Here is a 259,018-nt window from a genome sequence, read left to right as displayed (position 1 = left end):
TAATTGCTCCAGGGTTGCCATCAATAATGGCTGATCCCTGGCCGTGACCCCACTCTCCGAGGGTGTCTCCGGATATGCAGAAAAAACAGGACTGCATGTACTTTTGGGGGCCCCCCACCTTGCAACAAAACATTTTAGAGGCCCCCCTCTTGACTGTGGAGAGAAATTAAAGTTCACTTCCTGCACTTAAAAAAATGTTGCCATAGGGCATAGAGAACTTGCTTTAAAATTGTAACATTTTCTTCAATTCTACACATTTTGCCAAGGGTTGGAGAGAATTTCTTTGCTGTTTGATAGCCAAATTCCTGCAATTCTACACATTTTGTATTGACTTATGCCATGTTATGATGGCCTGAGTGAGAATGACAAACAAAATGAACTGCATGCTTTCCCGAGTTGTAGTGGGAGGACCACGCAACATATCACCGCGTGACTCCAAGCTTACTTCGATATGATGGTTATTATATAAATTTGTGCACATAAACAGGTTTCCACTGCCATTTCTCGCATGATTCATTTTAGACACAAAAAGATCCCACCTTTTCTATTATTAGATTACCGACCATTTTGAATCCCACCGCACCTTCTCCGCTATGCAATCTGGTTTCAGAGCTGGTCATGGGTGCACCTCAGCCACGCTCAAGGTCCTAAACGATATCTTAACCGCCATCGATAAGAAACAATACTGTGCAGCCGTATTCATTGACCTGGCCAAGGCTTTCGACTGTCAATCACTACATCCTCATCGGCAGACTCAATAGTCTTGGTTTCTCAAATGATTGCCTCGCCTGGTTCACCAACTACTTCTCTGATAGAGTTCAGAGTGTCAAATCGGAGGGCCTGTTGTCCGGACCTCTGGCAGTCTCTATGGGGGTGCCACAGGGTTCAATTCTTGGGCCGACTCTCTTCTCTGTATACATCAATGATGTCGCTCTTGCTGCTGGTGAGTCTCTGATCCACCTCTACGCAGACGACACCATTCTGTATACTTCTGGCCCTTCTTTGGACACTGTGTTAACAACCCTCCAGACGAGCTTCAATGCCATACAACTCTCCTTCCGTGGCCTCCAACTGCTCTTAAATACAAGTACAACTAAATGCATGCACTTCAACCGATCGCTGCCTGCACCTGCCCGCCCGTCCAGCATCACTACTCTGGACGGTTCTGACATAGAATATGTGGACAACTACAAATACCTAGGTGTCTGGTTAGACTGTAAACTCTCCTTCCAGACTCACATCAAACATCTCCAATCCAAAGTTAAATCTAGAATTGGCTTCTTATTTCGCAAACAAAGCCTCCTTCGCTCATGCTGCCAAACATACCCTCGTAAAACTGACCATCCTACTGATCCTCGACTTCGGCGATGTCATTTACAAAATAGCCTCCAATACCCTACTCAATAAATTGGATGCAGTCTATCACAGTGCCATCCATTTTGTCACCAAAGCCCCATATACTACCCACCACTGCGACCTGTACGCTCTCGTTGGCTGGCCCTCGCCAAACCCACTGGCTCCAGGTCATCTACAAGACCCTGCTAGGTAAAGTCCCCCTTATCTCAGCTCGCTGGTCACCATAGCAGCACCCACCTGTAGCACGCGCTCCAGCAGGTATATCTCACTGGTCACCCCCAAATCCAATTCCTCCTTCGGCCGCCTCTCCTTCCAGTTCTCTGCTGCCAATGACTGGAACGAACTACAAAAATCTCTGAAACTGGAAACACTTATCTCCCTCACTAGCTTTAAGCACCAGCTGTCAGAGCAGCTCACAGATTACTGCAACCGTACATAGCCCATCTATAATTTAGCCAAAACAACTACCTCTTCCCCTACTGTATTTATTTATTTTGCTCCTTTGCACCCCATTATTTATATTTCTACTTTGCACTTTCTTCCACTGCAATCTACCATTCCAGTGTTTTACTTGCTATATTGTATAAACTTTGCCACCATGGCCTTTTTTGCCTTAACCTCCCTTATCTCACCTCATTTGCTCACATTGTATATAGACTTATTTTTCTACTGTATTATTGACTGTATGTTTGTTTTACTCCATGTGTAACTCTGTTTGTTGTATGTGTCAAACTGCTTTTCTTTATCTTGGCCAGGTCGCAATTGTAAATGAGAACTTGTCTCAACTTGCCTACCTGGTTAAATAAAGGTGAAATAAAAATAAAAATAATTATTTGGTCGGGGGCCCTAAGAGACCACTTATGTCGCTTATGCCTGGATCCGACCCTGTGTAGAGGTACTGACTTATGAAGAGTAAACTGTATCATTAAAAGCATCTTCACATCATTAAGGTCTAATTTGTCTGACACAGATTTACCATTGAACATGCGTATTAGTCCAGGAGCTGGCATAATCTAAATCCGGGAAAGTGGCTCACACAGTGACTTTTTAATGGGAACCACAGGGTGGTTTTAAAGGGAACCACAGGGTACTGCAGCACACTACTTATGCCATTGACTCAAAATGTGAATTGTGTTGCTTCATGTCGGCAGATGGTTTACAGTAAATGGTGTTTTTCCAATAATGTTCAGATTGCTCTATTTGTTATGCTGTACTTCCAGCCAATCATTCTGCTGTTGAAGCCAAGGTATTGTGAGATATTTACAGTATGCCTGTCTGGTGACTGGTGTGATGAAGAGGTTTAAGAGGAGCTCATGAAAACCAGATAGCCTTGGCAGAAAGTCCTCAGTGCCATGTGCTTCACTCCCCTCTAACAAGGGCCAGGAGGTTGTGTGTGTTCAAAAGCGGAAACAGTGCCACGTCAAATGAATGCAAGTCAGTGAGGTTGTGCTAATGAAGACCTTGGGGTTTAGAGGGGAAGGTTGGTGGGTCAAATAAGTCAGTGGGGCCTGGCCTGTTGTACTCCCTGCTCGTGTCTATGAGAAGTAACCGAGCTTCTCTCTAGTTGCCGTACCATGTTTGGATTTAGTCCAGTAGCATTTGTAGTACAGTCACAGTAGCTGTGGCAGCACATCTAAAGACAAGTGATCATTATAAAAAAGTTATAGTGTAGCCTCCCAAGGTTTACAGGGAACATTTGAATTCCTACCAAGTACTGAGGATCACTCCCCTGTCTTTATGGGAGCTTAACATTTATCTCCGTTTCAGTTCATCTTTTAACATGGCTAGTAAAAAGGTTTATGCGATACCTACCTCTGTTTTTCAAACTCTCCTCATCACGTTTGCGTCTCAGTCCAAGAAAAGCTACCGCTGAGCCCCTGTGGGTGTGCTACTCGTGTTACCACACATTGGAACAGCAGCACTAATGGCTAACGGAGGCTTTACAGCGTATGCCGTGCCAAGATTAGGCCGTAATTCACTTATAAAGACTGAATAGGAGGTGGATTCTGTTTGCAGTAGAACAAGAATATTCAGCCTAAAGAAAATTCACCCAGGGTAACAGAATGAAACAAAGAGGTTATGATGGCCCCTCAAACAAATCTGTCTAGTGCTAGAAAGATGTTTGCCCAGTTAGCAGAATTATTCCTGGGCAACTGTAGGCCACATACTTTGTGTTTTTCTGGCCCAGTATAAGCCTGGGTTCCCAGCCCAAGTCTGGTGCACATACTGCATCACCGTTAGATTAAAAAGGAGAGGCACAGATCTGGCCCACACACTGATAAACTACAAATGCGTGGCCCAGCTCTGGCCCACACAGTGTAAAAGTATTCGTTCTAAACGATGTAGCCCAGATCTGGGCCATATTGTGCAAAACAATTGTAAAATAAAAAGGTGTGGTACCAGTCTGGCCCACATACTGCACAAAGGTATGGCTGAGTTCCTGTCTATAGGACCCCGGTCCAGAAGTGGGCCAGATGTAGGCTGCCACATAACCTTATATGGGGCTACATTAAACCAGCTACTCCCCAAATAACATTAAAATACTCTGCTATTAAATTCTTCATTTAAACAAAAGACAGGAGTGGTTGTTTTATATAAAACGGACTGTTTGGATCCTGAATGCTGATTGGTTGATAGCAGGGAGTTATTCACCACAATCCCCAGGTAATATTAACAGGCCATTTGAATTATCGTTCCACTCCCCCACAGCCATGCCAGGCAATTCATAAACTTCACCTCACCTTGACAAAATACAGTATTCCCCATACTTCTAGCCTATATATTGGTTTGCAACAGTTGGTGTTTGTCCAAACCTTGCTGCCTGCCTCTCCAACCTGTGCAACAATGTTGCATTTTTGTTGTTGTTGCAATCTCCACTGTGCCATAGAGAATGAACTTGTCTGGGTGAGACTGACAGCTTCTCTGAGCCAGGCAAATTCATTTATCAGGATCATTATAATGGATCTATCCAAAGAAATGGCAATAGAAACAAATGTGATACTAACAAAAATGCTCATAGTTTGCTGTAATTTCAGCTGCTTGTGTGCTATTATATTTAGTTTGCATGATAGCAAAGGAGGAGCTAACCAGCATAGCAACATAATTTGCTTGGGAATGGACGACCAGTCCGCTTGGCTGGCAACTTCAGAATCTCAGAACTAATGACTGGCTTTTGCCCGGACTCTGCTTTATGTCGGGCCTAAGAACAGCCCTTACGACCATGATCCACTAACCTTGATAATTTGGACAGCCACACTAGCTTTGCCCTCATATGGGCGCTGACAAGCAAGCCTGTTAAGGCTCAACAGCTATATTAAACTTTGATTGGTCAATCGCACTGAGATATAGCAGAGTATTTGCTTTCCGCAATTTAGGTCCCGCCTTGTTCACGCTTCCTCGCCCATGCATGCATCGCTCAATGCCCCCGTCCACTTCGCTTATCTCTATTGAAAACGAATGGGTGTTCCGTTGTTTCATCGCTCGATATCTGGACTGTTAGTGGGGTGTTATTCACAGGATTACTCCCGGGTTCTCATGCCCCTTACTAAAACACGTTGAGTGTTTTTGAAATGTTTCTTGCCGATAATGTCGCATTGATTTAACAAAAGCGTTTCATAACGCTCGGACAGAAACATGGTGAGCTGTCTGCAATTTGGCAACGTATTCATATCCCAGCCATATCCCCTGTAGCTCACCAACGTTGTTGTTGAAAATGTCCCTGCCTTTGACCACATATATTATATTTCTATTGTTATAACACTGTACCTTTTCATTAAAAAAACTAATATTGTTTACGCACATGGATTACTCTGCAACTTTATCAATAAATCCTGCACCTATGAATCATCTCACCTCCCGTGCCTATAATATCTAGGCACTGTATTATTAAAAAAAATTCTCTCGACCTGATTTAGGTCTACAGCAGGACACATAAATTAAGGATTAAGGGCTTGTAAATACGCATTTCACGGCAAGGTCTACCTGTTGCTTTCGGCGCATTTGACAAATACAATTTGATTTGAAATGTACCAATAAGTAAGGTCATAAATCACCTTGGACCAATTAAACAGTCACGCCTGTCGTGTAGGCTAGTGAAACCAAGCTGGGGCCTCTTTCTCTCCGATCTATCAACTTTCTTTCAGTTTATCGCTGTGCGCCTTGCGGTTTCTGAAGTGTCTTCGGGGTGGCGTGTTGGAGCAGAGTGTTAACAGCCCAGTATTAATCACAAAGAGCAGAGCCAAGCCTGAGACCTCACCCTGCTCTCCTCTGTATCGTGACCGTGGATATTTTTACCCTCTCTCCAATTCCATGGGTGGTGTAGAAACACTGATGAAAGTGTAAGAAGTGTAGCTTCCCACTGACTTGACTTCCCACGGTGGCCATCAAGCAACTGACAGAAGTGAACTCAATGACACAAGACTCATATGATATAGCCCATATATCTACTTTTACTGTTCCTAATTAGATCAAATCAGATTATAGCATATTATATAATTAGATAAAGCTTTTTATGACTTCACCATAGAAGGAAAAATCTAATGCAGCGTACAGCACGTGTCCAGTGCAATACTCTTGAGCTACCTTTTATTTCCTCATGCCGAGATTACTGTAACTCTTAGTTCAAAATTCTGCAGCTTGGTTTTTACCAGGCACCAGAAAATGTAACCATATGAAATCAAATGAAATTGTATTTGTCACATGCACGCCGAATACAACGGGTGTAGACTTAACTGTGAAATGCTTGCTGACTAGCCCTTCCCAACTATGTATAGTTTAAAATTAATAATACTTTAAAAAAACTAAATACACAAGAATGGGGCTATATACAGGGAGTACCAGTACCAGGTAAATGTGCAGGGTATGAGGTATTTGAGGTAGATATGTACATGAAGGCGTGGAAAAGTGACTAGACATCAGGAGATAATAATAAGAGTGAAGTAAAGAACAGAGTAGCAGCAGCATATGATGTGTGTGTGTGTGTGTGTGTGTTTAAACACAACTATTTTTATTTCTCTACACTGGCCACCAGTCACTTTTAGAATAGATGTTAACATTTTAGTAATCATGTTTAAGGCTTGGTTTAGCCCCATCCTATATCTCAGATATGTTATCTCCCTATGAGCCAGTGCACAGCCTGAGATCCTCTGGCAGGGCACTGTTGACCATTCCAAAGTCTAGGTTGAAAATGACAGGAGACTGGGCATTTTCCATTAGGACCCCTAGACTTTGCAATGGTCTGCCAGAGGAGATCAGGCTTGTGCCTCTTTTTAAATCCCTGCTGAAGACACACTTTTATAAAGATGCTTTTCATGTATGATTTCAATTTATGTTTTTCATTCTCCTTCCTCCTGTCTTTGTTTCTTTGTTAGTACTTTTGTACAGGTATTTGCACATGGTGGAAAAAGGGGTGCCCTGGCGTTCCTGTGAGATCATGAACTGTTGGCCTGGGGTCGTTAAACTCCCCAGTAACCCCACACAGCTGCCATTTCCTCTTCCCTCTACCCCTTTCACAGCTGTGGAGAGATATACAACAGACTGGGGGGTGAAGGGAAGAAAGAGCAAAAGAAGAGGACAGAGAGAGAGAGTTGGGGGGTTGGGGATTTCCATGTTTAGACCTGGCCGGCTCCTCATACATAAACACTGCTGACTGGTCACAGGCAACCAGAGTCCTACTGTATACAGGCTCTGTATACTCAGTCATGGAGAGGAATACGTGCTCAGCTCAGACTTCTGTACAGTTGACTCAAAAAACGTAAGTATCATCTGTTCTCACTTTAAGTATGCCAGATCTAGAACAGTACACTGACATGATTATTACTAATTGAAAGGTGCAGCTCTCAACCTGTAACCTGACTGCCCACTAAATTGTCAGTGAGACTCACCTGTTACTCATAGCAAGTCACATAGTCAATGAGTGGAAGCTTTGTATCTTTTTAATTAAGAAATATTTTTGAGGAACAGGTCTTAACCAGAGGACTTTAACCCTGTGTGTGGTTTGTTAGCTAGCCTGGTGCCAGTCTCTTTAGCTAACATTACACTCCTTGCCACTCCTTGTCATTAACAAGGAGACCAGCCTTTCTGCCATCTTCAAATATGAACATTCTATCATTACTGAGATTGAGGAGAACAGAGGAGCTGATCCTGATTCGATAACCCTCACAGCTATCCTCCAATCACAACGATTATCCAAATATTATACAATGGGTGGGTCTAATCCTGAATGCTGATTGATTAAAACCGCATTCCAGCTGGTGTCTATTCCACAAGTTACCACCGGCTAAATCTGTGACACTAAAATGCCTATTTACTCTGTTCCATCTGACTGTGCAATCCACTGTCTCATCAGCTATTTATAAACATGATCTCAACTATAAAAATCATCTAGACATTATCTAACATTTCTTTTAGACTAACATTTCGTTTTCAACATATTTGTATAAACTTTGCTTTCTGTCTCTCCAACATTTGCAACATTATTTCAATATTCAAATTTGATCTCCACTTGTACCATAGTAATGAACGAGTCTGGAATCAGGACAAGACAGACAGGCAGGCAGCGTTTCTCAACCAGTCAAAATCATGAATCAGCTGGCATCATTTTTATGGATATATACAAAGAAATTTCAATTGAAAAAAGGTCAAAAGAAACAAAGTGCAGCAAGTTTGCCGTCTTTCCAGCTTCAGTTTGAAGTGATTGTGTTAGCTGTGTTGTTGGCTAGCTCTTTTGAACAACAGTGTCCTGACGAGTGAGCACATGTTTTATGCCAGGCAAAATCACACCTCATTAACTCATTGTTAGGGATGTATCAAAATAAATGTCTCTAGAAAACAGCTTCAACAAATGCAAATGAAGCTACTTTGCTGTTATTCTGGCTTTTTGACGTGACTGTAAATTAGCCGTAGTTGACTATATAGCAATCAAGAGATAAGAACGTTGCCAGCCAGTATGGCAATGGAACATCTCGAACGAACGACTGGGTCGCGTCCATAGATACAGAACAAAAAGACTGAATGACTGTGTCGCGTCTCTAGCAACTGAACCGATAGAATGAACGACCAGGCCTAGATTTGTGACAGGACTCTATCTTCGGGACTATATCTTGTGGAAGGATTAAATAGTATGAATAAATTCATAAAATGTTTTTAATGAAAATATGTCAATCATTATTTGAATATGTTGGTAACCCGTTGTATAAAAGTGATAATGCCCTCGAAGCCGGTGTTTGGAGGATATATTGGCAACAACCGGGCCAACCTATCCTCCAAACACCGGCTTCAAGGACATCATCACTTAATTGGTACTGGATAACTGTTTTTCACCACAGAACATGTTGGTACCTGGTTGCTAAGCAACCATTTTTTTTGTCCAGATGATACCAATCTGACAAAAGTCGCTAGCTGAAGTCTAACTTCTCAAACTAAATACATTCCAACCACAAAACCTGTCTGGTTTGATTGTAAGCCTCATAATACAATAACTTGCCTAGTTAACAGCTAAATGTTTGTTTTTGACTTTGTTATAATTAAAGTTCTATTTTCGAGGTTCCACATTTTTTCATGTAAAATATTAATGTTATTATTTCCATCGACCAATGAGCAACTCCGCCATAAACCCAGCTGCATAACTGAACATTGACATTGCCTCAAGGCCAGTCTCTTTGACAATGACATGGAGAGGCAAGAAGTTGAATGTTAGCTAAAAAGACTTGTACCCAGACTAGTTGTTGGCCTCAGTAAAAGGAAACCAATTTATAGCTTGACCCTAACCTTTTTTTCCATGGCCAAAGAGGCAGGGGCTCCATGTATAGCTTGCCTGGCACACAATGAGAATGTGTGCATTATTTTAGTGCCTGTGGAGGTGAATGACAGTTTAGAGTTTCACTGGGTCTGTCACAGTGTCAAGGACCTGGGCCAATGTCCATGCTCTGAACTGGAGCCACAACATTCAGAGACTGTCCTGGAGAGGATATTTGACTATAAATAAATGATTCAGAAAAGGAGCAATAATTGACAGATCTACACAAGACAATATTTATAGTACACTAACCTGATACAGCATATCCTAATGAATTTGACCTTTACCTCTTTTACGGAGGGTCACAGTGAGGTACATGTAGTCAGTGGTGATTTTAGCATGTAAATCTTGGTGGGGCAAAAAAATAATAATACGTGGGATGCTTGCCAGCAAAACCACTACACAACACAACACTAAACAATACATTAATTGCACTATAACGGTGACAAATGGTGTGTCACGTCCTGACCAGTATAAGGGTTATTTGTTATTGTAGTTTGGTCAGGACGTGGCAGAGGGTATTTTGTTTATGTGGTTCGGGGTGGTGATTTTTGTATTAGGGTATTTGATTTATTATTTCCGGGTTTTGGTTTATGTCCTATGTTTTGTACTTCTATGTTCTTTCTGGTTTGTGGTATTTCTATGTGTAGGTTAATGGGGGGTTGGACTCTCAATTGGAGGCAGGTGCTTTCTCGTTGCCTCTGATTGACAGTCCTAGATATGGGTAATTGTTTGGTGTAGTGTTGTGGGAGATTGTTTCATGTTTTGCATGTGTGAGCATGACAAGACTGTTTTGTTGTTTGTGAGTTCTTTGTTTTGTTTGTGAGTTCTTTTTATTTAAAATATATAACAAGATGAGCATCCACATTCCTGCTGAGTTTTGGTCCTCTATACCTGACGACAACCGTTACAGAATCTCCCACCACAAATGGACCAAGCAGCGGAGTAAGGAGCAAGGGGAATTCGATATGGACTGGCGGGAGAAATGGACATGGGAGCAGATTCTGGCCGGAGAGGGCCCATGGAGGAAGTCTGGTGAGGACTGGGAACGCTACCGGGGTACACGACTGGCGAGGAAACCGGAGAGGCAGCCCCAATAATTTTTTTTGGGGGGGGCACACGGACAGATCGGCGGAGCCGAGGATGGAACCAGAGCTAGTCGGGGTAAAATTGGAGGTGAGAGAAACAGACTATAAAGGAGTTGATAGGATGAGAGATCTACTGTGTTGGTGTATTAGGCATGACTTTCGCCCTACAGAGCGTGTCCTAATGATATCACCTGAGTTAATGTTTTATACTAGTCCTGAGGTGCCTGCTAGCTGTCTGGTGAAGATAGTAGCAGCTCCAGTTCGTCAGCCCAGTCCAACTCGTCCTGTTCCCGCTCCCTGCACTAGTCCTGAAGTGCGAACCCCTAGGCTGATACCTCCAGTACCAGCACCACGCATCAGGCTTCCAGTGCGTCAACCCAGTCCGACTCGGCCTGTTCCCGCTCCCCGCACTAGCCCTGAGGTGCGTGTTCCCAAGCTGATACCTCCAGTACCAGCACCATGCATCAGGCTTCCAGTGCGGCAGCCCAGTCCGACTCGTCCTTTTCCCGCTCCCCGCACTAGCCCTGAGGTACGTGTTCCCAGGCTGATACCTCCAGTACCAGCACCACGCATCAGGCTTCCAGTGCGTCAACCCAGTCCGACTCAGCCTGTTCCCGCTCCCCGCACTAGCCCTGAGGTGCATGTTCCCAGGCTGATACCTCCAGCACCACGCATCAGGCTTCCAGTGCGTCAGCCCAGCCTCGCGAGTTCGGCAACAGTGTGCAGTCCAGAGTATCCGGCAACAGTGTGCAGTCCAGAGTATCCGGCAACAGTGTGCAGTCCAGAGTATCCGGCAACAGTGTGCCTGTGACCCGGAACTAAATATGAGTAACTGTTTCAAATGAGTCTGCCTACAGTGTGGAACGGAAGAGGTCTGCCTACGGCCCGAAACTGATCTAGTCTGTCTGCATTCTGGAGGACAGTAGGCCGGAGCCAGAACCACCTCCTGTATAGGTGGGTTGGGGAGGGGGGGTGTAGCACAAGTGCCGTCGGTGACTGCAGCCACCCTCCCTTTAGTTTAGGGGGATTTTTTAATTTTTTATTTATGAGGTGCATCCGGGGTCTGCACCTTTGGGGGGGGGGGGGGGGGGGAATACTGTCACATCCTGACCAGTATAAGAGTTATTTGTTATTGTAGTTTGGTCAGGACGTGGCAGAGGGTATTTTTGTTTGTGGTGATTTTTGTAGTAGGGTGTTTGATTTATTATTTCCCGGTTTTGGTTTTATGTTCTATGTTTTGTACTTCTATGTTCTTTCTGGTTTGTGGTATTTCTGTGTAGGTTAATGGGGGGGTTGGACTCTCAATTGGAGGCAGGTGCTTTCTCGTTGCCTCTGAGAGTCCTATATATGGGTAATTGTTTGGTGTAGTGTTGTGGGAGATTATTTCTTGTTTTGCATGTGTGAGCATGACAAGACTGTTTTGTTGTTTGTGAGTTCTTCGTTTTGTTATTTTGGTGTTCTTTTTATTTAAAATAAATAACAAGATGAGCATCCACATTCCTGCTGTGTTTTGGTCCTCTATACCTGACAACCGTTACATGGTGCCCACAAACTGTTAGGTCCTACATAAAGCTGTCCCAACTTCTTAGCCAGGTGTAGCAGTGGTATCAGCGGAGCCTTGTCTGGCAGCGAAACCGTTCATTCAGCCTAATTTACTGCCAGGGTGAAGCACATGGGCTAGTAACAGCTTACTACACAACATACACTTAGTATTACTTTCCTAGCTACAGTATACATCTCCCTGGTATATTATGTAATTTTTACAGTAGCATACAAGACATTTTTGGACTCACCTTGTTGTGCTGTGCTCACTTGAACAGGAAGGTGGCACGGCGGTCTTTCGTGGGCAAATTTTGTCATCAAAGTCTGGCTTTATGGTGCTTTCAAGACAACTGGGTTGAATCATGATGACATCATTGATCTTTAGGTTGTAGCTCTAGAAAGAGTTCCAAGTTGGATGACGGTTCAAAATGTATTTCCCAGTCGGCGGTCTTTTTTTTTTCCGGAATTCCCAGTTGTCTTGAACTCACTGAAGTCAAGTTTTCGCAGTTGCGAGTTAACAGTTGTTTTGCGCTCAGCACAAATCATGCTTCATTGACAGCATGGCCAATGTTGAATGTTTATAATTTTAAACTTGGAAAATAGACACTTAATCCCAGAGTTGGGACCACACAGCCACTGCACTGAATAGCAGGCTAGTGATTTATTTGCTACGCTTGCAGTTAGCCACTGTCACTGATTCCTTCCAAACCACTCATTGTTGAATTTGCGATTTCTACCCTGTTTATGTCCAATGGCCGATGAGCACCGAATCATTTTAACTCTAATTTCTCTTCATGTGACATGGATTAAACAGTATTTGCCAGTAGATTGTCAACTTAATTAATTTATTTTGAATTTGTTTTGCAAAAAATGTGCCGCTCAAAACAGGTGGGGCTCTACCCCACCTGCCCTGAATGACGGGTTGCCACCGCATCTACTCCATCTGGCTGTAGACTATAGTGGCACGTCTATTAAACATCTGAGACCCATTCTGAGTTCTGTCGGCTGGGTATCCATGTGAACAGCCAGGGAAGTGTCTAAAAGTAGTCTCACCCTGTCTGCTCCCAGCAACCCGACACTGAATTAGACACAGAGGGGTCACATCTCTGCCCTGTGTGGGATCAGATAGGTTGACAGTGTGTACAGTGTGTAGACAGTATGTGTCTGTGTAAGTGTATTAGCATGTGTGTGTTTGTTGCAGCAGTAAACCTGGGACATCCAATGGACTTGATAAGCTGAGTCGTTTGGAACAGCTAGAGCCAGAGGAGTCACTGGACAGAGAGGACCCCCGAGAATACTGCCATGGTCTGATATGGGTCTACTCTGTCTTTCTCCTTACATGTCTTGTTGTCCTATTCACTCCCTTTCAGCATACACATAGTCTGTTTCAACATAGTATTTACTGTGTTGAGTACTGTGTTTACACAGTAAATACAGTAGTTGGAGGCCTTCCGTGGCCTCCAGACGATCTTCAATGCCATACAACTCTCCTTCCGTGGCCTCCAACTGCTTTTAAATGCTAGTAAAACTAAATGCATGCTCTTCAACCGGTTGCTGCCCGCACCCGCCCGCCTGACTAGCATCACTACTCTGGACGGTTCTGACTTAGAATATGTGGACAATTAAAAATACCTAGGTGTCTGGTTAGACTGTAAACTCTCCTTCCAGACTCACATTAAGCATCTCCAATCCAAAATTAAATCTAGATGTGGCTTCCTATTTTGCAACAAAGCCTCCTTCACTCATGCTGCCAAACATGCCCTAGTAAATCTGACTATCACTGACTATCATGATGTCATTTACAAAATAGCCTCCAACACTCTACTCAGCAAACTGGATGTAGTCTATCACAGTGCCATCCGTTTTGTCACCAAAGCCCCATATACTACCCACCACTGTGACCTGTATGCTCTCGTTGGCTGGCCCTCACTACATATTCGTCGCCAAGCCCACTGGCTCCAGGTTATCTATAAGTCTTTGCTAGGTAAAGCCCTGCCTTATCTCAGCACACTGGTCACCAGCAGCACTCACCCGTCGTACGCGCTCCAGCAGGTATATTTCACTGGTCATCCCCAAAGCCAACACTTACTTTGGCCGCCTTTCCTTCCAGTTCTCTGCTGCCAATGACTGGAACAAATTGCAAAAAACACTGAAGCTGGAGTCTTATATCTCCCTCTCTAACTTTAAGCATCAGCTGTTACAGCCAATCTGTAAATAGCACACCCAACTACCTCATCCCCATATTGTTATTTATCCTCTTGCTCTTTTGCAACCCAGTATCTCTACTTGCACATCATCATCTGCACATCTATCACTCCAGTGTTAATGCTAAATTTGTAATTATTTTGCCTCTATGGCCTTTTTACTGCCTTACCTCCCTATTCTTCTACATTTGCACACACTGTACATAGATTTTTCTGTTGTGTTATAGACTGTACGTTTGTTTATGTGTAACTCTGTGTTGTTGTTTTTGTCGCACTGCTTTGCTTTATCTTGGCTAGGTCGCCATTGTAAATGAGAACTTGTTCTCAACTGGCCTACCTGGTTAAGTAAAGGTGAAATAAAATAAAAAAATAAAAAGTTGTAGTAATAACTATTTGCTGTCATCCTGTATGTTTCAATAGGGGGGTACCACCCTGTTCACATTGGAGACACCTTCAACAGGAGATACAAGGTTCTGTCTAAGTTGGGCTGGGGATACTTCTCCACTGTATGGCTCTGCTTGGACCTCAGGTTCATTCACTATGTTGCTGTGTGAGGATTTACTCAAATATCTTCTTCTTGTCATATAGGAAAAGCTCCAGTGTGATTTAAACAGTCTCTGTATGTGCAGGTTGGGCAGGCGAGTGGCCGTGAAGGTTTTGAAGAGTGGAGAAGGATTCACACAGGCTGGGCAAGACGAATTGACTCTGCTACGCTGTGTGAGTCTCCCTTTTTGTCTCTCTTCTTTGTCTTTCTCTGCTTCCTCTATCACTTTCTCATCCTCACCCCTAACTCTTCTCTAAGGGCAATAGGGCATACATGAACAACACTTTTTGCTCTTAGTCCACATGTTATTTTTCTGTCACTACCACTTATTCACATCCACCCATGCTTTCATGGTTCATTATTTTTCTTCCTTGTCTCATACAGACCCATCTCTCTCTATTTAAACAAGTACTCGACCAGTATAGTCCGGACCCTGACTCTGACCTCTCTCACCCGCCTCTGCCTCTCACCCCCGCAGGCCAGTGGTCCCACTGCTCGTCACCTCCAAAGCCGGAGGATAGTCCAACTGCTGGATGAGTTTAAGATAGCTGGGGTCAACGGGGTTCGTATCCTTTCTCAGACTGCATAGTCATGACACACACACGCACACAAACCTGCAGCAAAATCTGACGCCGTAGGGAGTGTGTTTGGTTCCTTGACCTCCTGTGTGTAGATGTATGCCTAGTGCTGGAGCTGCTGGGACCAGACCTCCGGTGTTGGCAAGTCTGTTTTGGAAACCCAGGGCTATCGCTGTCTTGGGTCAAACAGGTCATTGCTCAGGTAAAAGAGTGACAGAGTTCATAGTATGAGATGAGTAGAAACAGCTGGGCTGTCATTATCGAATCACTACATTAATGAATGCATCTTTAGTTTGATGCAGGAGTTGTTTGGAGTTCACAGTGCCATCACTCTTTCCCTGTAGGTTCTTCAGGCATTGGACTACCTGCACACTCAATGTAAAATCATCCACACGGACATCAAGCCTGAGAATGTACTGTTATGTTTGGAGGAGCAGAACCCAAAACAGACAGCAGGGGGCAGTGCCTGTCCATACCCTGGGAAAGATGCCAAGTCAAGGAGCACAGCAGGTAGTGTTCACTGTCCAGCTACAGATGTTATAGAACTCTGTAAGGTCATATGACTGAGTGGACCAGAAAATGAATCTGTTTACTGTACATTAAGGCTAGTATTCTGTTTCTATGTCACTTCAGATTGTCTGTGTCCAGTATGCTGTTGAAGTGTTTAAATCAGATCATAACCCTGTACTGTATGTTGTTTATCTCTTACTGTCTATTCAGAGAAGGACCTGGTCACTCCCATCAGTCTGAAGGAAATCACAGTAAAGATTGCTGACCTGGGAAGCTCCTGTTGGGTGGTGGGTATGATCAGTCAGTCATCGGTTGTGAAATAGCGTCCCCCAAGCACTTACTACAAATACCTCATTTACTAATTTCATGTTGTACATTGCTCTCTGTTACTCTTTTTTTTGTATAGTCATTAGCACAGTAAACATGACCCAATTTTAGCTCCAAGAAGCAGCCAATTTCAAAAACCGCAAAAGTAGATTGTGCTGATTTATTGGTGCGTGGAACCATGTCGCACGCCATAGTTTAAAAACTCAGTGGATAGCGCTAAAACATTGACGTCATATCTGAATTCCGACATCTTTATGAACCGTTGCCATTCGTATTCAGTAGTTGGTTACAAAATAAGAGTAACTAATGTGGGATACCGCCCTGGGGTCAGGACTGTATTTCACACGCTGCCTTTGCTCTGTGTGACATTCCAGTACAAACATTTCTGTGAGGAAATCCAGACCCGTCAGTACCGCTCACTAGAGGTTCTATTGGGCTCTGACTATGGCCCACCAGCAGACATCTGGAGTGTAGCCTGCATGGTAAGAGAGACAACCACCATACAACCAACACATCAGCAACAACACTTATAGTCTGAATCTGTTTGCAGCTTCACTGAAGTAAAACCATGTTATCTCCTGTCTCCTCTGATTCACTTGCATCACTTAACTCTTGTGCCGTTCAGTTACCCTTCCAGTCTACCAGCACGCTTTACATCAAGACAAATTCACCCACTTCTTTAGCACTAAGCTTAATAGATAGATGCCACTACAGAATAGTTCCAGGCAATTCAATTCTTCTTCTTTTTATTCTAGGCTTTTGAGTTGGTCACTGGGGATTCATTATTTGAGCCCAAAGCTGGGAAGACCTTTTCTTTAGAGGAAGGTATGTCGATATTAGGCGTGACAAATATTGACATAGGATTCAATGGAGATAACATTGTGTCCACTTTGTGACTTTTGCATAATTGTTTATCCAGTGGGGTTTTGGTTCTGTTCCCTCCAGACCACATCGCTCACATAATAGAGCTCCTTGGCAAAGTCCCAGCAGCAGTAGCCTTGTCTGGCAAGTATTCCATGGAGTACTTCAATCGCAAAGGTGAGTGAAGGATTTGCTTTGAAAATGATCAATTGTTACAATGTAGAGAAAGGACTTTTTGATGTAAATGTTGCAGATTCTCATTTTTTTTATATATATTTTTTTATTATTATTTATTTTGTTGTGGTAATTTACCCATTTTTCTCCCCAATTTTGTGATAACCAATTGGTAGTTAGTCTTGTCCCATCACTGCAACTCCCCTAAGGACTCGGGAGAGGCGAAGGTCGAGAGACATGCGTCCTCTGAAACACGACCCTGCCAAGCCGCACTGCTTCTTGACACACTGCTGTCCATACCCTGGGAAAGTTGCCAAGTCAAGGAGCACACCAATGTGTCGGAGGAAACACCGTCCAGCTGGGAACCGAAGTCAGCTTGCAGGCGCCCCACCCGACACCATGAGTCGCTAGAGTGCAATGAGACAAGGAAAACCTGGCCGGCCAAACCCTCCCCTAACCTGGACGACGCTGGGAGATTTGTGCACTGCCTCATGGGTCTCCTGGTCACGGCCGGCTGTGACACAGCCTGGGTTCGAACCAGGATCTGTAGTGATGCCTCAGACCGCTGCGTCACTCGGGAGGCCCCCTTGCAGATGCTCATTTTGACAAATCATAGTGTACTTTTTTTGTGAAGTCAAACCTACAAAGAATGCATTTTCTTTCCAAGTCACAAAGCTCTCTTTTATTTACCTCCACTGTCTTTCCTCCTCTCTATCATGTGTTCTCCCAGGTGACATGCGTCATATCGGAGTGCTGCGGCCCTGGGGTCTATATGAGGTGTTGGTGGAGAAATACCACTTCATGCTGAAGGAGGCCTCTCTGTTCTCTGACTTCCTGTTGCATATGTTGGACTTCCAGCCGGAGAGGAGGGCTAGTGCTGCCCAGTGTCTCCTGCACCCATGGCTTAGCTCCTGAACCCTGGCCCTGGAGCCAACTTGATACCAAGCTAGTAGATAAATGTGTTATATAAATGTGTTATGCAGAGACAAACACAGTGGTGCTGAGTCACTAAGACTACGGGAAGGATAGACAGTATACATTTTGCCAATTGGCTCGATGCCAATGTTCCGGGTGAAATGTACTATTTTATGTTCATTCATTAAGTAAGACTAGATTTGTCTCTTCTGATAAACGTATGGGGCACTTGATTATCTGTAGTGTAATGAATGTATGAAGTACAAACTTATATAAGTGTTGTATGATTTACTGAAATGTAGTACTTGTGCTCAAGACTTTCCACAGCTGTGCTGCACAGTGCACTGCGCCAATGGTACTACTGTATATTTGTAGTTCTTTTTTACAGCATACAATAAATCATGTTTTGCTAGAAATGTATTGTTTCCATTGTCTCTTTTGGGCTTACATCTGCATGCCTTCTCTTTTTCGTCTACTTGTAGTTTCCCCAAGATGATGGTAGATACTTAGTGCAAGATGGCGTTGACAGAGATGGTCGCCTCGCTTCGAGTCCTTAGGAAACTATGCAGTATTTTTTATTTTTTTATGTATTATTTCTTACATTGTTAACACAGGAAATCTTAAGTCTTATTACATACAGCCGGGAAGAACTATTGGATACAATATTGTCACGTCCTGACCCTTGTAAGATGTCATTTTCTATAGTAGAGTAGGTCAGGGGGTGGTTTTCTTGTTATCTGTTTCTATGTGGTTTTCTAGGTTTCTATTTCTATGTTGGGGTTGTTGGGATGATCTCCAATTAGAGGCAGCCGGTTCTTATTGTCTCTAATTGGAGATCATATTTATGTAGGGGGTTTTTCCACCTGTGTTTGTAGGTTGTTCATTTTTTTAGTAGTGTGTATTTCTCTCTGCGTCACGGTTTGTTTTGTTGTTTCAAGTATTTGGTGTATTGCAACATTTCAGGGTAATATTAAATGTGTAACTACAACCATTCTGCGCTTTGGTCCGATCCTTTAAACAGCAGTGACAAATAGCGACGTCAATTTACCAACATTACAATCCCGAAGCGGATCCTCTGTTTGGACCACCACCCAGGACAATGGACCTAATCCCAGAAGCCGACCCAAAACAACGGCGCTGCAGACGGAGAGGCAGATGGAGCGGCCTCCTGGTCAGGCTCCGTAGACGTGCACATCGCCCACCGCTCCCGAGTATACTACTCGCCAATGTCCAGTCTCTTGACAACAAGGTAGATGAAATTCGAGCAAGGGTTGCCTTCCAGAGAGACATCAGAGATTGCAACATTCTCTGTTTCAAGGAAACATGGCTCTCTCGGGATATGTTGTCGGAATCTGTTCAGCCACCGGGCTTCTCCATGCATCGCGCCGACAGAGATAAACTCCTCTCTGGGAAGAGGAAGGGCAGGGGTGTATGCTTCATGATTAACGACTCATGGTGTAATCATAACAACATACAGGAACTCAAGTCCTTCTGCTCACCCGACCTAGAATTCCTTACAATCAAATGCCGGCCATATTATCTCCCAAGAGATAGATAACATCGATTTATACACTGACTCGGTGAGTGAGTTTATAAAGAAGTGCATTAGAAATGTTGTACCCACTGTGACTATTAAAGCTTACCCTAACCAGAAACCGTGGATGCCAGTACAGGGATAAAGTGAAGTCGCAATTCAACGGCTCATACACGAGACGTATGTGGCAGGGTCTGCAGGAAATCACGGACTACAAAAAGAAAACCAGCCACGTCACAGACACCGACGTCACGCTTCCAGACAAACTAAACACCTTCTTTGCCCGCTTTGAGGATAATACAGCGCCACCATCACGGTCCGCTAACAAGGACTGCACCCCCCCTTTCCTTCTCCGTGGCCTACGTGAGTAAAACGTTTAAACGTGTTAACCCTCACAAGGCTGCTGGCCCAGATGGCATCATTAGTCGCGTCCTCAGAGCATGCGCAGACCAGCTGGCTGGTGTGTTTACGGATATATTCAATCACTCCCTATCCCAGTCTGCTGTCCCCACATGCTTCAAGATGGCCACCATTGTTCCTGTACCCAAGAAGGCAAAGATAACTGATCTAAATGACTACCGCCCCATAGCACTCACTTCTGTCATCATGAAGTGCTTTGAGAGACTAGTCAAAAATCATATCACCTCCACCATACCGGCCACCCTAGACCCACTTCAGTTTGCATTCCACCCCAACAGGTCTACAGATGATACAATCGCCATCACACTGCACACTGCCCTATCCCATCTGGACAAGAGGAATACCTATGTAAGAATGCTGTTCATTGACTACAGCTCAGCATTCAACACCATAGTACCCTCCTAGCTCATCATCAAGCTGGAGGCCCTGGGCAATTGGGTCCTGGACTTTCTGACGGGCCGCCCCCAGATGGTGAAGGTAGGAAACAACTTCTCAACTTCGCTGACCCTCAACACTTGGTCCCCACAAGGGTGCGTGCTCAGCCACCTCCTGTACTTCCTGTTCACTCACGACTGCGTGGCCATGCACACCTCCAACTCAGTCATCACGTTTGCAGACGACCCAACAGTAGTGAGCTTGATTACCAACGACGACAAGACAGCCTACAGGGGGGAGTTGAGGGCACACGGAGTGTGGTGTCAGGAAAACAACCTCTCACTCAACATCAACAAAACAAAGGAGATGATTGTGGACTTCAGGAAACAGCAGAGGGAGCACCCCCTATCCACATCGAAGGGACAGCAGTGGAGAAGGTGGAAAGTTTTAAGTTCCTTGGTGTACACATCACAGACAAACTGAAATGGTCCACCCACACAGACAGTGTGGTGAAGAAGGCGCAGCAGCGCCTCTTCAACCTCAGGAGGCTGAAGAAATTTGGCTTGTCACCCAAAACCCTGACAAACTTTTACAGATGCACAATTGAGAGCATCCTGTCGGGCTGTATCACAGCCTGGTACGGTAACTGCACCGCCCTCAACCGCAAGACTCTCCAGAGGGTGGTGCGGTCTGCACAGCGCTTCACTGGGGGCAAACTACCTGCTCTCCATGACACCTACAGCACCCGATGTCACAGAAAGGCCAAAAAGATCAAGGACAACAACCACCCAAGCCACTGCCTGTTCACACCGCAGTCATCTGGAAGGCAAGGTCAGTACAGGTGCATCAAAGCAGGGACTGAGAGACTGAAAAACAGCTTCTATCTCAAGGCCATCAGACTGCTAAACAGCAATCACTAACTCAGAGAGGCTGCTGCCTACACAGTGAGACCCAATCACTGGCCACTTTAATAAATTGATCACTAGTCACTTTAAACAATGCCACTTTAAATAATTCCACTTTAGTAATGTTTACATATCTTACATTACTCATATATGTACGGTATATACTGTATTTTATACCATCTATTGCACCTTGCCTATGCCGCTTGGCCATCGCTCATCCATATATTTATATGTACATATTCTCTTTCACCCCTTTAGATTTGTGTGTATTAAGGTAGTTGTTGGAAATTGTTAGATTACTTGTTAGATATTACTGCGCTGTCGGAACTAGAAGCACAAGCATTTCGCTACACTCACATTAACTACTGCTAACCATGTGTATGTGACTAATAAAATGTGATTTAGGTTAGTTGATTATTCTGATCAGGGCTAGAGTAAATGTAATGTGTTTGCTTGCCAGATGTCGGATTTGTTTCACTAGATCTGTTCTATGCTAACAGAATAATGATCAAGCTTCACTGGCTCATACTGAATTCCATTTACATGACATTGTAGTCATTTAGCAGACACTCTTATCCAGAGAGACTTACATAGCTAGGTGAGACAAGATAGCTAGGTGAGACAACCACATATCACAAGTTGTAGTACATTTTCCTCTATAAAGAACTTATCAGAAAAGTCAGTGATAGTAGAGCACATTAAATACAATTTGATCCAAACTAAATGTACTGTACCTTTCAACTAAATGTACCTTTAAATTGATAGTATTATTTATAAGGTATGGTTTTCCATCTGTTAAGAAAATAGGTTTGTTTTTGTCTGATTTTCAATAGAAGTAGGTCATGACATTCTAGAAGATATGTTGGAAGACAATATTGTGTATGGAATAAGAACGTCAGGGTTATGTAAGAGGGAGCTCTAATGGAAAAATAATAATAACATTTATTTTACAAGCATATACATATAAAAATGTTTTTAAGACAAAAAGATGTTGATGTTTTTACAACAACCAACCATTTATGAGCAATCTCATTCTTGAGCAAGCATTAACAAATGAATAGAGCCCTTGGGTGTGAACATCAGAACAGATAAGATCACTATCTGAATGAACTTAGATTGAACCCAATACACTGGAACTGTATGCAAGTACAGCAATTAGGTCCTGGAAGAAAAACTATATTACACTTATTTCATTAGGGAAAGATGTTGTATCAATGTGAAGCTGTACAATAGATTGACCATCTCTGAAGGTGATATTGACAGTTCTCGCTCTCTCTATATTCTGCAGACAGAGGCATGGAATGCTGGATAATCAACCGATCCAGCTATAGGCCCGTCACTCCAGCTCTGGGCTGAGCTTGTAGACGACCCTGTAGCCACACAGAACATACACAAGACATGAGTTTTTATGCAACATTAACATGTGCCGGATGTGATAAACCATTGCTCAGGATGATTGATTTCTTGATATGTACAAATGTGACAACATTTTCATGATTTGGCACAGTTTTACTCACGAAAAGCAGAAGAAGCCAAACTCATGACAAACGCACTTGTCACAGCCTCTTTGGAAGGATGCTCCCACCTTGAAGAGCTTGTCTTTGTACGTGCATTTACCTGTTGACATGAAATGGAGATAAAAAGCAGGTTGGCATTTATTGTCATGAATCTTGTTCTGGAGGCAGCTCTGCAGAGTGGTCCCTAACTGCCACAGCCACAAAGCCATAAAATCCGATTTTAAACTTAACCCTAACCTAAACCCTTACCTTAACCACAGCGCTAACCCTAATTCCTAACATGAACCTTAAATGAAGACCAAAAACCTAATTTTTGGTTTTCATTTTTACGATATAGACCATGTTGACTTTGCAGCTGGCCCTGCAAGCTCAGTTCTGCCTCCAGGTAGTAAAGATTCATGACAATACATGTCAACCTGCAGATAAAAAGGGTAAGTGACTGTTCTCATATGCCAGACAGGACAGATGTGTTTAAAACATTTAGGCTTGATCCTGTATTTGCCCTCCAGTGTTGAGATCACACTTCATGGCTGAGTTCCCCTTGTCCCTACAGAATATAGGCTGGCACCAAAAAGCCTCATGGAACACATTTTTCACCTTGAGAGAAGCAGATCTAACATGAGGAGCCCTTTAGGCCAGATAACGGTCAGATAAACACAAACACCCTCAGAAGTAGAGAAGAGGGGCAAGTCGTCCCATCATCACCTGCAGCACCAGTCACTGTGAAAGTGTTAGACATACATTAGCCCTGGGCAGGCAGGGCTCCTCTGCCAACCCACTGGGACAACATATGGAGCTAAGGTAGGCTGTGTTAAAAAAAAATCTAGTTTGATTCCATGATTTTGCAAACTTACAGGTGCCAGTGGTACAAGTACTGTAAGCAGAATAGCACTAAGCTACAAAAGAAAACAAAAAAAAACCCAATCCACTTTCAAAATATCATGTTTTTATCAGATCCCATTCCATTAAACATTCAGTATCACTGTTGTTATCAGAATTAGCAGCAGCTGTCGGGAGAGTGTGCGAGCAGGTCATACCTCTGGAGTAATACATGGAGGCCTGGGACAGACCACAGCTCCATAGGAGGATGAGAGACAGGCACGCAGTCCACAACAATGAGCATGACCATGATGGGGTGACCGCACTCCCCAGACGCAACATCCACTGACATCCACTGACAAAAGCTGGATTTTCAATTATTAAAATGTTTTGTTTGGAAAAGTCTTCAACTAACTCTTCACACCAAGACAGATGGGATGGTGCCTATGAAGAGAACTTGGGAGCACATCCACCTGCAGCTACTGTAATTTCTTAGTGACAACCCAACATCTCTACAGTCTGTATTTATAGACTGCTTCCCACCCGTGAACTCTACAAAAAAATGGGTTGAGGCGTTCTGACAATTTGTTTTTTCCTCTTTTCATTACAGCCGCTGATCTGCTTTTCTTTCTTCCACTCTCCCTCCACCTTTTGTTTCAGGGTATTTGGGTTTGGCTGGCTGGCTAACAAAGCATCCCTGTAAATATTAATATTGGCCCATGTGGTGTCTACAAGTCCCCTCTGCTCTGCTCTGTTTGGGTGAAGGGAACGGGAAAGGGGGATACCTAGTCAGTTGTACAACTGAATGCCTTCAACTGAAATGTGTCTTCCGCATTTAACCCAACCCCTCTGAATCAGTGAGGTGCGGGGTCTGCCTTAATCCACATCCACGACAGGAGCACATATATAAGTGAAACGTCGGTCATTACATTTACATTTTACATTTACATTTGATTAATTTAGCAGATGCTCTTATCCAGAGCGAGTGCATACATTTTCATACTTTTTTCATACTGGGTTTCCTCTGGCCATCTGGGTTTCCTGTGGCTATCCTTCCTGCTGTCATGGCATACTGTGGTTCATCACAGAGTCTTTCTAGGATGGAGATTCTTTCTCTTTGTCTTTTGCTCTTTCTTTCCCACTTTATTGCATGCACATGCACACCCGCACGCAACACACACATGCACGTACGCACGTGCAGATAAACACACACACACACACGCACAGCACATTACACCCACACAAGGAGCAATGTCTACTATACGATTGTAGGTGCGTCATTATGACTTGGTGACAGAGGCAGCCTGCGTAGGTCTTTCTGGATGAGAACGTCTCGAGTCGGCGCATTTAATTACACGGAGAAGCTATCTGGGAGTGAAGTCATGACTTCGCTAAGGAGAGACTGGGTTACGTTGTTGAGGAAAACTAAACCTCCATAACATTTTAATGGTCATGGATACTGAGGGTGTTCAGAGACATTTAAGAAATGGGAGAGTGGGTTTGATTGGAGTGAGAACTACATAAGTTACCTCACTTGTCTGAAACAGTTTAATGGTCAGGAAGTAGTTTATAGAGCTGTGTTGCATTTATTGCACTTATTACAGTAATTGTAAGGGCTTGCATAAATTAGTGGATCAACACTATGTAGGCTACTGTAAGCACAGTATGATTTCTAAGGGAAAATGTTGTACTTATCTGTGTATATTTGCTACAGTACATATGGCTTGAGACTGCAATAAAAATATAATGCGTGTGGTAGACACTTCATTGTCATAGGCTTCAACATTTATGCCAGGCGAGAAATCAATTCAGGAAATAATGAAACAATACAATTCATGTACTGTATACGCTTTTGAGGTCATTTCCAGAAAAAAAACATGTCAGAATGTAGGCCTACTAAATAATGTCTTATTCTTTCCACTCATGTACAATGAACTGTATTGTTGTAAAGCCTTTAGCCACATTATTACGCATATACAATTATGTGCACCCACATTCACAGACACAAAGCGGGAGGGTTTAAGAGGTGTAGGCCTATACAGTGAGTTTTGCAGACCTTTGTTGTCTTAGAAGGTTCCCTGTCTGTATGTAAACTCAGCAAAAAAATAAACGTCCCTTTTTCAGGACCCTGTTTTTCAAAGATAATTCATAAAAATCCAAATAACTTCACAGATCTTCATTGTTTCCCATGCTTGTTAAATGAACCATAAACAATTAATGAACATGCACCTGTGGAATGTTCGTTAAGACACTAACAGCTTACAGCTTACAGGCAATTAAGGTCACAGTTATGAAAACTTAGGACAGTAAAGAGGCCTTTCTACTGACTCCAAAAAACACCAAAAGAAAGATGCCCAGGGTCCTCGCTCATCTGCGTGGACGTGCCTTGGGCATGCTGCAAGGAGGCATGAGGACTGCAGATGTCGCCAGGGCAATACATTTCAATGCCCGTGTGAGACGCCTAAGTCAGCGCTACAGGGAGACAGGAAGGACAGCTGATCATCCTCGCAGTGCCAGACCAACCAACATCACAACCGCTAAGACAACTGCTGCGGTCACATCAACGTCAGGCTGGTGGTTTTCGTTGTCAGTCATGCTAGAATGTGAGGCAAACATCGTCTTGTTTTGCCTATTGTAAATGGGACTATGATTTCTCTGCTTCCAACTATTGTGCAATTGCCAATATTGATGTGGGAGGGCTGTGTTGACTTGTCCTATTTATCCCTGATAGTAGGCCAACTGTGGTAGGTAGGTCATTTACACATGTTAAGACTGATGATGGACCCCACAGTGAAGACCAGACTGATGATGGACTGTTATGAAAGAGATAATTTCAATGCCATCCTAGGAGACTCCATGCTCTATGGCCTTGAATTCCTCCTTGGTGACTCACTTTCTGTTAGAGGGGCACAGGATGCTCTATACACTGCCCTGTCCAACACTTGTTATCAGGATAAGGATCAGCTGCTCCTGAACAAATCAAGACTAGCCTCCTCTGTAAGTAAAGCATATTTATTTGACCTTCTCCAAATACTTTATAACAGTAATGTCAGATGGCGAATTTGAACTTTATTCACACATTTGACTTGAACATTTCAGATACAGTGCCTTCCGTAATTATTGGGACAGTGACAATTTATTTTGTTGTTTTGGCTCTGCACTCCAGCACTTTGGATTTTAATTATAAAATGCCTCTGAGGTTACATTGCAGACTGTCAGCTTTGACATGAGGGTATTTTCATCCATGTCGGGTGAACCGTTTAGAAATTACAGCACATTTTAGGGGACCGAAAGTATTGGGACAAATTAACTTATGTCTATTTAAGTGGTCAAAAGTTTAGTATTGGTCCCCTAAAATGGTCCCAAACTCCTAGCACGCAATGATTACACCAAGCTTGTGATTCTACAAACTTGTTGGATGCATTTGCTGTTTGTTTTAGTTGTGTTTCAGATTTTGTGCCCAATAGAAGTGAATGGTAAATAATGTATTGTGTCATTTTGGAATCACTTTTATTGTAAATAAGAATATAATACGTTCTTAACACTTGTACATTAATGTGGATGCTACCATGATTACGGATAGTCATGAATGAATCGTGAATAATGATGAGTCAGAAAGTTACAGATGCAAAAATATCATACCCCCAAGACATGCTAACCTCTCACCATTACAATAACAGGGAGGTTAGCATTTTTTGGGGGGGGTTATGATATTTGTGCGTTTGGAACGTTCTCACTCATCCTTATTCAGTATTCAAATACTGAGATATTCAAATATTCACGTTTTAAATACCCTCAAATTAAAGCAGACAGTCTGCACTTTAACATGTATATCTCAAGATATTTACACATTTCACAGAAGACTAATAAATATAATCTATTAAACCAACCCAATACATTCCCAATTTGTACTAAATATCATTTCAAATCCAAAGTACTGGAGTAAAGAGCCAAAAGAAGAAAACAATGCTTCACTGTCCCAACAATTACAGAGGGCACTGTACAGTGTATTCAGAAACTATTCAGATCCCTTACCTTTTTTCACATTTTGTTACGTTACAGCCTTATTCTAAAATGGATTAAATAAAACATTTTTTTTTTTAAATGAAATTTTTGCAAGTATAATTCAAAATAAAAAACAGAAATACCTTATTTACATAAGTATTCAGACCCTTTGCTATGAGACTCAAAACTGAGCTTAGGTGCATCTTGTTTCCTTTGATCATCCTTGAGATGTTTCTACAACTTGATTGGAGTCCACCTGTTGTAAATTCAATTGATTGGACATGATTTGGAAAGGCACACACCTGTCTATTTAAGGTCCCACAATTGGCAGTGCATGCAAGAGGAAAACCAAGCCATGAGGTCAAAGGAATTGTCTGAAGAGCTCCGAGACACGAATGAGCAGAGGCACAGATCTGGGGAAGGGTGCTTGTTCTGGGAGGTGACCAAGAACCCGATGGTCACTCTCACTCTGACAGAGCTCCAGAGTTCCTCTGTGGAGATAGGAGAACCTTCCAGAAGGACAACCATCTATGCAGCACTCCACCAATCAGGCCTTTATGGTAGAGTGGCCAGGTGGAAGCCACTCCTCAGTAAAAGGCACATGACAGCCCGTTTGGAGTTTGCCAAAAGGCACCTAAAGGACTTTCAGACCATGAGAAACAAGATTCTCTGGTCTGATGAAACCAAGACTGAACTTTTTGGCCTCAATGCGAAGCATCACGTCTGGAGGACACCTGGCACCATCCCTACGGTGAAGCATGATAGTGGCAGGATCATGCTGTGGGGATGTTTTTCAGCAGCAAGGACTGGGAGACTAGTCAGGATCGAGGGAAAGATGAACGGAGCAAAGTACAGAGAGATGCTTGATGAAAACCTGCTCCAGAGCGCTCCGGACTTCAGACTGGGGGAGAAGGTTCACCTTCCAACAGGACAACGACCCTAAGCACACAGCCAAGACAACACAGGAGTGGCTTCGGGACAAGTCTCTGAATGCCCTTGAGTGGCCCAGCCAAAGCCCAGACTTAAACCCGATTGAACATCTCTGGAGAGACCTGAAAATAGCTGTGCAGTGACGCTCCCCTTCCAATCTGACAGAGCTTGAGAGGATCTGCAGAGATGGGAGAAACTCCTCAAATACAGTCGTGCCAAGCTTGTAGCATCATACCCAAGAAGACTTGAGGCTGTAATCGCTGCTAAAGGTGCTTCAACAAAGTGTTACTTACAGTTGAAGTCAGAAGTTTACATACACTTAGGTTGGAGTCATTAAAACTCGTTTTTCAACCACTCCACAAATTTCTTGTTAAACAAACTATAGTTTTGGCAAGTCGGTTAGGACATCTACTTTGTGCAGAACACAAGTAATTTTTCCAACAATTGTTTACAGACAGATTATTACACTTATAATTCCCTGTATCACAATTCCAGTAGGTCAGAAGTTTACATACACGACAATTCTAGAAAATGATGTCATGGCTTTAGAAGCTTCTGATAGGCTAATTGACATAATTTGTTTCAATTGGAGGTGTACCTGTGGATGTGTTTTAAGGCCTACCTTCAAACTTTGCTTGACATCATGGGAAAATCAAAGGAAATCAGCCAAGACCTCAGAAAAAAAATTGTAGACCTCCACAAGTCTGGTTCATCCTTGGGAGCAATTTCCAAACGCCTGAAGGTACCACGTTCATCTGTACAAACAATAGTATGCAAGTATAAACACCATGGGACCACGCAGCCATCATACCGCTCAGGAAGGAGACGTGTTCTGTCTCCTAGAGATGAACGTACTTTGGTGCGAAAAGTGCAAATCAATCCCAGAACAACAGTAAAGGACCTTGTGAAGATGCTGGAGGTAACAGGCACAAAAGTATCTATATCCACAGTAAAACCAGTCTTAGTCAAGGAAGAAGCCACTGCTCCAAAACCAACATAAAAAGCCAGACTACGGTTTGCAACTGCACATGGGGAGAAAGATCCAACTTTTTTTGATAAAATAGAACTTTGGCCCTAATGACCATCATTATGTTTGGAGGAAAAAGGGGGAGGCTTGCAAGCCGAAGAACACCATCCCAACCGTGAAGCACGGGGGTGGCAGCATCATGTTGTGGGGGTGCTTTGCTGCAGGAGGGACTGGTGCACTTCACAAAATAGATGGCTTCATGAGGGAGGAAAATTATGTGGATATATTGAAGCAACATCTCAAGACATCAGTCAGGAACTTAAAGCTTGGTTGCAAATGGGTCTTCCAAATGGACAATGACCACAAGCATACTTCCAAAGTTGTGGCAAAATGGCTTAAGGACAACAAAGTTAAGGTATTGGAGTGGCCATCACAATGCCCTGACCTCAATCCCATAGAACATTTGTGGGCAGAACTGAAAAAGCATGTGCGAGCAAGGAGGCCTGCAAACCTGACTCAGTTACACCATCTCTGTCAGGAGGAATGGGCCAAAATGAATCCAACTTATTGTGGGAAGCTTGTAGAAGGCTACCCAAAACGTTTGACCCAAGTTAAACAATTTAAAGGCAATGCTACCAAATACGAATTGAGTGTATGTAAACTTCTGACCCACTGGGAATGTGATGAAAGAAATAAAAGCTTAAATAAATCATTCTCTGTACTATTATTCTGACATTTCACATTCTTAAAATAAAGTGGTGATTCTAACTGACCTAAGACAGGGAATTTTTACTAGGATTAAATATCAGGAATTGTCAAAAACTGTATTTGGCTAAGGTGTATGTAAACTTCTGACTTCAACTGTATGTAAATGTCATATTTCAGCTTTTCATTTTTTATACATTTGCAAAAATGTATAAAATCATGTTTTTGCTTTGTCATTACAGGGTATTGACAAAGCACTATTAAATCAATTTTAGAATAAGGCTGTAAGGTAACAAAATGTGGAAAAAGTCAAGGGGTCTGAATACTTTCCAAATGCAGGCTACAGGATTTTGACACATTTATATAATTGGACAGTCATTAGACAATGGGAAACTCTTATTTGATGCGGTTGTAGCTGTTGTTTTTGTTGTTGGACCATCACTCTATCAATAAGTGTTGCCTTACAAAGTGAGCGACTGAATGATCATCATCACATTTTCGGTGAAAATCTCACAATACATTACTGCTTCATTCAATAGCACATACAACTAAAATGTGAGCAGAAATACTCAACAATCACATATACAGTTTTATACTTCAATATACAAAAACAATCCGCCGGTTATCATTGATATATTTTTCAAATGATGCCAACATATTTTGGCAACATTTTTGTGGGTAAGACATTTTAAAAAGTATGAACTGTTTGAGACCAATATCTACAATCTTGATATCTAAAAATCTTTTTAGATTATGTATATCTGTATTACTGTATCTATCTCCAGTGTCTCTTTTTGTGAGTGTCTGTAGAAGCCTACTCTTCTCCTTGACTCTGTTAGTTGCCTGTTATTTAAAGAGGCCTCCCACTGAGTTAAGTGATGGGACAAAGACAGGACAGAGGTACTTTGGAGCCAGAATAAAACATTTGAGTCACTGGTTATGTATCCCATCTGTATTACAGAGTTCCATGTGCACCTAAAGGTACAGTAGTTTGCTCATTGGGTTAAGGTTTGTGTGCTCATTGGGTCACAAAAGCTATGCTTGAAATCTTGAAGTGTCTCATCAGACCCAAGGCTCTATTCTTGAGGAACAATAGTGTTTGAATCAGTGTACAGTAATTGCTGTCTTACAGTACAGCTTCCTGAGAATCGGCTGCCACCTAAAAACATACATTTAGCTTCTCAATTTACAATAACTGTATACAGTGTAGCAAAGATTATGGACAATAAGTACAAATGTGTAGTCCTTCACTAGACACCATTTGAAAATATTCCTTTTAAAAGTTAGTAGAAATGCTGCCTCTACATCGATTTTTACCATGATACTTTTCCCATTGTGGGGTGTTAAGGTTAATTACACACAGGCCCAATGAAAGCCCATCTGGGCTGGCAGCCTGGCGCAGTATGTGTTGGTCACTGCAATGTGCCGTAGAAGGCCTGTTTGGACGGTATGGTGGAGACCTGTGGCCCGAGTGTCTCAGTGCCGAGAGAATGCAGCATACAGGGCTTCCTTCTGAGAGATTAATGCCAAATATTACGTTTTCCTGTCATCTTTCTAGCGGATCATTTCTTTAATCTACCCTGTTTCAGTTTTATCATTTCAAAAATGATTCTCAAATGTTCACTTTTTACAGTAAATACCTTCAAAAAGAAACACCAAAAGCTTAGTTTTATAGCGTGTATTAAATGTTTACAAAATATTTGTTTTGTTCTACTTTATTCTACCCTTTCTACTCAAATCGTTATGCAAAGTGTAGAAATACACTGAACAGCATTTTCATTGTTGGATGATCCAGTACCAATATACTGTATACATTACTTTGTATGTACAGTACATAGATTCCCAGAGATGTCAATTTCTGTAAAGCTGCAATATATAGTTCCTTTTGGACACATAATATTTACAAATATTGTCATTTTTTTAAAGTATTGTTAATGCACTTTACAACATCATAGCGCCTTTGTAAAATATGGTTTCTCCCAGATTTATAACTCTGAATGCTGTACAGATGTAGGCTCTTCATTTGATCACCTTGTTGCAGGAGAACTTTCTTGCAATGCAGTAAATGTTAAACTTGTAGTGTATCTGAGGTTTAAAAAGACTTCTGAAGTTTGTTATTTCCACGTTGAAATTTCCGACTTGATTTTCCCTTACAAAAAAAATGGATCAGCCCCTACAAAAATGTCATTTTTTTATTATCCACATAATCATTCACATTTCCCTACTGTAGCAAACTGGCTCAAATTAAGATCCTACATCTATGCATGTGGTCTGCACATATAGCCGGATGACTGGATGGCAGGGAGTAGAGGAGAGGTGGTCATCCACGGTAAAGATCCCATCAGTACAACCGCTGGACTCCAACATACCTTGGGTCGCTTCTTTTGACCTCAATCTAAAGGCAAGAAAAAAAGTATCACAGCAGCGCATCATGCAAGGATATTGAAATAATACAAATTATATAGCAATGTATTACAATACAGAACAAAACAGTGCTTTGAACTCATTCAGCCAAACACATATTATACAAGACGGGACTAATGGGACAAACACACTGATCAATTTAGACAATAACTGCACCATGCACAAAGCCATGACACTGTGTACTGTTCACTTACGAAGTCACTTACCCCGGACACAGCAAAATCTGCAAGAACAAAGTAAAATATTGTTGTAAACAGAGTGTCAAAAATATACATTCTGTTGAAGCCCTGTACAGCACATACAATATTACACACAGTATAATCTCTATCAGTGAGTTAGTGCAGGGTTAATCAGACGAGTGGTGAGAGAGACACTGCAGATGATATATAGATACTGGCATATCCCACTGAAAGCTGGTGAGTAACCATGGAAACCACCATAGCAAGTATAGTATAAAGAAATCACGATACTTTGGCATTTCCCTACCAAACAGTGTAATCCTCTGATCTGACAGTTAACAACTTCACGAGGGGTCTATTACTTTTCTGTCATAATGGCGACAGTGAGTTTTAGAACACTTCATATAAGATTCTGACATCAATCTCTTCAAAGGTCCCCTGAACGAACGTCTCTCCGTTCTGATTACTCAATATGATCAGACCAGTCTGATGCAATCCTGTGCAAACAGTGGGAACCGACTGGTGGACATTCCTACCCTCATTCATGCAGTTTCACAGTGAGCGCAATAGGCTAGACTGATCGACTTAATAACAATACCAGATGTATTATTTATCATTCAGAAATCATGTCAACTATCAGAACAGGTTCTGCAATCTATTTTATTTGTATACAGGAAAATCTATCTGATACATGTTGATTAATTATAGATATGATATGTTTTGGTTATTGCTTGTTTGCGTCTGAAATGTCACCCTATTCCCGACTGAACTGCTTTTAACCAGAACCCAATGGGTCCTGGTTAAAAGTAGTGCATTATATGGAGAAAATGGGGCCATTTCAGACGCAGTCTTGTCTTGGTCTAATCCACCCCTCACCTTTATTGTTGTCAGCCTTGCGTTCCTCCAGGAACATGTTGTTCTGTCTGTTTCCCAGGACGAAGGCCAGGAAGGAGAGGATCAGGGCGTCCAGGATGCCGATAATAGCAAGGATGTAAGACCAGCGGACAGAGCAGTTACCCAGGGTATACTTCCCCGTCTCTTCCCCACACAGGTCCCGCACCACCTCTGCATCCCAGCCATCTGGAAAGATTATACAGCCCAACACCAGGCATACAGCTGGGGGAGAGAGAAGAGAGAGAGGATGTTTAGGAGCTAGAGTCTATGGAAAACATGGATGCATGATTCAAAAGCTAAACTTTTATTACATTGTCATCAAAAGACCAGTAAAAATCATAGAGATGTATAAAGATCATTACATGTAAATAAGCGTTTTTTGCATGGACATTATCATTGAGGGTTTCCGTCATTTTAAAGTAGTCATCTGAGTGGGGATTCCTATGGGTTGAGAGTGATCAGCCAATGATCAGAGCGTTGTCTTCTTCAAATTGGTTTGCCTACTTTGTACATGGCTTTAAGCTATATGACCGCCATCTTGTGGCCACAATAAATGAATGACACAAGATTTGATTCCAGACTCCAGCATTGCAGATATTAGCTTTACACCTTTTTTTAAACTACTTTAAAATGGAGATAGCCACAATGGCACTGTCCATAACTTCACAGATGCCATAATTGGCACAGATACAACGTTGAGGTCTCTATGGGACAAATACAGTATAGGCAATGGGGGGTTGGATAAAAAAATGCAAACCATAATTGCTGTAATTGCTATAATGTTTTAGAGGAGACATGAAGGAGACATTAGCATTGGTATGGAAAATCACATAGAAGTCATGAGTCACTTTTCTTTGAGTGAGAGAGTAAGTAAGATCCCTGTGCTTGGCTCTCAGGGGGTTGGTGGGGTGGAACAGGGTCTTTTCTGCTGATGTTCCTGCTGCTGCTTATCTTTCAGCTCTGGGCCTCTGGGTCTCTCTGAGTCCCCAACTCTCGCTCATTCTTCTGTCCCGGGGTCCCTGATTCCCCCTCGTCTGCCTCGCTGCTGCTGAGCTCACTGCAACCTCTCTGCTGATCCCATACTAATGAGCTTGTAAGATGGCCTCCCTGATGATATTCCCAATACTGGTGAGCAGCGCCAAACACACGGCTTCCCATTATTCCCAAGCAGCTCATCCATCAACGGTACTGAGCTCAGACAGTCCAGTTGATAACGATGACATTATGCAACTGCAAACATAGACACACAGATGAAAAGACACAAGCCTGAAATGCTCTAATAATAACAATGTTTCATTGTGCAGCTAAATGTAGAAATGCTTGTGCTAAATTTGGACTATAATAGACATTCTAATTTTCTATTGGAAGGGTCTTTCTCCTCAGTTGGCCCTGTAAAGCTTCCCCTGAGGTTTGGTGAGTAACACTCCGCAGTGTGCACTACATCCCTCCCCAGCCTTGCTGGCCTGCTGACCTTCAGGCCTACTAACCCCCCTTTTATTTTTATATGGCCTCCAGGTTGAAAATCATTGCACCACAAATATCTTGTTCTGAGAAACAAAATCCAAGCGCTTTGAAGTTGTCTTTTCTCTTCTTTTCCCTTCTGTTTCTCCCCTCTCATAAGATATTTCTGAACTTGTACAGAGAACTTCAAAGGCAGCAGCCAGGGAGAGGAGCGAGGAGGAGACAGAGCTACAGAGTAGAGCGGTAGAGCTGGCCCACTTTTAGTTCCCACTCTCCCCCCCCCTCTCTCTCTCTCTCTCTCTCCCTCTCTCTCTCTCACACACACACACACATTCCTGTTCTCTCTTTCCGCTCTCTTTTTTTTCACCTTCCCCCACCTCACCGCTTACTCTCACAGCTAAATAATAAACTCCAAAAGACCCCAATTCAAAGAAACATTTCAGAGCCTTTAGTGTCTGTATGCTACCATGTGTAGTAGACCTGGGCAGTTCAGTTGAGATATGAGCATTTGAAGCAGCTCAGGCTGTGTAACGGAGAAGATCACTAGGAGCTGTGGGAGCTGTGGGAGCTGTGGGCCTAGCAGCACCATGGGGTTTATTCTCACACCCATCAGACTGATGCTTTTTGACAATTGAGGACAGTAATGTTGGTAAGCCAGATCTGGAACATTCAAAATATCCTGGAGCACCATGGTTCACGAGGCTGAAGAGGCCAATGTGAGAAGAAAAAAAAGAAAGAAAAGAAGATGTTTCTGGTAAAGAATGAGTAGATTATGGCTAACATGTTGTGGGCATGTGTTTAATGTGTTTGTAAATAAAATATGTGCTGCACTTTATACATCTAGTCCCATTATCATGATGAGAGCTCTGGGCCCCATTTGACCATAATTACTCTGTAGTTGTATTCTTCTCTTAACCATGCAAACACAATGTTGTGTGGCCCCAGGGCTACAATAAGTAAAATGAAAGTGTCAACCAGTCTGTCAAGTGCTGTACTTGAATAATCTCAAACTTATACCATTTGCTTTGATGTGAGTGTAATACCCTTGTTAAAAGCAATTATTTAGTTTATTTGTTATAATTAATTGGTATTAGATTTAAAAGGTGTTTGAATTGCAACGTTGTTAATGCATTTATTTTGAAGAAATATTTCTTTAATGTACAAGTGAATAGGTTGGTTTACTTTTTAGTGTACGTTTTGACCAATAAGGTATCTTGTTAAACTGAGGCCAATGGGAGAGTTGACCTGGTTAACAGGAAGCCTAGGAGAAAGAGACGTTGAAAGAGAGATGGAGAGACGTTATCAGTGTTGGTGAAGAAAAACTATGAAAGAAGACGATAAAAAAAATAGAAGAAAACCCATACCTACCGAGTTTTGAAGGGAAATACTGATTTGATTTTATAAGAGAGTTATTATTATTTTGTTAAGAAAGACTTAGTAGAGACTGAAGCTACTGTCTCATTGTGGAGCTATTTGACAGCCTCGAGGTTAGCCTAGCATCGTGCGAGACCTGGAGAGAATTGCTTGTGGAAGATTAACAAGTTCATGTTCCCATGGGATATCTGTTGCTGCTAAGGAGTACTGTCTGCATTGATAGCGGTGCTTGGTGTGGATCTTGTAAGGGCACCTGCACGGAACTGCTATACTTCGCTGAGGAAATATCTACGAGTAGTGAGTAACCACAACGGTGGGGTGCTTCGGGACTTCATGTGTGTCGTCATTTTTTTTTTTAGCTCCAACGCACGCCAACGGGTTTAAGCAAACTTGCCAGTAATTTGGACATGGGTTGTGGAAAATCATTGGGGGTTATTATTTTCATTTATTTTGATGTGGTACATTGAAAATGTGATAATATACATATTGAACCTTATGTCTGTTGCCTTGGTGGAGTCATTTACTGTTTCAGTGCCATTTAAATGCATGGGAAAGCATATCATTCTATCAGAAGTTAACGTTAATACCCTAGTTGTCATCCCCCTAGCGAGTTTACAATAGGGATTCGTGAGAGTCAAATTCGAGCCTGGTGAGAGGGTTACATGAGCTTTTAAAACATGCTACAATGTCACTCTGAACACAAATAAATGCAGAAAAGGAGAAGGACAGGAGGGCAAATGAAAATGCAGTCTGCCCTGTTGGTGTGAATGACCTTAGTACAGTTTTAATTCAGGAGACAATAGAGAAACACCTCTAAGGGGGATAAGGACAACTGTTTCTATTCTTCTCCAAGAGGGTAATTCAATTACTATCAAATATTTCTGTGATTTGGCAATGAGGCTAGAAGCCCAGTTCTGTTACCCTTTTGTCAGACTTTGCCATTGTTGTTTTCTCTTCGCTTTCTGTGTTATTTTGTCAGACTGGACAAGCACACTGGCGAACTAGACAGACTCACATGGGGGGGTTGAGTTACAGTTGAGTTACAACTTTTAAATCACTCAGGAATCGAGCATTATTACACTGTTAATAACTATTATTACACTTTTTCAGGTCACACTCACAAGTTACTTTTAAGAAACGGTATTGAAAACTAAACTAACTCCTGAGAGTGTGTGAGGTTTTCAGCAGTGGGAAAACAGTGGTTTGGGTCTGTATCATCTGTGTGATATCACTGACAAACATAATGCAATAAATCATCTATCCTCTGCCACTGGCCATTCCCAGCACCAAACCTTGGCAAACCTTACATCAACGCTGAGAGAGCAATCTGTTTCATTATTGGTCCGTCTGTTGCTCCACTTGGCTGGCGTTCCCTTTTTTCAAAGTGGCTCCTACGTCTGGACCTGAGGTGTCAACTCATTCAAACCCCTGTGCCCAGCTCTCCACCATTCCAAGTCAATGTCGCAACACATATGCTGTCAAGTGCATTTATCGTCTGGTGCCCAGCTCCAGTCCCCTAGGTACCCAGCAAGGTGGGAAAAGTCAGGGTGGGCAATCTAAGGTTACCCTAACTATTCAGTGACACATCCCAAAACCACAACTCCCTCTGTTTTAGCTATAAGGAACCAAGTTATTTTCCCCCCCTGATTTTTGAGAATGGTTTTCGGTGATGCTAAGGAAAAGCCCCAGAATGATTATAAAGCCTGAGCAAGTGAATCCTCTCATTCTCTCTCTCTCTCTCTCTCTCTCTCTCTCTCTCTCTCTGCCTCTCTCGCCTCTCTCTGCCTCTCTCTGCCTCTCTCTGCCTCTCTCTGCCTCTCTCTCCGCCTCTCTCTCTCTGCCTCTCTCTCTCTGCCTCTCTCTCTCTGCCTCTCTCTCTCTGCCTCTCTCTGTCAGGAGGGACAATTCAAATACGGGTCAAAAGAATACATTATTCACTCTGCAGATTATTTTTAGTAACGCACTGTTGACTTTGGAATTATTTATTTGCATCTGATGATTAAATCATGTGCATTTCAGGGAAGCCTGGGCAGAAATCTCAGGGCAAAGAGAAAGCATGGGATCTCCTGGGATAGATATTTCTATTTCTATAAATGTATCGACTTGCTACATCTCCTTTTGCAAGCTTATGGAAAACACTTGCACGTGCATGCACTTATCCACACACACACACATGCACATGAGCATACTCTCACACACACAAACACACACACAAAAGCAACGCAAAACATTTTTCAGAAACAGCAAAAAAGGGGCCTACTAATAAACTAAATGGAACCTCCTCATCAATTCGGCAAATCCCCCCCCCCCCCCCCCCCCACACACACATTACCGTAGAGGAACAAAGAGCACTTTTACAGTAACACAGGTAGAACAAAAAAACATGTTAACACAGGGAAAAACAAAACGCCCCTTCTGGTACTGAATGAATGGGGGTTTAAAGTGAGGAAGACATCTCCCTGAAGGGGACCAGAGGAATAAGATCATCATAATAAGCTGCCTCTCTTGTTATATAACATCTCACACGAGGCTGACGCACATCCAACACCACAGAGAGGGGGGGGGGGGGGGACACGTCGGCTATCAAACGCAGTGGCTCAGTGCCATGATTGTGGACTACAGGAAAAAGAGGACTCAGCACGCCCCCATTCTCATCGACGGGTTGTAGTGGAGCAGGTTGAGAGCTTCAAGTTCCTTGGTGTCCACATCACCAACAAACTAACATGGTCCAAGCACACCAAGACAGTCGTGAAGAGGGCATGACAAAACCTATTCCTCCTCAGGAGAGTAAAAAGATTTGGCATGTGCCCTCAGATCCTCAAAAGGTTCTACAGCTGTACCATCGAGAGCATCCTGACGGGTTGCATCCCTGACTGGTATGGCAACTGCTCGGCCTCCGACTGCAAATCACTACAGAGGGTAGTGCGTGCGGCCCAGTACATCACTGGGGTCAAGGTTCCTGCCATCCAGGACCTCTATACCAGGCGGGGTCAGAGAAAGGCTCTAAAAATTGTCAAAGACTCCAGCCACCCTAGTCTCTGCTACCGCACGGCAAGCGGTACAGGAGTGCCAAGTCTAGGTCCAAGAGGCTTCTAAACAGCTTCTACCTCCAAGCCATAAGACATCTAGTCAAATGGCTACCCAGACTATTTACATTGCCCCCCCCCCCCATACCTCCCCTTTTACGCTGATGCTACTCTCTGTTATTATCTATGCATAGTCACTTTAATAACTCTACCTACATGTACATATTACCTCAATTACCTCGACTATCCGGTGCCCCCGAACATTGACTCTGTACCGGTAGCCCTTGTATATAGCCTAGTTATTGTTATTTTACTGCTGCTCTTTAATTATTTGTTACTTTTATTACTTTTTTTCCCTTTTTTTTTCTTAACTGCATTGTTGGTTAAGGGCTTGTAAGTAAGCATTTCACTGTAAGGTCTACACCTGCTGTATTGGGCGCATGTGACAAATAAAATGTATTTTGATTTGATGTTCAAACCCCCCTGGTAGCCTACAGCGCAAGCATGACCACAGGTGAAGGGAATCCCATTATACAACAAGTTGTTAGTTCAGAGCTTCTCATCTCATCCAAGGTATGTGGAAGCAGATCCGTATTTGGTTTCATTCTGTTCCACTCTCCATGGGGTCGACGCTTGAACTGGTTTTCTATCTGATTAGAGGTCAACTTAATTAAACATGAAACCATGAATGCTTGTTGGTACCATTCAGTAATATACAGCACTAAAGCTTGTTCCTGCTATTATATTCACAGCTCTTCTACCTTTGCATTAAAGTTGGATAAACACATGTATATTGTCTGGCCTTTTGTGATCAATAAAATACTACAATGTACATTTCCTGTAGAAACTGCTGATTCGTTTTTGTCAGCCTCTCAGCCTCAGGACCTTGCTCAGGGACGGAAACAATAGAAGAGCCCTAATGTAACTTACAGTTAAATTTCATTCAAAAACTACCTTTTGGTCTTTTTTTCATAAGTCGACTGTTGATACAGTTTCAAAATGTTTTGCATGTCAGCAGTCAAGTTATCAAGATATTGGACTTTTAAGAAGCAGAGTGTCACCAGACACATCATCATCATGATGAGGCTAGTGACATTTTGCTTCTTAAAAGTCCAATATCTTGATAACTTTACTGCTGACATGCAAAACATTTTGGAACCGTGTCAACAGTGGACTAATGAAAAATAAATACCAAAAGATCGTGTTTGAGTGAAATGTCTCTTTAAAAGGAATGTAGTATGCTGCTGCGGGAGTAGCTAGTTGTAAACTGAGTAGAGCGGAGCAGAGTGCCAGACCGTGTCATGCTTAGTTCTGTTTAACATTTCAGGGAGACAGGGTCAGGACATGAGTGAGAGATGAGTTGATGGAGGTCCTATAGGAGATGGGGTGTAGAGTTAGAAACCACTGGCCTGTAGAAATCAGGCTTTCCCCTTTTTAAGTTATGTGCTATTATTTTGGAGGGACACATAACAATTAGCATATCTTGTATTTCTGGGAGACCAGCTATCGTATACACTTGCATGGCCTTACAGTGGCAAATAAAAGTGTGTGAACCCTTTGGAATTACCTGGATTTCTGTATAAATTGGTCATCAAATTTGATCTGATCTTCATCTAAGTCACAACAATAGACAAATATAGTGTGCTTAACCTGTTAGGAATAGGGGGCAGTATTTACACGTCCGGATAAAAAAACGTACCCGATTTAATCTGGTTATTAATACTGCCCAGAAACTAGAATATGCATATAATTATTGGCTTTGGATAGAAAACACCCTAAAGTTTCTAAAACTGTTTGAATGGTGTCTGTGAGTATAACAGAACTCATATGGCAGGCAAAAACCTGAGAAGATTCCTTACAGGAAGTGGCCTGTCTGACAAGTTCTTGTTCTTCTTGACTCTCTTTATTGAAAACTGAGGATCTTTGCTGTAACGTGACACTTCCTACGGCTCCCATAGGCTCTCAGAACCCGGGAAAAAGCTGAATGATGTAATTCCAGCCCCTGGCTGAAAAACATTAGCGCCTTTGGTAAGTGGTCTATCAGAGGACAATGAGACTGAGGCGCGTGCACGAGGCGACCCCATGTTTTTATTTTCTCTCTCTTTGTACTAAAACACAGATTCCCGGTCGGAATATTATCACTTTTTTACGAGAAAAATTGCATAAAAATTGATTTTAAACAGCGGTTGACATGCTTCGAAGTACGGTAATGGAATATTTAGAATTTTTTTGTCACGAAACGCGTCGGGCGCATCACCCTTCTTTACCCTTTCGGATAGTGTCTTGAACGCACGAACAAAACGCCGCTATTTGGATATAACTATGGATTATTTTGAACCAAACCAACATTTGTTATTGAAGTAGAAGTCCTGGGAGTGCATTCTGACGAAGAACAGCAAAGGTAATAACATTTTTCTTATATTAAATCTGACTTTGGTGAGGGCTAAACTTGGTGGGTGTCTAAATAGCTAGCCCTGTGATGCCGGGCTATCTACTTAGAATATTGCAAAATGTGCTTTCACCGAAAAGCTATTTTAAAATCGGACATATCGAGTGCATAGAGGAGTTCTGTATCTATAATTCTTAAAATAATTGTTATGTTTTTTGTGAACGTTTATCGTGAGTAATTTAGTAAATTCACCGGAAGTTTGCGGGGGGTATGCTAGTTCTGAACATCACATGCTAATGTAAAAAGCTGGTTTTTGATATAAATATGAACTTGATTGAACAAAACATGCATGTATTGTATAACATAATGTCCTAAGATTGTCATCTGATGAAGATCATCAAAGGTTAGTGCTGCATTTAGCTGTGGTTTGGGTTTATGTGACATTATATGCTAGCTTGAAAAATGGGTGTCTGATTATTTCTGGCTGGGTACTCTGCTTGTAAAGCCTTTTTGAAATCGGACAGTGTGGTTAGATTAACGAGAGTCTTGTCTTTAAAATGGTGTAAAATAGTCATATGTTTGAGAAATTGAAGTAATAGCATTTCTAAGGTATTTGAATAACGCGCCACGCGATTCCACTGGCTGTTACGTAGGTGGGACGAAATCGTCCCACTGGCCCTAGAGAAGTTAAACTAATAACACACAAATTATTGTATTTTTCTTGTCTATATTGAATACATAATTTAAACATTCACAGTGTAGGATGGAAAAAGTATGTGAATCCCTAGGCTAATGACTTCTCCAAAAGCTAATTGGAGTCAGGAGTCAGCTAACCTGGAGTCCAATCCCTGAGACGAGATTGGAGATGTTGGTTAGAGCTGCTCTGACCTATAAAAAACACTCACAAAATGTAAGTTTGCTATTCACAAGAAGCATTGCCTGATGTGAACCATCCCTCTAAAAAAAAGAGATCTCAGAAGACCTAAGATTAAGAATTGTTAACTTGCATAAAGCTGGAAAGGGTTACAAAAGTATCTCTAAAATTCTTGATGTTCATCAGTCCACGGTAAGACAAATTGTCTATAAATGGAGAAAGTTCAGCACTGTTGCTACTCTCCCTAGTAGTGGGTGTCCTGCAAAGATGACTGCACGAGCACAGTGCAGAATGCTCAATGAGGCTAAAAAGAATCCTAGAGTGTCAGCTAAAGACTTACAGAAATCTCTGGAACATGCTAACATCTCTCTAAACAAGAATGATGTTCATGGGAGGACACCACGGAAGAAGCCACATTGCTGCACGTCTGAAGTTTGCAAAAGTGCACCTGGATGTTCCACAGCGTTACTGGCAAAATATTCTGTGGATAGATGAAACTACAGTTGAGTTGTTTGGAAGGAACACACAAAACTATGTGTGAAGAAAAAAAGGCACAGCACACTAACATCAAAACCTCATCCCAACTGTAAAGTATGGTGGAGGGAGCATCATGGTTTGGGGCTGCTCTGCTGCCTCAGGGCCTGGACAGCTTGCTATCACTGATGGAAAAATGAATTCCCAAGTTTATCAAGACATTTTGCAGGAGAATGTCTTAATAAACGTCTTCTGGAGTGGCCCAGTCTGAGTCCTGACCTCAACCCGATTGAGATGCTGTGGCATGACCTTGAGAGCAGTTCACACCAGACATCCCAAGAATATTGTTGAACTGAAACTGTTTTGTAAAGAGGAATGGTCCAAAATTCCTCCTGAACGTTGTGCAGGTCTGATCCTCAACTGCAGAAAATGTTTGGTTGAGGTTATTGCTGCCAAAGGAGGGTCAATCAGTTATTAAATCCAAGGATTCACATACTTTTCCCACCCTGCACAGTGAATGTTTACACGGTGTGTTCAATAAAGACATGAAAACGTATAATTGCTTGTGTGTTCTTAGTTTAAGCAGACTGTGTTTGTCTATTGTTGTGACCTATATGAAGATCAGATCACATTTTATGACCAATTTATGCAGAAATCCAGGTATTTCCAAAGGGTTCACACACTTTTTCTTGCCACTGTCTGTCTTTTTCCATTTTGGTCAGTATGCTATCCATTCCTCTCTCGATGTGTTTGGGATGGAGTGTGTGATTGATTTCTCCTCCTTCTGTCTAACACAGTTGCAGAGCACCAGCAAAATGACAAAGAGGGGCTAAACTTACCGATTCCACCTGGGCTTTTCTGATACTCATTAAGAAAAACGAGACTTGTGTCTTGGGGGTGTTATTCTATGTGGGTGTGTTATGTTTGCTATTTCGTATACTGGCAGTAATGTCATTTGTCCCTCTTCAGTCACCGTCCAGAACAGGCCACCGCAAAGATGGTGGATAAATGAAGATGTCCCACTCAGGCTGTTTACCATTGGGGGAAAAAATGGCCAGTTCCGGTCTGCTTAACAGGGTTGCTCTCCCAGAAGCACCAATGCATTAGCAGCTGGGTCTGGTCTGCTTAGTTCATCGACTGTATATGAACCAGAAAAATTGAGGGAGAGAGATGTCTCGCTTCTTCTTCCGTTTCTGGCTCCGCACTGAATAGCTTAGCAACCGCGTGACCCAGCATGACAAACCTGAACGTGGTTAGTCAGGGAATCCTGCTTCGAGCGTACTGCATTTCCTGCTTTCTAGATGTAGCTACTTTATCTTTGATGAAGGTTGTGTTTGTGCTAACGTTAGCACACGAATGTGAGGATATTTCAGTTGGAGAAAAAACCCAAGCCGTATATGAAAAATGAATCTCGTTCTTTCCACATAACATTTGCGACAAAGTCTTGCATATATTATTGTCTAAAAACGTCTGAGGCGCTTCATGCTAATGGTTAGTTCGGCTGTCTGTAAATAAATTAGGTTTCAGGTTGATTCTGGTGAGCGATTGGAGAGTGTGCACTGCAGCACATCGGGCAGCTGTGATCCGGATGATTTGATTACTGCCAGCCGTGATTAGAATGTGCCAGGCAGTGGTCCCGTGTGGGCAGGATTGAAATCAAAACCCAACCTTCATTAAGTTGTCACATCCTCAGGTCCACAAATCTCACAAAACTCTGTTTTAGAATATATTGACTATATGAAATGATCCTACTTACACATGTTAGTACATTTTGGCACAGAAAGAAACTTTTGGGACGAATATTGATGCAACATAGGCCGTATTCAACCAGAGAAGTTGTTTTTGCATTCAGTTGCACTTTAAAGGAGCATTCGCCGGAGACAGAGTGGAGCAAGACAGGCAGTTCAGAGATCCTGTCAAAAACTCACTAAGAAAAACTGAGAAAAGATGTGTATTCCTTTTCTCTCGTCATCCAACTTTTCTGCCCACGATGTAACTGCAGTAGGGATAATGAGAGAACAGTACAGTTTATGGTTTTGTATAGTACAACATATAACATTGAGCTCTCCTGACTGAAGAGGAGAATCATGATGGTACTCCCCATGAGGAAGGTCATGGGCACTGAGAAGAGCAGCTGGTCCTCTTTGTCCTCTTCCCAGGGCCGGCCCGCTGTTGGCACCACGCTCTGCCAAAGCACTATGCCACGGCCCAGGATACAGCAGCTGATTAAACTATCATCTCCTCAGTGGTGAGAGCGTTAGCCCCATAGCCAACACTATCAGGCCACTCACCTGTACACAGTGTAGCAGATGCAGCCTCATCGCAAGGCTATACCCTGTACTGAGTTGGAGCTGATCCAGCAGCCACTGGGAATGGGAAAGGGCCTCAATTGCAAATACATACAGTGCCTTCAGATTCAATCACAAAGACTAGGGAGGTTTTCCAAAGCCTCGCACAGAAGAGCACCTATTGGTAGATGGGTTAAAAAAGTAGATATTCAATATCCCAATCACTACAAAGTTACAGGCATTATTCCTAACTCAGTTGCCGGAGAGGAAGGAAACCGCTCAGGGATTTCACCATGAGGCCAATGGTGACTTTAAAACAGTTACAGAATTGAATGGCTGTGATAGGAGAAAACTGAGGATGGATATACGTCATTGTAGTTATTCCACAATACAAACCCCTAATTGACAGAGTGAAAAGAAGGAACCCTGTACATAATACATGCATCCTGTTAGCAACAAGATACTAAAATAATACTGCAACAAATGTGGCAAAGCAATTTACTATTTGTCCTGAATACAAAGTGTTATGTTTGGGTCAAATCCAATACAACACAATACTGAGTACCACTCCATATTTTCAAACATAGTGGTGGCTGCATCATGTTATGGGTATTCTGTAATCGTTAAGGACTGGGGAGTTTTTCAGGATAAAAAAGAAGCGGAACGGAGCTAAGCACAGGCAAAATCCTAGAAGAAAACCTGGTTCAGTCTGCTTTCCACCAAACACTGGGAGATGAATTCCCCTTTCAGTGGGACAATAAACTAAAACACAAGGCCACATCAACACTGAAGTTGTTGACCAAGAATATAGTGAATGTTCATGAGTGGCCGCCTTACTGTTTTGACTTGGCAAGACCTGAAAATGGTTGTCTAGCAATGATCAACAACCAATTTGTGTCACGGTTGTCGTAGGGTAGAGACCAAGACGCAGCGGGAAAATGTACACTCATCTTCTTTTTTTTGGTGAAGAAGGAAAACAAATCAAACACGTATACGAAAACACAACGCCCAATAACAGGCCGGTAAGGCACAAAGCTATACACAGCACAATCTCCCACAAACTAACAGGTGAAAACAGGCGACCTAAGTATGACTCTCAATCAGCAACAACGATGTACAGCTGTTCCTGATTGAGAGCCACACCAGGCCAACAGAAATACCACACTAGACCAGCCCCCTAGAAATACAATACAAGAACATACCCAACTACCCGGCACACATAAATCAAACACCCCATCTTACATAAATACATATCTAATAAACCCCGAACCACTTAAATCAAATACCCTTTCTACATAGATACACCACCAAACCCAGAAACACTCTACACAAAATAACCCTCTATATAAACACATAACCAAAAACATGTACAACAAATACCCTCTGCCACGTCCTGACCAAACTACAATAACAAATAGGCCCTTTACTGGTCAGGACGTGACAATTTGACAGAGCTTGAAGAACTTTGAAAAGAATAATGTGCAAATGTTGCACAATCTAGGTGTGAAAAGCTTTAGAGACTTACCCAGAAAGACTCACATGTGTAATTGCTACAAAAGATGATTCTGACATGTATTGAATAAGGGGGTTGAATACTTATCTAATCAAGATATGTTTTATTTTTATATATATATATTTTTTACAAATGTTAACATTTTTCTTCCACTTTGACATTACAGAGTTTTTTGTGTAGATCGTTGACAAAAAAATTACAATTAAATCAATTTTAATCCCGCTTTATGTGTGCACTTCTGGATGAATACCAGCATTGATAGCTGCATGCATGTTTTTCTAATTTCATAAAAGTGCATAGTGAGTGTCCTGTCATCCTAAGAGTATGGAAATATTATTTAATGGATTCTCTGTTCCTCCATCTTGCTGATGGTTGAACATTCTTCCAACCAAACAAACTGACTCTGCTGATCAGAAAGGAGAGCGGACAGATGAAGAAAACAACAATACAAACAGAAAAAACTGCTGATATTTTTCTGCTCTCAGTCTGCTGACTGTTGAGGTATTCTTACTCCCATACGTTTGTGCGTATCTCATGAGTCGTTTTCGACACCCACCATCTCAAATTGTTCTGAAAACATTTATGTGGTTAGACACAGATAAGATTAGTATCCCTGAAACATTATTTTGTTGAAAGTTTATTTGAACTTTGAGATATTAAGCTTATTGATTGCACCCAAATTGTCCATTTCAATTCATAGGATTCATATCATATTCAATAAATATAGTACCCAACATCCGATTTGGACCAAACATTTTCTTAACAATGACTAATACGATGTCATGTATTCTCTGGGAATTTTGAGATGTTTTTTTCCCCTCTGTTCAGAGAAATTAGCCATTCAAGTTTGAATGCATTTCCCTCCATAAATCACTGTGAAAGTACCGGGTTTTGCATACTATGTGCTGCTCTTCCGACTGTTACTGCCACACAATTTTATACAGTTTTCTGGTCTCTTGTATTTATTAAATTGATCACAATATTTTTTTTCAACTTTGGGTAGAAAACCAATAGCTTTTGCTCATGATGAAAATACATTGTGTGGTCATCCGCACAAGTCAAGCCAGTCCTCCATGAAAGCAATTCAGTTTGTCATTCTCTTAGCAACCTAATGCTTTAACCCACTCTTCTCGAATAGTCCAACAAATGACAGCTCTCAGAGAGGGCTATCCCTATGACGCAATTATCATATTAAGACATTTCCTACAAGACCTAAAATGGGATGGAGAAATGGGCTAGTGACTAAAATGTTGTGAAAACCCTAATAAAACAATACAATTATAAACCATTACAAAGCAGTCTTGTGTTTTTCAATAAAATGATTAGTGACATTTACCATTAAACCCAGCCCAATACATTACCATTACAGTGCTTTCAGAAAGTATTCACACCCCTTGACTTTTTCCACATTTTGTTGTCTTACAGAAACAATTAAAATGGATTAAATTGAGCATTTGTTTTGTCACTGGCCTACACACAATACCCCATAATGTCAAAGCGAATTATGTTTTTCTAAATTTTTACAAATTAATAAAAAATGAAAAGCTGAAATGTATTGAGTCAATAAGTATTCAACCCCTTTGTTATGGCATGCCAAAATAAGTTCAGGAGTAAAAATGTGCTTAATAAGTCATATAATAAGTTGTCTGGACTCACTCTGTGTGCAATAATAGTGTTGAACCTTTTCCTGCAGTGGGCTAAATCAGGCTCACACAGAGTGTTTCTTGGTAGTCTTAAGCACATCTACTTTGAAACAAAAGTATTCACCTCACACACATGGTTATGGGCTTAAAAAAAGAAGACATCTGTACCATGTCAGATATAGAGTTGAAATGTATTCAATGTTGAGTTGAGACTGAAATATAACAAAACCTTTTCATATAGAAACACCAGATTTTTGGTGGGTTTATTTAAATAATTTGTATTAATTATGAAATTATTAAAAACATTAATAACATTCCACCCATGAGGCCACTAGAGGGCTATTTGGTCATTTGACTGCAGGATATGGCTACCTCATATCTGTACCATAAACAATTATCTGTAAGGTCCCTCTGATGAGCACTGCATTTCAAACACAGATTCAACCATAAAGACCAGGGAGGTTTTCCAATGCCTCGTAAAGAAGGGCACCTATTGGTAGATGGGTACAAAAAACAGACATTGAATATCCCTTTGAGCATGGTGAAGTTATTATTAACACTTTGAATGGTGAAAAGAAGGAAGCCTGTGCAGAATAAAAATATTTCAAAACATGCATCCTGTTTGCAACAAGGCACTAAAGTAATACTGCAGTACATGTGGCAAAGCAATTAACTTTTTGTCCAGAATACAAAGTGTTACAGTATGTTTGGGGCAAATCCAATACAACACATTACTGAGCACCACTCTCCATATTTTCAAGTATAGTGGTGGCTGCTATGGGTATGCTTGTAATCTTTAAGGACTGGAGTTTTTCAGTTGACAAAAATGACAGAATGGAGCTAAGCACAGGCTGTCACGCCCTGACCTGAGAGAGACGTTTTATTTCTCTATTTTGTTAGGTCAGGGTGTGGGGTGGGCATTATATGTGTTGTATTTCTTTGTTTTGGCTGAGTATGGTTTCCAATCAGAGGCAGCTATCTATCGTTTGGTCTACTCCTTTCGACGACAAAATCCTTCAGGAAAACCTGGTTTAGTCTGCTTTCCACCAAACACTGGGAGATGTGTTTACATTTAAGCAGGGCAATATCCTAAAACACAATCTCCACTGGATTTGTTTACCAAGACAGTGAATGTTCCTGAGTGGCATAGTTACAGTTTTTACTTAAATCAACTTGAAAATATATTGCAAGACCTGAAAATGGTTGTCTAGCAATGATCAACAAACAATTTGACAGAGCTTGAAGAATTTTGAAAAGAATAGTGGGCAAACGTTGTACAATCCAGGTGTGGAAAGCTCTTTGAGACTTACCCAGAATGACTCACAGCTGTAATCGCTGCCAAAGTATTGACTCAGGGGTGTAAATAGTTACGTAAATGAGATATTTCTGTATTTCATTTTCAATAAATTTGCAAAAATGTCTAAAAACATGTTTTCACTTTGTCATTATGAGGTATTGTGTGCAGATGTGTGAGAGAAAAATATTTAATCAATTTTGAATTCAGGCTGTAACACAACAAAATGTGGAATAAGTTAAGGGGTATAAATATACTGAACAACAATATAATCGCAACATGAAAAGCATTGGTCCCATGTTTCATGAGCAGAAATAAAATATCCCAGGAATTTTCCATTCACAATTTGTGCACAAATTTGTTTGTATCCCTGTTAGTGAGCATTTCTCCTTTGCCAAGATAATCCATCCACCTGACAGGTGTGGCATATCAAGAAGGTGATTAAACAGAATGATCAGAACACAGCTGCACCTTGTAATGGGGACAATAAAAAGCCACTCTAAAATGTTCCGTTTTGTCACACAACACAATGCCACAGACGTCTGAAGTTTTGAAGGAGCATGCAATTGGCATGTTGACTGCGGGGATGTCCACCAGAACTATTGCCAGAGAATTTAATGTTAATTTCTCTACCATAAACCGACTGCAAAGTCATTTTAGAGAATTTGGCAGTACGTCCAACTGGCCTCACAACCGCAGACAACAACGTGTAACCACGCCAGCCCAGGACCTCTACATCCAGCTTCTTCACCTGAGGGATCGTCTGAGACCAGCCAACAGGACTGCTGATGAAACTGAGGAGTATGTCTGTTTGTAATTAAGCCCTTTTTGGGGGGAAAAACTCATTCTGATTGTCTGGGCCTGGCTTCCAAGTGGATGGTTCTGGCTCCCAAGTGGGTGGGCCTATGCCCTCCCAGGCCCACCCATGGCTGCGCCCCTGCCAAGTCATGTGAAATCCATAGATTAGGGCCTAATTAATTTATTTTAATTGACTGATTTCCTTAAACGAACTGTAACTCAGTAAAATATTTTTAATTGTTGCATGTCGCGTTTATATTTTTGTTCAGTATACTTTCTGAAGGCATTGCATTTGGGATTTTTACCATTGAAGACCATAACATTTAAACCATTAGAACTCCTGTAGCCAATTGGTTTGCTTGTTCACAAGGAATGGTCTAACTAATCAAAACCTTTATTGAAGGGAATAAACTACACACACTTGGGCCATTTCCCAGATACAGCTTAAGCCTTAGGCTGTCAACCCAACACTAGCAGATCTCTGTTGGTGTGTGGGCACACTCTTAGAAAAAAAGGTGCTATCTAGAACCTAAAAGGGTTATTCGGCTATCCCCATAAGATAACTCTTTGAAGAACCCTTTTGGGTATCATGTCGGGTTCTACACGGAACCCAAAAAGGTTCTACCTGAAACCAAAAAGGGTTCTACCTGGAAACAAAAAGGGTTATCCTATGGGGACAGCCAAAGAACCCTTTTGGAACTCTTTTTTTCTAAGAGTGCAGCTAGTTACACAGATTGACTTCATTGAGCAGATTAGATTCAAGAGAAGGACAGTTTGTATGTGTTTGAATTGCTTTCATGGAGGACTGGCTTGAATTGAAAGGATGATCACAACATTTATTTCCATCTTGAGCAAAAGCTATGGGTTTTCTACCCAAAGTTGCAAAAGGTTCCATTTAATACATGGATAAAAGGATGTGGCAGTAATAGGAGAACAGCAGCATGTAGTGGGCAAAACCTGGTACTAATTCACAAAGAATACATTACATAGTATGAATAAACAATACTCCAAGCCACAGCTTCATATAACTTGTCAAACATAGAGAACTGATACTGTATACTGGCCATTGGGGTGGGCTTGGTGTGGAGTTGGGGCATCCACGGGTGGCTTTCGACCATTTATTTGGATCCCTGACATCTTAGTCATTGTTAAGATGTGGTTTGGTCCAAATCGGATGTTGAGTATTATATTTAATGAATATTATACAGTGCCTTCAGAAAGTATTCACACCCCTTGACTTTTTCCACATTTTGTTCTATTACAAAGTGTGATTAAAAGTGATTTTAAATTGTAATTTTTTTGTAAATGATTTACACAAAATACTCTGTAATGTCAATACATGTTAGAATCTCCTTTCGCAGCTATAACAGCTGTGAGTCGTTCTGATTAAGTCTGGAAGAGCTTTGCACTCTTGGATTGTACCATATTTGTCCATTATTCTTTAAAATATTCTTCAAACTTGGTTGTTGATCATTGCTTGACAGCCATTTTTAAGTCTTGCCATAGATTTGCCGATTTAAGTCAAAACTGTAACTAGGAACATTCAATGTTGTCTTGGTAAGCAACTCCAGTGTATATTTGGCCTTTGTCACACCCTGATCTGTTTCACCTGTCTTGTGCTTGTCTCCACCCCCCACTAGGTGTCTCCCATTTGTCCCCATTATCCTCTGTATATTTATAGCGGTGTTTTCTGTTTGTCTGTTTCCAGTTCGTCTTGTCTCGTCAAGCCTCCATGTTTTTCCGTACTCCTGTTTTTCTGGTCCCTGTTTTCCAGTCCTCCTGGTTCTGACCATTGCTGGCTGCCCTGAGCCTGCCTGCCATGCCATTCTGCCTTCCCTGACCTCGAGCCTGCCTGCCATCCTGTACCCATCTGACTCTGACCCGGTTTACGAACTTCTGCCTGTCCTCAACCTGCCTCTTGCCTGCCCCTTGCCTATTAATAAATATCAGAGACTCGGACCATCTGCCTCCTGTGTCTGCATATTGGTCACATCCTGTGACGTTATAGCCTTGTGTTTTAGGTAATTGTCCTGCTGAAAGGTGAATTTGTCTCCCAGTGTCTGTTGGAAAGCAGACTGAACCAAGTTTTTCTTTAGGATTTTGCCTATGCTTAGCTTTATTCCATTTCTTTTTATCAAAAATAACTTCTGAGTCCTTGCCAATGACAAGCATACCCATAACATGATGCAGACACTACCATGCTTGAAACTATGAAGAGGTACTCAGTGATGTGTTGTGTTGGATTTGCCCAAAACATAATGCTTTCTATTCAGGAAAATGTCATGTATTTGCCAAATGTTTTGCGTATTACTTTAGTGCCTTATTGCAAACAGGATCCATGTTTTGGAATATTTTTATTCTTTACATGCTTCCTCCTTTTCAATCTGTAATTTATATTAGTTGATCCTTCCTCAGTTATGTCCTACCACAGCCATTAAACTCAGTAACTGTTTTAAAATCACCATTGGCCTCATGGTGAAATCCCTGAGCGGTTTCCTTCCTCTCCGGCAACTGAGTTAGGAAGGGTGCCTGTATCCAGGGGCGGAAATCCCGGGGGGGACGGGGGGGACACGACCCCCCCATCCTGGGAAAAATCTGATTTGTCCCCCCCAATATATCACTGAAACATAACTATGTAATTTAAATAATATTAATAATACACAATGAAAGCAATTGTGCTGATTATAGACACTTAATAGCTCGTTTTTAAGTTTCAAAAGATTGCGACCCCCCCCTCTTTGCCTCACAATGGTTTGATCCACTGCCAGTTCCTTAGCTTGCGAGGTAACGTAGAGGTCGTATCTACTGTCTGAAAGGCACTCAATGCACGTAACTGACGTGAGGTTAATCCAGTCAATCGCGCACACACACTAGCTGAATATGCAGAGCTAGCGCGAAAATATTAACTATTAAGCTAGCTAGTACCTATTCCATTTATGTGGCGTCGTCAAAGATGGAATCTTTGCTATCGTCAATTTATTCCAAGATCAGCATGCATGTAAGTTAGTGCTTCAAAGTCCCTGTGATAAGGTTAGCGATAAACTGAACAGAACTACACTCTCTTCTACCATTGTTTTAAATATATTTAATGGTCTCGTTGCAAAAGCTAAATTGTCGCAAGGGAACTTTTATTTATATATTTTATTTCACCTTTATTTAACCCGGGTAGCAAAGATTATAGCAAACACCACTGAATTGGTGCTCGCTAGCTTTGCAAATTCAGCTATTGTTAGAAGCCAGCCAATATGAAACAAACGATTACAATTACAAAAGGTTGCAGCATATGTTGTGTAAATGGTGAACTCATACAGCTGTCAACTCTTGTCACTGCAATCCGTTTCACATTTGCTAGCTACCTTTTAGATCGAAGCCCATATAGAATGATAGAAGATAAGATGATAGAAGCCCATCTCCTACTGTAAATAACCTACATACTGTGTGTGTGTAGCCAACCAGGTAGAGAAATGGCAGAAAAATGGCAGAAAAAAGACGGACATCAGAGTATTTTTCAGTACACCAAAACGCAAAGTAAGAACCCTAGTAGCCTAATATCTCAAAGACTAGTTGATAAAATGTTCATAAGAAAGAAATGAAATTCTAATGGAAATGTTTCACAATGATGTCATTAGGCAGAGCAGGCAACAGATGGCACACAGACAGCAGAGTTGGGGACAGATATGCAGGGACAGACTGGCAGAGACAGGGAGTCTCAGGTAAGTTTGTTGAGTCTTTGTTTGGCAACATTATGAAAGGTTCTCAATTTTTTTAACTTGTAAAATAGGAACATAATTGGAAAATGCCATGGATACCCCCACTCTCAACTTAAACTGGTGACTGAACTAAGATTTGTTAAAGGCAATGGTATTGCTGTTGTGATTAGTTGTGTAGTTTTGGGTACCGGTAGTTAGGAGTACGGCAAACACCTTATTTCTTTGGTTCCTCAATATACATTTACCATATTAAACGTAGGCTATGTGTTACAGCACTACTTTTGGTGTCCCCCTCAGGAATTGCTCTTGAGAAAATGTAATGTAATTGTCCCCTCCAAAGTTGATATCAGATTTTCGCCCCTGCCTGTATCATTTGTAGTGACTGGGTGTCAAGTCACATAAGTTGCATGGACTCAATAACAAAAGTGTTAAACATGATTTTCAATTACTACCCCATCTCTGTGCCCCACACATACAATTATTTCTAAGGTCCCTCAGTCGATCAGTGAATTTCAAGCACAGATTCACCATCCAAAGTGTAATTAATAACTGCACCATGCTCAAAGGGATATTCAATGTCTGTTTTTTGTTGTTACCGCTCTACCAATAGGTGCTCTTTGCGAACCATTAGAAAACCTCCCTGGTCTTTGTGGTTGAATCTGTGCTTGAAATTCACTGATCGACTGAGGGACCTTAGAAATAATTGTATGTGTGGGGCACAGAGATGGGGTAGTAATTGAAAATCATGTTTAACACTTTTGTTATTGAGTCCATGCAACTTATTATGTGACTTGTTAAGCACATTTATACTCCTGAACTTATTTAGGCTTGCCATAAAAAAAGGGTTGCATACTTATTGACTCCAGACATTTCAGCTTTTCATTTTGAATTAATTTCTAAACATTTATAAAAATAGAATGACATTTTGACATTATGGGGTATTGTGTGTAGATCTGTGACACAAAATCTAAATGTAATCCATTTTCAATTCAGGCTGTAACACAACAAATGCAGAAAAGTCAAGGGGCGTGAAAACTTTCTGAAGGCACTGTATGAATCATAAAAATTGAACTGTCCAAATGTGTCAGAGTTAAAATTGTCTTTCAACAAAAGAATGTTGCAGGAATGCTTATCTTATATTTTTCTAACTACATAAACCATTTCAAAACAATCTGAGATGGTGGGTGTCTTGCTGAAATGAAATGGAACGACCCGCATTGATGAATTTATAATCCACTCTGGGAGGTCCTTGAGGTATAGATCTGAGTGGGAGTGAGTGAATTAAGTTCCATAAACGACCTGTTTTCATTTCCCCCTACTTGTTTCTTCTATTTATCAAGAGGGCAACTCTCTATGTGGTCAGGTCATGGTTGAAGGAATGCATCCAACCAACAGAAGGAGGCCTTTTGTAGTGTGTTGGTTGTTTTTGAGACTGATTTGTTGAGCAAATGAATGCTTCATCTGCAATCGCTAGAGCTCAATGTGGGTCAGTGTGGCAGCCTATAGGATATGTGTCTTCCTTCCACAGTTCCATGACTCATGACTGAGTGACAATGGAAAATTACATGAAGTCATCCAACTTCCACTCCCAGTAAGCCCGGAGAGTTTGGAATCTGTGTAGGAATGTGGAGTGAAAATGATTTTGTAGCGAGGTGAATCTAATCTGCCTGTAGATATAACCCATCATCCTTAGCAATAGCAACAGCACAAGCAGCATGTTGCAATTTTTTTGACAAGGTTGTTTGCATGTAACTTGTAACCAGCAGATCCATGTGTTTTCAGTCGCCTGTGACATACCAGTGAAAATCAAATTCCCCAATATATTAATGTACGGAAACAATATTGTGTAACTGAGTTTCCAATGGTTTTACGTACCACATAGGAGCTGCATCCAGGCACAAGTCTTGTAGACGGTAGCGGTGTTGCAGAAGAAGAAGAGCGCCATGCAGGCGATGCAGCCCAGAATCAGCACCATGGACAGAAACACGAAGACCGACGCCGCTTTGAAGGCGCCGGAGGGGATGGAGCTGAACTCGGCGAAGCTACCCGTGCAGGTGAGCTCTCGGTTGGGCGGTCCTCTTCCAACGCACTGGTGGAACAAGCCGAAGTAACCCACCTGCGGCGTGCTCACACTGTCCCCGATCCAGTAGGGCTGAATGAAGACCACCACGTTGATGATGGCAAAGCATATGGTGAATATCGCCCAGAGTACCCCGATGGCGCGGGAGTTCCGCATGTAGTTATCATGGTAAATCTTGGCGGCTTCTTGTGAAGGCAACATGTTTTCCACTATACTGTAGCTTTCTTTTCGTTATTTTAATGACTCACTCAGTCTTTGCGCGTCTCCGTTTGTGAAAGCTGTGATTGTAAATGTGGTAGCAGTGTAGCTATTCAGAATAAATCCATTATTAAAATACGTTGATTTATTATTCTTATTGACTAGCCTTTATTTATTTATTTTTGGCTACCATATCATTGTAGATTCAACCTGCGAACCTACAAGCCTACACATTGTTGAATAGATACATGTATGTATCATAAAGGTAATTCATAATGTATCGTTCCTTAGAAAAGAGAAGTGGAGTCCGAAATAGGATATTTCACAGTAAAACGTGTTTGCAATATCCTCAACCAATGCTATCTTAAAAATATGTCCTTTAGTATCCTCATCCAAGCCCACCAGAAATGATAAGCTTTTGCCTAGTGCCAGTGGTGGATCCCCCGTTTACGTGTAGCATCTGAGGCATCCGTGGAGGGCTTCTTTGAGCTGGAGATATCGGCGCACAGTCCCTAATTATAGAATTTACATCCAATTTTGAGAAAATGAAAACGTCAACTATGACCAGTCCGAGCTCGCGAAACCGACCTCCTCCGCCGCCACTCCATTATTGGGATTTTCCCTATTTGTCTCGCGCCCTCTTCCTGCCTCTCCCCTCGTCGTCCTGTCTCTCCGTGGATCTCTCGCGCGCTCTCAGAAGACGCTGAGCACTGTTGATTGCGGCGCGTTCACGTACCGCACAATAACCAACAGAGATTTGCATGAAAAATGGTATTCTCCCCTCCTTATTATTTTACTACAATTATAACGATTGTTTGTATGCAGATTTAGGTTAACCATTTTGATTAGACATAGGCCTACCCACAGAAGACAGAATGTTTATTTTCTAAAGATGATCCCACTAAAGATGACCCTATCAACTGGTCCATATCAACTGTCCATCAGCAAGTAATATGGGAATTGATTGAATTGAATGTTGTTTTAATCTCGTTGGTGATTGAATAGTTGTTTTCTCGCTAATCTATTACTCGCTAACGAAAATTAACCTGGCACTAACATTTTCATGAATATCTAGGTCAAGAGATCATGCCTCAGTAGGCCTACACACAGGGGTTAATAAGATAATCACACAATAATTTTTTTTTTTTTTTGTAACAGTATTTTTATTGGAGTTTCACAATTTTCACCCATATTAAGAGATACAACAACAAGGACAAGGCAAAAAAAAAACGCACTCACTTATACATATCCATCACACAATAATTTGAATCTCTGTGTTTGGAAAAGCCTAGAATGTTTTTTTAATTTAACTAGGCAAGTCAGTTAAGAACAAATTCTTATTTTCAATGACAGCCTAGGAACAGTGAGTTAACTGCCTTGTTCAGAGGCAGAACAATAGATTTTTACCTTGTCAGCTCGGGGATTTGATCTTTCAACCTTACAGTTACTAGTCCAATGCTCTAACCACTAGGCTACTTGCCACCCCACAAGAATTGGTCAGAGGCTGCCCCTTCTGAGACAGCACACACACGGTTTATTAACAAACAAACAGGACATAGCCAATGGAGTTCCACTGCACCACACACACACACACACACACACACACACACACACACACACACACACACACACACACACACACACACACACACACACACACACACACACACACACACACACACACACACACACACACACACACACACACACCCCCCCCCCCCCCCCCCCCCGGGGAATAACAGGGGAGTTTTGCTAGCCAGTGTGAGAGAGGCCTGCAGCACAGCAGTTGATTTAAGGACAGGACACATAGAGTGGTGGGATGCCTTCATCCTTCACAGAGGTTGTTACTACTTTTGTGCAGAACAGAGAGAGATCCAACTGCAACACCCACTTGTGTTTCTGTGCCACTATGCACCATACAACATTTAACAGCATCTAATATGAGATATTGTCTGTATATATATGTTTTTGGTACATTTGTGTGTGCTGTGCTCAGGTTTTTGTCTTGAGTGTCAGTGTTAGTATGTATGTACATGTTTATCCTTGAGTTATCTGTGAACTATATTTGTGTGTGTCTTTACGTTTGTCTGTGGCTACTCTGGGGTCTCATTCTAAAAAAAAAATGTTCTCGAGCTAGCTACATCTGAAACAAGTTCCCTCAGTGTGAATTCACACTAGTCTTGACATACGCTGCCATCTGTTGGATACAAAACGAATTGCAAGAATATTCTGCCACAGAGATACAAAAAAGAGAAGCTTGTGTTTTATAAAACCAGGGGGCAGTATTTCATAACTTCTATTTCAGTAAATGTCTGGTAACAATTGGTTTAATCCAGACAACAAGAACAAGGCTGTGATCAGAGTCTGCAATTTGTCTGGTATCTTTTCTTTGATTGTTCACGACTCAGACTGAACTGCTTGATGGAAGAAAAAGTTAGCACAACAAAAGCAAGGACATGTTGTCTTTATGCATGACAGAAGTATTGAACCGTTAGATAATGTCCAATCTCCATTTTTTTTTTGCTGTACAAATGGATCTGTTTGATGGAGCTGTAGACTCTTTCCTCATACCACTTCTGACCTTAAGCTCTGAAACATTATTACTTCCAAGAAGCCAGCCATCAGAATATTGCTTCCTCTAAGGCAGCATTCAGGCAGCGTTTGTTGCCATCCTTAATAATGTATCATACATTGCACACTTTCCTCAAAATCACAGTCAAGTTTCTGTAGTTCGGACAACAGATGGCATGGTGAGTCATTGTTATCCATGTGTTTGACTATGCCAGTCCAGATGCTGTCTGAGGGGATAGTGATGTTGGTGATGCTGAATCTGAAGTGACAGAGGTAGGCCCACTATCAGACACGTTGTCTTGTTGCCTTATTCCCATGCAGTCCCCTCCAACTCTTATGTGCCCTAGAACTGGTGGCTGATTTCAGAAACAACCCACAGTAGATCTGAGATCATCTAGACACTTGGGCTGTCTGAATTCCTCCCCAGAGATGTGCACTGCTTATCAGATTACTTGTATGGTATGGAACACCAATGTAAAAAAGGTAATTGATTGTAGATATATATATATATATATATATATATATATATATATATATATATATATATATATATATATATATATATACCGTCAAAGGTTTCAGAGTCCATTTCAGTATCATGCTGTGAATTGCATCTGTCACGACTTCCGCCGAAGTCGGTCCCTCTCCTTTTCGGTCGGCGGTTGACGGTCGGCGGTTGACCTTCTAGCCATCGCCGATCCACTTTTCATTTTCCATTGGTTTTGTCTTGTCTTCCATCACACCTGGTTCCAATTCCATCAATTACATGTTGTGTATTTAACCCTCTGTCCCCCCCCCCCCCCCCCCCCCCACATGTCCTTGTCCGTAATTGTTTGTTGTCAGTGCTTGTGCACGTTATGTTCTGGTGTGCATCGAGTTATGTACCCAGGTATTTTATTGTTCTGTATCCGGTGGGTTTTGATAATTAAACTTAGCCGTTGGAAACACAGTTTTGCTCTCCTGCGTCTGACTTCTCTGCCACCAGTACACACCCTTGACAGCAGCAGATCATTCTAGAAATGGATCATAGTACAAACTTGTTGTCAGTGATGTATTGGGGGAAACAAAGGCATCTTGAGACCGTGCTTAGAGGACTTGAGTGGACATTTGCATCTAGCTTCTGTGTGGCAGTGCCTGTGGCACTTGATGGGACCTGATCAGCATTTTCAATCTGATGAATAAATAAGTTAAAGTCAGGAAAGCACCCAACAGAACCTAGTGCAGCCAGTGCAGCCAATAGAACTTTGTGTTTGTACATTACTTCATTAACTCTGATTCACAAGCTCCACTCTCCTAACTTAGTCCTGCTCATTATACTCTTCATGCCTGATTGCACTTTATCTTGTTTTGTGTGTGTGTCTGTGTGTCTGTGTGTGTGCTTCATTATCTACCCTGTGGAGATTGTAGTGGAGTGCCTTATTTTGAGCATCCAAACTGACCTAAACGGTACTAGAAATGAAGCTGTATTAAAGCCCTAAAACATCTGTGGGTTATTGTTTGGGCACAGTTTTGTGATATAATGTGATGACTAGTAACTGTAATGTGCTCCAGGCTATCCTCTGAGCTGACAACTGCTCATGTTGCCAGTATGCTATCATTTGACCTCAGCAAGACTTGTGTGGTTGCATTGTACGAGTGCACAGGACGATGAGGACAATAAGGACCAGGGATAGTCTTTCTCCCATGCTGTCTCGATAGGGAATTAGGCTTCTTTGGAACATTGTTTACCTCCTCTATCAGGGTTAGGAACTAGCTGGTGCATTGGCATCTCAAGGGTATAAAGACACTGCAAGTCCTTTGTTTGCAGGTGTAATGACTATAACTTCCAGCCCATGCATTTTCTCTTCCCTGGCTAGCCCCTGGTCTGTGACAGGAAAACTAAACAGGAATTCACCCTGAGGGCAATTAAATATTCCAGCAGATGGATGCAGCCAGTGAGGCCAAAGCAGAGTTTATCATTCTTTCACCAAGAAGATATAGAGGCTCCCCAAAAAGAGAGGAGTGGAAAATGGGCAGATAATTATACCCTCTTCCTCTGTTACTACCCTTCTCTCCCTCTCTTGCTCTCGCTCTCTCTCTCAATTAATTTTTCCTGCATGAAGAATTTCAATTTCTGCCTGATCAGCTGCCAAATTGAGTGTGCCTCCAGAACAATACACATAGCCAGCAGGTATAAATAACATTTATCCGTCTTCATTTGTTCTAGTCGGCGACTGGAGCAAAGATACCATCACATTCACTGTCAGTTAGAGCTGAAGTGGACTAAGGATGAGGGAGTCTATTACGCTTAATGGATCAATACAACAATTGGTCCTCTTGTGTGTGTAAGTCATTAAATGGTCCGGGTGTTTCAGAGGTTTAGCTTCACTCTCATTTCTCTGGCTGTTTCTATTTTAGTAAGGTCTAATTGATTATTTATGTCTGATTGTTTGTAGCAGTGAAAGGCAAGTGATTCATCTCAACAATCCTGCTCCATACCTCTCTCTGTAAATGATTAAGTGAAACTAAATTGTAGTTGTGTACCTTGTTGGAACTCTTTTACTTGGAAAATAAATAACTCATAAAGGGAAATGTATTTCCTCTAATGATGGATGTGATTAATTTTCTTCCCCTCATACAGTGCTTCTGGAAACATTTATCTTCATTCCCAAACCCTTCCCTCTGGGTTCCCTTGGAGCAAACGGTGTGATAAGAACCAAAACACACACAACTGAGCCTTCTCTCTACCAGCCATCCTCGCTCAACTCAAGTTCCATCCCCTCCTTGCATCAGTTGATGTATCATTGTCACGACTTCTGCTGAAGTCGGTTCCAGTCCTTGTTCGGGCGGTGGTCGACGTCACCGGTCTTCTAGCCATCGCCGATCCATTTTCCATTTGTTTTGTCTTGTTTTCCCACACACCTGGTTTTCATTCCCTCATTACGTGTTGTGTATTTAACCCTCTGTTCCCCCCATGTCTTTGTGCGGAATTGTTTGTTGTAAGTGCTTGTGCACATTGTTGTCTGGTGCGCGACGGGTTTTGTACCCATACGTTGTTATTCTGGATGCCGGTGGTTTTGTATATTAAACTGCTCCGGTTATTACCCAGTTCTGCTCTCCTGCGTCTGACTTCTCTGCCACCAGTTACGCACCCCTTACTAATGCAAACCAAGTCACGTAGGGTGGCTTTCTTACCAGATTATAAAAACAACCTACAGGGAGACGTTGCTGGATTCAATGAAACCTGTCTTACTGAGCAATGTTTCTATTTGTTTATGAAAGGCTTTGGTGTGAGCAGAAAATACGTAAATGTGATTATAGTAAATGCCTCTGTGATCCATAACTTTGATTACCTCTGAGACTAGGCTGCCTGTGAGACTTTGCACCTGAATTTAGTTTATTTTAATTTTCTTAATTAAATCTTAGCCATAAACGTACCTACATTTCAGTATTCTTTAGCTTGATCAATCACAGATAAAGTTTTTTGTGACCGATCGGCCTCAACAGTACTGCATTCTGTGAAAAGTACAGGTAGGCCTACAAAATGGCTCCCGAGTGGCGCAGCGGTCTAAGGCACTGCATCTTAGTGCAAGAGCGGTCACTACAGACCCTGGTTCGATCCTGGGCTATATCACAACCGGCCATGATTGGGATTCCCATAGTGTGGTGCACAATTGGCCCAGCGTTGTTAGGGTTTGGCCGGGGTAGGCTGTCATTGTAAATAAAAATTTGTTCTTAACTGACTTACCTAGTTAAATAAAGCTTAAATAAAATATATATATATTTTAAAAAGAGGTGATTGGAAGAGAAACAACAATCCATGAAATCAAATACAAATATTTCAATAAACAAAGCACAAGGTCTGCATTACTAGGTGGCCTGTCTTAGAGGAGGGAAATTATAAACAATTCAAGATACTCAAGAATAAGTTCTCAAATGAACGAATGGGTTTCAGATATAGACTTATTTTTGTTTGTTTGTACATTTGTACAAATAAGGTGTACATTTAAATATGCTTTGATTTGTTGCATAATTGCAGGATGCAATGTATGTATCCTGTATATTTGTGTCAAGCAAGCCAATAATAATATAAAATAAAATAAAAATAGATAAAACAAACAAATGGGTTGAAGGTTGAAATAGTATCAGAGAAAGAAACAAATAGTATAATCTTTGCCCCCCAAAAATCCTTCTACAGAAGTGTATCCCGTGCTTCTATCACCACCTGTCGAAAGCACTGGAAAAATAGAAGTTGGTGGGAAGGGAATCCCTCTGTACTGAGACGCTCGCGCTTCAGTTCTCCTGTAGGCTACACTGTGAAGGATTAATTGCTTTCCTCTCCAATGCAATGTATTTTACTCTAGGACTCGCTTCTTTCCAAAACTCAATGAAGACGGATATGGCTCTACAACTAACATGTGGTTTGATTTAAGTTTTTAATGGTCGAGAATATACTTGAGATATTTCACCAAAAGATCTTGAAACGTGCACATTTAAAGAGATGATGGCATCAATAGGGGAGTTCGATCCGCTGAACAACATCGTTCCTGCAACTAAAATTGAAGTAACCGTGTCATGCAGGTAAGGTCATGAATGTATGATAAAATGTTAAATGGCATGATTAGATCTTCTATAAGTGAAACATATTGTATTGAAAGTATGCAGATGAGACACTTATGTGTGCTAATATAATATTTCAATTATTTAAAGCACATTTTCTGTATTCATATGAAATAAGTGTGCATACCAAGTTAAATATTGATCTTAATTTAGGCAACGTTCGTATTGTTTTAGAATACCAAGCATAGAGTAGAAATATGATATAACCATTGTTTCACCTCATGCATGGATTCTCATTCACCTCCTTCTTGATACACCTTCAAAGGTGCGCCGAGACGTGCCTGACCGCAGTGCATCAGCCCGGTGTAGTCAACAGCGCTAATACATAATTTTCAGGCACTAAGACTGGATAGTGTTGTGGTATGGCTATCGAGCAGGTGTAGGTGTAGCCTATGTAGAACCATGTCTACAATAGACCTTGGCTACCTGTGAACAAACCATTACATGTGTGGAGTATACAGTATACCCACATTGTCCACGTAATTGTCTTCATGAAAACTTTTGTCACATTATGTCTTTCTCGTAATATAGTACTTCATAGAAAGCAGACTCCTCTGCCTCTATGCAGCCCTCAGTATCAAATGTGCCTGTTGTTGCCCCCTCGACAACCTTTTCACGGTCAAATGTTTAATCCCATCAGTTTCCAGTGAGCGTGCATGTGATTAAAAAACCCTGGCACTGTACATAATCTGTAAAATCGGTTGATTAATTGACACAGCAATCGATTTAGAAATATATTCATACATTGGCAGGTCCAATATGATCTATACAGTCAGGCCCTAAGCCTTTTTATATTCATACAATGGCAGGCCCTAAGCCCCCCCCCCCCCCCCCCCCCCCCAGGATTTATGGCAGAGTTGTTAATTGGTTGTTGGAAATAACATTAATATTTTCCATGAAATCATGTGGAGCCTCAAAATAGAATAGAATTTGAATTTTAACAAAGTCAAAAACAAACATTTAGCTGTTAGTTAGGCAAGTTCTTGTATTTTGAGGCTTAAAATCAAAGCTAGTACATTTTGGAGTTGGAATTGCAGTATGCATATAATTTGAGAATTTAGACATGAGCTAGCAAATTTTGACAGACTGGTTTCATCTAGACAAACAAAATAAGTTTGCTTAGCAACCGGATACCAACGAGTTCTCTGGAGGAAAAAAAAGTGAGTAATTGCTGATGACATTCATGCTGAGGGCCGGGCCTGTATACAGTACAGTACAGTACAGTACAGTACAGTACAGTACAGTACAGTACAGTACGCTAAAGCTCAGGAACAAATGGAATAACAGTTTTTTTGGGAGAAAATATTGACATTTTCTGCTGCCTGGGTCTCAGCCATTCCAGTGTTTTCCATAGAAGTATGTGTTTGGTTTCAGACGCATGTTATTTCCCGGAAAGGTCATCAGATAATCGCACTGAGACACTGCGAACTGTGATTAATCAACCACAGATACAATTTGTTGTAGCATAACTTACGGTATGTACCGTAACCTACAATGCTACTGTACAAAACCAACAGCACTTATAGAGGTTTCACAAGGGATCTGCAATATGACAAAATAATGTGTTTATAAGGGCCTCTAATAACACTTTAACAGGTGACGTGTGTTCATGAACTTTCAACTAAGCCTACATACAAAAATAAAAAAGAGATAGCAGGTAGGTATTCTGTATTGGCCCTATAAGCTGTTCAAGGGTCCCTGAGCTCCAGAGGAGGTTGGTGGGAGGAGGTATAGGTGGACGGGCTCATTGTAATGGCTGGAATGGAATGAATGGAACGGTATTGAAAAACATCAAACATATGGGAACCATGTTTGACTCCACTCCATTCCAGCCGTTACAGTGAGCCTGTCTTCCCGCTAGCCTCCACTGCTGAGCTCACAATCATTAACCTGTAGCTACTCATATCCTACTAGCCAGGTTACATTCCTCATATCTGATAGTGACATAGAATGTCATACTACATGGAAAATACATTGGATTTGAAAAAAGTCATCAACATAAACTGTTGTTTTGAGGGTGAAAACCACAAGATTATGTCATCATTGTAACCAATGTTCAACATAGACAAACCTTGTATAACAGACTGTGCATTTGGAAAGTATTCAGAACCCTTCCTTTTTTCCACATTTTGTTACGTTACAGCCTTATTCTAAAATTGATTAAATAAAATAAAAAGTCATCAATCTACACACAATATCCTATAATTACGAAGCAACATTTTTTTAGACTTTTTTTTGCAAATGTATTAAAAGTAAAAAACAGAAAAACCTTATTTACATAAGTATTCAGACCCTTTGCTATGAGACTCGAAATTGAGCTCAGGTTCATCCTGTTTCCATTGATGATCTTTGAGATGTTTCTACAACTTGATTGGAGTCAACCTGTGGTAAATTCAATTGATCAATTGATCGGACATGATTTGGAAAGGCACACACCTGTCTATATAAGGAGATGGGAGAACCTTCCAGAAGGACAACCATCTATGCAGCACTCCACCAAGCAGGCCTTTATGGTAGAGTGGCCAGATGGAAGCCATTCCTCAGTAAAAGGCACATGACAGGCCGCTTGGAGTTTGCCAAAAGGCCCCTAAAGGACTCTCAGACCATGAGAAACAAGATTCTCTGGTCTGATGAAACCAAGATTGAACTCTTTCGCCTGAATGCCAAGTGTCATGTCTGGAGGAAACTGGCACCATCCCTACAGTGAAGCATGGTGATGGCAGCATCATGCTGTGGGTATGTTTTTCAGCGGCAGGGAATGGGAGACTAGTCAGGATTGAGGGAAAGATAAATGGAGCAAAGCACAGAGAGATCCTTGATGAAAAGAGTGCTCAGGACCTCAGACTGGGGTGAATGTTCGCCTTCCAACAGGACAACGACCCTAACGCAGAAGTGGTTTCGGGACTTGAACCCGATCGAACATCTCTGGAGAGACCTGAGAATAGCTGTGCAGCGACGCTCTCCATCCAATCTGACAGAGCTTGAGAGGATCTGCAGAAAAGAATTTGAGAAACTCCCCAAATACAGGTGTGCCAAGCTTGTAGCGTCATACTCAAGAAGACTCGAGGCTGTAATCGCTGCCAAAGGTGCTTCAACAAAGTACTGAATAAAAGGTCTGAATACTTATGTTAATGTGATATCAGTTATTTATTTTTTGTAAATCTGCTAAATAAAAATTAAAAACTTGTTTCATTCTGGGGTATTGTGTGTAAATTGATAAAGGGAAAAAATATTGAATCCATTTCAGAATAAGGCTGTAATGTAACAAAATGCGGAAAGTCAAGGGGTCTGAATATTTTCCGAATGCACTGTATGTTGAATTTGTACCTTTCAAACAACGTCAGATCTTTAACGTTATATCCACTATCAGAAAAGAAAACAATAGGCTGGCAGGACCTCCTACTGGAGAGTTGATCTACAACTATTAATTTGTTCTCTCATCACTTAATGTAATAACCAAGCCAAGCCAAGCCCTGCTTAGCTTTTATATTTGTCACTGACTATTACCAATGGGCTATCAGGAAAATGATTATTTAGAAATCTTGTATTAACTAAATAATGTATATTCACTGTTGCTATTGAAGTAATTCCAAAGGGTAGGTTTAACAGAGCAAATAAATGTAACCATACTTTATGATTCATATATCATCAATGAGACTATTTAGGCCTGTATAGCATTTGTAACAGCTATTGTTTCAATTTAACCCAGGGTTCAACTAAAAATAGACAATACGTATAGTCCTAGGGTTTCAAGCTTTGGTTGATTTCAAATTTAATCTTCAAGTTAATCTTTAATATGTTGGATTCACATGTCCATTGCAAAAATCTAAGTTAAAGAATAGGACTAAATCAAATCAAACTTTTTTTTAAAGTGCTTATAATGCTTGATTAGATTAGGTTTAGTCCTATTCTTAAACTAAGATTTTAGGTTGAGATGGCGACGTGAATCCAACACATCAATTATTAATTTGTAGACAAACTGGATATTGAATTGTGTTTTTTTGTCAACATAGCAAATATATTTGAAGGAGAACTTCTGTTTGGATAGTTCCATCTGTGCCACTGACTTAGTCTGGCTTTAATTCCAGTTAAACTACAAATTAATAAACGATATGATGGATTCATATCCCCATCTCAACCAAAGTTAAAGAATAGGACTAAATTAAATCAAATCAATCTTTAAAGGCACTTTAAAGTCCTATACTTTGACTTTGATTGTTGGTGGAGATGGCAATGTGAACCCATCACATCATTTATTCATTTCTAGACAAAGTCAGTGGCACAAAAGATACTTCTCCTTCAAATGTTGATATTTGTTTGTGCTGACACCCAAACACAGTTCAGTTACACTTTTGAAATACAGTTAACTGCCTATATTACAAATTATAGTCTCCAACTAAACCATAAATAAAAGTTAAAGAATAGGATTAAGCCAGTGGCTCAGATGAAACTATCCAAGCATTAGATATCCTTTAAATGTTGATATTTGGCTGTGTTGTCAGACAAACAAAACGTAATAATACTTTTGTAATTCAGTAAATAGCCTACATTTAAGGATATCTTACAAATGTATGAAACAGGATTCAACCTTAAAACGAGTAACCATGGCCACATTTTGAGGTTAGCCTACTGTAACTATAAATGTCTTCTTATGTAATCATAGAAAGCTGGGCATGTTCAGGATACCATGCAAAGGTTGCAGGTCTGTGGAGATCTTCACAATTGCTTAAATAATCTGTGCAGAATCTTAAAACAGCTTGGATCACTTGCACTTTCTGCAATCCAGATCATTTGGTTGGGCTATTACATGAAGCACAGTGATAACACATGAAGTTGTTGTATAAATACAAACATCTGACATTGTATTCCCATTTTATCTTTGTTGTGCTTTTAAATGATTGAAAGCGCAGTGATAACACATAGGGAATTCAACAAACTTCTGGTAGACGTTTCGAGTGGTTGAATAAAGGTTGAAATCGCATTGATCAATGCCTTAACCAAATATTACCCACAAAAAAAATGACATGGTGCCCCCAGTGGGATGGGATTATACACTTTTGGCTGAGTGGCCTTCGTGTTGTCTGTCCAAAGAAAAGAGTCACTGGGATGGTCAGAAATCCATGGTCACAAACCCAGCCACCACTGGCACCAAACAATAATCCTCCCTGCCTCTGAATAACGAATGGAACGGCTGATGGTGCCTCCTTGGAGGTTACAAAGCTTTAACTCTGGGTGGTTCTCTGTGAGACACATCTGCAACTTCTCTTATCACAGCTAATAAAACATTGCAAGTCTCAAGCGGACTACACAATCAGCCACAACATTGATTTCATTTGTCTGCCTCTCAACAACCCATTTCCTTGATGTGTTGTGCATCTGGCAAACTGACAACCTAAAATGAACCTGAGGTATGAGTACAAAAAAAATGGAAAAGAGTCAAGGGATTGTCAACTCACTGACCTGGTAAAATAGTGCAGCCGAACAAAAAGGTGTAATAGGTTCGCATTCAAAAATATGTCACATAAAGCTTACTTCATTTAAAAATATATATTTTCACAGCATCAGGGATAACATACACAGACGTTTCAGCTTCACAACCTTCTTCAGACGCACAGAGACAGACACCAGCAAGCACAGACAGTTCCCTTCTCTGAAAAACATGTCAACTGGGGGGTGCAAATGTACCTCAGCTCAGTGGTCCAGAGCTCCTCAGAGAGACTCAGTGTTTGTGCCATTTCTGTCATTGGGAGTAGTTGTTTCCCATTTGATATAATATGAACCTTGAACCCAATGGCAGTGACTCAAATACTGACGATATAGAAATGGTCCCACGAGACTGTCCTCATCTGCGGAGGAAAGAGTTGGTTACTGTGACTGATCATTTTACACTTATCGCACCATGCATATTATCCTATACATGGGGGATGATGTTGAACTCAGACCAAGTATTGTACTATAGTGGTGACAGCAAAATCTTATCTCCTACTCTAAGGTGATGACCTTAATCAGGATACAGTACCTGTAAATGGACCAAACTAGTGCCTATTATCTTGGGACTGTCAGTAATGGAGGTATACACTTTGTGTGCCTCTAGATTGGGTTGTTAGTCTATTTTGGCCTGTAAATGCCTTATTTTACTGACATTTTCTTTAGATGTGTAATATGAAATAAGGTTGTTATTATTCATGCACAGGGCCAAAATTGGTGTAGAAACAGTTGTTCATGTTCCTTATCAGGAAGTTCGACCCACTGATTACGATGCTGTGTGATCTAAATGATTATGTTTGTCACTTCAGTCTTACACAAATATATAGCCCAAAATGTTCTGGTGTCACCCTATGCACACTGGCTGATTTGTTATGTATTTTGTTTAACAATACATTTTTTCAGTTGTGCTGAATATTACATTAAGTATTGTTCATTTGTTGTCCTCACAGAATAAATGTATTTCTACAACAGAGGAAAACACTAAACATAAGCAAAATGTTAAAACGATACTGCGATTCTGGCATTTAAGCCATTTTTCTACTGATGCTGTTGGCTATCATTGAAGAACTGGAAGCAGAATTCAAGAGAGAAAACAATAGCTCTGAACTTAGTTTACGTAACTAGACTTCCAGTTATTGTTCTAATGCTAGTTAGCATTGGCTCTGGAAACTACATCTAACTTCCTTCATACTGTAATCAGAGGAATAAAAATGGTATCCATGAGTTCATCTGACTCTGGCTAAGTAGAATCTCACATAATGACAATAATGTTAATGATAATCAGTTCAGTCTGTTTAGCGCTGTTGTTTTCTCTCTTAAATTCTGCCTCCAGCTCTTCAATGATAGCCAACAGCATTTGAAATGATGCTTACAATACATTTTGTTTTGAAGAGGGAAAACTACCTAGTGTTTTCCATGAGAAATGATGTACTAACAATTGAACAAAGACTACATTGAAATATGTTCAAGTGGGTGCTGCAGTGACATTGAATACATTCTATGGAAAGAATAACAGCCTGATTAAATTATTATTATTTTATTTTCCCTGTATATTATTTCCATAGGGATCTTCTGGACGTGGACACATTTTCCAAGTCTGATCCTGGTATGTGCCTCTCTTTTTGAGTGAATGTTTATCAGAATGTGTGAAATTCCATGCATTTGTCCTATCTGTCCTGAATGTACTCATGTAAATTCTAGAGAGTTGATTTCGTCATTTTTACAAAAACCTCAGGGATGTTATAAACATTCCGTTATGCAGTTAAACTGCATTCGTTTCTTTTATAAAGCAGTTTATTTTATCCGGATACAGACATTTGTGAAAATTTCTAAGGACGATTCTGAGATTTGGAATATGATGACACAGGATAAATTGTAGAGATTCCACATCACAGGTTCATAGTCAGTTTTAGCTGTTTTACTCAGCATTTCTCCTATATTTTGGTTTCCAAAGTCACAAAGGTTACCTCATCTATTCCCTACATCTCAGTTTGTCACTCTTTTCTGCTTGTCTCCAATATTTAGTCTCAGTCACACAACCACAGCTGCAGTGTTATCTGTTTGAGTCCTTAATAAGAGTTTTTGATCAGATCTATTTCATGTGTAGACATTTGTTCATGGCCTCTCATTTCACTGCGTTTTGAGTATGTCTTATTGCTCTCCAAACTGGACTTCTAAAATGCACAGGTCACTTTGGAGCACAGGAATGAAATCACCTTCCACTTGGCCTATATTTTGTTCCGTGCTTCAAATACTTTATACAACACACAAATTATTATTGCTATAGTGTTGTTTGGAGAGCTCTACTATGTGTTTGTCAAAAGTCTGTCAGGTTGAAGTCATACCAGGGTGAAAGCTTTGAGCTGTCAGGACAGGGCTCAGGGGTCTCTGAGTTGAAGGCAGGGAGAAATGGGATTCAGCTGGACAAACAGAGCCAGGCTCAGAGTGACTCGTGTTAAGGCTACTATCACAACTGCAGTCCCACAGAGACAGAGAGACCAGGGCTCTGATGAAACTTCACAATAGCAACAGCCGTCTAAAGATGGAGCTGGAGAGAATGGCTACCGTTTCATGGGCTCTTAACCAACCATGCTATTTTGTTTGTTCTTTCGCATTTTTTGTAACTTATTTTGTACATATTGTTGCTGCTACCATCTCTTATGACTGAAAAGAGCTTCTGGAAATCAGAACAGCGATTACTCACCTTGAACTGGATGAAAAATGTCTCTTTAATGAGTCAGACGAGAGGGATTTACTCCAAACACCCGAACAGGCCCTCATCCCCATCATTCGCAGGAGAAAGAGACGGAAAAGATATTGCGGAAAGAGATCGGGGTGCCTTGTGAGGATCCGCCGATGAGTAGCTAATTTGCCCTTGTCATCCGTACTACTAGCCAACGCACAATCGCTGTAAAATAAATTGGACGAGCTAAATGCACGTATATCCTACCAACGGGACATTAAAAACTGTAATATCTTATGTTTCACTGAGTCGCGGCTGAATGACAACATGATTAACATACAGCTGGCGGGTTAAACACTGCATCGGCAAAATAGAACAGAAGCCTCTGGTAAGACAAGGGGTGGTGGTCTATGTATATTTGTAAACAACAGCTGGTGCACGATATCTAAGGAAGTCAAGGTTTTGCTCGCCTGATGTAGAGTATCTCATGATAAGCTGTAGACCACACTATCTACCTAGAGAGTTTTCATCTGTATTTTTCGTAGCTGTCTACATACCACTACAAACCGATGCTGGCACTAAGACCGCACTCAATGAGCTCTATACCGCCATAAGCAAACAGGAAAATGCTCATCCAGAGGCGGCACTCCTAGTGGCCGGAGACTTTAATGCAGGGAAACTTAAATCTGTTTAAAATCATTTCTATCAGCATGTTAAATGTGCAACCAGTGGGAAAAAAACTCGAGACCACCTTTACTCCACACACAGAGACGCGTACAAAGCTCTCCCTCACCCTCCATTTGGGAAATCTGACCATAATTCTATCCTCCTGATTCATGCTTACAAGCACAAATTAAAGCAGGAAGCACCAGTGACTCGGTCAATAAAGAAGTGGTCAGATGAAGCAGATGCTAAGCTACAGGACTGTTTTGCTAGCACAGACTGGAATATGTTCCGGGATTCTTACGATGGCATTGAGGAGTACACCACATCAGTCACTGGCTTCATCAATAAGTGCATCGATGACGTCGTCCCCACAGTGACTGTACGTACATACCCAAACCGGAAGCCATGGATTACAGGCAACATCCGCACTGAGCTAAAGGGTAGAGCTAAAGGGTAGGCCAGACGGATTATCAGGACGTATAGTGCGAGCATGCACTGACCAACTGGCAAGTGTCTTCACTGACATTTTCAACCTCTCCCTGTCTGAGTCTCTAATACCAACATGTTTCAAGCAGACCATCATAGTCCCTGTGCCCAAGAACACAAAGGTAACCTGCCTAAATGGCTACCGACCCGTAGCACTCACGTCTGTAGCCATAAAGTGCTTTGAAAGGCTGGTCATGGCTCACATCAACACCATTATCCCAGAAACTCACTCCAATTTGCACACCGCCCCAACAGATCCACAGATTATGCAATCTCTATTGTACTCCACACTGCCCTTTCACACCTGTACGAAAGGAACACCTATGTGAGAATGCCATTCATTGACTACAGCTCAGCGTTCAACACCATAGTGCCCTCAAAGCTCATCACTAAGCTAAGGACCCTGGGACTAAACACCTCCCTCTGCAACTGGATCCTTGACTTCCTGACAGGCCACCCCCAGGTGGTAAGAGTAGGTAACAACACATCCGCCACGCTGATTCTTAACACAGGGGCCCCTCAGGGGTGCGTGCTTAGTCCCCTCCTGTACTCCCTGTGCACTCATGACAGTACGGCCAGGCACGACTCCAACACCATCATTAAGTTTGCAGATGACACAACAGTGGTAGGCCTGATCACCAACAATGACGAGACAGCATATAGGGAGGAGGTCAGAGACCTGACTGTGTGGTGCCAGGACAACAACCTCTCTCTCAATGTGATCAAGACTAAGGTGATGATTGTGGACTACAGGAAAAGGAGAACCGAGCACGCCCCCATTCTCATCGACGGGGCTGTAGTGGAGCAGGTTGAGAGCTTCAAGTTCCTTGGTGTCCAAATCACCAACAAACTAACATGGTCCAAGCTCACCCAGACAGTTGTGAAGAGGGCACGACAAAACCTATTCCCCCTCAGGAGACTTTGATTTGATTTGAGCAACAGCCCCGCAAAGTACTCATTACTCAGAGCTGGGGGTCTGGGATTCTGAGTTTGGTCCTTAATTGATTTAGGTAGTTACTTGGTTTGATTATATTCATCTGCATGATTTGCCTAATCTCCAACAAGTTCCGTGATGAAGAAATGTGATATGGATGTTTTACCTCTTCTAGTTTGTGCTATCTACATAGCCAATCACTTAGATTAGATTCACTTTGTGTATTTGTGTGCAGGCTTTGTGAATATGGACGAATATTTTCTGAATATATAGTAAGCTTCCTCCCCCTTATCTAATTTAAAGATGGCTCAGACATCAAAGTACTTTATCCTTGTACTTTTCTGTGAAAAGTAAATAGATTGTGGTGTGTGTGTCCATGATTAAATTACTTCACAACTTAATGCCTTGTCTATGTACATGTCCAATTACCCATGTGTCTAAGAGCTTCATGTTGTGTTTGTGCCAAATCAAATTTTATTGGTCACATACACATATTTAGCAGATGTTATTGTGGGTGTAGCGAAATGCGTGTGTTTGATGCTGTATAATTTTGTGTTCATGAGTTGTTTTAGTTTCTTGAATTTTAACTATACAGAGTAACCTACAGGACGTTATTGGCCATGGACTTTGTTTTGTCATGGACAGTGCTGTCAAAGTGTCATATAAATTCCACTAAGATGTTCATGAATTTGTCTGGTTAACTCACCTAGGGGTTGATGCTCCATGGTGAGAACATATCCAATTAACCCATTGTCACACTAAGTGCTGGCACATTTCTACCATATAACCACGTAACCGACTGTTATGGTTGATGACTGCCATGAAAATAATACAACTTTTCTTGGGGTGGAATGAACTACGCAGCGCCCCCCTCCCTGCAGCAGCAGCACAAATAGAAATATAATGAATAGAACGTGCTTGCAACCTCTAAACCTGGCAATTTGACTGGTAAACTCATGGGTACACTCGCAATGGCTGCCTGGGATTGTGATGCAATAATTTCCATATGTAATGTAGAATGTGCATTCAAATGATATTAACTGATGTGGCTCATGCAATGGAATGTATTTTGTTTAATAGTTGAGTTGAATCAACAAAGCAGAGCACATATTGATGGGTACATGTCTCTTGCTTTTACTTCCTGCTTTGCTCCTATCCACCTAATTTTTTAAATGTTGCTGTGGGCACAGCCAAAGAACGAAAGTGATGGATTCGACTTCCATTCTGCAGTTCTCCTGTGGCAAACTTGCCAGAGTAAATTATTTGAGAGTCCATTTATAGAGTATTAAAGTCATGTAAACAAGTGTAAGTGTATAAGTGTAATTTTATATTTATTTCATTCAAGTTTGCTAACGTTAGCTAGGCCTACTAGTAGGCTACTTCTGTCATAATAACATTAGTTATGTTGCGTCAGTTATGTGCCATCCACCAAGCCAATAAGGATAACTATACTGAACAAAAGTATAATCGCAACATGCAACAATTTTTAAGATTTTACTGAGTTTCAGTTCATATCAGTAAATCAGTAAATTGAAATAAATAAATTAGGCCCTAATCTATGGATTTCACATTGGAATACAGATATGCATCTGTTGGTCACAGATACCTTAAAAAAATGGGCCTCACGTTGGGTTCGTCACGGTACCTCTATGCATTCAAATTGCCATCGATAAAATGCATTTGTGTTCGTTGTCTGTAGCTTGTGCCTGCCCATACCATAACCCCACCGCTACCATGGGGCACTCTGTTCACAATGTTGACATCAGCAAACCGCTCGCCCACACAACGCCATACACGTGGTCTGCGGTTATGAGGCCGGTTGGAATTCTCTAAAATGACGTTGGAGGCGGCTTATGGTAGAGAATAGAAATATATTATTCAAGATGAACTAGTGTCAATGTTGATTAATCACAGATCACAATCCTGCAATAAGAAGGGGAAGGGAATCTGTCTCTAATTTGAATTTCTGTTTCTGTGTTGTATTTTCAAATGAACATGACCTTTTTGTTTGGTTGAAAACTCTCCAATTAGTTTTATTTGTTAGTCACTCTTTCTCAGGATATCAGCCATGTGAACCCATTTGGCAGCTGATAATGGCAGTCAACGGCAATGTAGTCATAGGCCTACAGCAGTGGTTCTCAACTCTAGTCCTCGGGTACCCCCAACAGCACACATTTTTGTTGTAACCCCGGACAAACATACCTGATTGAAAACATATGCCAGATACTGAGGTCTGAGTGGCACTTGGATGTGCCACTGTGATAATGAAGATTGTTTGCCTAAGACTACCACAACAATTACATTGTCTCTGCTAAATGTGTTTAAATTGTAAAAGAAAGAAAGAATTGTTAGCTATAAAAAAAAAAAAATTCAATGGGGCAAGGCAAAGCAGGGATGACAGAACAAATACTTTTCATTTCACCCATACAAAAATATAACTTCTTATTAAAGTACGGTATGTTTCTAATATAATAAACAATAGTATTTTACATGTTGTTGTAAATTATTTTGAAACCCTTCATTCGGTTTCAGGGGGCACTTTTGTCATGACGACAAGGAGAAGTTGCTGTCTACTGAAATGGCACAACAGAATCATTCAGACTGACCAAGGCACAGCACATGAAAACCATTTTGTCTAACTGAGGGACGTCTCCTTTCATATCTAGAAAATGATGAAGTAGTAGAAGTAGAAACTGATGCTGCTGCAGCATTGCTCATCTTCACGGTGGGAATCCAGTCGACATGGGTGTTTTGATAGTGGTCAGCTGGTGAACCTACAGTACATAAACAAATACAAAGTACACCTGATGTTAAAATATCCCTTCCTATGGTCACCTATACCATCAGGGCTCTTGAATGTTTGGTTCATTCAGGTATTTTAGTGTCATATGAAGATTACATCTGTTGTTGGGCTGGGAACAACCAATAGTCAACACAGCAGGTTGTTTTATCCCATTGAGGCCTTTGTACTACGCTGTAATGTCCATACATTTTACCTCCTTATGAATTAAGTTCTACACAAATGATCATTGGATGAGTGCGACTGGAGTTTTTTTGGGACGATAATGTCCTCTTCCAGGCTAGATGGACGTCGTATTGTACAATTTGTGTCTCCCCTTTTCGTAGGCCTAGATGAGATAGTTGCGTTGAAGACAAGGTCGGTTTTATTTATCTGTTTGTCGTTGCCAGTAGAGTAGGCCCAGGCTACCCCTTGATTTGCCGGATCAAAAAAGATTCTGCTAACGTCTCCAGTCGTATAAAGTGTAGTAGAATTATGAAATGTGTTTATCAAAGGCCACATTTTTTGAGAGCAAAGGAAAGAAAAGAGACATCTCTGATATAGCCTCTAGGTCTATGCCACTAGACGATCAGCCATGCACAGTGATTAGATCGAGTTATATTAATAGCTTAATAAATGATGACTAGCCAATCTGCTTATCACATTAGGAATAGTAGGATTAAATGTCTGCAAATGTGATGATAGATGCATGCATTGCTTTATTATAAAGTAGTATTTTCATGGTGAGAGAGACGCATGCTAGACTACAAGCTATTTAGCTAGCTAATGTTGGCTAACTTAGTCTTGTTGTTAACACCTGGTTAGCAAAACAGCTAACAGCTAAACTCAAAATTGATCAGACTGACCAGTGATGAAGTGATCGGTGCAGACCCTGTACTGACAGTGTTCAGGTCTTTACAGGCAAAAATGTTTCTTCACTTTTCTGACAGTTCTTGAGTCTTATTTCCTTGGTTTTTCATGATTGCGGGTAATCTGTAAAAATATTTGTTTCCCTCTTGTCTTTCCTGCCTTGTTAGAGCAGTCAAATACTACACAGAAATTTACCATGGTGATGAATCAACTAGTTTTAGGCACTGTTATCATGCAGCTTTGGGTAGCCACTCAGCTGTTGCTGGAAGAATTGATGCGGTGGTCTTCCAACATAGCCACCAACATGGCCGTACGTCACCTGGCAACCCTCTATGGCAGTGGTCACCAACCTTTTCTGAGTCAAGATCACTTTGGCAGTCAAAAAGCAAGCCGAGATCACTGCTCAGATGTTTTTTTAACATTACAAGTCGGAGATTTCCCAGTTCCAAGTTCTCAGTTGTTTTTAACGTGGCATTTGTCTCGGCGGAGGGATGGAGAGAGAAGCAGATGGTCCGCCTCTCACGGTCTCTTCCTTTCCTCCGGTGAGACTGACCAGAGACAGGGGACACCGTCTTCCACCTGATGGGGAAACTCGAGTTGCGCAGGGCTATCGCGACACTTGGCTACTAATTCATAGTAGGTGCAGCACGAGTGGAAGTACAGAGAAGCGCGTTTTGTAATAGTGTTGAATAGAAACAGTGTTGACAGTGCTGAATAAAAACTTAAACATGAACTCATTCATAAAAACACCAGCTCTTTGCTGTATTCTTTGACACTCTCTCTGGTCATGGTAAGTGTTATGAAATCTTATGTAGGCTAGTATGAAACTTAGCTGGAAGCTGTAGGCGCTGATGATTTGAGATATCCGATTGGCCAGCACAGTAGGCACATTCCATTTAGCCACAGATCTCTCCGTCTGCCAGATAGGTGGAGTTTGTCTTTTCATACTTATTAAAAGTTTCAAAATGGGAACACTTTTCCTACTCAGTGCGCAGGGCTTCTGAATCAAGCGGGCTCCCGAGGGGCGCAGCGGTCTAAGGCACTGCATCTCAGTGCAAGAGGTGTCACTACAGTCCCTGGTTTGAATCCTGGCTGTATCACATCCAGCCGTGATTGGGAGTCCCATAGGGCGGCGCACAATTGGCACAGCGTTTGGTTGGGTAGGCCGTCATTGTAAATAAGAATTTGTTTTTAACAGACTTGCCTTGTTAAATAAAGGTTCAATTAAAACATGTAAACATTTAAAAATAAATAAAGTGCGCCTACGCCAATTGCGCAACAGAAATATAAAAAATCGTTGGCTTTTTTACAGAAGTGTTTGGTGATCGACTAGGAAGGCTAACGCGATCGACCGGTTGGTGACCACTGCTCTATGGGTACACACGCAATGGCCGCCAGTCCACCCATTATGCCATCATTGACTTGAATCTGGACTCCCGTTTATTTTATTCTATTTCTATGCCAGCACATGCAGTCAGTAGTGGAGGAGAGGAGAAAATGTGCGTCTTAAAAAAACGCTATTCAAACGGTTATTATGGTAACCACAGTTATTTGGCTAACAACCGTCATCCAAAATTCCATGAGCGTCACAGCCCTAGGCATACACTTAACCCAAGCATGGAATTTGCTCTTCCAAATTCCTCTAATTGACTGAAATTCATTCTGCGTTGTGATTGCTTCTTAGAGGAGTTGGGATCCTGAAAAGAAAATTGAGTGCCAAGTATAATTTCTTTCATTGGAATGAGATATACATAATGTGATGTTTGAGATATTTGATGTCATTGTTTGAGAGCTCTTCACTGTACTGTATATTGCTCGTACTTGTCCCATTGTACTTCCTTGCATTTAAAAGGCCTCATTTATGATATCACTTTCATCTCTGTCCAAACTAGTTAATCACTATGACAGTCAAGAACGAGTCAAAGCTTTAAAGGAACAATGTTGAGATTTTTCTCTTTACTCCACGTCAGGGACCACAAACAGCGTTTCTGTCAGCTACCTGTTTGTCCATTTTGGAATGAGTCGTTTCTATAACAATGATTTAAAGATTTCTAATTTTGCATATTGTAAATTGGCCAGAATGAGTCAATTGCTTTTTATTGCTTACAAAAGCTGATCTGTATGACTCAAGTAATTGGTCTCCCACACTGATGCAGAACCGCCGGCCTCTTGAATATGAAGGGAGTAGGCAGTGTGGAAAACCCTATTGCCCCCAATGTGCATGACCACCTCAGTCCATTTAGAAGGTGAGCTACCCAAGGACTGCTTCCCTGCTGAGATCCTTGCCCAAAATAAATTAAAGGTAATTTAAGGAGGTCCAATGCTGTATTTGTTTCCTATCACAAACCTATAATTCCATTCATTAAGTTATACACTCTGATCGAAGCTTGGAAACGCTAGTCCCTCTAGCGTGAGTCAATTTGAGATGGTAATGATGTGCGTTAATTTATTAAATCTTATTAAGTCACTCAAGGTGCTTTTCAAAAGGTAATATTTGAAATTATAGTGGATAGGTCTCCCCTGCAGAATAATATAAAATCTGCAATTTCACCCAGACAGACTCCATCATTCATCTCTGTTTTGCATGGCTCTTAAGTGGGAATAAAGCTTTTATGAAACTGAAGGGTGCAGGCATGGTAATTTATATTTATAACATTTCTATTGACTCCTCCACTCTTAGAATCCTGACACAGCTATAATGTACCCTTTCTAGCCACCTACGCCGCCCTTTCATTGGCAGCCTTACACTACCATTCAAAAGTTTGGGGTCACTTAGAAATGTCCTTGTTTTTGAAAGAAAAGCAAATTTTTTGTCCATTAAAATAACATCAAATTGATCCGAAATACAGTGTAGACATTGTTAATGTGGCAAATGACTATTGTAGCTGGAAACGGCAGATTTTGTATGGAATATCTACATAGGCGTACAGAGGCCCATTATCAGCAACCATCACTATTGTGTTCCAATGGCACGTTGCATTAGCTAATCCAAGTTTATCATTTTAAAAGGCTAAATGATCATTAGAAAACCCTTTTGCAATTATGTTAGCAGGGCTGAAAACTGTTCTGATTAAAGAAGCAATAAAATTGGCCTTCTTTAGACTAGTTGAGTATCTGGAGCATCAGCATTTGTGGGTTCGATTACATGCTCAAAATGGCCAGAAACAAATTCCTTTTTTCTGAAACTCATCAGTCTATTCTTGTTCTGGGAAATGAAGGGTATTCCATGCGAGAAATTGCCAAGAACAGCGCTGTGTACCACTCCCTTCACAGAACAGCGCAAACTGGCTCTAACCAGAATATAAAGATGAGTGGGAGGCCCCGGTGCACAACTGAGCAAGAGGACAAGTACATTAGAGTGTCTAGTTTGAGAAACAGACGCCTCACAAGTCCTCAACTGGCAGCTTCATTAAATAGTACCCGCAAAACATCAGTCTCAACGTCAACAGTGAAGAGGCGACTCCGGGATGCTGGCCGTCTAGGCAGAGTTGCAAAGAAAAAGCCATATCTCAGACTGGCCAATAAAAGGAAAATATTAAGATGGGCAAAAGAACACAGACACTGCACAGAGGAACTCTGAGAGAGGCTGCTCGTAAACTGCTCCAGCTACGTCAAGACGCCCATAGAGTGGCAGACTACGCGGTGGATTTTCACACGTTGGTGGCTGAGAATGGCTGGAACCCGGAAGCATTGTTCGAGATGTTCCTTCACGGATTATCAGAGATGATCAAAGATGAGCTCGCAGCTCGGGAGTTGCCAATGGACCTCGACTCCCTCATAGCCTTGACCATCCGGATCGATGGGCGGTTACGAGAATGTAGGAGGGTGAGGGAATCTGTCCCCTGTCGCCTTTGCTTGCCCTCGATTCCCAACTCGACTCAGAGGAATCCCCGAAACCCCCGAAGGCATTTCCGAGAGACTCCGACGTTACCGAGTGCTCACGAGAATCGCTGAGGGTGGTAGACTCCCCTCCTCCAGAGCCCAAGCTACTGGGGAGAGCTTGATTGTCTCCGGAGGAACGTTTACGCAGACTGAACACCAGGTGCTGTCTGTGTTGCGGGACTACAGGACATTATATTTCCACCTGTCCATTGAAAAGACCATGCTCGTCAGTAGGCACGAGTACTCTGGCTAGTTGTACGGGGATTTTCCAATCTCCCATTACTCGCACCCATCTCCATGCCACCCTGTTATGGGGTGACCAGGCCAAATCACTCCGGGTGCTCATTGACTCTGGGGCCGATGAAAGCTTTATTGATGCTACCTTGGTGTCAGAGCTTGGCATCACAACTCAGCCCCTCTCCATTCCCATGGACGTCAGAGCGCTGGATGGGCGCTCAGTTGGCCGAGTCACCCGCAATACGATTCCTATCGACCTACGGTATCAGGGTATCACAGTGAGTGTATGCAGTTCCTGCTCATCTAATCTCCATATTTCTTTCCAAGATGGCGTAGCAGTCAGACGTCTTTGTCCTCATAGTGTCCCGTGTCACGTGTATATATCTTTTTTCATTGCATATCTTTTTAATATTTTTTTCCTAAACCTCAACTTCAATATACTCTCCTGCAACCCACCTCACCCAATGTGGTATGGATCTGCTATTTTCTAAAGTATTTTTCTTTACTTTCAAACCGGAATCCCCCAACAGAAGCTAGCCAGCTAACTAGCTACTATCTAGTAGTCAGCTAAACACTGCTAGCGGTCATCAGCTAACCTCTAACTCAAAAATCTCTCACCAGTTTGCACAACGCGATTCAAACCAGAGCATACCGGACTTATTTTCTCTCCATATCCCTGGTTTCCTACCGCAAGCTCTGAACCTTTTCACCTGGATATTCGCAGCTAGCCAGCTGCAATCCGAGTTGCTACTCCTAGCTAAAGTCTCTGTCCCGAAGCAAGCACCAATTAGCCTGGAGCTAGCCCATGCTACTCCCATCTCCCGGCTAGCTGAAGAGGTCCATCAGCCACTCCTTGGGCTACAATACCTATTATGGACCCCTTTTACTACACGAAGTCCTGCTAATCCATCATGACTGGACTACCAACGTAATCTGCCCGAGGGTTCTTTTTGCAACAGGCCCCTCTGTCGCGACGTCCCCTGAATGTCCATCTGCTAGCCGCGGCCCGCTAGCTATCTAGAGCATATCGGACTGTTAGCTGTATAGGTCCATCGGCCAAATTCTTGGACCACTATACCTATTTTGCAAATTGGACTGGGCAGCTTTACTACACGGAACCCTACTAATCCACCACGCTTGGTCTGCCGACCGAACCGCACGAGGAGGCTACAACAGACTTCTTCCGTCGCGACGTACCTCACAGGCCTTTCTGCTAGCTTACTAGCCCCGGCCCGCTAGCTGTCTGAATCGCCGTGTCTCCAGCCAGCTTAACTACTCACTGGACCCCTATGATCACTCGGCTACGCATGCCTCTCCCTAATGTCAATATGCCTTGTCCATTGCTGTTCTGGTTAGTGATTATTATCTTATTTCACTGTAGGGCCTCTAGCCCTGCTCAATATGCCTTAAGCCTTAACTAACCCTTCAGTTCTACCTCACACACATGCCGTGACATCACCTGGTTTAAATGATGTTTCTAGAGACAATATCTCTCACATCGTCACTCTATGCCTAGGTTTAACTCCACTGTATTCACATCCTACCATACCTTTGTCTGTACATTATGCCTTGAATCTATTCTGTCGCTCCCAAAAACCTGCTCATTTTACTCTCTCTTCCGAACGTACTAGACGACCAATTCTTATAGCCTTTAGCCGTACCCTTATCCTACTCCTCCTCTGTTCCTCTGGTGATGTAGAGGTTCATCCAGGCCCAGCAGTGCCTAGCTCCACTCCTCTTCCCCAGGCGCTCTCATTTGTTGACTTCTGTAACCGTAAAAGCCTTGGTTTCATGCATTTTCACATTAGAAGCCTCCTCCCCAAGTTTGTTTTATTCACTGCCTTAGCACACTCTGCCAACCCAGATGTCCTAGCCGTGTCCGAATCCTAGCTTAAGAAGACCACCAAAAACCCTGATATTTCCATCCCTAACTATAACATTTTCCGACAAGATAGAACTGCCAAAGGGGACGGAGTGGCAATCTACTGCAGAGATAGCCTGCAGAGTTCTGTCATACTATCCAGGTCTGTACCCAAACAATTCGAGCTTCTACTTCTAAAAATCCACATTTCCAGAAACAAGTCTCTCACCTTTGCCGCTTGCTATAGACCACCCTCTGCCCCCAGCTGTGCCCTGGACACCATATGTGCATTGATTGCCCCCCATCTGTCTTCAGAGCTCGTGCTGCTAGGTGACCTAAACTGGGACATGCTTAACACCCCGGCCATCCTACAATCTAAGCTTGATGCCCTCAATTTCACACAAATGATCAATGAACCTACCAGGTACAACCCCAAGTCCGTAAACACGGGCACCCTCATAGATATCATCCTAGCCAACTTGCCCTCCAAATACACCTCTGCTGTCTTCAACCAAGATCTCAGCGATCACTACCTCATTGCCTGCATCTGTAATGGGTCTGCGGTCAAACGACCACCCCTCATCATTGTCAAACGCTCCCTAAAACACTTCAGCGAGCAGGCCGTTCTAATCGACCTGGCCCGGGTATCCTGGAAGGATATTGACCTCATCCTGTCAGTAGAGGATGCTTGGTTATTCTTTAACTTCATTGGGATAGGGGGCAGTATTTTCAGGGCCGGATAAAAATTTGGATAGAAAACACTCTAAAGTTTCTAAAACTGTTTGAATGGTGTCTGTGAGTATAACAGAACTCATATGGCAGGCCAAAACCTGAGAAGATTCCATACAGGAAGTGCCCTGTCTGACAATTTGTTGTCCTTCTGTTGCATCTCTATCGACATTACAGCATCTGTGCTGTAACGTGACACATTCTAAGGCTTCCATTGGCTCTCTAAAGCCGCCAGAAAGTGGAATGGGGTGTCTGCTGTCTGGGCTAAGTACAGCAGCTCTGTTTGTGAGTGGTCAGCCTGGGGACAGTAAGACTGGAGATATGCGGTCACGAGACTTCTCAATTTTTTTCTTTCAGCCTATGAATGAAAACAAAGTCGCCCGGTTGGAATATTATCGCTATTTTACGAGAAAAATAGCATAAAAATTGATTTTAAACAGCGTTTGACATGCTTCTAAGTACGGTAATGGAATATTTTGATTTTTTTTGTCACGAAATGCGCTCGCGCGTCACCCTTCGGATAGTGACCTGAACGCACGAACAAAACGGAGGTATTTGGATATAACTATGGATTATTTGGAACCAAAACAACATTTGTTGTTGAAGTAGAAGTCCTGGGAGTGCATTCTGACGAAGAACAGCAAAGGTAATCCAATTTTTCTAATGGTTATTCTGAGTTTAGGTGACCCCGAAGTTGGCGGATGTCAAAATAGCTAGCCGTGATGGCCGAGCTATGTACTCAGAATATTGCAAAATGTGCTTTCGCCGAAAAGCTATTTTAAAATCGGACATAGCGATTGCATAAAGGAGTTCTGTATCTATAATTCTTAAAATAATTGTTGTGTATTTTGTGAACGTTTATCATGAGTAATTTAGTAAATTCACCGGAAGATTTCGGTGGGTATGCTAGTTCTGAACATCACATGCTAATGTAAAAAGCTGGTTTTTGATATAAATATGAACTTGAACAAAACATGAACAAAACATGCATGTATTGTATAACATAATGTCCTAGGAGTGTCATCTGATGAATATCATCAAAGGTTGTGCTGCATTTAGCTGTGGTTTGGGTTTATGTGACATATATGCTTGCTTGGAAAATGGCTGTGTGATTATTTGTGTCTATGTACTCTCCTAACATAATCTAATGTTTTGCTTTCGCTGTAAAGCCTTTTTGAAATCGGACAATGTGGTTAGATTAACGAGAGTCTTATCTTTAAAATGGTGTAAAATAGTTGATTGTTTGAGAAAATTGAATTGTGGTATTTTATTTGGTTTTGTATTTCGCGCCGTGCGATGCCATTGGCTGTTGGCTAGGGGTTCCGCTAGCGGAACGTCTGTCCTCAACAGGTTAAAAGTGCTTTCCTCACCATTTTAAATAAGCATGCCCCTTTCAAGAAAAATTGAATCAGGAACAGATATAGCCCTTGGTTCATTCCAGACCTGACTGCCCTTGACCATCACAAAAACATCCTGTGGCGTACTGCATTAGCATCAAATAGCCCCTGTGATATGCAACTTTTCAGGGAAGTTAAGAACCAATATTCACAATCAGTTAGGAAAGCTAAGGCTGGCTTTTTCAAACAGAAATTTGCATCTTGTAGCACAAACTCCAAAAAGTTATTGGACACTGTAAAGTCCATGGAGAATAAGAGCACCTCCTCCCAGCTGCCCACTGCACTGAGGCTAGGAAACACTGTCACCACCGATAAATCCACGATAATTGAGAATTTCAATAAGCATTTTTCTAAGCCTGGCCATGCCTTCCACATGGCTACCCCTACCCCGGTCAACTGCCCTGCACCCCCCACAGCAACTCGCCCAAGCCTCCCCCATTTCTCCTTCACCAAAATCCAGATAGCTGATGTTCTGAAAGAGCTGCAAAATCTGGACCCCTACAAATCAGCCAGGCTAGACAATCTGGACCTTCTCTTTCTAAAATTATCTGCCGAAATTATTGCAACCCCTATTACTAGCCTGTTCAACCTATCTTTCGTATCGTCTGAGATCCCCAAAGATTGGAAAGCTGCTGCGATCATCCCCCTCTTCAAAGGGGGAGACACTCTAGACCAAAACTGCTACAGAACTATATCTATCCTACCCTGCCTTTCTAAGGTCTTTGAAAGCCACGTTAACAAACAGATTACCAACCATTTTGAATCCCACCGTACCTTCTCCGCTATGAAATCTGGCTTCCGAGCTGGTCATGGGTGCATCTCAGCCATGCTCAAGGTCCTAAACGATATCATAACTGCCATCGATAAGAGACAATACTGTGCAGCTGAATTCATCGACCTGGCCAAGGCTTTCGACTCTGTCAATCACCACATTCTTATCGGCAGACTCAACGCCTTGGTTTCTCAAATGACTGCCTCGCCTGGTTCACCAACTACTTCTCTGATAGAGTTCAGTGTGTCAAATCGGATGGCCTGTTGTCCGGACCTCTGGTAGTCTCTATGGGGGGTGCCACAGGGTTCAATTCTCGGGCCGACTCTCTTCTCTGTATACATCAATGATGTCGCTCTTGCTGCTGGCTATTCTCTGATCCACCTTTACTCAGATGACACCATTCGGTATACATTTGGCCCTTCTTTGGACACTGATCTAACTAACCTCCAGACAAGCTTTAATGCCATACAACTCTCCTTCCGTGGCCTCCAACTGCTCTTAAATACAAGTAAAACTAAATGCATGCTCTTCATCCGATCGCTACCCGCACCTGCCTGCCTGTCCAGCATCACTACTCTGGACGGTTCTGTCCTAGAATATGTGGACAAATACAAATACCTACAGTGAGGGAAAAAAGTATTTGATCCCCTGCTGATTTTGTACATTTGCCCACTGACAAAGAAATGATCAGTCTATAATTTTAATGGTAGGTTTATTTGAACAGTGAGAGACAGAATAACAACCAAAAAATCCATCAAAACGCATGTCAAAAATGTTATAAATTGATTTGCATTTTAATGAGGGAAATAAATTTTGACCCCCTCTCAATCAGAAAGATTTCTGGCTCCCAGGTGTCTTTCATACAGGTAATGAGCTGAGATTAGGAGCACTCTCTTAAAGGGAGTCCTCCTAATCTCAGTTTGTTACCTGTATAAAAGACACCTGTCCACAGAAGCAATCAATCAATCAGATTCCAAACTCTCCACCATGGCCAAGACCAAAGAGCTCTCCAAGGATGTCAGGTACAAGATTGTAGACCTACACAAGGCTGGAATGGGATACAAAACCATAGCCAAGCAGCTTGGTGAGAAGGTAACAACAGTTGGTGCGATTATTCACAAATGGAAGAAACACAAAAAAACTGTCAATCTCCCTCAGCCTGAGGCTCCATGCAAGATCTCACCTCGTGGAGTTGCAATGATCATGAGAACGGCGAGGAATCAGCCCAGAACTACACGGGAGGATCTTGTCAATGATCTCAAGGCAGCTGGGACCATAGTCACCAAGAAAACAATTGGTAACACACCACGCCGTGAAGGACTGAAATCCTGCAGTGCCCGCAAGGTCCCCTGCTCAAGAAAGCACATATACATGCCCGTCTGAAGTTTGCCAATGAACATCTGAATGATTCAGAGGACAACTGGGTGAAAGTATTGTGGTCAGATGAGACCAAAATGGAGCTCTTTGGCATCAACTCAACTCGCTGTGTTTGGAGGAGGAGGAATGCTGCCTATGACCCCAAGAACACCATCCCCACCGTCAAACATGGAGGTGGAAACATTATGCTTTGTGGGGTTTTTTCTGCTAAGGTGACAGGACAACTTGACCGCATCAGAAGGACGATGGACGGGGCCATATGCCGTCAAATCTTGGGTGAGAACCTCCTTCCCTCAGCCAGGGCATTGAAAATGGGTCATGGATGGGTATTCCAGCATGACAATGACCCAAAATACACGGCCAAGGCAACAAAGGAGTGGCTCAAGAAGAAGCACATTAAGGTCCTGGAGTGGCCTAGCCAGTCTCCAGACCTTAACTTCTATGGGCTAGGTGGGACGCTACCTACTCAACAGCCAGTGTAATCCCGTGGCGCGATATTCAAATACCTCAAAAATGCAAAGACTTCACTTTTTCAAACATATGACTATTTTACACCATTTTAAAGACAATACTCTCGTTAATCTAACCACACTGTCCGATTTCAAAAAGGCTTTACAACGAAAGCAAAACATTAGATTATGTCAGCAGAGTACCCAGCCAGAAATAATCAGACACCCATTTTTCAAGCTAGCATATAATTTCACATAAACCCAAACCACAGCTAAATGCAGCACTAACCTTTGATGATCTTCATCAGATGACAACCCTAGGACATTATGTTATACAATACATGCATGTTTTGTTCAATCAAGTTCATATTTATATAAAAAACCAGCTTTTTACATTAGCATGTGACTAGCATGTGACTAGCATTCCCACCGAACACTGCCGGTGAATTTACTAAATTACTCACGATAAACGTTCACAAAAAACATAACAATTGTTTTAAGAATTATAGATACAGAACTCCTCTATGCACTCGCTATGTCCGATTTTAAAATAGCTTTTCGGTGAAAGCACATTTTGCAATATTCTCAGTAGATAGCCCGGCATCACAGGGCTAGCTATTTAGACACCCAGCAAGTTTAGCACTCACCAAAGTCAGATTTACTATAAGAATAATGTTATTACCTTTGCTGTTGTCGTGTCTTTGGCTATGCCGGATTAAGTGATATGACATGCTAACTTATAAAATGATTTCTCTGTAATTAATATTACCTGATTAAGCTAATCATGTAAATGTAATTAACTAGAAAGTCGGGGCACCACGGAAGAACGTTTATAGAGCCGTTAACTTCCGAATAAACTCTTAAAATACTTTGTAATATTTTACATCGATAGCAGTCAATATTAACCCTTGTTTTATTTTCAGTCTCATAATGAAAGTTGTAAGTTCTTGGCTATCTTCACGAACCCTGGCTAACAAGTTGAATCAGCAATACAAAATTGGGTTTAATTATTTATTTACTAAATACCTAACTAATCACACAGAATTACAAATACACAGAATACAATGATGTCATACAGAATTCACCCCTGGTGAACGGAACCTGTATGAAAGCTGGTTACACAAAGAAAATGGGGTTGGGCTTGAATGAAAGAGCGGGAAGATTTAGGAACAAAGAAACAGCAGCTATGCTATCGTAAATACATTATCTTATGCATTCTAAATTACCGCCCATTTGGAAAAGGAAAATGCAATAAATATTTACTCTGAGCTGCGCTTCGGTAGATTGGTCGTAGATGCTGGCCGGGTTGGCCAACAGATCTCCCTGTTTTTGGAAGAATGTCAATGGTGGTCCATTGGATACGTGGTGGTATCTTCGTCTGGTTGTTAGACTGGATCCGTCGTCCGTTCTTTCCTAACCCACGTTAGCAGCGGCCGCTGCTAACTCAACGGCTAGGAAGTAGCACTTCTGTAGTGAATAAGCTCAAAGTTCATACCAGTTCATACCAGAGCTCACGCCGAGGTTGGCTTAGTTCTGTACTTGACATGTGTGTCCTTCTAACGTAGAGGCTGCAGACCTCCAGTACTGGAACTACCTGGTTATCTTTTCGTCAAAGGATTATATAGTGGAGAGGGGGAGGGAGGTGTTTCATCGTTTATAACCCCTGTCTCTTCACAGGGTTGGGTTACTGATCGAGCAGGGTACTTTCCTTATGAAAACCCAAATCTCTCATTCAGAAGCTAAAATTACATTTCATCTCCTAACAAACATTTTCCATATCAAACATTTCAATTGCATAACAATTCCATGTGACTCTGATAACTAGAGGGTGTATACTTTCTCAGATACAGTTTATGTCGTCCTGTCATCAGTCATAATGTCTCAGATGAAAACCGAACTGACATACATACTCATTACGTTCCCAAGCATATTTCCAACTGGTTTTATTAACAAAATATGTGGTACCTTTCCACATTTGTTTGATGTTCCCAGACTCTCTATATTTAACAGGACAGCAGTCCTTCAGTAGGGTCAGTAAGAGAGGGGAAGGGGGAAAGGTATTTATGGGGGGGGTCATAAACCTTACCCACAGGCCAACGTCATGACACTGTTCTTCGTCAGAATGCACTCCCAGGACTTCTACTTCAATAACAAATGTTGGTTTGGTCCCAAATAATCCATTGTTATATCCAAATAGCGGCGTTTTGTTCGTGCGTTCAAGACACTATCCGAAAGGGTAAATAAGGATGACGAGCATGGCGCATTTCGTGACAAAAAAATTCTAAATATTCCATTACCCTACTTCGAAGCATGTCAAGCGCTGTTTAAAATCAATTTTTATGCAATTTTTCTCGTAAAAAAGCGATAATATTCCGACCGGGAAAGCGTGTATACGTACAAAGAGAGAAAATAAAAACATCTCGTGCCCTCGTGCATGAGCCTGAGTCTCAGAGTACTCTGATCGGCCACTATCCAAACGCGATAATGTGTTTCAGCCTGGGGCTGCCTCGATATCATTCAGCTTTTTCCCAGGCTCTGAGAGCCTATGGGAGCCGTAGGAAGTGTCACGTTACAGCAAAGATCCTCAGTCTTCAATAAAAAGAGCCAAGATGAACAACAACTTGTCAGACAGGCCACTTCCTGTTCAGAATCTTCTCAGGTTTTTGCCTGCCATATGAGTTCTGTTATACTCACAGACACCATTCAAACAGTTTTAGAAACTTTAGGGTGTTTTCTATCCAAAGCCAATAATTATATGCATATTCTAGTTACTGGGCAGGAGTAGTAACCAGATTAAATCGGGTACGTTTTTTATCCGGCCGCGTCAATACTGCCCCCTAGCCCTAACAGGTTAATCCCATAGAAAATCTGTGGAGGGAGCTGAAGGTTCGAGTTGCCAAACGTCAGCCTCGAAACATTAATGACTTGGAGAAGATCTGCAAAAAGGAGTGGGACAAAATCCCTCCTGAGATGTGTGCAAACCTGGTGGCCAACTACAAGAAACGTCTGACCTCTGTTATTGCCAACAAGTGTTTTGCCACCAAGTACTAAGTCATGTTTTGTAGAGGGGCTCAAATACTTATTTCCTTCATTAAAATGCAAATCCTTTTATAACATTTTTGACATGCTTTTTTCTGGATTTTTTTGTTGTTATTCTGTCTCTCACTGTTCAAATAAACCCACCATTAAAATTATAGACTAATCATTTCTTTGTCAGTGGGCAAACGTACAAAATCAGCAGGGGATCAAATACTTTTTTCCCTCACTGTAGGTGTCTGGTTAGACTGTAATCTCTCCTTCCAGACCCACAATAAGCATCTCCAATCCAAAATTAAATCTAGAATCGGCTTCCTATTTCGCAACAAAGCATCCTTCACTCATGCTGCCAAACATACATTCGTAAAACTGACTATCCTACCGATCCTCGACTTCGGCGATGTCATTTACAAAATAGCCTCCAACTCTCTACTCAACAAATTGGATGCAGTCTATCACAGTAACATCCGTTTTGTCACCAAAGCCCCTTATACTACCCACCACTGCGACCTTTACGCTTTCGTTGGCTGGCCCTCGCTTCATACTCTTCGCCAAACCCACTGGCTCCAGGTCATCTTCAAGTCTTTGCTAGGTAAAGCCCCACCTTATCTCAGTTCACTGTTCACCATAGCAGCACCCACCCTCAGCACGCGCTCCAGCAGGTATATTTCACTGATCACCCCCAAAGCCGATTCCTCCTTTGGTCGTCTTTCCTTCCAGTTCTCTGCTGCCAATGACTGGAACAAACTGAAAAAAATCGCTGAAGCTGGAGACTCTTATCTCCCTCACTAACTTCAAGCACCAGCTGTCAGAGCAGCTCACAGATCATTGCACCTGTACATAGCCCATCTGCAAGTAGCCCATCCAACTACCTCATCCCCATACTGTATTTATTTATTTATTTTACTCCTTTGCACCCCAGTATCTCTACTTGCACATTCATCTTCTGCACATCTATCACTCCAGTGTTTAATTGTTATATCATAATTACCTCACCACTATGGCCTATTTTATTGCCTTATCTCCCTTATCTTACCTCATTTGCACACACTGTATATTTACTTTTTTTCTACTGAATTATTGACTGTATGTTTGTTTATTCTATGTGTAACTCTTTGTTTTTGTGTGTGTCAAACTGCTTTGCTTTATCTTGGCCAGGTCGCAGTTGTAAATGAGAACTTGTTCTCAACTAGCCTACCTGGTTAACTTCTATGGGCTACGTGGGACGCTAGCTGTGTCCCATGCGGGATACAGCCAGTGAAATATCAGGGCGGCAAATTCAAAAACAACAAAATGTCATAATTCAACTTTCTCAAAAATACAACTATTTTACACCATTTTAAAGATACACTTCTCCTTGATGTAACCACATTGTCCGATTTCAAAAAGGCTTTACAGCGAAAGCAAAACATTAGATTATGTTAGGAGAGTACATAGACAAGAATAATCATACAGCCATTTTCCAAGCATGGACATGTCAATAAAACCCAAAACCACAGCTAAATGAAGCACTAACCTTTGACGATCTTCACCAGATGACACTCCTAGGACATTATGTTACAAAATACATGTATGTTTTGTTCGATAAAGTTCATATTTGTATCCAAAAACAGCATTTTACATTGGCGCGTGATGTTCAGAAAATGTATTCCCACCAAAATGCCTGGTGAATGTGCACATCAATTTACAAAAATAATCATCATAAACGTTGACAATATATATAACAATGCAACCGCTGTGTCAGATTTTAAAATAGCTTTATGGAGAAAGCACATTTTTCAATATTCTGAGTACATAGCTCAGTCATCACTGCGAGCTATTCAGTCCGGGGCAACCTAAACTCAGAATTAGTGTTAGAAATATTCTCTTACCTTTGCTGATCTTTGTCAGAATGTACTCCCAGGACTGCTACTTCCACAAGAAATGTTGTTTTTGTTCGAAATCATCCATATTTATGTACAAATACCTCCGTTTTGTTCGTGCGTACAGATCACTATCCAAAGGCATAACGCGCGAGCGAGGAACCAGAGATGAAAAGTCAAAATGTTCCATTACCGTACTTGGAAGCATGTCAAACGCTGTTTAAAATCAATCTTTATGGTATTTTTTACGTAAAATTGCGATAATTTTCCAACCGGACAATAGCATATTCATTCAAGAAGAAAAAGAAGGAACGGAGTGCTCTTGTGACCGCGCATATCCAATCCCTTTGTTGCCAGGCAGACCACTCAGTAACTGAGCTCCTATTATCTGCCCAGTGACAGGAAAATGCTCAAACCACTTTCTGAAGGCTGTTGACAGCCAGTGGAAGCCTTAGGAAGTGCAACGTCCCCCACAGACACTGTAGTTTCGATAGAGAATCAAAAGAAGAACTACAATTCTCAGACTTTCCACTTCCTGCTTGGATTTTTCTCAGGTTTTTGCCTGACATATGAGTTCTGTTATACTCACAGACACCGTTCAAACAGTTTTAGAAACTTCAGAGTGTTTTCTATCCAAATCTACTAATAATATGCATATTCTAGTTTCTGGGCCAGAGTAGTAACCTGTTTAAATTGGGTACATTTTTCATCCGGCTGTGAAAATACTGCCCCCTAGCCCAGACAGGTTAAATAATGGTGAAATAAAAAATGAAAAAAATACAATTAAAAAATATGTACCCGAGGTTTTGGGAGTTTCATGGGTCCAGAAGCACAATCCCCTGATCGACTGGGCTACTGGTGCTATCGTGGGTTGGTCTCAAGTCGGCCCAGCCTGCTTCGGGACGTCTCCCTACAGGCTTGAAAGAAGCCTCAAACCTCTCCGCCATTCCCGCGGAGTATCTGGACCTCCGGGCAGTCTTCAACAAGACCCGTGCTACTTTTCTCCACATCGACCCTACGACTGCGCCATTGAACTTCTCCCAGCCACTACACCCCCTCGGGGGCGACCTTTACTCCCAGTCAGGGCCGGAGACCAAGGCTATGGAGGAGTACATTGAAAGGTAATATAGCGCAGGGTTCTTCTTTGTTGAGAAGAAGGACCAAACCTGCATCTGTGTATCAACTACAGGGGCCTTAATGACATCACAGTAAAAAAACGTTACCCTCTACCACTCATCTCCTCGGCTTACAAACCTCTTCAGGGAGCGACCATCTTCTCCAAGTTGGACCTTCGGAACACCTACCATCTGGTTCGGATACGGAAAGGAGATGAGTGGAAGACTGCCTTTAACATGGCTAGTGGGCACTATGAGTACTTAGTTATGCCATTTGGGCTGACCAACTGTGTTCCAGGCCCTGGTCAACGATGTGCTCCGGGACATGCTGAACCGGTTCGTGTTTATGTACAATTGAAGTCGGAAGTTTACATACACTTAGGATGGAGTCATTAAAACTTGTTTTTCATCCACTCCACAAATGTATTGTTAACAAACTATAGTTTTGGCATGTCGGTTAGGACATGTACTTTGTGCATGACACACGTAATTTTTCCAACAATTGTTTACAGACAGATTATTTCACTTATAACTCATTGTATCACAATTCCAGTGGGTCAGAAGTTTACATACACTAAGTTGACTGTGCCTTTAAACCTGCTTGGAAAATTCCAGAAAATGATGTCATGACTTTAGAAGCTTCTGATAGGCTAATTGACATCGTTTGAGTCAATTGGAGGTGTACCTGTGGATGTATTTCAAGGCCTACCTTCAAACTCAGGCTTGACATCATGGGAAAATCAAAAGAAATAAGCCAAGACCTCAGAAAAAAATTGTAGTCCTCCACAAGTCTGGTTCATCCTTGGTAGAAATTTCCTAAGGCCTTAAGGTACCACGTTCATCTGTACAAACAATAGTACGCAAGTATAAACACCATGGGACCACGCAGCCGTCATAACGCTCAGGAAGGAGACGCGTTCTGTCTCTTAGAGATGAACGTACTTTGGTGCGAAAAGTGCAAATCAATCCCAGAACAACAGCAAAGGACCTTGTGAAGATGCTGGAGGAAACAGGTACAAAAGTATCTAAATCCACAGTAAAATGAGTCCTATATCGATATAACCTGAAATGCCGCTCAGCAAGGCCGCCCAGTAATCCACTGCTTCAAAACCACCATAAAAAAGCCAGATAACGGTTTGCAACTCCACATGGGGACAAAGGTCATACTTTTTGGAGAAATGTCCTCTGGTCTGATGAAACAATAATAGAACTGTTTGCCATAATGACCATCGTTATGTTTGGAGGAAAAAGGGGGAGGCTTGCAAGCCGAAGAACACCATCCCAAATGTGAAGCACGGGGGTGGCAGCATCATGTTGTGGGGTGCTTTGCTGCAGGAGGGACTGGTGCACTTCACAAAATAGATGGTATCATGAGGGGGGAAAATTATGTGGATATATTGAAGCAAGACATCAGTCAGGAAGTTAAAGCTTGGTCGCAAATGGGTCTTCCAAATGGACAATGACCCCAAGCATACTTCAAAAGTTGTGGCAAAAACAACAAAGTTAAGGTATTGGAGTGGCCATCACAAAGCCCTGACCTCAATCCTATAGAAAATTTGTGGTCAGAACTGAAAAAGCGTGTGCGAGCAAGGAGGCCTACAAACCTGACTCAGTTACACCAGCTCTGTTAGGAGGAATGGGCCAAAATTCACCCAACTTATTGTGGGATGGTTGTGGAAGGCTAACTGAAATATTTGACCCAATTTTAAAGGCAATGCTACTAAATACCAATTGAGTGTATGTAAATGTCTGACCCACTGGGAATGTGATGAAAGTAATAAAAGCTGAAATAAATCATTCTCTCCTATTATTCTGACATTTCACATTCTTAAAATAAAGTGGGGATCCTAACTGACCTAAGACAGGGAATTTGTACTCTGATTAAATGTCAGGAATTGTGAAAAACTGAGTTTAAATGTATTTGGCTAAGGTGTATGTAAACTTCTGACTTCAACTGTATAGTATGGAAATTATAACTCAAAGAAAAATTAACTATTTTTGACTATTTGAGATACGATATACTGTATAAACTGAACTAAAATATAAACGCAACATGCAACAATTTCAAAGATTTTACTGAGTTACAGTTCATATAATATAATAATATCACGTTTCAGGGAAGACCCAGATGCCGACAGTGTCAAAGTAACAAAAGTTTATTACTTGAACAGGGGACAGGCAAAACAACAGGTCAGGGGCAGGCAGAGGTCAGTAATCCAGATCAGAGTCCAAAAGGTACAGAACGGCAGGCAGTCTTGGGGTCAGGGCAGGCAGGTATCAATAATCCATTGTGGGGTGACAAAGTACAGAACGGCAGGCAGGCTCAGGGTCAAGGCAGGCAGAATGGTAAAAACCGGGAAAACTAGAAAACAGGAACTAGAAAAATACAGGAGCAAGGGGAAAAAAACTGGTCAGCTTGACAAACAAAACGAGCTGGCAACAGACAGTGAACACAGGTATAAATACACTGGGGATAATGGGGAAGATGGGCGACACCTGGAGGGGGTTGGAGACAAGCACAAAGACAGGTGAAACAGATTAGGGTGTGACAAATAAATCAATTGAAATAAATTCATTAGGCCCTAATCAATGGATTACACATGACTGGGAATACAGATATGCATATCTTGGTCACCGATACCTTAAAAAAATTGTGTTCATTGTGTCGTGTCTTTGGCTATGCCGGATTAAGTGATATGACATGCTAACTTATAAAATGATTTCTCTGTAATTAATATTACCTGATTAAGCTAATCATGTAAATGTAATTAACTAGAAAGTCGGGGCACCATGGAAGAACGTTTATAGAGCCGTTATCTTCCGAATAAACTCTTAAAATACTTTGTAATATTTTACATCGATAGCAGTCAATATTAACCATTGTTTTATTTTCAGTCTCATAATGAAAGTTGTAAGTTCTTGGCTATCTTCACGAACCCTGGCTAACAAGTTGAATCAGCAATACAAAATTGGGTTTAATTATTTATTTACTAAATACGTAACTAATCACACAGAATTACAAATACACAGAATACAATGATGTCATACAGAAAACGTCCCGGTAGACGGAACAGATATGACGGCTGGTTACACAAAGGAAAGGGGGTTGGGCTTGAATGAAAGAGTGGGAAGATTTAGGAACAGAGAAACAGCAGCTATGCTATCGTAAATACATTATCTTATGCATTCTAAATTACCGCCCATTTGGAAAAGGAAAATGCAATAAATATTTACTCTGAGCTGCGCTTCGGTAGATTGGTCGTAGATGCTGGCCGGGTTGGCCAACAGATCTTCCTGGCCGGAAGAATGTCAATGGTGGTCGATTGGATGCGTCGTGGTATCTTCGTCTGGTTGTTAGACTGGATCCGTCGTCCGTCCTTTCCTAGCCCACGTAAGCAACGGCCGCTGCTAACTCTTTGCCTACGGAGCTGTGAAGGGAACGGCACCTCCATACCTTCAGGCTCTGATCAGGCCCTACACCCAAACAAGGGCACTGCGTTCATCCACCTCTGGCCTGCTGGCCCCCCTACCTCTGAGGAAGCACAGTTCCCGCTCAGCCCAGTCAAAACTGTTCGCTGCTCTGACACCCCAATGGTGGAACAAGCTCCCTCACAACGCCAGGACAGCGGAGTCAATCACCACCTTCCGGAGACACCTGAAACCCCACCTCTTTAAGGAATACCTAGGATAGGATAAAGTAATCCTTCTAACCTCCCCCCCGCCTTAAAAGATTTAGATGCACTATTGTAAAGTGGTTGTTCCACTGGATATCATAAGGTGAATGCACCAATTTGTAAGTCGCTCTGGATAAGAGCGTCTGCTAAATGACTTAAATGTAAATGTAAATGTAACTCAACGGCTAGGAAGTAGCACTTCTGTAGTGAATAAGCTCAAAGTTCATACCAGTTCATACCATAGCTCACGCCGAGGTTGGCTTAGTTCTGTCCTTGACATGTGTGTCCTTCTAACGTAGAGGCTGCAGACCTCCCGTACTGGAATAACCTGGTTATCTTTTCGTCAAAGGATTATATAGTGGAGAGGGGGAGGGAGGTGTTTCATCGTTTATAACCGCTGTCTCTTCACAGGGTTGGGCCACTGATCGAGCAGGGTACTTTCCTTATGAAAACCCAATTCTCTCGTTTGGAAGCTAAAATTACATTTCATCTCCTAACAAACATTTTCAATATCAAACATTTCAATTGCATAACAATTCCATGTGACTCTGATAACTAGAGGGTGGATACTTTCCCAGGTACAGTTTATGTCGTCCTGTCATCAATCATAATGTCTCAGATGACAACTGAAATGAAATCCATACTCATTATGTTATCAAGCATATTTCCAACTGGTTTTATTAACAAAATATGGTTCCTTTTCCCCATTTGTTTGATGTTCCCAGACTCTCTATATTTAACACAGGCTATTCACGTCCTTCAGTAGATTCAGAGAGGGGAAGAGAGAAAGGTATTTATGGGGGGGGGGGGGGTCATAAACTTACCCACAGGCCAACGTCATGACAATTGTCTGTATCTTATGCCTGCCCATACCATAAGCCCACCGCGACCATGGAGCACTCTGGTCCCAATGTTGACATCTGCAAACTGCTTGCCCACACAACGCCATACATGTGGTCTGTGGTTGTGAGTCCAGTTGGACGTACTGCCAAATTATGGTAGTGAAATGAATATTAAATTCTCTGCAGTCAGCACGCCAATTGCACGCCAACTTCGTCAAAACTTGAGACATCTATGGCATTGTGTTGTGTACAAAACTGCACAAGTTAGAGTGGCCTTTTATTGTGCACTGTAATTATTATGCTGTTTAATCAGCTTCTTGATATTGCACACCTGTCAGGTGGATGGATTATCCTGACAAAGAAGAAATGCTAACTAATAGGGATGTAACCAAATCTGTGCACAAAACCTTTGAGAAATAAGCTTTTATTTCAGCTCATGAAACATGGGACCAACACTTTACATGTTGCGTTTATATTTTTCTTCAGTGTATATCCACATTTTGTACCGTAACAAACTACACACAATACTCCAGAATGACTAAGCAAAAACAGGTTTTATACATTTTGCAAATGTATATAAAAATCTAATAACAATACCTTATGTACCTTAAGTATTCAGACCCTTTGCAATGAGAATCAAAATTGAGCTTGTGTGTGTCATGGAAATTCTAACCAGAATGGAAGAGAGACTGTAGATTCTCCAAACAACAACTTTTTATTATAAGAATTGCAATTCTGTAGTGGTTAACAATCACATTAATAACCTTTGTCTACATGGCAGTTTAGCAGGTGTGTGAGATCATGGTGGGAACATAGTGTACAAACAAGTGATAACTCCAGTTTTGTTACTCCTTTCTGCTGATAGAATTGTCGCTGCTGCTCAAGCTAGCCTCTGTTCTCTTGATATCTCCACACAGCTGTGCCCTTGGAAGATACGAAAAGAACAGGATCGACCAAAAACTGGTCACCCATTGTCTTTGGCCGCGTGTCTAAGTTACTCAAAAACAAGAGAAGAAAAACACTGGCTTCTTCTTACATGAGAGATATAGACAGTGGAAATGTACAGGTTTAAGGCTTATACAGAGCATGTGCATAACAAAGTTTGTAATTTTCCTACCATAGGTGCATCCTCTTTCCATTAATCATCCTTGAGATGTTTCTACAACTTGATTGGAGTCCACCTGTGGTAAATTCAATTGATTGGACATGATTTGGAAAGGCACACACCTGTCTATATAAGGGCCCACAGTTGACAGTGCATGTCAGAGCAAGAACCAAGCCATGAGGTTGACGGAATTGTGTCGAGGCACAGCTCCAGGGAAGAGTACCATAAAATGATTTGAAGGTCCCCAAGAACACAGTGGTTACAGTACGACAACATTTTAAATAATTTTGGGATTGGCTACCGCAACACTAAGCATAATTGATTAATTAGTATACTCTTGGAAAAAGGGTTCCAAAACAGTTCTTAGGCTGTCCCCATAGGAGAACCCTTTGTGATTCCAGGTAGAGCCTTTTTTGGTTCCAGATAGAACCCTTTTGGGTTCCATGTAGAACCTTCTGTGAAAAGAGGTCTACATGGAACCCAAAAGGGTTCTACCTGGAACCAAAAAGGGTTATTCAAAGGGTTCTCCTATGGGAAGAGCCAGAAGAGTTTTACGTTTTATTAGTTGTTATGTACCACTGCAATTGCCAGTTCACTTACCTCCTCCCTATAGGTTGACTCATCGTTGTTGGTTATCAGGCCTGCAACCGTGGTGTCAGCCAACTTCATAATGTAATTGGTGTTGGGCATAGTCATGCAGTCGTGAGTGAACAGGGAGTACAGCAGAGGGCCGAGAACACAACCCTGGGGGGACCCTGTATTAAAAGTCAGTGCGGAGGAGGTATTTTTGCCAATCCCCACAGACTGTGGTTTGCCCTCCAGGAAGTCCAGGATCCAGTTGCAGACGGTGGTGTCCAGACCCAGGGCTCTGAGATTTGTTGGAGCAGAAGGCAAATTGAAGTGGGTCCACTGGGCCTGGCATGCTGGCCTTGATTTGGGCCATGAACAGCCTCTCGAAGCACTTCTTGATAACAGGTGTGAGTGTGATGCGTTAGTCGTTTTGACATGTCACCTTGGTTTTCTTGGGTACTCGGACGATGGGTTCTCCTTGAAGCAAGTTGCTACTTCTGCCTGGTACAGGGTCAGGTTAAGATGTCTGAAAAGATGCCCGCCAGCTAGTCAGCGCACACTCTGAGGACGCGGCCCTCCGCGTCAATGACTTTGGGAATATTCACCTGAGAGTTTTCCTCACGTCAGCCTCGGAGAGTGAAAGCCCCTGGTCGTCCGGAACAGCGAGAGCCTTTCTGGATACTTGGTATTGTCTGCCTCGAAGCGACGATAGAATGTGTTTTAAGCTCATCTGGGAGAGAGGCTTCGGTGGGTACCACACAGCTGGATTTGCCTTTGTAGTCCGTGGTGGCCTGTAGTCCTTGCCACATGCTTTGCGAGTCTGAGTTGTCAAACATCAATACAAGTTTGAGTTTGTATTGTATAGGCTCTCAGCATGGTATGGATTTCTCCTTTCATCCAGGGTTTTTGGTTGGAGTATGTCTGGATTGTTATTGTGGGTACAACACCATCAGCACATTTCCTAATGAAGCCTGTGACTGACAATTTATATTCCTGTATTCCAATCAGTATTCTCAAAACAGTCCTGCAGCAAGGAGTCTGTCTCCCTCTGTCCAGCGCCTCACTATTCTCTGTGTTGATGACTCCCTCTTGAGTTGCAGCTTGAATAGATTGACAGAGAGACATGGTCTGATTGGCTGATGTTTGTGTACACATGGTCCAGCACGTTGTTTCCTCTCGTTGGGCAGGATACATGTTGGTGATACTTTGGAAGAATTTGTTTTTAACCTGCTTGATTAAAATCTCCCATGAACAATCCCAAATTAAATAAATATTTAAATATATTTAAATCATACTTCATTAATATATTTGAAGGAATGAAACTGCTCAGGGATGTTACCACGAGGCCATTGGTGATTGTAAAACATTTTACAGAGTTCAGTGGCTGTGATGGGAGAAAACTGAGGATGGTTCAAGAACATTGTAGTGACTCTACAATAATTATTTAAATGACAGAGTGAAAATAATAATAAAAATATTCCAAAACATACATCTAGTATGCAACAAGGCACTAAAATAATGTCCTAAGCGCAAAGGCTTATGTTTGGGGCAAATCCAACAGAACACATCACTGAGTAACTGACACCTTATTTTCAATCATGGTGGTGGCTGCATCATGGTAGGGGTGTGCTTAACATTCGCAAATACTGGGGAGTTTTTCCAGATGAAAAGAAATGGGATGGAGCTAACCACAGGCCAAGTTACAGTTATGACTTAAATCTACTTGAAAATCTATGGTAAGTTTTGAAAATTGCTGTCTAGCCATCAGCACCAATATCTTGACAGAGCTTGAAGAATTATGAAAAAAATGAAGAGCTAATATTGCAGAATCCAGGTCTGTAAAGCTCTTAGAGACTTACCCAAGAACACTCACCACTGTAATTGCTGCCAATGGTGTTTCTAGCATGTTTTGACTCTGAGCTGAATACTTATGCAACGACTATATTTTGGTTATTTAATTTTGATCAATCTTTTCCCCAAAAAATAAAAAATCTTCCACTTTGACATTTGAGTATCTTATGTAGATTTTTGACAAAACATTACAATTAAATCCATTTTAATCCCACTTTGTTAACAACAAAATATGAATAAATACAAGGGGTATGAATACTATTGCAAGGCACTGTAGTTTCAGTCCTAATAAGGAGTTTTGAAGTACTTTCTGAATTCCTGTTCAGAACAGTGCAGAGAAAGTTGACAATGATAACGATTGTTTATTCCACATGAGGAAACATGCACAGCTGAGGAACATGCTTCCTGAGAGTGTACTTTTTCAAATACGTAAATATACTTTCAAAACATTTATATTTAAATGTCCACAAAATATTTTTAAAGTATACTTTCAAAAACGCATGTGCACAAAAATGTACATATTCCACATCATCCTTTTATGCAGCTGAAGTTTTGATTTATACATGTTTACAAATGTTTTGATGTTCATTTTAAAACTGAATAATGATGTACTTTTAATTACACATTACATATGACTTATTTCACATTTTATTGGAACGTACATTTCTTACCGTAATGTGAACAACTAAAGTGTGAAATGCCAGTGGTGCACAGTTCTCAAAAGCGTTACTTGTAAATTGCTGCTCCATCCACAACTGCTTTTAAATAGCATGTTAACATTGGCTGAGAAGATGCCTTGGTTAATCAAGGTAACCTCTACATGCAATAGCTAATGTGGTTAATGAGTAGAAGTGTATTTGTAAAAGTATACATGAAACACATCAAAAATACACTTTTTTTGTAAAGAAAGTAATTCTAATTCAAATACTGTTTAAGTATATTTCAAATTTATGAGAAATATACATAAAATATACTAAAGGTGTATTCAAGATATATTTGTTTTGCTCTTTTTCGAATACACCAGCTTTTCCCGAACTCAAAACAAATTACCGAATTTAGATCATTTTAAATGCGTTTAATATACTTACATGCTAATAAAATACGAATAAAATTGAAATTAAATCCATTCAATGCATTTCAAATTGTTCCGATTTAGATCCTTTTAAATATACTTAAAATATGTTAATGAAGTATGATTTAAGTAAAAGTCCTCTCACTGTCAACTGCGTTTATTTTCAGCAAACTTAACATGTGTAAATATTTGTATGAACATAAGATTAAACAACTGAGACATAAACTGAACAAGTTCCACAGACATATGACTAACAGAAATGGAATAATGTGTCCCTGAAAAAAGTAACAGTCAGTATCTGTACTGCAGTGCATATCCTCCTCATGGACTGCACCAGATTTGCCAGTTCTTGCTGTGAGATGTTACCCCACTCTTCCACCAAGGCACCTGCAAGTTCCCGGACATTTCTGGGAGGAATGGCCCTAGCCTTCACCATCCGATCCAACAGGTCCCAGATGTGCTCAATGGGATTGAGATCTGGGCTCTTTGCTGGCCATGGCAGAACACTGACATTCCTGTCCTGCAGGAAATCACGCACAGAACAAGCAGTATGGCTGGTGGCATTGTCATGCTGGAGGGTCATGTCAGGATGAGCCTGCAGGAAGGGTACCACATGTGGGAGGAGGATGTCTTCCCTGTAACGCGCAGCGTTGAGATTGCCTGCAATGACAACAAGCTTAGTCCGATGATGCTGTGACACACTGCCCCAGACCATGGCGGACCCTCCACCTCCAAATTGATCCCGCTCCAGAGTACAGGCCTCGGTGTAACGCTCATTCCTTTGACGATAAACGTGAATCCGACCATCACCCCTGGTGAGACAAAACTGTGACTCGTCAGTGAAGAGCACTTTTTGCCGGTCCTGTCTGGTCCAGCGACGGTGGGTTTGTGCCCATAGGCGACGTTGTTGCCGGTGATGTCTGGTGAGGACCTGCCTTACAACAGGCCTACAAGCCCTCAGTCCAGCCTCTCTCAGCCTATTGTGGACAGTCTGAGCACTGATGGAGGGATTGTGCGTTCCTGGTGTAACTCGGGCAGTTGTTGTTGTCATCCTGTACCTGTTCCGTAGATGTGATGTTCGGATGTACCGATCCTGTGGAGGTGTTGTTACACGTGGTCTGCCACTGCGAGGATGATCAGCTGTCTGTCCTGTCTCCCTGTAGCGCTGTCTTAGGCGTTTCACAGTACAGACGTTGCAATTTATTACCCTGGCCACATCTGCAGTCCTCATGCCTTCTTGCAGCATGCAAGTGTTTTTCAGAGTCAGTAGAATGGCCTCTTTAGTGTCCTAAGATGTCATAACTGTGACCTTAATTGCCTACCATCTGTAAGCTGTTAGTGTCTTAACTAACGACCATTCCACAGGTGCATGTTCATTAATTGTTTATGGTTCATTGAACAAGCATGGGAAACAGTGTTTAAACCCTTTACAATGCAGATCTGTGAAGTTATTTGGATTTTTACGAATTATCGTTGAAAGACAGGGTCTTGAAAAAGGGCCGTTTCTTTTTTTGCTGAATTTATATAAAAAAATCAGGATACTAGTAAGAGGAGGAGGTGTAGCCCATCTTGTCAGCCTAGCTTTTGTCTTCCTCTGCCTTTGGTCATCTCGGTCAGGAGCAACAAGTAAGCCCGCTGTGCGGGAAACAAAGGAGTAGATGTAGTATTCCAGATCTGGGCGGCTGAGAGATCAATGTATAGCTTCCGATTCATGTTCCAAAAGTGTTTGTCGATCATAGGAAATGATTGCACAAACATTCTGAGAAAACAAATTAATAATTAATGCAAAAAGAGCTATAAAAAAGCTAAGTCGAGCAGGAACAGGCAAGAAGCGACGCGCCCCCCTCAGTGCCCCAGGTTCTACTGTAGATACCATATTTTTTTCTAAGCGTATAAGATTGATTGAATTTAATTTCAGTTCACCTGGTTACCTGGCCATGAAGCCAGAGTAGAAAAGTTGGCGTGCAGCTCCTTTAGATTTGACTCTGCACTTTCCCACCAGATGGGGTATCCTCTAACAGTCACTTTCCATAAAGCAGACTATCCGTCTGATGCTGGGAGCCAGCCTATGGGTTTCTCTCATCTGTCCCCAAATTTAGATTCATCTAAAGAAGTACTAGTTTCTCTCTCATCCTGGAGGATTCCTATAGCATGGGGATGCACTTCTCATCTTCTCAGAATGATTCGCTCCATGTTGTGGTTCAAACTTTAATGGCTGTTTCTGTAAGGCACCCCTGATATCCACTGAAGCTGTTTACTTTGTAGACTGGGAAATACCTGACAGAGTTCCATTTTTTTGATGGGCTGCATTGCTAGGCGCTAACAAGTGCTCAAACAGGCCCTGTAGCATTTTGGAATTAGACTATTTTAGTCATTTATTACAGCTTTTTATTTTACTTAACAGACAACAGGGCACTACTGGGAGCTCTCATATATCTGCCTTGTCCTGTCTGTCTCAATCTCACTTCCTTTACCTGGCATGCTTACAAACACAGTGTCAACTTTGGTAGACTTTATTTGGTAGACTTCTTCATTGCACTACCAGTGATTTACATGAGCAGAATACCTTTATTAGCCAAGTACACAAAGCCAGAATTTGTCTTACTGTGAAGGTGCTGCCAGCTATATGCAATATACAAAGAGAATACAGACACAAGTCCACATTGATATCATACAGAATATATCATATCAGTACAGGAAACATAGAACATAACATTCTGCAGTATAGGCTGGTTTCAGTGGGAATATACCATTTAGAGAGGGGATATCTCTATATAAGCAAAGGGAGGGATGCTGCCATGGTGAATATATACAGTTTTGTGCGAGGTGTACATAGTGTAAATGCAGTATAATACAGATTAGTATTTGATGTCATTGATTACAAGGTGCAGTAATCGGCCCAATTCAAAGTCACTTAGTCCCTTATGACCCTGATAGCCGGTTGATGAGGGCCACAGCATGGGGGAAGAAACTGTTCAGGTGGTGAGCGTTTTTGGTCATGACTGACCTAAACCGTCTGCCAAAGCGGTGTCTTTGAAAGATGGGGTGTCTGGGGAGGGCAGGGCCGGTGATGATCTTACCTGCATGCTTCCTTATCTTGGAGGTGTGCAGGTCCTTGATGTTGGGCAGGTACAGCTGATGACCTGCTCCGCAGACCGGACGATGCACTGAAGTTTGCCCTTACAGCGGGCAGACCCAGACCCAAACCAGACGCTGAAAGAAGGGGTGAGGATGAAGTCAATGATGGACGTGTAGAACCGAACCAGAATTGTCAGAGAGTTTGAGTTTCCTCAACTGGGGCAGATAGTACATTCTCTGCCAAGCCTCCTTGGTCACCTCTGTGATGTTGTCCTCCCACTTGAGGTTGTGGGAGATGATAGTCCCCAGGAATTGTAATACCTTGGCCGTATATTTCTTGAAGTCAACCACCATCTCCACTGTTTTGACTGTGTTGAGTTCCAGGTTGTTGTGACTGCACCAGGCCACCAGGCGGTCAACCTCTCCATGGTACTTGGACTTGTCGTCGTCGGAGATTGACTAGTGTGGTGTCATCAGCAAACTTTAGTCGTTTGACAGATGCGTCGCTGTAGGTGCAGTCATTGGTGTAGAGCGAGTAGAGGAGGGGGGAGAGCATGCAACCCTGTGGCGCCCCGTGCTGGTAGACAGGGAGTCTGAAAGATGTTTTCCCATCTTAACGTGCTTTGTTCTCTTGGTCAGTCTTGGTCAGGAAGTCGGTGAGCCACCGGCAGATGGAGTCCGAAATGTTCAGCTTGGTGTGTTTGTGCTGTAGCAGGTCCAAAATGATTGTGTTGAACACTGAGTTGAAGTCCACAAACAGTATTCTCACGTATGTCCTTGGGTTGTCGAGGTGTTGAAGGATGTAGAGAAGCCCATGTTGAAGGCATCGTCCACAGACCTATTGGCTCTGTAGGCGAACTGCATGGGGTCAAGGAGGGCGTCGGTGGTGGTTTTGAGATGGAACAGGACCAGGTGCTCAAAGGTTTTCATGAGCGCTACAGGTCTGTAGTCGTTCAGGCCGGTCACCTTTTGTTTCTTCGGGAATGGGATGATGGTGGAGGATTTGAAGCAGGCAGGTACAGTGCATAGTTCTAGAGACTGATTGAATATGTGCGTGAAAACAGGAAAGCTGGTCAGCACAGTTCTTTAGTGTGGCTGAGGAAATCCAGTCTGGACCTGCAGCCTTCTGAAGAGCTTGTTCACCTCCTTTTCTGTGATGACAAGGAGGAGGGCAGTCTGGGGTAGGCTAGAGGGAGGGAGGGAGGTGTAAGGAGGGAAGGAGGGAGGGGGTGTAAGGGGGGAGGGAGGGAGCGGGGTGACAGGGAAGAAAGTAGTTGGTAGGGGGCGGGGGAGGGCGGGGAGAGAGAGTCCAGATGGATGAGGGTGTTGTCAGCTGAGGGCCAAGATAGCTGAGGAGACTCTTGATGGCTGAGGGTGTTGTCAGCTGAGGGGCAAGATAGCTGAGGAGACTCTTGATGGCTGAGGGCTCTTTGTGATTCAAAACGACATTAGAACTCATTAGAACTCATTCAGAAACCCTTCCAGACAGACAAGCAGTCGTTGGTGGCGAATTGTTGTAACGACTTTTGGCCACTTGTTGAGCAGCAGTTTAGCAGTTATATAGTCCTCTTTGTTGTTGCTCCTATGTGTCACCTCTTTGGCTGAGCGCAGTACTCTGAGTTCAGCAGTGAACCAGGGTTTGTCGTTGTTGAATTTAAAAAAAGTGCTGGTTGGAATTCAGTTTTCCTCACAGACACTGATGCAAGATGTGACACTGTCTGTGTAATTGTGAATGTTGGTGTTTTCATCTTTAAAAATGGCCCAATCAGTGGAGGCCAGGCAGCCGTTTAACTCCTCTATGGCCTCACTAGTTTATTTCCTCACTGTTTTCTTTACTGGCTTGGTGGGTTTCAAACTTTGAAAATGTTCTATGATATTCACTATGCCCTGGATAGGAAGCTGCATTGTTTATCTGTTTTCATAGACTTGACACTGTGGACCATAATGTCTTGGTGCAGAGATTGAAGTGCGTTGGGATTACTGGTCAAACCTGTCAAATCGAACCCAGATGGCACTGTTCTTTTATTCAAGTGGCAGCAGTTGGGCTTTTGAAAAAACAAAAACATCATTCAACATAATCTGTATGATTTCTAGCCTGTTCTGAATTCCTCTAAAACAAAATGCGTTGAATGTTCCAATACTAAATTCTTAGAAAACCATGTAATTACTACCTTGGAAGGACGTTCTATAGAGCAAGTGTAGGTGGATGACAAGTTGAGCTCCACCACCCAGAACTTAAGCTGCGTATTGGGTTTTATTCCCGGCATAAAGTTAGTTTTTACTTTGCTGCCAAAAAGGAGTTGATTCATTGTACTTTTCTCTCTGTATTGGACTATGGTGATACTATTTATGTTGCAAGCCTCAAGCTTTACACTGAAAGCTCTTGACTCTGTGTATCATGCAGCCCTTTTGTCACCAATCAGAGATGTCTAACTCACCATTGTGATCTCTACTGTGCTGTTTGGTGGACATCACTAGCAACATGTAGGCTCAAACACTGGTACGTTCTTATTTATAAGCCCATTTTAGGAAAATTGCCATTTTGTCTATCCTCTCTTCCAGCTCGAAATGAAAACACATACAAGCTCAGATCTCAATCTTGTTTTAGACTAAGAGTCCCGAAAGTTTTAACCGAGCATGGAAAAAGGTCCTTTCATTACTCAGCCCCCTAGTCTTGAAATTGTGTTCTGGAGTTCAAAGCATAAATTGATGAACAGGTTATTGAGACATGTACTGTAAATGTTTCTAGTATCACCCGATGTCACTAATTTGCGTTGCCTTATGTAAGGAAGCATGTTGTTTTACATCACACACACCATACACATGCCTCCACGCACACACACACACAAATCCACGTTTATTTCCTGTTGTATTTGTGCTGTTGCCAGTGTCTTCTGTCTGTGTTGTCCGTTTTGTCTTACATATTTTATTTTATTTTTTAACCCCCGTCCCTACAGGAAAATGTGTTCTTAATTGACTTGCCTGCTTAAATAAAGGTTTCATAAAAAATAAAAATAAATATTTTGCTTTCTAGTGTGGCATTTCACAAGTGGTTTGTATCTGGGCAGCTCGTCGGCATAATTATGCATAATCGTTGCCAAAGTGATTTCTAGTTGCATTAGCTAGCAAAAATCCTCAGCGTGACAAACCTACCATGAATGCAGTGAACAGCATCTGCAAATACAGTAACGTTGCCAAGGTACCCGGACACTTGCCCCGATGCGGTTATCTCAATGTTCTTAATTGGTCATTAGAAGAGATCCTTTTTTTAATTGCCTGCACGAAGCCAGAGTGAAGTGGATTATACCACTAATGCCCAACATTCAACCGCTGATGAGCTGTTTTAAATGAATGTGACCAACCTGAACCTATTCTACCAAATGAGTTTTCTCTTGTAATTTAATGTTTTGAAATTTTGGTTTTAGTTTGTTGACGACTGGCCCATTATTGAATACTCTACATTCAGAAGTTCTCTTATGGCCTTCTTTCTACTCTGTCTCTTTCTATGCAGTGGTTGTGCTGTATGTTCAGGGTATCGGGACCAAAGAGTGGATGGAGGTGAGTGGAAAATTAAGTTCTATTTTCAGCTTTTTGCATTTTGGTCTTTAGTTACTGTTCTGCTAACTTACAGGTACTGATTTCTATGATTGGGGAAAAATGTAAGAACCCTCCCGAGTGAGACTCATGTGTTCCATCTTCTTTTCCCACTGGGCAAAAACTGGTTGAATCAACGTTATTTCCACATCATTTCAACCCCCCAAAATTGATGTGATGATGTTGAATCAACGTAGAAAACTCTTTGGATTTGCAATAAGTCATCAACATAAAGGCATTTAGTCTTTTTTTCACCTAACTTTGAACCTAAATGTCAATCAAAACTAGACTTTGAACTGACGCCCTGTGCCCAGTAGGTAGCTGAGCCACTGACACTGAAATTATTTCCTGATATTATTCTATTCGGATTGTTCCAAAGTCACATAAGTATGCCGAAGGTGGTTGCATTTGTATATCAATGAGCAGAATTAATTAGAAAACATTTGAGACATTAGTGTCACTTGTCTGAATGCTACAAGTCCAAACATTCTGCACTGTCCAGCACATTTCCCTAACTAACTAGTGGGATAAGGCACCACTAGCCATGATCAGTAATTGGCATGGATTTTACCATCCTTCTTATTAGTGTAGAATGGCCTGGGGTAAGAAGCAGACAGGATAAGATAGGTTCAGGTAGTGAACAAGCCTCATTTTCCCAAATGTCTAGAGCTCTAGAGGGGCTCATTAAATATTCACATCCACAACATCTCTCTCTCTTTCTCTCTCTCAAAGTCAACACTGCTTGACAAAAAATGTCATTAAGTAAGGGCTTCGTCTGAGTGGATCCCCTTACAGCAAGACGTCTTCCACCTGCTTATTCAATGCGGCAGGGTTAATCAATGAGAGGGCATAATTATTGTAACGCAATCAGCAGAGTAAACTTTCTATAACCAACTGCAGACATATTTGCGCCATTCATTTAGTGAAGACTCACAAGCCAAAGCACCTTGCCTGATTCCCCTTCTCTCTATTTCTGATCACTACCACATACACTGAGACACCAACACTAAGGGTTGAAAAAGATACGCACTTAAGTGTTAGTGTAAACTAAGATTAAAATGGTGTTGAGTAAATCTATTTGTTTCCTCTGTACTGTAGCGTTGACCTACTGTCACTAAGACCTCTTAGTTTCAGTCACTTCACAATAATTGAAAGCCTTTCCCCTTAACAACACAATTTATATTCTAACATTCCCAGCAAGGCTCCACTACCCGTTAACCAATCGTACCTCAAAGAACGCCGCCCAAAATAGAACAGGTGGATGTGTATCATGGGACGTTCCTTGGTCGATGGATACCAGGTAGGCTGGTAGGGTTACAATAAACTACCCTCCCAGGCCAAATAATGGCTTGGGAGGGACAGAGTTGATAGCTGGGATGATGTGCACTGGGCACTAAGGACATGAGCTGGGTATTGAGGCAGTGCAGGGATCAATAGTTTATTACTCTGAGCTGTAGGAGCATACCAGCCAGACACTCTGCCCAATGGGGATTAGTGTCTGATTGCCAGGCAGATAACATATGCAGTTATTGCTAGTGATGTAAACTTTCATATGCTTAGATTTATCGTGACATTGTGTCATTGATTATCAAATGATTATCTATCACGGAGATTATGTTTTGATTGAGGTTCTGTTATTTTTTAAATAACAAAATAGGGGTTAGATCATCTTTAATATTGCAGATAGAATGTGGGTTCTATCAATGTAATTGTCTGCATAATTTCCAATCCCTGATGTGTATTATTTTCCCCTAACCCTACCACCCCTCCCCTTATTTAAGTAAACTAATGGACAACAATACTTAGGCTTCTACTTCTAGCTTAAACATACTATATACACTTTATGGACACAGTATAATTTACATGAGTTCTTTTTTATTTGTTTTTAGTCCCACACTTCAGCTACCATCTGCCCCTCCCATCTATCTCTAAAAACCATCCAGTTTGGATTTCTAATTGCCATATATTTTTCAACTGTACTGTAATGTTTTATTCTCATAGTTTCTACAGAATGTAAATTAAAGATGAACATTTTCACTAAGAGTGTTATAATATCATTGATCAATTGACTATGGATTTTCAAGTCACCCAGTAGTGCAATCTGCAGAGTTAGCTCCAGGTAAATGTTGCAATTCTTCAGCTATTCCTGAACCTGCGACCAAAAACAAGCTACAGTGGCTTGCAAAAGTATTCACCCCCTTGGCATTTTTCCTATTTTGTTGCCTTACAATCTGGAATTAAAATAGATTTTTGGGGGGTTTGTATCTTTTGATTTACACAACATGACTACCACTTTGAAGATGCAAAATATGTTTTATTGTGAAACAAACAAGAAATTAGACCAAAAAAACTGAAAACTTGAGCGTGCATAACTATTCACCCCTGAAGTCAATACTTTGTAGAGCCACCTTTTCCAGCAATTACAGCTGCAAGTCTCTTGGGGTATGTCTCTATAAGCTTGGCACATCTAGCCACTGGGATTTTTGCCCATTCTTCAAAGAAAAACTGCTCCAGCTCCTTCAAGTTGGATGGGTTCCGCTGGTATACAGCAATCTTTAAGTCATACCACAGATTCTCAATTGGATTTAGGTCTGGCCTTTGACTAGGCCATTCCCAGACATTTAAATGTTTCCCCTTAAACCACTCGAGTGTTGCTTTAGCAGTATGCTCATTCTCCTGCTGGAAGGTGAACCTCCGTCCCAGCCTGAAATCTCTGGAAGACTGAAACAGGTTTGTTGTGGTGCCATATTCTTTACATATTTTAATAATGGATGTAATGGTGCTCCGTTGGATGTTCAAAGTTTCAGATATTTTTTTATAACCAAACCCTGATCTGTACTTCTCCACAACTCTGTCCCTGACCTGTTTGGATAGTTCCTTGGTCTTCATAGTGCCGCTTGCTTGGTGGTGCCCCTTGCTTAGTGATGTGGCAAACTCTGGGGCCTTTCAGAACAGGTGTATATATACACTGAGATCATGTGACACTTAGAATGAACACAGGAGGACTTTATTTAACTAATTATGTGACTTCCCGAAGGGGCTTCATAGCAAAGTGGGTGAATACATATGCACACACCACTTTTCAGAAATATGGTTTTCATTTCACTTAACCAATTTGGACTATTTTGTGTATGTCCATTACATGAAATCCAAATAAAAATCCATTTAAATTAAAGGTTGTAATGAAACAAAATAGGTAAAATGCCAAGGGGGTGAATACTTTTGCAAGGCACTGTACATATGGGCAGTACCAAAACAAGTGATCTAGTAATGATTCTGCAGAGCTGGGATGGTGGTATCCCACATATACATAACATTCTATTGGTTTGCAAGAATTTTGTATAATTATTTCAATTGAAAAACTAGAAGTTTTGAATCCGGTGATGTTTTGTGTATCAGGTCATAAACCCTGTGCCATTGAATTGGTACATCAGAAATCTCTTCCCAACTATTTTGCAACATGTATGGCGCAGCTGTAAAAAACATTTGGTCCTTAAATGAAACAGGTAAACTTCTTTATTTATCACAATATTCTTTAATCAATTTTGGATAAAGAAAAGTTCATCACCTTCTCCCACTTTCACGTGCCTCCTACATTTTTACGGTAATGCTGCAATCAGTTGGTTGTATGTTGGATAGAGCAGACATTTCCATATATTTTTTTTAGCTGCATGTGTGACATAACTCCACCAGAACTTTTTATGAGATCATTTACAAATATTATACAGTAAAAAATATATATACACTACAGTTCAAAAGTTTGTGATCACTTAGAAATGTCCTTGTTTTTGAAAGAAAAGCTAATTTTTGTCCATTAAAATAACATCAAATTGATCAGAAATACAGTGTAGACATTGTTACTGTTGTAAATGACTACTGTAGCTGGAAACGGCAGATTTTTAAGGAAATATCTACATAGGCGTACAGAGGCCCATTATCAGCAACCATCACTACTGTGTTCCAATTGCACGTTGTGTTAGCTAATCCAAGTTTGTCATTTTAAAAGACTAATTGATCATTAGAAGACTCTTGCAATTATGTTAGCACAGCTGAAAACCGTTGTTCTGATTGAAGAAGCAACAAAACAGGCCTTCTTTAAACTAGTTGAGTATCTGGTGAATCAGCATTTGTGGGTTCGATTATAGGCTCAAAATGGCCAGAAACAAAGAACTTTCTTCTGAAACTCGCCAGTCTATTCTTGTTCTGAGAAATGAAGGCTATTCCATGTGAGAAATTGCCAAGAAACTGAAGATCTTGTACAACGCTGTACTGCTCCTTTCACAGAACAGGGCAAACTGGCTCTAACCAGAGTAGACAGAGGAGTGGGAGGCCCCGGTGCACAACTGAGCAAGAGTACAAGTACATTAGAGTGTCTAGTTTGAGAAACAGACGCCTTACAAGTCTTCAACTGGCAGCTTCATTAAATAGTACCCGCAAAACACCAGTCTCAATGTCAACAGTGAAGAGGCGACTCCGGGATGCTGGCCTTCTAGGCAGAGTTCTTCTGTTCTTTTGCCCATCTACGCTGTATTTCTGATAATTTGATGTTATTTTAATGGACAAAAAATGTGCTTTTCTTTCAAAAACAAGGACATTTCTAAGTGACCCCAAACATTTGAACGGTAGTATATATCCAAAAATAATAGTTTTGTATCAATTAGTATATTTGAGTTTAACCATTCATGTTTGTTGTAATATTTGTTCTGTCTTTTCTGGTGGATTAAACAGAAATTGGAGCTTCTGTCACATGTAGCGTCACTCTGTCACCTCTGTATTTCCTTTCCCTGGCTGCTGTTTTAGTTTGGCAGAACAGAGGTGATTGACAACACGCTGAATCCAAACTTTGTGCGGAAGTTTTTCCTGGACTTCTTCTTTGAAGAGAAGCAGAACCTCCGCTTTGATGTGTAAGTGACCAACCTCTCAGTTTCCATGCCAACTGGGAAATACCTACTTCTAGACACTTGGAGCCGGTTGCACCAGTTAGGTGTAAACAAATTGATCTTAAATGCTAGGTCGGGGGTAGCTTCATCTGACTTTGGGATCAGAATTTACACCTGTTGCACCAACCAAAAGTAAGACTCGTAGTAGCTAAGTCTGGCTTAAGCAATGCGGGTTCATGAGATGTGATGCTTCATAATGATGGTTGCTTGGTAGTGCACATTACTAGGTTGTTACCATCCTTGTAGCAGTTCTAAACTTTACGAGGCAGGTCCCATCACTTTGCAAAGCCCACCACTATGCATGCATGTTTTCTCAACCACAACTGGATGGATCAATCAATAATTACTGTGGGAATGAATATCAAAAATATTGGAATTAAGTAGGCTAATGCTATTGTAGGCATTTATCATTATGTTGCTTACTGAAACTACCAAAGTCATCCAACCGTTTTGTTTTTGTTTCATTGAATCTCCGTCTGTATATTTGGTTCTTTGAGATCTGGCTGGGAAAATACGTGGAGGTGGCAGCTCATCTATTCATTTGCTAATATCTGATCAGACACAAGTGTATTATTTTGCGATTGACTTGAAAAGCGGAGGTTGTGAAATACAGTTGAAGTCGGAAGTTTACATACACTTAGGTTGGAGTCATTAAAACTCGTTTATCAACCACTCCACAAACTTCTTCTTAACAAACTATAGTTTTGGGAAGTCGGTTAGGACATCTACTTTGTGCATGACACAAGTCATTTTTCCAACAATTGTTTACAGACAGATTATTTCACTTATAATTCACTGTATCACAATTCCAGCTTGGAAAATTCCAGAAAATTATGTAATGGCTTTAGAAGCTTCTGTTAATTGACATCATTTGAGTCAATTGGAGGTGTACCTGTGGATGTATTTCAAGGCCTACCTTCAAACTCAGTGCCTCTTTGCTTGACATGGGAAAATCAAAAGAAATCAGCCAAGACCTCAGAAAAAAATTGTAGACCTCCACAAGTCTGGCTCATCCTTGGAAGAAATGTCCAAACACCTGACGGTACCACGTTCATCTGTACAAACAATAGTACGCAAGTATAAACACCATGGGACCACACTGCCGTCATACCGCTCAAGAAGGAGACACGTTCTGTCTCCCAGAGATGAACGTACTTTGTTGCGAAAAGCGCAAATCAATCCCAGAACAACAGCAAAGGACCTTGTGAAGATGCTGGAGGAAACAGGTACAAAAGTATCTATATCCACAGTAAAATAAGTCCTATATCGACATAACCTGAATGGTCGCTCAGCAAGGAAGAAGCCACTGCTCCAAAACTGCCATAAAAAAGCCAGACTATGGTTTGCAACTGCACATGGGGACAAAGACTGTACTTTTTGGAGAAATGTCCTCTGGTCTGATGAAACAAAAATAGATCTGTTTGGCATAATGACCATCGTTATGTTTGGAGGAAAAAGGGGGAGGCTTGCAACCATGAAGCACGGGGGTGGCAGCATCATGTTGTGGGGGTGCTTTGCTGCAGGAGGGACTTGTGCACTTCACAAAATAGATGGCATCATGAGGCAGGAAAATTATGTGGAAATATTGAATCAACTACTCAAGACATGAGTCAGGAAGTTAAAACTTGGTTTCAAATGGGTCTTCCAAATGGACAATGATCCCAATCATGCTTGCAAAGTTGTGGCAAAACATATTTTTATTTTATTTTATTTCACCTTTATTTAACCATGTAGGCAAGTTGAGAACATGTTCTCATTTACAATTGCGACCTGGCCAAGATAAAGCAAAGTAGTTCGACACATATAACAACACAGAGTTACACATGAAGTAAAACAAACACAGTCAATAATACAGTAGAAAAATAAGGCTATATACAATGTGAGCAAATGAGGTGAGATAAGGGAGGTAAAGGCAAAAAAAAGGCCATGGGGGAAAAGTAAATACAATATAGCAAGTAAAACACTGGAATGGTAGATTTGTAGGGGAAGAAAGTGCAAAGTAGAAATAGAAATAATGGGGTGCAAAGGAGCAAAATAAAGAAATAAATACAGTAGGGGAAGCGGTAGTTGATTGGGCTAAATTATAGATGGGCTATGTACAGGTGCAGTGATCTGTGAGTTGCTCTGACAGCTGGTGCTTAAAGCTAGTGAGGGAGATAAGTGTTTCCAGTTTCAGAGATTTTTGTAGTTCGTTCCAGTCATTGGCAGCAGAGAACTGGAAGGAGAGACGGCCAAAGGAGGAATTGGCTTTGGGGGTGACCAGATATACCTGCTGGAGCGCGTGCTACAGGTGGGTGCTGCTATGGTGACCAGTGAGCTGAGATAAGGGGGGACTTTACCTAGCAGGGTCTTGTAGATGACCTGGAGCCAGTGGGTTTGGCGATGGGTATGAAGCGAGGGCCAGCCAACGAGAGCATACAGGTCGCAGTGGTGGGTAGTATATGGGGCTTTGGTGACAATACGGATGGCACTGTGATAGACTGCATCCAGTTTATTGAGTAGGGTATTGGAGGCTATTTTGTAAATGACATCGCCGAAGTCGAGGATCGGTAGGATGGTCAGTTTTACAAGGGTATGTTTGGCAGCATGAGTGAAGGATGCTTTGTTGCGAAATAGGAAGCCAATTCTAGATTTAACCTCGGATTGGAGATGTTTGATGTGAGTCTGGAAGGAGAGCTTACAGTCTAACCAAACACCTAGGTATTTGTAGTTGTCCACATATTCTAAGTAAGAACCGTCCAGAGTAGTGATGCTGGACGGGTGGGCAGGTTCGGGCAGCGATCGTTTGAAGAGCATGCATTTAGTTTTACTTGTATTTAAGAGCAGTTGGAGGCCACGGAAGGAGAGTTGTATGGCATTGAAACTCGTCTGGAGGGTTGTTAATACAGTGTCCAATGACGGGCCAGAAGTATACAGAATGGTGTCGTCTGCGTAGAGGTGGATTAGAGACTCACCAACAGCAAGAGCGACATCATTGATGTATACAGAGAAAAGAGTTGGCCCAAGAATTGAACCCTGTGGCACCCCCATAGAGACTACCAGAGGCCCGGACAACAGGCCATCCGATTTGACATATTGAACTCTATCAGAGAAGTAGTTGGTGAACCAGGCGAGGCAATCACTTGAGAACCCAGGGCTATTGAGTCTGCCGATGAGGATGTGGTGATTGACAGAGTCGAAAGCCTTGGCCAGGTCAATGAATACGGCAGCACAGTATTGTTTCTTATCGATGGTGGTTACGATATCGTTTAGGACCATGAGCGTGGCTGAGGTGCACCCATGACCAGCTCTGAAACCAGATTGCATAGCGGGAGAAGGTAAGGTGGGATTCGAAATGGTCGTTAATCTGTGTGTTGACTTGGCTTTCGAAGACCTTAGAAAGGCAGGGTAGGATAGATATAGGTCTGTAGCAGTTTGGGTCAAGAGTGTCCCCTGCTTTGAAGAGGGGGATGACAGCAGCTGCTTTCCAATCTTTTGGAATCTCAGACGATACGAAAGAGAGGTTGAACAGGCTAGTAATAGGGGTTGCAACAATTTTGGCAGATAATTTTAGAAAGAAAGGGTGAAAATGGCTTAAGGACAACAAAGTCAAGGTATTGGAGTGGCCATCCCAAAGCCCTGACCTCAACCCTATAGAACATTTGTGGGCAGAACTGAAAAAGCGTGTGCAAGCAAGGAGGCCTTCAAACCTGACTCAGTTACACCAGCTCTGTCAGGAGGAATGGGCCAAAATTCACCCAACTTATTGTGGGAAGCTTGTGGAAGGCTACCCGAAACATTTGACCCAAGTTAACCAATTTAAAGGCAATGCTACCAAATACTAATTGAGTGTATGTAAACTTCTGACCCACTGGGAATGTGATGAAAGAAATAAAATCTGAAATAAATCATTCTCTCTTCTCTGACATTTCACATTCTTAAAATAAAGTGGTGATCCTAACTAACCTAAGACAGGGAATTTAACTTGGATTAAATGTCAGGAATTGTGAAAACTGAGTTTAAATGTGTTTGGCTAAGGTGTATGTAAACTTCCCACTTCAACTGTATGAACACGAGGCTCACATTCTTTTGAAAATATAGATTGCTGTTATTTTCTGTGCATGTCATGAAAAGGTCCCAATTTAACACCCTCTGCCTGTTCCCTATTAGGCGTGGAATCTATGCCCAGGAGTAGCTCATTGAAGGGCTCACGCCCAGGTGCTGCAACGGTCATCATTTTTATGTCCTGCGCAGAGTACATTTTACATTGGACGTAGTAGAGTTACGACCCACTTACGGCCATTTTGCAAAACAATACGAATAAAGAAACTTGATGCTTATGTGAAAAGATTACATTCAGTAGTTGGGAATTAGTGTCTCAATATTGATGCATAGAGATAAGCAACACATACATGAAGCATAAGGTAGTACATTGCATTCAATGGGGGGAATATTCGTGTCTCACTATTGACGCCTAAAGATAAGTATCAGAGACATGATGCCCAAGTGAATACATTGCATTCAATAAGATTGACGCATAGATATGCATCAAGTAGTTGACACAAGTCAATTGCATTCATGTCTGTCGGTTTTCTCTCACTCTCTCTATTCTCTAATCCCCCTCTCCCTCTCTCTTCTCTCTTTCTGTCTCCCTCCCTCCCTCCTCCTCTCTACCTCTCTTTTCCTTCCTTTGTCTCTCTCGCTCTACCTCCTTTAGAGAGAAATGGAGAGGGGGGATTAGAGAATAGATAGAGAGGGCGGGAGAGAGGAAGGGGGAGGGAACAAAAGAAGGAGGGAAAGAGATACATTTAATTGATTGATTCTATCTATTTATACAGCCCTTCTTACATTAGCTGATGTCACAAAGTGCTATACAGAAACCCAGCCTAAAACCCCAAAGAGCAAGCAATGTAGATGTAGAAGCACGGTGTCTAAGAAAAACTCACTGGAAAGGCAAGAACCTGGGAAGAAATCTAGAGAAGAACCAGGCTCTGAGAGATGGCCAGTCCTCTTCTGGCTGTGCCCGGTTAAAGGTCAGGGTTCCATAGTCGCATTTAGAAAAGCAGAAACTGGATCAGCAGCATGACCAGCTGGACTGGACAGCGAGGAGTCGTCAGGCATGGTCCTAGGGCTGGCATCAAGCATGGTCCTAGGGCTGGCATCAAGCATGGTCCTAGGGCTGGCATCAAGCATGGTCCTAGGGCTCAGGTCCTCCAGGAGGGGAAAGAGAGAAAGCGAAAAAGATATGGGAGGACTAGAGGGAGCATACTTAAGATCACACAGGACACCAGATAAGACAGACTGACCCAAGCCCCACCAGCACATAGACTATTGCAGCATAGATACTGGAGACTGAGACGGGGTGGTGACGACACTGTGACGACACTGTGGCCCCGTCCAACGATACCCCCGGACAGGGCCAACCAGGCAGGGTATATATAACCCCACCCACTTTGCCAAAGCACACCACCAGAGGCATATCAAAAGACCACCAACTTACTACCCTGAGAAAAGGTGGAGTATAGCCCACAAAGATCTCCCCTACCGCAAGAGCCCAAGGGGGCGCAAAACCGGAGAGGAAGATCACGTCGGTGACTCAACTCACTCAAGTTGAGTATTGCAGGAAAAAAGCCTGGCAGGATGTGATGCACCCCTCTTAAGGATGACATGGGAGAGCACTAGCAAGCCATTTACTCAGCCCCCGTAATACAGGGAGAGTGAGGGAAGGGGAGAGAAAGGGGGTGAGGGTGAAGGAAGGAGGGGGAGAGAGATGGAAAGAAAGGGAGAGCGGGGGATAGGAGGGACACAGAGAGAGAGTGAGTCGGGAAATAGGGAAAGGGTAAAAGGGGAGAGGGTAAAAGGGGAGAGGGTAAAATAATTAACAGAAGAGGGACGGAGGGAGGGAGGGAGGGAAGTGGGAGTCAGAAATAAGAGAAGGAGGAGGGATAAAGAAGAGGTAGAGAGAGAGACAGAAGGAGGCACAGAGAGAGAGAGAATGAGGGACGGAGAGAGAGAAGAGAGAGGGAGATGGAGAGTGGGAGTTAGAAAATAGATAGATAGAGAGATGGAGAGACAGGAGGGAGAAAGAGAGAGAGGAGGGAGAGAGAGGGGAGAGGGTGAAAGGGATGGAAGAAGGGGGAGGAAGAGAGAAGAAGAGGTGAGATAAAGAAGAGGTAGAGAGAGAGACAAAGGGAGGCAAAGAGAGGGAAAGAGAGAAGAGAGAGATAGAGGGAAAGAGAGAGAGAGAGAGAGAGGGATAGGCATTATTAGAGAATCAGGAGAGAGAGGGGGAGAGAGAAGTAGAGAGTGAGTTAGAAGAGAGCGACAGGAAGGGGAAGAGGGAGGTGGGAGAGGGTGGAGGGGGTGAAAGAAGGCAGAGGGAGGGAGAGAGAAGAGAAGGAGGTGGGATAAAGAAGAGGTAGAGAGAGAGAGACAGAGAGAGAGGGGCAGGGATGGAGAGATGAAGAGAGGGATATGGGGATTACAGAATAGCGAGAGAGAGAGAGAGAGAGAGAACTGACAGACATGAATGCAATTGACTTGTGTCAACTACTCGATCCATATCTATGCATCAATCTCATTGAACGCAATGTATTCACTTACGCGTCATGCGTGTGAAGCTCATCTCTAGGCATCAATATTGTGGCACTAATCTTCCCCCCATTGAATGCAATGTATTAATTTAAGCATCATGTCTGTGAAGCTTATCTCTAGGCATCAATATTGTGACACTAATCTCTCCCCCATTGAATGCAATGCATTCACATACAGTGCATTCCGAAAGTATTCAGTCCCCTTGACTTTTTCCACATTTTGTTACATTACAGTATTATTCTAAAGTTGATTGAATATTTTTTTTCCTTAATCAATCTACACACAATACCCCATAATGACAAAGCAAAAACAGGTTTTTAGAAATGTTTGCAAATGTATTAAAAATAAAAAATGGAAATATCACATTTACATATCTATTTGAAGAAGGAGAGTGATGGAGTGCTGCATCAGATGACCTGGCCTCCAAAATCACCCGACCTCAACCCAATTGAGCCAACAAGTGCTCAGCATATGTGGGAACTCCTTCAAGATTGTTGGAAAAGCATTCCAGGTGAAGCTGGTTGAGAGAATGCCAAGAGTGTGCAAAGCTGTCATCAAGGCAAAGTGTGGCTACTTTGAAGAATCTCAAATATAAAATATATTTTGATTTGTTTAACACTTTTTTGGTTACTACATGATTCCATGTGTTATTTCATAGTTTTGATGTCTTCACTTTTGTTCTACAATCTAGAAAATAGTGAACATAAAGATAAAGCCCTGGAATGAATCGGTGTGTCCAAACTTTTGACTGGTACTGTGACTGGTAAGTCTTCAGACCCTTTACTCAGTACTTTGTTGAAGCACCTTTGGCAGTGATTACAGCCTCGAGTCTTCTTGGGTATGACGCTACAAGCTTGGCACACCTGTATTTGGGAATTTCTCCCATTCCTCTCTGCAGATCCTCTCAAGCTCTGTCAGGTTGGATGGGGAGCGTTGCTGCACAGCTATTTTCAGATCTCTCCAGAGATGTTTGATCGGGTTCAAGTCCGGGTTCTGGCTGGGTCACTCAAGGACAATCAGAGACTTGTCCCGAAGCCACTCCTGCAATATCTTGGCTGTGTGCTTAGGGTCGTTGTCCTGTTGGAAGGTGAACATTTGTCCCAGTCTGAGGTCCTGAGTGCTCTGGAGAAGGTTTTCATCAAGCATCTCTCTGTACTTTTCTCCATTCATCTTTCCCACGATCCTGACTAGTCTCCCAGTCCCTGCTGCTGAAAAACATCCCCACAGCATGGTGCTGCTACCACCATGCTTCACCGTAGGGATGGTGCCAGGTTTCCTCCAGACGTGATGTGAAGCTTGGCATTCAGGCCAAAGAGTTCAATCTTGGTTTCATCAGACCAGCGAATCTTGTTTCTCATGGCAAACTCCAGGTGGGTGGTCATGTGTCTTTTATTGAGGAGTGGCTTCCATCTGGCCACTCTACCATAAAGGCCTGATAGATGGAGTGCTGCAGAGATGGTTGTCCTTCTGGGAGGTTCTACCATCTCCACAGAGGAACTCTAGAGCTCTGTCACAGTGACCATCGAGCTGTGTTAGAGTGAATATCGGGTTCTCCCTGACCAAGGCCCTTCTCCCCCGATTGCTAAGTTTGGCCGGACGGCCAAATCTAGGAAGAGTCTTGGTGGTTCCAAACTTCTTAATTTAAGAATGATGGAGGTTACTGTGTTCTTGGGGACCTTCAATGATGTAGACATTTTTGGTACCCTTCTCCAGATCTGTGCCTCGACAAAATCCTGGCTCAGAGCTCTACGAACAATTCCTCATGGCTTGGTTTTTGCTCTGACGCACTGTCAATTGTGGGACCTAGTATAGACAGGTGTATGCCTTTCCAGATCATGTCCAATCAATTGAATTTACCACAGGCAGACTCCTATCAATTTGTAGAAACATCTCAAGGATGATCAATGGAAACAGGATGCACCTGAGCTCAATTTCGAGTCTCATAGTAAAGGGTAGGGAATACTTATGTAAATAAGGCATTTCTGTTTTTTATTTGTAATAAATTTGCAAAAAAAAATAAAAAATATTTTTGCTTTGTCATTCGGGGGTATTGTGTGTAGATTGCTGAGGAAAAAATTATATTTAATCAATTTTAGAATAAGGCTGTAACGTAACAAAATGTGGAAAAAGTCAAGGGGTCTGAATACTTTCCGAAGGCACTGTAGGCATCATGTGTCTAGAAGTGTATATTTTAGTAAAAACGACCAGATTGATGCTTTTCAATTATATACTGTAATGTTGTATTCAATTCTATCTTCTAATTTCATATCTGATTAAAATATTATAATTCTGGCTAGGCTAGAAGCTAAAATAAACCTTTAATTTATACATAGGACCAATTTATAATGATCTGTTTCAAGTATTTTCTTTGCTTCCTTGTTATTTTTTCAGATCACAGGGTAGCCAAGTCCCTCAGTCCTTCTCACAGGTTGTCATTCTGGGAGCCACCATAACGGGCTGGCCAATCATAGATCCAGCTCAAGCCTTTTAATTTATCACATTGATTATGTGCTGTCATTACATCCACTTGGCTTTGCTGGTAAGCCACCCCACATCTTATTCCAGATCTAGATAAACATTACTTAGGTGCCATTATAGCTTTAATGTAGTCAACGATATACAGTAGGCTTTGTTTTTTTTCTTTCTAAACTGAACATCGTCTAAACTGTGTGGCTGTGTGAGAGCTAAATCTTACATCTCGCTCATCCCAATATCTGCATTGCTGCTCATGGCAGAATTATACAACTGCATAATTGTATGATTGAACCTCAAAATGTGGAGGCCGAAACTGGGTTAACCGCGTAAACAAAACCGCGGATGAACAAAAATACATCGTTACTGAAAGATTAAACGGGATGGAAGACTTCAGTTGCAATTCAAATCAAAATTTCCCAGAAAGCTGTGGAACAAGCGGAATGGAAGAATTCCTGGAAAAGGTAATACCACAACTATTTGGACAGGAGAACTTCACACAGGGTCCCACAATCCAACAAGCACGTTGAACGGTTGGCCCGAGAGGGGACATGAGCAGCAAACCAAGGGGCATCATCACAAAGTTCCTTAACTATAGGGACAAAGATGGAGTTCTACAACTGGTCATCCAAGCCAAAAAGTCAGGAGTCCGACCTTTGATGTATGAGGGCCATCGGACCTACATCAATGCCAACATGAGCAGAGACCTCTACATGAAACATAGCTACAGACTGTACACCAGATAATGTGATATAAACCAAGATATTTGGTATCCATTACTGGGCACTACAGGTTTACCTATACAAAACGTTGCCATAGATTATTCAACTAACCTGGTATTGGCAATACTATCTTTGTTCTTGATTCTGCCAAATGTATCTTCTAAAATGTACGTGTCCAGTTGAGGGGGTTTCGTTTGATGTTGCTCCATGAAGTAATCTAACATTGTGTATGCAGCCATCTCTTCTATTTCATGACATGCGGCACTTTGGGGTGGACCCACCTGTCTCAATCAATGAGAGAAGATTTTAAATAGACAAGATGGCGGCGTACACATTGTTGGATTACTTCATGGAGCAAAACATTTATTTTAATATTAGAGCATTTTCTAAATTCAAACGAACCACCTGCAACTGGACCCAGACATTTTAAAAGATACATGTTTGGCCGAATCGAGAACGAAGATAGTATCGCCAATTCCAGGTTAGTTGAAAAATCTATGGCAACGTTTTGTGTAGGCAAATCTGGTAAGTCCAGTAATCGATAACAAAAATCTTTGGTTATATCATATTATTTGGTGTACAATCTGTAACTACATGAAACGCAGAGAATTCGACCCCCATAAAGAAAAAGCTATGTGAAAAACGAATCCCGTTCTCTCTGGTGTACCCTGCATAGCTACAGGTTAAATGGAAGGAAAGCGACATCACTCTAAAATCAGCAAAAGAAGCTACTCGATTCCTGTATAACCAGGAAAAGGAGAACGGTGGAAATGGCAATGAAAAAAATTCTATAGATTACGGGACAGCTTCTCAACAAATGTGGTACGACAGATAGGGCAATGGAACTGTTAAGGCTGCTGAAATTAGGTGAACGATGGAATGCTGCACCACATCAAAGACACAGAAGAGAAAAGGTACTGTATGTGTTGTTAATACCTTCACTCACATGCCTATTGAAAAGACAATCACAGCACCACAGCATGAATGAACACTTAAATAACTATTGGCTATGCAGCCTAAATGACAACCCATGAATTGGTAGACTATAGATATGATCTGTTTAGGTAACAAACTGACAAGTGAACAAGACAACATCCTGATTGCTTTGCTCCATACAATTATTTTTGAATGCTCCCCAGCCGTTAGGCTACAAAGGCCTGAGTGGGATGGAAGAATTTTAATGGCCAATATGTGAAGAGAAAAAATGTCATACAGACTAAGATGCTGAAATTGTAAGCATGCACTGCATACTCTCTCTCTCTCTCTCTCTCTCTCTCTCTCTCTCTCTCTCTCTCTCTCTCTCTCTCTCTCTCTCTCTCTCTCTCTCTCTCTCTCTCTCATAACAGAGAAATGTATTTATGAATTGAAAAATCTGTGTTATCAATGTGGGCAATATGATATCTTCACGTGTCGACTATCCTTTTCTTTTTATTCTACCATATAAAATACAGTGAATAATGTTAATGATTTTGGTTAAATTAATGTCAAAGAAACATGAGCAACTGCCGAGTTCATAAAAGAGCAAGCGGGTTATGTGCGCAAAGCGTAAAATTTGCACCTTTCAGGCATTCTTTCCAGGTCTTTGTTGGACAATTATATTGAAACGAATTAGTTAACACTCTAACCGCTATACCTCAAGGGACCCCCTTCAAGCTAATGAGCAGTCATTCTGACTGCAACGTTCTAACAGTGTAATTAATGCATTTCATGTATGCTATCGAAAAAATAATAATTTTGGTTGTGTTCATGAAGGTCTTAAGTAACATTAGAATACATTTTATTTTCTTCTTCAAATAACACAATAGCGTTGTCATTACTTTATGTTAATATAGGCTATATGTAAAAACAAAAAGCCACTAAAATCACCAACATTTAACTGTTCAATACATTTTATTAGTGGAGTGCCTTTGTTACAACTATGAAATAGAAAGCATATGTGTCGGAAAGCGGTAGCAGCTTATTTTTATAACGACCCCCCCCCCCCCCCCCCCCCCACACACACACACACACACACACACACACACACACACACACACACACACACACACACACACACACACACACACACACACACACACACACACACACACACACACAAATACCCCAACCACCAAGATGCATGGTCAGCAAGACTTGATGAAAACATCAGCAGCCTAAACATCATTAGAAGCACCAAGTGTGCTTGATAAATAGTGAAAATCACCACAAAAGCAATGCTGCCATTATAATGAATAGAAGTGTCAATGTGACAGCAGTCAAAAATAGTCAATTATTGTCAGCTCGTGCTCACATGGTGTGCGTCTTGATGCAATGGCATCAGTTATAGAGCATGTCCATGTCACATAAACATCGAAAGTTGGTGAGTGCGTTGCTAATGTAGTTTTTTGCTTGAGATGTAGGGTCTGCTCTCTCTGTGATGACATTTTGTGCTGATAATCGGCCTGTAGTATTGTCACCGGCTTGTCGTCCCTTCCTCTCTCCATTGTAAATTAAGCACACTTTCCCTGTATACTCCAAGTAGGCCAGAGTAGACTGATAAGACTGCTTGGATTTAGTGGACTGATATAGGGTACACTATTTTTAGATTATAATTAGAATAGCGAGATCAATAGAATAGAATGGCCCACCATGTTCTTCATTCACAATTAGTGATTACATAATTATGCATCGTTCTCTCCCCTTCGCTCATCAACTCACCCATTCTCCACCTTTCTCCCCGTGATACTTTACTTAATTTATTTAATCTGTTGTCATAAACTCAGCAAAAAAAGAAATGTCCTATCACTGTCAACTGCGTTTATTTTCAGCAAACTTAACATGTGTAAATATTTGTAAGACTATAACACGATTCAACAACTGAGACAAACTGAACAAGTTCCACAGACATGTGACTAACAGAAATGGAATAATGTGTCCCTGAACAAAAGGCGGGTCAAAATCAAAAGTAACGGTCAGTATCTGGTGTGACCACCAGCTGCATTAAGTACTGCAGTGCATCTCCTCCTCATGGACTGCACCAGATTTGCCAGTTCTTTCTGTGAGATGTTACCCCGCTCTTCCACCAAGGCACCTGCAAGTTCCCGGACATTTCTGGGGGGAATGGCCCTAGCCCTCACCCTCCGATCCAACAGGTCCCAGACGTGCTCAAAGGGATTGTGATCCGGGCTCTTCGCTGGCCATGGCAGAACACTGACATTCCTGTCTTGCAGGAAATCACGCACAGAACGAGCAGTATGGCTGATGGCATTGTCATGCTGGAGGGTCATGTCAGGATAAGCCTGCAGGAAGGGTACCACATGACGGAGGAGGATGTCTTCGCTGTAATGCACAGCGTTGACATTGCCTGCAGTTACAACAAGCTCAGTCCGATGATGCTGTGACACACCGCCCCAGAGCATGGCGGACCCTCCACCTCCAAATCAATCCCGCTCCAGAGTACAGGCCTCGGCGTAATGCTCATTCCTTCGACGATAAACGCAAATCCGACCATCACCCCTGGTGAGACAAAACCGCGACTCATCAGTGAAGAGCACTTTTTGCCAGTCCTGTCTGGTACAGCGACGGTGGGTTTGTGCCCATAGGCGACGTTGTTGCCGGTGATGTCTGGTGAGGACCTGCCTTACAACAGGCCCACAATCCCTCAGTCCAGCCTCTCTCAGCCTATTGCGGACAGTCTGAGCACTGATGGAGGGATTGTGCGTTCCTGGTGTAACTCGGGCAGTTGTTGTTTCCATCCTGTACCTGTCCCGCAGGTGTGATTGGATGTACCGATCCTGTGCAAGTGTTGTTACACGTGGTCTGCCACTGCGAGGACAATCAGCTGTCCGTCCTGTCTCCCTGTCTTAGGTGTCTCACAGTAGGGACATGCCTCCTTGCAGTCAGTCCTCATGCACAGTCCTCATGCCTCCTTTCAGCATGCCTAAGGCACGTTCACGCAGATGAGCAGGGACCCTGGGCATCTTTCTTTTGGTGTTTTTCAGAGTCAGTAGAAAGGCCTCTTTAGTGTCCTAAGTTTTTATAACTGTGACCTTAATTGACCATGGAAGAAGCCACTGCTGTACAAAAAAAACCTTGCTGCACGTCTGAAGTTTGCAAAAGTGCACCTGGATGTTCCACAGCGCTACTGGCAAAATATTCTGTGGACAGATGACACTACAGTTTTGTTAGGAAGGAACACACAACACTGTATGTGGAGAGAAAAAGGCACAGCACAGCACACCAACATCAACCTCACCCCAACTGTAAAGTATGGTGGAGGGAGCATCATGGTTTGGAGCTGCTTTGCTGCCTCAGGGTCTAGACCGCTTGCTATCATCAACAAAAAAATTATTTCCCAAATTTATCAAGACATTTTGCAGGAGAATGTTAGGCTATTTGTCCGCCAATTGAAGCTCAACAGAAGTTGGGTGATGCAACAAGACAATGACCCAAAACACAGAAGTAAATCAACAACAGAATGGCTTCAACGGAAGAAAATACGCCTTCTAGAGTGGCCCAGTCAGAGTCCTCACCTTAGCCCGGTTAAGATGCTGTGGCATGACCTCAAGAGAGCAGTTCACACCAGACATCCCAAGAATAATGCTGAACTGAAACGTTTTTGTAAAGAGGAATGGTCCAAAATTCCTCCTGACCATTGTCCAGGTCTGATCCGCAACTACAGAAAACGTTTGGTTGAGGTTATTTCTGCAAAAGGAGGGTCAACCAGTTATTAAATCCAAGGGTTCACATACTTCTTTCACCCTTCACTGTGAATGTTTCCACGATGTGTTCAATAAATTCATGAAAACGTATAATTGTTTGTGTGTTATTAGTTTAAGCAGACTGTGTTTGTCTATTGTTGTGACCTAGATGAAAATCAGATCAAATTTTATGACCAATTTATGCAGAAATCCAGGTATTTCCAGAGTTCACATAATTTTTCTTGCCACTATATGCATTTTTTTCATCACAGATACTGTACCTTAAAAAAAAAAGTAGGGCCGTGGATCAGAAAACCAGTCAGTATCTGGTGTGACCACCATTTGCCTCATGCAGCGCGACACATCTCCTTCGCATAGAGTTGATCAGGTTGTTGATTGTGGCCTGTGGAATGTTGTCCCACTATTCTTCAATTGTGAAGAAAAAAACATATTTCAGACTGGCCAATATAAAGAAAAGATTAAGATTGGGCAAAAGAACACAGATACTGGAAAGAGATGGCTTTTTCCTTGCAACTCTGCCTAGAAGGCCAGCATCCCGGAGTCACCTCTTCAAGGTTAACTTTGAGACTGGTGTTTTGCGGGTACTATTTAATGATGCTGCCAGTTGAGGACTTGTGAGGCATCAGTTTCTCAAACTAGACACTCTAATGGACTTGTCCTTTAGCTCAGTTGTGCACCGGGGCCTCCTACTCCTCTTTCTATTCTGGTTCGAGACAGTTTGTGCTGTTCTGTGAAGGGAGTAGTACACAGCGTTGTACGAGATCTTTAGTTTCTTGGCAATTTCTCACATGGAATAGCTTTCCTTTCTCAGAACAAGAATAGACTGACGAGTTTCAGAAGAAAGTCCTTTGTTTCTGGCCATTTTGAGTCTAATCGAACCCACAGATGCTGATGCTCCAGATACTCAACTAGTCTAAAGAAGGCCAGTTTTATTGCTTCTTTAATCAGAACAACAGTTTTCAGCTGTGCTAACGTAAAGGGTTTTCTAATGATCAATTAGCCTTATAAAATAATAAACTTGGATTAGCTAACACAACGTGCCATTGGAACACAGGAGTGATGGTTGCTGATAATGGGCCTCTGTACGCCTATGTAGATATTCCGTAAAAAATCTGCCGTTTCCAGCTACAATAGTCATTTACAACATTAACAATGTGTACACTGTATTTCTGATCAATTTGATGTTATTTCAATGGACAAAAAATTTGCTATTCTTTCAAAAACAAGGACATTTCTAAGTGACCCCAATCTTTTGAATGGTAGTGAATATGTATTGACATTGTATGAATTTGAAATGTCTGATTATATGCCATGGAAAAACAATTGTTCTGCGCTGTGACAAAGTTCTTACAAACAATGAGTGTGACTCAGGTGTTAAGAGGGTCAATATTCATTTTTAATTTACAAAGGGCAAATAATCAATCAGTCTACTCCAGCATAACAGTCATGCTACAGACAAACAGATAACTCCCAAATGATGGGACTCAATAATGTTCTATAACATTGAACCAATGAAAACAAGCAAGTTTGAGCAAGGGAATGGTTAAGCAAGCATCGAAGCCCTGAGCCCAAGGTGGAGGATTGGCTTCATATCCACAGTGAATAGGATTCAGGAACAGTTAATGGATGTTGACTAGTCCAACAGTCAACGGATGTTCTCGTGTTGGGAGACAAGTGCTGCATCCCAAATTGCATTCTACTCCCTGTATAGTGCACTACTTTTGACCACAGTCCTATGGACTCTGGTCAAATGTAGTGCACTATAAAGGGAATAGGGTACCATTTGGGGACGCAACCAAAGAAAATACTCTCAGCCCCTCTACTGTGTATCCCTCCTTTATGCAGAAACGGCCCTGTGAAATGTTAAGGTTAATTTAGAGATAATTTGATTTGCTCATTTAGTTCAGGACGACACGTACAGTATCCAATACCTAAACTGTTAGGTAAGGACATACCTCCCTAGCTCACTGGTTATTCACATGGATTTTGTCATTTTAAGTGATTTATACCTAACTATGTTTGGTTTCTTGCAGATACAATGTGGACTCCAGAAGTTCAAATATTTCTAAATTTGTAAGTGTCTCCCCACACAGTGTAAGACATGCTGTTAATGTTGTGTTGTTAATTATGCCATCGTGACTCAATACTGACAGTACAGATGAAGGATAATTATCAGAAGGAAGCTTGTTGTCTTTGTATGAATACAATAGTCTACAATATTATATTCTAGATTTGACCTCTGACTGTGTTCTATTGCCTTTCTGCTCAACAAAATACGGGAGCGCAGAAGGTTAGTATTGATGCAACTAGTAAATACATTTACAGCTGTAATGTCAGTCATTATGGCATGTTATGTATCGTCTCCTTATTTGCATTTAGAGACAGCCATTCATGATGTGAGATTGTTGTGTTTTTCTGTACTTCTGCTGTCACTTGTCCAATATCTGTGTTTTGTTTTGTTGCTCCAATCAACCATAGTGTCAACCATAGTATCATTAAGCCATCCCATTATATCAAATGCTCAGCTAAAGCACTTTGAGAGACGACTTCAAAGCCAAAGCTACCGTAGGCTAGTTGCTTTTTGAAACAGCATAATGGTGTGTGTCAGAGAGCGAACTTGCAGACAGAGCTCTGTTGTTGTTCTTGTGCCGGTGTTTTTATGTGCCTTGCCATGTCTGTGCTTCTCAATGTACCCACCTGCTTCTCTGTGTGGTGTGGACAGATGTAACCCCAGCTTGAAATGTTAGCTTGGTAAAAAACAACTTTGGACAATGAGATGTATCGGGTTTATAAGATACACCTACTAGATTTGAGTATTTTAACCTTTTTGATAACACACTGTATGCCCATGTTTAATTGTTGAGGTTTCAGTGTCACAATAGTTTGCAATGTCTTCAGCCACTTTGTATATGATATGTACGTATATATTGTGTTCTACTGTATTTTAGTCAATGCCACTCCGACATTGCTCGTTCTGATATTTATATATTTCTTAATTCCATTCTTTTACTTTTAGATTTGTGTGTATTGTTGTGAATTGTTAGTTACTACTACACTGTTGGAGCTAGGAACACAAGTATTTCGTAACACTCGCAATAACATCTGCTAAATATGTGTACGTGACCAATAACATTTGATTTGATTTGTATCACTTAGCTTTCAACCTGCCATGTGGGATGTATGATAAAGCATTGTATGTAATGTACTACTGTGAACTGCCTGGCTGTCAGACGTGTCAAATGACTAACCCCAGGCTCTCTGCACCAGGACTTCCTGGGTCAGACCTTCTGCACTCTGGGGGAGATCATTGGCTCCACGGGTGGACGGCTGGAGAAGAGCCTCTCGTAAGTCTTTTATTTTATTTATTTAACTAGGCAAGTCAGTTAAAAACAAAATCTTATTTACAATGACGGCCTACCAAAAGGCAAAAGGCCTCCTGCGGGGACGAGGGCGGGGATTTAATAATAATAATAAAAATATAGGACAAAACACACATCACGACAAGAGAGACACCACAGCACTACATAAAGAGAGACCTAAGACAACAACATAGCATGGCAGCAACACATGACAACACAGAATGGTAGCAACTCAATATGACAACAACATGGTAGCAGCACTATATGGCAGAAGCCCAACATGGTAGCAGCACAAAACATGGTACAAACATTATTGGGCCCAGACAACAGCACAAAGGGCAAGAAGGTAGAGACAACAATACAATACATCGAAGCAGCCACAACTGTCAGTAAGAGTGTCCATGATTGAGTCTTGAATGAAGAGATAAAACTGTCCAGTTTGAGTGTTTTTAGCAGCTCATTCCAGTCGCTAGCTGCATCGAACTGAAAAGAGGAGCGAGGCAGGGATGTGTGTACTTAGGGTACCTTTAACAGAATGTGACTGGCATTTCGGGTATTGTATGTGTAGGATGAGGGCTGCAGTAGGTATCTCAGATATGGGGGAGTGAGGACTAAGAGGGTTTTATAAATAAGCATCAACCATGGTCTTGCGACGGGTATACAGAGATGGCCAGTTTACAGAGGAGTATAGAGTGCAGTGAGGTGTCCTTTAAGGAGCATTGGTGGCAAATCTGATGGCAGAATGGTAATGGCACCCTTACTTGCCGATCTATAAATTACGTCTCCGTAATTTAGCATGGGTAGGATGGTCATCTGAGTCAGGGTTAGTTTGGCATCTGGGGTGAAAGAGGAGCAATTACGATGGAGGGAACCAAGTCTAGATTTAACCTTAGCCTGCAGCTTTGATACGTGCTGAGAGAAAGACAGTGTACCATCTCGCCATACTCCCAAGTACTTGTATGAGGTGACTACTTCAAGCTCTAAACCCTCAGAGGTAGTAATCACACCTGTGGGGAGAGGGGCATTCTTCTTACCAAACCACATGTCCTTTGTTTTGGAGGTGTTCAGAACAAGGTTAAGAAAGCTTTGTTGTAGAGCATTTAACACAAAATCCGGGTAGGGGCCAGCTGAGTATAAGACTGTATCATCTGCATATAAATGGATGAGAGAGCTTCCTACTGCCTGAGTTATTTCTTGATGTAAATTGAGAAGAGTGTGGGACCTAGGATCGAGCCTTGGTGTACTCCCTTGGTGACAGGCAGTGGCTGAGACAGCAGATGGTCTGACTGTATACACTGCACTCGTTGAGAGAGGTAGTTAGCAAACAAGGCCAAAGACTCCTCAGAGACACCAATACTCATTAGCCGGCCCACAATAATGGAATGGTTTACCATATCAAAAGCTTTGGCTGGATGTCATGGCCCATGTGATTGGCAAATGTTGGTTTGGTCTTGAGGGAGGGACTATCTGTCTGTAGATTGGAAACGGAGCACAGCACTGTAGGTGAGCTGTAAACGTTGAGAATGTATTATGGTATAAACCCGTGGCAATATTCCATACTCTATAGCCTCAGAAAGAAACTAGTGAAAAAACAATGATTGCCAAAGCACCTCTGGTGCACGACATAGTAACATCTTGGAATCAACTTCTTGATAGGGTAATTTTGTCCAGAAATTGTAATGTGAAGCATAATTTTTTATTTCCTACCGATTTCAGAAATCGACAATAAGGTGTTGTTTGTGCAGTGTGCATGTATGTTATGAGTTCGTCAGCTGGAAAATATTGTAATTGCAGAAACGGAGATGAACTATTGAGCGCTATTTTCTCTCAGACTGAGTGTCCTTAGCTTTTTGTCTGTGTGTTCGTGTAGAGGTATGCATGTTCTTATTTTGGGGGCATAAGGAGCGACAATATTTGTAAATACCAATCATGTTTTATTCCTCAGGAACAGACTCCTAAAACAGAGGCCAGTCATTGACTTTACACATGACCATGGGAGCGAATGTTCTCGATTACCATAAAAGATCCCGTTGGACATCTTCATCCATTTCTCTATTTATACGTTTTCAGGCTTATCGTCCCCATGCAGCCAGCACTGTGTATCTCCCAGTTCAAATGACATAGCCTTGGCAGAGCAGAGCAGAGCAGAGCAGAGCAGAGCTGAGCTGAGCTGAGCTGAGCTGAGCTGAGCTGAGCTGAGAGAGAGAGAGAGAGAGAGAGATGTGTGTAGCCTTTGGAGGATGCCACTGGGTTTGGGCCTGCTGCACTTTTTCTATTGGCGAGATAAAAATGTGCTCTGCCTTCTTGGCGTTACCAGAGTGAAGCGTTACCTTCCCCTGTGCCTGTGCACACACACTTATGCACAAGCGCACATGCATGCATGCACGCAGGCACACACACACTCACCAATGGTCCTGCTCACATACTGTACCGCCACATTCTGAAAAGTAAAGCATGCAAGTTGCATCCCCCATCACAAACTAAAAGTCTTGTTCAAACAGCAATTATTTGCACGACACATCATTTTGAGAATCCTTTAGAAAAGCCTTAAAAAAAATGCTTCACCCTGAAGAAAATCCTTGCATTCAACAATAAAAACAATCGCCATTCAGCCTGTCTGGTTGGTCACTCAAAAGACCGCTATTTAAAACCGACAATGGATGAAGCTACAAAGATGCCGAGAGCATCGAAGGAAAGGGATGTGGGTTTTGTTCCAAAATGTGCCATTCTCCCTCCTTGACTCTCCGGCATTTAGAAGGCCACATTCCTGGGGGACATGTAGCAAGCTGTGACAGAGAGTGAGAGGGGGACGGGTACAGAAGAACCAACAGCAGACAGAGCCTGCCATCCCAGAGGGCATCTGTAATGACAAAGCCTGGAGACAACTCCTCTATGTGTTTAGTGTGTTTCACATGGCTGTCAAAACAAACCCAAAAACACATCCTCCCTGCAACATTTACCTGGAGTTAACTCTGCAAATAGCACTGCTGGGTGGTCTGAAAAGTCATAGACAATCGATCAATAATATAATAATACTCTTAGCAAAAAATGGTATCTTTAATTTACAGTCTGTAGAAACTATGAGAATAGAAAGGTTCAGAACTTGTGAAACATCACAGCACAGTTGAAAAATATCTGGCAAATATAAATCAAAACTGGATGGTGTTCAGTGATAGATTGGAGGGGTTGATGGGAGCTGAAAGGTGGGACTAAAAATAACAAGAAGATAACTAACGCATAATATACTGTGTCCATAAAATGTACAGTGCATTCGGAAAGTATTCAGACCCCTCGACTTATTCTGAAATTGATTAAATTAAAAAATATATCAATCTACACACAATAACCCGTAATGACAAAGCGAAAACAGGTTTTTAGAAATGTTTGCAAATGTATTAAAAATAAAAAACAGATACCTCATTTACGTAAGTATTCAGACCCTTTGCTATGAGACTCAAAATTGAGCTCAGGTGCATCCTGTTTCTATTGATCATCCTTGAGATGTTTCTACAACTTGATTGGAGTCCACCTGTGGAGAATTCTATTGATTTGACATGATGTGGAAAGGCACACACCTGGCTATATAAGTTCCCACAGTTGACAGTGTATGTCAGAGCAAAAACCAAGCCATGAGGTTAAAGGAATTGTCTGTAGAGCTCCGAGGCAGGATTGTGTCGAAGCACAGATCTGGAGAAGGGACCAAGAACCCGATGGTCACTCTGACAGGGCTCCAGAGTTCCTCTGTGGAGATGGGAGAACCATCTAGAAGGACAACTATCTCTGCAGCACTCCACCATTCAGGCCTTTACGGTAGAGTGACTAGACGGAAGCCATTCCTCAGTAAAAGGTACATGACAGCCCGCTGAAGGACTCTCATACCATGAGAAACAAAATTCTCTGCTCTGATGAAATCAAGATTGAACTCTTTGGCCTGAATGCCAAGCGTCATGTCTGGAGGAAATCAGGCACTGCTCATCACCTGGTCAATACCATCCCTACGATGAAGCATGGTGGTGGCAGCATCATGCTGTGGGGCTGTTTTCAGCGGCAGGGACTGGGAGACTAGTCAGGATCGAAGGAAAAATGAACAGAGCAAAGTACAGAGAGATCCTTGATAAAAACCTGCTCCAGAGTGCTCAGGACCTCAGACTAGGGTGAAGGTTCACCTTCCAATAGGACAACGACCCTAAGCACACGGCCAAGAAAATGCAGGTGTCGCTTCGGGACAAGTCTCTGAATGTCCGGACTTGAACCCAATCGAAAATCTCTGGAGAGACCTGAAAATAGCTGTGCAGCAATGCTCCCCATCAAACCTGACAGAGTTTGAGAGGATCTGCAGAGAATAATGTGAGAAATTTCCAAATACAGGTGTGCCAAGCTTGTAGCGTCATACCCAAGAAGACTCGAGGCTGTAATCGCTGCCAAAGGTGTCACGTCCTGACCAGTAAAAGGGGTTATTTGTTATTGTAGTTTGGTCAGGACGTGGCAGGGGTGTGTTTATTTAGTGTGTTTCGGGGTTTTTGGTTTATGTTCTATGTCTTCTATTTCTATGTGGGTTTTCTAGTTTGTCTATTTCTATGTTAGTTTTGGGAACGACCTCCAATTAGAAACAGCTGGTTATCGTTGCTTCTAATTGGAGGCCATATTTAAGTGGGTTTATTTTCTCTTGTGTTTGTGGGTGGTTGTTCCATGTATAGTCTTAGTACCTTACAGGACTGTTTTTCGTCGTTCTTTTGTTCAGTGTTCATTTCTTTAATAAATCAAGATGATTTACATCCCCGCTGCAGTTTGTTCCGATAATTACAACGCTTATGACAGAACCACCCACCATAAGAAGACCAAGCAGCGGAGGAAGGAGCACCAGGAGGAGTATAAGGAGTCATGGACCTGGGAGGAGATCCTGGATGGGGCAGGATCATGGCACCAGGCTGGGGAGTACTAAGGAGGAGCTGGAGGCAGCCAAGGCGAAGCGGCGCCATTACGAGGCGTTATACGCACCGAGTGGCAAGTGCAAGAGGCAGACTCCAAACATTTTTTGGGGGGGGCACACGGGAAAATTGGCTAGGTCAGGCAATAGACCTGAGCCAACTCCCCGTGCTTATTATGGGGAGCGTTTGGCGGTGAGAACACCGTTCTATGCGGAAGTGCATAAGGTCTCGCCCATCCGCACGCACAGTCCGGTGCGAGCGATACCAGCCCCCCGCAGGTGCCGTGCTAGAGTGGGCATCCAGCCAGGGAGAAGTATGCCTGCACAATACATCTGGCCACCAGTGCGTCTCCTGGGCCCAGGCTACCCTGCGCCTGCTCTACGCACGGCAGCCATCTTGCCTCAGCACAGCCCAGTTCGCCCTGTGCCAGCACTCCGCCCCTGCCGGGCTACAGTAACAATCCAGCCAGGACGGGTTGTGCAGGCTGTGTGCTCCAGACCTCCAGTGCATAGTCAAGGTCCAGTGTATCCAGTTCCTGCTCCTCGCACTAGCCCTGTGGTGCGCGTCCCTAGTCTGGCGCCTCCAAAGCCAGCCCCACGCACCAGGCCTTTAGTGCGCCTGTCCAGTCCAGTACATCCTGTTCCTGCTCCTCGCACTAGCCCTGTGGTGCGCATCCCTAGTCTGGCGCCTCCAAAGCCAGCCCCACGCACCAGGCCTTTAGTGCGCCTGTCCAGTCCAGTACGTCCTGTTCCTGCTCCTCGCACTAGCCCTGTGGTGCGTGTCACTAGTCTGGCGCCTCCAAAGCCAGTCCCACGCATCAGGCCTTCAGTGCGCAGTCCCCGTCTAGCGCTTCCGGCGACAGTGCCCCGTCTAGAGCTTCCGGCGACAGTGCCCCGTCTAGAGCTTCCGGCGACAGTGCCCCGTCTAGAGCTTCCGGCGACAGTTCCCTGTCCAGTGCTTCCGGCGACGGCCCACAGTCCGGAACCGACAGAGACGGCCCACAGTCCGGAACCGACAGAGACGGCCCACAGTCCGGAACTGACAGAGACGACCCACAGTCCGGAACCGACAGAGACGGCCCACAGTCCGGAACCGCCAGAGTCGCCCGCCAGTCCGGCGCAGCCAGAGTCGCCCGCCAGTCCGGCGCAGCCAGAGTCGCCCGCCAGTCCGGCGCAGCCAGAGTCGCCCGCCAGTCCGGCGCAGCCAGAGTCGCCCGCCAGTCCGGCGCAGCCAGAGTTGCCCCTCAGCCCAGAGCCTTCAGCGATGAGCTACAGCCCTGAGCCTTCAGCAGGGGTGGAGAGGTTAGAGTGGGGATTCTATGTGGGTTTTCTAGTTTGTCTATTTCTATGTTAGTTTTGGGAACGACCTCCAATTAGAAGCAGCTGGTTATCGTTGCTTCTAATTGGAGGCCATATTTAAGTGGGTTTATTTTCTCTTGTGTTTGTGGGTGGTTGTTCCATGTATAGTCTTAGTACCTTACAGGACTGTTTTTCGTCGTTCTTTTGTTCAGTGTTCATTTCTTTAAAAAATCAAGAAGATGATTCACATCCCCACTGCAATTTGGTCCGATCATTACGACGATTACGACAAAAGGTGCTTCAACAAAGTACTGAGTAAAGTATCTGAATACTTATGCAAATGTCATATTTCAGTTTGTTTATTTTTAATACATTGCAAAAATTTCTGAAAAAGTAAATATCTTTGTCATTATGGGGTATTGTGTGTAGATTGATTAAGAAAAAAAAACGATTTAATACATTTTAGAATAAGGCTGTAACGTAACAAAATGTGGAAAAGTCAAGAAGTCTGAATACTTCAAGAAGTCAGAATGCACTATATAGTATGTATAAGCTGGAAGTAGAAGCCTAAGTGTTGTTGTCCGTTAGTTTACTCCAATTAGGGGAGGGGTGGGAGGGTTAGGGGAAAATAATAAAGGAAAATATAGTAGGTGGATCAGTAGGTGGATCAGCTTTAATATTGCAAATAGATTTTGGCTTCTATCAATCTAACAGTCTGCATAATTTCCAATCCAGCCATATATATATATATATATATATATATATATATATATATATATATATATATATATATATATATATATATATATATATATATATATATATATATATATATATATTTATAAAACATATATATATATATATATATATATATATGTGTATATATTTATAAAACATATATATATATATGGCTGGATTGGAAATTATGCAGACTATTAGATTGATAGAAGCCAAAATCTATTTGCAATATTAAAGCTGATCCACATACTAATTGTTTAAAATAAAAAACACATACCCCCAGCATTGCCTTTATTCCACACACACCCCCTAGAGTGAGAGGCGGAGGAGAGCCAATCCGAAATGCCTGGCGATGGCCTCCACGCGGCGGTGGGCGTCTTTTTGTAGGTCACTGTTTTGAGAATGGGGTATCATGCTGTGGAGGAAGAAGCACTTCTCTACCACTTACCTGTTGGTTTCTATGGTAACTGAGAAGGACTGTAAGCTCTCCCATAGTGTAAAAGCATGATTGGGTGAATACACTTAATTTTCCCCTTTTAGAAGATCAGATATGTGCTCTACGTGACATTGCATGCTGGTCGTATTTTTATCTGTATGATTTGGTGTGGAGAGCATACCCCATGCTTCCACAATTTCACTCATGCTTCCACAATTTCACTCAATATTCATGTGGATATACTGTAAGTTAGCAGTGTGTTATGAGCAAATAATAGGTTGCCTATAATGCAATTAATAGCTATTGATGCATAATAGCTCATGGTGAGCTATTTTCTCTCTGCTATAAGGTTAATGAAGCATCTACCTTCAATATAGTGTTACTTCAATATAGTGTTACTATATTGAACATCCCATGCAATTCACTTGTGATAAAACTAAATGGGAGAGACTCCAGCTAATTCAAGTCGATTGACACAAAAACCCAGTTCTTAGTTTGCTATGACAAATCAGCCCATATTGAAAATAATCATTTAGTTTCTACAAAACCGGAGCAAAAGTCCTTTCCAATGTGCTGTCGGAGAGAGAAATTAAAAAGTCAAACCTCATAGAAGATTCAGTGTTTATAGATAGAGGACATAGAAAATACACCCTCAGTCCATTATCAAAGCAACCGCCACAAGAGTAGATGGAGATATATGAGGTGGAAACACAGCTAAATAAGCTGTCACGGGTGATATATTGTTCATTTTAGAAATGTATAGGGCACACATTGTGAAATTACACTTTGGGATTTCTCTTGCAGACATCAGTCAATCAAATCACATGTCATATGACAGGTTGTGTATAGATGCACATTTCGGTAAGTGCTCTGCTGTCCTTTCAGCTCAATGTCAAATCTCCCACATGGTCAGACCTCTTGAGGATCACATTTCGATGCTGTCAAAAGTGTGAAACGATACACGATCAAGGTTCACATGATAAATGTTTTGAGATCCTGGCAGGCAGGCAGTGTGCAACTAAACAACGTGCCATATGTTCCTTCTAGCTACCTCTGCTGTGACATTACCAATTTCTGCCTAAGCTACTTTTCCTCAAGTCTTCTTGTATTTCTTAAGCAGTCATGAGCAGTTTGCAAGACTTGGGTGTCTTCCTGTTCTTGTGCTCTTGTTTAATCTATTTTAGTTCATCGGCTTTACATGTATTCATGAAACAACAATGCATTATTTTGGATCCATAGCTACAGGGAGTGGAGTTTATGGGTGAGTGTAGTTTGTGTGTGCCTCTCAGAGGCAGCTCAGAGGCTCCCTGGGAGAGCAGTGTGTCTCCAGATGTGAGGGGATGGGGGTAGGAAGTGTGGAGGGAATGGGGGGTGTTAGATGTGTGGAGGAGATGGGAGGTATTGGATGATAAGGGAAGTGTAATTCTCTAGCAGATGATATTTAGTTACTGGGAGGATACCACCTGTCTGTCATGCGCAGTCATGCGCAGCCAGTTTAGGATGTCTACAGCACAACTTTGTGGGCTACTTTGGCTACAGCTCATCATTAGTTAATTTCTTTGGTCATTTTTGGGGATTTTATTTTCAACATTTTTGTGGCAGACTTTTCAGGACACTAAGTCAAATCAAATGTATTATATAGCCCTTCTTACATCAGCTGATATATCAAAGTGCTGTACAGAAACCCAGCCTAAAACCCCAACAGGAAGCAATGCAGGTGTAGAAGCATGGTGGCAAGGAGAAACTCCCTAGAAAGGCCAAAACTGAGGAAGAAACCTAGAGAGGAACCAGGCTATGAGGGGTGACCAGTCCTCTTCTGGCTTTGCCGGGTGGAGATTATAACAGAACATGGCCAAGATGTTCAAATGTTCATAAATGACCAGCAGGGTCAAATAATAGTAATCACTGTGAACAGGTCAGGGTTCCATAGCCGCAGGCAGAACAGTTGAAACTGGAGCAGCAGCACGGCCAGGTGGACTGGGGGCAACAAGGAGTCATCATGCTAGGTAGTCCTGAGGCATGGTCCTAGGGCTCAGGTCCTCCGAGAGAGAGAGAGAAAGAAAGAAAGAGAGAATTAGAGAGAGCATACTTAAATTCACACAGGACACCGGATAAGACAGGAGAAATACTCCAGATATAACAGACTGACCCTAGCCCCCGTCACATAAACTACTGCAGCATAAATACTGGAGGCTGAGACAGGAGGGGTCAGGAGACACTGTGGCTCCATCCGATGATACTCCCAGACAGGGCCAAACAGGCAGGATATAACCCCACCCACTTTGCCAAAGCACAGCCTCCACAACACTAGAGGGATATCTTCAACCACCAACTTACCATCCTGAGACAAGGCCGAGTATAGCCCACAAAGATCTCCGCCACGGCACAACCCAAGGGGGGGCGCCAACCCAGACAGGAAGACCACGTCAGTGACTCAACCTACTCAAGTGACGCACCCCTCCTAGGGACGGCATGGAAGAGCACCAGTAAGCCAGTGACTCAGCCCCTGTAATAGGGTTAGAGGCAGAGAATCCCAGTGGAGAGAGGGGAACCGGCCAGGCAGAGACAGCAAGGGCGGTTCGTCCAGTCTAAATCCAGACAGTACAATAGCGCTGGGTAAAGATGGATTTTACTTTTGTCATAAATAATTCCTCAGCTGTCAATGTGTCACGTACATGGAAGGTAAGGAACTATGTTCTCCCAAAGTGCATCACAGACGGCCCACTGTCTCCATGTCAGACACAGAGTGCAGGAACCATCCCTTTTCTTTTCTCTGCCTGGCCAACTGAATCTTTGTCTCATGAAGTTGTTCCAGTATTGTTCTTTATTCCACCTCTGGCTCAACCCATCTGAATCTGTGCCATGGTCCTGAAATATTGAGGACTGTTGGCGCTAGCTGAGCTGACACATCCTGAATGTTGTATTCGACCCCTTTTGGTAAGGCCAGCTGCAAAGATAGAACAAGGCAGCCAAATACATGCATAATGAACTAGGTGTTCTTTCTTCTTTTAATGGCTACTTTCTAATGTGTCCAGATCTGTCTGTCATTCTCTAGTTCTTGTGGACTGCAATTCAAAATACATAGGGCTTTGTTTCGCCATAATTCCCTTATTATAAGTGCATTGTTATTACAAATACATGTTTTTAACTTTGATCTGCACGGTATACACAATACGTTTCAATAGAAATGCAGCTCTGAAATACACTACATGACCAAAAGTATGTGGACACCTGCTTGTCAAACTTCTCATTCCAAAATCATGGGCATTAATATGGAGTTGGTCCCCACTTTGCTGCCATAACAGCCTCTACTCTTCTGGGAAGGCTTTCCACTAAATGTTGGAACATTGCTGTGGGGATTTGCTTCCATTCAGCCACAAGAGCATTGGTGAGGAAGGGCAGTCACAGTCGGCATTCCAATTCATCCCAAAGGTGTTCAAAGGGGTTGAGGTCGGGCTCTGTGCAGGCCAGTCAAGTTCTTCCAAACCGATCTTGACAAACCATTTCTGTATGGACCTCACTTTATGCACAGGGGATATTGTCATGCTGAAACAGGAAAGGGCCTTCCCCAAACTGTTGCCACAAAATTGGAAGCACAAAATCGTCCAGAATGTTATTGTATGCTGTAGCATTAAGATTTCCCTTCACTGGAACAGTTGGCAGCATGGATTCGGGCGGGTAGCGTTCCGTTCTCCTGCCGTCTGCCAAAGCCAGATTTGTCCGTCGGACTGCCAGATGGTGAAGTGTGATTCATCACTCCAGACAATGCATTTCCACTGCTCCAGAGTCCAATGGCGGTGAGCTTAACACCACTCCAACCGATACCTGGCATTGCGCATGGTGATCTTAGGCTTATGTGCGGCTGCTCAGCCATGGAAACCCATTTCATGAAGCTCCCGACAAATAGTTATTGTGCTGATGTTGCTTCCAGAGACAGTTTGGAACACGGTAGTGAGTGTTGCAACCGAGAACAGATGATTTTTACACGCTTCAGCACTCAGCGGTCCTGTTCTGTGAGCTTGTGTGGCCTACCACTTCGTGGCTGAGCCTTTGTTTCTCCTAGACATTTCCACTTCACAATAACAGCGCTTACTGTTGACTAGGGTAGCTGACTTGTTGGAAAGTCACTGAGCTCTTCAGTAAGGCCATTCTACTGCCAATGTTTGTCTATGGAGATTGCATGGCTGTGTTCTTGATTTTATACACCTGTCAGCAGAGAATGTGGCTGAAATAGCCAAATCCACTAATTTGAAGGGGTGTCCACATACTTTTGTATATATAGTGTAGAAATCTCTGGACTCTTCAGCTCAAGTATAGGTTGCTTACCTGTCGCTACTCTTGCCATCCCATTTGCCTGCAGACAGGGGAGGGGAGTGACAGGGAGGAGAAAGGTTTCTGAAGGGCATCCTTCTCTCCAAGGTCTAATCACATTGAGACGTAGTGGGCCTCTAGCTAACAGGATTTCTGCCCTAGTGCTCAAGTTGTCTGCTAAAGGGCCTCGATGGCTGTTTCTATGACGTAATTAGACGACGTGTCCTGATTGCTGCTGATACTGTGACTTCAGTTACCAAGGAAACATACAGTAATTTGTTATTTTCTCTCCATGTCCAGAACATCATCGTATATTATCTCAGGATGGTGAAGACGGAAACTCTGTTTTCCACTTCATTTCCCATTTCCTCCCTAATTTACTGTGATTACTCACAATGTGTCCTATAACTAGGGTTACAAAAGGGAGGGTATATTACTGGAAACTTTCAAAGTTTACCAGTAAACTACCAGAGTTTTGGTCACTTTCAAGGTTTATATGGAAATTTATAAGATGATCTAGTGACCTTTTGGGGTACTTCAGATTACCACAGGTCTCTGTAATTATATCTGGCCCTCTGTGTGGCTGTATCACATGTACAAATATGAAATAATTAAATAAGATGATTTTTAAATAAAATATTGAATATCAAAGCCATAAAACATTATCCTAAATATTAACCATCAACTTAGTGAATACAATTGGTGTTTAATATGAGGATTTCAACATGAAATATCTTGTATACATTTTTTTTTACACACTTATTTATTTAACTATGTCAGTATATATTTGTTGTCAATGTTTTGGCATCAAACTGGTGGCAGTTGTAAAAAAAGTCAATAGTTGGAAGAGTTGCAAAGTTAATAACAAATAATGTCATTGTTCATTAGATGTTTTTTTTATATTAATTACGCTATTTTCTCTTGAACCTTATGGTCTATCCACTAGAAACTCATGGACAATATGGATACGGATATAAAAATGTATACTATATATGAATACATTTAGTAAAAGTTATTCATGTATAAATGACCAAAGTTATCATAGATTGCCATAGATTGTCTATTAATTACCAAAATTACAAAAGATTACGATCATTTTGGTAAATTACCGATAGCTTTGCAACCCTAGATATAACACCTTATAGTAAAAACAGAGGGTTTTATGAGGGATGCCCAAACGCAGTAAGACTTGCACACTGTAATAGTCTTGCACGGTACCACCTCTGTAACTCAGTGAGCACGCTATGAGATTGGACATGGTTTGATTGGACAGCTCTGTTATGCAGGAAATACCAATAGAAAAATGTGTGTCAAGGTGGAAGATGAGACATGGTGGATACCTGGATAGGTGACCCATCAGCACCCTGTACCACTGTGAGACAAGGCCTCTGCTCAGTGTAGGTGATAAGGTGATGTGCTAGGAGGTCGCCCCTGTCAGAGAGAGTGACGTGCTGGATGTGGTGAGAGGATGAGCTGCACCACGGGAGAATCTCAATTGCATTTCCTTGATTCCTCACATCCTTCTCAAACCTCATGAGATGAGAAGATCAGAGGTCCCTCCCTTCTGACCTTCTCATCAAATGGGGTTTGATAAAGAGGCAAGGAGAGAGGACGGGAGGAATCAGAGCAATGCAATTGAGATTCTCCCCAGGAGTTCACTCTACTAATGACTGGAGGAGGGGAGTGGAGCGAGCTATAGCTGGCCCAGAGTTACCCAGATTTACCCACTGCACAGTAATTGACCAGCTTGCAGGTTTGACCTCGCAAGCCCCTTACTGTCACACAGCCTCTTGCTCACCCTCTCTCGCACTTCTTCGGCTTGTCTGCTCTGGCTTTCTCTACCCTCGCTCTCGCTTGCTATCCTTTCAGTTCATTGAATCGTGCCTTAATTGGAATAAATTGAATCGACAAAGTGAAAGTAAGTTTAAATGAAGTAAAAACAAACGCTTTAACCTTGATGTGATGGCAACTGCATTAAAGCAGAACAAGATAGGAAAGATGGCTGTGTGAACGTGCTATGCAGTATGTGTTGCATGGTTAATGAATTCTGACTCAATATTCTGAGGAAAAGCGGGACTGTGGCTATATGACTATGTATCATATTGTCATTAGTATTACAAGATATCTCACTCTGTTTCTCTCTCTGTCACTCTCCCTCTCCCCCTCTCTCTTCCATCATTTTCTCTTTTTCTCTTTCACAGTGGGATTCCTGGGAAGAAGTTGGGGGCCATTATCTTTGCGGCGGAGGAGCTCAGTAACTGTAGGGTCAGTACCTGACAAGTCACCTTTTCCCCTCTGGGGCCACGAAAGTCAGCTTATGTTTCAGCCATTGTTGTGCCAAGGCAGCAGCTACTCTTCCTGTGGTCCAGCAACAGTTACAGTATATACAATTTAAAATATTACATGAAACTGCATTTCATAACACTTTTCACAACACATTAAGTATGTGCCCTCAGGCCACTACTCTAGTATCACATATCTACAATACGAAATCCCTGTGTACGTGTGTGTAGAGTGCGTGTCTTATCATGTGTGTGTGTGTGTCTCTTCACAGTCCACGCTGTTCCATAAGTTATATTTTTATCCGTTTTTTAAATCGGATTCTACTGCTTGCATCAGTTACCTGATGTAGAATAGAGTACCATGTAGTCATGGCTCTATGTAGTACTGTGCGCCTCCTATAGTCTGTTCTGGACTTGGGGATTGTGAAGAGACCTTTGGTGGTATGTCTTGTGGGGTATGCATGGGTGTCCGAGCTGGTTGCTAGTAGTTTAAACAGACACCTCAGTGCATTCAGCATGTCAACACTTCTTACAAAAACAAGACTAGGAGAGAAAGGAGAGGGAGAGTTGATCTCCATGTTTGTTTACCCCAGAAATAACTGAGAGGATTTTTCTCAGAGAGCGAGAGAGACAATGCTTAGAAATTCAGATGAGCGTGGGCGGAGCTCGCCACTCTGTCACTGTGGAACTGGCTGCTAAGAGATTTCCCATGATGCCCCTCTCCTGTTATCAGCCACCTCTGAGTCTGCCCCTGCGTTGCACTGCGCTGGAGAAGACGAGCTCATTACAGTTGCTCCATGCGTGATGCTTCAGTCCCGGGGCGTCTCCACAGGGACCTGTCCTACTAGTCCTTCTACCCAAAACAGAGCAGCGGACCAACCAATGGATGCAACCACTGACAGACCATAAACAGCCATACATATTGTTAAGCCCTCAGACTGAATAATAGCTTCCATGTGATGAATTCTGTACGGTGTTGTTTTTTAATTTCCTCTCGAGGTAAAAGGGGTTGGCTCGATGTCACTATTAAAGCTAAACATGTTTTCTGTGGTTATTATGCTGTACGGCTAGCTTCACATGTTGAACGGCTAGCTTCACACGATAGCGCCCTGGACTTCAGGCTAGAAGGTTGAGGGTTCGAGGCCTGCTCTCTGCCTGTTTCATTACAGTATGATTTAACTTGCAATGAAAACGACTTTCTGAAAATATTTTAAATGTATAACATCTGAAAATGTAGCTTGTTAGACTCTCTTACCTGTATACATGGATGAACGCTTCTCCCTCTCTGTCATGGATGCCATGGTTGCCTTTAGTTTGAAGATATAATCTCAGAGACAGGTGTTTTATACAACAGCCTTCTACTGTGTGTTCTATTTTCAACTCCCTCCACATTATTTTCAATCAAACGGCTGTATTTTCTCCATCTCCTTAGATGTAATGCTCATTGGAAATAGGGGATGATATATCCCCTATTTCCAACGAGCATTACACTGATTTCAAAACTCGGTCCTCCAGAAAGTGGAGAGCATTAGCAACACTTATGCAGTTGAGGCTCTTATAAATGGGATTAAGGTAGTGTTATGCAACATATATGCTCCCAACAAGGAGGACCCAGATTTTTTTCATGAGGTCAAAGTTACTGGGAAATATGGAGGGGAAGATTGTCCTTCCTGGAGACTTTAACCAAGTGATGGACAATATGATTGATAGAAGTAAATTTACAGGTAACTCCACGCCAAAAGATAGACTTGCAATACATATGCTAGCAGAAGATATGGCCCTTACAGACATATGGAGATTAGTCCATCCTAATGATAGAGAATATACTTTTTTCTCCCACTGTCGTGAGACACACTCCAGAATAGATGTATTCTTAATATCTAATTTCATGTTTAATAATGTGATTGATTGCAAGATTGGGCCCATCGCCCTAACAGATCATGCTATAGTAGAGTTACATATTGATATAAACTCTGAAAATGTAAGGACGGGTAGATTTAGACTCAACACCATTGCAAGATTAGATATTTAGCCAATCACTAGCACATGATCTTAGATCCTTTTTTGAGATCAACGTAGGCTCACCTGAAAGGATTTCCACAGTATGGGAAACCTCTAAATCATATATTAGAGGGACAATAATAGCATATGCGTCCAAAAAGAAGAGGGAAGGGACTGAAGCAGTAAAAAGATTAGAAACAGAGACATGTGTATTGGAAAGGGATTTGGCAATACATTGCACAGATAGCACGTTTCAAACTGCCTGCAAACTGAAATTTCAGTTGCACAAAATGTATAACAAAAAAGAGAGAATATGCGCTGTTTAGGCTTAGAACCAGTTTTTATGAGGGAGGTGAGAAGACAGGCCGGCTACTAGCAAGACAACTAAAAATGCAGAACACTTCTAACGTAATCCCAGCATTTAAGAAGGGCAATAAAATGGTGACATCATCCAAAGAGATAAACAATGTTTCAATGTTTTTATGAAGATTTATATACAGTACATCCTCCTGTTCAGCGAGCCCCATAGATATGGATACTTTTTTATCTGGTATAGAATTACCTAGATTATCAGATAGCAAAGTAGAGGACCTAGACTGTACTATAAAAGAACAGGAACAGCCACCATTTTATCTTTGAAAGCAGGGAAGTCACCTGGTCTGGATGGCCTTCTTATTGTGGATTGTAAGATTCTGACTAAGGCACTTGCAATATGCTTAGAGAAGGCACTACCTAAGATCATACATAGTGACCAAGTAGGATTTATTATGAACAGGTAGGCTCTTACACCTCATGTGGTTAAACCGCTCAAATATAGTTCCTACCGTTGCCGTCTCCTTAGCTGCTGAGAAGGCATTTGATAGGGTAGAGTGGGCTTTTCTCCTAAGAACCCTAGGAAAATGTGTTTTTGGTCCTGACTTTTATAAAGGGATAAGGGTCCTTTATTCCAATCCTAAAGCAACAGTTCTTACAAATGGAATTATGTGTCCTTTTTTTAGTCTTTCTAGAGGCACAAGGTTGGGTTGCTTTCTTTCCCCTCTCCTGTTTACCATAGTTTTAGAGCCTCTTGCGACAATGACAAGTACAGATACGGAAATTGGGGGTGTCCATGGAGGAGGAAAAAAACACAAGCTGCTTATGTATGCAGACGATATTCTACTGCTGGTCTCTGATCCTCTTCAGTCTGTTCCACAATTACTTACTTGTATTGAATCATATTCTAGTTTGTCAAGCTACAAAATGAATGGGGATAAGTCGAAAGCACTGTCAATTAATGCCATATGTTACTCTGGAAATGTTACCCCATTTAACGTGAAATGGGTTCCTACTGGGATGAAAGATTTGGGTTCTAAATTTAGTTCAAATTTGGAGGAAGTGATGGGACTAAATTTTGAGCCACTGCTAGTCAAGATTAAGATCAATATAGAAAAATGGGAAGAGATAAAACTTTCTTTATGCGGAAAGATCAACGTGATTAAAATGGTTGTGGTCCCAGAATTTAATTATATCTCTGCAATGTTACCTATGAATATTCCAGACCGATATTTTAAACTATGACATAATAACTAAATAAATACTTTTTTTGTGGGACATAGTGTGCTTCTCCATTTTGTGCCCATTTGTACCTTTAATACAACTATAGTAGTAGCTGTATGTGTGTTAGTATCTTTAGGTGTGAATATGTGGGCTAATCTGTGTTTCATGTGGGGGAGAGGCAGAGAAGGGAGGCAAAAAAAAGGAGAGTGGGAGCAAATGCGGTTAGAGACCACTGTCCCAGGGCCCTATTAACTCAAAATCAGCTCCTGCATTTCAAGGATAAGAGCAGCATTTCAAAGGGTTGGGGCTGATTGTGCAGCCAATCATGCCCTTGATTGGCCTAAGAGCCAATCAAGAGCCAAAGCAGGACTCAATCGCGGGCTAGGAATGTGCTGGAAGGAGTCTGGCATTGCGGCAGAAGAGGTCTTTAGCCATAGCAGCACCACAGTGAAGTCTATGAATTCAATTATACAATGGCTGGGTTTAATCATGGATGCTGATCGGTTAAAACCGCGTTCCAGCCAGTGTCTATTCCACATCTTACCATCGGCTAAGGCTATGACGGCGAAATATCTATTTACTCTTCCATATCACTGCGCAATCCACTGTCTCATCAGACCAGCCAGGCAATTGATACTGTAAGCTGTAAAAACGCATCTAGACATGATATCCTCATTCATTTAGACTAGCATTTGGTTTTCAACAGCAGATATTTGTATCAACTTTGCTGTCTGTACTGTATCTCCGATATTTGCAACACTGTTTCAATATTGAAATTCAATCTCCAGTGTCCTATAGTAACGGTGGTGAACGATGGCTATTGGACCTAGTGGGAGAAACAAAATCTTCCAACACGTTGTACCAACAACAAAAAAATTACAGAAACGTGCATCACTTAATGCGTCCAACTGAATCTAACAGGCCTGAGGTTGAGCCACGCTTTGGTCTGCCACTAACAAATCAAATAAAACTTTATTTGTCACATGCGCCAAATTCAACAACTGTAGACCTTACCGTGAAATGCTTACTTACAAGCCCTTAACCAACAGTGCAGTTCAAGAAGAGTTAAAAATATATTTACCAAATAAACTAAAGTAAAAATAATAAAAAGTAACACAATAAAATAACAATAACGAGGCTATAATACTTTTTTGTGGGACAGGAAAAAAACTGGATTAATATGAAGAAGGTGTGCTCACCAAGTGATGTAGGAGGCTTGGCTTTACCAGATGTTAAATTGTACAATTTACCATTTGAAATGTCTAAATTGGCGAAGCATTGGGGTAAAGGGGATGCTGGTTTGTATTTGATAATAATAGAACGGGAACTAAGTTATCCTTTCACCCCTGTTGATATTCAGTCACATAGTCTTACAGTGGAGAGGTCAGTTGAAACTACCAAACCCAATTGTCTTACACTTGTATTGAGGTGTGGAGAACAGTACACAAGATATGTGGAATTTCACATCTGAACAACGATGTTCATCATTGTAGCACAATTGTAGGCTACGGATTAGAAAGAAGTCTGTGTACTGCTCAAAATGCCTCAGCAACCCTTTTGTTCCACCTCCCAAACATGCGGTGACCTTACCTGGTTTAAATGGTGTCTCTAGAGATTAAACCTCTCTCATCGCCACTCAATGCCTAGGTTTACCTCCACTGTACTCACATCCTACCATACCCTTGTTTGTACATTATGCCTTGAATCTATTCTTTCGCGCCCAGAAACCTGCTCCTTTTACTCTCTGTTCCGAACGCAGTAAACGACCAGTTCTTATAGCCTTTAGCCGTACCCTTATCCTATTCCTCCTCTGTTCCTCTGGTGATGTAGATGTTAATCCAGGCCCTGCAGTGCCTAGCTCCACTCCCATTCCCCAGGTGCTCTCATTTGTTGACTTCTGTAACCGTAAAAACCTTGGTTTCATGCATGTTAACATTAGAAGCCTCCTCCCTAAGTTTGTTTTATTTACTGCTTTAGCACACTCTGCCACCCCGGATGTCCTAGCCGTGTCTGAATCCTGGCTTAGGAAGGCCACCAAAAATCCTGAAATCTCCATCCCTAACTATAACATTTTCCGACAAGATAGAATTTCAAAGGGGGCGGAGTTGAAATCCACTGCAGAGATAGCCTGCAGAGTTCTGTCATACTATCCAGGTCTGTGCCCAAACAATTCGAGCTTCTACTTTTAAAAATCCGCCTTTCCAGAAACAAGTCTCTTACCGTTGCCCCTTGTTATAGACCACCTTCAGCCCCCAGCTGTGCCCGGGACACCATATGTGAATTGATTGCCCACCATCTATCTTCAGAATTCGTAATGTTAGGTGACCTAAACTGGGACATGCTTAACACCCCGGCCGTCCTACAATCTAAGCTAGATGCCCTCAATCTCACATAAATTATCAATGTACCTACCAGGTACAACCCCAAATCCGTAAACACGGGCACCCTCATAGATACCATCTTGACCAACCTGCCCTCTAAATACACCTCTGCTGGCTTCAACCAAGATCTCAGCGATCACTGCCTCATTGCCTGCGTCCGTAATGGGTCAGCGGTCAAACAACTACCCCTCATCACTGTCAAACGCTCCCTAAAATACTTCGGAGAGCAGGCCTTTCTAATCGACCTGGCCAGGGTATCCTGGAAGGATATTGACATTCCATCAGTAGAGGATGCCTGGTTATTCTTTAAAAGTGCTTTCCTCACCATCTTAAATAAGCATGCCCCATTCAAAAAATATAGAACCAGGAACAGATATAGCCCTTGGTTCACTCCAGACCTGACTGCCCTTGACTAGCACAAAAACATCCTGTGGTGTACTGCATTAGCATCGAATAGCCCCCGCAATATGCAACTTTTCAAGGAAGTTAGGAACCAATATACACAGGCAGTTAGGACAGTAAAGGCTAGCTTTTTCAAACAGAAATGTGCATCCTTGTAACGGCTGTCGGGAGAGAGAGTAGACCAAGGCGCAGTGGAGATTTTAATTGAACAACGTGAACACTATACAAAAACAAGAAAACTGACAGCCAAACAGTCCTGTCAGGTGCAAAACACTCAACAGAAACAATTACCCACAAAACCCAAAGGAAAAACATACTCTTATGTGTGACTCCCAATCAGCAACAACACTCTACAGCTGTGCCTGATTGGAAGCCACATGGCCAAAATCAATGAAACAAACCAACATAGAAAAATGCACATAGAACGCCCACCCAATGTAACAATCCTGTAGTACAGACTCCAAAAAGTTCTGGGACACTGTTAAGTCCATGGAGAATAAGAGCACCTCCTCCCAGCTGCCCACTGCACTGAGGCTATGAAACACTGTCACCACCAATAAATCCACAATAATTGAGAATTTCAATAAGCATTTTTCTACGGCTGGCCATGCTTTCCACCTGGCTACCCCTACCCCGGTCAATAGCTCTACACGCCCCACAGCAACTTGCCCAAGCCTCCCCAGCTTCTCCTTCACGCAAATCCAGATAGCTGATGATCTGAAAGAGCTGCAAAATCTGGACCCCTACAAATCAGCTGGGCTAGACAATCTGGACACTCTCTTTCTAAAATTATCCGCCGCAATTGTTGCAACCCCTATTACTAATCTTTTCAACCTCTCTTTCGTATTGTCTGAGATCCCCAAAGATTGGAATGCTGCCACGGTCATCCCCCTCTTCAAATGGGGAGACACTCTAGACCCAAACTGTTACATACCTATATCTATCCTACCCTGCATTTCTAAGGTCTTCGAAAGCCAAGTTAACAAACAGATCACCGACCATTTCGAATCCCACCATACCTTCTCTGCTATGCATTCTGGTTTCTGAGCTGATCATGGGTGCACCTCAGCCACGCTCAAGGTCCTAAACGATATCATAACCGCCATCGATAAGAGGCAATACTGTGCAGCTGTGTTCATCGACCTGGCCAAGGCTTTCGACTCTGCCAATCACCACATTCTTATCGGCAGACTCAACAGCCTTGGTTTCTAAAATGACTGCCTCGCCTGGTTCACCAACTACTTCTCAGACAGAGTTCAGTGTGTCAAATTGGAGGGCCTGTTGTCCGGACCTCTGGCAGACTCTATGGGGGTGCCACAGGGTTCAATTCTCGGGCCGACTCTTTTCTCTGTATACATCAATGATGTTGCTCTTCCTGCTGGTGATTCTCTGATCCACCTCTACGCAGACAACACCATTCTGTATACTTCTGGCCCGTCTTTGGACACTGTGTTAACTAACCTCCAGACGAGCTTCAATGCCATACAACTCTCCTTCCGTGGCCTCCAACTGCTCTTAAATGCAAGTAAAACTAAATGCATGCTCTTCAACCGATCGCTGCCCGCACCTGCCTGCCCATCTAGCATCACTACTCTGGACGGTTCTGACTTAGAATACGTGGACAACTACAAATACCTAAGTGTCTGGTTAGACTGTTAACTCTCCTTCCAGACTCACATTAAGCATCTCCAATCCAAAATTAAATCTAGAATCGGCTTCCTGTTTCGCAACAAAGCATCCTTCACTCATGCTGCCAAACATACCCTCGTAAAACTGACTTCTACCGATCCTCGACTTCGGCGATGTCATTTACAAAATAGCCTCCAACATTCTACTCAGCTAATTGGATGCAGTCTATCACAGTGCCATCCGTTTTGTCACCAAAGCTCCATATACTACCCACCACTGCGACCTGTATGCTCTCGTTGTCTGGCCCTCGCTTCATATTCATCGCCAAACCCACTGGCTCCAGGTCATATTTAAGTCTTTGCTAGGTAAAGCCCCACCTTATCTCAGCTCACTGGTCACCATAGCAGCACCCACCCATAGCACGCGCTCCAGCAGGTATATCTCTCTGGTCACCCCCAAAGCCAATTCCTCCTTTGGCCGCCTTTCCTTCCAGTTCTCTGCTGCCAATGACTGGAACGAATTGCAAAAATCACTGAAGCTGGAGACTCATATCTCCCTCACTAACTTTAAGCATCAGCTGTCTGAGCAGCTTACAGATAATTACACCTGTGCATAGTCCATCTGTAAATATCCCATCCAAATACCTCATCCCCATATTGTTATTTGTTTTTCTTTTCCTTTGCACCCCAGTATCTCTACTTGCACATTCAACTTCTGCACATCTATCACTCCAGTGTTTAATTGCTAAATTGTAATTACTTACCCACTATGGTCTATTTATTGCCTTACCTCCCTAATCTTACCTCATTTGCACACACTGCATATAGACTTTTATATTGTGTTATTGACTCTACGTTTGTTTATTCCATGTGTAACTCTGTGTTGTTGTTTGGGTCTCACTGCTTCGCTTTATCTTGGCCAGGTCGCAGTTGTAAAGGAGAACTTGTTCTCAACTGGCCTACCTGGTTAAATAATGGTGAAATAAAATAAAATAAAAAACTAGAATCTATGGCTAATGAAAGGAATTCATAGAGTAGGCAGTAGTGGAAAAAGTTCTCAAATATAATACTTGAGTAAAAGTAAAGATACCTTTAATAGAAAATGTTCTATACACTGCCAAGATACCTTTCTAGCTAATAGACTATGTTAAAGGTTACACTTCCTTTTCCAATGAACTTTGGGAAGGTCAAAATGGGAAGGTCAAAATAATGAAACTGTCTACCAAATTGCCATTATCATTCACCTGATGATAAGACGAGATGTCAAATGTTTGGTGCGAACATAGGTTGGAGCTCCCTGGGTCACAGGTTTGCCTGGGTGGGGGACCCCGGGCAAGAAAAGTAAAAAGAAAAACCTGCCTTAGGGTTAGACTACAGTAATATGTTGATTTATGTGCTACAGTGAGAAGCTATCCAAAAGTTCTCTGTTGATGTTCCTCTCTAGGACATTGCTACCATGCAGCTGTGTGCCAACAAGCTGGACAAGAAGGACTTTTTTGGGAAGTCTGACCCCTTCCTGGTATTCTACCGAAGTAACGAAGATGGAACGTGAGTGTACCTGCCGAGGGAACATCCAATGTCTAGTTCCATCTGTGTTTTCAATGTTCTACCACAGTTTGTCATGTACTTGGACTGAGTATCTAGCTCTCAGTATCCCCTTTTCTTGGGATTCTCTCAATGCTTGTGATATTTCCTAGTTTCACAGATACGTGCATTGTGAGTTCCTCTCTGTAACTTTCTCTACTACTCTGTTCCAGGTTCACTATCTGTCATAAGACGGAGGTGGTTAAGAACACCCTGAACCCTGTTTGGCAGCCCTTCACCATCGCAGTGAGGGCCCTGTGTAACGGGGACTATGACAGGTTAGAGAAAGACACTGTCTGGGGGGAGCCAATGGGGAACCTCTACAGCAGGGTTTCCCAAACTCTGTCCTCGGGCCCCCGGGTACATATTTTGGTATTTGCCCTAGTACTATACAGCTGATTCAAATAATCAAAGCATGATGATGACTTGGTTATTTGAATCAGCTGTGTAGTGCTAGGGCAAAAAACTAAACGTGCACCCAGGGGGGGCCCCAGGACCGAGTTTGGGAAACCTGCTCTACAGTACAAAGCCAGATGATGACGCCACCTGTCAGTCACTGGGGCATTCAGAATAATGCCAGCAGTCGGCCGTGGTGTCCCAGGGGCCAGCACTGGTGTTATTGGAATTGACTCAGAGGATTTTACAGTACATTTCACACCAATCAATGTCAACGATGCTGACGGAGTCTCTGAGTCAGTGTGTACTGTTGACAGGACATCAGCCTACCTCTCTTGGACATGTATCAGCATGACACTTTTTCCTTAGAGTAAGTAGGTCTGTGGTGGTTGTGTCTAAGGTCATGTTGAACAAATTAAATACGTTTCTTGAATTGTTTTTTCTGCTTCCCTACTAGAACGGTTAAAGTGGATGTCTATGACTGGGACAGAGATGGAAGGTACTTTTTTGTGCTCTTTTTGATGAACACATGAATGTCTGGAAGGCTTTGTGAATGTGTGTCAAACCTTCAGTTATTCTTCCCTTCAGCCATGATTTCATCGGTGAGTTTACCACAAGTTACAGAGATTTCTCGCGTGGACAAAACCAGTTTAATGTCTATGAGGTGAGCCACAAATGTTTGTGTATTTTCAGAAGCATATACACTGAGTATACCAAACATTAGGAACACCTTCCTAATATTGAGTTGCACCCCCCTTTTGCCCTTAAAACAGCCTCAATTCGTTGGGGCATGGACTCTAGAAGGTGTCGAAAGCTTTCCACAGAGATGCTGGCCCATGCTCACTCCAATGCTTCCCAAAGTTGTGTCAAGTTGGATGGATGTCCTTTTGGTTGGTAGACCATTCTTGATACACACAGGAAACTGCTGAGAGTACCCCGTTCAAAGGCACTTAATTATTTTGTCACCCTCTGAATGGCACACATACACAATCAATGTCTCAATTGTCTCATTGATTAAAAATCCTTCTTTAACCTCTCCTCAACTTCATCTACACTGATTGAACTGGATTTAACAAGTGACATCAATAAGGGATCATAGTTTCACCTGGATTCACCTGGTCAGTCTATGTCATGTTTTGTATACTCAGTGTACATACACTACCGTTGAAAAGTTTGAGGTCACTTAGAAATGTCCTTGTTTTTGAAGGAAAATAACTTTTTTTGTCCATTGAAATAACATCAAATTGATCAGAAATACAGTGTACACATTGTTAATGTTGTAAATGACTATTGTAGCTGGAAACGGCTGATTTTCAATGGAATATCTACATAGGAGTACAGAGGCCCATTATCAGCAACCATCACTCCTGTGTTCCAATTTCATGTTGTGTTAACTAATCCAAGCATCTCTGAGTCGCCTCTTCACTGTTGACATTGAGATTGGTGTTTTGCGGGTACTATCTAATGAAGCTGCCAGTTGAAGACTTGTGAGGCGTCTGTTTCTCAAACTAGACACTCTAATGTACTTGTCCTCTTGCTCAGTTGTGCACCGGGGCCTACCACTCTTTTTTCTATTCTGGTTCGAGGCAGTTTGCGCTGTTCTGTGAAGGGAGTAGTACACAGCGTTGTACGAGATCTTCAGTTTCTTGGCAATTTCTTGCATGGAACAGCCTTCATTTCTCAGAACAAGAATAGATTGACGAATTCAGAGGAAAGGGCTTTGTTTCTGGCCATTTTGAGCCTGTAATCGAACACCCAAACGCTGATGCTCCAGATAGTCTAAAGAAGGCCAGTTTTATTGCTTCTTTAATCAGAACAACAGTTTTCAGCTGTGCTAACATAATTGCAAAAGGATTTTCTAATGATCAATTAGCCTTTTAAAATGATAAACTTGGATTAGCTAACACAACGTGCCATTGGAACACAGGAGTGATGGTTGCTGATAATGGACCTTTGTACGTCTATGTAGATATTCCATTGAAAATCAGCCGTTTCCAGCTACAATAGTCATTTACAACATTAACAATGTGTACACTGTATTTCTGATCAATTTGATGTTATTTCAATGGACAAAAAATGTGCTTTTCTTTCAAAAACAAGGACATTTCTACGTGACTCCCAACTTTTGAATGGCAGTGTATATACTGTGTGTGATTACTATTATCAGGCATATCCTTTCAGTTGTCCCTTGAATAGATATGTACATCCACATTATGCACAATATTTACCACAAGCATCTTCAGTTCATATTGCATTAATAATTGACTGTAATCGTTTTCTTATCCATTCGTTTATTTTCCACAAACCAGGTTCTAAATCCAAAAAAGAAGGGCAGGAAAAAGAAATACATCAACTCTGGCACGGTAAGTACCTTCCTCATATCTGCCTGTCAGCTTCACGACTGTATTGATTCATAGGGGTAATTATTATTATCATACTATCCTTCTCCCCATCCCCCCCACCCTCACTACGATCATCAGGTAACACTGCTGTCCTTCAAAGTGGAGTCAGAGTATACATTTGTGGATTTCATCCGAGGCGGGTGAGTTGAATGTTAATTAGCCCAGTGTTAATTCGGCCCGTCACTATGTGGATAAACAGCTTGAGAACCCCCCCAGACTAAAGGTCTTGGACATGGAGTTATTTGCATCACATTCACACTGCTCCACACTACGACATCTAACCAGTTAGTCAATTTGGCCTATAGGACCAGGGCCAGAGTAATATAACTACTCAATAAACTATTGATCAATGTCCAGGTCGAAGATGTTTGGTCCTCTCGGACGCCAGTATTCTAATTTGGATCAAGTTGATCTATTTTATGTTCTTCCCAACAGGACACAACTCAACTTCACAGTAGCCATCGACTTCACTGCTTCTAATGGTAAGTCTGGAGCTTAGCGCTGTCATAGGCCATATCAAAAATATATTTATGCACATATTATATAACACAGTGGAATAGGTCACGACAGGAATCAGCAGTGAGTGGACGTTCATTTATCTTCATTTCATTTGTGTCTCTATGTGTGTTTGTCTGTGCTCTCTGACAGGTAATCCGTCTCAGCCCACTTCCCTCCACTACATGAACCCGTACCAGATGAACGCCTACGCCATGGCACTCAAAGCTGTGGGGGAGATCATCCAGGACTATGACAGTGACAAGCTTTTCCCAGCCTATGGCTTCGGAGCCAAGCTGCCCCCCGACGGAAAGATCTCCCACGCCTTCCCTCTGGTTAGACACACACACACATACACAAACACTGCACTAGACACACTCTGATAGATCCAAACCCAGAAGTGCATACACATATTTTGTATCAGATTGGAGTAAGAAACCTCTAGCTATATCTCAGATACTTTCTCATGGTGTGCTTCTCCATTTTGTGCCCATTTGTACCTTTAATACAACTATAGTAGTAGGTGTATGTGTGTTAGTATCTTTAGGTGTGAATATGTGGGCTAATCTGTGTTTCATGTGGGGGAGAGGCAGAGAAGGGAGGCAAAAAAAAGGAGAGTGGGAGCAAATGCGGTTAGAGACCACTGTCCCAGGGCCCTATTAACTCAAAATCAGCTCCTGCATTTCAAGGATAAGAGCATTACTTCCAAGGGTTGGGGCTGATTGTGCAGCCAATCATGGCCTAAGAGCCAAAGCAGGACTCAATCACGGGCTAGGAATGTGCTGGAAGGAGTCTGGCATTGCGGCAGAAGAGGTCTTTAGCATAGCAGCACCACAGTGAAGTCTATGAATTCAATTATACAAAGGCTGGGTTTAATCATGGATGGTGATTGGTTAAAACCGTGTTCCAGACAGTTTCTATTCCACTTCTTACCATCGGCTAAGGCTATGACGGCGAAAAACCTATTTACTCTTCCATCTCACTGCGCAATCCACTGTCTCATCAGACCAGCAGTGGTGAACGATGGCTATTGGACCTAGTGGGAGAAACAAAATCTTCCAACACGTTGTACCAACAACAACAAAAATTACAGAAACGTAGCATCACTTAATGCATCCAACTGAATCTAACAGGCCTGAGGTTGAGCCACGCTTTGGTCTGCCACTAACAAATCAAATAAAACTTTATTTGTCACATGCGCCGAATTCAGCAAGTGTAGATCTTGCCGTGAAATGCTTACTTACAAGCCCTTAATCAACAGTGCAGTTCAAGAAGAGTTAAAAAAATATTTACCAAATAAACTAAATTAAAAAATAATAAAAAGTAACACAATAAAGTAACAATAACGGGGCTATAGGTTGAGGGGGCAATAGGGGGTACCGGTACCGAGTCAATGTGCGGGGGTACTGGTTAGTCAAGGTAATTTGTACATGTTGGTAGGTGTTAAGTGACTATGCATAGATAATAAATAGAGAGTAGCAGCAGTGTACAAAAACAATGGGGGGGTATCAATGTAAATAGTCCGGTGGCAATTTGATTAATTGTTCAGCAGTCTTATGGCATGGGGTATAAGCTGTTAAGGAGCCTTTTGGTCCTAGACTTGGCGCTCCGGTACCGCTTGCCGTGAGGTAGCAAAGAAAACAGTGTATGACAATTTTTTGGTCTTTCCTCTGACACCGCACTACCCTCTGTAGCACCTTACGGTCAGATGCCGAGCAGTTGCCATACCAGGCGGTGATGCAACCGGTCAGGATGCTCTCGATGATGCAGCTGTAAAACTTTTTGAGGATCTGGGGACCCAATCCAAATCTTTTCAGTCTCCTGAAGGGGAAAAGGTGTTGTCGTGCCCTTTTCACGACTGTCTTGGTGTGTTTGGACCATGATAGTTTGTTGGTGATGTGGACACTAAGGAACTTGAAACTCTCGACCCGCTCCACAACAGCCCCGTCGATGTTAATGGCGGCCTGTTCGGCCCTCCTTTTCCTTAGTCCACGATCAACTCCTTTGTCTTGCTCGCATTGAGGGAGAGGTTGTCCTGGCACCACACTGCCAGGTCTCTGATCTCCTCCCTATAGGCTGTTTCATCGTTGTCGGTGATCAGGCCTACCACTGTTGTGTCGTCAGCAAACTTAATGATGGTGTTGGAGTCGTGTTTGGCCACACAGTCGTGGGTGAACAGGGAGTAAAGGAAGGGACTAAGTACACACCCGAGGGGCCCCAGTGTTGAGGATCAGCATGGCAGACGTGTTGTTGCCTACCCTTACTACCTGGGGGCGGCCCGTCAGGAAGTCCAGGTTCCAGTTGCAGAGGGAGGTGTTTAGTCCCAGGGTCCTTAGCTTAGTGATAAGCTTCGTGGGCACTATTGTGTTGAACGCTGAGCTGTAGTCAATGAACAGCATTCTCACGTAGGTGTTCGTTTTGTCCAGGCGGGAAAGGGCAGTATGGAGTGCGATTGAGATTGCATCATCTGTGGATCTGTTGGGGCGGTATGCGAATTGGAGTGGGTCTAGAGTATCCGGGAGGATGCTGTTGATGTGAGCCATGATCAGCCATGAGTACTACGGGGCGGTAATCATTTAGGCAGGTTACCTTCACTTCCTTGGGCAGAGGGACTGTGGTGGTCTGCTTGAAACATGTAGGTATTACAGACTTGGTCAGGGAGAGGTTGAAAATGTCAGTGAAGACACTTGCCAGTTAGTTCGCACATACTTTGAGTACACGTCCTGGTAATCTGTCTGGCCCCGCAGCTTTGTGAATGTTGACCTGTTTAAAGGTCTTACTCACATCGGCTACCGAGAGTGTTTTCAGACAGTCGTCCAGGACAGCTCGTCCTCTCGTGTATGCTTCAGTGTTGCTTGCCTCGAAGCGAGCATAAAGGGCATTTAGCTCATCTGGGAGGCTTGTGTCACTGGGCAGCTCACATCTGTGTTTCCCTTTGTAGTCCGTAATAGTTTTCAAGCCCTGTCACATCCAACGAGCTTCAGAGCCAGTGTATTAGGATTCAATCTTAATCCTGTATTGACACTTTGCTTGTTTGATGGTTCGTCTGAGGGCATAGCGGGATTTCTAGTGTCCCACTCCTTGAAAGCGGCAGCTCCAGCCTTTAGCTCGATGCGGATGTTGCCTGTAATCCATGGCTTCTGGTTGGGATATGTACGTATGGTCACTGTGGGGATGATGCCATCGATGCACTTATTGATTAAGCCGATGACTGAGGTAGTATACTCCTCAATGTCATTGGATGAATCCCGGAACGTATGATACACGTTAGTTGTGGAGGAGTACTTAGTCCAGGCTACAAAGAGGTTGAGCTCCATCTCCATTGCCTGGAATCATAGGAAGGCTACAGGAAGGCTACAGAGGCAGAGGACAATATCAGAGCCAGCCACCCAATTGCATCATCTGGCATCGATAATCTGGCATCACCATCATCAAATAATTTTGCCTAACTCCAGTGGGTTGCCACTTTCCAGAAGCTCCAGTCTCCGCCATAAGCGGGCACACTCCATTGGGAAAGAACTCTCCGAAGCTGGCTCCATTACAATTAAAAGCAAATTCTTTGTTTTGTTAATCTATACAATTGTTGTGTCTACCTTATTTACAGTGGGGGGGAAAAGTATTTGATCCCCTGCTGATTTTGTACGTTTGCCCACTGGCAAAGAAATGATCAGTCTATAATTTTAATGGTACGTTTATTTGAACAGTGAGAGACAGAATAAGAACAAAAATATCAAGAAAAACATGTCAAAAATGTTATAAATTGATTTGCATTTTAATGAGGGAAATAAGAATTTTACCCCCTCTCAATCAGAAAGATTTCTGGCTCCCAGGTGTCTTTTATACAGGTAACGAGCTGAGATTAGAAGCACACACTTAAAGGGTGTGCTCCTAACCGCAGCTTGTTACCTGTATAAAAGACACCTGTCCACAGAAGCAATCAATCAAATCAAATCAAATGTATTTATATAGCCCTTCGTACATCAGCTGATATCTCAAAGTGCTGTACAGAAACCCAGCCTAAAACCCCAAACAGCAAGCAATGCATGTGAAAGAAGCATGGTGGCTAGGAAAAACTCCCTAGGAAAAACTCCCTAGAAAGGCCAAAAACCTAGGAAGAAACCTAGAGAGGAACCAGGCTATGAGGGGTGGCCAGTCCTCTTCTGGCTGTGCAGGGTGGATATTATAACAGAACATGGTCAAGATGTTAAAATGTTCATAAATGACCAGCATGGTCAAATAATAATAATCATAGTAGTTGTCGAGGGTGCAACAAGCACGTCCGGTGAACAGGTCAGGGTTCCATAGCCGCAGGCAGAACAGTTGAAACTGGAGCAGCAGCACGGCTAGGTGGACTGGGGACAGCAAGGAGTCATCATACCAGGTAGTCCTGAGGCATGGTCCTAGGGCTCAGGTCCTCCGAGAGAAAGACAGAAAGAGAGAAAGAGAGAATTAGAGAGAGCATATTTAAATTCACACAGGACACCGGATAAGACAAGAGAAATACTCCAGATGTAACAGACTGACCCTAGCCCCCCGACACATAAACTACTGCAGCATAAATACTGGAGGCTGAGACAGGAGGGATCAGAAGACACTGTGGCCCCATCCGATGATACCCCCGGACAGGGCCAAACAGTCAGGATATAACCCCACCCACTTTGCCAAAGCACAGCCCCCACACCACTAGAGGGATGTCTCCAACCACCAACTTACCGTCCTAAGACAAGGCCGAGTATAGCCCACAACGATCTCCGCCATGGCACAACCCAAGGGGGGGCGCCAACCCAGACAGGAAGACCACGTCAGTGACTCAACCCACTCAAGTGACGCACCCCTCCCATGGACGGCCTGGAAGAACACCAGTAAGCCAGTGACTCAGCCCCTGTAAAAGGGTTAGAGGCAGAGAATCCCAGTGGAAAGAGGGGAACCGGCAAGGCAGAGACAGCAAGGGCGGTTCGTTGCTCCAGCCTTTCTGTTCACCTTCACACTCCTGGGCCAGACTATACTTAATCATAGGACCTACTGAAGAGATAAGTCTTCAATAAAGACTTAAAGGTTGAGACTGAGTCTGCGTCTCTCACATTGGTAGGCAGACCATTCCATAAAAATGGAACTCTATAGGAGAAAGCCCTACCTCCAGCCGTTTGCTTAGAAATTCTAGGGACAATTAGGAGACCTGCGTCTTGTGACGTACGTGTAGGTATGTACGGCAGGACCAAATCGGAAAGATAGGTAGGAGCAAGCCCATGTAATGCTTTGTAGGTTAGCAGATTCCAAACTCTCCACCATGGCCAAGACCAAAGAGCTCTCCAAGGATGTCAGGGACAAGATTGTAGACCTACACAAGGCTGGAATGGGCTACAAGACCATCGCCAAGCAGCTTGGTGAGAAGGTGACAACAGTTGGTGCGATTATTTGCAAATGGAAGAAACACAAAAGAACTGTCAATATCCCTCGGCCCGGGGATCCATGCAAGATCTCACCTCGTGGAGTTGCAATGAGCATGAGAATGGTGAGGAATCAGCCCAGAACTACACGGGAGGATCTTGTCAATGATCTCAAGGCAGCTGTGACCATAGTCACCAAGAAAACAATTGGTAACACACTACGCCGTGAAGGACTGAAATCCTGCAGCCCCCGCAAGGTCCCCTGCTCAAGAATACATATACATGCCCGTCTGAAGTTTGCCAATGAACATCTGAATGATTCAGAGGACAACTGGTGAAAGTGTTGTGGTCAGATGAGACCAAAATGAAGCTATTTGGCATCAACTCAACTCGCCGTGTTTGGAGGAGGAGGAATGCTGCCTATGACCCCAAGAACACCATTTCCACCGTCAAACATGGAGGTGAAAACATTATGCTTTGGGGGTGTTTTTCTGCTAAGGGGACAGGACAACTTCACCGCATCATTTGACGGGGCCATGTACTGTCAAATCTTGGGTGAGAACCTCCTTCCCTCAGCCAGGGCATTGAAAATGGGTTGTGGATGGGTATTCCAGCATGACAATGACCCAAAACACACGGCCAAGGCAACAAAGGAGTGGCTCAAGAAGAAGCACGTTAAGGTCCTGGAGTGGCCTAGCCAGTCTCCAGACCTTAATCCCATAGAAAATCTGTGGAGGGAGCTGAAGGTTCGAGTTGCCAAACGTCAGCCTCGAAACCTTAATGACTTGGAGAAGATCTGCAAAGAGGAGTGGGACAAAATCCCTCCTGAGATGTGTGCAAACTTGGTGGCCAACTACAAGAAACGTCTGACCTCTGTGATTGCCAACAAGGGTTTTGCCACCAAGTACTAAGTCATGTTTTGCAGAGGGGTCAAATACTTATTTCCCTCATTAAAATGCAAATCAATTTATAACATTTTAGACATGCGTTTTTCTGGATTTTTTTGTTGTTATTCTGTCTCTCACTGTTCATATAAACTTACCATTAAAATTATAGACTGATCATTTCTTTGTAAGTGGGCAAACGTACAAAATCAGCAGGGGATCAAATACTTTTTTCCCCCACTGTATTTCTCTTTATCTGTAGGCCTGTACAACAATTCAGATTTTAGCTGTGAATGTGTAGCCTACAAGATGAAATTCATTAATAATACAATAAACCCTTCATAAAAAATCCCACTATCAGTGACAACAGTGTCAGATCAAAGGATGCGATTGTGACAGTCTCATGATACTGAAAGGACACTGACTGTAATACGCAGCGCATTCCACTCAGACATAATAAGCCAGTAGGTCCCAATCATAAGAATACACAAACACAACCATTAGGCTAAGCAATTCCCAATAGAACTGTACAACTGTTACTTCCCATTGCAAACATATTTTTCACATTCCGCACACAAAGTAACCGGTGATCTAAAGTTTGAATGAAACTGTGTTTCACACAGATAAGTTATTTTCAAAGAGATAGCTACGACAGCAAGCGAGCTGCAATAAAAACACAGTTCCACTCACTAGATGATGATCATTTTAAACTGACACTACATGACCAAATGTATGTGGACACCTACTGATCGAACATCTCATTCCAAAATCATGGGCGTTAATATGCAACACCGATCTCAACAAACCATTTCTGTATGGACCTAACTTTCTGCAAGGGGGCATTGTCATGCTGAAACAGGAAAGGCCTTCCCCAAACTGTTGCCACAAATTTGGAAGGACAGAATTGTCTAGAATGTCATTGTATGCTGTAGTGTAACGATTTCCCTTCACTGGAACGAAGGGGCCTAGCCCGAACCATGAAAAACATCCCTATTGGCAGTATACATTCGGGCAGGTAGCGTTCTCCTGGCATTTGCCAAACCCAGATTCGTCTGTCGGACTGCCAGATGGTGAAGCGTGATTCATCACTCCTAAGAATGTGTTTCCACTGCTCCTGAGTCAAATAGCGGCGAGCTTTACACCACTCCAGCCGACGCTTGGAGGCTTGTGTGCATCTGATCGGCCATGGAAATTTCATGAAGCTCCCTATGAACAGCTCTTGTGCTGATGTTGCTTCCAGAGGCAGTTTGGAACTCGGTAGTGAGTGTTGCAACCAAGGACAGACGATTTTTACGCGATATGCATTTCAGCACTCAACAGTCCCATTCTGTGAGCTTGTGTGGCCTACCACTTCGCAGCTGAGCCGTTGTTGCTCCTAGACGTTTCCAATTCACAATAACAGCACTTACAGTTGGCCGGTACAGCTCTAGCAGGGCAGAAATTTAACGAACTGACTTGTTGGGAAGGCAGCATCCTATAACGATGCCATGTTGAAAGTCACTGAGCTCTTCAGTAAGGCCATTCTACTGACAATGTTTGTCTATGGGGATTGCATGGCTGTGTGCTCAATTTTGTCAGCAATGGGTGTGGCTAAAATAGCAAATCCACTAATTTGAAGGGGTGCCCACATACTTTTCAATATATAGTGTAACTTTTTCTTGAAAAGGACGAAGCTATTCCAGAGTTAAAGTTATCCATCACTGTGACGGAGTTCCCTCATATGGATTCTGGAGATGCTAATAGATACTATACTACAGACCCCTCAGACTTAACACTAGACCTCGAAGCCAGTATTAGGGTGTTTTTTCATTCTTTCCCTCTAATTAGGGACTGATGTAGACCTGGGACACCAGATGGGTGCATTTAATTCTCAGGTAGAACAGAAAACCAGCATGCTATGGACCTCGTAGGGTAAGAGTTGAATACCCCTGCTATAGACTATGCATAGGCTATATGCATGGTCCAATATGTAAAAATAATTGTTTACCAATATGTTATTGAGCTCATTTGTGGAGCTGGAAATTATATTTTAGATTATTTTCATTCAAATTATCCTTTTCCCTAAAAGCATGATGGTCATTACTTTTTTAATGAAAGGGGAGGTTAACTTTGCCCCGCAGACAATTGATCTGAGATTGACTTAAATTTCAGTCAAGGTATTTATTTTTGTTTCAATCCCTGTAACAATTTAGCAATAACCTCCTTTCGATGACTCCTGCTGCAGCCGCTGCACACTAGCCTACAACAAAAGCTAGCTTGACCATGGGAAAACTTACTGCTCCCTGTTACGCAGTGACCTGTTGGCCTTTGAGAAGACGAAAGTTTCCATATGTTTTTGTAAAAAATGTCAAAGTGTGATTGGTATAATTCTACTGTCCTAATACAGTTGAATGGCAGATGCTTTTCTATCTAGCTGCTGAGGGCCTGAAAGACCACCAAAGAAAATTTCTGATTGGATGTTTTTTGTCTTCAGTGTTAACCCTTTCCTTTCCAACACAAACTCTGCTATTTTTAAACTGTTGCGCAAGGATTGGTAATTTACCTGTCTTATGTCAGCTCGCTTGCTCTCAGATGGGAGGGATGGAAATATTTGAGGTGTGTCCTTAAAAACATGATCCAAAGTGCTCATTTCAGGCAGTGCTGGTAGGGATATTTAAAGCTTCAATATGTAACTTTTTGGGCGACACAACTAAATTCACATATAAAGTAAATTATAGATCTGTAATTCTCTTTGAAAGCAAGTCTAAGAAGCAGTACTCTAGGTCTGTTTTATGTGCGCTATTTCTATGCTTTCTGTTCTCATGTTTCGTTTTTGTGTCTTTTTCTTTCGGTTTTGTACACCAGTTTCAAACAGCTGAAAATACAATACTTTTGGTTTTTGAAAATATATTTCATAGGGGTTTAGATGGTTATTGAAAATATATTTCTCTCAGGGGCGCAACTTTGGTTTTGGAAGTGGGGGGGACATAATTATGTCAGATAAACACTCCAAACAGCCTACCTGACCGCTAGGAGTCATCCGCATAGTCCTAAAGCACACCATTTCCTCGTTTTGTATAACATTACAATGATAAAACTGGGGGAGATAAAAATGCAATTTCAGAATGTGGGAACATGTCCCCCCCCCCTGTCCCCAGTGAAAGTTGTGTCCCTGGATTCTCTACAACAGGAAGTTTGGATGACTGAGGTGCCCAAAGTAAACTGCCTGTTACTCAGGCCCAGAAGCTAGGATATGCATATAATTGGTAGTATTGAATAGAAAACACACACTGCCCATATGCACATGGAACAAGAGTAATGAGCTTTTGGTGCCTGTATACTTAGTATTTAGAAACATTAAAAAAAACTATTGTTTTTTTCCGATTAAAAACCAAAGACAGCCTCCCCTAGTCTTCAATTAGGCCTTTTTTTTGTCTTACCCAATGTAATAAAGGGTTTGGCTCGTGAGACGACTTAGAAATACTAAATCATCAAAGCTTTATTAAAATATCAAGTTTGAGAGGAGCAAAACAGTGAGCTGACATTCGATTTTTATCTCTGTATTGTAGGCAGGGCTACATATTTTTAGCCTTGCAGCTCCCGTTTTGGGAAACCCCCTCCATGATGTTGGCTACATGTGTCCATGCTCATCATGAAATCGAGAGATGAGAACCTCAGTGAATACCGGTGAACCTCGTATTTATAAGTTATTTTACTGTAACAATTGCTTGTTTTCCATTTCTTATTTTCAAAACCCAAGCCCTAGGCTGGTTCAACATCAATGCATTGTAGATGTGTCGAGGCCTGACCCCTCACTGGCCCGTCACTGGCCAATCAGAACATGCTCCATGGCTAAATATGTGGTTGTGTATTTATGGTATTTTATGTTTGTTAGTTACGGGGAGAAAGCCTCCATAGCAGCCGTTTTTGTTTGCCATAGCAATCTGCAATCGAACTTACAACCTCCACTTCATTTCTGGCCTAACAATGGTGCCAATATCCTCAAAGTCACATCTTCACCGGCATTATCACTTAAATGTTCACTTAATAGGCAACCTTTAAAAAAGTTATGCTATAACTTTGTGAGCGGTTTTGAGTAGGGCCTTCAGCTTCAATGCTTGTGAAGTAGGCCTACAGATATACAGTGCATTCAGAACTTATTTGGACCCCGTGACTTTTTCCACATTTTGTTACGTTACAGCCTTATTCTAAAATTGATTAAATTGTTTTTTCCCCTCATCAATCTACACACAATACTCCATAATGACGAAGCAAAAACTGTTTTTTTTATGTTTGCTAAATGAAAAAAAAAAAAATCTCATTTATGTAAGTATTCAGACTAATCAGTACTTTGTTGAAACACCTTTGGCAGCGATTACAGCCTCCAGTCTTCTTGAGTATGACGCTACAAGCTTGGCACTCCTGTATTTGGGGAGTTTCTCACATTCTTCTCTGCAGATCCTCTCAAGCTCTGTCAGGTTGGATGGGGAGTGTCAAAAAGCTATTTTCAGGTCTCTCCAGAGATATTCGATCGGATTCAAATCCAGGCTCTGACTGGGCCACTCAAGGACATTCAGAGACTTGTCCCGAAGCCACTCCTGTGTTGTCTTGGCTGTGTGCTTAGGGCCATTGTCCTGTTGAAAGATAAACCTTCGGCCCAGTCTGAGGTCCTGAGCGCTCTGGAGCAGGTTTTCATCAAGGATCTCTCTGTGCTCCGTTCCTCTTTCCCTCGATCCTGACTAGTCTCCCAGTCCCTGCCGCTGAAAAACATCCCCACAACATGATGCTGCCACCACCATGCTTCAATGTAGGGATGGTGCCAGGTTTCCTCCAGACGTGACACTTGGCATTCAGGCAAACTCCAAGCGGGCTGTCATGTGCCTTTTGCTGAGGAGTGGCTTCCGTCTGGCCACTCTACAATAAAGGCCTGATTGATGGAGTGCTGCAGAGATGGTTGTCCAACTGGAAGGTTCTCCCATCTCTACAGAGGAACTCTGGAGCTCTGTCAGAGTGATCATCAGGTTCTTGGTTACCTCCCTGGCCAAGGCCCTTCTCCCCCAATTGCTCAGTTTGGCCAGGCAGCCAGCTCTAGGAAGAGTCTTGGTGGTTCCAAACTTCTTCCATTTAAGAATGATACCCTTCCCCAGATCTGTGCCTCGACACAATCCTGTCTCAGAGCGCTACAGACAATTCCTCCCACCTCATGGTGTCACGTCCTGACCCTAGTAAGATGTAATTTTCTATAGTAGAGTAGGTCAGGGTGTGACAGGGGGTGTTTTGTGTTTTTCTATGTTTTCTATTTCAATGTTTGTGTTATAGGTTTTCTATTTCTATGTTGTTTTTTTGGGGGTTGATCTCCAATTGGAGGCAGCTGGTCCTCGTTGCCTCTGATTGGAGATCATATTTAAGTAGGGGTTTTTCTTCCTGGGTTTTTGTGGGTAGTTGTTTTCTGTTTTGTTTGTCAAGTGTATTTGACGGAACTGTTGGCTGTCGTTTTGTTGGTTAAGTGTTTCATTAAATAAGAAGTATGAGCACTCTACGCGCCGCGCCTTGGTCCCCTTTATTCGACCCGCGTTACACAGGGCTTTGTTTTTGCTCTGACATGCACTGTCAGCTGTGGGACCTTATATAGACAGGTCTGTGTCTTTCCAAATCATGTCCAATCAATTTAATTTCAAGTTGTAGAAACATCTCAAGGATGATCAATGGAAACAGGATGCACCTGAGCTCAATTTCGAGTCTCATAGCAAATGATCTGAATACTTTTTTTAAAATAAATTTGAAAAAGATTATAAAAACCTGGTTTTCGCTTTGTCATCATGGGGTATTGTGTGTAGATTGATGAGGAAAAAATATACACTACTGTGCAAAAGTTTGGGGTCACTTAGAAATGTCCTTGTTTACCATTAAAAAATACATGACATGAGTTGCAAAATGAATAGGAAATATAGTCAAGACATTGACAAGGTCATAAATAATAAAAATAAAAAAATTGAAATAACAATTGTGTCCTTCAAACTTTGCTTTTGTCAAAGAATCCTCAATTTGCAGCAATTACAGCCTTGCAGACCTTTGGCATTCTAGTTGTCAATTTGTTGAGGTAATCTGAAGAGATTTCACCCCATGCTTCCTGAAGCACCTCCCACAGGTTGGATTGCTTGATGTGCACTTCTTACGTACCATACGGTCAAGCTGCTCCCACAACAGCTCAATAGGGTTGAGATCCGGTGACTGTGCTGGCCACTCCATTATAGACAGAATACCAGCTGACTGCTTCTTCCCCAAATAGTTATTGCATAGTTTGTAGCTGTGCTTTGGGTCATTGTCCTGTTGTAGAAGAAAATTGTCTCCAATTAAGCACGGTCCACAGTGTATGGCATTGTGTTGCAAAATGGAGTGATAGCCTTCCTTCTTCAAGATCCCTTTTACCCTGTACAAATCTCCCACTTTACCACCACCAAAACACCCCCAGGCTATCACATTGCCTCCACCATGCTTGACAAGCACTCCTCTAGCATCTTTTCATTTTTTCTGCATCTCACGAATGTTCTTCTTTGTGATCCGAACACCTCAAACTAAGATTCGTCTGCCCATATCACTTTTTTCCGATCTTCCTCTGTCCAGTGTCTGTGTTCTTTTGTCCATCTTAATCTTCCCTTTATATTGGCCAGTCTGAGGTATGGCTTTTTCTTTGCAGCTCTGTCTAGAAGGCCAGCTTCCCGGAGTCACCTCTTCACTGTTGACGTTGAGACTGGTGTTTTGCGGGTACTATTTAATGAAGCTGCCAGTTGAGGACTTGTGAGGCGTCTGTTTCTCAAACTAGAGACTCTAATGTACTTGTCCTCTCGCTCAGTTGTGCATCGGGGCCTCCCACTCCTCTTTTTATTCTGGTTAGAGCCATTTTGCGCTGTTCTGTGAAGGGAGTAGTACACAGCGTTGTACCAGATCTTCAGTTTCTTGGCAATTTCTCGTATTTTCTCATTTCTCAGGACAAGAATAGACTGATGACTTTCAGAAGAAAGTTCTTTGTTTCTGGCCATTTTGAGTCTGTAATCGAACCCACAAATGCAGATGCTCCAGATACTCAACTAGTCTAAAGAAGGCCAGTTTTATTGCTTCTTTAATTTGGACAACAGTTTTCAGCTATGCTAAAATAATTGCTAAAGGGTTTTCTAATGATCAATTATAATTCATTATTAAAATTATAAACTTGGATTAGCTAACACAATGTGCCATTGGAACACAGGAGTGATGGTTGCTGATAATGGGCCTCTGTACGCCTATGTAGATATTCCATAAAAAATGGTCAGTTTCCAGCTACGATAGTCATTTACAACATTAACAATGACTACATTGTATTTCTGATCAATTTGATGTTATTTTAAATGGACAAAAAATGTGCTTTTCTTTCAATAACAAAAAATATTTCTAATTGACCCCAAACTTTGGAACAGTAGTGTATATTTAATAAATTTTTTAATAAGGCTGTAACTTAACAAAATGTGTAAAAAGTAAAGTGGTCTGAATACTTTCCCGAATGCATTGTATTAGAGCAGGATATTGTGTAATGCTGCACATTACTGGTTGGTGTGGACAAGGCCAGTCAGCAGGGAGGCTTGTTATCGGCTATTCATGGTTAACCTTGCATTGCGGTGAACCTTCTGAGAGCTAGAGAAGCCTGGGACTCACCCAGCACTTGAATATCAAACACACAGCTGTGCAAGAAAAAAGCAATTGGAATGAAGGCAGTCTTCTTTCTCTTTGTTTGTTTGTTATTCATCAAAAGATGGGTTTCTGGAGTAAGAATGTGTGTCTTATCCTGCTTAGTGATAAGCTCTCCCAATCAGCAAGACTGCGAGAGAGAGAAAGAACGAACACCTTTCCCTCCCCCCTGCTGTGTTTCTGTAGCTGTCACAGTGATGATGCAGCCTGTTTGATTTGAGACTTTTGAATCCAACCCTCCATCACGAAGGGAGGGGGAGAGAGAAAGGGATCATCTGCTTGAGGATGTGGAGCGCTGCTTCTGGGAATCTCTCCCCCATGAGGAGGAGATGTGCTGATGATGAGAAAAGTAAACAAGCACGCAAATCAACTGGCAGACACATACAAGTAATTTTCCGTTGTTTGGCTTCATATCCTTTCCCCCCACTTAAACATTTGCCTAAAATAAATTATTTATCTCAGATCATTCAGATTCAGAAGAAAAGGACATTGTGACAATAGATGATCAATCAGAGAAAGTATGCCTTGCTTTAAAGTTGCTGTTCATCAAACCGAAAAGCTGATTTGCTTCCTGACACATTTTCCAAAAGTGAACATCTCAAGGTCACCCCTGAGGGTGTCTGCTGTCTGTCTATCTGTATGATGGCAGAGTGTTCTCTCGTCACTCCATCACATCTCAAACACCAGCAGTAGACGTGCCCACTCATTGTCTTAGTGCAGCTGTGACAGCGTTCTGTCTGCTGAGTGAGGACCAGGGTGTGGCGCAGGGGCCGAGTCTCATCACCGTGGTCACAGCTGGCCGCGCGCACTCAGAAGCCGGCTTATCTCCCAGGCATGCGGGGGGCTTCCCAGCGTCCTCACTTCCTTCTGAGGAGCCTCCCCCAATCACAGGATCCGCTCTACTGGCTGCTGTTGTCAAGCCAACAGAGCTCTCCGTCTCTCTGACCTGCAGCATTACTTCCCAAACAACTACAAAAAAACAACAAACGCATGAGCACTGTGAACACTGGGCTGGTTGGTTCTCCAGTGGCTGTTGAATATTGAAGTCCCATATTAATTATAAAAAGATCGTTATTTATTATTTACACAGTTTTGTCGTTTTATTGTTATTACGCTGCACATTTAGCTCTTACTTTTCCTGGGCTTTGTTGTAGAAGGAGTGGATGTATAAAGGTAGGTTGATTGTTTGAGGTTTTGATCACCAGTGAAACAATTTACCATAAAGTTATTGATAACTGAATGTCTTTAAGTACATTAAGGCTGACAACTGTTTCATGGTGACATGCATCTCCTCCTGTCCCATGCAGAGTGGTGACAATGAAAACCCAAACTGTGTGGGGATAGAGGGAGTGCTGGAGGCATACTTCCAGAGCCTCAGAACGGTCCAACTCTACGGACCCACCAACTTCTCTCCAGTCATCAACCAGGTGGCACGGTAAGGAGACCACAATGGACTAGACCTCTGGAAACCTCTGACACACTACATACTCATAATATGATCTCAGTAGACAATACAGGATTGGACTTGATTTGAATGCAAGGTGCAACACTACTATCTAATGGGCGGTAGGTAGCCAAGCTGGCTTTAAGTTGTAATAGTAGAATACACAGGGTGCAATTTAGAAATTGGGTAGTGCATCATCAATTCCTTTTGCCATGTTAGTCATTGCATACCTTAGAGAGCTATTTATAACTTGTTAGAAATGTCCAGATTAACTAGCCCATGTCAGCTAACCTTTTTTATTTTGTTTTTTTAGCCCTTAGATATTGTTGTATTTTTTTTTTGGCACTCAAATATCACATGAATACACATTAGACATGGAAAACTGCTAAATGTTATTTGCAACCCATGACAAAATATATAGAATTGCAGGAAATAAGCTTTAAACATGCAAAATTCTCTCCACCAACAAGAGGCGTGTGAACAGTTTGTGTCCGGAACATTGCTCGTGCCCATAGAAATAGGCGTGTTGCGCGCACCGTGGAGGGGCACGGAATTTTCCCCAATGCTGGAAAAGGGGTCTCATCTAGTACACCCCTATACTAGATTAGAACGTACACATACACACAGCCCCTTGAGATGCAAGGCTATACTATGTACTTGAAGCTGTTATCTCTGCCAGGCTCTTTCTCCCCTAGGCAGCGAAGCTCTCCCTCTGACGAGCAGAATGCTGGCGCACGTATTATTCATTCTTCTAAATATTCCCTGTACAGGCAGGCTTCATACCTTACATAGAGCACACACTCCTGTTGCATAGATAATGTGCTACATTGTCTTGGACCAGATTGGCTGGAGGAGGGTTGATACAGTATGAGTCTATTGGGGCTCATTGTAGGATCTCGCCAACAGCACCATGTGGAGAATGTGTCTTTCGGACAATTGATGTTCTTCTGTAGCTTCTGCTCTGAGTAGTATGCATGTTTCTACGTGTACTGAGAGCATTCGTCTTCTCCAGAGTGTTATTTAGACGTTTTTGGTGCTACTCAAATCATGGAGGCTGTAATTTCAGGAGAGCTCTGGCTAAGAAAAAAATTTGAAAAACGGTTTTAGCATTCAGGCTACTCACCATGTGATTGCAAAGGGAAGAGGACAGGGCAACAGGGCATTGCAAGGCCATTCTAGCAACTGTGTAAAGTGACCAGAATAATAACCAGTCCTCCCTATAAGCACAAGAAGTTGAAAATACAGTACCAGTCAAAAGTTTCGACACACCTACAGTACTCATTCAAGGGTTTTTCTACATTGTAGAATAATAGTGAAGATGTCAAAACTATGATATAACACATATGAAATCATGTAGTAACCAAAAAGTGTTAAACAAACCAAAATATATTTTATATTTCAGATTCTTCAAAGCAGCCACCCTTTGCCTTGATGACAGCTTTACACAATCTTGGCATTCTCTCAACCAGCTTCATGAGGTAGTCACCTGGAATGCATTTCAATTAACAGGTGTGCCTTGTTAATTTGTGGAATTTCTTTCATTCTTAATGCGTTTGAACCAATCAGTTGTGTTGTGACAAGGTAGGGGTGGTATACAGAAGATAGCCCTATTTGGTAAAATACCAAGTCCATATTATGGCAAGAACAGCTCAAATAAGCAAAGAGAAATGACAGTCCATCATTACTTGAAGACATGAAGGTCAGTCAATCTGGAACATTTCAAGAACTTTGAAAGTTTCTTCAAGTACAGTAGCAAAAACCATCAAGCGCTATGATGAAACTGGCTCTCATGAGGACCGCCACAGGAAAGGAAGACAGAGTTACCAGCCTCAGAAATTGCAGCCCAAATAAATGCTTCACAGTGTTCAAGTAACAGACACATCTCAACATCAACTGTTCAGAGGAGACAGGCCTTTGTGGTCGAATTTCTGCAAAGAAACCACTACTAAAGGACACCAATAATAAGAAGAGACTTGCTTGGGCCAAGAAACATGAGCAATGGACATTAGACCGGTGGATATCTGTCCTTTGGTATGATGAGTCCAAATTTGAGATTTTTGGTTTCAACCGCCTTGTTTTTGTGAGATGCAGAGTAGGTGAACAGATGATCTCCACATGTGTGGTTCCCACCATGAAGCATAGAAGAGGAGGTGTGATGGTGTGGGTTTCTTTGCTGGTGACACTGTCAGTGATTTAACCAGCATGGCTACCACAGCATTCTGCAGCGATACGCCATCCCATCTGGTTTGCGCTTAATGGGGACAATCATTTGTTTTTCAATAGGACAATGAACCAACACACCTCCAGGCTGTGTAAGGGCTATTTGACCAAGAAGGGGAGTGATGGAGTGCTGCATCAGATGACCTGGCCTCCACAATCACCCGACCTCAACCCAATTGAGATAGTTTGGGATGTGTTGTACCGCAGAGTGAAGGAAAAGCAGCAAACAAGTGCTCAGCATATGTGGGAACTCCTTGAAGACCATTGGACACGCATTGCAGGTGAAGCTGGTTGAGATAATGCCAAAGAGTGTGCAAAACTGTGGCTACTTTGAAGAATCTAAAATCTAAAATATATTATGATTTCTTGAACACTTTTTTGGCTACTACATCATTCCATATGTGTTATTTCATAGTGTTGATGTCTTCACTATTATTCTACAATGTAGAAAATAATAAAAATAAAGAAAAACCCTTGAATGAGTAGGTGTGTCCAAGCTTTTGACTGGTACTGTACATATTTTGGGTTGAAAAGATGTTGAAAAGACTTCTTTCAACCAATTTCAACCAATTTTGATCTTTGAGATGTGTACTAGTCCCTGTGTCATCCTACTACCCTTACAGCTGTTACACTGTTACCTGTCTAACATCCCGTAGGTCTTTATATGTCTCTGACACGCCTGGCTTTTAGATATATCAGAGCACAGTAAATCCCTCGGTCATGGGGGGATAGTGGTCATAACTTCCCCATAGCTCTGGTCTCAGACAGGGATCGATGCTACACTCAGCCAGGTGGAACATCTTATTTACCTTTATTAGGAATGTAATCTCAGAGCCAAAACCAGGTGGAGGACACTCCAGGGAGAACATCGCCGACTCAGACAAACAACTGTGAGACGCGTCTTGGAGCTTGTCTAAAATAATAACACATCGGGCCTGAAATGTATCGACTGTCTCTGTTGTTCATTTTATTCCTCACAGTGCCTGTGGCTCACTTGGTGAAATTGGAATGAAGGGGATTTGGAAAAAATGTAATTTTTCTCTTTTGTTTTTGTTCGCTCCTCTCGTTCTGAGATGAGAGGTGCCAACTGGGTAATGCCAGAGGTCAAAGTGTCATGGTTCACTGGATAACGGTCCTTAATTACAGTATCTCTCTAGTGAGAGGCTGTAAACATTTGCCATCACATATAAACTCACTCACTCTCAATCTCACTCAGGCACACACTCCTAACACTGCTTGTTATTGCTCTTGTGTGTGTGTGTGTATGTGTGTGTGTGCGCGCGTGCGTGCATGTGCTCCCTCAGGTCTGCACAGGATGTGACAGATGGCTCTCAGTACTTTGTGTTGTTGATGATCACAGACGGAGTTATCTCTGACATGGTGCAGACCAAGGAGGCTGTGGTCAACGTGAGTGGAGTACACAGTACAGTTCCTCCTTCAGCAGGGCCATCTTATCTGCAGACAGTGCACTGTCAGGGCTATCTGCAAACCAAGCATAGCCTACTACTGTTTGTCTGTAATTCCTCTTTCTTTCCCTACAGGCAGCTGCTCTCCCCATGTCCATCATCATCGTAGGGGTTGGACCTGCAAAGTTTGACGGTGAGTGTGGCGCCCCTGAAGGTAGAATAGAGAAGCACAGTTGCTCCTGCACAGCTGTTATTATATTTTTAAGGTGCTTTTCTCCTTTGAGTATTCCTTTAGAAAGTCAGTGTTGCAGAGTGTCAAGTATCCAGGCCCTCTTCAGATCAATGACTCCTTAAGGAGGGAGGGAGGGAGGGAGGGAGGGAGGGAGGGAGGGAGGGAGGGAGGGAGGGAGGGAGGGAGGGAGGGAGGGAGGGAGGGAGGGAGGGAGGGAGGGAGGGGGGGGGGGGGGGGGGGGCTAATCTCTGTTTCAGCCCAGTGAGGTGTAACTCTGGGCATCATCTGCGCTCGATTCTGCTGAATTTTCCCCTTGGTTAGGCAATCGAACGCTGTGAAGTCAGTCAGGCATTGCAGAGGTCATGAGTTCAGACCGCTTGATGGCACTTCAGGAGAGAAACTCTTCAGGAGTAGCTATGTCTGAAAATGTGTGTTGATATGTGTGCTTCAAGGCTTGTTGTCTGGTTTATTTTCCTTTTGCTGCACTCGTGTGTGTGTGTGTGTGTGTGTGTGTGTGTGTGTGTGTGTGTGTGTGTGTGTGTGTGTGTGTGTGTGTGTGTGTGTGTGTGTGTGTGTGTGTGTGTGTGTGTGTGTGTGTGTGTGTGTGTGTGTGTGTGCGCGCGCATTCGTGTGGATGTGTCTAAGAGTTTGTGCACTGTAGTGCGGCAGGATTGTGTGCAGTTATGAATACTTGTTTATGTCTGGGTTGAATTGTCCGAGTATCAGACTCAATGAGATGAGTCCTCAATGAGATTTTCTATAAGCCAGCTGAATTCTGTAAGCCTTTTAGAATGACCTTTCTTTTCAAAAGCACTTACTGCATAAATGGGTCCACAGTGCTTAGCAGTGATTAGTCCGATTTTAAATAACTGCTAGTAGCACATAACATTTTCCTTCTAGTATCTGTAGATGTTTTGACTTCAACTGTTCCCCAGAGTGCTAGTTCTGAAAAGCTTATCATATGTTGTGTTTCTGTCTAGCCATGGAGGAGCTGGATGGAGATGAGGTCAGAGTGTCCTCCAGAGGGCGCTTTGCTGAAAGAGACATTGTGCAGGTAGGCTGTGGCCAAACAACAAGTGAATATCTCAATTGCATATCATAGATTCCTCGCATCCTCTCTCCTTGCCTCCTTCTCAAAAGCCATTGGATGAAAAGGTCAGCAGTCCCTCCCCTCTGACCTTATCATCCAAGGGGGTTTGAGAAGCAGCAGAGGAATCAAGGAAATGCAACTGAGATTCTCCAAATTAAACTTGAATTTGTTGCTTTAGTCTATCTCGTGTATTTGATGCTCATGATCAGTAGTAGGACCAAGAAGTTTATTCTCCCAGACATTCAATATGTTCAGTTCCCTACTACAGTAGTGTGTCCTGTCCCTGTTGTCATCCATCCCCCAACTCCCACACAGTTTGTTCCTTTCCGGGACTACATGGACCAGTCAGGGAACCAGGTCCTGAGCATGGCCCGGCTGGCCAAAGACGTGCTGGCTGAGATCCCCGAGCAGCTTCTGGGCTTCATGAAGACCAGAGGCATCGAGCCCCGGCCTGCTCTCTCCTCATCAGAGCTGCCCAAGCTCCACATGCACATTTGATACCTATCACTGTAGTGGGACAGCACCTCTCAACACTCTAACTGGGTCTATACACATTTGTTGTGCACATACACACACACACTTGACATCTCTCTCATCTCTCCAAACCCTATGCTATCTCATTGCAAGTCGATGGCCCCTCTCCCTAACTCTACAGCACACATACAGTACATACACACATAGAATGAGTCTATGTGTACATTGTGTATTTGAACACATAGGGGTGGGTAGATATAGCACCCAATGCAATACCCACAAGCACAGTGACTTCTGAAGAGAAGGAATAAATATAACGTACTATGCCATGATGTGACACAATACAAAGTTCACATGCATATGCAGAAGGGGGAGTTACAGACTGTGAAAGTTACTGATGTAGAATATACATATCTAAGAAACTGAGAAACAAAAAGACTATTAGATTTTCACTTTCAGCTTCTGGAGTGTGTATATATATATATATACAGTATATGCAAAGCAGCTTAGCCATCAACTGAAGATAAAACACATAAACAACTTGATATATTGCTTTCAGCCCATACCTCCAAACCCACACCCACTTACATGAGGTTACTCTTTTAATACACATCAAATCTGCTTGAATTACTGTATCCTATCCACTGGAATGACAGGAATAAATGCTCTCATGTAACAAACAATATGTTTTATTTATGTTGACTTTCTACTTCATGCAGATGTTGGATCTTAATTTGATCACTCTTTTGTCACAGAAAATGTTCCTGCATATCAGGACATTCAAATGAGCCTTGTGATTCAGTTATGTTCACTGAAAACCCGCAGTTCTCTTTTTCGCCATGTGGGGGTAGTCAAATCATTCTGACAATAGCCAGCTATCAAAATCATCATCCCTCACTCACTCAAAAGCTAAAAGCACCAGACAGAATATGAATAAATGTCCTACTGCTACTGTAGGCCTATAGGTCCTTTTACCGCAACATTCAAATGTATCCATACACATCAACAACCATCATCTTATATAGCTTAATAACACAACATAGATATTGCTCTCCACTATGACACAAGTGTATCCAAAATGTGGCCGTACGTTAGGCTAGCTTACTGTAGCCTATCAAAAGTAATTTCACACACAGGCCTATAAAAACAGCTGTAAAGACAAGATGAAATTGAGAATAGTGAGGTAACCTACGGAACGGAGCGCAACGGTACTTGAAAGTGACCGACTGATTTTAAAACCAAAAAGACACAAAAAACAGCCCATGATTTTTCTTTATGTATAGTATATATATGACTCACCACCTGGATTTGGCTCCTATGTAGCAGAAGTTGAATTTCAGTTTTTTATGTTGGATAAAAATAGAGACTCGGAGCTACAAAATGGAATATCATACACGGCATTTGAGGAACAATGGGAAATTAATTCTGCTTTGAAAGTTGATAAACTTGTAAACTCACTCTTGAGAAAATGGCATTTTAGTGTTTTGTGAGAGAGCTCTTCTTTGTCTACACCCATTCAGCATCGTTCACACGCTCTTAAACTTTAGCTCCACTCATCTCCTTGAGTTCAGAGTGCACAATTGATGCTCTGGCCAATAATTTGTTAACCTCTGGATAACATGAAAACAACCAAGCCAGCTCTGATGGCAATAATTTTATTATGCTTTTTTGCAGATGTTTACTGACACCGGCCATATTCAACGGGTGTTGTACACTTTAGCTTAAGACATGTAGCTAGCTACCTAGGTAAACAATTAAGCTAGGTAAACAACATGTAAGATCACACACATCATGTCACGTCACCTAACGTCAGCTAGGGAGCCAGCCAGCTAACGCTAGCTAACAGTACACTTTAGCTTGAAATGAAACCACTTTCTGTCAGAATTAGAAATGTGTAATATCTGAAAATGTAGCTAGCTGGACTATCTTACCCGTATACATCATCATGCATGATGGACGCGTCTCCCTGTCACGGATCCATACCACAAATGCCCTTAGTTTGAAGATGTAATCCGGAAATAGGTGTTTTCTCGTCTCTAGCTATCATACTCTAATTCCACTGATTTCAAAACTCGATCCTCCAGAAAGTGGAGAGCAAAAAAGCCATGTTCGACAGGATTACCAACACAGACTGACCAGCTCAAATAGACAAAGCCTTCTACATGGCAGACCAATCCGAACTCATCTCTCGGCATATCAAGCCCAGTCATTATCTCAGCCAATCATGGCTAGTGGGAAGGTTGCTGTCTTTTTATGTGGCTTATCCAACAAGGCTTGTAATTTAACCATTTTATTTGTATTTACAGATGGCATACAAGTTTGTTATTAAGGCACATGAAAGTTCACATGTTCAAGAAGGCATTTCTGCCAAAAACGCATTTTGATAAAAAAAAATGTTTTACGTTCAAACAGCTCTCCTGTGAAGTCGTGACTTGCGACATACGCCGAGTTTCCTGAATCGGGTCACATATTATCGAAAAGAGGGTTATGAATCAACTGTCAAAATTATGTTCAATTGTAGTCTGGGGTGGTCTAGCAGTCAGGGCTGTGCAAATAGAGACCAAACATGTCGCTGTGGGTTCGATTCTGGCCCACTCCCTTCTGGCAAATAACAAACATTAAAACAGGTTAATATGCCCCACCAACATTAAACAACTATACAGAGTGCCCTTAAAGTGTTGAAATAAGTAAATAAAATCAATGATGAGAGAATAGTCAAATTAACTGATAACTGACATGGTGGTGTAGCAGGAAGAACTGAATGCCATGAACCAAGAGGTTGTGAGTTCAAATCCCAGGTGTGTACATGTTTGATAATAATTACTGTATAAACGAACATGCACAATATAATCAGGTATGTCCAATACAGTGCCTTCACAATACAGTGCCTTTGGCTTTTTCCACATTTGTTGTGTTGCAAAGTGGGATTTAATTGTCATTTTCTGTCAATGAACTACATAAAATACTATAATGTCAAAGTGGAAAAACAATATAACACTATATCTTGATTTAATACATCTTGGAATCACCTTTGTCAGTGATTACAGCTGTAAGTCTTTTGGGGGTAAATCTCTAAGAGCTTTCCACACCTGGATTGTGCAACATTTGCCCATTATTCTTTTCAAAATTCTTCAAGCTCTGTCAAGTTGGTTGTTGATCATTGCTAGACAACCATTTTCAGTTCTTGCCATGCATTTTCAGGCAAGTAAAAACTGTAACTCGGCCACTCAGGAACATTCACTGTCTTTTTGGTAAGCAACTCCAGTGTAGATTTGGCCTTGAGTTTTAGGTTACTGTCCTGCTGAAAGGTAAATTCATCTCCCAGTGTCTGGTGGAAAGCAGACTGAACCAGGTTATCCTGTAGGATTTTGCCTGTGCTTAGCTCCATTACATTTAACTTTTTTTTTATCCTGAAAAACTCCCCAGTCCTTAACGATTCAAATCATACCCATAACACGATGCAGCCACCACTATGCTTGAAAGTATGGAGAGTGGTACTCAGTAATGTGTTGTATTGGATTTGCCCCAAATTGCCTTGCCATCCTTTTTGCAGTATTATGTTAGTTGCTTGTTGCAAACAGGATGCATGTTTAGGAATATTTGCATTCTGTACAGGCTTCCTTCTTTTCAATTAGGTTAGTATTGTGGAGTAACTACAATGTTGTTGACCCATCCTCAGTTTTTTCCTATCAGTCATTAAACTCTGTGTCTGTTTTAAAGTCACCATTGGCCTCATGGTGAAATCCCTGAGTGATTTCCTTCCTCTCTGGCAACTGTGTTAGGAAGGACGCCTGTATCTTTGTAGTGACTGGGTGTATTGATACACCATCCAAAGTTTAATTAATAACTTCTCCATGATTAAAGGCATATTCAATATCTGCTTTTTGTATTCATCTAGCAATAAGCCCTTTGAGAGGCATTGGAAAACCTCCCTGGTCTTTGTGTTTGAAATTCACTGCTCGACCGAGAGACCTTACAATAATCTGTATGTGTGGGGTACAGAAATGAGGTAGCCATTAAAAATCATGTTAAATACATAGAGTTCATGCAATTTATTATATTTTACTCCTGAACTGATTTAGGCTTCCCATAACAAAGGGGTTGAATACTTATTGATTCAAGGCATTTCAGCTTTACATTTTTTATTAATTTGTAAACATTTCGAAAAACATAATTCCACTTTAACATTATGGGGTATTGTGTGTAGACCAGTGACAAAACATCTCAATATAATACATTTTAAATTCAGGCTGTAACACAACAAGATTTGAAAAATTCAAGGTATGTGAATACTTTCTGAAGGCATTGTATGCAAGCTAACCTTGCCAACAGACAAAAAGAGCTTTGAATGGATCAGTGGTTCACCAATCAGGGCCTTGATGGGCTTGGGACCATCAGGCGACGTCCTGACAACAGATACACAGAAATGTTCTTGCAACGTTCCCATGAAACATGTCTTGAACATTAATACCTTATATTCTGAGAACATGGCAACCATGTTCTGTGTATGTTTGGTGGGACGTTGATAGAATATTCTCCTACCCCACAGAAAACTGGACACATGAATGTTCTTGCAACGTTCCCATGAAACACGTCTAGAACATTCACATCCTAAGTTCTGAGAACATGTTAACAACGTTCCAAGTTCTATTTGACATTAAGGGAATGGTCTCTTGGAAACATTACGTTTGTTGTTAGCTGGGTCAATCCCTGATTGACTTGATTTTAGATACACCTTTCAAATATGGACAGTCCAGGGATATTTTATCCCGATCTTGATGAGAAATGACTGTACCAGATGCTTTTATTTTAAAGACAGTTGTATTTAATGGATAACATAAATAGAAAACAACTAAAATAATAATTGGCTAAACCAACATTAGTTTTTATTCATACAAAGTGTCTGGTAAATTGCCACAGTAAATTTGCCGTGGTAAACAAGGAAATATGTTATTTATATTGTACTGAATTCTTGTCAAATAGATAAATCGCCCTTAGTCTTCAAAAAGGACTACATTGTTCCAATGATAATACCAATCAGAGGGGAAAATATCTTGAAAGACTTTGGTTTCGTTGAGCTGCGACACTTTTCTTTGATGTGTAAATGATCAGACTATTCATTTTACTTCTTGAAAACATTGAAATAAATGCAATAAACTTGTGGGCCTAATGTAGGCTATAGACTATCTAAATGAATTGACACATTTTCGATCCAATGGTGGAACTCCAAGGACAAACTTACAAGTCCTCTGACGGTTTTAATTTCCACCACAAAATCTCTGACCTGAATCTCAGCACATAGTTTATTTTCAATTTCTTTGTTTGTTTTCTCTTTCAATGGTAGAATCAGACAACATAGCATTAATTGTTGCTTGCTAGGTCTACACGTTCGATTAATTCATTTAGCCAACTGTACCTTGTACTATTTATAATCCAGTTTTATGTTCGACGTGCGCTCACAATCTAATTGTTATATTCGAATTATTTATTCTTTCTTTAAAGGAATTTTTTCAGGAGTGTGGCAGTCCCACTCCATTTGTAATTGTGTAGCTTTTATTGAAGAGATGAACAGGGTCTGAAAAGGGGACGATATTAGAAGGCATATCCGCGGAAAGTAGGGGTGATGACGGTACTGCAGCTTCCCCTGATAAAAAATATATAAAACAAATCAATATTAAAATTTTTTTTACAAATAAAATAGCAAAATCACCAAATTAGTGAACTAGGCCTTTATTATTACTCCTGTATGAGCTGAGGAAAATACTCACCAGCAGAGAGGAGAAAAAAATCTCCCTAATGGAAAATAAATATACCCCCGACAAAGATGTACATTTATTATAATTCACATAAGAATTCACACCGGATGCACGGTTACCTGCACATAGTCTACATAGGCTACTTGAACCACTGCATGACCAAAAGTATGTGGACACCTGCTCGTCGAACATCTCATTCCAAAATCATGGCCATTAATATAGAGTTGGTCCTCCCTTTGCTGCTATAACAGCCTCCACTCTTCCGGGAAGGAATTCCACTAGATGTTTGAGCATTGCTGCGGGGACTTGCTTCCATTCAGCCCCAAGAGCATTAGTGAGGTTGGGCACTGATGTTGGGCGATTAGACCTGACTCACAGTCGGCGTTCCAATTCATCCCAAAAGTGTTCGATCGGGTTGAGGTCAGGTCTCTGTGCAGGCCAGTCAAGTTCTTCCAAACCGATCTCTACAAACAATTTCTGTATGGACCTCGCTTTGTGCACGGGGGCACTGTCATGCTGAAACAGGAAAGGGCCTTCCCCAAACTTTTGCCACAAAGTTGGAAGCACGGAATCGTCTAGAATGTCATTGTATGCTGTAGCGTTAAGATTCCTTTCACTGGAACTAAGGGGCCTAGCCCGAACCATGACAAACAGCCCCAGACCATTATTCCTCCTCCACCAAACTTTACAGTTGGCACTATACATTCGGTCAGGTAGCGTTCTCCTGGCATCTGCCAAACCCAGATTCGTCCGTCGGACTGCCAGATGGTGAAGCGTGACTCATCACTCCAGAGAATGTGTTTCCACTGCTCCTGAGTCAAATAGTGACGAGCTTTACACCACTCCAGCCTATGCTTGGCATTGCGTATGGTAATCTTAGGCTTGTATGCGACTGCTCGGCCATGGAAACCCATTTCATGACGCTCCCGACAAACAGTTATTGAGCTGACGTGGCTTCCAGAGGCAGTTTGGAACTTGGTAGTGAGTGTTGCAACCGAGGACAGAAGCGATATTTTTTACACGCTATGCGCTTCAGCACTCAGTGGTCCCATTCTGTGAGCTTGTGTGGCCTACCACTTTGTGGCTGAACCGTTGTTGCTCCTTAACATTTCCACTTCACAATAACAGTTGACCGGGGCAGCTCTAACAGGAGGCCATTCTACTGACAGTGTTTGAATATGGAGATTGCATGGCTGTGTGCTCGATTTCATACACCTGTCATCAACGGGTGTGGCTAAAATAACCAAATCCACTAAGTCCACATACTTTTTTATTTATAGTGTACAATGTAGGTACGGTACTACATTGTATACAAACACAGCTTCCAGCTGCCCCCTGGTGGCAATTCTAAATATTTCTTAAACTATTCAAATCATCCTGTTTAAGGATTATTTTCCTCCTAGGATGAAATGGGTCAAATTAAGATCAGACATCTGTATGCTTTGACTTTTATTTGCTTTGCTGAAACTAAATGACAAAAACAGAGTCATATTATACAAACCACATTCAAAAACATGAGCTCAGACAGTTGACTGTCAGTGGGGAGTTGAACGAAGAGGTTATCCTTGACAAACTTGACATTCAGTGTTTTGTTGTTTGTTTTGTTGTTGATTGATCTGATGCAGGAAGCAGGTCCTGTGTTGTGAACCAGGAGAGTGTCGACAGGGCAGGTATGGGGCCCAGGTCACATCCCGCTCTCTATCATACCCATCCTGCCCAGCATGGGCTGAGGCTGGGCGCACATTACTCCCTGCTGGAACACAAATGCCAGTCTCAGTGCCCCCCTGCAGAGATAGAGGGAGACAGGGGGTGGAGGGGAGGGAGGTTGAGGAGTGGGACAGTAGTGGTCCTGTGTTTTTTTTGTGTGGTTGTCAGAAAAGAAAGGAGAAAGAGAGAGGGAGATGAGATTTATTGGATTTGTTGCTAATTGTGTTATTATAATTCAGTGGAGAACTCAGGCTAGAACTAGGAATTAGAACCCTGTTGCTACCTGAAGCTCCAGGCTTAGTTCTGATCATCGGAATAGAATCCTATTCTATTTCTATGGTTCTGATTTGATTTCTATGGTTTTGATTCTGACTCACGTTCTATCAGAGCTGACATCACAGCATTACAATGTCAATAATCCCCTGGTTGTGACATCATTAAAAAGTGTCTTGAAAAACATCGCAGGATACTGGAATCCCCATATGCCAAATGACAGCTCTCAAAATGTTCATTAAAATGAATACGGCAAAGCACTTTTTACACCAGTATGTGTTGACCACAGCATTTGACGTTGCCAATTTTGAGTTAACACTGTAGATCCTACTATTAATTGTATTTGCACAGTATCAGATGGAATGGAAACCGAATGAATCACTAAAATGCAGCAATAATTCAATAATTAATTCAACTGACTCCTTTGTAGAGTGGCTTAGAGGTACCACCTAGTGGTCACTGATAGTTTAAGGCACTTCTGAGAGAGTCTAATCATATTCATTTGTTAGGTGCTTATACTTGTCCTATTGTGTACTTGTGAATAGGAAAGGTATCTTTTTGCATATTCCAACTCCCCCTGAAACACCCGCAGAGAGTGCAGTCACAGTATAAGGATATTACAGATCAACATGCTTCCCTGGTAGATATGTGTTCAGTTGATATTTCTGCTGTACTGTGAGGTGAGGTTGACTCTGGCCCAAACTATACTGGTTAAGATGGGGACTGGTGTGTGGCCTTTACAATCCCTCACTTTGCAAAGCCATGTCTGTCCGTGTGGCTAGGGATGTATTTGTGTGCCACAGTTAGTTGTGCGTCTCTGTAGGCCCCATTTGGTTAGACCTTGTCTTGTACAGTGACAAGAGTTAGCATGCTGGGACTTATATTATACAATACTTGTTTTTTGGTGTTTGGTTATAATGTTTCGTTGATTACGATTCGTCGCCGTCCACTAAAGCTATGTCGAAAACTATATATCTCCATCAGCGCAATATGCATTTAACTTGTGTTACTTAACATTTTCCTTTTCAGCAACATATTTCCCCCCAAACCGAGAATGCTAAATGTTTTGTACCATGGGATTTAGTTAGTGTTTAGAACAACATATGTGAATAGATAAATTCATGTAAATGGTATCTCAATGAAGATGTATAATGCAACTGATAGGATTTGAATGTCCATCCATTGTAATATGAACATCAACTGAAGAGCTTGTTACAGTAATATGCTAGAATTTGGAGGTTTACTTTTTCTATGAGGTTGTCCTCTTATTTTGATGTGTCATGATTGCAAACGATACATATAGTAATCAGTTATTGTTCCTGTCAAATAGATTATGCATTTGTCAATGTCCGGTTCTGTTATTATCCAATGTACAGTATTTCAACCAAGGACAGCCAACTAATTTGAATAACTTTAGTTTGACATATTGGATATTCATCATTTTGATTGTATTTTAGCAGTTATTACATGTTTATAGGCTACAGAAGGTGGGAGAAAACTCCAAACGTATTTGTAGAGATTGTGCAGTGAGTGTTAACTGTCGGGTGATTTTAAATGAGGAGAGAGCCCTTAGTAATGCAAAATGCAAAATGAATGCTTATAAAAGGAATCTTTTTTCCCCACATATTATGTCTATGAATTGACGGTTTGGTTCTTGTGTTGAGATTCACACTGTCAGCCAATGTCTTGAAACCCATTCCAGTGGTTTTTGGCTTCACCTACGATAAAGCCGTGATTCAATCCGATCGCGGGTTATAGGCATTGCGGTTTTAAAAGGCAATGTTCCTGTGTTCACAAAGATCCCATTCACAGTAAACGCTGCATACGTCGACTCAATGGAGAATTGCCTTTAAGGTCTGCGATGCCCATCACCCTCGATTGACTTGAATCCCAGCCTAACTCAGCATTATGTGAACGCATCAGGTTACATTAAAGCACTTCAAACAAAGTCCCAGAGTGTGTGGGTTTATTTGTGTTCAGTATTTCTAAAGACCTGTACTTTCAGTTTACAGGACCGTTCATGGTGTCTTCCTTAGCTTCTACATACTCTTGATCTAGGGATCTTGGTGCCATCTTGTGGTAGTGAAAATGCACTGGCAAAGTATCAACTTTCCACAATAAAGTAGAATGTGCACATACATAACACATTTGTTTTAACATACAGAACACATTTTGAAAATGCCTGAACATCAGGTCCTGAAGATCCATCAAGGTCGATGATGTAGAAGGAGGGGATGGTGGGTCTATGTGAAGAAGTAGAGCTTGTGAATAGATAGTGGCCAAAGCTGTCATCAAGGCAAAGGGTGGCTACTTTGAAGAATCTAAAATATAATTTGATTTGTTTAACACTTTTTTGGTTACTACATGATTCCATATGTGTTGTTTCATAGTTTTGATGTCTTCACTATTATTCTACAATGTAGAAAATAGTAAAAATAAAGAAAAACCCTGGAATGAGGTGTGTCCAAACTTTTGACTGGTACTGTATACACCTATACCCGGTAAGGCTTGTCATGTATGACGCTTTGTAAGCTGTGTGACCAACATTTTGTGTATTGTCTGTGAGTGTATTGTGCAGGTGCGCAACTTTCACTGGGGGGTCATGGTGGTTTTACACAATACCCTGGTATTGTGTATGTATTGTTGTGTGTTTCACTCACAGGTCTCTTGATGTCAGCCTGAGCTCTCTCCAGGGCTTTACGTAGGCGCTCCTCTTGCTGCATCTTCTGCACACGGCCCTTCTCCTGCCTTAGCCTGCAAATACAAACACATGGAGAGCCGTACCAGCCATAGTCCTATAGCTAACTCCACTCTGACGACTTAATTAGAAAAACTATAGTACTGTATGCCAACCACTGTCGATTATACAGTTACAGCATAGTGGGCCAATTACTGTAGTACACACATGCAAATGTACCCTGATATTTTAGCTAAACAATAATATATGCCATTTAACAGACGCTTTCATCCAAAGTGAGTTACAGTCATGCGTGCATACATTTTACGTATGGGTGGCCCCGGGAATCTAAACTACTGTTTTGGCATTGCAAACACCATGCTCTATCATCTAAGCTACAGAGGACCACTGACTGAATGTACTGTTGACCCACCTGAGTTTCTTCTCCTTCTTCTTGACCCTCTTGGCCATGAGCTAGCGGCCCCTGGGAACCAGCTCCACGTTCTCCAGCGGGCCTCGATGTCGGTCATCATCTGCAGCGTGGTCAGGTTGGCCTCACTCTTCCCGTTACAGCTCCTGTATCCCTCCACCACCTTCCTGCCCAGGGCCTCCAATATCCCATCCTGCACATAGGGTTAATGGGTGTCCGTCAGTACAAGAGCCATGTGAGGCTGAGTGAGTTCAATTTTCACTGCCTCACACTCCCACTGTACCTCATTGTCCTAGATTAGGACTGTATGATGACTTTGTCCCTGTAGTGTTCACTTTGTGTAGTGTATGTGTGTGTACATACTGTATGAATGCAAGCAGTTGTGTGTGCTGTCTGTCTGTGAACAGTTCACGTTTCCCAGCCCTGTCCTTCTCTCTCTGGATAGCATGGGTAATGATGTCAATCTGTTGGGTCAGCTGCTCGGTCTCCTGCTCCCTGGATACAAACACAGTAAGTTTCAAATTTGACAGATTTTAAGTGCTTTGCATTCATGCATTCTTCACAGTATGTTCTCTCAGGTGTTCTTGGAAGATTAAGAATGGGAGAATGCAGAACACAACAACATATTTTTCTACACAGGTCATTTGAATACAGGTAGTTCAATCATTATTGGCACTATGTCGCCGTCTGATGCAGCCTCTTCTCCTCCTTGGTGGCCATCTTGGACAGCTTCTGAATCACCTCCCTCTTCACGGCCAGGGAGTACTGGGGAATACACCATGAGTAGAGGTCAGTGACCACAGGAAGGAAAGAGAGGAGAGACTTGGCGTTGAAAACAGAAACCGACAGAAACCAACAGGTCAAAATAAGAATGGAGACCGAGAGTGTTAATTGTTGTGTTGTATAGCAATGGGAAGATACAACGAGGAAAGGTAACATTAAAGAGATAGCTGCAATTGCACTGAGGAACTGCAAGTGTTCTTCTTGCTGTGTTATTCTAATAAATGTAATCAGTTAAAGAGCTCTGTCTCTCCCTTGAGGCAAACAGACTCCTGAGCAAAGGAAGTATTTCTCGGTTTGTAGGGTCTGGAGAATGAGTAATCTCAGGAAATGGAAGTGAATGCGGCTCTGGGACTTACGAGGGTGAAATGTGACGCCAGGGGACCTATTAGACACGCAGCTCGAGACCTGGGGATTGATGTCTTTTAAGTAAGCTACTGCCTCAAGGTGTTTTCATATTCATTTACCTATTTACTTTCTTTGAAACGGTTAGGACTGGAGAACAACAAGCATATCCTGATGTAATTATGCCCTTTTTAAAAAAGATTTTTATGAGGCTGTGGAAAGAAATAAGGGGAACATCTGGCGAAAATGTGCGTTTTTACAGAGACTCAAACAAACCGGGTTTTGTCAGAGCTTGGGTAATAGTTCAGACAAGCTTAGCTCAGGGAAACTTTGGGCAAATATAAATGGAGCCTTCAAGCAAAAAGGAGACGCACACGAAGCTGAACCAAGCCATGTGCTGCGTTACCAATAACAACAATCGCACCTTTCTGTTTTTCCACTTACCTCATCCTCAAACTGCTTTGCTTATAAAACAGCTTTTGTTGTTTTTATTAACTCTAAAGCTTAGAAGCTTTGTGGATTGAAGGGTTAGAAAATATGTATTCCGGGGCCTCCCGAGTGGCGCAGTGGTCTAAGGCACTACAGACCTGGTGTCACTATAGACCTGGGTTCGATCCCAGGCTTTGTTTGAGCCAGCCACGACTGGGAGACCCATGAGACAGTGCACAATTGACCCAGCATTGTCTGTGTTAGGGGAGGGTTTGGCTGGCAGGGATGTCCTTGTGTCACAACTTCCACCGAAGGTGGTTCCTCTCCCTGTTTGGGTGGCGGCGGTCGTCGTCGCCGGTCTATTAGCTGCCACAGATCCTTTTTTCCTTTTCGTTTGGTCATGTCTGTTTTGATTGTTCACCTGTGTCTTATTTAGGTTGTTTTAGTTTGGGTATTTATTCTCGCCCTACCCACTCTGTTTCGTGCGGGTTTGTTGGCGTTTCTCTGTCTGTTATTTTGGGTGACGTTAGTTTGTTCATTTTATTTCATTCAGGTGTTTTCACTAGTATTTTGTCCTAGTGGATTTAAGGACTTGTTTTGTTCGGTACCTGTATGTTTTTGGATGAACTTTATTAAATACGCTTTTCTACGTATTTACTCCTCTCCTGCGCCTGACTTCCACACCCACCACTTGTAGAGAGAACTGACACCTTGTCCCATCGTGCTCGCCTCCTGTGGTGGGCCGGGCATATGCACACTGACCTCAACACATTGGTGCGGCTGGCTTCCAGGTTAAGAGAGCAGTGTGTTAAGAAGCAGTGTGGCTTGTCAGGGTCGTGTTTCGGAGGACGCATGGCTCTTGACCTTCACCTCTCCCGAGTCAGTACGGGAGTTGCAGCGATGGGACAAGTCTGTAACTACCAATTGGATATCATGAAAAAGGGGTTAAGAAAATATATATTCCAGTGGTGAAAACAATAATGCTATGTTAACTTCTGTTAGTGCAACGCAAATAGTCTGGGTAGCCATTTAATTAGCTGTTCAGGAGTCTTATAGCTTGGGGGTAGAAGTTATTTAGGAGCCTCTTGGACCTAGACTTGGCACCCCGGTACCGCTTGCCGTGCGGTAGCAGAGAGAACAGTCTATGACTAGGGTGGTTGGAGTCTTTGACCATTTTTAGGGCCTTCCTCTGACACCATCTGGTATAGAGGTCCTGGATGGCAGGAAGCTTGGCCTCGGTGATGTACTGGGCCGTACGCACTACCCTCTATATTGCCTTGCTGTCGGAGTCCAAGTAGTTGACATACCAGGCAGTGATGCAACCCATCAGGATGCTCTCGATGATGCAGCTGTAAAACCTTTTGAGGATCTGAGGACCCATGACAAATCTTTTCAGTCCCCTGAGGGGGAATAGGTTTTGTCGTGCCCTCTTCACGATTGTCTTGGTGTGTTTGGACCAGCAACGGAACAACTTGATTAGTGTAGTGCTAGCTAGCTACATAGCTGTCTTTGTATCTAAGATAATTGTGTAGTTTAGAGTAATTATCGAGGTTAGCTAGCCAGCTGCGCCGCGACGCCGTTGTCCAGACTCCAGACTTAGTCAACACACCTAGTCATCATCAAACCCACTGCTAGCCAGCCAACCTTTACTGACTAGCAGCACTGTAGAAACGAATACATTACAACGGAACGATTTGACTAGTGCAGTGTTGGTTGACTTTGTCATAGTTTGATAATTGTGTAGTTTGGAGTAATTATCGAGGTTAGCTAGCCAGCTATTTTGGTCCCCCGCTACAAAAATAGGTTACCTAGCCAGCTACACATTCAAACAAAGTCAACAACGCAGCCACTGCTAGCTAGCCTACTTCACCAGCCAGCAGTACTGTATCATCTTCGTCATTTTAGTCAATAAAATTTTTGCAACGTAAGCTTAACTTTCTGAACATTCGAGAAGTGTAGTCCACTTGTCATTCCAATCTCCTTTGCATTAGCGTAGCCTCTTCTGTAGCCTGTCAACTATGTGTCTGTCTATCCCTGTTCTCTCCCCTCTGCACAGGCCACACAAACGCTTCACACCGCGTGGCCGCTGCCACTCTAACCTGGTGGTCCCAGCGCGCACGACCCACGTGGAGTTCCAGGTCTCCGGCAGCCTCTGGAACTGTCGGTCTGCGGCCAACAAGGCAGAGTTCATCTCAGCCTATGCTACCCTCCAGCACCTCGACTTCTTGGCACTGACGGAAACATGGATTACCACAGATAACACTGCTACTCCTACTGCTCTCTCCTCGTCTGCCCACATGTTCTCGCATACCCCGAGAGCATCTGGCCAGCGGGGTGGTGGCACTGGAATCCTCATCTCTCCCAAGTGGACATTCTCTCTTTCTCCCCTGACCCATCTGTCTATCTCCTCATTTGAATTCCATGCTGTCACAGTTACCAGCCCTTTCAAGCTTAACATCCTTATCATTTATCGCCCTCCAGGTTCCCTTGGAGAGTTCATCAATGAGCTTGACGTCTTGGTAAGTTCCTTTCCTGAGGATGGCTCACCTCTCACAGTTCTGGGTGACTTTAACCTCCCCACGTCTACCTTTGACTCATTCCTCTCTGCCTCCTTCTTTCCACTCCTCTCCTCTTTTGACCTCACCCTCTCACCTTCCCCCCCTACTCACAAGGCAGGCAATACGCTTGACCTCATCTTTACTAGATGCTGTTCGTCCACTAATCTCATTGCAACTCCCCTCCAAGTCTCCGACCACTACCTTGTATCCTTTTGCCTCTCGCTCTCATCCAACACTTCTCACTCTGCCCCTACTCGGATGGTTTGCGCCGTCCCAACCTTCGCTCTCTCTCTCCCGCTACTCTCTCCTCTTCCATCCTATCATCTCTTCCCTCTGCTCAAACCTTCTCCAACCTATCCCCTGATTCTGCCTCCTCAACCCTCCTCTCCTCCCTTTCTGCATCCTTTGATTCTCTATGTCCCCTATCCTCCAGGCCGGCTCGGTCCTCCCCTCCTGCTCCGTGGCTCGACGACTCACTGCGAGCTCACAGAACAGGGCTCCGGGCAGCCAAGCGGAAATGGAGGAAAACTCACCTCCCTGCGGACCTGGCGTCCTTTCACTCCCCCCTCTCTACATTTTCCTCTTCTGTCTCTGCTGCTAAAGCCACTTTCTACCACTCTAAATTCCAAGCATCTGCCTCTAACCCTAGGATGCTCTTTGCCACCTTCTCATCCCTCCTGAATTCTCCTCCCCGTCCCCTCCCCCCCTCCCTCTCTGCGGATGACTTCGTCAACCATTTTGAAAAGAAGGTTGACGACATCTGATCCTCGTTTGCTAAGTCAAACGACACCGCTGGTCCTGCTCACACTGCCCTACCCTGTGCTTTGACCTCTTTCTCCCCTCTCTCTCCAGATGAAATCTCGCGTCTTGTGATGGCCGGCCGCCCAACAACCTGCCCGCTTGACCCTATCCCCTCCTCTCTTCTCCAGACCATTTCCGGAGACCTTCTCCCTTACCTCACTTCGCTCATCAACTCATCCTTGACCGCTGGCTACGTCCCTTCCGTCTTCAAGAGAGCGAGAGTTGCACCCCTTCTGAAAAAACCTACACTCGATCCCTCCGAAGTCAACAACTACAGACCAGTATCCCTTCTTTCTTTTCTCTCCAAAACTCTTGAACGTGCCGTCCTTGGACAGCTCTCCTGCTATCTCTCTCAGAATGACCTTCTTGATCCAAATCAGTCAGGTTTCAAGACTGGTCACTCAACTGAGACTGCTCTTCTCTGTGTCACGGAGGCTTTCCGCACTGCTAAAGCTAACTCTCTCTCCTCTGCTCTCATCCTCCTAGACCTATCTGCTGCCTTTGATACAGTGAACCATCAGATCCTCCTCTCCACCCTCTCCGAGTTGGGCATCTCCGGCGCGGCCCACGCTTGGATTGCGTCCTACCTGACAGGTCGCTCCTACCAGGTGGCGTGGCGAGAATCTGTCTCCGCACCACGTGCTCTCACTACTGGTGTCCCCCAGGGCTCTGTTCTAGGCCCTCTCCTATTCTCGCTATACACCAAGTCACTTGGCTCTGTCATATCCTCACATGGTCTCTCCTATCATTGCTATGCAGACGACACACAATTAATCTTCTCCTTTCCCCCTTCTGATAACCAGGTGGCGAATCGCATCTCTGCATGTCTGGCAGACATATCTGTGTGGATGACGGATCACCACCTCAAGCTGAACCTCGGCAAGACGGAGCTTCTCTTCCTCCCGGGGAAGGACTGCCCGTTCCATGATCTCGCCATCACGGTTGACAACTCCATTGTGTCCTCCTCCCAGAGTGCTAAGAACCTTGGCGTGACCCTGGACAACACCCTGTCGTTCTCTACTAACATCAAGGTGGTGACCCGATCCTGTAGGTTCATGCTCTACAACATTCACAGAGTACGACCCTGCCTCACACAGGAAGCGGCGCAGGTCCTAATCCAGGCACTTGTCATCTCCCGTCTGGATTACTGCAACTCGCTGTTGGCTGGGCTCCCTGCCTGTGCCATTAAACCCCTACAACTCATCCAGAACGCCGCAGCCTGTCTGGTGTTCAACCTTCCCAAGTTCTCTCACGTCACCCCGCTCCTCCGCTCTCTCCACTGGCTTCCTGTTGAAGCTCGCATCCGCTACAAGACCATGGTGCTTGCCTACGGAGCTGTGAGGGGAACGGCACATCCGTACCTTCAGGCTCTGATCAGGCCCTACACACAAACAAGGGCACTGCGTTCATCCACCTCTGGCCTGCTCGCCTCCCTACCTCTGAGGAAGCACAGTTCCCGCTCAGCCCAGTCAAAACTGTTCGCTGCTCTGGCACCCCAATGGTGGAACAAGCTCCCTCACGACGCCAGGACAGCGGAGTCAATCACCACCTTCCGGAGACACCTGAAACCCCACCTCTTTAAGGAATACCTAGGATAGAATAAAGTAATCCTTCTAACCCCCCCCTTAAAAAATTTAGATGCACTATTGTAAAGTGGTTGTTCCACTGGATATCATAAGGTGAATCCACCAATTTGTAAGTCGCTCTGGATAAGAGCGTCTGCTAAATGACTTAAATGTAAATGTTGGTGATGTGGACGCCAAGGAACTTGAAGATCTCAACCTGCTCTACTACATCCCCGTTGATGAGAATGGGGGCGTGCTCGGTCCTCCTTTTCCTGTAGTCCACAATCATCTCCTTTGTCTTGATCACGCTGATGGAGAGGTTGTTGTCCTGGCACCACATGGCCAGGTCTCTGACCTCCTCCCTACAGGCTGCCTCATCATTGTTGGTGATCAGGCCTACCACTGTTGTGTCATCGGCAAACTTAATGATGGTGTTGGAGTTGTGCCTGGCCGTGCAGTTATGAGTCAACAGGGAGTACAGGAGGGCACTGAGCACGCACCCCTGAGGGGCCCCCGTTCTGAGGATCAGCGTGGCAGATGTGTTGTTACCTACTCTTACCACCTGGGTGCAGCCGTCAGGAAGTCCAGGATCCAAGTAACAGAGGGAGGTGTTTACTCCCAGGGTCCTTAGTTTAGTGATGAGCTTTGAGGGCACTATGGTGTTGATCGCTGAGCTGTGGTCAATGAATGGCATTCTCACATTGGTGTTCCTTTTGTCCAGGTGTGAAAGGGCAGTGTGGAGTGCAATAGAGATCTGTTGGTGCGGTATAAAAATTGGAGTGGGTCAAGGGTTTCTGGGATAATGGTGTTGATGTGAGCCATGACCAGCCTTTCAAAGCATTTCATGGCTACAGACGTGAGTGCTACGGCTCGGTAGCCATTTAGGCAGGTTACCTTAGTGTTCTTGGGCACAGGGACTATGGTGGTCTGCTTGAAACATGTTGGTATTACAGACTCAGACAGGGAGAGTTTGAAAATATCAGTGAAGACACTTCCCAGTTGGTCAGCGCATGCTCGGAGTACACATCCTGGTAATCCATCTGTCCCTGCGGCCTTGTGAATGTTAACCTGTTTGAAGGTCTTACTCACAGCTGCGGAGAGCGTGATCACACAGTCGTCCGGAACAGCTGATGCTCTCATGCATGTTTCAGTGTTACTTGCCTCGAAGCGAGCATAGAAGTTATTTAGCTCATCTGGTAGGCTTGTGTCACTGGGCAGCTCTTGGCTGTGCTTCCCTTTGTAGTCTGTAATAGCTTGCAGGCCTTGTCACATCTGACGAGCATTGGAGCCGGTGTAGTACGATTCGATCTTAGTCCTGTATTGATGCTTTGCCTGTTTGATAGTTTGTCGGAGGGCATAGCGGGATTTCTTATAAGCTTCCGGGTTAGAGTGCCGCTCCTTGAAAGCGGCAGCTCTACCCTTTAGCTCAGTGCGAATGTTGCTTGTAATCCATGGCTTCTGGTTGGGCTATGTACGTACAGTTACTGTGGGGACGACGTCCATGATGCACTTATTGATAAAGCCAGTGACTGATGTGGTGTACTCCTCAATGCCATCGGAAAAATCCCGGAACATATTTCAGTCTGTGCTAGCAAAACAGTCCTGTAGTTTAGCATCTGCTTCATCTGACCACTTTTTTATAGACCGAGTCACTGGTGCTTCCTGCTTTAATTTTTGCTTGTAAGCAGGAATCAGGAGGATATAATTATGATCAGATTTGCCAAAAGGAGAGTGAGCGTGAGCTTAAAATGCTGTCTCTGTGTGTGGAGTAAAGGTGGTCTAGAATTTGTTTCCCTCTGGTTGCACATTTAACATGCTGATAGAAATTAGGTAAAACTTTTCCCTGCATTAAAGTCCCCAGCCACTAGGAGCGCCGCTATGGATGACCGTTTTCCTGTTTGCTTATGGCGATATACAGCTCATTGAGTGGGGATTTAGTGCCAGCATCGGTCTGTGGTGGTATGTAGACAGCTATGAAAAATACAGATGAAAACTCTCTAGGTAGATAGTGTGGTCTACAGCTTATCATGAGATACTCAGGCGAGCAAAACCTTGAGACTTCCTTAGATATCGTGCACCCGCTGTTGTTTACATAAATGCACAGGCCCCCACCCCGTGTCTTACCAAAGGCTGCTGTTCTGTTCTGCCGATAGAGTGTATAACCCGCCAGCTGTATGTTCTTAATGTCGTCGTTCAGCCACGACTCATAGACAAACATTGGCAGTAGAATAGCCTTACTGAAGGGCATAGTGACTTTCAACGTGGCACCGTCACGTTGCCACCTTTCCAACAAGTCAGTTCATCAAATTTCTGCCCTGCTAGAGCTGCCCCAGTCAACTCTAAGTGCTTACTTTTGGTCATGTAGTGTATGTGGACACCTGCTCGTCAAACATCTCATTTCAAAATAATGGGCATTAATATGGAGTTTGTCCCCCCTTTTCTGATATAACGGCCTCCATTCTTTTTGGAAGGCTTTTCACTATATGCTGGAACATTGCTGCAGGCACTTGCTTCCATTCAGCCACAAGAACATTAGTGAGGTCGGGCACTGATGTTGGGCGATTAGGCCTGGCTCGCAGTCTGCGTTCCAATTCATCCCAAAGGTGTTTGATGGGCTTGAGGTCAGGGCTTTATGCAGGCCAGTCAAGGTCTTTCACACCGATCTCAACAAAACATTTCTGTATGGACCTCGCTTTGTGCACAGGGGCATTGTCATGCAGAAACAGGAAAGGGCCTTCCCCAAAAGTTGCCACAAAGTTGGAAGCACAGAACCGTCTAGAATGTCATTGTATGCTGTAACATTAAGATTTCCCTTCACTGGAACTAAGGGGCCTAGCTAGAAGTATAAAAAACAGCCCCAGACCATTATTCCTCCTCCACCAAACTTTACAGTTGGCACTATGCATTCAGGCAGGTTGCGTTCTCCTGGCATCAGCAAAACCCAGATTTGTCCGTCGGACTGCCAGATGATGAAGCGTGATTCATCACTCCAGGGAACGCGTTTCCACTGCTACAGAATCCAATGGTGGCGAGTTTTACACCACTCCAGCTGACACTTGGCATTGAGAATGGTGTTTTTAGGCTTGTGTGCGGCTGCTCGGCCATGGAAACTCAATTCATGACACTCCCGACGAACAGTTATTGTGCTGACGTTGCTTCCAGAGGCAGTTTGGAACTCGGTAGTGAGTGTTGCAACCGAGGACAGACGATCTTTACTCGCTACGTGCTTTAGCACTCGGCAGTCTCGTTCTGTGAGCTTGTGTGGCCTACCACCTTGTGTGGCCTACCACCACACTTACAGTTGACCGGGGCAGCTCTCAGAAATCTGACGAACTGACTTGTTGGAAAGATGGCATCCTATGACGGTGCCAAGTTGAAGGTCACTGAGCTCTTCAGTAAGGCCATTCTACTAACAATGTTTGTCTATGGTGATTGCATGTCTGTGCGCTTGATTCTATACAACTGTCAGCAACGGGTGTGGCTAAAATAAGCAAATCCACTAATGTACACATACTCTTGTCTTGGAAAACAGCAGTGGCTAAGTACTGTACTGCTGGTCTTGGAAAACAACAGAGCAAACATCATTTCATAATTCGTCAATTGTCATATTCAGAGCAGACATAATTTCATTATTCGTCACATGTCATATTCAATAACTTGTAAAGTTATTAACTTATCCTCAATGTCTCTGGGGCAAATCCTAGCTTCCACTTCCAAGTGGAATTTTCACTTAGTCAAGCATTAATGTCCATGGGACAATCAGTGAAAATGTGAAGTTAGGATTCACCTCTCTGAGGCTACAGTAAAAAAGCCCCAGAGAAGCATCCTTTGCATCATTTAGCAGGCGCTCTTATCCAGAGTGCCTTAAAAGAGCAATTAGGGCTAAGGGCACATCAGCATAATTTGTACCTAGTTGGCTCAGGGATTTGATCCAGCGACCGTTCAGTTACTGCCCCAACACTCTTAACCCGCTAGGCTACCTGCCGCTCATAGTGGTCATGGAAGGTCTGATGGCCACTCACCCTGGATTGAATCTTTCCTCCATGTTGGATCATTTTTAAGGGAGAACACAGCCTTTCTGCTGGAGGTGGGGTACACCTCATCCTGCCACTGCCTCAGCTCCTGCCTCAGGTTAGCCTGTTTGGCTTGTATCCTCCCAGGACTGTAGATGCACTTCTCATGGACCTTCAGTGCTTGAACTTGCCAGGAAAACCAAATGCAAATAATTTATTGCAAACAATAGCTTACCTTACCTTGTGAAGTCATTGTTGTATGTACTCTCCCATAAAGAATATTAGCTTTTTGAAAAAAATAACTATTTAGAAAATGGCTTATCTGTAGGCTATTGATTATGACACATTTTTTATTACGGATTTGGCAATCACCGTGACATAGCAGGATCGTCACAATTGATCAAGATGTAGGGCTACGTGAGCTAACCCGACAGCAACCGTGTCACGTCCTGACCAGCAGAGGGCGTTTTGCTTAGTCTTGGTCAGGATGTGGCAGGGGGTTTGTGTTTGTTAAATGTTGGGTTGATGATTGGGACTTCCAATTGAAGGCAGGTGTGTATAGTTGCCTTTGATTGGAAGTCCTATATAGGTGTGTGTGTTTGTCTTTGGGGTTGTGGGGAATTGTTTTTGCACTGCATTTTAGATAGCATGCAAGACTGGTGTAAATCGTGAGTACCGGTCATTGTTTTGTTTTCCCTGTGGATGCTTTTTTTCATTTATCAATTAAAAGAATGAGTGTCCACACTTCCGCTGCGCTCTCCTGTCTGACATTTTCACCGAAGAGTACGACTTATTTTGTGACAAACCGATAGACAGCAATGAGCATGCCGGGTAGTGTACAATGAATAGGTAGTCTACAATGAATAGGTTGGATATTGGATACTTGTTGAATGAGAATTAGGCCTGAAGGCAGTGACACCATGTTGAACGTTAGGCTATAGTTCAATAAATAATGGTTGGCAGTATGGTTTTATACTTTCTATTTTTCCTATGATAATGTATTTGAATATTCACTCAAGCCATCCCTGGTGTGAAATATTTCCCCCCAGTTTTGTGTTGCGGTTGCCCACAAAATCTAATTTTGGGTTGCCTTCCTCATTTCAATTGTAGTTCTGAATTCTCTAATGCTGAATTCCTATGCCTCGAGCCTATACGCATTGACATTCTTATCCTATCCAGCTGTTGCTGTTGCAAATGGTATCTGAATATTATATGTAGTACATTTTATTAATGTATTTGTTTATGTACTGTAGCCTAGGCGTAACTACAGATCCTGGTTCGATTCCAGGCTGTATCACGACCGGCCATGACTGGGAGTCCCATAGGGCGGCGCACAATTGGCCCAGCGTCGTCTGAGTTAGGGTTTGGCCGGGGTAGGCCGTCATTATAAATAAGAATTTGTTCTTAACTGACTTGCCTGGTTAAATAAAAATATTATAGCTGGTGGTGGGGAGATGGATGGTTTTCGAAAGTGAGAGAACATGGGTGAGTTGACATAAATGCATCCCAAGATTGACTCCCATTGGTTGAGAGAGAGGAAGGTGATAATTATGACAATGAAGCCATCGGTTGAACAGCAAGCATGAGGAATGTGCATTATTGTGCCGTGCTTATAGGCTATATGGTAAATGACATTCCGCATTTGGCTAATAGGAACGAGGAGAAGAAACAAGATGCTATGGAGAGGATGATACGTTAGTATTCATTCCCACACATTTACATTTTAGTCATTTAGCAGACGCTCTTATCCAGAGCGACTTACAGTAGTGAATGCATACATTTCATAAAATGTTTTCTCCGTACTGGTCCCCCGTGGGAATCGAACCCACAACCCTGGTGTTGCAAACACCATGCTCTACCAACTGAGCCACACGGGACAGAATAGGAAATGATATTGAATTATATTATGCTTACTGGATTAAGTTAAACGAGCATTCAAACCAGCCTTCCTGATTTAACTTTCATAAACTACATAATGTGTTTTGTGAAGGAATTCAGTTTGCCCAAGAAAAGTCACAACTGTTGATTTTCTCTAGCAGTCCAACATAGCAGTTAGCTTGTTAACTCATGGTTCTGTTCGCTCCAGTTTCTGGAGCTGTGTTTTGCTCCTTCATCCTCGAAATCAAAATCACAAACATTCCCCCCAAATCATGTTATTTTCCTGAATTATGAACTGAGGGGAAACAACGGTTTTATTTGTTAAGATTTGTTCACCACAACATTGGGATCATGCCCTTGAGAAGGTGATGACCTTTTCCTATTTTTATGGGTTATACCAATGAAAGGAGAGAAAGAGCATACAATCCTCCAAAGTGGGGGGCTTTGGGGTTGGAGCTCCAGTTCAGTCATGGCCTCCAAAGGATATAGGTCAGGTCTCTCACACTCTCTGTCTCCCTTTCTCTGTCTCTCTCTCTTTCTCTGTCTCTCTCTCACTTTGTCTCTGTATCTCTCTCTCACTCTGTATCTCTCTCTATCTCACTCTCTTTCTTGCTCTCTCTTTTGTGTGTGTCTCTCTGTCTGTCTGTCTAGGTATAACTCTGCTATCGTACACAATTGTCCTCTAAGTGCTCTAAAATAATCACCTAGTATTGGTAATAATCAGAAGCCTTTTAGACTGTACAAACAACATTTCAATTTCCATTCATGAAGTAAATGCATTCATCCATTAAATTACAATAACACATTTACACAAATCCAATGGTGCAAAAGTGAACACAGGTTTATGTATGTATATATACACTATATATCCTCGCCAACATGTGTGGAAGTAGGCAAAAGGCGAGGGCCTAATCTATTAAAGAGGATGTGACAGCCCAATGCAACAAAAGCCCTCTTAGCTGTCTAATAAGTGCATTAGATATAGGGGGCAGAGAGGAGAGCCAGGAGGGGCTGTGTTGTGTTTTTTAATTCTCAGGGGCTCTCAACTAGAGGTTTTAGTACTGTATTTGACACTGTTCGTTGGGAGTGAGACCTCTTGACAGCAATCCAGCAAAGATCCTTTTCTGTGTCTAGGCGGAAGTATCTGTCTGCCGGTGAAGTCAAGTGTCCCGCTTCCCCTAATTGCCCCCTAGTTCCCACAATAATTCCTCCTTGTCTTAACCCAGAAGCTTGGAGAAAAACCTCAACACCCCAGCCTGGCCTGGCCACTACAGGTTTAAGTTCCTGTTGGACCGGAGTGATGGGGGACCAGGCTTGTCTATTACCACACCAACCCCCTTTAAGGGCTGGCGTTGCGCTGGACAATGCATTTATGGACAGTAAACATGTCCCCAGTATCCAGCACTAAGCTCTATTGTCCTGTCTGCCTTTATTCTATACACAATATGCCATTATTCTATTTACATCCAACCAACATGGTAGATCTTTCTTTACATGTAGGGCGTACATATAGATTAGAGTAATCCTGTCTAGAGAGAAGATTACCATTTCAAATGTAAGTCCATCACGCAATTGCTATGTTATCACACGTTATTATATCTTATGTAATCAATAAGCTAATGTGCAGGGATCTGTGAGTAGGCTATTGAAACAACATGTCCCTTAACCAGTCCAAAACAATTTATTTAGTGGGAGAAAGAACGACCAGTGTGAGACTTTTACTCCCATGTTATTCGGTAATCACCCATGTGTAATCTGGTGCTCCCTGAAGATACCATTAGCTGGTTAACTAATCAGGAGAGATCTAATCTGTATGGGAAATATAGACCGGCCACTGTGGAGTATAGCCTGCCTTATACTCTTTCATTACACCTTTGGACTATGCCATACATGTGGCACTGACCTCAAGGAGCAGTCAGGCACTTTAAAATGTACAATGTAAAAACAAATCTAGTTGTTTCAACTGAATATTAGTTTACTCAACTTAGTTTATGCAACTTTTCACCCAAATTTAGCTCCACCATGAGAAAATCTATGCAAAAATTATATTTGGGCATCTTACCAACAAACAAAAACGTTTTTCCAAGCCACCATGCTTCTACATCTGCATTACTTGCTGTTTGGGGTTTTAAACTGGGTTTCTGTATAAGCACTTTGTGACATCTGCTGATAAAAAAGGGGCTTTATACATAAATGTGATTGATTGATAGAGTACGTGATGACTTAGTGAACACATTTACTTAATTTAAGTGTTTATGTACCTAATAAAAATCTAAAGTTCAATATATTTCCATGCATTTACGAATGAACCAATAGTTTTTTCACAAAAACTGTTGCACTAAATAGCAAAGTGCCTACTCTGGTCTTGGCACGTCCGCTATAGCCAACGGCTCGCAGATACAGTACCCGTAGGCTGTGCAGGCAGGCTAGTCTACGTGATGAAATTATTATGGATAAGAGCGAGAATATTTTTATTTGTCAAACGTCAGTCAACCATCGATCATGATGTCATCAGAATAATGTATTGGAAAGGAGCAACAAGATCACCGTGCACTTTCACCGCCTTGTGAAGTTCATCATCATCGTTTATTTAATATGTAGCCTAATAAACTGCAGGGTTTCACGAGTCGTAGTGGGAGAAACACACACCATATCGCATGACTCCAAGTTTACTTTGATACAATGGTTATTAAATCAATATTTGCGAGAAATGGCGGTGGAAACGCCTTTATGCGCAAATATGTATTTAAAAACCATTGTCGAACAAACTAATTATCTGTCGGCATTTATATTATTGTACCGACACTTCCTGTTTCCATCATAGCTGTCGTGTTTTTTATATATATATATATATATATATATATATATATATATATATATACCGTATGACTTTACTATCATAAAAACTGTTTATGTGAACGTGGTCAGAGTCTGTCTGCAGAGAGTTTGACGACAAATTTGGAGCCCAGCCTCCAAGCGTTTTCAACCAATACTAAGAGCAGAGCAGACGAGCCTTCATAAACCAACTTCCAACCCCTTATTTTACTTATAAGCTACACAGCACCAATCATGTAACGCTGTACTACTACCCCAGTAGATCGTAGCTCCAGCTCTACCGCTCGGCATTGCGATGAGAAGCTCCTCTCAAGGGGTTATCCACAACCCTATTGACTATTGACGTCATCTCGCCACCGGAGAAGTGATCTCTTACCAAGACTTGGTGAAAGGACAAAAATTCTCTCGATACATAAAGGTAAGTGCATCATTGATGCCGTAAATAGTGTTTAACGTGGGAAGTGATGGTAGAAAACGCATTGGTGCGTGCGTCCTCCGGTGCGCTCCCTCTGCCATCGCTGCGCTGGACATTACAACATGTTTACGTCGAGAGGACGCATGGTGCTCCATGCTTTCTGCCTATGGGGCGCACACAGTAGGGGAAAACTGCTACGTCGAGTGAACAGGCTTATGCTGAGTATGTGGACATAATGCGCAGTGTATAGTGTAAGGACATATTTTTCATCGTGGATATGCGCATCAAAATGGCACTAGTTTGGATAGGCTATTTTAGATGCATGGGTTATTGCATTCAACTAGAAAAAGGTTTCTCACTGAAAGGGAATGAGGGAGACCGTCACATGTTATCAATGTGGTTAGGCCTACAATGTACATCTCTTTAACATTGCCTACGCCGTAGTTGTCACCATTTTATTTTTAAATAATGCTTTTGGTTTATTCAAATAGGCTACTAGTATGACAGAAGTTAATTGCACCCCAGCCCGATCCATTCAACGTATTGGTTGTAGCCAAGTCAACGCTGTCAACGCTTTTATGATGTGCAGGTTATTATCGGTCAAATCGCTGAAGGCTCTAGGCCTACGGAAGGGGGCGCTCAACTAGTTTCAAGCACCCACATTTAGTACAGTGTAATACAGTTAAGTTTTAATAATGATTCAAGCCAATGGCAGAGAATCATTGCCAACAAAATCTCTTCGATTTTACAGACTATTTTGTTCTTACATTTGCCCAAGGAAAATACCAAGCGGATATTACTCGGAAGATGAAATACACCATGGAAATCCTCACTTATCATATATAATAATCTTATTGAATGAATAGTGGAAAAATAAGTTGCCCATCACTTGATGATAAAATGCACTGAAATGTGTGGTTAAGCAAGCCTATTATTTGAATGCCGACAAGTTAAGTTGACAGCAGCTGTTGCCTGCCCTGTAGTAACGTATGGGAATTAGACTAGGCCTACTATTACACTGGGCTAGTATTGCAATGATACACAGGTAACTGCCAAAAATAATGGAAACACTTGAGTAAATGAGGGATACAAAGTATATTGAAGGGCAGGTGCTTCCACACAAGTGTGGTTCCTGACTTAATTATGCAATTAATATCCCATCATGCTTGGGTTCATCTATGAAAATGCTGGGAAGGCTATTATTTGGGCCATTATTTTGGCTACCATGGCTATTCCCCCATCCACAGAGCACGAGTGGTCACTGAATGTTTTTTTTGAGCATTGAAACTATGTAAACCATATGCCATGGCTGTCTCAGTCACAAGATCTCAACCCAATTAAACACTTATTGGAGATTCTGGAGCGGCGCCAAGACAGAGTTTTTCACCACCATGCCAAGGTGCATTGAAGCTGTTCTGGCTCGTGGTGGCCCAATGCTAAGACACTTTAAGTTGGTGTTTCCTTTATTTTGTCAGTTACCTGTATATCTAGAAGAAAAGCTTTGACAATTGTGGTGGTCATCTATTTTCGACCTTGGTTTACGACCACATGTGAAAGTGGAAACATACTCTTTAAATGGGAACGGCTATAAGGACACTCCTGACGTGCAAAACAACTCATCAAAAAAACTCAAAATCGAAAAGAAAAAAAGAATTAAAAAGAAAGTTCAGTGACATTGCTCCATGCCCAAGCTGAGGTTTAAGAAGAGCTCATTAACTCCTGGCAGGCCACCTAATATTTACTGTCTAAACCAGTTGATCACAGCTCCTCAAGTACCCCCATCAACACACATGCTCGTTTTAGCCCTGCACAAACTCACCAGATTCAGATCATGGAGGGCTTGATGATTAGCTGACAAGTTGAATCAGGTGTGCTTGTCTGAGGCTACAACAAAAATGTGTGCTGTTTGGGGGGACTGGAGGACTGGAGTTGGTAAACACTGTTCTAAACCCCCAGGCAGGCTCATGCTCTGGTGCAAGAGGGAGTGTTATAGAAGTGCTATATAACTATCCTTATGACTCTTGAGATATTGTTGTTAGCGGAGGATAACATGCGCTCTCTTTCTTGTCATTTTCTCCATTGCCATGCCATTTTGCACACATGATGAACATCTATTCCTCTTTTCTAGGGAGAAGAGGAGAAACTGAATCATACACTTATAAGTAGCATAAACCAGAGGGGAGCTAGCAGAGCTGTGACTGGCTCAGGTCAGGAATGGTGGATCACTTGCCGATAGGCGAGGAGACCTTCATGTATTACGCCAACTCTCCGGCAGACCATCACGCATCGGACATGGTGACAGATACGGGTGTCTACCAGGCGCTGTCCTCCCCGTTCTCCGAGGACGACCTGAGTGACTCGTCCAGCGCTCGCTCCTGCTCCAGCCCTGAGTCCCAGGTGCTGGGTTCCAGCTACGGCAGCAGCAGCAGCGGAGAGAGCCAGGACGGTCTCCTGGACTTCCTGCTCTCCCAGGCCACACTGAGACGTGGAGTCACTCCCTCTCTATCCCCCTCAGTACCACCCATCCTCCCCATGGGTCTAGCATGGGAGTCAAAAAGGGACCGCCTGTCTCCGCCAACCAAAGAGGAGTGCTTTGAGTTCCCTGAGTTCCCAGCGGACCTGGATGATCACATAGGGCTGTTGTTTCAGCCCACCCTGGAGGAGATAGAGGAGTTCCTGGAGGAGAATATGGAGGTGGTGGCATTGAAGAATGAGGCTTGCGAGGGTGGGATGTTGGATGTAAACAGTCAGGTGACAGGGTCAGTGTCTGGGCTAGCGCACTCAGACCAAACAGTACCTGTTGCCGTTGCTACTGACCTCACCACAGAGACCAAACACACACCAACATCCCCGATAACAGACTCCAACATTTGTAGTGGGATTAAACAGGAAGACAGTGCTGGGACACCAGCATCAGTAGAGGGGTCCGGTGTGCCGCCTGTCATCCTGCAGATTCAACCAATCCAGATTAAGCAAGAGCCAATCCCAGGTGCGATACCAACACCAGTATCACAGCAGACCACCCAGCCCACCTCAGACATCAAAGTCGCCCAGCTCCTGGTCAACATCCAGGGGCAGACTTTTGCCCTGGTGCCCCAGCTGATGTCTCCAGCTAATCTCCATGGCACATCTTCCAAATTTGTACGCATCGCACCCGTACCCATAGCCGCCAAGCCCCTGGGTCCCGGGGAGGGTGGGCTTGCAGGTGGCCAGGCTGCAGGGATCCTGGTGGGAGGACAGAAGTTCCAGAAGAGCTCGGTAGCGGACCTTATAAAAATGCATAAGTGCACTTTCCCTGGATGTGCCAAGATGTACACTAAGAGCAGCCACCTGAAGGCCCACCTGAGGAGGCACACGGGGGAGAAGCCCTTCGCCTGCACCTGGCCTGGCTGTGGATGGAGGTGAGTGGGTTCAAGCACGTTTTTGGTTGGGTTCGAGTCAGACTTCACAGGTGGAGCTCATAGGTACACTCAGTGTGGGGTTATTCATGTGACTATATGCACTGTGTGTTCAAAGTGAAGTCCAGGAGTGACAGTTAGTGCAACAGCGTTGATGTTCAGCTGTCAGTTGTGATGGTCCATCCAGGTATGACAGTTTAGGGACACCAGTCCATGTTTTAGTTGCAGAAGCAACAGAGTATGCAACCATCTCTGACTGTGGCTGTATTATCTGAGATGAGTCAATTCTTCACAGAAGTTAACATGATTATGAACTTCCTTTGCTGGCTGATTACCAGGGAGTTATATGATTCCATTCAAAGTCAATCCCTGCAGCTGTTTTGCAAAACACAGAGCTGAACCTTCCGAGAAAATATCATTAAGATTTACGTCATTTTGATTGGATATGATGAAGAACTAAAATGATTAGTTTCCCTCATATAAAATCCATATATAATTTGTTCTCTTCTCATGCTCTCTCGTTGTCTCATATCGGTGTGTTTTCTTCTCTTGCAGAGTTTGAGATTAGATTAAGGCCTTTGAAGTGCGGGCAGACTTTGTTCCCTCTACAGTAGCTGTCTCTCTGTTTGCTCGCTATCTGCACACTGTTGCACACTTGCAGAAATCAAGATCTAAAAGTTTTGGTAGCAAGCAGCACTTTGACTGGCATACTAATTAGATTATAATCCATAACCTAAAAGTGGCCAAAGGAGTTTTAAGCATGTTTCTTTGTTTCTACTCACTCAGCAAGCATAAGGTGTGCATTTGTCCCATATTATTCACAGTTTAGTGTTTTTGGTCATGAATCTTGTTCTGGAGGCAGCTCTGCAGAGTGGTCACGAGCTGGCACAGCCACAAAGTTATCAAATCGGATTTGAAACCAAACCTTAAACCTAACCGTAACCACACTGATAACCCTAATGCCTAACCTTAAATTAAGACCAAAACACACATTTTTGTTTTCATGAATTTTTACAATATAGCCAATTTTTGACTTTGCAGCTGGCCTAACTAAGAGGAAATCACTCAGGACAAGACTCATGACAGTAAACGTCAACCTGCATATCATTCATTCACCAGCCAGATATGTAATCCAACATCCAGTTAATTCTTCAACAACCAAAGTTCAACCTATTGTATGGACCATGGATTTAAGACCAAAGGGCAGCAAGTTCATCTAACTTCTTCACCCGACACAGTTGCACAACTAAACACTAAACATAGAATAGCTGGTTCTCCAGTCTGATAAGATTGGCAGTGCTCAGCAGTCTGCCCTGGGACAGGACTGCCCTGGGCCTGTTGTATCCACCCACCTCCCTCAGGGCACAGTGTGGCCTTCAGAGGCTGCTCTCTGTCTGAGGGAACCCTCCTCCTTCCGTCGTCCTGGTCAGGAAATAGAAGTGAGCTTGGGAAATATGCACCTCCAGCCATCTGCGTTTTGAGTGGCTTGTGTTGTAATGAAAGAAAGTGTTTTTGACATTCCTCTGATTCTCTTCATGTCCATAAAACCAAATGACACATGTACTATAAAGCTGTGGATCCTTTTGTGTTTTATCACACACACAATGTATACTGTACGTGCATGCAGGCCAGCATAGATAGGCACAAACACATTTAAGCTGTTGTACTCACACTTTCACGTCGGTACAGAGTTGCAGGGGAACATTGGTATGGGGTTACTAGTGGACAGTATGTTTGAACCCAAACCGTTTATTGTGAAAACACCATGACGCTCTGAAAAAAGGGTTTGTCTTGTTTTTGTACCCGGTTCAACTTACAGTAAAAAGTAAAAAAAAAAAAAAAAAGAAGATATGATTATATTGTTCCTTAGTGTCCATTCTTCAAATTTTGAACAAAAGTGCTTTGTGGTTGCTGCGTGCGGGATTCTGTAATTGTAGCTTAATGAAGGTCCCAAGAGATGGATAGTTGTGTGCAATTGGAACTTCTTATGTAGTTAGCTGAAGTTGTTATCGTTTAGCAAAATTGAGGAGCCTTCATACTCATGCACTAAGTTACAGTAACCCTGTCCCTCCCTGTGGACTTACATGAGTTACAGTAACCCTGTCCCTCCCTGTGGACTTACATGAGTCACTGTAACAAATCAAATCAAATTTTATTTGTCACATGCGCCGAATACAACAGGTGAATATTACAGTGAAATGCTTACTTACAAGCAAGCCCTTAACCAACAATGCAGTTTTAAGAAAATACCTAAAAAAAAGTAAGAGATAAGAATAACAAATGATTAAAGAGGAGAAGTAAATAACAATAGCGGGGCTATAGGGTGTCGAGGTCATTTGTACATTTGGTTATTAAAGTGAATTTGCATTGATAATAACAGAGAGTAGCAGCAGCATTCCAGCTGGGGGGGCAAATAGTCTGGGTAACCATTTGATTAGCTGTTCAGGAGTCTTATAGAAGTTATTTAGGAGCATCTTTGAGCTAGACTTGGCGCTCCGATATCGCTTGCCGTCCGTGCGGTAGCAGAGAGAACAGTCTATGACAAGGGTGGCTGGACTGTCCCTCACTGTGGACTGGAATCTGTGTTCATTCATGTGTTTGTACATTATGTTTACAGGAAAGAGTTTAGGACACATTTACTGGTAGTTCTTGTAATTCACCTGAGTAAGTCCCCTCCTTTTGGCCTTTGCCAGCTCTTATCAGTAATTACTGTATGCTACAGGGCTGAGATCAGGGACAAGCTCGAACAGAGCCAGAGTGTAGCCTAAATGAGCTGTGGAGGTGATGGGAATCATGGCTCCCCTCCCCATGCCTGGGTGTCCCACCCTGCCCCACAGGAGCTCCACAAGCAGCCTTACTGTCATAAGCCCAACCTCCATCACCTCCAAACCACTGCTTATATAACGTAGTTTCATATAGCAGTTACAGTACCAGTCAAAAGTTTGGACACACCTACTCATTCCAGGGTTTTTCTTTATTTTTACTATTTTCTACATTGTAGAATAATAGTGAAGACATCAAAACTATGAAATAACACATATGGAGTCATGTAGTAACCAAAACAGTGTTAAACAAACCAAAATATATTTTATATGGGAGATTCTACAAAGTAGCCACCCTTTGCCTTGATGACAGCTTTGCACACTCTTAGCGTACTCTCAAACAGCTTCATGTGGTAGTCACCTGGAATGCATTTCAATTAACAGCTGTGCCTTGTGGAATTTCTTTCCTTCTTATGCATTTGAGCCAATCAGTTGTGTTTTGACAAGGTAGGGTTGGTATACAGAAGAAAGCCCTACTTGGTAAAAGACCAAGTCCATATTATGTCAAGAACAGCTCAAATAAGCGAAGAGAAACGACAGTCCATCATTACTTTAAGACATGACGGTCAGTCAATCCGGAACATTTCAAGAACTTTGAACGTTTCTTCAAGTGCCGTCGCAAAAACCATCAAGCGCTATGATGAAACTGGCTCTCATGAGGACCGCCACAGGAAAGGAAGACAGAGTTACCTCTGCTGCAGAGGAAAAATTAATTAGAGTTACCAGCCTCAGAAATTGCAGCCCAATAAATGCTTCACAGAGTTCAAGTAACAGACACATCTCAACATCAACTGTTCAGAGGAGACTGGGTGAATCAGGCCTTCATAGTCGAATTGCTGCAAAGAAACCACTACTAAAGGACACCAATAAGAAGAAGAGACTTTCTTGGGCCAAGAAAGATGAGCAATGGACATTAGACCGGTGGAAATCTGTCCTTTGGTCTGATGAGTCCAAATTGGAGATTTTTGGTTCCAGCTGCCGTGTCTTTGTGAGACGCAGAGTGGGTGAACAGATGATCTCCGCATGTGGTTTTCCCACCGTGAAGCATGGAGGAGGAGGTGTGATGGTGTGGGGGTGCTTTGCTGGTGACACTGTCAGTGATGTATTTAGAATTCAAGGCACACTTAACCAGCATGGCTACCACAGCATTCTGCAGCGATACGTCATCCCATCTGGTTTGAGCTTAGCGGGACTATCATTTGTTTTTCAACAGGACTTTGACCCAACACACCTCCAGGCTGTGTAAGGGCTATTTGACCAAGAAGGAGAGTGATGGAGTGCTGCATCAGATGACCTGGCCTACACAATCACCCGACTTCAACCCAGATGGACTGCAGAGTGAAGGAGAAGCAGCCAACAAGTGCTCAGCATATGTGGGAACTCCTTCAAGACTGTTGGACAAGCATTCCAGGTGAAGCTGGTTGAGAGAATGCCAGAAGTGTGCAAAGCTGTCATCAAGGCAAAGGGTGGCTACTTTGAAGAATCTAAATCAAAAAAATATTTTGATTTGTTTGACACTTTTTTGGTTACTACATGATTCACTATTATTGTACAATGTAGAAAATAGTAAAAAATAAAGAAAAACCCTTGAATGAGTCGGTGTGTTCAAACTATTGACTTGTACTGTATATAAAATAGCCTTACAGTTTCCTACAGGGAAATACTTCATATCAACATCCAGGAAGAGATAATAGTTTGTTGGGTCCCTTTGTGGCCCCTTCAGTTACAGTCCTAAAGGTAAGGCTTATTAGCTTAGAGGACAAGGTGAGGCTGAGTTTCGGTCAGAGACAACTGAATGAACTGTCTCAATCATGTCTCAACATGAAGGAGTTATAGAACAATATCAGCTTTGGGGTATAGAGGGTACTGACGCAAAACGTATAGTACATAAGTAATAGAATAGTGTTGCAATGAGGTTTCCTAATGTCAGAGTAAGAAAAATGTACCTCACGGTCTTCATGCCCAGAACCACTTATCTAGTTTACATACAGTGGCATACAGTATTTGTTTTAAATTTACTTCTGCCCATACAGGCCCATACAGGCGATCCTCTGTTGCTAATGTAGCCTAGTCATACGTAACAATTTTACTACCATGTTATATACAGTATGTGTAGCACCTACTATTCCATGTGTGTATGTAGCCATATTACCACATATCTTGCCGGGATCGTTTTATTTAATCTCAATAGCACAGTTGCATCATGGTTCATGGTCAATGTCAATGGAATGAATGTCTAGGAATTACTTAAAATCTCTTTAATCAGTATGTTACCATTGGGAATTAACACCTTCCTGGGAAAAGGGCATGCTCGCGATGTGTTAGGAAATCAATCCCCTGTTCCAGATTAAACAGCCACGCGCGCACACACACACACACACACACACACACACACACACACACACACACACACACACACACACACACACACACACACACACACACACACACACAGAGAGTCTGTCATAAGTAATGAGTTAACCCTTTACCCAGGGATTAGAGTGAAGACCAAAAACAGATCTGTTTGACTTTTATGTGGAGATGTGTTAAACCCAAATATGGGTAGAGCTATAATATGGGTAGAACTCTTTTTTTGAAGAGTGTTGGAAAGATCCTTTATCCTGTGTTGTGTTCTGGTGTAGTCAGACAGAGAGAGGGGACTTTTTTTTATCTCAGGGTGTTATGGCAAACAGTTGCACTGATATAGGACTCATGTCTTTTGTGCTCTGGGTTTGTCTGTCTCTCAGGTTCTCGAGGTCAGACGAACTCTCCAGACACCGGCGCTCCCATTCTGGAGTGAAGCCTTACCAGTGTCCTGTCTGCGAGAAGAAGTTTGCCCGCAGCGATCACCTGTCCAAACACATCAAAGTCCACCGCTTTCCACGAAGCAGCAGGACTGTGCGCTCCACAAACTGACCCTGCTGACAACCAAACCGTCACCCCCACCACCACCCCCCCATCCTGCTAGACTGAGGCCACGTCAGGTGACACACAGAGAGACAAGGAGAGGGTATTTGTGAGAGAGAGAAAGAGTTGGAGGAATGAATGTGGGAGAGGGCATGTAGCAGAGGGGACAGTGGAACTGAACGTTCAAACAACGGTTAATAGAGAGAGTGTTTGAATGTTTTGTTTGTTTATGTGTGTGTGTGTGTGTTTGTGCAAGATTGTGTGACGCACGTTGGTGGACCTGTGGTAATTTATTGGGTGATACAAAAAAACTCTTACTTGACATGACGTCTTCACAGGTGCATTACGTCTAGCTTTTCTTTCATTTGGGGGGTTTTGTCGTCATTCAAATTTTAAAAGATAAGATTTGAGAATTGAAAACAAGTTTTGTTATGCCAAGTATTTTTACACTGAGGTTTTGAGTTAATTGTTGTTGATGTACCTGCCTATAATTAATGCATCAACATTCCTTCTTCTCATCGCCAAGGGAGTTTTAAACTTTTACTACGTAGTTCTTTAAACCAAAACATTTATACTAATACTCAAACGTTCATGTTGAACTACTGATCATTATCAGGATCATGCCATTATAAGCTACTGGCAAAATGTGGAGGCTGTCTCCTATTTTCATTACAGGAGCACTATGATGACTCGTGCCAGGTAAAAGGCATGTGGATCAGTTAACAGCTAACAGTGAACGGCCAACTGCCGTACAACAAAAAGGAAATGCGCACATTGTTTTATGGTGCTTTGTTTATATGTGAACTGACTGGCCTTTTGATCAGTACTGAATAATTGTATGTTTTCTTTTTGTATACGTTAGCTGGAGGAGATGTTATTTTTTATTTAGTTGAATGTGTGTTATGTCCGTGACTCTTTAAGCTCATGCTATTTGAATATCATAATGTCATCCACGTGTCTGGCCTTGTAACAATGCAGTGCCTTCGGAAAGTATTCAGACCCCCTGAACATTTTCCACATTTTGTTACGTTACAGCCTTATTCTAAAATTGATTAAATCAACAACAAAAAAATTCAGCAATCTACACACACACAATACCCCATACTGGCGAAGCGAAAACAGGTTTTTAGACATTTTTGCAAAATGTAGAAATACAGAAATACCTTATTTACTTAAGTATTCTGACCCTTTGCTATGAGACTCACAATAGAGCTCAGGTGCATCCTGCTTCCATTGATCATCCTTGAAATTATTCTACAACTTGATTAGAGTCCACCTGTGGTAAATTCAATTCATTGGTCATGATTTGGAAAGGCACACACCTGTCTATATAAGGTCCCACAGTTGACAGTGAACGTCAGAGCAAAAACCAAGCCATGAGGTCGAAGGAATTGTCCGTAGAGATCCGAGACAGGATTGTGTCGAGGCACAGATCTGGGGAAGGATACCCCAACAATTCTGCAGCATTGATGGTCCCCAAGAACAGAGTGGCCTCTATCATTCTTAAATGGAAGAAGTTTGGAACCACCAAGACTCTTCCTAGAGCTGGCCACACTGAGCAATCGGTGGAGAACCTTCCAGAAGGACAACCATCTCTGCAGCACTCCACCAATCAGGCCTTTATGAGAGGCCAGATGGAAGCCACTCCTCAGTAAAAGGCACATGACAGCCCGCTTGGAGTTTGCCAAAAGGCACCTAAAGGACTCTCAGACCATGAGAAACCAGGTTCTCTGGTCTGATGAAACCAAGATTGAACTCTTTGGCATGAAAGCCAAGCATCACGTCTGGAGGAAACCTGGCACCATCACTACGGTGAAGCATGGTGGTGGCAGAATCATGCTGTGGGGATGTTTTTCAGTGGCAGGGACTGGGAGACTAGTCGGGATCGAGGCAAAGATGAACGGCGCAAAGTACAGAGATCCTTGATGAAGACCTGCTCCAGAGCGCTCAGGACCTCAGACTGGGGGCTAAGGTTTACCTTCCAACAGGACAACGACCCTAAGCACACAGCCAAGACAACACAGGAGTGGCTTCGGGACAAGTCTCTGAATGTCCTTGAGTGGCCCAGCCAGAGCCCGGACTTGAACCCGATTGAACATATCTGGAGAGACCTGAAAATACCTGTGCAGCAACGCTCCCCATCCAAACTGACAGAGCTTGAGAGGATCTGCAGAGAAGAATGGGAGAACCTCCCCAAAGACAGGTATGCAATTCTTGTTGCGTCATACCCAAGAACACTCGAGGCTGTAATCGCTGCCAAAGGTGCTTTAACAAAGTACTGAGTAAAGGGTCTGAATACTTATGTAAATGTAATTTCTTTATTTTTTTAATAACATTTTTTTGCTTTGTCATTATGGGGTTTTGTGTGTAGATTGAGGGGAAAAAAATATTTCTATCATTTTTCGAATAACGTAACAAAGTGGAAAAAATGTGGAAAAAGTCAAGTCCTTTGGGGCCAATATCTCAACTAAGTACAGAGGATCTGTTTGAACATAATTATAGCACTTAGTTGGTGGCTGTATAAAATCTCCATAGCACATGAACATTGAATGTCTACCCTGCCATCTTCTACACCAATACGAGCATGTCAATCAGAACATATGTGTGTATGTCAGTGACAGTCGATCAATGTACAGTTCCATACAATGCTGGTGTAGGAGCAATGAAGGACCCAATCCATGAAATCAATGTCGGTGTAATCAATGTTTTCAGTAAAACAGTTGAACTATGTTTTTTAGGGATTCTAGCTTCACTACCCTGAGTTCACTGTCTCCTTAATATCAACTCAATGGTCTGACTCATGTCATCAACACATGGTACTGAAGCAAACCTATAGCCTTCCAACAGTGACTTCTACTTCAAATTGATAGCAGCGCTAAGTAAGCCAGGGCTCCTGAGGTATTGAATTTGGTGGATAAGAACTGGAATTGCATGGTGCTATTTATCAGTTACTTTACTCTTGAACACATGAAAGTAAATGGTCATAGAAATCTCTCCAATGCACGTGGCCGTAGTCACCCTCCTCACCTACAGCTGACACATGATTGGCTTAGGTAGGGGGAAAAAAACGAAAACCATTGTAAACACAGTATTTGAGTTTTCTTTTCCCTCTGCAAAAACTGCACTCTTTGATGGCATGTCTTTTATGTATTGTCAATATCTGAACCTAAGAGGTATAGGGAGAACAGTATGCTTATAGGAATGCATTCCTTCCATTCAATTTGAAAGGCTTTTTAAAAAAACGGTGTTATTTTAACCCATGAATGTATGTATATACTGTCGCTAGATGCATCTAAAAGAAACAGAAATATTATTCTTATCATTTCTGGGATTGTGTAAATTTCTAGTGCAAAAATGTAAAGAAGTGTACATAATGACAATTAATGATATATTATATAGATATGATATATTTTTCTTTGTTCTACGTAAGATGCATTTACAAATAAACCAAACCCAAAACATAAAGTAGTTATGCTTGGTGTTCCTTTTTTCCATATTTGGTCTAGTAAGAGCTTTGTTGTCCAAAAATAATCAGTGGCCATTGATACAAGGTCCGTTGTTGTCATTCCATTTTTACATGACTCCCTGCTTTCTATCCCTGTAACGCCTACTCTTTATCTTTAGCATTCATCATAATCTGCTATTACACTACCAACAGGGGGGAAACAGTCAAACAACACAAGGGTACAGTGATATGCTCTTATTACCCTTTATGGCCATGGGTCTCTCCAGTGGACCGTTTGGTTTCTCAAATATGCTTTTGTTTTCAGGTTTGTTTGATATCCTTGCTTCCGAGTGAGTTGGTTGGAAAAACATTTTTTAAAGCTAGACAAGAAAATGTATTAAGCTGGAAAACTCGAGGAATGCCAGAATAAGATGTACACCATATGGCGAGCATTCATGGAGCACTCGCTCGTTTTCTCCCGCTCTCTCATGCTCTCTCTCCTTGTCCCTATGTGCATTTAACTACTTCTTTAATGGGAGGCTGGATGGGTCTCACTGCAGGCACGTTTGCCAGCCACACATTTGCTGAGTCATTCTGTATAAACAGAGAGCACGCCTGACTATATGATGCTGTTATTTATGTAGCCCACATTGATTTATGAGCCGCTATGGTTTAGAGGCATTCTGGGATGCAGGAGGACTTAATTCAAGACATCTGTTTGGGGGCCATTCTGATTTCAGGCCTAGTATCTTCAGCCCTGTTCCTGTCTTCAGGCTATACAAAGGAAGTGTTGTCATTCTGCTTGATGTTCAGACACCACTGTGTTGATCTGAGGCATAGGAGACTTCTGGGTGCCTTTTGCGTACTTTGATATTTAATGTAGAAATTATGCACCAATATTGAATTTTAAAAGCATGTTATATTAAACGAAGTGTCCTTTAATATAGACCACATAGAGAATTCAATAAATCTGTCCCTTCGTCAACCCTGTGTCACTTGGAAGATTTTAACCCACTTAATCCCAACATTTCTCCCAAGTTTCACCATCATTGTAAAGCCCAAATTATTTTGTTGCTTTAACAAAGTAATTTCTGAAGATTAGTATTTATTCCATGTGATTAGGGATTCATTTACGTCTGTCCTTCATTTTAAGGTAAACCCTGTTATGTGAACTGAAATCTCATTTTAATATGGTGAAACTATTTCTTCTAAAATAATTTTTTATTAACAATTGTTTTAAATCTAATAGTCGAATCATAGAGTAGAGTAAGCTGGTTGTACTATTTATGGCAATTTTCTGGTGTTTTGTGGTGAAAAACTGAGCAGGTTGAGCATAACACGTCAACACTGTTACCCGTAGATAGACGGGCTAGAAATATTTGTACAATTTCTTATTTTTTTTGTGAAGCTTGCATTCGATTGCCAATCCCTGTTGCACACAACAAGTTTCCATTCCCCCTGTCACAAGGGGATTCATGGCTGTTTAAGAAGAAATCGTCAACCCTGTTACGGTCAACCCTGTTACGGTCAACCCTGTTAATTTATTTGGCAGTTAATGGGCAATTAGTCATTTTTTATTTAACCTCTTGAGATGGGAAAACGTTTTTTATTTTTATTAAGTTGAACGTATGCTCTTTATTACACTTTTCAAAAGGCACCTAATTAGGGGTATGACCCCTCCACATCAATGGCATGATTTGAATGGCAATATACACAGCTTTTGCTTCTCTCATATAATTAGTACTCATTTTAGTGTGTCGGATGCTTCATGCCCAGCCTGAAATGTGTCAGTATAATGCTGTTACAGATGGATGCTTCATTGAAACACTGTATTTAGTTGAATAACCACACAATCAAACTGCTGCGAGTGAAATAGATATGGAGGTCACATAATATATTCCGGTGCTGGGTTTAGATTTGGACTGTGGGGGCGTGCTAACGAGCCACAAGGCAACCTGTGCACGAGAGTGTGATAAATCAGGCAGCATATCACCTTGGCTTTCCAAAGTCAACTGCTGGTCTGATTAATGAGTCTTTATTTTAGGAGGATTGGACGGGGTAGGAGCAGTGTCCCATCTGCAGTGGAATTCAGGTAGTCTAGGTCATTTATAAATAACTGTTACCAAGTATAATGGTGCACGTGTGTTTATTATAGTGTGTGGTGTGTGCGTTTGTGTGTTTAAGAGAGGAGACAGAAAGAGAAGGACTGAGATGAGTGCTCTTAGAGGGCATCTTTAGCTGCGGGGCTAAAGCAGAAAGCGATATTGAACCCTTTTCATAAATAGAAACCTGAATAGTATGATCTTTTAAAAAATGTAAATAGCTCTCCCACAAATGCCAGTACAATGTCTACTTTTGAGTTAAATTTGGTTGAGCTGTTAACTAATGTGAATTCAAAGTGAAATCAACAAAACATTTCACCATGACATTGGATTTAGGTTAAAAGTTGGGTGAAAAAAAAGACGAAATGTTAACTTTTTGCAAATTCAATACGTTTTCCACATCAATTCAACGTCATCATATTGGTTTTTTTATAGTTGAAAGGACATGGAAACAACGTTGATTAACCACAGTTACGATTCATTACTTTCCGTTTCAATTAGGATTTTTGTTAATGTCAAGACACATTGGTTAAATGTGGGAAAGAAAGGTAAAGAGGACATTTAGTGGTAAAATGGCCTCTGTCCCAACTGACCAGAATACACCATACATAAATGTTACGATGAATAGGAGGAAAAGAATAATGGTGGTAGAGATTGTGTAAAAAACTATTACGGGCTAAATTGAGTTCCTTGGTAATTCCAAACCATCTGGGGCTCTGCCCAACCCTCATCAACTAAAGGACCCCCCTCCCCTGATATTCAGTGTGCTTAGGAACATGCTGTCCATGGTGTCAGGTGGATTCCTGGAAAGAGAAAGGGAGAGAGGGCATAACATACAGCTGATAGCACACGACACCCCTCTGATATGGGGAGCTTGCTATTCCGGCCGGTACTGTAGTTACACTTACTCTTAGAGTGTAGTTATGTCTAGTAGTTATAGAAAGAGATGAGGTATCATCCTCCAGTCTTCCGCATCATCCTCCAGTTTTCATTCATCGAAGACTCGGAAATAGAGTTATATCTCAGCCACAGCGATTGTATTACATCCCTCATTGGGCTCCCGAGTGGCGCAGCGGTCTAAGGCACTGCGTCTTAGTGCTAGAGGCGTCACTACAGACCCCAGCCATGATTGGGAGTCCCTTAGGGCGGCGCACAATTGGCCCAGCGTCGCCCGGGTTAGGCTACGGCCGGGGTAGGCCGTCAGTGTAAATAAGAATTTGTTCTTAATTGACATGCCTATTTAAATAAAGGTTAAATACATGTTCATTTTTTTATTACAACTGAAATATCTAAACTCAGTGGACAAAAGATTAGGAAAACCTTCCTAATATTGAGTTGCACCCCCTTGTGCCCTCAGAACAGCCTCAATTTGTCAGGGCATGGACTCTTCAAGGTGTTGAAGGCGTTCCACAGGGATGCTGTCTCATGTTGACTCCAATGCTTCCACAGTTGTGTCAAGTTGGCTGGCTGTCCTTTGGTGTGCTGGAACATTCTTGATACACACAGGAAACTGTTGCAGTTCTTGACACACTCAAACCGGTGTGCCTGGCACTTACTACCATACCTCGTTCAAAGGCACTTAAATCTTTTGTCTTCCCCATTCCTCCTTTGAATGAGAACATAAACATAAACATACACAATCCATGTCTCAATTGTCTCAAAGCTTAAAAATCCTTCTTTAACCTGTCTTGGCCCCTTCATCTACATTGATTGAAGTGGATTTAACAAGTGACATCAATAAGGGATCACAGCTTTTACCTGGATTCACCTGGTCAGTCTGTCATGGAAAGATCAGGTGTTCCTAATGTTTTGTACACTCAGTGTGTATCTGACAACAACACCTGAAACCATAAGGGAACGCCTGAGAGACATAAATGTTATCACCATCTTTACAGTATACTTCTTGTCTTATGCCCTAAACCTAATACTACAGTAGGTTCCTGATTGCCCAGAATAAAGTCAAAGCATGGGAGAGCAAAGACAACAAACATAGTGAATTAGACAAAAGGACAAAATGTGAAAGCAAGGCATTGTCAACTCCCAAACTCTGCCAGCTAACTGGAAGCCCTTTGGGGAAAGCAGACTTTGAAGGAGACCAAATCACAAAACATTTGTTGTTTGGTATAAGCTGTCCTTTCTCTCCCAGTGGCTTAGAAGACTCTCCATTGATTCTAAATGGGAGCAAGCAACCACAACAAAGCTTAGCACCACACAAAGTATTATACAATGACATCCAACCACTCCAAATCCCCTGTTTCTAATTAATTGCAGCCTATTATTCATTGAAATTGTAAAATATTGTATATCTCTCATGCAGTGGTGACACGTCATTCAGGGCAGTGTTTTGTGCCGCACATTTTTTGCAAAGACTCAACACTTCAGCGAGCAGGCCTTTCTAATCGACCTGGCCCGGGTATCCTGGAAGGATATTGACCTCATCCAGTCAGTAGAGGATGCCTGGTTGCTCTTAAATAAGCATGCCCCATTCAAAATATGTAGAACTAAGAACCGTTCACCCCAGACTTGACTGCCCTTGACCAGCACAAAAACATCCTGTGGCGTTCTGTATTAGCATCGAATAGCCACCGCGTTATGCAACTTTTAAGGATAGTCAGGAACCAATATACTCAGTCAGTTAGGAAAGCTAAGGCAAGCTTTTTCAAACAGAAATTTGCATCCCGTAGCACTAATTCCAAAACGTTTTGGGACACTGTAAAGTCAATGGAGAATAAGAGCACCTCTTCCCAGCTGCCCACTGCACTGAGGATAGGAAACATTGTCACCACCAGTGATAAATCTACAATAATCTATAATTTCAATAAGCATTTTTCTACGGCTGGCCATGTTTTCCACCTGGCTACCCCTACCCCGGCCAACATCTCAGCAACCCCTGCAGCAACTTGCTCCCCCCCTTCTCCTTCACCGAAATCCAGACAGCTGATGTTCCGAAAGAACTGCAACATCTGGATCCCTACAAATCAGCTGGGCTAGACAATCTGGACCCTCTCTTTCTGAAATTATCCGCCGAAATTGTTGCAACACCTATTACTAGCCTATTCAACCTCTCTTTCGAATCGTCTGAGAACCCCAAAGATTGGAAAGCTGCCGCGGTCATCCCCCTCTTCAAAAGGGGGGGGCACTCTAGACCCAAACTGTTATAGACCTATATCCATCCTGCCCTGCCTTTCTAAAATCTTCGAAAGCCAAGTTAACAAACAGATCGCTGATGTCATTTATAAAACAGCCTCCAACACTACATCCAGTTTGCTGAGTAGAGTCTATCACAGTGCCATCCGTTTTGTCACCAAAGCACCATATACTACCCACCACTGCGACCTGTATGCTCTCGTTGGCTGGCCCTCACTACATATTCGTCGCCAAACCCACTGGCTCCAGGCCATCTATAAGTCTATACTAGGTAAAGCCCCGCCTTACCTCAGCTCACTCGTCACCATAGCAACACCCACCCGTAGCACACACTCCAGTAGGTATATTTCACTGGTCATCCCCAAAGCCAACACTTCCTTTGGCCACCTTTCCTTCCAGTTCTCTGCTGCCAATGACTGGAACAAATTGCAAAAATCACTGAAGCTAGAGTCTTATATCTTCATCTCTAACTTTAAGTATCAGCTGTCAGAGCAGCTTTCCGATCACTGTACCTGTACACAGCCAATCTGTAAATAGCACACCCAACTACCTCATCCCCATATTGCTATTTATCCTCTTGCTCTTTTGCACCCCAGTATCTCTACTTGAACATCATCATCTGCACATATATCACTCCAGTGTTAATGCTAAATTGTAATTATTTTGCCTCTATGGCCTATTTATTGCCTTACCTCCCTACTCTTCTACATTTGCACACACTGTACATAGATTTTTCTATTGTGTTATTGACTGTCCGTTTGTTTGTGTAACTCTGCGTTGTTGTTTTTGTCGCACTGCTTTGCTTTATCTTGGCCAGGTCGCAGTTGTAAATGAGAACTTGTTCTCAAATGGCCTACTTGGTGAAATAAATAATAAATAAAAATACAAAAAAATTATATCTACACTACCAATCAAATTTTTATAACATCTACTCATTCAAGGGTTTTTCTTTATTTTAGCTATTTCCTACATTGTAGAATAATAGTGAAGACATCAAAACTATGAAATAACAGCCACCCTTTGGCTTGTTGACAGGTTTGCACACTCTTGGCATTCTCTCATCCAGCTTCATGAGGTAGTCACCTGGAATGCATTTCAATTAACGGGTGTGCCTTCTTAAAAGTTAATTTGTGGAATTTCTTTCCTACTTGATGCGTTTGAGCCAATCAGTTGTGCTGTGACGAGGTAGGGGGGTATACAGATGATAGTCCTATTTGGTAAAAGACCATGTCCATAATATGGCAAGAACAGCTCAAATAAGCATAGAGAAACGACAGTCCATCATTACTTTAAGACATTAAGGTCAGTCCATCCGGAACATTTCAAGAACTTTGAAAGTTTCTTCAAGTGCAGTCGCAAAAACCATCAAGTGCTATGATGAAACTGGCTCTCATGAGGACCACATAAAAAAAATAAAGGAGAGCCGCACACTCTAGGAGCTCAGGTGCAAAAATATTTATGTCCAACATTTTGACAGGCAAGCTGTCTTCATCAGGGTATAATGACAAACAATGCGGGATGACTCATTTATATAGTGTCAAAAGACACACACAGGTGTCTGTAATCATGCCCGGGTGTGGATAGCATACAAAATAAATAGCCTACAAAAAACAAATGGATAGCATAGATACAATTTGGCTACATAAGCCTACAAACATTTACAAAATCACAATAATCACAAGAATGGCTTCAGATCAAAGTCTACGTTGAAACCGAAGGGAGCAAGGCTCTTTAAATTAAAGATCCAGACAGCCTCGCGTTTTAACAATAAATTGTCGAGGTCACCCCCTATCATAGGCATGTTCGATGCCAATATAACGTAGAGACGAAATCAAGTGGTTTTCTTCCAAAAAGTGGGCCGCAACTGGGTAATGCCTCTGGACTACCTGGCCTGATGACTCCTTGCTGTCCCCAGTCCACCTGGTCATGCTGCTGCTCCAGTTTCAACTGTACTGCCTGCGGCTATGGAACCCTGACCTGTTCACCAGACGTGCTACTTTGTCACGGACCTGCTGTTTTGGACTCTCTCACTACCGCACCTGCTGTTGGCTATGAAAAGCCAACTGACATTTACTCCTGAGGTGCTGACCTGTTGCAGTCTCTACAACCACTGTGATTATTATTATCTGATCCTGCTGGTCATCTATGAACATTTTAAAATCTTGGCCACGTACTGTTATTATCTCACCCAGCACAGCCAGAAGAGGACTGTTCCTCTAGGGAGTTTGTCCTAGCCACCGTGCTTCTACATCTGCATTGCTTGCTGTTCGGGGTTTTAGGCTGGGTTTCTGTATAGCACTTTGTGACATCAGCTGATGTAAAAAGGTCTTTATAAATACATTTGATTGATAATACATTTAGGACAGAACTACATACATTTTTTTTAAAGGCACACATAGCCTACATATCAATGCATACACACAAACTATCTAGGTAAAATAGGCGAGAGGCGTTGTGCCATGAGGTGTTGCTTTATCTGTTTTTTGAAACCAGGTGTGCTGTTTATTTGAGCAATATGAGATGGAAGAAAGTTCCATGCAATAAGGGCTCTATGTGATACTCTACGCTTTCTTGAATTTGTTCTGAATACGGGGACTGTGAAAAGACCCCTGGTGGCATGTCTGGTGGGATAAGTGTCTGTGTCAGAGCTGTGTGTTAGTTGACTATGCAAACAATTTGTGATTTTCATCATTTTCAACACATCAGATGACCTAGCCTCCACAATTCCCCGACCTCAACCAAATTGAGATGGTTTGGGATGAGTCGGACAGCAGAGTGAAGGAAAAGCAGCCAGCAAGTGCTCAGCACATGTGGGGACTCCTTCAAGATTGTTGGAAAATCATTCCAGGTGAAGCTGGTTGAGAGAATATATATATATATATATATATATATATATATATATATATATATATATATATATATATATATATATATATATACAGTTGAAGTCAGAAGTTTACATACACTTAGGTTGGAGTCATTAAAACTCGTTTTTCAACCACTCCACAAATTTCTTGTTAACAAACTATAGTTTTGGCGAGTCGGTTAGGCCATCTACTTTGTGCATGACACAACTTTGTGCAAGACACATTGATCCAACAACTGTTTACAGACAGATTATTTCACTTATAATTCACTGTATCACAATTCCAGTGGGTCAGAAGTTTACATATACTAAGTTGATTGTGCCTTTAAACAGCTTGGAAAATTCCCAAAAATGATGTCATGGCTTTAGAAGCTTCTGATAGGCTAATTGACATCATCTGAGTCAATTCGATGTGTACCTGTGAATGTATTTCAAGGCCTAACTTCAAACTCAGTGCCTCTTTGCTTGACATCATGGGAAAATTAAAAGATATCAGCCAAGACCTCAGAAAATAAATTGTAGTCCTCCACAAGTCTGGTTCATCCTTGGGAGCAATTTCCAAACACCTGAAGGTACCACGTTCATCTGTACAAACAATAGTACGCAAGTATAAACACCATGGGACCACGCAGCCGTCATACCGCTCAGGAAGGAGACGAGTTGTATCTCCTAGAGATGAACGTACTTTGGTGCGAAAGTGCAAATCAATCCCAGAACAGCAAAGGACCTTGTGAAAATGCTGGAGGAAACAGGTACAAAAGTATCTATATCCACAGCAAAAAGAGTCCTATCTTGACATAACCTGAAAGGCCGCTCAGCAAGGAAGAAGCCACTGCTCCAAAACCTCCATAAAAAAGCAAACCGCACAAACCGCACAAACTGCACAAAGATTGTACTTTTTTGAGAAATGTCCTCTGGTCTGATGAAACAAAAATAGAACTGTTTGGCCATAATGACCATCGTTATATTTGGAGGAAAAAGGGGGATTCTTGCAAGCCAAAGAACACCATCCCAACCGTGAAGCACATGGTGGCAGCATCATGTTGTGGGGTTGTTTTGCTGCAGGAGGGACTGGTGCACTTCACAAAATAGATGGCATCATGAGGATGGAAAATTATGTGGATATATTAAAGCAACAACTCAAGACATGAGTCAGGAAGTTAAAGCTTGGTCGCAAATGGGTCTTCCAAATGGTCAATGACCCCAAGCATACTTCCAAAGTTGTGGCAAAATGGCTTGTCAAGGTATTGGAGTGGCCATAACAAAGCCCTGACCTCAATTCCATAGAACATTTTTGGGCAGAACTGAAAAAGCGTGTGCGAGCAAGGAGGCATACAAACCTGACTCAGTTACACCATCTCTGTCAGAAGGAATGGGCCAAAATTCACCCAACTTATTGTGGGAAGCTTGTGGAAGGCTACCCAAAACGTTTGCCACAAGTTAAACAATTTAAAGGCAATGCTACAAAATACTAATTGAGTGTATGTAAACTTCTGACCCACTGGGAATGTGATGAAAGAAATAAAAGCTGAAATAAATCATTCTCACTAATATTATTCTGACATTTCACATTCTTAAAATAAAGTGGTGATCCTAACTGACCTAAGACAGGGAATCTTTGCTAGGATTAAATGTCAGGAATTGTGAAAAACTGAGTTTAAATGTATTTGGCTAAGGTGTATGTAAACTTCTGACTTCAATTGTATATATGTAAAACAAAAAATTGGGGGGGCTTGCCTGTATTGCATGTCATTTTGATATTAATACGTGTCACATGTCAGTTCGCAAACAATTTTAAAAATATATATATCATTAAGTTAATAAAGCCGTATACACACGGTCTCTTTTTTGTTTTCTTCAGTAAGGCAGCTCCAACATGCAGGTGTTTCAGCCTAGCTCAGTGCTTTCAGTGGTGGTGGGGCGAGCCAGCAAAAAATAGGAGCATTGCGCCCTGATTGGCTCAGTGTTCTGCCACTCATGGGGACACTACGTCATCGCGAAGTTTATGTCCTTCATAAGGGTAGACATTCAACATTTCAGCCCTTTGGGTCCTGCCATAGAGTTATATTACAAGTGCCCTTCCAAGAAGGCTCAAGGTCATTGGCCACAGATAAAATGATGTCAAATCATGTTATATAGCTTTGATTGGACTGATCATGTCAACATCTTACATTCAAAGTCTTAGCTAGTAGTCATCATCATGAATCAAGTCGACAATCTACTGGCAAATCTTTTATAATCCTTGTCATATGAAGAGAAATAATGAAGAGAAATTATCGATAAAACGTATCGGTGCTCATCGGCCATTGGACATAAAGACTACACAACAAGTTGGAAATCACAAATTCAATTAGTCTTTTGGAAGGAATCAGTGGCTAACTGCAAGCGATGCAAAGCAACCAGTAGCCTGCTATTCAATGGAGTGGCTGTGTGTTTTTTTTTAGAGTTCCCACCATAAATCCAGAGAATACCAGACTTTGATGACAAAGTTTGATGACAAAAGCGCCGCACCACCTTCATGTTTAAGTGAGCACATCACAAGCCAAGGTGAGTCCAAAAATGTGTTGTATGCTGCTGCATAAATGATGTAATATGCAAGGGAGATATGTATACTATAGCTAAGAAAGTAATACTAAGTGTATGCTGTGTAGTAAGCTGTCAGTAGCCCATGTGCCTCACCGTAATAATTTGGTCTATTTTCAACTTGTCACGACTTCCTCCGAAGTTGGTCCCTCTCCTTGTTCAGGCGGCGTTCGGCGGTCGAAGTCACCGACCTTCTAGCCATCGCTGATCCTCTTTTCATTTTCCTTTGGTTTTGTCTTGTCTTCCATCACACCTGGTTCCAATCCCATCAAATACATGTTGTGTATTTAACCCTCTGTTGCCCCTCATGTCCTTGTCGGTGATTGTTTATTGTAAGTGCTTGTGCACGTCTATCCTGGTGTGTGTCGGTTTATGTACCCATTATTTGATTGTTCTGTTTTCCGGTGGGTTTTTTGTTAATAAACTGCGCCGTTTGGAAACACAGTTTTTGTTCTCCTGCGTCTGACTTCTCTGCCACTAGTACGCACTCCTTACAGAATCACCGACCAGACTATGGAGTCAGCAGGAGCAGGTACCCCGGGTATAGGGGTGGAGGAGCGCGTCCGGGAGCACGCAGCAATGCTCCACCATCTTGGCACCGCCATGGACCGCGTTGTCCAGACTATGCGCCACTGGGAGAGACAGGGAGTTTTTCCAGTGCCTCCACCAGCACAACCGGGGTCTCCTCTGAGCGCCCCTCTTCCTCCTGGTCCAAGTGGGATTCATCTCTCCCTGCCCCAGGAATACGACGGAGAGGCTGCGAACTGCCAGGGGTTCCTTCTTCAACTGGACCTATACCTGGCTACCGTCCACCTGGCTCCATCGGGCCGTAAGAGGGTGTCCGCCCTCGTCTCGTGCCTCACCGGGAAAGCCCTGGAGTGGGCCAACGCCGTGTGGAGAGAGGGAATTGCAGCGTTGGACCAGTTTGAGGAGTTCACCCGCCATTTCCGAGCAGTCTTCGACCACCCGCCCGAGGGTAGAGCGGCGGGTGAGCACCTCTTCCATCTGAGGCAGGAGACGAGGAGCACCCAGGAGTTCGCCCTGGAGTTTAGGACCCTGGCTGCCAGCGCGGGATGGAGCGACAGGGCCCTGATCGACCATTATCGCTGCAGTCTGCGCGAGGACGTCCGTTGGGGGTTGGCCTGCAGAGACACCACCCTCACGTTCGACCAGCTGGTGGACCTGTCCATCCGGCTGGACAACCTGCTGGCTACCCACGGACGTTCTCATCGGGTCTGGTGGTTCCATCCTCCCGCACCCCATCTCCGATATCCATGGAGCTGGGAGGGGCGGTGCGCAGGGAGACCGGAGGGGATTCCAGCTCGTGCATCATCTGTGGCTGCAGAGGTCAGAATGGTGCCGGGTTGGTTCCTCTGGGGATCAAGGCAGCAGGCAGGGCGCTCTGGCATCACCCCAGGTCAGCCAGCACCATTCTCACCCAGAGCCCTCTGTTGCACATATGTTTGTGTATGTCACTTTCCCTGAGTTTTCCCCGCATTCCCAGCATAAGGCGCTCGTTGATTCAGGCGCGGCTGGGAATTTTATTGATAGAGCGTTAGCCTATAGTTTCGGGATCCCCATTGTTCCCGTGGCTGTGCCTTTCCCCGTTCACGCCTTAGATAGTTGACCATTAGGGTCAGGGTTAATTAGGGAGGTCACCGCTCCTTCGTGCATGGTGACGCAGGGGGGTCACAAGGAGAGAATTAGTCTCTTCCTTATTGACTCTCCTGCGTTTCCCATGGTGCTGGGCCTACCCTGGGTAGCTTGTCATAACCCCACTGTTTCTTGGCCACAGAGGGCTCTCACGGGGTGGTCGCAAGAGTGCTCAGGTAGGTGTTTCGGGGTTTCCATTGGTGCTACTACGGTGGAGAGTCCAGACCAGGTCTCCACCGTGCGCATTCCTCCTGAATATGCCGATTTGGCTCTCGCCTTCTCTAAAAAGAAGGCAACCCAATTACCACCTCATCGACGGGGCGATTGTTTGATAAATGTCCTGGAAGACGCTGCACTTCCCAGGAGTCACGTGTATCCCCTCTCACAGGCAGAGACGGAGGCTATGGAAACACATGTCTCCGAATCCCTGCGTCAGGGGTACATTTGGTCCTCCACTTCACCTGCCTCCTCAAGTTTATTTTTTGTGAAGAAGAAGGAGGGAGGTCTGCGCCCGTGTATTGATTATCGGGTTCTGAATCAGATCACTGTGAGGTATAGTTACCCGCTACCGCTCATAGCCACAGCGATTGAGTCAATGCACGGGCGCGCTTCTTCACCAAACTAGATCTCAGGAGTGCTTACAACCTGGTGCGTATCCGGGAGGGAGACGAGTGGAAGACGGCTTTCAGTACAACCTCTGGGGACTATGAGTACCTCGTCATGCCGTACGGGTTGATGAATGCGCCATTAGTCTTCCAAGCCTTTGTAGATGAGATTTTCAGGGACCTGCACGGGCAGGGTGTGGTGGTGTATATTGATGACATCTTGGTCAGCTGAAGCGGACAGGGCCTTTAGTCACCTGAGGTCTCTGTTTACCTCGGGCTCCCGTGCTGGCCCATCCGGATCCCTCTATGGCGTTCATAGTGGAGGTGGACGTGTCCGAGGCTTGGATAGGAGCTGTGCTCTCTCAGTGTTCGGGTACGCCACCGAAGCTCCGCCCCTGTGCCTTCTTCTCGAAGAAGCTCAGCCCGGCGGAGCGAAACTATGATGTGGGGGACCAGGAGTTGTTGGCTGTCGTCAAGGCTTTGAAGGTGTGGAGACATTGACTTGAGGGGGCTAGACACCCTTTTCTCATCTGGACTGACCACCGCAATCTGGAGTACATCCAGGAAGCGGCGCCTCCAGGAAGCGGCGCCTCCGGCGCCTCCTGCCTGGTGGCGCTGGTAGTGTGGGAGCTGGATACAGACATTGAGCAGGCGTTACGTGCAGAGCCCGCTCCCGTCCAGTGTCCCGCTGGGCGTCTGTACGTCCCGTCTGCTGTTCGTCACCGGTTGATCTATTGGGCGGCGTACTCCATTTGCTCCATACTGGATTCGAGGCGAGGGGCCTTCAATATCTCATGGAGTGGGAGGGGTACGGCCCGGAGGAGAGGTGCTGGGTTCCGGTCGAGGACGTGTTGGACCCTTCTATGCTGTAGGAGTTCCACAGTAGATCTGAGATCATCTAGACACTTGGGCTGTCTGAATTCCTCCCCAGAGATGTGCACTGCTTCTCAGATTACTTGTATGGTATGGAACACCAATGTAAAAAAGGTAATTGATTGTAGATATATATATATATATATATATACCGTCAAAGGTTTCAGAGTCCATTTCTGTATCATGCTGTGAATTGCATCTGTCACAACTTCCTCCAAAGTTGGTACCTCTCCTTGTTCGGGCGGCGTTCGACGGTCGAAGTCACCGACCTTCTAGCCATCGCTGATCCTCTTTTCATTTTCCTTTGGTTTTGTCTTGTCTTCAATCACACTTGGTTCCAATCCCATCAATTACATGTTGTGTATTTAACCCTCTGTTCCCCCTCATGACCTTGTCGGTGATTGTTTATTGTAAGTGCTTGTGCACGTCTATCCTGGTGTGCGACGGGTTATGTACCCATTATTTGATTGTTCTGTTTTCCGGTGGGTTTTTTGTTATTAAACTGCACCGTTTGGAAACAGTTTTTGTTTTCCTGCGTCTGACTTATCTGCCGCCAGTACGCACTCTTTACACAAGTCTTAATTTCACCTAACATTACTGTTCTGACTCGGTGGTACTGCACATGTAGCCTGTAACCTGTTTTTGAGAAATGTCATAATTTAATATTGTAAGAGGCTTCATTGTCTACTTATGTGGCCCCTTTATTTATCCTACGGTTGTGACTTGGTGGACAGGGAAAATACTGTAAGAGCAGCCCATGTTCTGCATTCTGTCGCTGTACATTTCAAAAGTGCTGAACACATAGTTATATTGACTATGTTCGTCGTCGCTCGCTCAGTAATGTCTTAAACGAAATTACAGAATGCCTCTTATCCGCTCATTGTTCCCTTATGCCATAGTTTGCACATCTCAATTGTCAATAGAAACCACATTTGTTGAAGCAAGTCAGCCATATGAGCTATGCTTTTTAAAAAGGCAGTAAATGAGGCTGAAGGCCAGACAAGGCTCTGCTGATAGCCAGGTGTAGAGGTGGTAAGGATTCACTTCATTGTGCTGGAAAGAAAGCTCTGCTGTTGGGACAGCTTTATGTAGGCCCTAACAGTTTGTGGGCATGGCTTGTCGCCGTTACAGTGCAATTAATGCATTGTTTAGTGTTGTGTAGTATCTTTGCTGGCATGCATTAAAAAATGTTGGTTGTTGAGTTTGCCCCACCAAGATTTACATGGTCGCTGTCTTGATTTGGCGTAGTGATGATGTGATGGGAGGGTGAGTTGGGGGGGTCCTGTTCATTCTACTCAAGGTCACAGGGAGCTAACCTCTATTCTATCACTTCAACTATGGTGAGGTTCCACATGCCGAATCGGAGGGGAAGATCAAATGAACCCCGTCATGCAATGGATCGGTCCGGCCAAGTGTGACGAGGAGCGTGTAACATTGCACAATTGCCGTGTCACCACAGCGTACTGTCACGGCACAATTTACCATGCAGTGGAATCTCCATCTCTGTGTCAGTGAGTGAGTGAGTGAGTGAGTGAGTGAGTGAGTGAGTGAGTGAGTGAGTGAGTGAGTGAGTGAGTGAGTGAGTGAGTGAGTGAGTGAGTGAGTGAGTGAGTGAGTGAGTGAGTGAGTGAGTGAGTGAGTGAGTGAGTGAGTGAGTGAGTGAGTGAGTGAGTGAGTGAGAAAGTGAGCGAGTGAGTGCTTATGCAGCATTATTTGTTAACTGTGCTTTTCATCAGTAATTGTGCTAGTAGCTATAAAGCACTTCTATAAACCTCAGGTTGATTAGTGCTTGATCACCAGAGGGGTGGAGCCTGCTGTGAATACTGTAAAAAAAAATGGATGCAACAAGTTAGAGGCAGCCATTATCAGGTTGAAAAACATCATAAAAATGTAATCATACAACATGTGTTTCCTATAGGCATACCTGATTGTTTTATCTAGTCTAGCCTAAACCTTCCAAAGTATGCCCAATAAATGTATTTCATTACACCCTAAAGAATAGGTGCATGCATGCTAAGACCAAAATGTGAACGTTTTTCCATATGGTAGCAGTACAATGCATCCTAGCTAGGCACAGAATGTTCTCCTGCTCAGCTGGACAGCTTAATAATAACAGCCAAACTGTTCTGGAACTACTCTGCTCTCAGGGCCCAGAAGAATACTAGCCATTGCTCTAGCATTTCTAACGGACCTCAACAATAAGTTGATGACCTATGATAGCATGGCCAGAAACATTATAGAAAGACAGAATGAATGGACATTATAGAACAATATAGCATTTCACAATGAGATAATCCACGTGGTTTCCATAATTCCTTAAGACGAAACAATAGTAACCATTGTTTAGGTTTTAATATTCCCCGATTTATAATCTGCAGGAATGCCCTTGATTGTGAATACTGTATAATCTCTGAAGATGCATGTCATGTCCACATTCATCAACTGTCCACTATTTAATAATGTTGTGTTTTTGTGGATGAAATTCCCGCATAACATTCCTTATAGACCCAGTATACTCATTACTGGTTCTCTGCTCTATGCCACCCTGCTCCATGCTGCAGATGAAGACAATGGATCCTGCACCCAGTCAATATTTATCCAGAGAAACCAGAGTGGAAGAGGGTTTTCAGGCCTCACATGCACCGCCTGTACCTTTCGGGACATGAATGATTGAAATGCAGCTCCTGGTGGGAAAACAACATGAGACAATGTCTCATTAAATCATACTTGTTGTTGATGAACTTGAGCATACAGAAGGAGTTGGTATTACATTAAGGTATTTTGATCATCTTTTAGTTGCAGGTATTTGTGTGCAGCCCAGTGGATATTTGGTAAAACCACATGTCCCTATAACATGTGTTGGCTGCCCTGTCAGCCTAGCCAGTATCAACCATTACTGAAGTCCTACCAACAGATTTTGTTTGAGTTGTTTTGACACAAAATTAGTTTCGATAGAACTCTTTGCTAAAAGTCTATGAAGTTGAAGACTTCTATGCAAAGCAGAGAGCTGTTAGTAAATTCTCCTTCAGGCTCCTTGCAGGCCCATCTCTGAGCAGGTAGGTTTCCTTTCGACAAATCACTCCACTCTCCACACAGTGTGTTATTTATGACTCATGGTATTTTCTGGGTCATTAAATGCATCTTTAAATGGCTAAGGGCTACTGGGGCCAGGGCCCAGCAGTCATGTGGATTGTATCCTAGCGGAATGGCAGTCAATCTCCGCAGAAGAACAGGGCCTGAGAGTGTTTTGGAGTTGTGGGGTTGTGTGAGCACATTTTAATTTTTGTACCTTTTATTAAACAGGAGAAACAGTCTGGCCGCCAGCTTAGTCTTTTCCAGTCATTCATTCATAGATGGTGTAAAGTAAAACAAGCCCAAGATTATTAACCTCTCAGTCGATTAACTTGGCGCAGTCACTGTTGCATTGTTTAATGCATAACATGCATGGGTTATAGGCCAATGATGAAGAGGGATGTGGGGAATAGGGGGAAAGCCTTTCATAATACAGTTTCAATAGGGAGTCTCATTTAGGGAGTCCTCTTGTTTTAGAAGCCCTCCTTGACATGTGTATGCTTTGTGTGAGAGTTCAGTGACCAGCCGGAGGAAGACGACATGACAGCACCGTCCTCAGGGGATAGGTACTCAGTGTAAAGCCAATTAGTACACACCTGGGCCCACTAATTGCTTTGTGTCTTCCTCTATATAGGTGTGCCAGGAGAGCAGCTGGGGGAGAACGGGGAATAGAGACGGGGACCTGGGAGGACGTCGGATTTTCCTATCTCAGAGAAAGCTTTGTTTACTGGGGCACCTTGACTCTCTGTTAACCAAGGCAGGCTTTAGGTAGAGAGAAGCATTCCTCCTGTAACTATTATGTCTAGACGGAGTAGCCGTTGTTTTGCTTTCTCCTTTGGCCACGGCCTTTTGGTCAAAGTCTTAGTTTATGTTAATTTGTTTTGTTACGCTGGTGTTTCAGCGTTGGACGTTACCCTGTACTGGAGTTATTTTGTGGGGGTGAAAGAAAACCCGTTTAGTAAATATTCACAAGAAAAGGAATCACAACCACTGCTTCTGATCTGTTCCTTTTTTGCCTCCCGCCTGTGTTAATGTGTTTCCGACGAGCTGATCCATTCACATTTGCTTCAAAACAACTGTTTCGTGTTCCTTTAGGTGTGCATTGCCAGACAATTACATATCCACTGGATTACTTTTGAAGTAATCCAAAGTAAAAGTTTGATACATGAAATGATCCACTATATTCAATAAAAAGCATTCGGAATCTCCATAAACATCATACAGTGGGGCAAAAAAGTATTTAGTCAGCCACCAATTGTGCAAGTTCTCCCACTTAAAAAGATGAGAGAGGCCTGTAATTTTCATCATAGGTACACGTCAACTATGACAGACAAAATGAGAAATAAAAATCCAGAAAATCACATTGTAGGATTTTTTATTAATTTATTTGCAAATTATGGTGGAAAGTAAGTATTTGGTCACCTACAAACAAGCAAGATTTCTGGCTCTCACAGACCTGTAACTTCTTCTTTAAGAGGCTCCTCTGTCCTCCACTCGTTACCTGTATTAATGGCACCTGTTTGAACTTGTTATCAGTATAAAAGACACCTGTCCACAACCTCAAACAGTCACACTCCAAACTCCACTATGGCCAAGACCAAAGAGCTGTCAAAGGACACCAGAAACAAAATTGTAGACCTGCACCAGGCTGGGAAGACTGAATCTGCAATAGGTAAGCAGCTTGGTTTGAAGAAATCAACTGTGGGAGCAATTATTAGGAAATGGAAGCCATACAAGACCACTGATAATTTCCCTCGATCTGGGGCTCCACACAAGATCTCACCCCGTGGTGTCAAAATGATCACAAGAACGGTGAGCAAAAATCCCAGAACCACACGGGGGGACCTAGTGAATGACCTGCAGAGAGGTGGGACCAAAGTAACAACGCCTACCATCAGTAACACACTACGCCGCCAGGGACTCAAATCCTGCAGTGCCAGACGTGTCCCCCTGCTTAAGCCAGTACATGTCCAGGACCGTCTGAAGTTTGCTAGAGAGCATTTGGATGATCCAGAAGAGGATTGGGAGAATGTCATATGGTCAGATGAAACCAAAATATAACTTTTTGGTAAAAACTCAACTCGTCGTGTTTGGAGGATAAAGAATGCTGAGTTGCATCCAAAGAACACCATACCTACTGTGAAGAATGGGGGTGGAAACATCATGCTTTGGGGCTATTTTTCTGCAAAGGGACCAGGACGACTGATCCGTGTAAAGGAAAGAATGAATGGGGCCATGTATCGTGAGATTTTGAGTGAAAACCTCCTTCCATCAGCAAGGGCATTGAAGATGAAACGTGGCTGGGTCTTTCAGCATGACAATGATCCCAAACACATCGCCCGGGCAACGAAGGAGTGGCTTTGTAAGAAGCATTTCAAGGTCCTGGAGTGGCCTAGCCAGTCTCCAGATCTCAACCCCATAGAAAATCTTTGGAGGGAGTTGAAAGTCCATGTTGCCCAGCAACAGCCCCAAAACATCACTGCTCTCGAGGAGATCTGCATGGAGGAATGGGCCCAAATACCAGCAACAGTGTGTGAAAACCTTGTGAAGACTTACAGAAAACGTTTGACCTGTGTCATTGCCAACAAAGGGTATATAACAAAGTATTGAGATAAACTTTTGTTATTGACCAAATACTTATTTTCCATCATAATTTGCAAATAAATTCATTAAAAATCCTACAATGTGATTTTCTGGATTTTGTTTTCTCATTTTGTCTGTCATAGTTGACGTGTACCTATGATGAAAATTACAGGCCTCTCTCATCTTTTTAAGTGGGAGAACTTGCACAATTGGTGGCTGACTAAATATGTTTTGGCCCCACTGTATATGGCTAGTCAGAAGGTAGTAAAAAAGTTTTCTTCTCCATAATCTACCTTCTTTTACAAGTTCATAAACACACGCAGAGCTTACCTGTTCTTGAGGAAAAAGATGATCTAAATGTTGGCTCCTTTTTCCTGGCGTAATAGCCTGCATCCCCTGAGGGAAGCTCTGATCATTTAATCTAGGTTTGAATATCCAACACAAAGCCACTGAGCCAGGCGGACCGCAGCCAGTGTGCCAACACACCTGTAGAGAATTACCCACTGTTTTGTAACATTACACAAAGCATAATTTTAACAAGCAAAGGAGAGGAGAAATATACACGCCTTACCTTAAACCTGAACTCTATGGATAACCATTTCATACACATTAGCACTAATTGGGTTTCCATTTACACTTTTAAAGTGTTTCTTGATTCAGCCAAGTAAGTGTTATTTGCAAGTTTTTAGTGTTGCGTTTCTGCTTATTTATCTTCCCGTCATGTCAATACATTTTTCGATTGAAATAGCATATGAGGAAGTTATTTTTCAAGATGGTTTAATGACCTCAAACCTTTTCATGCAGAAACATTGAAGGGAAAGTAATTTACACACAGCCAGACCTGTTGGCTGAGTACAGTAGTAATGGAGTATTTAAAGACTGAGATGTCAGGTAACACCCATCTGTTGGCTGAAGCCTATGGACATTAGATGAGATTGAAATAAATGACTGGTCTGGATACATTTACTATATAGTTACTGTATTTGACCAACAGATGGGTGAAGGAATGATCTCATAACCCAATTAACACAAGCTCATCAGACATCTAATCAGACTTGGCAGATGAGATTGCCTGTTAGCTGCCAGTTCCCAGGCTGGTGGAACTGGAGCATGGGATAATGGGATGGACAGGGAAACACAAGCATGGCTGGGGCTAAGAGTGCGGGACAATGACTGACTGTCTCAATCATCGTCCGGGACAGGAGTGTACTTTCTGTGGATGCTATTGTTTTTAGAGCGTTAGTGGGTTTTTTTTAAATTCAGGTTTAGTTTTTTTCACAGAAAAGGCAGATGAAGCTACTGTTGTTGCCTCTCGTTTGTGGGTCTATGCTTGGCCACCTAGCCCTCACCCAGTCACGCTCCATGGCATAATCACTCCTCACATTTCAAATGCCTCCCTCCCTACACCAGAACCATATTCAGGGTTAGGATAAACACTCTAAATCAATCCCTGGCTCCCCTTCCCCCCCTCAGGAGAAGTCCTAAAGACTCAGAGTGTCAAAGCCATGTTTTGTATCAACCTTTGGAATATGCTTAGGCATTGATGATGATGACAGTGTGGATTCACAAAAAATACTGAATGTACTCTCATACAAATGTGCTGTTCTTTAGGAAGTGCGTGTCAAACATTTGGAATTGTGTAATATCTACGTAGCTACTGTCCTAACATGTTGATGTAAATAAGTCGTCAGGATAATGGAGACTGCAATGCTCCATTTCTCCAACAAGAAGACCAATGGTCCAACAAGAGAATGGTCATTCTGGAAAACATGTACCCGTTACCCACTCTTCCGTCTGTCCCCCTCCTCCCTTCATCCTCCACATGGGAGGGATCGGAGGGTTACGGGCATCTTTCCAAATCTGCCCCATAACAGCTTCTTTTTACGGTCATGACTCTGCACCTTTATCCTGCCCCCCCATGTATCCCGCTGTGAATGAGTGCACACACACACACACCACCACATCCAGTGGGGCCCCACTGCTGACTGACTGATAGATGCCCATTCACAAGTGTAAAAATGTCCGAATGTCAGTCAGAGCATGGCTATTCCCTGTCCTCAACATACTTTCTGTGTTTTTTTGAGCTAGCACCTCAAAAGATTAACATTCCAAAGACCACTCGTTCAATGAATGTCGTATACAGTGCCTTCAGAAAGTATTCATACCCCTTGTTATTCCACATTTTGTTGTGTTACAGCCTGAATTCAAAATTGATTAAATAAATAAAAAAGCTCACCCATTTACTCACAATGCCCTATATTGACAAAATTAAAGCATGTTTCCAGACATTTTTGCAGATGTATTGAAAATTCAATACAGAATTATCTCATTATTCACACCCCTGAGTCAATACATGTTAGAATCACCTTTGGAACCGATTACAGCTGTGAGTCTTTTCTGGGTAACTCTCTAAGAACTTTGCAGACCTGGATAGTACAATATTTGCACATGATCCTTTTCAAAATTCTTCAAGTTCTGTCAAGTTGTTTGGTGATCATTGCTAGACACACATTTTGTCATGAGGCTGAGAGAAAATGTTGCTGTAATAAAGCTAATTTCCTGCAATTCTACACATTTTGCCATGGGTCAGAGTGAAGATTGTGCACTTTTATAGTTAATATAATGCTATTATACACATTTTGTCATGAGGCCGAGAGAAAATGTTGCAGTTTTACAGCAAATTTCCTGTAATTCAATTTTTTGGCATGGCTTATGACGTGTTCATGTGCTACAAAAAAAAAACATGTTTTTGGGGGGGCCCCAGAGCCCGTGGGGGCTGCGGGGGATGTGGTATGCCAGTCATGACGGTATGTACTTAGTAGTACAGAGTACAATTTAACAGGTTCAAACATGACAGAGAGCCAGCATTTTTTTACAATTAGACAGCTCAAGATAGTAGGAAGACACTGACGCAGAAACTGAAGGCGAAGCATAAAGAGACAGGGTCAATTTCAGAAGGAGTAACCTAAGTGAATGAGTGAGTGAGAGAAATAAGTAGAGAAAAAAAAAGAAAACTGGAGATCCCAAATGGTGAAGGAAGGGGGGTTGCCAGGGGGGAGGAGGGGCCAACTGTGATTTAAGAACTCCACTACATTTTTTTTACTAGTTATTTATGGCCTCTGGGAGCCAGCAGCTACATTATTGTTAGAAACACACTTAGAGCACTTTTTGAAAAGAAAATGACTGTCAATTACCAGCACACTTCTGAAAGGGAACATTATACTGCAATAAAACATGGAAACACAACACACTAACAGGAAGAATTTCTCATTCATAGCGGCCCTCCGGGCTTATGAATGCACAGAAATCACAAGGTAGAGTTGAACATATTCACCACAGGCCTTGCTACACTGCTTACGCTTTTAAGGGCCGATTCAGACTTAGGAATTGTAAGCCTTTCCTATGCATTTCTTAGTAGCTGGTTCCATTGCGCGTGCTGAATAAATTTAACTCAACCATTGAAAACCCTCCCACTTGCTGGCCAACAGATTCTGTTGTGGAGTTTTCATTCAATGGGGTTTTTAGTACATGTATCTAAAGTCATCCCTTTAAATTTGGTATACCTTTAATTTGAATATATGGCGAGAACGGTTCAAATTATTAGAGACCAATTATTTTTAAATGTAGGCCTAAATACATGCATATAGCGGCTGAATAGCATGCTATTCTCATGCTTAAATTCAAGGTCAGAATACACGTAGAAAGAAAAGTGCATAAAAAGGGAATTACATCTATTTACATGTGCTTAACTCGGGTCGGAATCCCCCCCATTGTACACACACCTTAGAACATCAGGAGACCTTTAAAAATACCCATAACAACTTGCACAGCTGGGTTGTTTTGGCCTGTTCTACCACATAGTGTTGACTGTTCCTGACTGGTCTAATAGAATATCCTACAGGTATGTGAACTATCTAAACATATTTATGGACTATCAAAGTGTCTTCACATCTATCTTAAGCATTTATGTATTCTATTAAAATATTCCTCTTGGCCATTTCATCACCTATACTTGCTGTGGCCCAAGGAACCATAGTTCTAAAAGGCTTGTTTATTCTCTTTCCATACTTTCAATAATGAAGGCAAGTAGCTTCCTGTGGAGCTTCCTGTTTGCACTGTACAGAGTTGAATATTTAGTGGAAAATATACTGGTAACAATGGCTTTTTTCATAGAACCTAGAATGTTTACAGTGGGAAGAGTGGGGTAAGATGAGCCAAAGTGTTAGTTGAGCCACCCCTTATTTCTAGGAAACCATACACAAAATGAGTAATGTGACCATTTAGGAAGAGGTAATCATTTCATGGAGTCTGTGAAGGAAGAAGCCACATGGAAAAAGTTAGATCCAAAAAAACGGATTTTCAAATCAATTTATTGTGTTATACTGTAGGTTGCGTGAAGCTTGTATCTAAACCAAAGTAGATCATTTAAAGATTATTTTATACATCAGTTGGGGTCTCGATAAGCTACAATATGAGGTCCTAAACCTAGCCTGAAAGTGCATCATTGTAGCAGTGTGGACATATAAAGTCAAAATGTTTGCCTTCGGTTAAGTTGCGCTAATGGCCAGCATACAAGTGATGATTACATTTTCATCCATACTATGCATAGTATTTTTGCAATGTGTCATGCATATGAACTCAATATAGAATTTGTTATTGTAACAGAGCAGACATCCTCATGACCAGTGTGTACAAACCGAAAACAAGCACGGGTCTAGCCCCCCTTGAGGTTCTTGAGAGAGCAGCCAAGGAAGTGAGAGACGGGAAGAAGTCCATTAGAGCAGGAGCAAGAGAGGAAAAAATAGTCTGAATGATACATTGACAAAAAAGATTATGAACATGGACCTATGTGAAAGAGAAGCAATAATAGAGTAGCAGAGGCACACAAGGTCTCATCTGATGACATGGAGTCTTAACTTACTAAACATATCAAGATGGACCAGTTTGGACCAGTTTCATGGTCTTAGTAGCCTCAAATGCAGAGAACTTACCTACGAATTTGCACATCAAAACAGCATCCCTGTCCCAGAGCACTGTTCAAGAAATGGAAAGGTAAGTGATATTAAAGCCAATTCCTCCTTTGGCCGCCTCTCCTTCCAGTTCTCTGCTGCCAATGACTGGAACGAACTACAAAAATCTCTGAAACTGGAAACACTTATCTCCCTCACTAGCTTTAAGCACCAGCTGTCAGAGCAGCTCACAGATCACCGCACCTGTACAGCCCATCTATAAATAGCCCAAACAACAACCTCTTCCCCTACTGTATTTATTTATTTATTTATTTATTTAGCTCCTTTGCACCCCAGTATTTCTACTTTGCACACTCATCTACTGTCAAATCTACCATTCCATTGTTTTAATTGCTATATTGTATTTACTTCACCACCATGGCGTATTTATTGCCTTTACCTCCCATATCTCACCTCATTTGCTCACATTGTATATAGACTTGTTTTTCTACTGTATTATTGACTGTAAGTTTGTTTTACTCCATGTGTAACCCTGTGTTTTTATATGTGTTGAACTGCTTTGCTTTATCTTGGCCAGGTCGCAGTTGTAAATGAGAATAAATAAAAAAATATTGAACAGAGATATCTGTTCAGTATATCTGTATATCTGAATGTGGTTCATACATTTAAGATATACAACATACCACCCCCACATTCCATGAACTCAACTTTGACCTATGTACCGTACCAGCACCATCACCCACTGTCACAGGACACCATCACCCACTTACCCCAAGGTGGCTCACCATGTCCCTATGCTCAATTTACCCCATACCCGGGGTAAGTTGTGCGAAGAGACCACTTTTTTGGACAAGCTATGTTTTAAAAAATGTCATGTTTACATTAATTCTGATTGTTTCCAGGGATACACGACATCCTGAAATATATGTGGCTGTCTTTGTTGGAAAGAATACTATATTTCCCTTGGCGTAGAGATGCTGAATATAAATAAAGTCTCAACTTACCCCACTCTCCCCTATGTGTGTTGGTGTGCGTTGATGTGCGTTGAGCACTGATGTGTGTGTGTCTATGTTGAGGTAGTGTGTATTTGTGGAGTGGGGGGAAGTGTTCTAACCAAAGGAGTTCATCAGGTCCACCCAACACTCATATAACAACAAATAGCACAGCCAATTTGTTTTGTCATTTTCACTTCATTGATGCGTAAATGTATTTGTAAAAACTAACATACTTCAGTTGTCAATCCTCTTATCTTGAACCTGGCGAACACATCACTTTGTGCTAATAATCACAGTAACACATACCCTCTCTTGTTCGTTATTGCTTTAGTAAGGTGTTCTCAGCACCCCCAGGCAACTTGAGGTTTAATCAAACAGTCAGCAATCAGATGTGGGCCAGGTCCCTGCCTCCCTCCACTAGTGTGAGCATATTACTGTAAGCAGGCTTGACAGCAGATCAAAGAGGTTATCTACCTATACTTTATAAGACTGAAAATCTGCAGTATCTGCAAATGCCCTTTACCTTCTACACAGCTGCACCTTGAATTGATTGATTAATTCATTTTATTTGCCAGTTACAAAACATATACACACAGTGCATACATTTTCAAAAAGTGACGAGGATATCACAAAAAGTCAGACCCCTTACAAAAACAAACACATGAAATGGGAGGGAAAAAAATGGTTTTCAACACGTGTGAACATACATCTGAATAAATCACGTGAAAAATGTCATTTGTGAATAATATACATATATACAGTACCATCAAAAGTTCGGACACCCCTACTCATTCAAGGGTTTTTCTTTATTTTTACTATTTTCCACATTGTGGAATAATAGTGAAGACATCAAAGCTATGAAATAACACAGATTTCCACATATTTCATGTAGTAACCAAAAAAGTAATAAAACAAATCAAAATATATTTTAGATTTTAGATTCTTCAAAGTAGCCACCCTTTGCCTTGATGACAGCTTTACACACTCTTGCCATTCTCTCAACCAGCTTCACCTGGAATGCTTTTCCAACAGTCTTGAAGGAGTTCCACCATATGCTGAGTGCTTGTACAGCTGGTTTTCCTTCACTCTGCGGTCCAACTCATCCCAAACCATCTCAATTGGGTTGAGGTCGAGTGGAGCCCAGGTCATCTGATGCAGCACTCCATCACTCTCCTTCTTGGTGAAATAGCCCTTACACAGCCTGGAAGTTTGTTTTGGGTCATTGTCCTGTTGAAAAAGAAATGATAGCCCCACTAAGCTCAAACCAGATGGGATGTTGTATCGCTGCAGAATGCTGTGGTAGCCATGCTGGTTAAGTGTGCCTTGAATTCTAAATAAATCACAGACAGTGTCACCAGCATAGCATCACTCCTCCTCCATGCTTCACAATGGGAACAACACATCATCCATTCACCTACTCTGCGTCTCACAAAGACACGGTGGTTGGAACCAAAACTCTAAAATGTGAACTCATCAGACCAAAGGACAGATTTCCACAAGTCTCTTCTTCTTACTGGTGTCCTTCAGTAGTGGTTTCTATGAAGCAATTCGACCATGAAGACCTGATTCACCCAATCTCCTCTGAACAGTTGACATTGAGATGTGTCTGTTACTTGAACTCTGTGAAGCATTTATTTGGGCTGCAATCTGAGGAGCAGTTAACTCTAATGAACGTATCCTCTGCAGCAGAGTTAACTCTGTGTCTTCCTTTCCTGTGGCGGTACTCATGAGAGTCAGTTTCATCAAATCAAATTGTATTTCACCTTACAGTGAAATGATTACTTACAAGCCCTTAACCAACAATGCAGTTTTAATAAAATATCCCAAAAAAGTAAGAGATAAAAATAACAAATAATTAAAGAGCAGCAGTAAAATAACATTGGCGGGGATATATACAGGGGCTACCGGTACAGAGTCAATATGCGGGGGCACCGGTGTCGAGGTAATTGAGGTAACATGTACATGTAGGTAGAGTTATTAAAGTGACCAATCATAGATTATAACAGAGTAGCAGCAGCGTAGAAGGGGGGGGGGGGGCAATGCAAATAGTCTGGGTAGCCATTTGATAAGATATTCATGAGTCTTAATGGCTTGGGGGTAGAAGCTGTTTCGAAGCCTCTTGGACTTAGACTTGGAGCTCCGGTACCGCTTGCTGTGCGGTAGCAGAGAGAACAGTCTATGACTATGGTGGCTGGAGTCTTTGTCAATTTTTAGGGCCTTCCTCTGACACTGTCTGGTATAGAGGTTCTGGACGGCAGGAAGCTTTGCCCCGGTGATGTACAGGGTTGTACGTACTAGCCTCTGTAGTGCCTTGCAGTCGGAGGCCGAGCAGTTGCCAAACTAGGTAGTGATGCAACCCTTCAGGATGTTCTCGATGGTGCCGCTGTAGAACCTTATGAGGATCTGAGGACCATTGCCAAATCTTTCAGTCTCCTGAGGGGGGAATAGGTTTTGTTGTGCCCTCTTCACGACTGTCTTGTTGTACTGGACCATGCTAGCTTGTTGGTGACGTGGACGCCAAGGAACTTGAAACTCTCAACCTGCTCCACTACAGCCCCGTCAATGAGAATGTAGGCATTCTCGGTCATCCTTTTCCTGTAGTCCACAATCATCTCCTTTGTCTTGATCACATTGAGGGAGAGGTTGTTGTCCTTGCATCACACGATCAGGTCTCTGACCTCCTCCCTATAGGCTGTCTCATCGTTGTTGGTGATCAGGCCTACCACTGTTGTGTCATCAGCAAACTTAATGATGGTGTTGGAGTCGTGCCTCGCCATGCAGTAATGAGTAAACAGGGAGTACAGGAGGGGACTGAGCATGCACCCCTGAGGGGCCCCCGTGTTGAGGATCTGCGGATGTGTTGTTACCTACGCTCACCACTTGGGGTGGCCCGTCAGGAAGTCCAGGATCCAGTTGCAGAGGGAGGTGTTTAGTCCCAGGGTCCTTAGTTTAGTGATGAGCTTTGAGGGCACTATGGTGTTGAACGCTGAGCTGTGGTCAATGAATAGCATTCTCACATGGGCGTTCCTTTTGTCCAGGTGTGAAAGGGCAGTATGGAGTGCAATAGAGATTGCATCATTTGTGGATCTGTTGGGGCGGTATGCAAATTGGAGGTTTCTAGTTTTCTTGGATAATGGTGTTGATGTGAGCCATGACCAGCCTTTCAAAGCATTTCATGGTTACAGACATTAGTGCTACGGGTCAGTAGTTTTTAGTCAAGTTACCCTAGTGTTCTTGGGCACAGGGACTATGGTGGTCTGCTTGAAACATGTTGGTATTATAGACTCAGACAGGGAAAAGTAAAAAATGTCAGTGAAGACACTTGCCAGTTGGTCAGGGCATTTTCGGAGTACACGTCCCAGTAATCTGTCTGACCCTGCGGCGTTGTGAATGTTGACCTGTTGAAAGGCCTTAATCACATCGGCTGCGGAGAGCATGATCACACAGTCATCCGGAACAGCTGATGCTCTCATGCACGTTTCAGTGTTACTTGCCTCGAAGCGAGCATAGAAGTTATTTAGCTCATCTGGTAGGCTTGTGTCACTGGGCAGCTCTCGACTGTGCTTCCCTTTGTAGTCTGTAATAGTTTGCAAGTCCTAACACATCCGACGAGCGTCGGAGCCGGTGTAGTATGATTCAATCTTAGTCCTGTATTGATGCATTGCCTGTTTGACGGTTCATCGGAGGGCATAGCAGGATTTCTTATAAGCTTCCGGGTTAGAGTCCCACTCCTTGAAAGCGGCAGCTCTACCCTTTAGCTCAGTGCGAATGTTGCTTGTAATCCATGGCTTCTGGTTGGGGTATGTACGTACAGTCACTGTGGGGATGACGTCATCGATGCACTTATTGATGAAGCCAGTGACTGATGTGGTGTACTCCTCAATGCCATCGGAGGAATCCCGGAACATATTCCAGTCTGTGCTAGCAAAACAGTCCTGTAGTTTAGCATCTGCTTCATCTGACCACTATTTTATAGACCGAGTCACTGGTGCTTCCTGCTTTAATTTTAGCTTGTAAGCAGGAATTAGGAGGACAGAATTATGGTCAGATTTGCCAAATGGAGGCCAAGGGAGAGCTTTGTATTCGTCTCTGTGTGTGGAGTAAAGTTTGTCTAGAGTTTTTTTCCCTCTGGTTGCACATTTAACATGCGGATAGAAATTAGGTAAAACTTATTCAAGTTTCCCTGCATTAATGTTCCCAACCACTAGGAGCGCCGTCTCCGGGTGAGCGTTTTCCTGTTTGCTTATGATGATATACAGCTCATTGAGTGTGGTTTTAGTGCCAGCATCGGTCTGTGGTGATATGTGGACAGCTGCATACCACCACAGGCGAGCAAAAACTTCCTTAGATATTGTGCACCAGCTGTTGTTTACAAATATACATAGGCTGCCACCCCGTGTTTTACCAGAGGCTGCTGTTTTATGCTGAGTGTATAACGCGTCAGCTGTATGTTATTAATGTCATCGTTCAGCAACGACTCAGTGAAACAAAAATATGACAGATTTTTATGTCCTATTGGTAGGATATACGGGATTTCAGTTCATCCCATTTATTTTCCAGCGGTTGTAATGTTGGCTAACAGTACGGATGGCAAAGGCAGATTAGCCACTCATCGCCTGATCCTTACAATCCTCTTTTCGGTCAATCCCCCCCCACCTGGTCACAACACAACTGATTGGCTCAAAACGCATTAAGAAGGAAAGAAATTCCACAAATTAACTTTTAAGAAGGCACACCTGTTAATTGAAATGCATTCCAGGTGACTACCTCATTAAGCTGATTAAGAGAATGCCAGGAGTGTACAAAGCTATCATGAAGGCAAAGGGTGGCTACTTTGACGAATCTCAAATATAAAATATATCTTGATTTGTTTAACACTTTTTTGGTTACTACATGAATCCATATGTGTTATTTCATAGTTTTGATGTCTTCTCTATTATTCTACATTTTAGAACATTTACAGCAACAAGAAAATTATTCGCATTAACATTATTTCCTTGCAATATTTCGTTTTGCTATCAATACTTTTGGGTTTATGTTTTGCTTTGAATATAATTATTTTTGTTTGCAATACTAATAATTGTGTTATCTTTTGTTTTGCTTGATAATAATGGCACAAATGTAACTCACTCACTAGAGGATTTCACCATCTAAAAACACTATTATTCCACGCCACAGTTTCCGTAAAAAGCTGAGGGATGGTGCTGAAGAAATGCAACCACTATCAAATCCAAAGACTACACTAGGGATGCAAGCTTTTATTTGGGGTTCTGATGGGGTACAACAGTTGTACTAAGCTCATAAGGGAATTATACGTTATATTCTTCAAGAATCAATGGGTTCATATCATTCCTTTATAAGTCCAAAAATGTATGTAGCAACTAAGGATTGCCCCTTTAACAGGCAGTGACCTTCATACAGCCATTTGAACGTGATTCATTAACCTGCCACACGAAAGATTATTCTGTCCACTGTTCCGAATGTCCTGCAAAAAATAGTTTCCTTGTCCTGCATTTGGGCTTTTTAGATGTGGTCAACCTAATTCCACTGGAGGTAACATTGCTACTGCAACATGTTAACACCATCTTTGCACGTAAGGAGAATGACATTATTTCAACCTCACATTCGATCTGGATTTAAAAAATACTTATTTATTCTGTCTCATCCCCTTCATCTACACTGATTGAAGTGGATTTAACAAGTGACATCAATAAGGGTCAGTCTAAGTCATGGAAAGAGCAGGTGTTTTTCATGTTTTGCACATGGGGACATGCTCATACTGTACAAGTAACATGCACATGACTATGAAGCATTCTCCAGATGGTGAAACAACTGAACAAAAAACTATTTATAGAAATAGAACATTATTAGAATACAACCACTTGTATAAGTTGCAAATGCATTATTTATCACATTGAACATGCAAATGTATCTGATGTCATTGCAGTATTTAAGAGAGATTGTGGGGTTTGAGAAATGGGGTGGAGTACCATTCATGATCCAGCCCTGCAGCCCTAGACGTTCTGAAAGCCAGACTGTGAGTGTCATGTTGACTGGTGTCTCTGTCCAGAAGTAGTGTGGGTACTAAGTGGGCTGCCACACCCGTAGGCCGCAGGACGTGACTAAGGAAATCATATGTGGTTCCTTACACCCCAGGCTCCAACTGAAATTCAAGTGTTTATTGGAAGCCATTAAACAAAATTATTTAAATTGCAATAATGAAGGTAATTATTTGGATCTCAGGTCAAATTATCTCTTCTCCTTGTCAGTGGCTAGGCTTTCTGTAAATACAGACCACCATTAGGAAAAGTCAATAAAATAAACCTGAGTTTCAGTACGAGTTGATAACTTTTAAAACAGTCTGACAGTAAATGTCTGTCTTAGTGGAGAGAGCTGAGTTGGGGGTGTTGGTAGTGTATTGGCTTCTTCCTAAACTGAACTGTTTTGACTCTGCAGATGGATTTCTGTCATACAAAGTTCTATGACCTCAGGGTTAAAGGGATGTTTCACCATTGAAGCAAACTTTTCATACCGTTTTCCGAAAGTCGATCTACAACCAGCTAATTCTAGCACTATTGTTCCAAAAAATGACTTCAAATTATCAAGAAAATCAGTGAGCAAATGATAGGTTCAAATGTGAACTCCTAAACGAACCACGCAGGTAGCCTAGTGGTTAGAGCATTGGACTAGGAACCGAAAGGTTGCAAGATCGAATCCCCGAGCTGACAAGGTAATAATCTGTCGTTTTGCCCCTGAACAAGGCAGTTCCTAGGCCGTCATTAAAAATGAGAATTTGTTCTTAACTGACTTGCCTAGTTAAATAAAGGTAAAAAAAAACTAAATGGATATGTACAACTATTGTAGGAGTTCCCCTAGTAACTGAATCATTTACTAACTTTTGAAGTTGATTCTTTTAATAGTTCTACTAGAATTACCTGGTGCTTTTTTTCATTCCTTCTGGGAACTCGACCACACAATAAAAATATATAAACGTGCCCACAATGCCCAGTATAATTGTTTGAAATACCAGGATTGCCCTCAAAGCATCCAAAAATGGACAGGTACGCTTTACAGAACACAAGTTAAAAGGCACAGTATGTAATAGCACATGTTCAATCAATGACAACAGTTCAAACCCTGAAGGGAATGTTCTCTTTCAAATACCATGTCACTACACCAAATAAAAACTCAAGTGGTTTGTCACGACAACACTGGTCCAAGTCAAGTGAAACTTGAGTCATGTGCACCCAGTCAGGCCTGACAGCTGACAGGCAGCAGTGATGACGTCCTTACGGAGAGCAGGACAGCACAGCGGGGGTGTGACGCTCAGCTAATATGGAAGAGGTGGGGTATCAGCAGCACTGTTCACTGCTGTGCAGGGTGCTGGGGACTGGCAAGCACAGGGCTGTTTCCATCGGGTCACTGACACCAGGCCAGAAACACAAGGGGAGAGGAGCCAGGAAGATAGGCAGGCAGCACGGCAGGGTGGGTGGGTGAAAGAGACAGGCAGGGAGGCAGGGAGGCAGGCAGGCAGGGTGGTTGGGTCAGCAGGTTGGATCAGCAGGGCTAGCTCTCCATGACGGGTCTTGGCTCTGTGGCTAAGTATAGACACTTATGATGGGGTGATGCTCCAGCCAGCTGTAATGGGAAACGTGCTTGCGTTACAGTGTATGTCTTTAGGGTACAAAACAAACAAGACATGTTATTTACCATAGGGACTAGAATTAGGCTATAGCAATGGCACACAAGTCTTACACAAGAGAGTACACACTCTTTATCAGCCAGACCAAATGAGGCGTATTGATGAATACCCCAGAGTAAAAAGAAAATAGTTTGTACATTATGTTGAGATATGTTTGTGTGCCTCAAGTCAGCTTATAATCGGCTCTGAAATCAAAATATTTCAAAACATTTAAGGGTTTCAGGTCTCTGGGAATGAGAATGCCTGTGATTGTGAAGAATAATTTAGCTATTACGATTGGCCTAGCGCCGCCTTAGTAATAGCCCTGCCATTATGGCTATGATTACACTGATCGTATGTAGGAGTTCGCTGTCAGCTCCAGTTTGCGGGATAGCTGTTGACATATCTAGATATGGAATTGATATTGAAAAACTGCTGTTGACATATCTAGATATGGAACTGATATTGAAAAACTGCTGGGTAATTCTGTTTCTCTGGCCTGCTTCCGCTCCTAAGGTGTGTGGACATTGTGTGCTATACTGTAGCAGTGAAGCATGTGGCAGACACTAGAAGCATGCCCTGTCCTGTGCCAGTTCTGATAACAGGTGTGGAGGGAGAAATGAAAGGAAGCATGAATTAATTTTTCAGCAACATACTGATCTGACCCACATATGAGATGGAGATGGTCATCCTCTAAGAGGATTGTTTTGGTCCTGTTTTTGTCCTGTTTTTGACCTGTTTTGGTCCTGTTTTGATCCTGCCATTATGGTTTTAGCCTTAGTTTAGTCATACCCCCATTGTTGATTCTTAATAATTGTTTTCAGCTCAAGGGGAAGTCATATGTATGGGTTTCTCTTGAGCTTAAAACAGTTATTCTAATGGAGACATGTAGGTGGGTACAGTAGAGGGACACCTACACTACCGTTCAAAAGTTTGGGGTCACTTAGAAATGTCCTTGTTTTTGAAAGAAAAGCTAATTTTTTGTCCATTAAAATAACATAAAATTTATCAGAAATACAGTGTAGACATTGTTAATGTTTTAAATGACTATTGTAGCTGGAAACGGCCGATGTATTATGGAATATCTACATAGGCCTAGAATGCCAATATCTGCCTACAACATTTGGCAGATATTTGTTGTTATTTTGATGGACAAAAAAATAGTTTTTCTTTCAAAAACAAGGACATTTCTAAGTGACCCCAAACTTTTGAACGGAAGTGTAGGTCTAAGGTCAGTATGTTTAATATCACACTAATCAGAAACCATTTCTATGTGTCCAATTAACCCTGCTCAGAGGACATGATTTGAATATAAAAAATGTGATTATAAACAGCAAATTTGCTCCTCCAAACTGCATGTGGCACAAACTGTTCCTTCATGTTAATTGCCTCATCCTCATGCAAAATATAGGCATAATTAAGACATTCGTTACATTTCCAGCCTTAGGTAAGATGCTGATTAGGACTCATTTATCTTCATCTTAGTCTCTAGAGCGGAGGACTCCATGTTCTTTGCATTCGGAGATGTTAAATAGTAGTGGGTCCATTAAACCAGGCAAATCCTGATCTTGCAGATAAGGGTGTAACCGTCCTTTACTACTACTTCGAATACAACTGTCGCCACTCCTGATACCGTAGCAGTGCTGGGGAGATTGTAATGGGAAGAGAGATAAAATAACTGTTGACCACTGAAATTGGCCAAAACATGACCTTTTTTTGCACTATTGGTTAGAACCTGTAAGTAAGCATTTCACTGTAAGGTATTGTATTCGGGGGCACGTGACAAATAAACGTTGATTTGATTTGATTTGAGTTTACCCTGACAATGTGACAAGGTGCTTCGGAGGCCATGGTTTCCTGCTTGGTGTATAGGACTAACAGAAAGCACTTCATATAGCTTCCGTTTAATAGAAATTTTTAACAGTGGCGAGTGTGAAAGTACATTCAAATCCTCATAAAAGTTGGACTTGAGAATGACATGATGTGTATGTAAATGAGGATTTGCACACACAGGCCCCTGTGAGGACTACTGTATTTAGTCAATGCCACTCCTTCATTGCTGTGAGGACCAAACAAAAGTGCGTCGTGTAACAGCTGAAGATGAATGAGAGAGCAAATCAGCAGTGTCATTGAGGAGGCTTTTATAGACCAGTCTCTGGTTTGGTTGGTTATTATGATGGCTGCTCCCTGATAGGGTGATGGCAACATAACAGAGAACAGCATACACAGTTAGGGGCAGAAGGGTTTAACAAAGTCCATCTTTCTGTGCTGGGGATAGACACTGTATCTCAGAGTCTGGTGCTTATTAAACAGGGCCATCAAAGTTATATAGTGTCAGTGCCGTGTTAGGGAAGCAAATGCTGTGTGGCAATACCACTGTAGTCTACTCGTCTGAATTAATGTTCAATGAATTCAGCCTGTTGATTCATATTTGAGTTACTCATCGACCAAGTCTCCAGTGCTCCGTTGGTTACTACGTCAGACTAATACCTCCAATGTCCTACCAGGCCATATAATGCTTTCCTGGTTGTGTTTGTTTGCTGTTTCCCTCTACAGCAGTGAGCCTCTACATGCATTGTTCAATAAAGAGGACATTGTTACCCCAACACTTCCTAGTGTAATGCAATGTAAGGTAATAATATTGTCGTCACGAAAAGGGCAATCATTTTCATTACTTGAAATCTATTAACAATGCACTTGCTGTTATTCATTAAAGGCAAGGGATAATATGATTATGTGATCTACATAGAAAAATAGTAATAACAGCACTGGAAAAAAGCTATCAACAAATCCAATCCAGAGGGGCAACATTAAAGCGTTTGTGATTGGGGTTGATTACAGAGTCTTCACCTTACCCATGTGCAGCACAGCAGGATCTGGGCTCAATAGACTGACTTTTTAAGTATCAGCAAACACTTAGTTTAAAGGAATGAGTGCAGGAAAAACCACAGAGTGGGTACCATATCTATAGCATACATTTCCAACAGAAATGAAATCCCGTCACTAAGCTATTTCTCAGTCAATTTAACGCTTTTACTTTGAGCTGTGAGTTTTATTGTGTTTTTTTCTCAGACAGCTTTTGAGTTTTCTTCGTCTTCTGGTTTCTCCACATTCCTGTGCACCGTTCAATGTTTTCATTCATCCTATAAAAACAAAGAGACTCTCTTCCTTGAGTTTAGAATATCATATTACCATCTGCAGCTCCATATGGCTAGGCTTGTGCTTTCACAAACACAGATTCTCTCTCTGAAATCCACACACACAGGGATGCACACGCACGTGCTCACGCACACACAGTCAAACACAGGCACGCACGCACACCTGTTACTGTTTTATTTAAATGGACAACTTCTCTCAATGCTTACATAACCATGATGTGGTCAACACTGTCTATTTAATATCAGTGTGGCCAAGAGGAGCAGAGAATATCACACTGTCAACCATTTCACATTATACCATCCCCCTTTGCAAGATTATGTGGAAAGTCTGACCCGTTTCAATAGTCCATAGTATCTGTTACAATTTAACAGACTGGTCTGGTCTCTCCACAATGCAAACAGATGGGAGATAGGAGAAAACTTGGCAGTATGAGTTTATTACTGTTTTGTTACATATTGCAACATGATCGACCGCTTCATACAGGTCAAGACACGATATGAACGCAATATTGTTACACCTCATGTACAACTGAGTGTACAAAGCATTAGGAATATCTGCTCTTTCCATGACATAGGCTGACCAGGTGAATCCAGGTGAAAGCTATGATCCCTTATAGATGCCACTTGTTAAATCCACTTCAATCAGTGTAGATGAAGGGGAGGAGACAGGTTAAAGAAGGATTTTTAAGCCTTGAGACAATTGAGACATGGATTGACTATGTGTGCCATTCAGAGGGTGAATCAGCAGACAAAATATTTAAGTGCCTTTGAATGGGGTATGGTAGTTGGTACCAGGCACCAGATTGTGTGTGTCAAGAACTGCAAAGCTGCTGGGATTTTCACGCTCAACAGTTTCCCGTGTGTATCAAGAATGGTCCACCACCCAAAGGACAACAAGCCAACTTAACACAACTGTGGGAAGCATTGGAGTCAACATGGGTCAGCATCCCCGTGGAACGCTTTCGACAACTTATAGAGTCCATGCCCCGACGAATTTAGGCTGTTCTGAGGGCAAAAGGGTCTGCAACTCAATAGTAGGAAGGGGTTTCTAATGTTTTGTACGCTCAGTGTATAAAAGACAATTCATAGTTCTCTACTTACAGTACATTCACATTTGGGTTGCATTTGCTCCTTTGTTCTTCCCTGCAAGAATACTGTTGCTGTTGTATCAAGGAGCATATTTTCTTCTCTCTCTTGCTTTGTCTTTGTAATGGAGATATTAAGGGACACAGCAGGGACAGAGGGAAAGAAGAAAGAACATTATATGCAGTCAAAAACAGGAGGAAAGAAATCCAACTGATGACTGTGAAAGGACTCTGTGCCAGAATTGACTGCCCCACAAGAGCCTCTGGATGTGAAAGTAAACACAGAAACACACACACACATGGGTTTGCTCACTGGCACCATATAATTTGTGGTGGAATCTCAAAATTGGGCCTCCGAACAACTCCAGCTCTGGCGGGATGGTAAACAGACTTATATTGTTGCAAGAATGGAATGGTGGGAGGGAGTGAGGAGGGAAGAGGGAGGACAGAGGGGGGTTTCAAGTAACAAAGAAAGGAGAAAATAACGTCCTCAGATCTAATGGTCATAAAAGAAAAAGCACTCTCAATAAAGAGATAATGCTGAGGGAACACATTCATAAGACAGGCTTCTGTTTTTATTTTCCTTCTTTTTGTTGCACTCGTTTATTAGTTTCCTTTGGTTGAAATGCTTGGGGAGGTATGGTATGTTCAGTATGCCGATTCAAGAATTTCTTCTTCAATTGTGGGCACCTGGGTATAAAAGAGATGTGTTGATCAGTTGAGACAGGGCCCTGATTCAATGGATCTGTTTCTACATTTCACAGTAATTCAGTACATTTTTTGCATTTGTATTCCCTTAACTTTATGCTGACAGAGTGTTTGATCGATTCCACTAGGTCACTTCAGGCGGGAAAAAGCACTGAGGGCATGTCTCAGGGTGTCTGAAAATATTTGCTTCACCACAAGAGACCCATGCCAAGGCATTGTGCAGTTTGGGATCCTAAAACAACCACCACATTCCAGTCCCTCCAGCATGTTGGCTCTGTTTTAGAAGTCACAATGCCCCAGTGCTGCAATCTGTAAAATGTATTCTTTAGTAGCTACAGTATGAATGGCTATGCCCACAGTGTTTCTCCTCTCTTGCCAAATTAAATATTGGGTCTGCCATATATTGTCTGGTTCATAATTATTGGAACCCTTTATAAAGATGAGCAAAAAATAGTGTATACAATTAACCTAACGTAGCAGCCGTAAAACAAACACCTTTAACCTTTAACCTTTAACGCGGTCCGTATTAGGCCCTCCAATTTTTCTGAGCAAAAAATAATAATGTATTTTCTTTTATGCTTGGACATAAAATACTTTAAAAACGCCAGCAAATCAGCTCCAAGTGATTTTCATTTTGGAAATCTGTTCCAAAGTATTCCTACGGATAATAGAGAAATATATGTGATTGTATACAAATGTAAAGCAAGATTTGAAATGATGATGTTTTAGTCAATTTTCAGTCTATAAATTATTGTAGTTGTGTTCTGGCCTCCTGACCATCCTCTCAAGAACCAAAAAAATTGGCCGCGACTGAATCTAGTTGATGATCCCTGCCCTACGTACTGGTCTTGACGAGAAATGGAAAAAACAGTCGGGGGGAGGTTCTCTTCTGCACTGTTCACCCAATCCAGTAACTATGGAGGAGGAGTTAAGATGTCTTGCCTTGTTAATGTCCAAACGCGGATGTCACGTCACAGGCTCTCTGTCAATTTCCCCTGAAAACCGGAACAACTGAGCTATATTGCATGCTCCAAAATGTGAAAGTTATATTATTTTGTACTAATACAATTGCTCAGGGAAAGAGCTTTTGTTTAACAAGTAATAAAACTACATTTAAAAATGATTGGCACCCCTGTTTTCAGTACTCCAGCACCCTACCTTTACGAGGATAATGACACTGAAGCTTTTTCTAAAATGTTTTATGAGATTGGAG

The 259,018-nt window shown here is 42.5% G+C and overlaps 4 protein-coding genes across 6 annotated transcripts; 3 read left to right on the top strand and 1 right to left on the bottom strand.

The window, feature by feature from the left end:
* The first annotated feature begins 6,910 nt into the window (after nucleotides 1–6,910).
* LOC106566977 (SRSF protein kinase 3) lies at nucleotides 6,911–18,310 on the top strand. Its single transcript, XM_014135687.3, has 12 exons — nucleotides 6,911–7,108; nucleotides 12,983–13,086; nucleotides 14,406–14,535; nucleotides 14,615–14,702; nucleotides 15,008–15,095; nucleotides 15,203–15,309; nucleotides 15,452–15,617; nucleotides 15,828–15,904; nucleotides 16,319–16,426; nucleotides 16,700–16,769; nucleotides 16,890–16,982; nucleotides 17,710–18,310. Exons 1-12 carry the CDS (start codon nucleotides 7,056–7,058, stop codon nucleotides 17,892–17,894), a joined length of 1,269 nt encoding a protein of 422 aa, XP_013991162.1. The 5' UTR covers nucleotides 6,911–7,055; the 3' UTR covers nucleotides 17,895–18,310.
* An 8,150-nt stretch (nucleotides 18,311–26,460) lies between these two features.
* Nucleotides 26,461–57,369, bottom strand: LOC106566978 (LHFPL tetraspan subfamily member 4 protein). 2 transcript variants are annotated; one of them, XM_014135688.2, is made up of 4 exons: nucleotides 56,288–57,369; nucleotides 33,551–33,790; nucleotides 32,690–32,718; nucleotides 26,461–32,466 (listed from the first exon to the last, which is right to left on the bottom strand). In XM_014135688.2, the coding sequence occupies exons 1-4, from the start codon at nucleotides 56,691–56,693 to the stop codon at nucleotides 32,413–32,415; spliced, it is 729 nt and encodes a 242-aa protein (XP_013991163.1). In that variant the 5' UTR covers nucleotides 56,694–57,369; the 3' UTR covers nucleotides 26,461–32,412. The 2 variants fall into 2 exon arrangements, with proteins under 2 accessions (XP_013991163.1, XP_013991164.1); XM_014135689.2 differs by having other exon boundaries at nucleotides 32,702–32,718.
* A 6,091-nt stretch (nucleotides 57,370–63,460) lies between these two features.
* On the top strand, nucleotides 63,461–190,365 carry LOC106566979 (copine-9-like). The gene is made up of 20 exons (XM_014135691.3): nucleotides 63,461–63,821; nucleotides 70,913–70,953; nucleotides 110,186–110,232; nucleotides 115,069–115,172; nucleotides 131,709–131,748; nucleotides 132,943–133,019; nucleotides 146,947–147,010; nucleotides 156,420–156,523; nucleotides 156,733–156,837; nucleotides 157,413–157,454; nucleotides 157,544–157,619; nucleotides 159,265–159,318; nucleotides 159,436–159,497; nucleotides 159,793–159,839; nucleotides 160,006–160,187; nucleotides 175,132–175,259; nucleotides 178,793–178,895; nucleotides 179,030–179,087; nucleotides 180,107–180,180; nucleotides 180,532–190,365. The coding sequence occupies exons 1-20, from the start codon at nucleotides 63,742–63,744 to the stop codon at nucleotides 180,712–180,714; spliced, it is 1,671 nt and encodes a 556-aa protein (XP_013991166.1). The 5' UTR covers nucleotides 63,461–63,741; the 3' UTR covers nucleotides 180,715–190,365.
* Nucleotides 190,366–206,894: 16,529 nt separating this feature from the next.
* On the top strand, nucleotides 206,895–219,744 carry klf15 (Krueppel-like factor 15). Of its 2 annotated transcripts, none has more exons than XM_014135694.3 (3): nucleotides 206,895–207,155; nucleotides 209,281–210,553; nucleotides 216,120–219,744. In XM_014135694.3, exons 2-3 carry the CDS (start codon nucleotides 209,367–209,369, stop codon nucleotides 216,286–216,288), a joined length of 1,356 nt encoding a protein of 451 aa, XP_013991169.1. In that variant the 5' UTR covers nucleotides 206,895–207,155; nucleotides 209,281–209,366; the 3' UTR covers nucleotides 216,289–219,744. The 2 variants fall into 2 exon arrangements, with proteins under 2 accessions (XP_013991169.1, XP_013991170.1); XM_014135695.3 differs by lacking the exon at nucleotides 216,120–219,744 and adding an exon at nucleotides 211,106–216,100.
* The last annotated feature ends 39,274 nt before the right edge of the window (nucleotides 219,745–259,018 follow it).

This window comes from Salmo salar, chromosome 13, assembly GCF_965601325.2.
Source record: "Salmo salar chromosome 13, fSalSal1, whole genome shotgun sequence".
Classification (NCBI taxonomy): domain Eukaryota; kingdom Metazoa; phylum Chordata; class Actinopteri; order Salmoniformes; family Salmonidae; genus Salmo; species Salmo salar.
Note: the sequence above shows the minus strand (reverse complement) of the source record. Positions and strands in the feature narration are given on the sequence as shown.

Excerpts from the sequence above, each read along its gene's own strand:
- LOC106566978 (XM_014135688.2), bottom strand. The coding sequence starts at position 56,693 with ATGTTGCCTTCACAAGAAGCCGCCAAGATTTACCATGATAACTACATG. Across the intron at positions 32,719-33,550 it reads CAAGGCTGACAACAATAAAG|ATTTTGCTGTGTCCGGGGTA; the intron begins GTGAGGGGTGGA and ends TTGTTCTTGCAG. Across the intron at positions 32,467-32,689 it reads TGTCCGGGGTAAGTGACTTC|ATTGAGGTCAAAAGAAGCGA; the intron begins GTAAGTGAACAG and ends TCTTGCCTTTAG.
- LOC106566977 (XM_014135687.3), top strand. The coding sequence starts at position 7,056 with ATGGAGAGGAATACGTGCTCAGCTCAGACTTCTGTACAGTTGACTCAA. Across the intron at positions 13,087-14,405 it reads CCCCCGAGAATACTGCCATG|GGGGGTACCACCCTGTTCAC; the intron begins GTCTGATATGGG and ends ATGTTTCAATAG. Across the intron at positions 15,310-15,451 it reads TCAAACAGGTCATTGCTCAG|GTTCTTCAGGCATTGGACTA; the intron begins GTAAAAGAGTGA and ends CTTTCCCTGTAG.
- LOC106566979 (XM_014135691.3), top strand. The coding sequence starts at position 63,742 with ATGATGGCATCAATAGGGGAGTTCGATCCGCTGAACAACATCGTTCCT. Across the intron at positions 156,524-156,732 it reads CGAAGTAACGAAGATGGAAC|GTTCACTATCTGTCATAAGA; the intron begins GTGAGTGTACCT and ends ACTCTGTTCCAG. Across the intron at positions 159,840-160,005 it reads CGACTTCACTGCTTCTAATG|GTAATCCGTCTCAGCCCACT; the intron begins GTAAGTCTGGAG and ends GCTCTCTGACAG.
- klf15 (XM_014135694.3), top strand. The coding sequence starts at position 209,367 with ATGGTGGATCACTTGCCGATAGGCGAGGAGACCTTCATGTATTACGCC. Across the intron at positions 210,554-216,119 it reads TGGCCTGGCTGTGGATGGAG|GTTCTCGAGGTCAGACGAAC; the intron begins GTGAGTGGGTTC and ends TCTGTCTCTCAG.